The sequence below is a fragment of the Ochotona curzoniae genome, unplaced genomic scaffold, assembly GCF_017591425.1.
Source record: "Ochotona curzoniae isolate NIBS_2020 unplaced genomic scaffold, NIBS_Ocur_1.0 contig_64, whole genome shotgun sequence".
Lineage (NCBI taxonomy): Eukaryota > Metazoa > Chordata > Mammalia > Lagomorpha > Ochotonidae > Ochotona > Ochotona curzoniae.
In genome coordinates, this window is record NW_024466502.1 from 39,870,839 (window position 1) to 40,159,196 (window position 288,358).

The window sequence follows — 288,358 nt, forward strand, 5'->3', positions numbered from 1 at the left end:
TGAAAAGCCCAGGGAGAGCCATGTAGTGTTGCGTGAGCAGCCACAGCTAGCTCACAGTAGGATCAGACTATATAAGGTAAGTAACTCCTAGGCTCAATCTTGAAAGATAATCAGATATTTGGAGAGGTTGGTTAAGAAGGGCATGCCATAAAAAGCCAAATAAACAGGAAGCTGTGTGCAAAGAACTTAGTATTTGAGGAGACTGGACAATCAATCAGGCCCTGGCTAAAGTATGGGGACTTTCCCCTGGAGGTGATGGAAGCCATTGGCAGGGTTTCTGCAGGAGTGACTGGCTCAATTTTATATTTTAGGAGATTGACTTTGGTTGGTATCTGAGAGATGACAGGGTACAAGCTAAGTCACTTTGAAGCAACAAGACTAGTAATCAGAAGTCACACAGTTTCTGGGGCTTGAAACATAGGGACTCAAAGCGAGGCAACGGTAATGACATGGAGGGAAAGTAGCAGACAGGAACAAGGGAGGCATGGGTGAGATGGGGGGTTGGGAGCGGGAGGCTGGGAGATAGACGAGATCTGGGACAATTTTTAGGTTTCCTCTCTGAGTGGCTAAGTGAGTGAGCTACTGTAACATTTATAGAGAATGAGACTAGAAGGAAAAACTCAAGTGTCTGGAAATCTAGTTTAAGGCCTATGGGACATAGGGATTTGGGTTTCTGCTAAGCTGGCTTTCCAGAATCAGAGAACCAGGACAGCAATGGCCACTGGGGAGTTACCAGCACTTGGTAGGACACTGAACTCAAGAGTGGGGATTGTCTGGGGCTGCCACTCCTCATGTCCAGGCAACCTCAGAAAGAGGCCAAGGACAGTCAGTGAGGACACCCCAATATCTACAAGGTGGTGGGAGAGCAAGAACTCCATGGTTACAAATGCTGCAAACCAGATTCGGGAAGATGAGCCCTGCAAGACATCCAACTAGGTACAGGTCATCTTCATAGTGGCCAGGTCCTGAAGGATGAGGTGGGCTGGGGACAGACGGAGGTCAGGTCAGCGTTTCTCCTGATCCGCTTGTGGGTTTTTTTTTTTTAACCAAGTGTGAACGCACTGGATGTGATGATGGGCTGAAGGAACTGCCCACGGAACAAGCCTCAACGCGCCAGAGAGGGGATGGCAGGTCAGTCTCTCTAGGGCTGGAACCAGACCCCCCCCCCCGAGTGCCTCCGAGGCTACGGAAGAGGCCCCCAAAGGCAAAGGGTTGGCCTCGAGGCAACTGGGCTTCTGCCAAGGGATGACTGCGCGCCCACCTGTGCCCCTCGTCTGACTCTGCAGAACTGCCAAGCTCGGCAGGTGGGCGCTCTGGTACCCTTCCCACGAAACCATTCACCAGGAAACATGAAGCTGAGCAAGCAGCAGTTGCCCAAGTGGCACCTTCCGTGCGGGATGGTAACCTGACTTCCAACTTCCTAACATCCCAGGCAGCCCAGCCCAGCCCAGCCCAGCCCAGCCCAGCCCGGAGCAGTGTCTGTTCCCCAGCACCTCCCTTGGCCCTGCCGAAGCCGGTTTCCGTCCCGGTTCGTCCCAGCCCGGGGCACCGAGCAAAGGGGTCTTGCGGGCAGCCAGCATGTGCCCGGAGGCAGGGAGGCACAGAGAGGAGCGCAGGGAGCTTCCATTCATGCCACATCCCGGGACTCGGGGCCACAGTCGCTCCCCGGGTCAGGGCGGCGGGTCGGCCCAGCCCAACGTTGCCCCGGCGGCGCCCCCGCGCTCCGCCCGCGTTGCAAGTCCCTCCTCGGTGCCCGCCGGCCGCCGGTGACCACCGGGTGGCTCGCTTTCGGTTCCGCGCCTTATAAGGCCTCACGGAGGGGGGGGGGTTGTCACGTGCGTCCCGGGCCGCCCGCCGGGAGGAGGGGGCGGCAGGAGGAGGGGCGGGAAGCGCGGAGGAAAAGGGGAGGTAGCCGTGGGGCGGAGGAAGAGCGAGGGGCGGGTCCTGCGGCCGTGGGAGGCGGCGGCCGGAGGGGAGCGGACGGCTCGGAACCGTGCGAGGGGAGCGGGACCTGCGGAGGAGGAGGCAGTGGCGGCGGTGGCGGCAGCGGCGAAGGAAGGGACCGGCGCGGGGGCGGGAGAGCCCGGCGCGGCGGAAGCGGGAGACGGCGGCTGGCCCGGGCGTGAGCCAGGGCGGCGGCGGCCGAGAGGGACCCCGGCGAGGGACGCGCATCCAGCGGCGGCGGCCGGGGCCTGGGTCCGTGCGTCTCGGCGGCCGGCAGGCGCGGGCCGGCTGGATGGAGCCGCAGCACGTGCGCCCCGCGCCCGGCGCCCGCAGCCCAACCTGGGAGGAACCGGTGGGTACCGCGCCCGCGAACACCCCCTCTCGTTTCTCTTTTGCCTCCTCCCCCCATCCCCCTCCCCTTAGCCCGGACTGGGTTCCGTTCAGGAAATGGCCCGGGATGAGGTCCCCAGCTGCTTCCCAGCCGGGGCAGCGCTTCCTCCGCCGCCGCCCGGGGATCCTCCTCGCGCGGCGCCCGGAGCGCCTTTGTCCGGCCGCCTGGGGTTCTCCCCAAGGAGCCGCTGGCGAAGCGCCGGCGACAGCCCTCCCAGGACCGTTTTTGTGCCTTTTCGACTTTTCAACTTTGTGTGCTCTATTTGAGAGCGAGCGGTGTAGGAGGGGATGAAGTGGGGACACTCGAGCTGCGCTGACCGACGTGCGGGGCTTGGCGGATCCGCGCCGTGGGCTACCTGGGCGCAGGTGCCCGAGGGCAGCACGGCACGGGGGCAAGGAGCTGGGCGCGAAGCCGGGAACCACGCCTCCGACCCCCGTGGGGGAAGAAACCCGGGGCTGTTGGAGGAAGGAGGAAGGTCCAGGGGTTTTTACGGGGGATGCAGCGAGCGGGAAGCCAACTTGTCTTTGGGTTGGAATTTCGCAGCTCGGAGGTTGTGTAATTACCCGGGCGGAGGATAGCGTGTGTCTTGGTGACGCGTGGGTAAGGAGGACACCGGGGCTGGCGCTGAGGACCTGCGGCTTTAGATTTGCTTCCTCGAACTATACCAACTTTTTGCAATCCAAGCCGCCCCATATCCTTCATGGGGTACCACCCCAGGGACCCCCTGGCCGCTCAGCCTTCTGCAATCTTGAGCGAGCTGCCTCCTCCTTGCCAGTGCGTTTAGGCTCCGTGCTTCGATATCTGTTAACTCCTTTGGGCTTGAAATTCTCGAGTCTGAAACGCCCTGTCTGAGATTCCTGGCCTCCCCTGTGTGTTCGGATGCTGCTTCTCCCATAGAAACTCCCGGCAAGCCTGCTCAGGCCGGCCCTCTCTCCTCTGGGAACCTCAGGGTCAGGTGCCCTGGCTCTCTTGTTCTTTGCACTCCCAGCCCTTTCACCCGGGTGTTTTTGTCTGCTCCCTGTTCCCCCGACCTTTTAAAAGTGTCCTTCCACGCGGCTCCATCTGCATGTGCAGCTGTCTTTGCTTTTATACATGCGAACGTGTTGTTAGGTTGCCCATCTGCTCCCATTTCTGCCGTTGTGGTTATCGCTGGGAGTCAGCTTATCCTTAAGCGTTCAGTATAGTCCGGTTGTGAAGTGCAAGGCAAAGATCACTGAGAACTAAATCCTGGGATCTGTCTTCAAGTGTTCCTGAGCTTGGGTGCCTTGAAGCCACCACCAGTCTCAGTGGGAAATACCCATGTATTTTCCCCTAGGATGCTGATGCTAGAACTCTAAATTTCATGCCTAAGAAAATTCAAGAAAGCCAATTTTCCCTTCTCAAAAGTGACAGAAATGAAAATGCTGAATTATTTTCCATAGAAATTATTGTGCATCAGTCTCACTGTGGAAGCTTTTAAAACTGGTGTCCTGGCTGAAAGGTGTGGGTGAACTGTGATACTTCATCAGCTTGCGGAACTGTTAAAAAAAAGTTTATTTTCTTTAAACACTGAAGACCTTTTTATGTACTCAGCAGATATTTTTATCCCGCACCTGTCACATTCCAAGACTGTTGAACACAGTTACTAACACAGACAAATCCTGTCCTCAGAAAGCTTACGTTTTTCACTACACAGGCTGTGTCTGGTTTTCCAGCGCTCAGTCCGGCAGGGGATAGGCAGTGTTACATTCAGAACTTGGTTCAACCCTAGAGGCTAGGAAAGGCCCTTCCCATGTAAATTGTTGGGAAAAAGAAAGACATGCTCTCCAAATTACTGGAAAGTGACACACACTGGAAAAAAAGAGAGATACAGAAGGGGAAAAAAATATTCAGTTGTCAAATATTTTAGGGACACAGAGAGTGGAGGAGGAAGCATCAGGTTAACCTGAATGTGCTTTGCAGAGCCAGAATCCATGAAAACCAGGGGTTCTTGGCCTGTTTGGGCGAGCCAGTGATCCTTTGTAGGGTCTGATCAAAGTTAGGGACACTCTCACCTTTAAAGAAAGCACGTGTGTGACATCCATCCTGGTCACTTAGCAACAGTGGGAGTTTTGAGTCACCCACTGTTGTTAGGTACTGCTTGTCATCGTTTTAACATTGTAGAGGATACTTTCGCAGACTGAGATGGCCATGCTGTCACTAGCCTTTGTAAGCCACCGTGACAGATGTGGTCTGTCCTTGATGCAAATGCCATGCAGTGTGCAGCTATACAAGTTTACTTGGATCTACATATACTCACATATATATGTCTAGATGCATTTTAGTATGGTTTTCAGGAGAAGCACAGATTTCCTGGCAACCAACCCCTGGACCCTCAAGGACCTCAGAATAAGAATCCCTACTCTCACCTCGTCTCCATTGCAGAGTCGCTGAAAGCTTTTTGGAGTTAAATATAGGCAATGTCATACCTGCTATAAAATACACCCACTTATATTTCCGAGAAGGAATATTTGGTATTGAATAAACAGTTCTGACAACAGGCAGGTCCTGTTGCCTTGTTCCTTATAGCACACAACAGCACCTGTGTAAGGATTGCCTCTCCTTTTGTGGTAGAACCCACACCCAGTAGCGTGAAATGCATGGAGCTGTTCCGGCAGGATAGCAGACACAGCCCCAGGAATCGGTGCTGACTAATAGGAAGGGGAACAGTACTTTGTGTCTGAAACGCACTCATGTCTGCCCCTGACAGGCAGTCGCACGGCTTGATGCCCTTCTTTATGTTCGGGGGGTAAAACAAAGCTATTAATGTGGGAGCATTTGAATAAGCAGTTAGTTTTATGAGTACTGTGGCTAGAGGCCTGGGCCTAAAGACTATGAATGTTAACATTTACGTGTCAGTGTGTTCCCCATAATTCCAGCTTTGGAATGTCACTAGGTCCCCATGGAAATAGAAACATTTACCTACATTTCAAACCCACTTAAAATCATTTTGGGGGCTGGAGGGGGTATATAGGAAGGTCTTTCCATCAGATGATTCTTATAGGTAACATCCTGAATGGGGGAGGGTATGTGAACTGTTGAGTTCTAGCAAAAACTTTAAAAAAAGTGTGGAAGTATTTACTGAGTGCTTTTTAGTAAATGCATGCTAGAGTTCACTTTATTTAAAACTTGCTTTTTTGTGTTAAAAGTTTTATGTATTTATTTTTCGACAATCTTGGTATAATTAGTGTAAAAAGGTTCAAGTGCTACGGGAAGATGGGCAAGACAATTAGTTCCGTTTTGTTTCCTTAATATATCTGATGTAAAAGGGGATTTTAAGGGAGAAGCCCCACCTAGTCTCCCACCCTCCCCAGGTCCTGGATGTGGGGCATGCTCCGAGGGTCTTGCTCAAAACTTGCTTTTATTTTCCCAATGATTGTATATTAGTTAAGTCCCTGATAATATGTCCAGAAGCAGTGGGATATTAGGGAGCAGAGGTTTCTGAGGAGAGAGGAGCAGGATGTCAATGTGAAGTTATGCATGTGTTTATACATGATGTCTGGATGACGACAGATCCTTGTCCCCGAGTGTAGACATGACAGTAAGGTGCTACCTTACAGTATGTGCAGGTGCTACCACGGATTGTAATTGCAAAAGCTTTTTCCATTTGGGTAGCAATGAAGGCAGTTCTAATTGGGTACAATCTCGAAAGCTAAATTCTGACCACGTAAGAAATAGTGTGTTACGGAAACAGTTCTGAAGTTTGAATGAGAGCAGTCTCTCAAGGCCTCTGCCTGTGCAGCTGGCAGTGGCCTCTGCGTGGTGCCTCCCTGCTGGGGAGCGGGTGTCAACATGACTGTTTCTGAAGTGTCTGCATCAGTTCTTGGGGCTAAAAAACTGTGTCTGTTTAAGGCATAATATTTAATGTAAAGCCATAGAACATGAAACGTAAAAGTTGTGATGGATGGTGATCAATTAGGATATAATTTAGAATACCTTTGTAAATAATAATAATAATAATACACAAATCGTTGAAGTCAGCATGGAATTTGACTGTGACTTATGTGTCTTTAGTTGGTGTCTGTGTGTGAGTGTTTAATGGGAGCAGGAAACCCTATTAATAGAAAACCTAGTTTGGGGAGAGCGTCTCTGTTTGCCTTTTCTTCTGAATGCAGAGTCTAGGTGGTGAAGTCTTTTTGTTCCCCCCATGTGTGTCTGATGTGCTCCAGATTTTAAAGTGTCAGTAATAGAAGAGATAAGTAAGATGCATCTTAGAAATTATTTGGAAATCTGAAAGCACCAAACAAGAAAAAAATCAAGGAAATCTTATAAGTCAAATAGGGCCCTGTACTTCGTAGTGAAACTTTGTTATAGTTGCCATTTTGAGCTACCTTAAGACAGTTGAAAATATTGAGATCTGAACATTGTTATCCTGTTTTTAAGGAAAGTACACAGTGTGGATTTGGATAGTTATTTAAGAAACTTCTCATTTACTGCTAAGCAGCAGCGAGTGAGTGAGACACCCTCCAGTAAGGATTCCTTAAAACGGCCTGTCCCCGGAAGAGATGACTAAAGAGGATTGTCACGAGTTGCCTTTTGTGGGAAGAGAGGTGATATGCAGTATTTTTGTACTGAGTTTTGTATGTGCTGGAAGCCCCTGGAATAGCAGTCATGCACTTTCTAGGACTGCTTTCAGAATTGTACCATGACTCCGTGAGGAGCAGAGCTGGCCGGAAGGTTAAACCTCTGTAAGTACTTTACTGAGTCATTAATTGCCCACTCTAGCCTCTGGGATGTGAAATTGTTTCAAAGTGTCTTTAAGTTGTGTTAGGGTACTCTTCTAACTGCCACAAGATGGACCTGGGCAATAGAGTCTTCCCTGAGATTGGAAAAGTGTTGCTCTGTGAAACTTCAAGTATAGTGAGTGGAAGGAAAGTGGGTGATAGCTGACAAGCTGACCTCTGCTGCCACGCTTGGGAAAATGAATACAGTGTCAGAATAAGAATCACAGTTTGAATCATGTCCTAGTTCATGATTTTGGGCCTCCTTTTTCTTTACATTAAAAGACAGGGCTGGACTAAGCCTGTTCTTTCACAAGAAAAAAAAAAAAAACACAAAAAAACCTCTCACGTATCCTTGCCTTCATTGCCAAGTCATTAGATTTGTTGTTGCCGCTTGCTAGTGGGGGCAAAGGCCATTATTTCTAAGTAGTTTTTCTTTTCAAGAAAGTCCCAGCAATATCTCCTGGTAGACACAGAATTGCATCTTTGTGAGAGCTTTAGGGCCCTGAGGGTTGATTTTGTCCAACTCCTCTCCTTTTTGGGGAAGTCAACTGATGCAGAGGAGTAGCCTGCATGTATTACATGATGGGCATCTTCTGTCTTTGAAGATGTAAACTGAACTGCACATTTTACATTTTAATGGGTTTCATCTACAACGTGAGGCACAGTATTGGGATTGCATCCCATGGCTTAAAACCTCTTAGAATGCTGGCTGTAAGGCAGAAACGCACAATTATTGTTCTATGAGTGTACCTAAAACAAATAGAATCTACCCTCGTTTGGAGAAACCTTTACAGGTCACCAGTCTACAGAAAAAAGAGGAAGAGAACAGGGTTGGGGGCGGGGAGGGTTGCTGATAGGCATGGTCCTGGTGAAGAAGTGCAGTGTGTTCTGCAGGTGGAGACCCGGCCGTCTGGGAGGGACTCTGCTCTGTTTAAAAATACAGTTAAGCGCTTGGAGTTCTCCTTAGATGACCAGAGGACTCTGTTATTTTAGCATCCTCTTCCCCCAGCCCTCCCACACATTGCAAGGGTTCCTTGGCATTGGGCAGCGGGCACAGCCCCCCAAGGGGCTGTTATCCTCAGAACCCACTGAGCCCTCTGGCTGGGGACCAGTGGAGAGAGCAGTGACTGCAGCCTGCCGCTGATCCCATTTCCTCCTCTCTGGCCGGGGCTAGGGAGTGGCTCTCCCAGGACTTCCAGTGTTTTCCTGTGCTCTGGCACTGGTGGCCGCAGGGTCGGAGCGCGTTGTTTTCTCGCGGCTAGTGGCGGTGGGCACAGTCCAGACACTGACTCCCGCAGGCTGCGTGTACGCGCTTGTCTCTGCGCTCCCTTCCACGCCCTTCCCAGTTTCCTGTTAGCTTAAGGGATCGCTCCTTCTGAACGGAGAAAAGTTCTCAGGGCCGGCTGAAGCTCCCGGAAAAGGCTCTTCCGTGTGCTGGGCTAGTGGTGGGAGTCCAAAGCAGAGCCTTGGAGCTGCTGGCGCGGAAAGGACCCGCATCCCGCGCGCCGGTGGGCGAGGTACCGGCTGGGGAAGGGGTCTGGGGTCGGGTGGCAGACGTGGCGCTGCGCCCAAGTCTCGGGGGCCCAGGGGGGCTTTTTTCAGCTGGAACCGTTTGGTGAGGCCCAGGAGTCTGGGAAGAGATTTGGGTCCTGGAGACAGCGAGGTGCGTCTGTGGGAGTCGGGTGAGGGGGTGAGGCGCTCCAGCTTCCTTTTCTTCGCCCAGGGTCCTTTTTGGCCTCCGGTGCCCAAAAGCGTGGGAGGAACATCAGTGGCCGGAATAGCTTGCCCTGCCACAGCCTTGGGAACCCCAGACCCTAGAGAGATTGGGAGGGACATTACCCGGACCCCTGCCTCGCCACCTCACTGCTTGGACTCTGGGGCACGGCTCCCAGAACCCCCCGAGGCTGGCTGCGCAGGGGACCCGAGAGGCGCAAGGGTCTGGTCCGCTGTGCCCCCCACGGGTAGGATCCAGCGGGAGTTGAAAGGTGCTTGGCCCCTTCCTGGCGAGGGTACCCAGGGGCGCCGAAGATGGCGGCGGCTGGTGCACGGGGTTCCGGGCGCGGCTCGGGCCGAACCCACCCTCTGACCGCCGCCGCCGCCCCCGCCGGGCGGTGTTGTGTCCCCGCAGGAGTCGCAGAGGATGGCCGGGGCTGGCGGCCAGCACCACCCTCCGGGCGCCGCGGGAGGAGCAGCGGCTGTGGCCAGCACCGCGGCTACTCCGGCCCCTGCGGCGGCGGGCCCGGGAGAAGACTCGTCCGACAGCGAAGCGGAGCAGGAAGGACCCCAGAAACTGATCCGCAAAGTGTCCACCTCGGGGCAGATCCGGACCAAGGTGAGACGTGGGCAGGCGGGCAGCGGGGAGGTGGGAAGAGGGCGCAGGGGTGCACGAGGGGCCACCCCAGGAGCATGGGGCAGCAGGGCGGAGCAGGGGGCGGGACCAGGGCGCTGGGGCCCGGTGCAGAGGAGCGGATTCCCGTGTGGTGCGGGAGACTGCCCTGCCAGGGCTGCAGGAGAGCTGAGCCCGCCGAGGCGGAGCGTGGGAAAGCGCTGGGGCCCGTCGCCAGTTCCCACTCAGGGCAGTGGAGAAAGGAACTTGGCTTTTAAGCTCACGGCCGTGCAGGGTTGGGTGCAGGATGTGTGTGTGGGCAGGCCGAGTGGCTGGAAACTTGAGGGGCGGGGACCCCTCGGATGGTGGGTGGGAGGTGAGGCTGAGACTGGACCTAGCTGCTCTACCTCCTGCGGTGGGCGGTGAAGGACGCTTGGTGCTGAAGCCTATCCCGGCAGCCCAAGTTCAAGTGCCCGAGTGTAGCTTTTGCCCGCCCTGCCACCGCGGTTATTTTTAATAATGAAAAGTTACTTTAAAAAAATTTTTTTTTTTTTTTGTATTGGGAGCAATGAGCATGTGGTGTTGCTGTCTTACGCAGCTGGTCATGGCGGCTTGTGAGAGCTGCAGGTGGAGTTTTAGTTTGATCCTAGTCATGTATGAGACAAATGCTTACAGTTTAAAGACTTGTTAATTCTAATTTGCGTTGTAGTTTTTTTTTTTTTTTTTTTTTAAATAGGGCTTCCCAGTAGCCTGATATCAGTAGACTTTCAACAGGGATTTAAAAGGGAACCAATAAAATGATGGGATTTGTGTACTCTGTAAAAAAAAAAAACAGTGTGCAAAAGTTACTTCATTCTACACTTAATTTTAGGAGACTTTCCTTCTGATGGCCCACAATGAAATTGGAGCTTTTGTTCTGGGCTGTGTGCGTGATAGCCCGTTCCCTTATTTCTCAGGTGTTGTGTGTGAGTTCACCCAGGGGAATATTAGCAAGAGGCACTTACCCAGGAGGAAGGGATCGCGTCAGTTACTGTGTGTAAAGGCATGCCTTGTAACTCCTCTTCATTTGGCATTAAGAATTAAGGTTGTGGAGATAAATAAGGGTAGGCAGGATGAGGGCTTTCAAGTAGCACTGCTGTCATTTGAAACCTCAGCTTGAAAGTTTTTCATGCACACACACGCACACACACGTCTTTGAAAGGCAAAGAGACATAGAGATCTTTCATCCTCTGGTACACTTCCCAAATTTCAACAGCCCTGGTAGGGCCAGGCATAAATCAGGAGCCCAGAGCTCAATCCCAGGTGGGTGCCAGGGACCCAGGTGTTTGTTCCACGTTCAGGTTCCTCTGGTAGTGCACAGGTGCACATTAGCAGGAAGCTGTGTGGGAAACAGAAGAGCCAGTACTCCAAGGCTTATGGTCAGGTGTGGGATGCTGGACCGCTGAAGTGCCTTACCTGCTCTGCCATGCACCAGCCCCTGAAAATGCTGAATGATACGTCTGTGGGATGGCCAGTTCCATGCATGGGCCGCATTTTCAGCCTAAACCCACATCAGAATGTGATGCTGGACAACCAGCCCTGGCTCTAGCATTCAGCTTCCTGCTAGTGTAGACCCCAGGAGGCAGCAAGCACTGTTACCTGTGTGGGCCCTACCTAATCCACATGGGGGCCCTTGACTGATTTCCCTGCCCGGCCTAACCCAGGGCCTTTCAGCATTTGAAAAGTAAACCAGCAGAGATTTTTTTTTTTACTTTTTTTTTTTTTTAAATAAGAAAGTCACATTTACAGAGGAAAGGAGAGGCAGAGAGAAAGAACTTCCATCCGCTGGTTTACTCCCCGAGTGGCTGCAATGGCCAGAACTAAGCTGATCCATAGCCAGGAGCTTCTTCCCGGTCTGCCCCATGGGTACAGGGCCGCAAGGCTTTGAGCCATCTTCTACTGCTCTCCCGGGCCACAAGCAGGGACCTGCACATGGGATCCTGGCAGGGAAAAGATTTAGCCACTAGGCTACTGCATCAGGTCCGAGGAGATTCTTTTTTCTCTTTTTATGTGTTTCCTTCTCTCTCTGAGTCACTTAAATTTTTTTTTAAAAAAGTAAAATTAGTAGTTACATTAATATTAACCAGTAAATTTATATTGCTCTGTATTGCATACAACAAATTTCTTGAGTGTACCACTAAAATTTGTAGGCTTTATGAACTAAGTTGATGTTATCTGTGGTTTGGTGTAAACCTTGTTTGTAGAGATAAAATTTTAAAAAGCGTATTGATTGTTTTTAAAGATTTATTTATTTTTATTGGATAGTCAGATTCATAGAGAGAAGGAGGAAAGAGCTTCCATCTACTGGTTCACTCCCCAAGTGGCCCCAGCAACTAGAGCTGAGCCAGTGTGAAGCAAGGAGCTTCCGTCAGGTCTCCCACATGGGTACAGGGTTCCAAGGTTTTGGGCTGTCTTCAGCTGCTTTCCCAGGCCACAAGGAGGGAGCTGGATGAGAAGCAGGGCTGCCGGGATTAGAATCGACGCCCATATGTGATGCCAGTGGTTACAAGGCAAGGATTTATCTACTAGACTAGCGTGCAGGGACCAGGCTTATTGATTTTTTTTAATTGACTTTGTAATAACATTTAGTACATTTTGCTGTGACTAAAATTATTGAGCATTAAATAGAATGTGACTTAAAATTTAAAAGATGGATTGAATACCAGCAATTCTGTGTTTCGTGTTTCTTGTTTCTGTGTATGTGAGGTTGCATACAAGGAGATGTGTTAGCCAGTTGTTATTACAACAAGTACCCGAGCGGAAGTTCTTGGGAAAGGAGAAAGATGTGTTTTGGTTCACAGTTTGAGAGATTTGTAGTTCAGGATCTAGTGGCTGCCTTATCTGGTATCTGGCAGGGTGGTGGATCATATAATGTGCCAGGAGGACACCTATGCCAAATCCTGACAGCTCATCAATATATAAACACCTGAGACCAGGACCAGATTGTAGATGGCAGCGAACTTCAGCCTCACCATCCCTTTCCCCCAGTCTAAATTGTTCACACAAGGCCTTACACTTCATCAGTGACTTTTATTGGCAGGTGTACTGATTCTTCGGAAATAGGGTAAGGGCAGTGTGGAGGAGTTTATAGAATGGGAACTGCTTAAGTTATTGCCTCCTGGTCTCCAGTGATGATCTAGATAAAAATTTAGGGCAAGGTACTCATTTGATTTCTCCTTCTTCGTCTTGTGTTAGTTGAAAGAGCCTGGGTATGGGCAAGGTAAGCCCTAGGACCAGCTCAAAGCCCAGTCATGGTCAGGGTCACTTCTCTTGCTCAGGTGTCTTGACCACGCCCCAGAGCATCCCTAGGTTGGACTGGTTGTGATTGTTAATGAGGTCTTCCCTCCTGGTTGAGCGGCAGTCTCAGCAGCGTGTAGCACCTGCATATCTATGAGTGTGTGCATGCAGGTTTTTTCTTTATCAAGTGTAAGTGTGTAGGTACACTTTTTGGCCTCCAGCACAGTAGAGGCACATAGAGGAAATCATGTTTTTCTCAGTGAACAACTTAGTGTATGTGCAAATACTTACATATTGCACCTAACGTACATGAATATTGTTTCTTAAAACACAGGTAGTGTAATTTTAGTTTCCTTTAACATTCTTGAGATTATGAAGCTATTTGGTAGCTAGTCAAGGTTGGAAGTGAGAAAAGGCCACTGATTTTTATTTGAGGTGTTCTTTGTCATAAGAACTGGCTGATATTTAAAATAATCACAGTGTAGAATGCAAAGGATACTGAATATATGTGGTCTTTGAGACGTACCTGGATTTTTCTTAGAAAAAGTTACATGTTCCTTTCCTAAGGCATTGCAGCAGCAGGAGAGGAGCTGCGGTGCTGGGAAAGCGTTCCGTGAAGCGCCCTCTCCTTCACACAGCTGGCACCTCTGGGATCCCTCAGACACAGCCCAGATTTCTTGCCTCCAGATGGGTACTGTGTGCAAAACACATGTGGCGTTTGCCTTCACACACGCTCTTGTCAGACTTGTGCTGCCATGGCCCAAGAACCACACGTTTTAAAACATCACTAATACCAGCACAGACTGCTGGGTCACTTTCCCTACAATAATTTATTTATTTACTTATTTCAAAGGCAGACTTAAAGAAAGAGAGAGATCTCCCATCCAGTGTTTCACTCCCCAAATACCTGCAATTGCTGGAGCTCGGCCAGTCTGAGGCCAGAAATCAGGAGTCAAGAGCTTCATCCGGGTCTCCCATGTGGATGTAGGGGCCAAAGCACCTGGGATGTTTTCTGGTACTTTCCCAGGCCATTAGCAGGGAGCTCCGTTGAAAGTGGAACAGAGCAGCCTGGTCTCTAGTGGCAGCCAGTGCAGCGGGTGGTGGCTTAGCTCACTAAACCACAATGCCAGCTCCTACAGTTAATTTCAAATGGTCATATCCGAGTCTCTACATTTATGTAAAACATACCTATACTCTGTAAATGTAGTGAGACCACTGCAAGAATGTGTCTGGGGAAAGACAGCTCTGGAGGCCCAATAAGAATAGAATAATGATTGTATTCTCCAATGATTGTTTTAATTTAATATGAAGGCTGTATGAAAATAAGGTCCTGTGTCTTTATGGTAAGGCGGCACATGAAAATATGATTTATCTGTGTTTTTACATTGCTCTGTAAGAAGCAGTCTATGCAGTTAAAACTGTATTGCTCGTCGTGAATACTAGGCAGAATAGATTACGTGTTTTTTTCAGTTGCAGTAGGCAGCCATTGAGTGGGTGGTGATGGTTCACATCTAGCATTTGACACTGAAAGAGAAGAAGCCAGAAATTGATACCTAAACTTTTTAGTTACCTTCTAGAAGGAAGCATTGGAAGTGAGAAATAGAAGCTTGGGAGAAAAGAAGGAAAGGATGATCAGGGATACTGACAGGTCGTCTGGATGGAAACTCACTAAGCAGGGAGAGGAGGGGATGAGCAGGAAGCTTTCTCAAGTAATAATCGACGTTTGTCATAGGCAGAAGTTGACTCGTGTTTTCTTGAAAAGGGCCAGCTAGGTAGGAAGTATTTTCAGGCTCGAGGGTGAAGTCCGTCAGTGTGATTCAGCTCTGAGGTTGGTCGGAGGGTACATAGCAGTGAGGATGCATGCATTTGGGGACTGTTGGCTAGGGAGTGAGACCCCTTCTGCTGTACGGTTTGGAGACAGCAATCCTGTATCCTGTGCTTGTGTACTTGACAGTGGAGATCGGGAATGCTCTTGCCTTGCCACACAAGAGCTGATGGGGTAATGAATGTTGATTCCCTTCCTTGTGTGTAGATTAGTCAAATACCCATGTGAACACCATGAATATGGCTTTTAGTTTATCAGTTAATTCTGTTTTAACAAGAAGAGTTACTCCTCTCTGTCCTGGTAGAAAGGAGCGGTACACAGTATGCCAGGGAATTATCAGCGTGGCTGTGTTTCATTAAAACTATTTTAAGGACACCGAGATGTGAATTTCACATAGTTTTCATGTGCCATGGAATATGATGATTCTTTAAACAATAATTGAAGCATGGGAAAATCTTCCTAGCTTATTGATGATGTAACATCAGATCGTTAACTGGCAGGATGTACTCCATGAACCCGTTTTGTGGACTGTGCCACCGTCGACAGAAGAGGGTACGGCAAGTTGGCAAAGCACCACAAGGCCAAAGGGCTGCTAAATGCGATCAGCATTTAAGGGACCAAATAAAGCTAGATTTCAGTCCATTAAAAAAATCTCATCTTTGTAGAACATTTTATTTTTAGCTTGGTTTGCGTCTTTGCTTCCATTTTAACGCGAACTAAATATAGACTGGAAACTCTGAGTCTTGGTACAGTAATATATGGTATAACAGCTTTCTTTCCATTCTGATTACAAGTTAAACATGCTATCCCATTATTAAAGATAAGAGGCATAATAAATAATTGACTAAGCCTTTGCCTATAACTTAAGGTGCATTATTTGAAAGTGGCTAAATTTAGAAAAGTGGCACTTAGTTTAAGGTTGTGGGCAGGCAGGGATGGGGGCAGTGCTGTTGTGGTGGGGGTGGTTCAAGGTCACGTGAAAGTGCTGTTAGAAATGACTGGGAGCAACTTTCTGTTTCCAGGGTGCAGCATTTCACGTGCGCTGGATTCGTTAGGCCTCACTGACTCAGGAAATGTGTTTGTAAGCAAAGGCTTTAATTAGAGTTTGTTTTATATCCAAGAATAGACCTTTAAAACAGACCATAACATGCTGGTACATAACAGTTTCCCCCAGGCAAAATGTGTGTGGTTTTGTTGGGGATTGAATGTTTTATTCTGGGCTTGGTTACTTGAAATTCGTTTGTGTTGTTGAGTTGGTTAGATGCTTTAATACGGCCAGTAATTATTATTGGTGATAGATTTAATTTAGGATTCAGTATATGTTGTTTCTGCTTTGTGTGACTTTATTTTTTTACAAAAGGACATATATGGCACTCAAACAAACAACATATGGTAACATATAAACTTTGTTTTTATGAAGATATTTAGAAAATTACATTTTTATTTTATATCTAAATGATTGATTTTATTGTATGTGGATCTGAAAACTCTAACCTTTACTCATTTAAAAAAATTTTATTTGTGTAATTTAGTTTAAAGTCAGTGAGAACTAGAGAAAGAGAGCTGTCTTTTACCAGCTCGTTTACTCCCCCAGCACCCTCAATTGGTAGGACTGGGCCAGACCGAAGCTAGTAGCCAGAAACTCACTTCAGCCCTAGTGGGCAGGGCCTAAGTTCTTCAGCCTCCTCCTCTGTCTTTCTGGAGTGTGTATTGGAAGGCAGCTGAAGCTGGGAGCAGAGCTGGGTCTCAAACCCAAGGTGCTGAGATGTCTCAAACAACATCTTAACTGTCAGATCAAATGCCACCCTCCATCTCTATACTTGTCTTTGTGCCAATTGAAAACCAGGACTTTCTGAACCATTTGAATATAGTGTAGCATAATCTTTTAAATATAAGCCTTGTGCATTTAGAAATTTGAAGATGACCTTCTAGTTTGTATTTTATTATGTGCTGAGTTTTATATACATACTCTTATTTAATGGTTATGTAAAATTACCTGAACTTTTCATTCAACAAAAATTGAAAAAGATTAAAATTTAGTATTTGCCAAGCAAATGACGAAGAACTCAAAAGAACACAGCAGCTCTGTAAATTCTTGGACAGTGACATGTTACCATTCAGTGTAGGCACACAAGGGTACTTTAAAAATTTAATGGAAAATGGCATTAAAATGAATTTATTTGGATGCAAACGGTGTTTGATATCCTTTTAATACTTCAAACAGGTTTTTAAAGAAACTGTCAGTTTCCCTTCTATAAGGTAAGATGATATTTTTTTAAAGGTCATAATTTAGCTCTAAAAAATTAGGTGAAGTAGTTTACCATTTGACCTGTTAAGACATATCTGATGAAGAAATATGAATAAAGTCTATTTTTAACTAGCCAGGGAATGAAAATGACAGGTTTTTTTTTTTTTTGGCCTACTTTTCTTCATCTGACTGTATTTTATCTGGTTAATAAAAGGTACAGGAATGTACACCTGAACAGACATACCAGGTTGAGCTGGAGTGTTAGTAGGAATTTCTGTAGCACTCAAATTATGTAATGTGTATCTTGGTCTGTCTGAGGGTACTTCGAAAGTGTATGGAAAATATAATTAAAGGTTTATTTTAATTTTTAAATTTGTACAGTTTTCCTTTTCTATGAGATTTTTGCAGTTCCCTCATTTAAATGATTGGGGGACATTTTTGGAAATTGGAATTGAAGGATATGTTTATTGTGTAGAAACTTAAAATTCATGCATATAATATTTTCAGAAGTTTTGTGGAAAATGTGTATTATGAAAAAAAATGTGGCACGTGGATTTAAAAAACTGCACTGAAATAAACTTTTCTTTTGAAAAGGTTTGTTGATTTGAGTTCCCAAAAGGAAGGGTGAGACCAGTAGAGTCTGTTGGCGGGGGTGAGGGGTTGTTTTTTTCATTTGCTGAATCACTCTCTCTTTTTGTTAAATGAAGATTTATTTATTTCACTTGATAGAATTATAGAGAGAAAAAGGGAGAGACAGAGATCTTCAATTCACTAGTTCAGTCCCTGAATGACCACAACAGAGCTGGGCTGATCCGAAGCCCCAGGCCAGGAGCGTGCTTAGAGTTCCCCATGTGGATGCCCGGACCCAGGCACATGGGCCGTCCTCCACTGCTTTCCCAGGCCTCAAGCAGTGAGCTGATTGATTCACTCTTAAATTGTCCAGTGATCAGGGCTCCATCAGGCTGAAGCCACGAGCTTATTCCAGGTTTTCTACATGAGTGGCAGGGACCCAGCACTTGGGCCACCTTCCACTGCTTTTCCAGAAGCAAAGCAGACATCTGTAACAGAAGTGGAGCAGCAAGGACTTACATCAGTGCCCACATGTGATTCTGGCCCTGCAGATGGCAGTTTAACCAGTATACGACAGTGTTAGTCCCGTTACCTTTATCTGGGTGCGTGTGTGCATGTGTGCCCATGCACACAGATACATACACACACTGGAAGAGACTGAGAGAGCTCCCTTCTTCTGGTTTACTCCCCACTTGCCAGGGGTAGGCTAGACTGGATCCTGCATCCAGGGTCGTAGTTCAGGTCTCCCGCGTAAGTGACAGGAACCTAGCTATTGGGCCATCCTGACTGCCTTCCATAGGCTTCATTAGAAGAAAGCTGATGCCAGAAGCCAGAGCCGTGAGTCGAACCCAGGCAATGTGAAATCCTCACTGCTGGACAAAACAGCCTGTCTTCAACTTACCTTGTAGTATTTTCCATACATTTTTGACATACCTTCAGAGTAACTGCTGTATCACACTGCCCCAAACTCAAGAGCTTAGCACAATAAAGGCAACGATAGGCTCGGTCCACTGGGTGATATTGAACGGGGCAACTTTGTTTTTTGTGTAATGTATACCATCATAAGTGTCATATAAAAAATACTTTACAGGGCCCGGTATGGTACCTCACCTTGCACATGCTGGGATTCCATATGGATGCTGTTTTGTGTCCCAGCTGCTCCCTTCCCAACCAGTTTCCTGTTTGTGGCTCGGGAAAGCAGTTGAGGATGGCACAAAGCCTTGGGATCCTGCACCTGTGTGGGAGACCTGGTAGAACTCCTTGTTCCTGGCTTTGGACCAACTCAGCTCCAGCCATTGCAACCACTTGAGGAGTGAATCAGCGGATGGAATATCTTCCTCTTTGTCTTTTCTCTCTGTAAATCTGCCTTTCCAATAAAAAATAAACCTCAAAAAAACAAAACAAAACAAAACAAAAAAACATTTTTACAATTTATGAGGTCTTAGAAATGGAAATAATTGGTCAGGTCAGGTTTTTTTTTCTTTTTGCTGTTTCCTTGGCTAAATCTACTTTATCTTGAAAAGATCTTCCTCAGACCTCAGACACTCCCAGGATCCTCTACCTGAAATCCTGTTTACTACTTGGTCCATTGAAATCTGAGTCTGGCCTCAAGCACTTCGTGCAAACTTTTGTTGCAAAGGTGCCTGAAGTTCTGCTATCCAAGCACAGGAGGTAAGAGTGTCTTCAGGCCAGTGCTGCTGAAGTGAAGCCGTATTCCGTTTCCCCCTTCTCTGGACCGGCCTCTGGAGCTTGCTGGAGGCTTGAGTCTTGCACAATGCCTCGCCTCCACCTCAGCTTTTTCACCCAACTGCTCTTCTTCCTCTAGGCCCATTTGACCATTGTCTTTCCAGTTCTTTCCTGTCTTTCCAGTTCTTTCCCTATTCTTCTAGAGCCCAAAGACCAGTTCTCAGGAGTTTCTGCTATTTCGTGTGATGTACTAAGAATTCTTAGACACCAGTTCGAAAACAAATCCTTCAATCAAAACTGAAGTCAGAACAGACTTCAAATATGCAATACAGCTTGGGTAGAAGAATGGTGAAATCATTGAGGCTTTAGGAAACGTTTAAAGGAAAGGTTTATTTCCTCAAAGGGAATTAGTAGTTTGCAGAGGGAGAGCTCTCATTAAGGAAGATGGAGAGGAGATTTCAGTTGACCATCTGTAAAAATCCATGAGAAAAAAATTAATCCTTTGTGTTCTAAGTGAAGAGGACTAATCGTTAGTAAAAGCAACAACCCACATGAGTGACATCTCAGTTGGTTCAGCTTACAGCATTCTAACTGAAAAATTAAAGTTGATAAGACTTTCTGCTCAGTGAGACTCCAAATGGTTGAGCCTGGGATAACTGCACACAAGAACAAAGATTGCAAAGAAAATTTCAGATGGGTCAGATCAATCCCCTGAATTATAACTGGTGATAAAACAGTTTTCCAGGTTCTCTCAAGAACACAAAGCACAGTCACAGCAATGGCCACCACGAAGTGGAGATAGTCCAAGAAAACAAAAACGAAAACAAACAGCATGGCAACTGTTCTTTGTTCTTTGGGGTACTCAAGGCATTTTACTTGTTGAGTTTGTGGAGGACCAAATTATGATATTTGGAGAATGGGATTATTTTGAAAATGCACTGAAACCTTTATCAGAAGAAATCCCTAGCCAAGCCACAACGGAGTCTTTTTATACCATAACAGTTTTGTAAGATTTTGAAGGGAAATCATTAGATACCCACCTTACAGTCCTACTTTCGTTTCTTCTGACTTCTTTTTGTTTCCTAACCTTAAGGGGTCTTTAAAGGGTACCCTTTTTCTTTGGTTAGAAATGTAAAAACAGTATTGACGTAACTAAATTCCCAACACCTTCAGTTCTTAGAAGTTGGTTGGAGCTTAAGTTGGACAAAACCCATATATTTTCTTAAAAAAAAAAAAAAAGGCCCAGCGCAATAACCTAGTAGGTAAATGTTTGCCTTGCATACACCAGGATCCCATATGGGTGCTGGTTTCTGTCCCCGTTCCTCCACTTCCCATCCAGCTCCCTGTTTGTGTCCTGGGAAAGCAGTTGAGGATGGCCCAAAGCCTTGGGACCCTGCACCCACGTGGCAGACCTGAAAGAAGCTCCTGGCTTCAGATTGGCTTGGTTCAGGCCGTGGTGGCCACTTGGGGAGTGAACCAGTGGATGAAAGATCTTCCTCTCTGTCTCTTCTTGTCTGTAAATCTGAATTCTCAATAAAAATAAATCTTAAAAAAAAAGAAGTCTATCTGTGCTCCAGAAGAGAAAGGACCTACCTTATGTTCTCTCTGAGTTCCCAGTTGGTTAGATGGTGTCCATCCGAGTTGGAGGCAGACCTTTCTCCGTCAGTCCCTTGATTCCCAGGCCACTGTGCCAGAGTGCATGGTCCTTTACCAGTGCTGCAGCTACTCCTGAATCTAGTCAAGTTGCCGCTGAAAGTGAGCCATCCAAGACAGTGAGCTAGTTCTGTACTCACCCAATATTTATTGAGTACTATTCTAGGTGGTGGGGTGGTTAAGTAATATAAAAAGTCCTGCTGTTATAGAGCTTATATTCCATTGAGGAAGAAGCTGATAACAAATATTGACACAGACTTATCAGTGCTCATAAAAACAATGAAGGAAAATGAAAAGGGCCGAAGGAGAGTGATGGTGTGCTGCTTATGTTTGTGTGTCAAGTCTTTTGCTGATTAAGGTGATATTTAAACAGAAATCTCAGTGAAGTGACATGAGCTCTACAGATGCTACACGTCTGGGCTCAGTGCAGCGTCAGTGCCATCGGTTCTGCTTGTGTTTTTCCTTATCATCATTGTCTGGCATATCCTCTGTTCCCAAAGTAAGGAAGACATTACCATACCTCCAAATGTTTGCATGCATTTAATATCTATCTTCCTTTTTTTAGCTGATTTATCCCCCCCCCACACACTTTTTTTTAGTAAGAAGATGCATTGTTCATTTAAGGAGAGTTGTGAGAGTCAGAGAGAGATCCTCCATCTACTGCTTCATTCCCAAAGTGGCTTCGATGACTGGGGCTGGGCTGGTCCAAAGTTAGGAGCTAGGAGTTTCTTCTGGATCTCCCATATGGGTCTTTGGGCTATCCTCTGCTGCTTTCTCAGGCCATTAGCAGGTAACAGGATTGGAAATGAAACAGCTGAAATTGCTCATATGGGATGCCATATGGAATGACGGTACCACAAGTGGAGGATTAGCTTGCTATTCCACCGTGCTGGCCCCTAATTTTATGTACTGTTGTTTTCCCACATTATTGAAAATATTTGAAGTGATTCATATTTTACACTGTATTGAGTATTAGGTAAAATAATAGAACAGAACTATAAGACCAAGAAGTTTAGCAGGTTAATGGTGGCTCCGTGCAGTTAAAAGATGAGCTGTAAATTTGGTCCCAAGCTCCTGGAAGCCAAAACAATGAAATCAGTTACAAAATCTGATTGTCTGTAACAAAACAGCCCTCAAGATGTTAATGTGGGGGAACAAGCTTGTGGGGTGCTAAAGATCGATCTCTTATTGGGCTTTGATGTGGATGGGGGTAAGAGAAGCCTTTAGTGCTCCCCTCATTGTGGCATAACACATTCGCAGGACGTGCTCTTCATTGTCCTGCCTAGTAAGTCCGGACATAATCCAAACTTCAAGTTTGGGACAGCAAGTCTATGCAAGGTTTAAATAAGTTACTTAATACACTAAAACCAGGCATGAAATGCACATTATTTTTGAAGAGTGAATGAATGGCAGGTGCTTGAAATAATCTTCTGGTTAAACCAGGCATCTACTGCAATACTTTCGAAGAGTTGTAGAATCTCAGGTTAGCTGTTGCCTGTGTTTACGTATTAAGATGCAATTGATAAAGGGAGACTGATTGGTATGTTCTTAGCTGATATGAAAAGAAAAAATTTCTGGGTGATGTGCATGAAAATGATAAAATGTTTCTACATCCAGGTTTTTGAGAAATATATTTGTAGATGAGTACAAAAATATATATAGCACATATATAGATTATTAAAGATGAACATTTTCCAAGTATTTCCATTTATTGTGTGAAAACAGTATGTGACAATTAAATTCATCATCATGAACTGTAAGAAATAATAAATAAAAATAATTTTCTTTTAATTGTATGAAATTATGAGTTTGCCCCCTTTTTCACAGCAGGACACCTCTGACCTAAACCTGAGTGCGAGGGAACAAGGTGCTAGGGACCGTCAGGCCCCCAGAAAGCAGTCCCATGTTCTTTCTGCCTTCAGCAAGGCAGAAACCAGGCACTTTTGTTAGCCTGGGCATTCGGGAAGCAGGCAGGAGTTTTCTTACTGAGCTGGCTGAGATTGCATAGGAGGAAGGGCCGAGTCCTGGAGCAGATTCCACTCCCTTCTGCTCCCAAGCCCTTCTGGGTTAGTGCCGCCTCGTCGTGTGGGTCTGTCACAGCAGTTCTTGGGGATGGCCGTTTGACAGGGCCTGCTGATTTTTCTTTGCTTAAAGCAGCAGCACTTGAGCTTGTTAAACCAGCTGCCTCATCCAAAATCTTCTAGTACAGGATAGGAACGTGGGTTTATTGAAAGTATAGGCCAGAGAAGAAAAGCACCAGATGACATTTTGACATTAGATCCTTGCTTTGTGTGGAGTAATTGAGAGGCTGGAGTGCAGGTCCCAGATATCTGTCCTGTCTGCTGGGGGTGGAGAGTATGAGAGACGAGCCCTCTCCCTCTGCCACCCCCCCGCCAAAAAGCATCCTTGAGCAATTCCTTGGCAAGTGTTTGGGAGGAGGGCTGGGGTAGGTCGGGGAAAGCCTGTGAAGTGTGAATGATTGGAATTACTGTGATCCCAGGCTTCCCTAAGGGATGCTGAGCCTTTAGTCTGATGTGGTCATTTTTCTTACTGCCTGTGGTACCATGTGGGTATATGATGCATGAAATGTTAAAATCATAAAAGGAGTTGTGCACCATCTTCATAGCAGCAGTGTTCACAAGAGCCAAAGTGTGCATGGATGGACAAGTGGATAGGCAAAATATGGCCAGATGTATAATGTGATATTTTTCAGCCTATGTGGGAAGAGAATTATGACATGGAATTCTACAGCATGGGAGGATTTGAGGACTTTATGTTAAGAAGAACTGAGCCAGCCATTAAAGCACACATACTGTATGTAGCGGGTGAAGGCAAAAGGAATAAAAGGAAGGGAAAACACGGAGTTGCTTGACAGGTGTAGAGTGTTTACTGGTGTTGGTAACACAACAGCATAAAGGGACTTAATAGCACAGAATGGTACAATTAAAAATGGTTAAGACAGGGCCAGGTGTTGGACCTTGTGGTTAGAGTGTTGCTTGAGATGCCTGCTTCCTACATGTGAGTGCATGGGTTCGAGTCCTGGCTCTGCTCCTGATTATTGATTGCTTCCTAGTGCTGCAGATCCTGCAGGCAGCTGCCGATGGTTCAGCCTTGGGTCCTTGCCACCCACGGAGGAGACCCAGATGGAGATCCAGGCTCCTGGCTTAGCCCTTATCCTGACTGTTGGGGTTATTTGGGAGTAAGCCAGGAGGTGAGAAAATGGGTCTTCTGTCTGTACTCTTTTCTCTGTCTCACTGTCTTTATCCCTTTTAAATAATTAAAATTGAAAGTTAAGATGGTAAATTTTATTGTGTATTTTACCATAATTTTAAAAACTATGAAGTAAGCTTATAGAAATAGACCTGTATAAATTGAAGAGCTTGCAGATATGTTTTTAGTGACATAAAATTAAAAACCAAAATTAACAAAAAAAAAATGCAAGTCATGAAGACAATAATGAAACTTTGCTGAGAGACAGTTGAAGCCATGTTACCAGCTTTGCTTAATTTATCTATGTTACACCATTCTAATTGTTTTAGAATTGTTTTCTGATTTACTGAAATGATTTGAAAGATTATAAAATATTTAGCTAAGTATTGAGGTGGAATAGTAACAGCAGGTGTGTAATAGGCCTCCATGTTGCTCCAAGTACCTGGATTCGATCTTTGGTTCTGGCTTTCTCAGGACAGTTGGTGCCGGCTCAGCTGCTTGCGTTCTCGGCACCAGGCAGGCTTCTGGCTCTTGACCTGACCATCTTTGACAAACTCAACATTTGGGCAGTGAACCAGAGGCTGGGGGGCTCCATGTCATCTGTGTTTCTCCGTGTGTGCCTTTTAAATAAACACGTCTAAAGAATTGAGAAGCCCAATTCCTACTTCGTGCTGTAGACTACAGAATTTCCGGGTAGTTGAAGATAAAATTTACAGTAAATCAATCGAAGAAGTGATAACACAATTTCAATAAACATTTGCATAGCTTTGTGTTGGAGAGGATTATAAAACATAACAATAAAGGAAGAAAATGGAAAAAAATGTTATTAGATCCTGACATTTGGAAGACAGCTGTGATGTGCTACTCCAGTGTTTAGCCAGAAAGGTATTTCTCATTCGTAGTTTACAATAAAAATGTCCAATGATACAATATTGGCTAAATTAATTATGCCATGTTATATTCATGTCAAAAATCATGATTCAAACATTTGTACAGTACCTGTATGCAGTAACTGAATAATAATAATTTAACAGTTTATACTTTCTGCAAAAAGAAACCTATAAATGTTATCCATACTTATCAACACTTTTACTATTAATGTATTATTCAGCTGTTAAAAACTGAAAGTCTGCATAGTCCAGATTTTATTAGAAACACTGAATTTAACATTGATAATAAAGTCAGTTGCCCCTAAAAAGAGTTGTTAAAATTTGTCAAAATTATAAATAGAATAATCTAACTCATATACTGAAGCTACATGAAGGCTGACCAACTTACATATTTGCTGAATTGAAGTATTGGTTTTTGAAAACATATTGGTAATAAAAAAAACAGTAATTGGTAGCATTTATGGTAAAACCTACTTGAGAAAAAGTACTTAGTAAATGATAGTGTGTTGACAGAGTAGTAATAGGGTATCATTTGGGAAAATGTACCCTTTGGTGCAAAATTCCTTTCAGTGCTGAGAAGCTACGTCAGTGTGCTTCCTACATATACGTCAAGTGGAGAAAGCGTTGAGGTTTGTGTCGGCATCATGAGACAAAACACGATCCAGGTCAGAGAAGAAACAACTCAAGAGGCAAGTATCTGTGAAATGGCAGAGACCAGTCACACCTCCAGCTAGGTAATCTTTTGTGCAACTGGCTCACATTGTTGAACACAATCCATTTGCCTTTGTTTTTGACATTAAAACAAGCAAAGAAAAAAAAAAAACCAAAACCCAAACACCATTATGTGCCTGTACTTCACATTTTCAACCATGTTGTTCAGTTTGCTTGTTTGCTACTCTGCCTTGTTGCTAAAGTGTATTTGGAACTTTGGAATTAATGCTCATGGTGTCTTCACGTATGAAGTGGTGAAAACACAGAGCCACCCAGTGGCACGTTCCCCGCTGAGGTAGGACCAGAAAATGCTCCATATCCTGTGTCAGCTGCTTTTATCCAGGTGTGTAAGGGAACAGCACACATAAAACAAGGTTGCCTGTTGATCAAATGGAACCTAACTCAGTATTTCCCCTAGGGTTAATGGTTCAGTAGTTGCTAATGCAGCATTTTAAATCACTATTCAAAAATGAAATAATATCATTAATTTCTGAACATTTAAAGGAAAACTCATCAATTTGTATAGAACCTCATGAGATCAGAATAGTTTATCAAAACATTTCTTCTTGCAGAACAGGAACTAGTCTTCATTTTGAATTTCAACACCCTAAAAAAGCAAAGAATTTTGAAGATCAAATATAGAATTATTCATTTCAGTATCAACCTATTTTCCTCTACACTGAACAAAGATTTGGGTTTGAGATCATTTGCTCATGTCATAGGAAAATGACTGTTAGACAAAATTATAAGGGCTTAAAATGACAAGCAGATATCATGTTTGCTAACTCTAATACTTTACATTAGTTCTTCATCCTTGGTTTAATTATTAATTCTTGCTATAATTGATCCAGCAGTCAATAATAGACTTCTTGCTTCTGTGTTGGTTTAATTTAAAAGGAACAATTCCGAGATTAAAGACAGTCAAAGAGACAGAGGATGTATTTGCTTTTATTAGTATGTTTTATTTCTTTTGCCCTGTCGTAATGACCCTTCTGGTATCATAACTTGTTATGTTTATGTAACAAATTACAAAGATAGCCTTTAAATACAGAGCTTGAGCTTTGCTTCCATCAGCTCATGCTGCTTTTGCATTGCAAGAAAAACTTCTGTTACGGGGAGCTTCCGTATTCAGTTTATATTTGAACATTTAATAAACAGGTATGTTGAAATACTGTTTGGCATGACTGCCTTTGCCCTTGAGACAGTAGGGTGTTTTGTTAAGATTCTGGAAGTTAGAGCAGGCGGTTTATCAGTTGAGGTACCTGCATGTCCTGGGGGAGTGCTGGGTTCTGCTCCAGGCACAGGCTCCTGTCCCTGACTCCTGACTCCAGCTTCCTGCTGAAGTAGACCAGTGGAGGCAGCAACGACGACTTACACACATTGCAGGGCTGTATTGTGTTCCTGACTCCAGTGTCTGGTCCAGCCTGGCTCTTAGGGGAATTCTGCCTGCCTGCCTGTCTGTCTCTGCCACTCAAATAAATCAGTTACAAGTTTTTAAAAGATTATGTGCTGTATTTTTGGGCAGAGGCCTTATTTGAAATACTAGTTATCTTATTTCCCATCAAAATGACTTGGAAAATTATTGAATCTCTCTAAACTTGTCTAAATAAATTTCCTAAGTGGAAATAGTAACCTCATGGAGTTGGTGTGAGAATGGCAATGAGATAATCTGAGTATTTAGAACTGGATAATTGCTACTTAAAGAGATCAGTTGTTATACTGATATAAAAAGGAATACAGGAGATGCTCCATAGCAACTGTACTGTTTCAAATCAGCCTCTGAAGCAAACTTGGTGATGATCAAGAAAGAATGAAATACAGATCCCTGCATTGTCATTGGACAGGGATTTTCCATTAACCCTGTTTTAGATTGTTTCCACATCTGGTAGATTGTGATCTCTCATTAGGAGGCCTAGTTATTTTTAAATGTCTTAGAGAATGCTTATTTTTAACCCTGAATTTCCAAAAAGGAAAATTATGTTTTACAAACCTCTTCTGTGTTTCCCCACCTTAGTGGTCATCTTCTCAACAAGGACCAGCTCTGGCAAACCTCGCCCTCAACCCCAGCTTCCTTTCCCGTTCACTGACCACTCACACACTATGCACCAGACTTTTTCTGCCGTCCTGGTATCAAAATATAAATCCCATGCGGGCAGAACTGTTGTTCCTGGCTCTACCTCCTGTGCCCGAACTCCCACATAGTGATAGTGGGTGCTTTAAAAGTGAAGGAAAACAGGGAGCTGACCCGTGCCTCCTATAAGGCGTATCAAATCCTTTGGTCTAGCTCTACCAAGGGAAATGCAGGTGAGACTTGAAAATCAGTACATCAGTAGCAGGATAACTTTTAAGTTGATAATTTTGTGTGACCCACAGATGGTGTTATAAATATCCAGATGACCCTTGACAAAAAAACAGGTTCTTTGACCTTGGATAAGGGAACAGTTCTTTTGAATTTTTGTTTTGAGTTTGATTTTGTTGTTGTTGTTGCTGTTTTTTAAAGTCCATCCTGTCTGATGTCTCCATGGTGAGAGCAACTGAAGTTTATTTTGGACCAATATCCTGTCTGGTAACATTCTTTGTAGCAGGTATGCAGTATTAGGGGAACCCTCCAGGTATGCAAGCATTCTGTAGGGTAATAGATGCCTGCTGTAACAGAGGTAAGCCTGGAGGGAGCTCCTGAGCAGTTACAAAAATGTGGTAAAAAGCTCATGCTGGGACTGGTGCAATAGCCTACTGGCTAAGGTCCTTGCCTTGCGCTTACCAAAATCCCATATGGGCACCAGTTCTATTGCTGGTGGTCCCACTTCCCATCCAGCTCCCTGTTGTGGCCTGGGAAAGCCGTCGAGGACAGCCCAAAGCCTTGGCCCCTTGCACCTGCATGGGAAACCAGGAAGAGGCTCACTTCTGTCCATTGCAGCCACTTGGGGAGCAAATCAGTGGAATGACTTTCCAATAAAAAATAAATACATCATTGAAAAAAAAAAAAACTCATGCTGAAGAGTGGGCTCCAATGAGAAGAGGGCTAGATAGGCTGGCGAGACAATGCCTTCTCTTGTTAGTACTCGGCTGCGAGCACTTGTTACCCTTTCCTGACAGTGCTTGTATTGAGTGTCTGCCATATTCGTCATGAAACATTTTACTAGGAAAATAATTTATCATAGTGTTTTTATTAGACAGTTTACTTTTAGAATATTTACAAGTTAGCCTTTAATTATGATTGAGTTTGAGGTTTTCCATAGAAGACTTTGCATTATGATCCTTATGATCTTAAGGTATATCACAGAAATTCAGTATCAGTAACAGTTGGAAGAAGCTGATTTGTGCAATTTCTTGTATTTTGAACCTAGAGAATTATGTGGAGGCCATGAGTGCTTATAACAGCAAGTCAGCCTGAGTGTATGGAATGGTTTCCTAAAATATGATTTATGCCATTTTAAGACCTGTTAGTCTTGCAGTGTGATGCATCCTGTCAGGTTTTCGTATCATTTATCAAAGTCTGTCCTGAAAGCAGTGGAAGTTTGGGTTTCTCATTCGGTTGAATATGAAAAGTTCTTGAATTTGATTTCCCTTTTGAGTAAATTAAATGATCATATTTGTGATATCACTTATTAGTGACATTAAAATAGGTATTAAGATATAACTATGAAATACTTCATATGATAGAGGAGCAAAAAAAGGTATCCATCCTGTTTTGGCATATAGATGTATTGTTTCTGTATGTTTTTTTACTGAGGTGATCTTTTAAACAGGCTCCTGTCAGGTGTCCGAGCATCCGTGTGTCACATCTACTAACATCTTGAGCCCAGGTTCAATTTATGTTCTGGAATTGCAAAGATTGAATGCACTTGACAGAATCTTTAGAGAGACAGGATTGAATATTTGAGTATATATACCACTCTTTTTTTTTTTTTTAAGATTTATTTATTTATTGGAAAGTCAGATATACAGAGAGGAGAGACAGAGAGGAAGATCTTCTGTCTGATGGTTCACTCCCCAAGTGAGCGCAATGGCCAATGCTATGCCGATCCGAAGCCAGGATCCAGGAACCTCCTCTGGGTCTCTCACGCAGGTGCAGGGTCCCAAAGCTTTGGGCCATCCTCGACTGCTTTCCCAGGTCACAAGCAGGGAGCTGGATGGGAAGTGGAGCTGCTGGGATTAGAACCCATGCCCATATGGGATCCTGGGCATTCAAGGCGAGGACTTTGGCCTAGCTGCCGCCGGGCCCATATACCACTCTTGATTGAAGTCTTACCTGGTGCTTTATTTCGCACTCACTGTTGGAGTGCTGTTGAGGTGGGAGTGGGTGTTGTTTGAGATTCCTGATGCGCCCCTCTTGCCTCCTGTGCTCACTGGTTGTGTGGTAGCTGGTGAACTGTTGAACATCTGTGAGCCTTGCTGTATTACAGTCAGGACTAGTGGATTAAATGAGATGAGTACACGTCAGCTCTGGTGTGGCTTTCTCCTTTGAACTACGTCCACCTTTAGGCCATGTATGTGCAGTTTGTTGAGTTCTCATATAGATTTCCTAGTGACGTTTGAAGGTATAATATCCTTCCCTTTTGGCAGTGCATTTAGAATATTACTTTTGGGGCTGACAGAGTTGTGGCCATCCTGCCGAGTGTTGTCTCGTTGTTCTAAAGAGAGAGGGAACCTAATAACTAAAATACTTGCCTCATGATGAAGGCATGTCAGTTAGATCCAGGGACATGAATGAATCTAAGTTCCAAATGTAGAAAGTGCAGAAAGTACCTGACACAGCTTCCATCTTTGTTTTGACACCTTTGTTATTCTGTAAATAGAATCCTGTCCTTTTTCTCCCATTAACCTGTGAATCTTTCAGAAGGCCCTTTCGCACCCATAACAGACGTGTGGGCTAGTTCCTTTTACTGTTGGCAGCTTGTTTGGTCCAGCTGTTGTTTGTGAACGTCTGTGGATAGCTGCATTCACTGTCTGAAATGTAGGTGCAGGTAGGAGCACCGTGTCCGAGGCCAAGGGGGATGTTCCCCTGGTGATGGTGGTTTCCATGGCAAGCACTGGCGCTGCCTGCTGCAGCAGCTCCCTCCCACTCCCTCCTATTTTCAGACTGCTCTCTACGTTGTACAGACTCACTGCCACCTGAGTTCCACCAGTGTTACCTAATTCCACCCTTGGTTTGAACTTTCCTGTCTATCTTTGCAGCAGCTCAAACTCCTGAACAATTCGAAACAGTTTAAAATCTCAGACAATAGCAGCCCTTTTCCCTTTGAGATGAGCCCTCATTCACTGCGATTTTACTTTCCATCCCTTCCATTTTGGATCATGGCCTGCCATCTTCTTATAGATACTTTTTTTTTAATTGAAAATTGCAGATGATGTTAGTAAGTGACGGAGAAATGGTTTTTGTAAATTAATTCCTAAAATTTAGTTCATTTTTTTAAACTTTTGAGGCACTAAGACAGTCACCCAAAATAAGTATCCAAAGTTTAGTTGGCCATTAAAATTGTTATTCTTGCTGTTTGTAGCTTGTGTATCAAATTTCTAAGTTGGAAAGCAGACAGTTTAATTCTTTATTGGCCTAAAAAATAATTGTATATTGCATATATATATATATATATACACACACATATATAAATTACATGTTTGGCATGTTAGGATTTGTAATCTGTCTGAAGCAGTAATTTATTTTCTATTACCTATTATATCTATGTCATGGAAACTTTTCTGTATGGCCTTGAGTGATGACCAATTGAAGAGAGAAGGGAAAACCAACTCCCACCATAAAGCTAGAAGCAGAAAGACATAATATTTATGTCACTGAAGTGTTTTGTAAGTAAACATTATAATCCTCTTATGTATTTTCCATTTCTTCAGCAATCTTGCTGTTCAAGTTTATGTCAACCTTTTTTTTTTCCCTACACTGGATGCTATTTTAACCTTTTTTCTGTTTCCTGTGACTTTAGACTCTTACTCTGGAATCTTCAAAATTTAATCATTTTACCATAAGTTGTTACTTTCTTTAATGAATCTATAAGCAGCAAAAAATTGCCTTTGAAAACCTGTGTTGCATTGGTCTTTTTCTACAGATATGAAGCGTACCTCTACAGACATACAATCCATCCAAAGGCCAAAGTTGTTTAGGTCTCCTAACCAAAATAATTTGCTATGGTTCTGAATTCTAAGCATTAAGAAAGACCCATAGGTTTGTATAAGTACAGGAAGGTAATTTGCAGTGTGTGTCTCTGTGTGATGTGTGAGTATTTGTTTTCTTCTGGTAGTTTGTAACTAAGACTTTTATCCTGTTAAAAGTCTCCAGCAGTTTTCTTCACCAGCTTTTATAGAATATAGATTTATGTATTCCTTTCTTTTTGCATAATGTTTATTCGCCCTCTTGGCATTTTGGCTGGGACGTTGTTCTTGGTACTTTTATATTGCTCATATTTGTGATTATCCCTTTATAATACCATTTAATAAATCCTGTATCCAGCCCTTTAGAGACTGGACATTATGTACAAATACTAAAGATGCTTTATTCTGCTGCCCATGTTATGAATTTCACAACATTTATATTTTTTCTCTGATGTGGTTTAGATCTCCATTTTACTTATGCTTAAATGGTTGATGTTGCAGACTTTGGAGCAGAAATGCATTACTAGAGAAAGCCTGTTGACGTGGCCTTGGAAAAGCATCGTGTAGCTTTATCACGAATCGTTACTGATGGCACTTGGTTCAATGCTACAGTACCAAGAAAGAATAAAAACAGGATTAATAATAGATTCATGCAAGTAATGACAAACACAGTTATGTGAATACTGTGCATCAGGAGCAGAAGTGAAATTGGAAAGTAACTTTCACTCTCCTTTGCCCTGGCCTTGAACTTTTTTTCTGTTTAATGGAAATGTTAGGGTGATTTAGGTCAGCTTGTTTAGAAACATCTTAGCCGAGTCTGGCTCCTGGTTCAAAGCACTCTTCTTCTGCCTGAAAACATAGAGGCGACTTCTGATCATCCGGATTTAAATGTTGTCCACTTGCATTTCATCCAAATAGAATTAGGATAAAAATACCCTGCTGCAGTGTGGCTGCCAGGGTAGTTCGGGGTTATGACATCAGCATTCTGAGTGGGTTTCCTGACTCCAGTCTTGCTGCTGCCTATCCCTCCCTCTAGAGAAAAGCCAGAGGAGCCTTCCATATTCCCACCATCCAGAATGAAGCAGCATGAACCTTTGGTCATTCTTGCTCCTGTTGTGTGTGTTCCCCAGCTCAGACCACCCTCTGGGAAGCGTGCAGTCATGAAGGACCTGAGTAAGAATGGCTGCGAGGGTCTCCTCCGACGGCTGGGAGGTTGCCGCTGTGCCTGTAAGCACCACTACCCCACCGAGGGCCGCCCACGGGTGCAGGGGCTGCTGGCTGTTTTCTTGAATCCAGATTCTGGCCACTACAGAGACACCCACTTTGTGAACTTGGCCTGTGGCTACTCTCACAGCTAGTAGATGGCGTTTACACCTTCAGTTTCCAAACCTGCATCTGATTGGCAGCACACCTCCAGGAGTGAAGGCAGAGTGGGAAACGTAGTTTTTAACTTTCCAGCCCCTAGATCTCGGAGGGGTAGGCAGGACGGAGGTGCTCCCTGATACCCAGTGCCAACAGACCACACCCCACCAAAGCATAGACAATTTAAAAAAATCACATCAAGGCACTTCTAGGAATAACCTTACATATGACGTTAGCTGCACATCATTCCAGGCACGTGTTCCACACATATATATACAGAGAGATGAAAGTACTTTTAAACACAGGAAGAGCAGTTTGCTTCCTGTCTCAAAGAACGTATAACCTTAGACGGGGAGAGATGTGGGCAGGGGCGCCAGAAGTGATGCTGCAGGGGGCCACGAGACCAGGAAGTGGTAGGATGACCTCAGAAGCCACTGAAACCCCTTTTTCCATTAGTAAAACTCTGACATGCCTTCCTTCCTTTCTGCTTTATGCAGCCACGAGTCTCTAGTGAAGAGACTTTTAAAAACCATGGAAAGCTTTTCAAATGAGATGTTGGATTATTTTACTGTTGCATAGTTCAGGGAGCCCTGTCTGTGCCCTAGAGTCTCAGCGCCTCTATACTTGATGCCGACAGGGGGCGCCCTACAGAGGGAGCTGGGAGCACAGCCTTGCCAGGTCCCAGTAGCAGAGCTTGGCAATGGGAGTGATTTATTGAACTAGACCAGAGCTCAAAGAGGAAACTCTTCCTCACGCCCCACTCAACCCTCTGATTACGTGGTTGCCACTTGTGAGCACACTACTGGCCCACTAGCCCAGCCTCTTTGTTTGCCCATCTTGGTTTCCTTTCCTCATGACATCCCTTCTCTTTGCCTGCCAAGGGGCCATTGTGTAGGGAGCCTCAATTCCAAGACAGCGTTCTCAGCCTTTGTTAAAAACCTTAAAAAATAGTGGAAGCATAACACAGTTCTGCCTCCCTGCCCCCCCCAAATAAAAGAGGATGGAAAATTCTCCAGAATTAACTAACTAACAAGTCAGTTTTTTTAACAGTCACACAAAGTAAGAAATGAAAGTGGAGCTGGCGATAAGCGCTGTGTTGAGAGGACAGAGGGAAGTGGTGGAGAGGCCTGGGCAGTCACCGAGTAGAGCAGACTAAGGTGCCACCTTCGTCCTGTACTACACCTAGGCGTGGTGCTAGAACGCCTCAGTCGTCCACGCTCGTGCACGTGTTGCACAGTGATGTAAGGGGCGGCACAGGCACTTGGACAGGGGCATGCTTTACATACTTATCATTAGGTACGCCAAACAGGTGGAAGCAAAAGAAATGAGCTCTGTTCGCTCACAGGTATCTTCTTGGAAGCTCTTTGCTGTTCATCTTACTGCTGTCCTCACAGAAATAGTACAATCTGTTCTTTTTTTCTTTGATACCCATCATAGGAAATGATCCCATCTGCTATTCAGTGTTGTATATAAGAGCGCTTGTGTGTTTTTAGTTTAGGTGTAAATATTTAAAACTACCAGATTTTTGCAGGAAGTTATTCACAATAGCCTCATTCATCTTTAATGAGTTGGTACAATTAAAAATTGATATTAAATCTAACTTTACATAAACATGAGATGTAGTTGCCTACAAGTGCATTTAAATATATTTAAACTTTAACGTGGTAGAACATTGAACATTCTTTTCAATCCGAACACGTTAGAATAACTTCTAGTTCTATTTTGTCTGCCCATCATCATGTTTAGAATGTGGTCTTACAGTGAAGGTGCTGTGTAGGGTTACAGGATAGCTCTGAATTGTATTTTCTTTTTCCAGACTAATAACATACATCTGCTGGGACTGTGTTTCCTGCTGTAGAGCTAAAATAATTTGGATTAGCAGTGCTGTGGCGAAGTGACAAGAGCGTTATAAATGCCTAGTCTGGAGAGTAAAGGAGAGGTGTAACGAACGTGGAAAACAGACACTAGTGACCAGACCCGTCTTGTTTTAATAACCCAGTGAAAATTTTCATAATGATTATTCCTTTCAGGGGGGAAAAAAACCCTTTAATCTTATCAGTGGATATTTCTGTGTACTATTTTGGCTCCTAGGAATTTACATGGCTATTCTTTTTTTTTTTTAAAGATTTATTTTTATTATTTTTTCATTGGAAAGGCGGATATACAGAGAGGAGAGACAGAGAGGAAGATCTTCCATCCGATGATTCATTCCCAAGTGAGCGCAACGGGTCGATGCTATGCCGATCCGAAGCCAGGAGCCTCTTTTGGGTCTCCCACGCGGGTGCAGGGTCCCAAAGCTTTGGGCCGTCCTCGACTGCTTTCCCAGGCCACAGGCAGGGAGCTGGAAGGGAAGCGGGGCTGCCGGGATTAGAACCGGCGCCCATATGGGATCCCGGGCGTGCAAGGTGAGGACCTTTAACCACTTGCGCCACCACGCCGGGCCCTACATGGCTATTCTTGTCTCTACTTTTAAACACCAGGAAGTCATCCATTTTATGAATTGAGACTATGATACAGCATTACAAGAAACATGCCAATGGAGGTTGTGTTAATGCAAGTGATTTAACAGTGGGAGCTGAGACATGATAGATCATTAACGAAGTCATAGCTGAGGCCTGCTGACCAGCACGGTCTTTGCAGGTCGGGTGGGGTAGTGGTGGGGAGAGTGTGTGGGCCTTTGAGGATAGAACCATGACATGCAAATCATACTTATTAATGCACTTCATAGATGTGAAATGGAAGTAAACAGAGTAGTTACCCAGGTATCCCTCCCCCTCTGTCCTTCCAACTTCCCCCCAACAATGTCCATTTTACCAGTGAACCTCTACACACAATCCCCAGGACACCATTGTCTTCAAGCACTGCACTTCAAGATTGATTTGTATAAGGGCCGAGAGTGCTGTAGTGGTTTGGAGTTTTTGGCAATAAGTACTTAGAAATTTCTAACAGTCTTCAAAATAAAGGCAAAGAGAATGATGTGATAGAACTAATTTACATTTTAGGATATTAAGAGACGTAACAGGTTTAAAGTAGTCTTTTATGTGGATGAAATGGTGTGTTAGGAAGCAGAAAGTATAAACTAGGACTAGCTTTTTTAAATTTAACTTTTTTTTAAAGATTTATTTGTTTTTATTACAAAGTTAGATATATACAGAGAGGAGGAGAGACAGAGAGGAAGAACTTCCATCCGATGATTCACTCACCAAGTGACCACAATGGCCAGTGCTGCACCAATCTGAAGCCAGGAGCCAGGAACTTCTTCCAGGTCTCTCATGTGGGTGCAGGGTCCCAAGGCTTTGGGCCGTCCTCGACTGCTTTACCAGGTCAAAAGCAGGGAGCTGGATGGGAAGTGGCGCTGCTGGGATTAGAACTGGTGCCCACATAGGATGCTCGTGCGTTCAAGGCCAGGACTTTAGGCACTAGGCCACTACATTGGGCCCAGGACTAGTTTTTTTTTTTTTTTTTTTTTTTAAGATTTATTTATTTTTGTTAGAAAGGCAGATCTACAGAGAGGAGGAGAAGCAAAGAGAAAGATATTCCATCTTCTGGTTCATACCCCAAGTGACTGAAATGGCTAGAGCTGAGCCAGTCTGAAGCCAGGAGCCAGGAGCTTCTTCTAGGTCTCCCATGTGAGGGAAGGAATCCAAGGCGTTGGACCAGTCTCTGCTGTATTCCCAGCCACAAGAATGGAGCTAGATGGCAAGTGGAACAGCTGGAACATGAACCAGCACCCATATGGGATGCTGGCACTTGGAGGTGGAGGATTAGCCACTTTATCCATGACACCAGCAGCTAGAACTAACTTTTTTACCCCCCAAGATTTAGTATATTTGCTGGGAAGGCACATATACAAAGAGAAGGAAATAACAAAGATTTTCCATCTGCTGGTCTACTCCCCAGGTAGCTGCAGTGGCTGTAGCTGGGCCAATCTGAAGCCAAGGAGCCAGGAACTTCCTCTGGGTCTTCCTCGCAGGTCTTGGTCCCAAGGTCTTGGGCTGTCCGTACTGCTTTCCTAGGCTATCAGTAGAGGACTGGATGGGATGTGGGGTTGATGAAACACTAACAGGTGCCCATATGGGATCCTGGGCATGTAAGCTGAGGATTTATCAACTAGAGTATTGAATTGGTCCCTAGAACGAACATTTTTAAAGAGAATCAGACAAGGCTAGAATAAGACTTTAAGGTGTAACCCTGTGGATTTTTGCTAACGTCTGAAAGTGCTCGATTGGAAATAGTGACTTTTAAAAAAATGATTTCAGTTCTTGGGAAGTCCAAAAATATAGAAAGTCTTTAATCTGAAGGATTTCTTCTAAATTTCTGTAGCACTTAGAAACTATTTTCTAATGATTTTTAGTATAGACTAATGTGTGAATGATGTGTTTTTGCATTCTCATCTGTTAGACCTAAGGTTTCACATTAGAGCAGTAAGAACAGGAATCACCCTAGTGCTTTAAGTATTGTCTTAGCTGAGTGAAAAGTGCATGAACTGTTTATTAATGAACAAATGGAAAGGTCCCTCTTGCCATTTCCCTTACTTTACAGCCTGCAAACTATTCTTAGGACAGGGCTGAAAATTGTAATAGTTTTGTTATTACACAATCAACCTGAAGATTGCTTCTTTTCCTGTGGATTTGACCACTGAGAAGAAAATTTATTTAACGTACAAACTTCCAACAATACATACCTTTCCCAGCTCCCTTCTCCAAACACTGAACAAGCATCGGAGAGCAACAATTGGAGCTGAGCCAATCCAAAGCCAGGAGCCTCCTCCACATCTTCCATGCAGATGCAGGGTCCCAAAGCCTTGGGCCATTCTCAACTGCATTCCCAGGCCACAGGCAGGGAGCTGGATGGGAAGCGGGGCTGCTGGGATTAGAACCAGCGCCCATATGAGATCCCGGTGCATTCAAGGTGAGGACCTTAACCACTACACTATTGCGCCAGGCCCCAGTTTGTTGTTTTAAAGATTGATGTGATAAAAATAGATTTCTAGAGAAATGAAGCATTTTAATTGATAGCAAGAAAACAATGTGCTGTTGTCCAGGGACTTTCTGCCTTGAACAAGTGGATTACAACATGGCTTTCAGACAACAGCTTATGGAGAGTGGCTCCTTGGGGAAAGGGAGAAAACCAGCCAGCCAAACAAAGCACAATGTGAGCACTCCGGCCCCCCCCCGAGTGACTGCCCGATGAGAGATTCTAACCACAACACTGGGAAAAACCCCCAAAGAAAAGTTGCTGTTAAGTTGAAAGAAGAAGTTAAGAGTTTGTAGGGAAAGATAGCAGACAAGTCGGAGCTGGAGAGACAAAAAGCTGTAGAGATCTGCTGGGTTACTTTGGGTTTTGGCCAAGAACTAACTGCATGGGAGCAACTAAATTAGTTAGAGAGAGAACAAACAAGAAACAGAGAGAGACCCCCCCAAAAAAAGGTGTGGGGGTGAGGAAGCAGTCATCGGAACTCATATAGAACTGACAATTGGTTATGTTCCAGATGATTTTGTGACTCTTCTACATTATAAGAGCTGTGTTCTGAGAACCATGCTTACTACTTTTCTAATGTTACATTAGTTTTATCTTTACAATCATCATTTAAAGAAACATTATATGTCTTGTAGCTATGTTTTTAAAGCTTACAGAATCTGAATACCTCGCTTAAATTTTACAGTATAATATTTGAGATTATTTCTAAAATATAAATACAACTATGCATTTACTATTAAGGGAGTATGTTCTAGAAAATGTATCAGTGATTAGCTTCATCATTGTATAAACATCTGACATCCTAGTGTGTATTCATACAAATCAAATGGTATAGACTGTTTATGTGATAAACGCAATGTGGTAAGCACAAGCTATAAGAAGCTTGTCCTGTTGTAATGTGCTGTGACTAACTGTGTGAGTTACACTTCTGTACATGACTGTCTAGATCTGGATCTCACATGCATGAGTATTCTGTTGTGCTACAATCTTAGGGCATCAGAGGCCAAAGGGATTTTTCACTTTCTTAATAAGTTTATGGCATCACTGCTACATACACAGTTCATCCCTGATCAAAAATGTTTTCACATGATGCTTGATTGTAATAAAGCTATATTTTCTGTATAAAGCAAAAATAAAACATTCAACACTTTTTTGAAAAAAAAAGTTATATGTCCTTCATTTGCTCAAAGAAATGAAACATGAGTACTGTAAGAGAATTTGATGAAAACAACAATATTTCAGATCTAAGACACTCGATCAAGCCAAAGCAGAGCAGTCATAAAACAAACAAGATAGAGGGATGCTGTAACATTAGAACATCTTAAAATCTACAGCTGGGGTTGGGATGGGATGGGGAGAAGAGAACAAATAAATAAATAATAAAGAGTAGAAATAAGATTAACAATAGACTTTTAAATAGAAACTATGCCAGACAGAATACAATAGAGTGAAAGTTTTAAGTGGCTGAAAGGGGAAAACACCCACCTACCTAGAATTATAGGCTCAACAACAACAAAAAAAAATCGTGCCCTACAAATGATAATTAAAAATGTTCTCATGATAGAGAAAAGGAATAGCACCCACCAAAACCAAAGGCAAATGTGAAGAACATCCCAGTAAAATAATAACAGAAGACTAAATCAATAAGTAACCAACCCACTGCTAAATGGGTTGTAAGTAAGTGGGACCAAATTACTACACACTTATATTAGCCCTGAATGTAAATGGATTAAACTCATCAGTCAAACGTGACAGATTAGTAGACTGGAATTAAAAAACGAAACCCATCTATTTTGTTGCCTATGAGAGACACATCTCACCAGTAAAGATCAGTGGAAACTGTATTTCATGGATTTTGATATTTTTGTTTTTATTTTCATTTCTTCAAAAACACTTTTTTTCTCATTTAGTTCTTCAGTGACTCATAGATCATACAGTAGCATAATTTTCTTCAAGACAGTTCTTTCTTTTTTATTTCTTCAGCGACACATTAGATACTCAGTAGCATGTTGTTTAACTTCATGGCATGGTAAATTTCTATTTTTCTTCCTGTTGTTGATTTTGTTTTGTGGCTTTTAATATAAGGGGAAATATACAGTCACTATGTAATGGAGACTATGATATCCAGATGTGAGGATACAATGCAGTATGCATCTCTACTTCCAGACAAAGATGGACTCCCAATGAAACTGTTTACTATATTTTCACAATAAGATGCTGGACTCTGCCATTGTCCATGCCTGCAATGATGGACATATGACTGTGTATGAAGAACTGTACTCTAGTAATGATATAAGGGAACTAGGTGCCGGGGGGAGGGAACTGGGGAGGGGATAAGGCAAATTCCATGGCCTATGGAACTGTATTGTAAAATGATAGTAAATGATAATGATAATAATGGTAATAAAATGAAAAGCTTAAACAGAAAAAAGAAAAACGTTAAGATAAAATGAAGAGTTAAAACAAGAACAGCAAAACTTGAGGGAATTTGTAACCAAAAGACATTTATTAAAAAAGATATTAAAGGAAGCTCTCCAGGCAAAGAAAAAATAGCACAAAATGGAAGTTTAGAAATGAATATCTGAAATAGTTAGAAAATATGTAAATAAATAAAAAATTCTCTTCTGACTGTTTTTGAAGCTAAAGGATAATTAACTTTTAAAAAAAGATTTTATTTTTTTTGTTGTTGTTGTAAAGTCAGATATACAGAGAGGAGGAAAGACAGAGAGGAAGACCTTTCGTTCAATGATTGACTCCCCAAGTGGCCGCAACGGCCGGTGCTGCACCAGTCCGAAGCTAAGAGCCAGGAGCTCTTCCTCTGGGTCTCCCATGTGGGTGCAGGGTCCCAAGGCTTTGGACCATCCTCAACTGCTTTACCAGGCCACAAGCAGGGAGCTGGATGGGAAGCGGGGCTGCCGGGATTAGAACCGGTGCCCATATGGGATCCCGGGCGTGCAAAGTGAAGACTTTAACCACTATGCTATCATGCCAGGTTCCAGGATAATTAACTTCTAAAGCCAAAAGTGATGATGTATTTTGTGCCTTGTAAATATGGAAATAAAGTATAAGGTGATAGAACAGAGGACAGGAGTTGGATACAATGGATTCATATACTGGACATGGAGAAAAAGCATTATTTGTATGTACAGTGATGAATTATATATGCACCTGGAAGCTACTTTAAAAAAATAGAAATCAGTATAAACCAAATGTGGATGCAACCTTTAAGCTAAGATTGGAGATAGAGTTGAATATCAAAAAATACCAAATTAATTCAAGAGAATTCAAGGAAAATGTAACTGATGATGCCCATGTAAAGCGAATAGCAAAACAGTAGATTTAAATCTAATTATGTTGATTGTCTGCTAATTTTGAGTGATCACAACACTGCCTTTTGAACCTTTCGAGTGGAAAAATGAATGCAGTTTAATTATTTGCTATCTACAAGAAACCCACTTTAAATATAAAGAAGCTGGGTATGTCAAATGCAAAGTAATGGGGAAAGGCATGCCATGTGAAATTTTTAATTATATTTATACATTTCAGTTCCTTCTTCCCATTAACAAATAGAAAATCAATAAGGATATAAAGACTTGAATACTATTGGCCAAGTCAACTTGATATTTATGACTACTCAGCCCAGCAGAAGCAGAGTAAGTTTATCCTCAGTTGTGCTTCCAAGGATTTCATTTGTGTTGGGTCATTATTTTACCCACTGTATTTAAAATGATTGAAATCATGGCACATATATTCTTTGGCTTCAAAGGAATTAAATTTGGAAAAAAGGCTAAAATGTTACTTGGAAAATTCTCAAATGGTTGCAAGCCAAGAAGTTCACTTCTAAGAAATCCCTGGATCAGAGGAAGAAGTTTGAAGCCCAGTTCTAGGACATTTGGAAGAGTGATGTAAAACTGTTGAGATATTGATAGGAAAAATGTTTTAAGATGTTATGAGAGTAGAAAGCAATGATTTCGTTGAGTAGTGTTCTTAACACCTATGAAGGAAAAAGTTGAAACTCCAAGAAGTGAAAGCAGTCAGTTCTCTTTTGTCACCACAGCCTGGAAAACCAGTCAGTGGTCCACTTGTCAGCTGGCATCTGACCTGCTGCTGGGTAGATCATTCTCATTCACCAGGAATCAGAAAACCTAATGTGGACACAAAGAGTACAGAAGTGTTCTCCTGTGCATGACTAAACAGCAGCTCTAGAACATGGAGCCCTTGTGCATTTTCTACACCACATGATGTGTCATACCTCTGTCTCACTCTGACTAATGCAAATTCATTTGCTTTTCATGTGGCCCCAAGATTGCTGTCTTTTTAAGATTTATTTATTTTATTAAAAAGGCAGGTTTGTAGAGAAGAAGAGAGTCAGAGAGAATTGTCTTCCCTTCCACTGATTCACTCCCCAAGTAGCTGCAACAGCTGGAGCTGAGCCAATCTGAAGTCAGGAGCCAGGAGCTTCTTTTCGATCTCACTTGGGTGCAGGGTCCCAAATATTTTGGCCTATTCTCTACTGCATTGCCAGACCATAATCAGAGAATTAGTTGGGAAGTGGAGCAGCCGGGTCATGAACTGGCACCCATATGATATCCCGGTGCATGCAAGGTGAGGGTTAGTAAATTGAGACACTGCACCAGGCCCATGTTCTTTTAGCTTAAATAGAGCAATGCCACTGTAATTTGAATCAAGATGAGCAATAATTCTCAAATTGAGACAACTTGTATTTTGTTGTGTTCTGTGTACACATGTAGGAGAGAGTGGGCTGTGCAGTGCTTCTCCATTGGTTATGGTGGTTACTTTTTGAGTATTGCTCCCTTTAATGATTGTCAATCCAAAAATCAACAGATCATTTTGAACTCCAGTGGATACATTGTTAGGGATAATAGGTTGCCTTGCCTTCCAGCTCCGTACTGGCTGTCTTACTAAAGGTCTGCTGGTCAGCCTTTTTCCTAAGACTTATGTTTGGCTTTGTTTGGGAACCTAGAGGACATAGTTGTGGTCAACATTGCAAGTTGGCATCATCCTGCTGCTTGGATTCCTGTTGACTAAAGCTTTCAGTTAATACTGTATGAAACATGGTGAGCAGATTGTCTAGCCTTTGTATTCAGATTAATTAGACTGACCAACTGACATACTCCTGAAAATTTGTTAGAAATGAAGATGGTTTAAGAAAAAGGAATGGATTTTGAGAGACACAGTCTACCCATGTTTTGGCACATCCTGACTAGGATCTCAGAGCCGTGAGCACTTTTTTCCCAGGCCGTTTCTCAGTGGTGTTTGCAGGAAGCAAACATGAGAGATGAGATGTCTTCTTGTGGGACAAGATTGCTTACTGCCTGCTATAAGGAATGGATGCCCTAATCTTATTGTGCAGCCTGCTGCGTGCACGGGCATCTATCTGGGTGTATCCACATCACCCATGAGACTTAGGGATGAAAACAACTGCTCTAGATAGGATTTTGAAATTGGACTATATAAAAATTTAAAACTTTTGTGAGTCCAAGGGTAAACTCAATAGGGCAAAGAGGCATCTCATAGAGTAGCAAGAAGTATGTGTAAATTGTGTATCTGGTGAAGGATTAATATTCAGAATAACTAAGGAAGTTCTTATAGCTCAACAAAAATGCAAACAACCAGATTTTTCAGAATGGACAAGGGACCTAGTAGGCATTTCTCCAAAGGTGATATATACATTGTTAGCAAGTACATGAAAATATGCTCAGTATCCCTAATCACTGGGAAAATGTAAACTAAAGCCCAATGAAATGCCACTTTACTCATTTTAGGATGGCATCTACTTACCTAAAATCTTTATAGCTAGCAAAATAAAAATAGCAGGTGTTGGTGAGAATGTGGATAAATTAGGACCACTGTTCCCTAATGGTGGGAATGTTGAAAGTGCAGCTATTGAGGGTAATAGTGTGGTATTCCTAACAGTGTTAAAACTATTACTGCCTTATGATCTTACAGCTCCACTTCTGGTTATGGACTTAGAGGAATGGAATGCACATTCTCAAAGTGATGTTTGCTTCCCTGTGTCATGGCCGTATTCACAGTGGAACAAGCCCAAGGGTTACTGAACAGATGACCAGATAGAGAAATGTTAGCATGCTAATACAATGCAATGGTACCCAGCTTTACATTTTTTTTTTTTAAAAAGATTTGTTTTATCTATTTCAAAGGCAGAGTTAAGAGAGAAGGATAGAGATCTTCCACCTGCTGATTCACTCCCCAAATGGCCACAGATGCCAGAAGAGATATACCAGGTAAAGCCAGAGGCCAGGAGCTTTTTCTGGGTCTCCCAAATGGGTTCAGGAGCCCAAGTGTGTGGACCATCCTCTGCTGCCTTCCCTGGCGATTAGTAGGGAGTTGGATTAGATGTAGAGCAGCTGGGACACGAACTGGTGCCCATATGGGATGCTGGTTCTGCAGGCACTGGCTTAACTTGCTAAACAACACGTTTCTCAGAACAGGAAGGAACTCTGACACATACAACATGAATGAGTCTTAAGGACATTGTGCTCAGTGAACATGAAAGAATCCTGGGTGATTCCACTTGCGTAAGGTTCCTAGAGTAGTCAGACTCATAGAGGCAGAAGCAGTGGGGTTGGGGATTGAGGAGTTAATGAATATAGAGTCTGACATTTACAAGAATAGAAAAATTCTTGATATTGGTTGGGCAGTAGTATAAATATACCTACCCAGTACTAAGCTGTACACTTCAAAATAGTGGAATTTCAGATTACATGTATTTTGCACCAAAAACAAAAAAGCACACCAACCAATCAACTTTGCAGAGGCCTTGTAATAATGTTAAAATAATGCTTGACAGCAATTCATCAGACCTAATTATACCACATAGATTTTAAGCAGCTTTGAAAAACAAATATTGACTGAAAATTGTTAGTCTAATTTTCACCTTTAAAAGTAGATTTTTGTTTTCAGATTGAAAATTTGAAGTTGAGTCTGGGGGAAATATTAGAATTTAGTGTGAGTCTGTAAAAGTTCTCAGATCATTGTTTTCTGTGTAGCTTTATTCGATTTTTCATACTTAGAAAGGATTTCTTTTTTTTCCTATTTGCCATAGGCCTAGATATAAAATGAACTGAGCATTATCATTTGGAAAATGGTAAGAGCCAAATGTACAACAGTGTACAAATTTTATTTTAAATGATTTAAATCTTTATACAGTCACATTTCTGCCAAAAAGGAGATTCAGAATTAGTTTTTGTTTATTCAAAGCCCATATGTTGTTTTACACAGTCTCAGAAAGACATGCAAATCGACAGATTTCTACATCTGCATCTCAGAAGATGCATATGCATCAGAGCTGCCACTCACTGATTTTTTGCCAGGTCCTTAATAATTATTCTAGAAGAAAACCTGTATAAGTGAAGGCAGACAGGAAGGGAGAACCAGGAAACCACTGGGTACAAAACTCTCACTGGTTCCCAACCCAAGAGGGCCTCAAGGAGTTCTTTGACAATGGAATAGAAAAATGTTTATCTTTTTTTTTTTTTTAAAGATTTATTTTTATTATTATTTTTTTTATTGGAAAGGCGGATGTACAGAGAGGGGAGACAGAGAGGAAGATCTTCCGTCCGATGATTCACTCCCCAAGTGAGCGCAATGGGCTGATACTATGCCGATCCGAAGCCAGGAGGCTCTTCTGGGTCTCCCACGCGGGTGCAGGTTCCCAAAGCTTTGGGCCGTCCTCGACTGCTTTCCCAGGCCACAGGCAGGGAGCTGGAAGGGAAGTGGGGCTGCCGGGATTAGAACCGGCGCCCATATGGGATCCCGGGCGTGCAAGGCGAGGACCTTTAACCACTTGCGCCACCGCGCCGGGCCCGAAAAATGTTTATCTTTTTAAAGATTTCTTTATTTTCATTGAGAGGGCAGATTTACAGAGGGAGGGAGAGACAGAAATATTATCCATCCACTGGTTCACTCCCCAAATGGCCACAGTGACAACAAATGGCTAGAGCCAAAGCCAGGAGCCAAGAGCCACCAAGAGCCACTTCTAGGTCTCCCACACAGGTACAGGGTCCCAAGGCTTTGGGCTGTCCTCCACTGCTTCCCCAGGCCACAAGCTGGATTGGAAGTGGAGAATCCTGAACATGAACTGTTGCCTGTATGGGATGCTGTCACTGTAAGGTAAGGGATTAGCCAATTGAGCTATCGCATCAGCTCCAGCCTTAGAGTTTTTCAGTTTTTTTTTGGTATTGTGTCTTTTGTCTGAAGAAGAAAAGTGTTTTGTTTGTTTGAGAGGCATAGATAGAGTGCTTGCATCTGTTGGTTCTTTTCTCAAATGCCCACAGTGGCCAGGGAGTTATCCTGATTGAAGCCAAGAGCTGGGCACACCATGCAGGTATCCCATCTGGATGACAGGAGCCCAAACACTTGGTCACATCAGTTGCTCCTCAGGTGTATGTTAACAGGAAGCCAGAGTCGGAGGCAGCACCTGTTCTCTAATCCAGGTACTCTGGTGTGGCACAACAATAGCTTGATCAGTCAGCTAAATGCCTGCCCTTACACAAACCAGAAACTCCCTTGCAGGACTTTTTTTTAAAGAATTTATTTTTATTTAAAAGGGAGGTTTACAGAGAGGAGAGAGAGTGATTGATTGATTCCACCCAGTAGCTCACTTCCCAAATGGGCATAACAGCCAGAGCTGAGATGACCTGAAGCCAGGAGGACCTGGCTTCCATGAGGATGAAGGTCCCAAAGACTTCAGCCATTGACCTCTGCTCTCTCTGGCTGCAAGTAGGGAGCTGCTTCAGAAGTGGAGCCTCCAGGGCACTAACTGGCGTCCATATGGGATGACACGCCATAGGGCAGAGTGGTGTGCTGCGCCATCACACTCCAGCAGTTTTGTTTTCTGATGGTGGAAGATAATGCTTCAGCACACGTTATGTTAGAAGCTTCCATTAAGTTTATGGAAAATGCATTCTAAAAATGATATGCCTGGATTTCAGATTTTTTTGTCCCAATGTAAGCTTTTGCCTTAATTTTTTAAAATACTCTAACTGCAGGTGCTTAATAATAAATGTTTACTGATTTTAATGAGTGGTTGATACCTGATGGAAGGAGAAAGTATATGCTAGAGTGAGGAATTATGTTTTTGGTAGTGTTTCTAGCCTTGTAACCTGAACTGAACATGGTGGTTAATACATTTTTGTTCCTCTCAATTTTCTTCTTTATCCTTCTCTTTCAGAGAAAAATCAGAGGAGCCTATTCTTTGTTTTTCTTCAGATGAACAAAGTCTTTTAGCAACTCTATGTATTTATGAACTTACATACATATATATATACTTATTCCTATATCCCACTTTTATAAAACAGTATTTGAGTTAGTGTCTGTGGATAACACTATTACAATCCACACAAATTAAAGTTTTCGTTTCTCTCACTAGCGGAGGGATAATCATGTATTTGTCAGTAGTTCTACGTTTGAGGCAAACCCGTCTAAATTTAGAGAATGGAGACAGGCAAATATTTGTTTATTTTTAAAATATATTGTTTCTGTGGTATTATTTTCTTCATGGGATTGGGATTTCTTTTCATTTTATGGATAATTTTGTTTTGATTTGTGTGAATTCAGTAGATTGGGGTTACCATTTCATAATCAGTTCTTCCGTTGCTGTGGCTGGCTTTTCCCAGGGCTCGCACGTTCTCTCCCATCAGTGAATTTCAGTAATATATATTCATTAATGTAACGCATTGGACTTTCCAGAGGACTTGGCTGGCTTTGCAAAGATGCATGATGTTGGTGCTCTGTTGAGAGGGCTCTGTTCCTGCCCGAAGCGTCATCTGAGGGGGATGGCGTGGAGGGGACCACGTGCAGTAAGATAATTCACGGTCGCTTGCTCAACCTGTTGGACCAAAGCGCTGGCCCCTCTGATAACTTGAATAACTTCTCTTTCCTCTCTCTTCCCACTTGTCACTGGAAGCTTTCAGAATTGGTTCTTTCCCTCAGCAATCTGAAACTTCACAGGCAGGTGTGTGGGGGTGTCTTCTGCTGTGTAGGCGTTTTGCATTCTTCAGTTCTGAGAAATGGTCAGAAAGTCTGTCTTCTGTTTTTCCTGTCCTTTCATGGTGCAATCATTTGTATTGGTGTTGTGCACCTTCTTTATTCCTCATCAGATTTTCCTTGTTCCCCTCCTCTGCTCTGCTTCCCTTCCTGTTGTCTGTATCTGGGAGATTTTTTCAACTTGGTTTTCCAACTCTTCCATTGCATTTTCATTTCCTGTTGGCAAATTGAGGTAAATGCACATGTTCTCATGCATACATGCTTGTAACTGTGTGCAGATACATGCACAAATGCACACGAGCATACTTTCCACACACATGAGAACCAGAACACATGAAGCCAGCTGGAATTACAGCCTGTGCATAAAGCGCTCATCAACTGTGCATGTCCCAGTGTAGTTGAGTCATCTCATCGGTAACCCTGGTCTCCGTGTCTTTTCTTTCAACTTTGTCAGTTTTCTGGAGAAGACTCTCCCAATGTGAAGTGGCAGCCCTGGCTGGCAGCAATGTGGGGGAACCCACTGCAGCAGAAGTCTGGGGAGCCCTCAGTATCCAACATGCAATGTGCCACACACAGCTCCGATTTCCCATAAATCATCCCTAAACTCCACTTATTCGTGGACCAAAAGGCCCAGATACTCCCTGTGCAGCCCTCTGCCACATCGGTCTCCACTCTGATGAGCCCTGGGTGGGAGTGGCATCCATAGATTGTTCCAGTGTGTTGATTTTTCCGTCATTCCCGTTGCTGTTCTGTTGGTGCTAAATTGCTCCTTGCTCTTCCATCTGCAATAAGTTGTGTGTCTTTGTAGTGTTACGCCTTTTTTCTTCATTGCTGTACTACGTGGTTGAAGTGTTTGTTTCGTGATAAACATTGTCCCCCCCATCTGCACGCAGAGCACCTACTGTGTGCCTCTTCACATACGCCGCCAAGCCTTGTGGGAAGTATGACACATTACATTATCAAGTAGAAATTACTGACACGTGCTGATGGGAGAGAAATGGGCAGGTCTTGTGGAAACCAGTCATAGCAATGGGAATGGAACTGAGCTTGAAATTTTAACCTGAATCTACTGCTTTTACACAAACTGAAACATACTGAGTGGGACTGCAAGTGTGTGTTCAGTCAGTTGTTTTTAATTGGGAATTTGGGAAATGGATACTTCACAGGGTGTGGAAAGCATTAAGGTATAATTTAGAAGTTAATAGGTAAAAGCTTATTAACGTGCAGTGGCACTCATGCTGTGTCTTGAGAGTCACTCCTGACATCTTTCCCAGGAGACGTCGGAGGACTTGGGAATGGGAGATTCCTGAAGTCTTCATTTTCTGCTCATTTTTATTGTAATGCTCCTATCTTTGTGATCTGAATGAAGTGGCAGACATTTCATAAGTATAAATGATTGATTCAAAATTTTTGGCAGTGTGGATCTGTAGAGTGAATTATATTAAACATTCATTGATTTGATAAGAGTTTGAATGTATATTTTAGTGTCATGTGAGGTCATGGCATCTCAAACTAAAAGCAGTGCTTTAGAGATACTATCAGTTGAAACAAAACTTAAATATTTTAATTTCATTTAACAATGTGATTGTAAGGCGAGACAACAGAGTGACAGAGAAAGAAAGAGAGAGAAAATGAGGGACAAAGAGAGAATGAAAGACCGAGAGACAGGGAAGGAAAGAGACACAGAGAGACGTTCCATCTGCTGATTTGCTTTCCAGATGCCCACACACGCCAGGACTGGCCAGGAGTTTGAGCTGTCTCCAGGTCTCCCATGTGTGCAGGTGGTACCCACTATTTGAGCCATTACTTCTGTCCCTCCTTTTACGTTAGCAGGAAGCTGTGTTCAGGAACTAGAGCTAACAATGGAGTTCAGACACTGTGAGCTTAACTGCAAAGCCAGATGCCAGCCCAGAAGAAAATGGTTTTTAATGTGAAAGGACACATTCCAGAAATATATTGACGTGCACAGGAGATACCCAGGATCTTGTGCCTTGAAAACATTAGGAATGTCCAGTTAACGCCAAATATTGTGTTAAAATTGAAGTCCTGTTGAAGAACATGGTAGACAGGACCAGTAGAGTCAAAACAACAAAAAGCTGCTTCACCTTTGCAGCATTGTGGAGTTCTTTATCTGCTGGCTCACACTGAGGCATAGGGTCCCAGGTTAGGGAGAAAAAGGCATTTTCTTTTTTCTTTTTTTTTTTTGTAAGATTAATTTTTTTTTTTTACTTGAAAGAGTTAGAGAGAAGAGTGAGCGAGCTTCCCATCTGCTGGTTCACTACCCAGAGAGTTGTAACGGAGTTGAGCTCATCCAAAGCCACAAGCTTTCCCTGGGTCTGCCATGTGGGTGCAGGGGCCCACACATTTGGGCCATCCTCTAGCATTTCCCAGGCTAGAAGTAGGAAACTGGTTCAACATGGAGCAGCTGGGCCACGAACTGGCACCCATGTGGGATTATGGTTCCCCTGACAGAGAGTTAACATGCTTTGCCACCGTGCTAGCCTCTGGCTGTTTCCATGCCATGCCGCTGGTGTTTTCTTGTCCTAAGCCACACTGGTCAGGCTGAAAGATTTCCTTTTAAGCTGTGTCTAGTTTGTCCGTCCAATTCTGGCATCTCAGTGTGTTTATTTAAGTACCTCCGCTGTGCCCAACCTGTCTTGTGCAGAATGGTGGGGAAGAAGGCCTCTGACGGAACCCTTGTCCTTTTTGTGGGCAGTAGACGCAGATGGTGAGAATTTTAGATAGAAAGTGGGGTGATTTGCAGAGTGTTTAGGGTCCAGTGGTAGTGTGGAGGGGTGACACTGCCCTCCCGCCCGTGGAAGCCCTGGTGCAGCAGAGGCCGGGCCCCTGGCTCAGTGCTGCTGAGGCCAGTGGCATGCACATTAGCAAGAGTCAAGGTGCAAAACAAATTTTTTTTTAGTTAATTAATTTTGATTGGAAAGGCAGATGCACAGAGAGGAGGAGAGACAGAGAGAAAAATCTTCCATCTGATGATTCACTCTCCAAGTGGCCGCAATGGCCAGAGCTGAGCCAATCTGAAGCCAGGCGCCTCCTCTGGGCCTCCCATGTGGGTGCAGGGTCCCAAGGCTTTGGGCCGTCCTCGAGTGCTTTCCCAGGCCACAAGCAGGGAGCTGGATGGGAAGTGGAGTAGGGCTGCCGGGATACGAACTGGCACCCATATGGGATCTCAGCACATTCAAGGCGAGGACTAGCCACTAGGCTACCATGCTGGACCCACATAGGAGACCTGGAAGAAGCTTCTGTGTTCTGGCTTGGGATCAGCTAAGGTCTGGTTGTTGTGGTCGTTTAGGGAGTGAGCCAAAGGATGGAAAATCTCTTTTCCTCTATCCTTCTCTCAAGAACCGACTTTCAAGTTAAATAAATAAATCTGTAAAAAAAAAAAAAATCCAGTGCTAAATTTATTTGAGAATCACCTTTAGGAATTAAGCTTTCGATTATTGTTGGGTGCTTTCAGGTTCTTCCAGCATTTCCCCCTTCTAATCTCTCTTGCGTATCATTGCTAGAGTTAATTTCCTTAAAACACTGAAGCTTTTAATTAAACACTTGGAACCCAAACCCTGTTGTGAGGGAAAATAGACCTCGATTTAGTTCTAGCTCTCCCACAGAATGTCTTGCAGCCCGGGGGATTTCTTTATGTTCTCATCTGTAAGCATGCTCATCCCTGTAGTGATTTAGGGTCTCTAGTTTGTCCACATTTCCCACCCCTGTCATCCCCATCTCCTCTGCACACACTCCTTTCTGATTAATTATGCTAGTGTGTATATTCACGTTATTTTCACATCCCACACTGGCCTCTTTCACTCATCGATCTAAATTCTGCTCATTCTCAGGTCTGGCCCAGTAGCCTAGTGGTTAAAGTCCTCACCTTGAACGCGCTGGGATCACAAATGGACACCTGCTCTAATCTCAGCAGCCCCGCTTCCCATCCAGCTCCCTGCTTGTGGCCTGGGGAAACAGTGGAGGAAGGCCCAAAGCCTTGGGACCCTGCACCGCGTGGGAGACCTGGAGGAGCTCCTGGCTTCAGATTGGCTCAGCTCTGGCCATGCAGCCACTTTGGGGAGTGAATCAGCAAACGAAAGATTTGTCTCTTCCTCTCTGTGTATTTGACTTTCCAATAAAAATAAAATAAAATAAAATAGAAAGAATAGTCTTCCAGAGCCAAATGATGGAAGAAAACGCCCTAGAAGAATAATATCAGAACCGAGTGAGAGGGCATTAGGAGAATGAAAATTGGGGACAGGTCATCTGATTTACTGAGAGTTCTGCTGTCCAGCGCTTAGCCTCTAGCCATGTGTGGCTGTTTAATTTAAAATCAATTAAGATCATACCCAGTGCAGCCTGCAGCTTCCCAGGCTCGCTCATCATGTTTCCATCAGCACCTGAGGCCAGTGCCTGCTGTCTCAGATGGTGTCGGGGTCGGATATTTCCAGTCTTGCAGAAGGGGCTGTCATCCATGCTGGTTACAGGTGCCTGGGAACTCATTTTCAGAGACTTCCGGGAGAGACATACATGTGGGATTGGCTTTTTGCTGGATGAAGAAAACAGAATCTAGGCAGTTGGTTCTGCAGGCGCATCAGTATGAAAAGGAGGCAATGGAAAGGGGAGTGCATGTTCTAAAGGGCAAGACAAAACTGCGGTGGTGGAGAGACTGACAGAGTTTAGAAAAAGCATGTGTAAGAGGAATTGGGCATATTGGATTTTGAGAAAAAAACAAGTGAAAGAGAGTGTTGAAATGACTTTCACTTTATCTCTTACTCAGGCTCTGTTATAAACCACACAGTAAATGGCAATGACTGCCTCACCCCCCAGTGAGGACTGTAACCCTTAGCCCAGTGCCTTTGAAGGTGTGCAGTTGGCTCTCATGACTTGATCTTGTTCTCTGGAGACTTTGGAGCTGCTGAGTTCAGACTGGAAATGTTAGGGAGCAGAGGCTTGCTGGGGTGCACCTGACTGGGTAGCTGCAGAATAAGGAGGGGGTGATCCTGGGAGCCCACTGTGCTCTCACTGCTGGGCAGTGGGGCAGTTCTCCAGGAACCAGGAGAAGGCCTAGGGGTTTTAGATAGGTAGATAAGTAGGGAGAGAGAAGGAGAGGGAGAGGGAGAGGGAGAGAGAAAGGTTAAGATAGTAGACATTGAGAAAGGTCCCAGTTGTTGGTTCATTCACCCAAATGGCCACAATGATTCAGTCTAGGCTGTACTGAATCTGCAAACAAGGACATTGCCACACCACTCTTTGCCAGGTCTGCATTAGCAAGAAGCTGGCATCAGGAGCCAGAACTGAGAATCAAACCCAGGTACTCCAACATGGCACATGAATGTTGTAATCACTGGGCCAGATGTCCACATCTATCATGTTCTTTTAGCAGGAATGACCCCTAGAGGGGCCAGCCTGTGGCATAGTGATTTAAGACACTATTCGTACCATCAGTATCCCATATGGATTTGAGTCCCAGTAGCTCCACTTCTGATCAGTCTGCCTACTAATGTGCCTGAGACAGTGGCGGAGGATGGCCAAAACCCTTGAACCTACATGGGAGACCCAGATGAAGCTCCGGGTTCCTGGTTTCAGCCTGGCCCAGCCCAACGATTGCAGTCATTACAGAAGTGAACCAGCAGATGGAAGATCTCTCTTGTCTCTTTTTCTCTTTCTTTCCATGTGTCTCTGTAACTAGGCCTTTCAAATAAACAAAGTCTTTAAACAAAAAGGTATGTGCATCATCTCTCCCTGCCAGGTACTGCATGGCTTTCCCAGCGGACCCCCTGCAAGTGGTCACCTGGAAGAGAAGGCCTACTTAACCCTTCAGAGTTGTGGAAGGCTGTTTACAGCAGGAAAATCGTATTTTTGCGGAATCAATGATCAGGTTGCATGTGAGGAGTCAGAGACTGTGTAGTGAGTTGAGAAGGAACTGGCAGATTCTAAAGCAGACACCTGCTGTGCTGCAGGAGTCCAGCCTGGAGTGGGAGAAGCTTTTAACTCTGGATACGGCTCAGAGTCTGGCCGTAGGTACTTTTTCTATTGAATGTAATTGTTTCTATGACTTGGAGTGAATGAAAACCTTGGAACAGATTTTGCCCAGGACATGAATGGGTTTAAAGGCACAAGGAGAGAGAAGGTAGCTTTTTGCAACTTGCATTCTGTGGAGTCCTGCTTGTTTGTGGTTGTGACTGAACTGGTGTGGAGTTTGATGAGAGTTCAGGCTGTTGAGGAAAGTTCTGTGAGATATGTTCAGAACTGGTAGAGAGTAAGTGAAGGACCAGCCCCCCTGTGCCCAGTAAAGAGAAACAGCTGGAGTGAAGCCAGTAGTCGGGAGAGTTTTGCTTCCCTTTCCACATACTCTGCAGCCTGGGATAGAGAAAAGATGGGTTATATAGTTATTTTGGTTTTGTAGTTTTGGTTAGTAAGAGTAAAGTGAATGGCGAATGAAGCTAACATATTGGGCATTCTTTTGTATGTGATGTTCAACACATAAACATGTAATACTTGAAGTTATCATGTTAGGATCAGGTAGTATCTTTTTACTTTTTAAAAAAAGATTTGTTTTAATTTGAAAGGCAGATTTACACAGAGAGAAAGGAGAGAGAACGCAAGAGAGCGCCTCCATCTGCTGGTTCACTCCCTAGGTGGCTGCATCGGCCTGGGCTGCGCTGGTCTGAAGCCAGGAGCCTGGAGCTTCTTCTGGGCCTTCCACATGAGTGAGGAGTCCAAGGACTTGAGCCATTCTTTGCTGCCTTTCCCAGGCACATGAGCAGGGAGAGGCTCAAAAAACAGAGCAGCCAGCACTGGAATTGGGATCCATATGGGATGCTGACACTGCAAGTGGAGGCTTAACCCATCGTGCCATGTTGCTGGCCCCACTTCCTAAATGCACATTCTTAATCACAGGCAAGGTGGTAGCAACATGATATTCATAGATCCTTCTGGAAAAACCACAAAATAGTGTTAAATAATTTGAGGTTTTATTTGCTATTTCATCAGAGACATGTGGTCCAGAGCTGGTGGCGTGATTCCAATCTAGGTTGGCTGTTAAAACAGCCAAAAAAGAAAGGACCTGCTTCCACCTGTTCACACGCACGCACGCGCGCGCGCGCGCGCACACACACACACACACACCGACGCTTGGAGGAAGGAGGAGTTTTTCTCTTACATCACAGTTCAGGCTCAACTTGGCAAGTGAGATCTCGGTGGCACACTGCTGTCCAGGAACCCTGGCAAGTCCTGTGTGATTTTGTCATCTCCCTAGGGGATCGTGTTGCCCTCTCTAAGTGTGTGACTGTGTCCAGAGAAAAAGAGAGCAAGGACCTGGCAGAGGTTGGCCGAGTGTAAAGGCCTAAGCCAGAGGGACATCCACTACTTCTGTGCCAATCCCCCTGGCAAAATCTGAGGCATCTGACTGTGGAAGTAGTTTCCCGAGGCCACATCCAGGCTGCTCAGACTGTTGGCCATGGCGAGCCGGCAGAATGAATCCAAACCCCACTGGAGTGTGTTGGAAGCAGCGGTGCTTACGCTGCACCTGTTGTTTCTCTTGTACGTTTTCTTTGCCTAAAGTTAGTCACATGGTCACACGCAGGGGAGGTCAGCCAGTGTAATTTGGAAAGGTCAAGTACTGGGTAAAGGAAGAAATGAAGTATGTAGCTTGTTCACTGTTTTCTCTTGCTCTGTGTATGGTGTTACCTGGAGGCCCTTTCTATTCAAAGAGGTTTTATCTAAGGCCTAAAGGCAAGCATTACTGCTAAGTTTGGTGATTTGCCATGTCAGTAGGGGCATTACAAATACATTTGCTGAAGGTTAACATTGTGGCACCCTGATTTAAACTGCTGCTTGTGATGCTAGCGTCCTAGCTGCTGTTTCTGATCCAGTTTCCCACTTGTGTGCATTGGAAGGTGGTGGAAGACGGCTGAGGTATTTGGGGGATGAACCAGCAGGTGGAAGATCTTGCCTTGTCTATTTCTGTGTTACTCTGCCTTTCAAATAAAATAAATAAATAACTTAATTTTTTTTGAGAGTTGTGTTTAGCAAGGTGTGCGTACACAAACTTGGCTGTCTAAACCAGCAGGTGAAATTGTGTCTTGTATTTATGTATGTGTGTATTGTATGTGTAGTTTTAAAACTTTCATTCCTGTCTTAGTCCATTGTGTGCTGCTGTCATAGAATGGTCGAGAATGGATAGTTTATCACCAATAAACACTCATTGGCCTTTAGTTCCGGAGGATGATGGGCCAGCCTGACTGCATCATCTCTGTGTGGGAGGAAGGAGGGGGCCAGACCTGCCCTTTGATAAGGAGCCCACGCTCATGTCAGCCAGTGCAGTTATATGGTAACAGGAGTGATCCATTCATAAGAGTAGTAGCCCTGGGATCCAGACACCATCCCCAACCCCCCGCCTCCCAGCACACCACTGCACCAAGGACCATTCCAACGCAGTCACTTTGGGGAACACAGTCAAACTGCCGCTCTTATTGGGATTGAGTGGTAAATTCTGGTTTTTTAAGCCTATTTAGACTTTAATCCTGCCATCCTAATGTGGTCACTCGGAGATCTCTTCTGGAAAACCATTTGAATAGTCGAAGGATGTTCTAAATTTTGATATATATTCTTTTACATGCTCTTATCTTTTTTTTTTTTGTCACACTGAAAGCTGGTTTTATTAAGTTATGTAACCAGGTACACATCTTTCATATGTAGGTATAAAATGAAAGTGGAATTGTCAAAAATTCTTTTTCAATTTTTAAAATTTAAAAAAATTTAAAATTGTGGTCCCTAACATGTTACTAGTTCTTTATGGGCAGGCGTTTTTTAATCTATTTGCTGCTCTGTCTCTGACGCTCAGAGCAATTTCTGACATATAATAGACACCCAATAAATGTATGTTTAATGAACGAATAGATACAGCAAACCTGCTTTTTACCTCTGCATATAAGGTATTTGTATTTTCTGGACATTTGGATAAGTGATCTTCATTCTGCTCACCGTCTGTGGGAAAAGTGCAGTGGGCATTTGAGTCTTTCCTGACTCTGTCGCTTCAGTAGAGGGGTGCTGCTTACAGGCAGATAATCGGGTAGTCTCTGTGCAGTGACCTAACAGGGGATGCAGGGATGCAAAACAAATGCCTTATTCCATCCCAGCAGCAACAGAAGCACCCACCGTTTGCAAAGCAGCTCCTCTTAATGTCTGGGAAGGAGGTAGGAGGGGCCTTAGAGTTTGTGGAGCGCCACCTCAGTTAAAGCCCAGGAGAGGAGGACATGAGTGGGGTTTGAGCAGCAGCAGCAGACCGCTGTGCCAGGAGCAGGGGCTGCACGGGAGGCGCAGATGGAAGCTGTGAGTGCAAGGCCGGCTGGCGGGTGCCTGAGGTGCAGCAGGGCTGGGGTTCTGCTGTGGTTTATGAACAGCCAACAGAGATTTTGAACAAGGAAGTGGTCAAGTGAGATCATTTTTAAAGAAACTGTAAAAATATATATACGAATGTATTTATTTACTTGAAAGGCAGAGCTTCAGAGAGGGGGAGACAGAGATCTTCCATCTGCTGGCTCACTCCCCAAATGACTGCAAAAGCCAGAGCTGGGCCAGTTGGAAGCCAGGAACCAGGAACTTCTCCCACGTGAGCGCGTAGGCCCACGCACTTGGGCTGTCTTCTCTCTGAGGCCATTAGCAGGGAGCTGGGTTAGAAGTAGAGTAGCTGGGGTTCGAAACTGACATCCCTGTGGTTTGTCAGTGCCACACACCCGCAGGCCATGGCCTCGCCTGCTGTCTCATGGCGCTGGCCCCAAAGGGGACAGATCTCTAGGGAGGTAATGAGGGAGGACTAGATTCCCGTAGGGAGCACTCTGTCATGTTTATGACCATGGGATTTTCCCTGATGAACAATGGGGAGCCTTTGTGCTGAGACCTGCCCCCAGGGAGGACAGACCTGGAGAGGCCTCTGGGTCTCGGTCTGGGACACTGTGTATGTGCTGTCCCCCTGGGCCTGTGGTCCTGGATCACTGATCAGTATTCCTGTTCAGGAGCTCAGACAGGAAGGTCCTGGGATCCCCTGAACTCTCACAGGGACAACAGGAGTGCTTCTATTCTGCTGTCAAATCATACTCTGTCTGCCTCCCTCCGGTGTTATCAGCCGTCGGTTGTCTTCTAGCATGTTCTGTGTTGCATGTTTGATTCTGGGTTATCCAGAGTAGAGTCTGAGGGGTTGGGCATTTAAAGCTTAGGCATAAAGATGTCCTTTCCCTCCAGCACAGTGCCTGGTTTGGATGGCCTCTGCCAGCCACTGACTCCATCCTCTTCCGTATGTGTTCCCTGCAAGGCATTGGGTAGTGGCTCAAGTCATTGAGTCCCTGTCCCATGAACCCCTGGCTCCTCATTTCAGACTGACCCAGTCCTCCTGTCCGGGATGTTGAGGGTACTTGAAAAGTGAATGAAGAGATGAGAGCCCTCTTTCTCTGCTTCTCAAATAAACAAATAAAATAAGTAGAAAATTTGGACAATTATATTTAAAAAAAATAGACCTGTTTTCCTACCCAATCTCAAGGAGAGTCAGTGGCCTCCAAATGTAGAGTTAGTGCTGGTGGCCCAGCTGATGGTTCCAGCTCCTTTTCCCGTTGGTTCCTTGCGTCTCCCCTCAGTTCCTTTTTCATACCCTTGACCCCCGCCCCTGCCGCTGCACTATAGCTGCTGGTCCAGCCTCGGTGCATTCCAGGCTTGGGGCCACCGGGAGCTGTAGTGATGTGGCACTCAAGAGTGTCTGTCTGACACACTAGTTACTACTTAGAGCAAAAAGGGGTAAGTGTTAGTTAGCAGTTATGCTGTTGCTGGGACAACACATCTCATATTGAAATGCCTGGCTCCATTCCAGATTCTGCTAGTGCGCATCCTGGCAGGCGCCAGGCGGTGGCTCAGATAGCTGGGTCCCTGCAATGCACTTGGGACACTCAGACTGAGTCCCTGGCCGCTGGCTTCAGCTTAGCTCAACCGTGGCTCCTGCAGGCATTTGGGAAGTGCACCAGAGAATGAGAATCTCTGTCTTGCTCTCCCTTTCAATTAAAATAGTAATAAAACAAAGTAGATGTAGTATCTAGTAGTTTACTTGGGCACACAGCAAACAAAATTTCCTACAACAAAATAGTTGTATCATTGTGGTCAGGAAAGTGGTTATGTCAAAATATCACATGTGGACAAAAGAGTTATTCTTGGATGTGAACACAGAGTCATTTGGTAAAGGAAGAAGCGACTTCAGAACCGGAAGGATGGACTTTGCTTCCTCCTTCACAAGAGTGACTCCTGTGGGCGTCCGGGCGTCCTTAGGATGGGTGTGTACAACTAAGGGAAGACGGTCCTGGACATTAGCGTAACACCAGCACCACCTTGTGGCGAAATGGTGTCACTTGTGGCATTTTGTGAAGCCTGCCTGTCTCATACTCACCCAGTCTGCGCAATATGAGAACATACTTCATGAAACATGTATGTTATCTCTGGTAGAACAGTCAGAAAAAGACATCTAGAAACCATTCTGAAGCGGGTACACATTGAAAATGGAAAGGCAGCTTAATTTAGGAGTCAACAAATATTGATGAGACAATTTCAAGAAGGTCATTGTGTATTTTCACATTTTCCCAAGAAAGCTGTCGACAAGCATGGGGATTAAATATGCCAGCAGTCAGTAGTTTGTTAGGTTGTGGGGTAATTAAGATATTTTGAAAAATGCTCATTAACTTGTCTTAGAGTGCATTTATGCTTAAATATTTACATATTAGAATGCATAATATTTTCAATGAAACAAAGAAGAATTTTTGCTATGTTCAGAGGTGTTGAGACTTTGTCAGGCATGGGATGGATTCTGACTTCTCCAGTGCTTTTCCCTGTGCACACGGGGTCCCTGGCTTTCCCCAGGGGTGGGTCCCTAACTGCCTCACAGATGTGTGCAAACAAGAGCCTGGCCGGCTTTGGCCTGACCGTTGGTGGCGGGTTTCCCCTTTGGACAGCAGAGGGGTCACGGACGATGGAGGAGACCTTTTCTGTCGTTGGGTTGAACAGCTGCAGAGACACAGTCGTTTCGGAGGGTTTGCTAGAAGCTTCCCTGGCCCTCCCCATGGCCATGCCCAGTGCCAGAGGTGTCTGCTGCCCGCATGAGATGGGTGCCCGCATAGATTCCAGGACACCAGAACCCGTGTGTCGGTGTGTGCTCTACCTGCAGGCATGCAGCAGACACACAGACACACATACAAATAGTAGTGGTTCTCCATTTTTCTAGGAATAAAACAAGATCATTATACGAGCTCCCAGAGTACTAAATACTGAAATTTGTGAGGTGATTATTAAATAACATTGTGTTAAATGGAGCAGCCTAGCTTCATGGTTCTGAACTCCATCTCATAGAGCTGTAACATTCTTCAGCAAAGTAGGGAGGCTGAGCCAGGAAGGTACTGAACTGGTTACCTGTGTTCAGAATGCCTGGATGGGAATGTGGAGGGTGGGGGGAGAGAGGGTGGGGGCAGGAGAAGAGAGGGGAAGGCAGAGGGAGCGTGGTAGGGAGCGAGAGGAGGGGAGACGGACAGATTCGCTGGGGAAAGCTCTTCAGGCTATTTGGCTGCATAGAATTGCTTGGTGATGACTCTCCATGTGGCAGTTCATGAAAGGGAGATGCTTTCTGATATTATATCTGGCAGAACGCCATTATCACCCTACTTAGGCATCTTCATTATATACCGGCCCCAAAAGCCCTGCTCAACTTCCTAAGCTGGGATATAATTCTCTTATAACTGTGGATTTTGCAACTGTCTGCCAGCCTTTCCCCTCTTGGAGTAAGTCAGGTGGGCACTGGCCCTGGCTTTGGGAATGGGAAGTTGCTGAGCCTGCTGCTCTCTATCCAGCTTTTGAAATTTCTTGCGTGTGGTGGTCATGTCCAGTCCTATAGCAACACAGTCGGTAGGTATTCCCTCATCCAGGGAGCTTGCCCGAGCCTTCTTGTGCAATGAAGTTTGATTTGTTTATGAATAATAGCTGAGTATAGCAAGGTTGCTGGTGGAATATTTGTCTGCCGATTGGAAGGGAAGAATTGGGGTGGGCATGCTCAGTTAGTGACCCAGAATGACTCCTGCCTGCTCCCTCTCCTCCCATTGCCTTCCCTGGGGTCCGGGTGCAGAGCTGCAGGGTGGACGGGGGACAGCAGTATCATGTTGATGGGGCTCTGGCCGAGGGAAGGAGACATGGGATATTTCCCAGTGCAATTGGACGCCTTTGAAGCCCGAGTGGTTGATGTGGTCACCAAGAAGTTTGCACATGTGGGTTCCTGTGCTGCACTCCAGACACATTCAGTCTAAATACCTGCGAGGAAGCGAGAATATTAGTGCTTACTTCAGGCAGGGATCCGGCCGATTTTATGGCATCTGAAATATTTAAAAGGGGTTTGAGTGGCAGAGGTGTGCTGATTTTAATAATAATTTTAAAAAGGATTACATATATTTTTGAAGAAAACAGAACATTTATGGTGGCACTAATCCAGAAGGGAAAGGATGAAAGACACAAAGCCAAAAGGTTTTGAGATCAAAAGGCGTTGGGGAGATGTTTTAGAGGCTGCTGGCAGAGTGGCCTGTCTCAGAAGCACACGGGGCTGACGGAGGAGGTGGGTGCTGAATCAGAATGAAGGCGGTGTAATCTCCCTCACTCCCAGACTCCCAGGGAGAGGAGCCAGGGCATGTTTGTGGGTAACAATAATTTTTACTTGATAGTCATATGAAAGCTGTGTGTAAGGGCTGCACAGTAAGACCTGTTGGGTTACAAGCATACTTCAAAAAGCCGGAAATGGAATTTAAAGTTAAGTTTATCTTGGGGCAAAGAATTTGTTTTAGAATTAGTTACTTATTTTGAAAGTCAGAGCTGCAGGGTGGGGATTGGGGGAAAGGGAGAGCGAGAGCAAGAGTGAGAGAGAGATTTTCCAGCCCTAAGGTCATTTCGCAGATGACGGCAGCAGCGATCGTTGGCTGTGACTGCAGCCGGGGTTAAGGGTCCCAAGCCTTAGGTCATATCCTGCTGCATCCCCAAACCACAGATAGGGAGCTAGATTGAAGTGCAGCAGCCGGGACTCAAACTGACACCCGTGTAGGAAGCCGGCTTGACACCAGGACCTGTGTAACAAATTTTAAAATCTGGGCCCAGCATAATAGCCTAGTGGCTAAATCCTTGCTTTTCATGAACCGGAATCCCTGTATGGATGCTGGATCTAATCCCAGCATCCCTGCTTCCCATCCAGCTCCCTGCCTGTGGCCTAGACTCCTGGCTTCAGAACAGCTCAGCTCTGACCATTGAGACCATCTGGAAAGTGAACCAGCAGATGGAAGATCTTTCTCTTTGTATCTCCTCTCTATAAATCTGACTTTCCAACATGAATAGATCAATGAAAAAAAATTTTTTAAATCCAATGCATGCAAGAAATTTTTTTTCAAAGATTTATTTATTGTGTCACACTGGGACCAAGAGATCTTTTTAAATCTCATAAAAAATGCCTCTATAAAAATATTACATATGAATTGCAAACACTTTTTGTAACAAATCAGTTATCTCTTAATTTTATCCTTTTTTGAAAAATTATTTATTTAGTTTTACTGGCAAATCAGATCCTCAGAGAGAAAGATCCTCTGTCTACTGTCCACTCTCCACGTGGCCGTAATGGCCAGAGCTGAGCCAGTCCGGAGCCAGGAGCCAGGAGCCAGGAGCCAGGAGCCAGGAGCCAGGCCACAGCAGGGAGCTGCATGGGGAGCGGGGCTGCCGGGACATGAACTGGCACCTACATGGGATCCCAGTGCATGCAAGGTGGGGCTTCAGCCACTAGGCTGCTGTGCCGGGCCCTAATTTGATCTCCTATAAACTTTCTGAGGGTCCTTCGTGGGAGCCTCAAGACGTTAGAGAGTAGATGTGGTGAAGAAAGACTTAGCTTTAGAGATGGGGTGAAACCTCTGGCTCTATGATTTGTCTGGTTGCCTTCCAAGCTAAATTCTGTGAACTTAGCTGTTGGATAAAACAGAAAGAGAAAGTGCTATCCTTTAAATTCCGTCATATGCCAAGAAGAGCTGATTTACACATTTTATAGGTGTATCCTTTCCATCTGTCACCCAGAGACAACATCGATGGTCAGATAAATGGCCTGCCTCGATCATAGTAACGTGATCTTGGGTGAATAGAGAATGGCTTTCAATCTGGGAAGAAAAAACTGGACTAGACAATGATCCAATGTTTGTGTCTGTGTCAGGGACGTTTGCAAATGAGACAGAGATCACGGTCCGTCAACTAAGTCCTTCTGGATCCCGTGTGAGCGTGTGCCAGTGTCCTGCCCGGAGTCTGCCCTGAGGCTGCCAAGGAAAGTCTGTTCAAGCTTTTCCCCCAGTGCTATTTCAGCTGCTTCATTCGAGTGCCTGTCTTCATATGTTTTTGCAGTGAATATTCAGTGAGAGTGACTAGTTAGTGAGAAGGCCAAGTACCTTTGTAAATGTTGGGGCTGCAGGGTGAAGGAGGCCTTGAGTCATCACAGGTGGAGATGGAGGTTTTGAAAAAGCAGCAGAAGGCAATATTGTGGAGAAGGAACAGCTAGAGAAAAAACTTGGATATCAGCAGCACGGTATTGGTGCTGTCTACAAAGTGCTTCTGTTTCCTTTAGTGTGAGGAGAGCAAGCTTGGGGTGCTGCTGAAGGTAAAGCTGTGGAAGAAAGAGTCTTGAACTCAAAACCTAGCATTATACTAGTGATGGGAAACCATTGAACACACAAAATGGAATTTGGCAGGATCAGATCTTTATTTCGGAGATAATGTTGTACAGAGTAAAAAGAATTAATGGCACGGAGAACATTTAGGAAACTCTTGAATTCAAGGGAGTTGAAAGGGCTTGACCTTGGGCAATGGCAGGGGGAGAAGAAAGATACATTTAAGCAATGAATTCTCTTCTATATTAGATAATGCTCAGTAGTGAATATTGATGTCAAAGATGATAATATTTTGACCTAACATTTTAAAGAATTATATATTCTTCCATATTCATCACCTCATCTATCAGCATGGCACAGTTGGATAAAAATTCATTCAACTTCTAAAACTCATTTAAGTTTGTTTATATTTTTGTTTTTAGTTTTTGGTGATGGGGCCACTGGGTTGCTCTTTGGATTTTTCACGCGAGTCAGATGGCTGTAAACCACTGCCCGTCAGGTTTGAGGACCTGTCAAGTGTTTCTAGCTCCTTTCTGGGGGGAAAGATGATTTGATTCCTGATCTGAGAAATTATAAAGGAAGTAACTGTAGCATGTGATACTTAACAGATGCTGCATCTGAGTCACTGACAATTACTTCTTTTATGTGTTACTAACTTTAATTTGTTATTCTACTTGAGTATTAAAATATAGTAGTGTGATTTAAAAATAATTCCTCATGTCTTCGCTTAGTATATGTATTATTTTGAAACTTTTCAAGCTGTGTGTTTCTTAACATAATTTTTTTCATAACCACACTTTGATTGTAAGTCTCTATTTTCTAAAGCTGTTATAAGTTAATTATTTTTTTATTTTTTAAGTTACGTGATGATATATTTCCAAGGTTTCTGGGATTTCCCTTACTCCTTCCCCACAGCCCCTCCTTTTTACTTATTTCCCCTGTGTTATTACAATAGTGTAGTCCTTTAAAAGTCATTAGTCCATCATTCTGCTATTTAAGAATATCCTGATATTTTAGGTGTGCACAATGGCAGAATCCAGCATCCTATTGTCAAGATATATGTAGTAGTTCATTGGGAGTCTGTATTTGATTTGGAAGCAAAGGTGCCTGTTGCATTATATCTTCACATCTGGATATGATAGTCTTTATCACACAATTATGTATCCCCTTAAATGAAAAACCATGAAACAAAACCCAACAACCGAAAAATAGAAATTATAACCCCATGAAGTTAAATAACGTGCTACTGAATGACTAATGTGTTGTTGAAGAAATGAAAAAGAAAATCAAGAGCCTTCTTGAAGAAAATGATGCTACTATATGACCCATGAGTCAGTAAAGAATTTAATAAGAGGGAAAAAAAAACTTTTTTGAAGAAATGAAAAGAAAGCCAAAAATATCAAAACTCATGAAATGTATCAAAAACAGCATTGAAAAGGCGATTGCTCTTGTATTTGCAAGGAGATTGCCTTACATCAGAGAGAACATGTGATATTTGTGCTTTTGGGATTGACTTATTTCACTGAGCATAAAGGTCTCCAGTTGGGACCATTTGGTCATAAATGGTAAAATTTCATACTTTTTAATAAGTAATAGTCCATGGAGTAGAAGTACTACAGTTTCTTTATCCACTTCTCTTTAGAGAGGCATCTGGTTTATTTCCATGTTTTTGCTATTGTACATTGTGTTGCTGTAAATACAGAATTACAGATACCTTTCTCATATACAGATTTCATTTCCTTAGGATATATTCCCAGAAGTGGGATAGCTTGGTCATATGGCAGATGAATTTTCAGTTCTCTTAGCACTTTCCATACTGACTTTGATAGTGATTGTTCTAGCCTGCACTCCCACCAGCAGGGAAGGAGGGTCCCTTTCTCCACATCCATGCCGGCAGGTGTTGTTAGTGGAGTTCTGAATGTAGACCAGTGTCGCTGGAATTAAATGGAACCACAATGTGGTTTTCATTTGCATTTCCCTGACAGCTAGGGAGTCTGAGTATTTTCTTCTCCAATGTCTATTAGCCATTTGAACTTAGTCTTTTGAGAAAAATGTCTGTTCATCTCACTTGCCCACTTCAACAGGTTTTTTGTTTGGCTGTCATCAAGTTTCTGAAGCTCTTTGTAAATCCCTACCAGTTGTATGGTGTGCAAGTATTTTTTTCCCATTCTGTTGTTGCTCTGTCACTTTGTTGACCATTTCCTTTGCTGTATAGACATTTTTTAGTTTGATGTAGTCGGTATGCCTTCTTAATAAATGTTTTGTGACTAAATATAAACAGATGTTCTATTTGAGGGTTAACTGTGAATTACCACCTCCCAGTTAAATCTTTTAAATCATATCTTTTAGAGGAAAGCAAGATTGTTTTCTCTCTTTTCTTCAGTAATTTAAAATGAACTGTTTGTATATTCTGATGAGGGAGGTTTGAGGATCTGCCAAGACAGGGACTGTATCTTACACATTTCACTGTATCCCACAACCTCAGTGATTGTGGGAGATTAATCCATGCTTGTTTGTAATTTGAAGAATACCACATTGGTAACATAGAAAAATAAAACATAATTTACTGCCAAAGTGACTATGTAAAGAACATCTCTAAAGGAGCAGTATATTTAAAGTCATAGAAGATGGGACGTTCTGTATCCCTGTTCCAGTCTTTCCTTAGCCATTGTCTAAAGGCATCCCTGGAGCTTGAGGACCTGTGCACATTGTACCTGCTCTTGTCATCCCCACGGAAGCAGCTTAGACCTGCTGGAGATCAGAAACCATGACATAATTGACATAATTTAGCATTGTTTCTTGTTTGTATCACTCCTCAATAGGAGACCCAATACTTCCTATTTTCAAATATTTTGTTTGTTTTAAAATAAAGTTGCATCACATACCATTTTATACTGTCACTAAGAACCACTTTGTTCATGGGCTGGAGGCCCTAGGCTGTGTTGACTTATGGATTAGGTGATGATGGCGTAAGCATGAAGGGGACCCAGCCCTTGTCCTTAGGAATATCACAGTTTTCTCTCCCTTGGGTCCATAGATGTGTACACCAGCACCATGCTCGTTCATTGATGCTACTCCAGTGACAGGATGGGGGCCCGTGAGGAGGTTGGCAAGCCTTGACCCGCCAGCGACACAGAACTGGAGTGGAAGTGATGGGGAGACTCCAAGATAGGCTACCTGAGGAGAGGCCGTTCAGGGAAGAAGGTCTGGGAAGGAGCAGGCCATGAGTCTCCTGGGGCGTTGTTCTCGGGCCTTCTGTACTGATGGCTGCTGGTAAAAGACAACTCGCAAAACTTTGGAATGATAGGTTCTCATTTCTGAAAAGTACACTGATAGCCATATGGGGAAATAAGTAGGTTGTTAGTGTATTTTAAATTTTTTTTCTGGTGTTTTTAATTGTTTGGAAGGCAGAGTGAGAGAGAGAAAATTTTTATTCCATCTGCAGATTCACTCTCTCCAATGCCTGCAACATCCAGGCTGAGCCAGGCTGGGCTTGGAGCCTGGAGTTCCATCTGGATCTCCCACGTGGATGTTGAAGCTCCTGAGCCATCCTCCACTGCCTCCTGGGATATGCGTTAGCAGGAAGCTGGGTCAGAAGCAGGGTCGTGACTTTGCCCATGCCACTCAGCTGCTTTCTCCACTGTGGCACAGTACTAATTCACAGTTTTTGTTTGTTTATCTTAGAAATGCAAATTTACAGAGAGAGGGGAAGTAGCCCTAGCTGCTTTTCCAGACATGTTAGCAGAAAACTGGATCAGAAGTGAGACAGTCAGGACTCGAATTGGTACCCAAATGGGATGCTGGCACTGCACTTGGAGGCTTAAGTTACTATGCCATGGTACAGCCCCACTGACTCACATTTCTGTGGATCAAACATGCAGATTTCTTCCTAATTACCTGAAAGAGAGCTTTACAAAAATTGCTGCATAAGTCCCTACATGATCATACTTCTTTGATTTGATTTATTCCTGACAGGCTATCTTGCTGTGGCCTTATTCCTCCGATAGGTTATCTTGTGGCCTTCCGACACTTTGTGTGCGGGTGTACACACAGGATGCCCTCTCTGGGTAAGGCCAGATGCAGCAGCCTGGCCACCATGCAACTCACCCCAAAACCCCTCCCATTCCTTCCTGCCCTGGAACAACAGGCTCTTCCTGTGTTTCTGCTCAAAGCATCTTGAAATAGGACCCTGTTAATTGGGTGGGACTATTGTGCATATTTTAGGCATTGTCAGGAAAAAGAGGGTTTATGTGTGAATGAATGTGAGCACATGTCTGGAAGGCAAGGGATTGGTTGACAGTTGTAAGAGACTAAAACTCCAGTGCTGTGCAGCATCGCAAAGCTCTTAGATCCTCCTCAGCCAAGCAGAGCTGCCTCTGATGCCATTAGGGCATCCCTGCTGTAGGCAGCAAGACTCATGGCTCAGTTCTCAGCACGTCCCTGTGTTAGTTGCTTTTCTCGGTCTAAGCAAAATCTCTGGGGCAGGAGGTCTTTCGGCAAAGAACAGATTTATTTCAGTGTAGAAATATTTCAGGTGACCGCATTACCTGGTTTTCATGGAGACCAGCGGTGACTGGTGTGGATGAATCATCCTAGGTGAGGCAAGGAGCAGAGAGGGAAGCTTGGCTGAGCCTCAGTAACCCGGGATTCTGGGGGGACCACCCTCTGAGGGCTCCCCCCACTGACCCAGGGCTCTGCTGCCTTCCGGGGTCCTGGGACCCCTGGTTAGGTCAGATCTTTGGCCCTGATCTGTCATCCATCAGCAGGGTCTCTGTGTGGGTTCTTTCTCCCTGCTTCTCTTACTCAGGCAGTTAGAGCAGAAGGAACTGACGGTCCCCTTGGAGAGCTTTTAGTCCCTACCCCCAGGGCTTTCTGGGCTGTTTAACACTTCTGTGATCTTCTCTCTTTAAAAAAAAAAATATTTTTATTGGCAGTAAATAACACCCGACACAATTTACCCTCTTAATTGTTGCTGAAGGTACACTTCAGTAACGTATGTTCCAGTTGTTGTGGGGTAGAATAGTTTTAGATTTAAACCAGTATGCACTTCAGTCTTTTCTGATCAGGCTAAGAATTATTTTTATTTAACATATTATTAAGTATGATTGTCAGACTTTTTTCTTTTTTTCTAATTTTTCAATATTAACAGCGAACTAATTTATTTTATTTAGAGTTGATGTAATCCCTGTGCCTTTCATAGTGCAGTCTTTGATACTTCAGTGTGCTTTAACCCCACTGTGGTACTGTCTTTTTAGGAGTCACAGTGAACACTTTCATCAGTCAGCCGTTGGGTAGGACGTTGAAGACTCTTGGAGCTGTTGTTTGGTGAGGTCATTGAGGTGCAGGTGCTCAGTTTCCTTAATCTCCAAGTGAGACTCGTGTGCTTCACTGAAGGGCCCACGTCCCCAGTCTTGGTTTGAAATTGAACTGGGATTGGGCTCGGCACCAAACCCTAGTGGCTAAAGTCCTTACCTTGCACACACTGAGATCCTATATGGGCACTAGTTTGTGTTCTGGCAGCTCTACTTCCCATCTAGCTCCCTGCTTGTGGCCTGGGAAAGCAGTCGAGAATGGCCCAAAGCCTTGGGACCCTGCACCTGCACAGAGAATCGGGAGGAGGCTCCAGGCTCCTGGCTTTGCATTGGCTCAGCCCCAACCATTGCGGGTACTTGGGAAGTGAACCAGCAGATGGGAGATCTTTCCCTCTTTCTCTTCACCCTGTATATCTGACTTTCCAATCAAAATTTAAGAAGGAAAGAAAGAAATGAAACTGGGACTAAAAGCATGAAATGGGAATATTAGGATCTTTTGTTGTGTTGATGGAATGAATATTTTGGTTCAATGATTTTTTTTTAAAGGAGAGTTTTCTGTAGTAATTCTGTGGGGGAAAATTATAAAGGATGTCTTCAAAATCAGCTTTTTAAATTGAGTAAATCAAGATATTTTGAACTTTCAAATTGGGCGATATGAAATATTTGGGATATGTTTGACTATGAGCTGCAGTTACTGCTGCTAAAATTACAACAGCAAATTAGATGCCCAAATTTTTGTTACTGTCCCAAAACCTCTTAAATAATATTAAATCATTCTGTTTCTGTTGCTGAGCAGAGATGATTAGGCTAACAGATGAGCAAGTTAGAAAAATAATCCTTATTACTCATACCCACATTAAGGCCTGATTTATTTAAAAAAACAAGTGAAAAATTCATCTAATTTGATGCTGTATGGGGACCATCATCTTCAGTTAATGATCGCTTCCAGAAGGTTCATGAACCCCTGCAGCTGTGTGTAGTTTGTGGTGTGAGTATATGTGCCTGTTCCTGGAGAGAAGGAATTCACCGTTCTTCAGATCCTGAAGAGCTTTTGTTTCCAAAAAAAGTTACCAACTGTTGTCCCAGAAGTCACCTCATCCATTTTCCTGTTTCCATACAGACTGCAAGGCACAGCTAGGTTTCTTCCAGAAGTAGTTTGTGTATTAACTAATTGTTTTAGAACTTGGATTGCATTTTACATGAAAATATACATACACATGTATGTTACTTGTGTAAATATAGATATCTGCCATTTGTACAAATATAATGGAACCTTCACAATGAAAGTACAAAGACAAACGAGATAGACGTCCGGGACTCCAAATAGTTTATGACCTAGCCTAGGGCAGAAAGACACGTACAACATCTTCAATTGTGACAGGACACGTCATTTGCCAGTGACCTTCCTGTTCATCTTCCTGAAGCTGAGTATCGGGGTTAATTCTGTCTCGGCACTAGAGCTGCATTGCCAGAGGAAGTGGAGCGGCGGGGAGGGAGAGCCTAGCCATCCGGGATGCAGTAAGAAAGGACAGAACCATCCTCTTGCAGCAGGTGGGGCGTCCAGGACACCCACAGACGGATTAGGTGGCAAGGAAACCTGGGAACTTACCCTAATTTAAGGCAAAAATGAGACGAGAGGACTCCCTGTTATGGCTTGGATCTCAGGTTTCCAGGGCCCAGTGCTCCCTGCCCCCCTTAGAGTGTCGTTAGCGGGTGCCTCTGGAGCTGGTGAGGGCTGTACACCATCGTCTCTGCTTGGATCCTTCGCCATGGAGCTCGTCATTCACAGAGTTAGCCAGAACGAACTTCTCGCTGGTAGCGACCAATTGTGTTTTAAGTGATTGCAAGTCTGTGTGTTTCCCCCTCTGGGCTCCAGCAGCTACCTGTTTGTGTCCCCATTTCCTTTCTCACCTATTTCCTAGGTGTATGTTTCCTGCCTCAAACATTTCTGCTTGCTCTGTGCACTTAGGATGAAAAGCAGACTGCCTGCCATGGCCAGCTTATCCTGGCTTTGGTCTCCCATCACCTCATCTCTTGATCTTCTCCATCTCCTCCAGCTGTTATTTGCCCTGACAGTGGCCTGTGGATACTTATTTACTTCTTCCAGGAAGCTCATAATTTGATGCCTGGCAAATACTCTCTGAACTTAATAGCATAATGATATCATAATAATAACACTTTGTGCCACTTACTGAATGTTTTCTCGAACCCAGACAGTGTACTAAGTGCTCTCCAGGCATTATCTTGTAATTATCTTATAATTAAGTTAGTTATAACAAGCCTGTGAAGTTGATGCTGTTCTTGCCGGTTTTGACAAAAGGAAAGTAGAGCATAAAGAGTTGCAGCGACCTGTCTAAGTTTTGTGCCATAAGGTAGAGCCGTGCTGGAAGCCTATCAGTCTCATACGAAATTGGCTCTTTGGTGTAGAAGTTTTAGTATTTTGTTATTAAATTACAATCATCTGAACAGTATTTTCTGAGAGACACTCTTAGAGTAAGCTGTAGAGTATGGTGCTTAGGGAAATTGCAAGTGAATATCAGTGTAGCAAGTACCCTTAGTGGAGGCGCTTCCCTTGTCTTAATGTTTCACTTGTTGATGATATAAAGCGTTATGGTGCAAAACTTGGAAACAGACTCTGGGATCCAGAAGATTTTAATCTCAGCATCTGCCATGGGTTCTTCCAGATCGTACCCTTACTTGTGCTAGATGATGTTCTAGGCACTTGAAGTGTCAGCGTGTAGTCCACTGTGATGACTTAAAATGTTAGTTCTGTAAGCTGCTATTTGTTGTGATGTTACTACCCTCACTGACCTAAGTGATGTGTTCCATCTCTGCTCCCATTCCAGCAGGATCTATCTGAACTAGTCTTCATGACATGTACAGTGAGGACAATGTTAAAGGGATACTCTAGGAAATTTTCTTCTTCCCTTCCAATGAAAATGAAATGCTAAGTCTAATGTTTTTCAATATTACATTCTAAAACCTTATATTCTAAAAGAAGTGGCACAAAAAACTGTGAAAAAGAAAAAGAAGTGGCACAATGAATGTGATAGTAAATTACATTTTATATTAAATGATGGAAGGCATTTGGTGGTGGGGGTGGGTAATAGGATCAGAATGGAGGACGTATGGAGAAAAAGTACAAGTCGCACTGTTAGACTGGTCATTTTGCAAAGATCAAGACTTGGAGGAGGCTGAAGAATTGGTTAGAGGCCAATCTGAGGGCAGAGTAGATCAAGAGGAGAGAATAGATTGTGTCCAGGCCTGAGGCATGAGCATGTGCCTCTGTGAAAGCCAAGTGGCCACTGTCGGTAGATGGGAAGAGAGCTCCTCCACTGCATTCCCGGGTCACAAACAGGGATGGGAAGTGGAGCCGCTGGCACCCATATGGGATCCCTTGCATGCAAGGCGAGGATTTAACCTCTGTACCATCACACTTGGTCCATTCACAGAGTTTGTAACACACAGAATAGGCCAGAGCCAGAGAGCCCTGTCTACCTGTGTAGCCACATCTATGATCCCCCTTCTCTTCTCCTTTGCTGCATTTTTAGCAGAATGTTCTTTAAAGACTCCCAAAATAGCTGTTCTGTTTTAAACCTTGCACGTATCTAGCATGCCTTCTCCCCGTTGTGTAACTCTGACAAACCCTTTCAGGACCTTGTCCGCTGGGAAGAATTGTTTGACATCCACTGGGGCAGGTCCCAGTGATTGTCTAGACCAACACGTGAAGCTCTTCATAGCTTTGTTTGTTATAATAAAAATAGGTGTGATAGCTAACATCTACTGTGCACTTGCTATGTGTCAGACTCGAAGTCCTTCCTGTGGTTTTCATTTATGACTTACTGCAGTCCTACATGATGGTATTGTTTTGTCACCCTCACTTTACAGATGAATAAAGAAAGGCATGAAGTTTAGTGACTTTCCCAAGATCCCCTAGCTATTAAGTGATGGTGTTTGGCTACAGAGCCCGTGTGTTTTCCTAGCCTTTGCGCTGCACTGCACCTCTCCCCTCATCATTCAGTTATGCATATAGAAGGTGGTGTGCACATAACACTTGGCAGCAAGTACAAGTTTGTGCATATTCATACCATTTATGAGTTCTTTGAGGGTAAAGGACCACGTCACATTTGCTTTTATTCATTTGGGGTTTTGCATATGTATTGCCATGATTCAGCTACAATGAGAATCAAATATCTCTCAGGTAATTGATAAGACATGGAGAATGTTATTTAATTAACGATAAGATGTAATTGACTCTGAATTTCTTAACCGTGTGCTTATGCTCTTCCCCAGACCAGTATCAAAGAGGGACAACTACTGAAGCAAACCAGTTCTTTCCAAAGGTGGAAAAAGCGATATTTCAAACTTCGAGGCCGTACACTTTATTATGCAAAGGATTCAAAGGTAATTTGGAGGAGTGCTGATTTCAAACACTGAGGTTGTAGATGAACTTAGCATGTTGGTTCTTTGAACTGTTCTTGTCTTGGGGGGTGCCTCTGGGATCACCTAGGTCACTCCCATCCCAGGGAGTTCTATTTGGATTAGTCCCATGATGTGTTCCTAAGAATAATCCCATTGGAGATTGATACAGCCCCTCCCTGTTTTTCTCTCTCCCTTCCAAATGAAATAAAACAAAATGTAATCAGAATAAACCCCAAGTCTTACGTTTTCCCCCTTTCTGCTACTTTTTACTCTAGAAAACTTTGACCATGAAAGTTGCTAGAGTTGCCAAGAATTTGTGCTCTGGACTCAGGCAAGGGTTCACGTGCTCACCCAGCACATTGCAGCGGAGTGGCTGTGGACAGCAGTTGTTGACAAAAGGCTTAGAGAAGATGATGCATGTCGAGCACTTACAAGGTCTCTGACACGCAATCCATTATGCGAGCCATTAGCAGTGGAAATAATATTAGAGACAAAGTAATTTCATATGTCACTTAAATAAAATGATACTGCACTTTTGGGAGAAAAGTTTATGGTGATAAGCCTCCGTTAAAACCAATGCTTTAGTAGAACTTTAAAAATAAACATTTGAGGGTGGGCATTTAGCCTGGCACTTCATATCAGCACTTAATATTCCCATATCAGAGTACGTGGACTCAGTAGTCAGCTCTGGCTCTGATTCCTGACCGTAACCTCCTGCCACTATAGACCCCTGGAGACAGTGATTCAAGTCACTGGGTTTCTGCCAACCACATGCAAGACCTGGACTGAGTTCCTGCCTCTTCATCCCAGCCCCATCTTGGCCTTTCTGGGTGTTTTAGAAGTTAGCCAGTGGATGGGAGCTGGCTCTGTTCTGCCTGTCTCTCTGCTTCTTAAACACAAGATAAAATAACGTAACATAGAATAAACATTGAAAGTCTTTGCTGTTGTACAAAATAAATCATTTTCATTTTGAAAATTTTACAGTCCTGATATAGTTAGTAGAGTTGTAAGCCACAGGGTAGGACAAATAAACTGAACTAATTCTTAGTTTATGAAGCCACAGTGGAAGCACTAACAAAATGTTTATGTAGCGGTAATAACCAAATAAGATAATCTTATTTTAAAAGTCATTATGCTCAGAGCTGCCTCTGACCTGGCTCCATTCCGACTCAGCAAGTTGGTTGTAAGTGACACTGATTGATGACCTCCAGCCTTGGCCTCTTTTGTTTCTATTATTTCTTTTCACTTTATTTGAAAGGCAGAGACAGAGAAAGAAAGAGATAATTTTTCCATCTGGTGGTTAGTCCCCAGCTGCTCACAGAGGCCAGAGCTGCACTAGGCCAAAGTCGGGAGCCTGGAACCCAGTTTGGAAATTCTGTGTGGGTGACAGGGACCCAACTGCTTGAGCACCTGCTGCTCCCGGGTGCACTTTAATAGGAATCGAGAACCTAAAGCAGGTGGGCCAGGACCCAAACAAGGTACTCTGAAGTGGGATGTGGGCTCCCTTAGCAGCATCATAACTGTCAGGCAAAATGCCCATCCTACATGTCCTTTTGATGGAACTCCCTACTCTTTTTAAGGTCTGCCTCAAATAGTTTTTCTTCTAATCCTCACAAAAGGAAGTTTATTTTGTTTTCTTCTGCTAGAGAAATCATCTGTGACATTCTGTGAAACTTTGCTGCCATTTCTGCTCTCCCACTTTTAGGAGTCTAGTAGATGGGTTGAATCAAATAGACTAGCCTCACCCTTTGGAGATCCTTGGGGCTGGGATGCCTAGGGCTGACTGTAAAAGGGAGCCCCCTTTCCTACAGTTCTAGAGTTGCACTGTTACGCCTTCCTTGCGGGAAGAGTCCTGAAGGAGTGTGAACCCTGACTCTCTGATTCAGTGTGGCAAGTTACATTTACTGTGGGAATGTCTTGATTTGCTCACTTGCACATTTTTTACCACTGATCCCCTTTAGTGGCTAAAGTCACTTTTAAGAAGAGAAAGTAGCGACATCTTTGTCTGCAGAACATACTGTCCTCTGCATTGAATGTATGCTTACGGATGAGTAAAAGCAGGTTCCAAAGTTTCAGATACTCACCGTGTTTTCAGTTGTCACTTAGTGAGCCTGGGGACAGTGACCTGCCTCTGGCTCCCGGGCAGAGTGGCTTTAAGCTTTCCCGGCAATGCCTCATGTGGGGATGTGCAGCTCACTCTGCACGCTCCTCAGAATTGGTAGCTGTTTTGCTTCCAGAAGGTACAAGATATTTGCTCTGAAACAGTGGATGTGGTAGTGCTGGGGGTTGGGAACAGGGCTGAAGTCTTTCCAGTTTGGGATTTATGGATTTGTTATGCTGTGTGGTTTTGCTCTTGTTTCCTAAGAACATACTATGAAGTAGCACTAATTAGCTTTCCCTGTGTTTCTAGTCCCAATTCCTGACATACCTTCTTAGTTGTGACCTGGGAGTAGAAGTGTGGGGAAGACCAATAGATCCGGTTTTCATCTAATGCGTGTTGTGTTCTTTTTTTTTGCTAATAGTCTCTCATATTTGATGAAGTTGACCTCTCCGATGCCAGCGTAGCTGAAGCAAGCACAAAAAATGCCAACAACAGCTTCACGGTAGGGTGCTGGTGTGTGAACTGTGTGCCGTGGCTTGTCTTAAGCATGTACAGCCCAGCTAACAAATGTTTGAAATTTATGCATAGTGAAGGTCTTACTAATGTGATGAACTCTGCTCAGTTCATTGTATCTCCCAACATCCAGTGATTACTTAGTAAACCTCAGGTTATGTGTATAGTTCAGGCTTTTTCCCTTTTCAGATTAATTTTAGTATGTGAAATTTTTAACTTCTTTTGATATTTCAGTTAATTCTGTTGTTCTCGAGTATACAAAAATTCGTTATTTGCAGTCTTAAAAATAAGATTTCTCTCCTTATAGTTTTGCTCTACTTACTGTCAATCAGATGCCATAGTTCATCCTTCCATGTCTTCTCCCATACATAATTTGTTATTTTTATATATTTTTTTATGATTACATTGCATTATGTGACACAGTTTTATAGGCACTGGGATTCCCCCCACCCCTCCCCAAACACTCCCCCCATGGTGGATTCCTCCACCTTGTTGCATTACCACAGTTCAGATTCAGTTGAGATTCTTTCCTTGCAAGCATCTACAAAGCATAGAGTCCAGCATCTTATTGTCCAGATAGGTTCAGTGGTTTCCTGGGGAGACCATCTCTGGTCTGAAGGTAGAGCCGGCAGAGTATCATCCCAATCAATTAAAAGCCCTGACATGACATCAGTAACAATTTATAATGTTATGGAATTAGTTTACATGGTATTGAGTAACCAACATGTTATAAGAGAGAAAAAAAAAGAGTGCAAATTCTGAACCACATCCTATGCTTTCTACATTGACACTTCAATTATTAGTTTATATACAACTGGGTTCCATACACCTTAAAATGGCTATAAATTCCTATTCAGCTGTCTCATGTCTATTTTAATTTTAGTATTTAGCAGTTTATAGCTTAAAGCATGATTTTGCAGAACCTGGCTGTTTTTCGGGTAGTCTAACTCTATAACTCTAACAAGACATATGTCAACAGTTTAGGTGAACAGTTTTAGGAGGGGTATGCAGAGAAATCTTAAATACCCCAGTGAGGAGCAACTAATCTTTGTGTCCCACCCAGTGAGTTATAAGTGCATCCCCGCTGACCGTTTCCTGTTTGTTTCTAATCTTTCCTTGCTGTTCTCTGTTTATCTATTCTCATTTTGTTTATTTGTTTGTTTGTTTTGAGGGGTTTCTGGAGCGATCCTGATGGTCATTATGAGAGAGGGTGGGAACACAAAGTTGGAAAGATTTGTTTATTTTTATTGGAAAGGCACATATACAGAGAGGAGGAAAAACAGAGAGGAAGATCCTCTGTCCAACAATGATTCATTCCCCAAGAGGCCACAATGGCCAGAGCTGAGCCGGTTTGAAACCAAGAGCCCGGAGCTTCCTCTGGGTCTCCCATGCGGGTGCAGGGTCCCAAGGCCTTGGGCCGTCCTTGATTGCTTTCCGAGGCCACCAGCAGGATGGGAAGTGGGATCGCAGGGATTAGAACCTGCATCCATATGGGATCCCAGCTCGTGTAAGACAAGGACTATAGCCACCACTAGGCTACTGTGTTGGACCTCTCCCTTAGGTAATTTGCTTGGTGGCTATATACAAGGTGTCCTTTAAGCTAGTTGCTGCTTTTCCATTCACAAACTGTATTGCTTAAAAGGCCTAGCTTATTCTCCATTGGCTGCAAATTGCTTCTGTAGTTCAGTCATAAAGTCTTACAGTATCCATGCCTCAGACCTCTTGTAGTACTGACAATTGGTTTATCCTTACTTGCCTACCCACAGTATCATTTCTGTCTTGTCCTGGGCTTTCCTGGTTGAAATCTTCCCAATTCTTTGAAGTTTAATTCAGTTATTCCATTCTTTGTAGGCTTCTTTCATTCAAAAATTACAAATTGAACTCATTTTATGTGCCAAGTGCTTGATGAAGCATAAGAAATGAAAAAACACATGTGCGCACACACATGTATGTGTGAATCTTAAAATTGCATATGTACTTACAATCTTAAAGATTTTATGCACATATTCATACATTCTTTTCCCTAAAAATACTCGTAGGGTTGTTTGCATAGCTCCCGGAAGTTCATGTGGAGGACGGTGGATAACATGTTCTGGTATGATGTGCTGTTTTGTTGGTGTTGTCCTCCTGCTCCACACTCCCGGTCCTCTGATGTGAGTGTGTTGTGTCCATCCACTAGGCATGCCAGGGCAGGGAAGACAGCCAGGTAAACAGAAACAAAGTAGTGCCATGATGGAGGTGAGCGTTGGAAGGGGTCTGGTGGGCGAGGCAGTGGATGAACTCAAAGTTAATCATATTGACTTATGGGCATGTGGAATAATTCATAGTGTAAATATTTCATTCCCTCTCCCCCACCCCCAGGGAGAATTTAGTTTGAGAAGAGAAAAGCCAAGAATAGAATCCTGGGAAAAATGTTAAAATGCAGGGTTTGGCCAATAAAGACCAAAGAGAGAACACTGAAGTACAGAAGGAGAGCCAGGAGGCAGCAATGGTATAACAATTCAGTGGAGGGGAGTTTTAAGGTGGAAGTTGTTAAGTATCACATACTATGGACAGGTCAAGTCAAAGAAGAGTTGAGAAGTGCTGTGGGATTTGTTAACTTGGAGGTCACGTGGTCTCGCTGATGGGTGTGGTTTCAGTTGAGGGGTGGCTTGCCCTTGTCTGCATTGTGACTGCCAAGTGAAGAGGACTCCGAGCCAGGCTAGGTGACTTTTGCTAAAAGGTGTGCTACTAAATGGAGAACAGTTATACCTAGAAGAATGCCTAGGGTGGAGGAGAGTTTGGATGTTTTTTTATGTTGCTACTCTTAGGCTTGTCTTTGGTTTTGAGTATGTTTATATGAAAAGAGATTGAGGATATTTCAGTTGAGGGAGGGAGGGTGAGGGATTGGAGCAAGAGGGCTTTCTCAGCCGAAAGTTTAGAAACCTGAAACAGGTCACAACATCAGCCGTGAGCAGAGAGCTTTGAGAAGCAGGAATGTGCAGCAAGTTCATACATTTCAAATTTGAATGCTGCTGTTTTCTCAGTGAAAATCAAAGCCAACGTTATCTGTTAGGAGAGTTAAGGAAGGGTCAGATGGTTTCTGTGAAAAAAATAGAATTGAAACTAAGCAGGGAAGTCACATAGAAGTAAATACGGGCAATTTTTCAAAAATTAGTTGCAAAATGTTTATTATGGAAAAGTTACACATAGGCTACAAAAGCTTTCCACAGCAAAGAAAACTTACATTTTAATTCCATTTTCTAAGAACTTTTTGCAATATCGTCATAGTGTCTGTCAAAATATAGGCAATCACATTTAGTCATGTCCTTAAGTTTTATGCATATTACATTCCCTTAAGTGGAAGCACAGAACAAACAAATGAATTGATCCAGGGTTGATGTGTTTATAGGACATATTGAACAGAATGACCAAAGGATTTCTGGGTGTTTGAGGGATCAATATAACTCATCAATCTTCATCAGAGGTCTCAGTTTTTGAAACTAGGGCACAAGAAGGGTTAATGGGTAAAAGAATCCAATAACTACTGAATACAGGGCTTCTGATAAGTTGTCAGAGGCCTGTGACAACAATGTTGTTTATTGCTTCCTCCCAGGTGAGTGTAGTTTAGCACGGGGACAGGAAGAACCTTGCCAGGCCTATACTTGCTTTCCCTTGGGTCCCGTTCCTTCTATGGAGATTCTTAGAGAGGAAAATAAGGAGATCTAAATTAATTTAAGAGGATTTCAAAAATTTCTGTTAAGATTTATTTATTTTCATTGGAAAGGTAGATTTACAGAGATAAGCAGAAACAGAATGGCCACAATAGCTGGAGCCGGGCTGCAGCCAGGATCCAGGAGCTTCCTCCCATCTCTCACATAGGTGCAGGGTCCCAAAAGTTTGGGCCATCCTCTACTGCTTTCCCAGGCCACAAGCCAGGGAGCTGGATGGAAGGTGGAGCAGCTGGGATATGAACCGGCACCCATATAGGATCCCAGCTCATGAAGGGCAAGGGTTTTAGCCATTAGGCTAAAGCTGGGCCAGGATTTTGAAACTTAAAGATTTAAACGATGTAAAAGTTTCAAGTGAATACACGATTTAGGGTTTGGAATAGACAAGAGCAAACAGACCTGAAAAGCACAGGTTGGGAGAAGAGATTCGATCCTTATTTAGTTCTCTGTTGGCCCTCCTACCGTAGACATGTGGTCTTTCCTGACTTGTCTTTCTTCTGGAATTTACCATATTCTGCCTTGGCTTCATAATGTCCTCGTAATACCTCATCTGTAAGTCTTGGGTGTTGTGTATTAGTAAGATACAAGTTTGTTTTATGCATGAGACTTTGTTGAAATATTTTGAAGAAATGTCTTTATTCAAGGACCTGTAATTTCTGAAGTTTGTTGGACTAGAACTGTGGAGACTAAGAGAGGCACATCGCTTAGTTCATTACCACAAATGAACTTTTCAGGACATTAAAATGGAGTAAGAGTTGTGTTTTCAACTAGTAATTGATCATCCTATTTTAAATATTTAAATATCCCACTTTTTTGGATTATACTGGCCACTACTACCACTATGTGATTTATTTTGTCTACCTCATGGTAGAAGTGAATAGTATAATTTGGTGACATCATGACTAGAGAACACAAGAGTGACCCAATTGTGCTCCATTATAGCCATAGTGATAAAGGAAAATGGGAGAAAAATCTATAAATAGTAAGTAAATGGAAAGTAGAAAATTTATTCTTGGCCTGAATATCTACTGCTGACACCTTTGGGAAAACAGGCCTTGCAAATGAAGGTTCTACAGGGTAAGGCAACCCCTGATGTAGCCTGAAAGCTGCCCAACACCGTTTCTGTTATCTTTGATTGATGTGAGTCAGTGAGGCTGGGCTAGCTTTAAGGGAGAAGGATGTAGACTCTATGATAGTATTGCGAACACAACCTGCAGACATGGTTAAAATCTGTGTAGCCTGCTTCCCCCATCTCTATAGCTCATCACTGTCCTTTTTTTTCTTTTTCAGCTGTCTTAATCCATTCAAATTTTATGCTAGTTTTCTATTGTTAAGAAACTAGCTCAAACTTAGTAGCTTAAAACAGCATCCTTTTATCTCAGTTTCTATAGCTTGTGTATCTGTTTATATGTAACTTCATTATAGATCCATACATACATATGTATATATTAACTTTTACAGTGCCTTAAGTTGAACCAGATTTGTGACTCTTAAAATTGATTCATTTAAAATTTTTTTGAACACTTTTTATTTTTGAGTAGTATTAAATCCTATTAATCTGGTTTTGTTCTTACTACCTATGTTTTAGGGATCTGTCCAAGAAATGAATCCCTTGAAGTGTTTGCCCTGTGTTTTCTTCAAGCCATATCATAGTTTCATGTCTTAGATTGTGTCTCTTGGATTCATCTTGAGTTGATTTTTGTATATGGAAAGAGATGCAGACCCAATTCCATTCTTCTACATGTGTATGTTCAGTTTTATCAATAACCTATATTCAGAATGCCAATTTTGATCACCTTTTGAATTTATAGTTTTACACGTGTTTTCTGTAAAGGCAAAAACAAAAGCAAAATCTGCTACCATTGAAATCAGGCTTTTTGCTTTAGATTGCAGTGATGTGATTAGGAAATGGAAAAGGATAACCCCTATCGGCCTGGTTTTTCTTTCACCATCCTTAGGTTATTGTTCACCAAATTCTTGGTGACTTAATTTCTACCATAACTTTTTCTATGATTAAAGTATCTATGTTTTTTGTTCATTTTTTAAATTAGAAAAGCACATAGAGATATATATTCATAGGTATATATATTTGTCTGCTGATTCATTCTTCAAACACAACAGCTGGGAATAGGTCAAGCTGATGCCAGGAGCCAGAATCACCCTTCTGGTCCCCTGCATGTTGAGTCATCACCTGCTGCTTCCTCGGCTACACAGTGGCAGGTGCTGGGATCCAAACTGATCCAGGACTCCAACTCAGGTACCCTGATGTGGGTTTTCATAGTTGATGGGTAGATGTAGGTTTCCAGAGCAGACCCTTAAACACTGTGTCAAATACCTGCTCCTTTTGTTACTATTTTAACAGTTCATTTTCCTTTTTCGTTTGTCTTGCTTTAGAATTTTACTTTTGCTGACACACTCAGAAGGTAATCTTAAATGCTATTTGAGACAAGCCTTGATTTCCCATTGGTTATCTGCCCTGGAAGGGACGCTCAATCCTCAGGATGTCTTGGCACAGCATCCCTCTCCAAGTGGATGGGCTTTGCCTGTGCTGGCCCCACTCTTCCCATGTTAACCACAGTCTTTCTTGTTCACCAGGAGGTGGATTCTTCTAGATGTTTTTGATTTACCCAATTGCAGAAGTTAAGCGCTTAGCCTCTGAAGTCCAACAACCTGGCTTTGGGTCCTGACTCACCACATTAGTGACTCCCTCTAATGCTGATGTCCACTCAGCCATTGAGGGTCACAGTGAAACTTGACTTCCTAGGTTGATGAGGATGACAGCGAATGTGAACATACATGGAAAAGCCTAGCGCCATGATTGGCATGTGCATTCCCGTGGCTGTTTTTACCCTGAATTTGTCTTCCTTTATTTTCTTCACAATTGAAAGTATGTCCTTAATTCCTAAATTTTGGGAATTTAGAAGAGAAATGTGGATGAACTCCATTCTGTCTTAGAAGTATAGCGTAGATTTATTTCCGTATCTGTCTCATATTAGTGTTGTTGGGAGTTCGTTTGGTAATCAATGAAATTAAAATTACAGCTTTGGAAGTAAATACTGTTTGCAACAAAAAGGCTTTTAGTGATTTGAAAGTCATATGGTACATGTTAGGCTTTCCAAGCATGCTGTTCGAACAATGATTGTCTTTAGAGTTTAATGATGACCAGGCTGAAGTTTAAATAAATGAATCATCATTTTGAAGAAAGTTTTGTATTGGCATTAAAATAGCTTATGGATGTTTGTGGAGAAAATATCATATTTGTGTTTTACTTGCTTTTTTGTTTTAATGGGAAAAAGTTTGACTAGCCACCCTTATCGTTTTGGTGTGTATCTACAGCTGTGTGTGTGTATGAGAGAGAGAAATCTCAGTTATTGCACGTCCATGCTGGTGACTTGCTTGATAAAGTACAGGCATGGTGTTGTACTCCCTACGTTTAGAAGTAAGTGAACGCTGGAACAAAGAGCCGTTACAGCTCAAGGTTTCCTTGTCATAGTAGGCATGACTGCAAGTTGGTTAGCATTAAATTGTGGTTCTTGCTACAAAGATTAAACCAACAAAGAGAATACTATGTGGCATGTAAAATATCAGAAATGCATCCATAGATTAATTGGATAAAGTGAACAGGTTATGTTTTTAGAGGAAGATCTTCTTCCTGTGTATCCTGTCGTCACCTTGGCCTTTTCTCAGTAAGCCTAGCTCACTCAGTTCATCCCAGTCTTTGAACCTGACCCTGAGAAAGTGTGAGTTCACTTTTATCCAACAATAGCTCAGTATTTAGTTACAAAAGAAGTAGCCAAAAGCCTTTTTCTTTTTCCTGTTATTTGTGACCATCACACAAAAATTATTAGGTAATCACCACAGTGATTAATCACTTGAGTAAATCAGCTGCCTACTTTACATGTTTAAATCTCTGAGTTTCAGTTTAAAATGATAACTCACTTCTTTGTATCCTGTAAGATAGCTGTTTTGGCTTCCATTTTGTAAGTAAGAAATTTGCAACAGAGAACTAAAATATGGTACGTAAAACATCTAGAATCTGAACCCTTCATTGCCATCTTACCTCGGTCTGTACTCCTGATCACTCTGCAATACTTCCTGTTTTTTTAAAATAAATATAGGTCAGGTGGTGTCCCTATAATAGGTTATTACATGTCTGTATCCACCTCAAGTCACTGGGAGTCATATGCTGAATGGTCATAAGCTGTATAGCAACCCTTGCTGCTCAGACCGTAAATGTAGAGTGTTCATTAGATTTGGGGCAGTATATTTTATACAGAAATATTGAAGGAAGGTGAGCAATATTATGAAATGTTCTTTTAAAAAAAAAATCTAGGATAAAATGGCAGGTTTATTTTTATTTTAAATGTTTACTTGAGAGTCATGGTGACAGAAAAACAGACAGAGAGTGAAAGAGAGAGAGCAGAGAGCACACGTGTGAGAGAGATCAGGCAGCCGGTGTACCCCTCAGACACCCACAACATCCTCAACATCCGGGGCTGGGCTAGGCGAAAAGCAGGAGCCCAGAACTCCATCGGGTCAGTCATGCAACAAGCAAAACACCAGCACTGGAGCCATTCTCTGGTGCCTCTCAGGATGCATGGGCAGGAGGCTGGAGAAGAAGTGGTGTCGCTGGGACCTGAGCTGGCACTCTGATGTGAGATATGGCTGTCCCAAGGGGTGACATAATGTGCTGCAGCACCTGCTTCCCCCGCCAGGTGTCTTTTTAATATTTGAGGGATTACCATGGAGGAGCTGCAGGAGGCAGGCCTGGTGCAGGACAGAGTGTGGTTAAGTTCATGGAGGAATGATTTCTGCTCAGTGTTTAAAAAGAACTCTCTGAATTGGGTCATCTGATAGGTGAGGCCCTTTGTGAGGTCATGGCCTTGCCCATTATTGAAAATCTTCAGTCATCTGCTTCCCTGTGAACCGAAAGGGGACCAGTTCTCACAGGTCAGACTTGGGTTCAAGGTGCTGAGTGGATTTCTCATGGTTGGATGACTGAGGGCTGTGTGTAGTTAGTACTGAATGTGCAGTTAGCTCCTAAGATTGGTTGAGTGGGGCAGGAATGCGTCCCAAGGTTGCTGGGCACTGTGCTCACTGTGTGTTGTAAGACACAGTGTGAATGTGGCCAGAGACGTCTTGATATGTGTGTATGGAAAGGGTGTGGGGACAGGAGGGCGTGTGGGGCCTGAGCTTTGCTTGTAAGCATTGAGATTCTTCTGTTACACCACTGAATCCTCACACCTAACAAGCCACATGGCTCAGAGATGGTATCCAATGCTGTGTCCTTTTTGAGTGAATGATATTTCCAAGCTAGTTTTCCCTGGGGAAAAATATCATTTCATGTTTTACCATAGAGACAGTTTCCTAATCCTCCCCTCCCCCACCACCAAATGATGTTGAATTACAAAGTTTGGGTATTCCTTTATCCAAAATTCCTGGAAGCAGAAGTCTATCTGACATGGGAGTTTTTCAGATTTTGGAGTATTTCCATGAACTTTGCCAGTCGAACATTCCTACTCTGAAACTCTAAAATGCTAAAAAAAAAAAAAAAGTCAGATCTATCAGCATTTCAGGTATTAGATTCAGATTAGATACTTTGCCTCAGTATAGGATACCTTACTGAAATCTTTATAACTTGACACAAGCTATTTTTATGCAACAGTAAATTCTAGAAACATGATTCTTGCATTGCATGAATCATTGAAGTGATCCCATGTTGCGCAGTAGGGGAAAATCTCATATTCCTTGTCTATTTCTGTGTTTTTAAAAATAATTTGTAGTGCTCTAAAATAATACCATATTAATGTAATCTGAGAGTTGATTTTCATGTTTTAAAATGGATTTATATACAATTTAGATGGCTTTATGCTATGAGTGTTGATAATTCATATGTTCAAAATTTGTGTTCAGTTTCCTGTATTTTAGATATTAAGGCTTTTAAAAAGGAAAGGTCTTCTGTGGCTGTGTCATGATTACCTTTCCATTTAGTGATATGGCATTTTTTTCCAAGAATGAAACTCAGAGAAATATCTCATAAATTTTTTAATGAGCTTCCTCAGAGCAAAGAAACAACTGGCCCTTTGGTAGCTTGGCTGGAATCTTGGTGGGGAGACAGGCTGCAGGCAGGGCAGGGGCTTCCTCCCCTTAACTGGTGGCTACGTGTGAACCTTTGAAACAGACTGGAAAGTCCCCGTCTTCTTCAGTAGCCTTTTCAACATTTTTCAAATGAATTTTGTAAAGAATGACAAACTCATTGCAGTGACCTTGTCCTTGACTGTTCTGCCAAGCCTTGGAAGCCTGAGGCTTGCTTAAAAAAAAACAGACCAGGGATTCTCAGCACGTAGATGAGTTTCATCCAAGGAGTCTGAATGGGGGAGGGGTCTTCTCATCTGAAGGGCTGTGCCTCTGGAGGTCCAGCTTAGGTGAAATCTGAGGAAATTTCTGTGCTTGGCGTGATTACTTTGTACCTTGTCCTTGGTCCTACTGAGTATCCATGACCAAGGGACATAGATTAGTGTTTCTAACTATTAACATTCAAACCATTTCCTGCATTGCTTGTTCTGCCTTCCTGGGTTTGATCAGCGCAGGCCACTTGCCATCCTGTCTTTCACTTCCAGGACTGTCCTTAGAGTTCATTCATTCATCCATTTAGCAAGTATTTATTCCGAGTTCACATAGAAAAGACTTTGCTACTGAATAGCAAAGTGTTTTTTTAAATATATATTTTCACTTGAATTTAAAAATATTTAAAACAGTGCAGTACCTACCGACAGAAATAGCTCTCTGTTTTTAAAGTGTATGGCCAGGGAATAGGATTCTTGGGATACAAAAAAAAAAAAAACCAGTGAATTATTTCCTAACATGGCACCAGGTGCCCATGTTTAAGGATGCTACAGCCAAAACAGGCTGGTTTTCTTATAACCATATATCTGGAATTTATAGAATTATTTCCTTTGGTAGTTTATAGAATTATTTCCTTTGGTAGTTTAGTATGGATGTATCTCTCTCAATTATGGATGGTGATAGTGGCTTGACCATGAGAAGATAAAATATTTTTAATGTAACATTAACTCCCTGTTTTTATGTGTCTAATGTTTCTTCTTATATGTGTTTATATGATAAGAATTATTATGAACACTAATAAGGGTTTATCAACTAAAAAGAAACTTCATTAAAATAATATTTGATTTGCATGGAAGGCAGAGTATATAGAGAAAGAGAAAGACAGACTTTCACCCACTGGTTCATTCTCCCAGTGGCTTTGAATGCTGGGACTGGGCTGGTCCAAAGCCTGGGGCCAAGAGCTTCTTCTGGTCTCCCATGTCTTTGGCATAGGGACTGAAGGATTTGGGCCATCCTCTGCTGGCTTCCCAGGTGCATTAGCAGGAATCTGCATTGGAAGTAGAGCAGGTCCTTTGCAGAGTGTCAGTACCACAGGTAGCAACTTTATCAGCTTCGCTACAGTGCCAATACCAAAAAAGGGAAATATTTTTAATTGTGTTTTCCAGAGGGTTTTATAAGTGCCCTCATGTAGTTAACAAGTATAATATAGTTAATATTTTGAAGCTTGTGTTTTTTCCCCTGACAGTGAATGGCTTATTGAATTCTTCAGGCTTGTATAATTAAGACTATAATCTAAGTCACAAGAAAAAGCTCACTGTTTTCAATGGTGTTTGGCCCAGACTTGCCATTCCTAATGAATCCTCATTGCTTTGAGAAGAAAGTAGCAATGATTAGAGTGTTTGCTGATAGTTACAGTGTCAATTCTTACTCAAGTCCTTAGGCTAATTGTCTTTACTGAGTAACTAGGGATGAGTAATTTTTGTTTTTAATTTTTTGTAGTTGTGTTTTTTCAGTGGTGAGTGTGCTGTCAGAGCTTAATGCAGAGAGCACACCTGAAAGAGCAGGTGGGCATCTCAGGCCGGAGCTGACAGTTCAGTCTGCGTGCAGACTGCAGCTTTTGTGCTCGTTGTGTGGGGGCCTTCCTTCTCCTCCCTTTACGTCCCCTGGAATCTTACTGATCATTTTGTGGTGGTGGAGAGCTAGGGAGAACTTTCTGGTTGTGGGCTCCCTGTCAGAACTTGGTAATAGTCCCCTAGGTTGAGGGCAGATGAGACTGCACTAAGGCTACCCCCAAGAGGAGGGCTGGGATGCACCTGAGCTGGTTTTTGGACAGTGACAACACTTTTGTTGTGTAAATGCTGGTTTGCTAGCAAGGCTTGTTGCCTAGTTCCATCAACATAGAAATTCTTGTTTTTCTTTGACCCTCACACACGTGCTTTAACATGTCGCCCTCTAGAGATCTTAAGGGGAGTGACCTGGATGAAGGTCTGGCTTCTGTGTTTCCTTCAGAACTGACCTATGGGCCTGGCGCTGATTATGGGCATTCTTCTCTGTCCTGTGATGTTGAAGATGACCTGGGAAATGATTGCCTTGCCTGGTCCTCTGGTCATGTCATCCAAAGGCAGAGGCTGCAAGCCCTGTCTCACGAGCCTGGAGCTGGGCAGATTATGTTCTCTTAGAGACAGAAATAGACAAGAACATTAAAAACACGTGGTCCAAAGAGAAGCAACAAGAGGATGGAAGTTGTAGTGCCGGTATCCAGGATTTCCATGACCGTATGTTGGACCCAAGAAAGGGTGAATATGATTTTGTACCTGTCCAGTTTAATTGGATTGCCTCCCTCAACCCCCGCCAAGAAAAGAGACTTGTCACAGATGTCCACTTGGGTAGCAGTTAGCGTGTCTAACTAGCCCTCTGCTGGTTTTTTTAAAAGATTTTTAAATTTTTATTACAAAGTCAGATATATAGAGAGGAGGAGAGATAGAGAGGAAGATCTTCCATCCAATGATTCACTCCCCATGTAAGTGCAACGGCTGGTACTGTGCCAATCCGGAGCCAGGAGCAAGGAACTTCCTCCAGGACTCCTACACGGGTACAGGGTCCCAAAGCATTGGGCCATCCTCAACTGCTTTCCCAGGCCACAAGCAGGGAGCTGGATGGGAAGTGGAGCTGCCAGGATTAGAACTGGCACCCATATGGAATCCCGGCGCGTTTAAGGCAAGAACTTTAGTCCCTAGGCCACGCCACCGGGCCCCAGCCCTCTGTTTTCAAGGAATGAGTTTAGCAACATTAGTATAGGGGCACCCTGCTCATGACCGCCTTTTATTTGGGCAAAGACTGACATTTCCTTCTTTGCCAGAGGAGAGAGCCCAGCTCTGACTGCCTCCTAAGTGCTGAGGCAGAGCCTGCCATGGGAGCTTTGCTGTTTCCCTTCAGCTAGGGATCCCCAACCTGGAGCTGTGTTACTTGGAGCTGTGTTAATGTCATAGGAACAGGAATCTGCTGCACGGGTGGTATTCTCTCCAGAGCCAGTTTCTGTTCCTCAGAGGTAAGGATGAGCCTCACATAGTTTATTTTGCTGATAAACCACTTGAGCTTCTTCTTAGATACCTAGTCAAATCCCCAAAATTGCAGTCTTAGACTAGCAAACCATCTCCATTGTAAAACCATCTCGTAAACCCCATCAAGAGATTGACCCTTTAAGTCTTCTGCAAAGGGCCTGTTCAAATAGGTGGGAGCTGTTTATAAATCCTTGTTTGGCAGTTCTGTGCAGGTGAGCTGTCTAGTTCCAGTCAGTTGGTTTTCCAAAATGAGCTGGCTTTATAAGTTTAGAGGTGTGAAGAAGAAGGCATAATTAAGATCTAGTTTTGGGAAAGAAATGGTCAGTTTTGGGTATGTGAAGAAGGTGTAAGAATTGAGGAGTACTGGATGAAGCAGGACTACTGCTTCATTAATAAGCCTCGGATCATGGACCAGTTTATCTATGTTTAGCTTCGTTCGTTCATTCATTCATTCATTCATTCATTCCCATAATGGGTGAATTGTAGGGGCTGACACATTCTATCAGTATTCCCTATTCAAGGAGGTACTTGATGGTAGGTGTAAGCCTCTGTTTACTGCTGGGTGGAAAGAATACTGTTTTTGATTGGGGCAGTGGGCAGGGCTCTTAGCCTGACTTTTACAGGAGTCACTGTCTTTGCTTGAGCAGAGGAAGACAGCCTAGGACTCCCAGTGGTAATAGGAGCTGCATATGAGTCTGGGAATGCATGTCTTGGTCTACTAACGGAACAGGTGTTTCTTGGATTGTAGAAAGGAGTGGATAAAGTGGAGATCTTCCAAAGAACAAGCAACAGGTTGAGTGGAATATCTCTCTATGGATCATCTTGAACCCTCTCCCCTGAGTGGCAGCCTTGTTATGAAAGCTAGATCCAGGATAGAAGGGAATGGTAGAAAGAATGGGCTCCCATGTTGACCAGCAAGGAAGTTGACCAGAAAACCCCCATACTGTTTCACCCAGGACTCCTTGACTTACACCAGAAGGGGCTGTAGCGGTTGCCCTGAGGATCATCACTGGTTGGTTGTTGGCCCTAGTCATCCTCAGGCCAGGGGACAGTGTTTTTTCTCAGTCTCAGCTGTTCCCTTTATATATGGGACAGGGTCCTAGAGGTTATTGGCACTGCAGACTTAACATTTTGAAGTTCCCTGTTTTCTGACAATTAAAGCATATTGGGTTCTTTCTTCCTCTCTTTGGCCTATCTTGAGTACTTTGCAAAGCTACCATCATTTCATTATATCTCTTCTGCTTTTCTTATCTGTTACCTGGTCTCAATTATGATAAACCTTTGTGCTTTCAGATACCATATCATTCGGGCTTTTGTTAGCCTCTGCCACCATCTTTTGGCACTTACAGTATGTAGACTGGCTGAGGCTCTTGTCCTTAAGGAGCACCACCCCCTGCAGGGACTCCAGAATTACCAGACTGTCTTTTATTATAGTCTCTTTGTGGGGAGCAGGGTGCTGAAGCCGCTCCGGGATTGAGAGAGCCGCTCTGGGATTGAGGCAGAGTTGGTTTTGCCAGCAGGTAAACAGGAAGTCACAGGGATAGGCTAATGCCCTCGCTGCAATTATGTCATTGCTACTGGCCTATCACGTAGCGCCAAGTGGACTCATGGGAATAAGTGATTGGTGGAGAACGATATAAAAGTAGTCGTTGTAAAAGCTAGGCGGAGAGGACAGATGATGGACGGACAACGATGAGAAAGACGGAGAGACTACAACGGAGAAAGACGGACAGGGAGAAGGACAGGCGGGAAGAAGGATGGTGGAGAGAGGGCTGGAAAAGAGGTAGAGAAGTAGTAAGACCTAAGTTTGGGGACAAGAACGGAGAAATGCAGCAGAAAATGGAGACAAGAATGAAGAAGGGTGGCAGAGAGAGGGCTGGGGAAGCAGCAGAGGAAAGCTAAGGCCAATGGGGAAAGAGGCAGCGGAGAAAAGGGTTCAAATGCGGCTGCTTTTGGCAGTGAGGGGTCCTGTTGTGGTTCGACTTTTCCCAGACCCTCAAGAGTATGCCTCATCTTTTTAGTGTCACTGCTGGGCGGTGACATCTCTTAGCCACAGTAGGGAAACTGTTGTTTTTTGTCTCCCTGATGAACTAAGGAACCCTGAAGTCCCTCTGTGCTATGGTAGAAGAAATGGTTATGGCACCATTCTTCACAAAGGTCCTCAGGGTCTCAGTGAGGGAGGGCTTCAGGCACTGCTTCTTGCCCACTGCAGGCATTCTTGTGCCTTTTAGAATACAGCATATAATTCCCATGGCTTCATTGTATTGTACACTTTGCTCCTCTCAGTTGGATCTCATCCAATAGGACACAGTCACTGAAAACTACTGATATATTTAGGTCATTTCAGGAGGTGGAGCGAAAACTCCCATTGTGACAAGTGGCCAAGTCTAGGTAACATTTGCCTATCTGGCCAGGGTAGTCTCTGAAGATAAAGAAGGGTTGGACCTAGGGGACTGCAGACCATTTGCCTTTGTCTTTTACAATAGAGATCTTACTGGAGGATGATATGTTAGTAAGGGTTTCTTCTTCAGGCCTCTTCTTTGTCTTCATCTCCCAAAGACTGTTTGGGCCAAGCTTGGGGATACTGAAAAGTGAGGTTCCGTCTCCTTTTTGTCTTTGGAGGTTTAATTCATTCTAGAGGTTAAACAGATATTCTAAACATGAACTATAGGGTTCTTGGAAGTGTGAGGTGGGGAGATAGTGAAAATGGCTAAGAGTTGAGTATACCCAGCTCCTTCCATCCCCTGCTTTTTGATTGGGTGTTCCAGATCCCTGGAAAACCAAGTAGTGGCAAAACCCAGGAAGCACTTGATGAGGGACCTTACCCACTAGCGGGAACTAGTCTGTGCTTATCTATGGGTGGGTCTCAGACCTTGAAAAGTCATCACTCTGGCATAAGTAATTTTGGTATTCCTTTGCATTTTGGTCTCAGATAAGAATTTAATTCCCAACAAGAAAGTTGATAAATCAGTTTCTGGCAGAGATTTTCAGTTGAGTAGTTTGTGTCTTAATATACTTCTGTGGTCTTTGGGCCCAGTGTAAACTTGGCTGAGGCCATATTTCCATGCATAAAAGTTTGCACTTAGAGGAGACAAATTACAATATAGAGAGCCACAGACAGTGAAGTAAGAAACAAGACTATTGTTAGCTAGGAAGTTGAGTGCTATCCAGTTGGAGATTTTATTTATTTCTAAGCTTTAGTTTTATTGGACATTGTAACTTGAGAGTAACTGGTAGCAGATATAAAGAATTCTGTGTAGTTTTGGAACTCAGCTTGTGTTCGCTGATCAGGTCTGGAGTAGAGGGTCAGTCAACTGTTTAGGACACTCAGAAGCTTCCCGTAAGCTGCCCTCCTGGTATGGAACCAAGGCCGAAGGTAGTCTATCCCTTGGAGGAAAATCAATGAGTAGCAAGAAACCATTAAAATGAATTGACATTTCCGAGTTAATCATGTGGCTAGCTGACCGCCCCGGTGCTTGACATCAGCATTGATAGAGCCTCTTTCCCAAGACTCAGTGATACCTTTCATCGAACCAGGCATCACAAGAGGCACAGCCTGTGGGCAAGAGGGAGGAGGGCCTCTTGATCTGAAGATTGGATGATTTTTACACACATCATTGCTGCTTTGTAATCACCTAGCACATACTCCCTGCTATGACCAGTTGAGAGTGAGTGGACACTGGGGGAATAACCATCGGCCTACCACTAATATGACCAATGGGAAAAGTCACAGTATTCCAAGTGTTGTAGAGCTCATGATTCTAAGGACAACGGATTTAGCATTTGGTATCTGTGGTTTGGTTTCTGCAAAAACGTTGGGCATTTTCCTTTTTGGAATGCTGGCAGTGTGTAGCAATTCTATTTTCTCAGTTGTTCAGCAGTATCGTTAGATTTGCTCAATTTATTTGGCCCATGAATGAGAGAAGCTATCAGAACAAAGCTGCTAACCTTTTTTTGTTTTTTTTTAACCAGTTGAGTATTAAATTATTATTTTCCATGATACAGTTTTGATGGTATAGGGATTCCCTTCTCCATCTCCTCTTTCTTCTTCCCTACTTTTTCTCTCCTTATTTCCCCCATGTTATTGCAGTGGTATAGTCCTTCAGCAATAGTCATTAGTCCATCATTCTGTTGTTTAACTGTATTGTGGCATTGTAGGTATTGGCACTAGTGAAAAATCTAGTATCATAATATCAAGGTACATTTCACCGTGTCATTAGGAGTCCATCTTGGGATGTGTTTTAGATTATCTTTTCCTTTTCAAGAGTTGAAGAAACATACCTATTAACAAGGACTGTGCTGCTGTCCTCAGAACAATTGTGGAAAAACTCGTAAAGCATCTTGCCCTAGGGCTTAATACAGTATGATCAAGATACACACTTTATAGGATAGACTGAAAGTGGGTTTTTCAAGTCACTCAATTCATCTATGCTTTCGGCATACCCGGTATCCATAAATGGCAGGGGTAGTGGAAATTATCAGTTTTTTAGTACAAAGACATACACATTCAAAGGATTGGAAGTGGTCCACATGTGTGAGAGACAGAGGGGTGAATTGCAAAATAAATTATACAATGGAATCTTGTGCAGCAATTAAAAAAGAATGACCTGGCTGTGTAGGTAACAGTGGGCATTGAATTCCTACGTTTACTCAGTAGGACAATCCAGATGTAAGAGTGCCCAGATATGAGCATAAAACATTACACTGTGTGTATACATACATGCATGTGTTCAAACCTTAGAAGCCATGGGGTTGGGACCGGCGCGGTGGTGCAGTGGTTAAGGTCCTCACCTTGCACGCCCGGGATCCCATATGGGCGCTGGTTCTATCCCGGCAGCCCCGCTTCCCATCCAGCTCCCTGCCTGTAGCCCGGGAAAGCAGTCGAGGACGGCCCAAAGCTTTGGGACCCTGCACCCGCATGGGAGACCCAGAAGAGGCTCCTGGCGTCGGATCGGCATATTATCGGCCGTTGCGCTCACTTGGGGAGTGAATCATCGGACGGAAGATCTTCCTCTCTGTCTCTCCTCTCTGTATATCCGCCTTTCCAATAGAAAATAATAAAAATAAATCTTTAAAAAAAAAAAAAGAAGCCATGGGGTTGTTGTGTAGCTAGAGAATATCTGTGTGGAGCAAAGAGGAAAATAATACATATTGGCCTTAAGGAAGCAAGCTTGGTAGCTGAGGGCAGACAGGGTGTATGGGTGTAAGGAGATGTGGTTATTGTTCCAAATACATCTTGAATATTATATCATACATGGGTGTTACCTATTCAGCAATTTATTTTTTAAAGATTTATTTATTTTTATTGGAAAGGCGGATATACAGAGAGAAGGAGAGACAGACAGAAAGGTCTTCCATCCCCCTGGTTCACTCCCCAAGTAGCCACAGTGGCCAGAACTGAGCCCATCCAAAGCCAGGAGCCAGGAGCTACTTCTAGATCTCTCACTAGGTGCAGGGTCCTCAGGCCTTGGGCGGTCCTCTGCTGCTTTCCCAGGTCACAAACATGAAGCTGGAAGGGAAGTGGAGCAGCCAGGATATGAACCAGTGACCATATGGGATCCTGGTGCAAGCAAGGTGAGACCTTTAGCCACTAGGCTACTGCATCTGGCCCTATTCAGCAATTAATAAATGCTCCTTGACAGTCTTTTTCCGGAAGCTTCCTGTCAGATGTAGTAGACAAGAGAGCTGGCTTTGACAGGTCCACCATGTTGGATAATGCCACATCACCGAGAGAAACCGTGACTACGACCTGTATCATTATATGATACAGGGAGAAGAAAGAAGGAGGGAGAATGTGGTGAAAGCCTGGAGTGCGATAGCCACAAGGAGGAAAGGACAGGAAGAAGCTGATACAGAATTGTTGCTTTGGGGAGGATGTGTGTCGAAACAGTGCTTTTCATTACTGCTAGAAATGAGAATAAAAGGTTTGCGGGGAGTCGAGGGATGAGGGAAAGTGGAAAGGGGAGTTCTGGATATTGTGCATTTGAAGTGATGGTAAGATTGCCTAGAATGGCTAGCTGGCTATTAGAACAAGTGCTTTAAACACCATTTAAAAAGCCTGGGGCCTGGTGTAGTAGCCTAGTGGCTAAAGTCCTCGCCTCGCACGTACCAGGATCCCATATGGGCGCTGGTTCATGTCCTGGTAGCCCCACTTCCCATCCAGCTCCATGCTTGTGGCCTGGGAAAGTAGTAGAGCATGGCCCAAAGCCTTGGGACCCTGTATCTGCGTTGGAGATCCAGAAGAGGCTCCAGGCTCCTGACCTTGGGTTAGCACAGATTTTGGTGTTGCAGTCACTTGGGGAGTGAATCATTGGACAGAAGATCTTCCTCTCTGCCTCTCCTCCTCTCTGTATTCTGACCTTCCAATAAAATTAAATAAATATATTTTTTTAAATCCTGAAAGTACCTTATTTGATATGATTTTCATGGTTTTTTAAAATGAATATCATATTTAAAGATCTTCTCCATTCTTTAGCTATATAGAAAATTTAAGTTCTAGAAACATTTCAGTTTTGTGGTGATCAATATAAAGCGGAATGATTCCTTTGGAAATTTCCCATTACATGTATGGCCTGGCCAAAGCCGTTTCTGGTTATGAATCGAAAGAGCCTATGCCAAGGGAGGGCAGCTAATGCACTGTTCCAGTCTCTGGTACAGCCTGGAAATATTAAATGTTAAAACTTTTAATGTGTCCATTAACTAATACCACTAATTTACAGTGAGAGTCTGTGTGACAGCTCACATAAATAATTTCTGAGAGCACTATGATCTTTGCTATTACAGTGAAGATAAAAAAAAATGCTTTTTCTGTGTGTACTGTAATACTTCCAGTGTACGTCCAAGATGACTATACATCTTGTAAATACTTTGTTCTCTGAAGAGAAGCTTGTTTGCAATCATCTACATTAGTGAAATTATCAACACTACCACCACCACCACCACCATCATCAACCAGTGCATTTGTACCTGCTTTTCTTGCTCATTTTAAAGAACACTGAGTAGGGTGAGCATTTGTGATGTAGTGAAGATACCCCTTGAGATACAGTGTCCCATATTGGAATGCCTGGGTTCAAATCCTGACTCTGTGGCCCAGCACAGTACCCTAGTGGCGCCAAGATGCCATATGGGCACCAGTTCTAATCCTGGCTGCCCTGCTTCCCATCCAGCTCCCTGCTTGTGGTCTGGGAAAATAGTAGAGGATGGACCAAGACCTTGGAATTCTGCACCTGCATGTGAGAGACCTGGAAGATGCTCCTGGCTTCGGATTGGTTCAGCTCTGGTCGGCCATTGGTGCCACTTGAGGAGTGAATCAACAGATGCACAATCTTCCTCCCTGTCCTCCTTTCCCGCATCCTGCTAATGTGAACTCTTCTGGGAGCCAGTGGTGTTGGCTTGAGTCATCCACTGGGAGTCTAGATTTACATCCAGGCTTGGGTCCGGCTCAGCTGTAGCTGTTGACATGTGAGCCAGCAAATGGAAGATCTTTTTTTCTCCCTCTCTTCACCTTTCAAAGAAATATGTATTTTTTTTTCCAGAGTGTGAATATTTTATATTATACAGACCACTTGATTTCTCTTGTAATGAAGCAAGTCAGCTATTTTACAAAGGACTAAAGTTACATGGATAACACCAAAGTCATAGGGATAGCTACAGAAAAATATTTATAGTGGAAATTAAAATTAGAATGTCATGTAATTTTATATCATGTGATATTTTCTTCTGATGTTTTCAGCCAATTAAACGTGTATAAATACTTGTACAAAACAACCTTCAGAATAATTTTTTGTGTAAGAAGTCTTAGTTTGATGCTAGGATTTAATACTTTGCTGTAAGTCATAAATTCAACATTTTACCAAAGAGAGAAGTTTCAGGTTTGTCTCTGTGTCGGACAAGAACATTGAGCTAGAACTTAATGATGTTAGGTTGTACTCCCTAAATATTATTTTTATTTTTTAATGTTTATTTATTTCATTTGTTTTGTTTTGTGACATTTAATACACACTGGTGTCTGCTTTCTCCCTCCCCAAGTTCCCTCCCCTGCCCACTCTTCTACCCTGCAGTCTTACAATGGGTGTCTTTTGTAAATTTTCACAAGTCCATTGTGCTACCACTGAGGTGTCTCCCAGCAATGTAGATTATTAGCCATATCACTGTGAGTCCATCCTTATATTGCATACATGGGGACATACTTCTCTCTGTTTCCACCCATGAACATATTAATTTGTGCTACACTTCCGTTATGCATCCCCTTGAGTATAGTCCACTGCGGGGGGGGGGGGGGGGGGGGAAATAGTGAACCTTCATCTGCATGATAAAAGGGACATTGACAATCTCAGATGATTACAGGCAGTCAGGCTCTTATGGAAGATTGATTAATGGATTACATCACATGGTCTTATTACAAAAGGTATAAATAATTAGAAAGTGCAAAAGATAGAATTCACAGGAAAAATCCTTAGACTTGATATCATATTATCTTATATTAGGGCAAACATGATATCTGATCTTTTGGGACTGGCTCATTTCCCTTAGCATAATGGTCTCCAGTTCATCCCATTTTGCTATAAACAATGGCATTTCATTTTTTTTTAATAGCTGAGTAGTATTCCATAGAGTAGATGAATCACAGTTTCTTTATCCAGTCTTCTGTTGATGGGTTGCTTCCATGTTTCTGTGATTACTGATTGTGTTGCAGTAAATATAGGGATGCACATTGCTTTCTCATGTAACAAGTCTTTTGGATATATTCCTATAAGTGGTATTGCTGCTGGGTCAAATGGTAGGTAGATTTTCAGTTGCCTGAGTTTTCTGCATATTGACTTTCATAGTGGTTGCACCATCCTGCAGTTCTACCAGCAGTGCAGTAGGGTTCCTCTCCCTACCCTGACCCCCATCCCTGCAACCTTACCAGCAGTATTGTTGGTAGTTTTCTGTATGTGGGCCATTCTTACTAGAGTTAAGTGGAATCTCAGTGTTGCCTTTATTCGAATTTCCCTTGTTGCCAGGGAACTTGAGCATTTTTTTCATGTATCTGTTAGCCATTTGGATTTGTTCCTTTGAAAAGGGTCTGCCCATTTCCTTCACCCATTTCTTGACTGGTTTATTTGTTTTGTTATCATGGTTGTTCTGGAGCTTAACAAGCCCGCTTTATTCTGTTTATTCTTTTATTCTGTTTATTCTGGAAATTAGTCCCCTGTTTCCTATATGTAGTGTGTAAAGATCTCCCATTCTGTTGGTTGCTTTTTTACTTTGTTGATCATTTCCTTTACTGTGCAAAAGTTTCTTAGCTTAATGTAGTCCCATTTGTTTATTTTGGTCTTGACTTTATTTGCTTTTGATGATTTTTCCAAGATGTCCATGCCTACACCTATACCTTGCAGAGTATTTTCCAACTTTTTGTTCCAGAAGTTTGGTGGTTTCTGGGTGTAGGTCTAGACCTTTTATCTGTTTATATTTGATCTTTGTGTATGGTGAAAGGTACAGGTCTTGCTTCTTGTTTTTGCGGGCTGTTAACCAGTTGTCCCAATAGCATTTATTGAAGAAACCTTCCTTTTTCCCTAGATTGTTTTCTGTTTTCTTGTCGAAGATTAGATGGTTATGCATGTGTGTGTTCCCTTCTGGTCTTTCTATTCTACTCCATTGTCTTCGTCTCTGTTTCTGTGCCAGTACCAGGCTGTTTTGGTAGCTACTACCCTATAATATGTCTGAAGGTCTGGGATTGTGATCCCTGCTGCTAGGTTTCAGAATGGTTCTGGCTTTTCCTGTTTTTTTGTTTCCAGATCTACCTCTGTATCATTTTTCCAAGCTCAATGAATATTGTTCCTGGCATTTTGACTGGAAACACATTGAATGTATATATTGCTTTTGGCAATATGGATATTTTGATGATATTGACTCTACCCATCCAGGAACATGGTATGTTTCTCTACTTCTTGAAGTCTTGTATTTCTTTTCTTAATATTTTGTAGTTTTCCTCATAGAGATCTTCCACTTTGTTTGTTAGGTTTATTCCCAGGTATTTCATTTCTTCTCTGTTATTTTGAAGGGTACCATGCTGGTTAGTTCTTTTTCTGCCTTGGAGTTGTTTGTATACACTATGGCTCTTGATTTCTGTTCATTGATTCTGTACCCTGACATTTTACCAAACTCTTGTATAAGTTCTAGCAATCTCTTTATTGAGTCTCTTGGTTCTCCTATGTATAGAATTTTGTCATCTGCAAACAGAGATAGCTTGACTTCCTCGTTTCCAATTTGAATTCCTTTGATTTCTCTTTCTTGTCTGATAGCATTTATTTTGAACCCCCCCAAAAAAAGTTTGTCTCTAAATACATATTTTTTAAAAGAATGGACACATATTCAGGTTAAGATACAATCGTATAGTACATTGCCTCTTTTCAAGATGATGTCAGTAAATTCTTTCCCCTTTTTTGATCCTTTATGGATGATCAGTAAGAAGACCAAATCCTGCCTGTGCTTTGGGACTTTGGATAAGTTATCAACTCTTATGAGCCTTGGAGTCTTTCAAGGAATGATGGGGCTGCTGCTTTCTGAGTTGTATGCCAAAAACTGGTCATATGTATCTGACAAATTATAATTGCTAACTAAATAATAACACTTAGTATTTTGTAATTATAAAATGGTGTTATTTCAAACAGTAATGCTGGAGTCAACCAGACCTTTTTTTTTTTTTTTTTTTTTGTCTTTCCTCACAACACCAATGGGTTATGAAGTCCTGATGAGTTTCTGCCTTCTAAGGAGTTGTTGAGTCTGTCATCTGCTTCAGTTTTCTTGGGATGCTCCAGTGTGTGCCCAGCCTGTGTTCTGTAATACTTTCTCACTGTCCAGGTAGAGTCTCCCCTCTGTCTCCCACCCATAAACTAACCCCATTGGTACTGCTGCTCTGTCAGAGCTATCTTTAAAATGAATCCCTGGCTTTTGTCTCTTCATTGTGTAAAGCCTGTTAGTCGTGGCACTCTGTCACTTTCAGCATCAGACCCATGCCCCTTAGCTTGGCTGAAAGCTTTTCCCACTGGCTTTGCTTTCTCTCTTCACCCTGTGGTTGTCCTATCACACTGAGCACAAGGCTCACCCCAGTGGTAATGTAACTCTTGAGTGTTCCTCTGCCCCTTGGCTCGCAGTATTTGTGCCTCCACTCCCACTCCTGCCGGTTGCCTTCCCTCAGCCCTTTCTCTGATCTTGTTTGAGTCTCAGCTGGTTCCTTCTCTAAAGGTGATCCAGATGCTTTTGCCAAAGCATCCCCTTAGTCCTTCCATCTTGGTTAGCTGGCTGTTTGCTCTGTTCTTGAGCCCTGCCTGCTGTGAGTGTGGGTAAGGTTCACATCCAGGTGGATCTCCTAAACAGTGCCTGATGATTTGGAAAAATCACAGGAACTGACTATATTGACTAAGCTTTGCTTAGGTATGTTTCCTGTAGCACTGTAGGCTTGCTTGCCATTTTCTAATGAATGGAATGGATGAATTCCAATGGAGAGTGTAGGTTTTAAACTGTCTCCATTGATAACCTCAAGATGTTAAAGTGTTCTAACCTACCATCCATATCCATCACATAAAATGATAGCACACTCTATTCCAGGCTTATGTTTAGCTTTTGCAGCTTGACTATGAGACAAATAAGGAAATGTGGGGGGAATCAGACATTAAATCAAATGCTAATACAATAAGGGAAGAAAAGTGCTATAAAGCTAAGAATAGCATGCGGTGCTGCAGGATATAAAATGACCTTAAGTAAGGTTATTGGAACGACTTAATAAACTATTTTTCAAACACATGGGGCTTATAGTCTTAAAAACACAGAGCAGACTAGGTGGAATCTTGTAGCTTATTTGTGTGACTTTTTGAATTCTTTCATTTGCTTTGGGAGTTGTGAAACATTTTGCTTTGTATTGGCGGTCTAAATATTGCTGTATATTAAATTGATCTTGGGGTGTTAAGTAACTTTTTAAAAATTTTGATGACCCAAATATCAGTAATGACATGGTTATTTATTATATAACTAATTGAAATTATAGTGTAAATATTTTGGAATTTTTTTTGTTGTAGGAACAGATTTCTTATCATTAATCTGGAGCTTTCTTTATCTTGACTCCATTCTATTAAATCAGTTGTTTTGATGATATTTTTACCTGGGGGTGCGTTCGTGTTGATTGGAGCCATTATGATTATATCACAATTTGTAACAACAGCAATAAAACAAGTCCAGTGGAAAGTAGTTAAATATTGATAAGTTAAAGTTATTTGAATCTAGTACTTTCAGTCTTGGCTTTGACCCAAGCTTTATCAATAATCAAAGAAATCTTTAGTTCCTAAATCATAGATGTGACGTGTTGCATTACCTTTTAATTCCATTTTTCATGAAGTTTTGTAGCATGCATGTGCGTGTGTGTGGACAATACAGTAGGATAAGAGAGCAATGATCCCAGAGGGGTGTTAATAGGCTGGTTAGTTTGATAGTCTTTGTATGGATTCCAATCTCGAATGCAATGTGAAATTTAGTTGCTTTTGGAAAGTGTTTAGAGTTTTCCACCTTACGTATCTTTGTTTTGTTAAAGTATAACATTTTATTACATACTTCTCAACAAAATTTTGGGTTTTCATAGTAGTTTCCATTTTTATACATGAAGATGAAGTTTGTATTTTAAATTGGAGATAATATGGAATTGCTGTGTATGCAGTGGTATGCTCATAAAATGTGTGATTCTTCATGGAAACATCAAAATTTGTATTTTATACATTTGAGCAATAAAAATATCTAGCATTTGTTACAGGAGGATATCAATTTAACATAGAAAATATGGTTGCATGAAGCCGTGCGTGACTACAGTCAGTAAGTTTTCTGAGTAGGGAGTCAGACTGATCTAATTTAAAACCAAGCCATGGAGACCCAGGAATTGTGGAAGTTAGATGTGCAGAGTCCCCCAGCCCTCCCACGAGTGTCACTAGCTTCTGTGGAAGCTGATCCACTGGGCAAGAGCACCACTCAGGTAGTGTCCACTGCCTGCTGCTTGTATGCTCTGTTTCACTTCAGGAAGGGACTCGGCGCCGAGTCAGACAGCAGAGAGTGGTTAGGGGCAAGCATCTGACTGAGAAAACAAAGAGTGACACTCCCCAGAGTAGGACCTACTTAGAGGGCAATGACCCTGAACTGTTTAACACCATAGGGGTTTGTTGGAAGATAGGGGAGGTACATTTTAATAAGGCAGAGGTCCATTCTAATAATATGGGAGGTTATTCCTGGTTTTTCCAGAAAATCAGAACCTGACTACCACTGCTTTTCACACCTTATATGAGCCAATGTTTTCTGCCAATACGGCAGATGGTGGATGTTATCATTTAGCGTGCTTAGGTATTAACATGAGAGCCTTACATGTACAAAGATCTCATTTGGGCACCAGTTTGTAACCGGCTGCTCCACTACCCATCCAGCTCCCTGCTTGTGGCCTGGGAAAGCAGTGGAGGACGACCCAAAGCTTTGGGATCCTGCACTTGTGTAGGAGACCTGGAGGAAGCTCCTGGCTCCAGTTTGGCTCAGCTCTGGCCATTGCAGCCTCTTGGCGAATGAGCCAGAGGACAAAAATCCACCTTTCTGTATCCTCTTCTCTTAGTAAATCTGTTAACAAAATAAGTCTTTAAAAATAAATAAGGTATTGTGATGGACATTTAATGAGCTATAAGTTGATCTAAGTCAGCCTTGAACCCCTAAACTGGTATAAACTATATCCAGGATGGAGTATGTTTATCTTCAGTGGGAACCAAAGCTGTATGCTGTAGCTCTGTCATCTTCAGCTCGTCTAGCTGCTTCCTCCGCTTCCCTGTTTCAATATTCCTCTTGCAAATGGAGTTTGATTTGGGGAAGGGAGATGCATAGACATTTACTGAGCAGGGGCCACGTGAGTCTGAATACATGAGCACATCTGTGTCACTCCTCTTCTTAATTCCTTGAGGAACTTGGCGTAAGTTTCTCAAACATTTGGGTTCTTGCTTGCTTGTTTGCTTGCTTGTTTTCAAGCACCACAGTCAAACAAAAACAGATACTACAGCTTTGTGGCTTCTGATGTTACACAGGGTGAATAGAAGGCTGTTTCTGATTGGACCCTTGCAAAGGAATCCTGTTGGCTTCAGCCAGGAGCACTGGGAATTTGGGGGCACCAGGGTCTTGAGAAGAGAGCTAGGGGTCCCAGCTCAGTAGTGTAGCAGTTAAAGTCCGCCCCTTGAACGTGCCAGGATCCCGTATGGGTGCCGGTTCTGATCCCAGCAGGTCCACCTCCCATCCAACTCCCTGCTTGTGCCTGGGAAAGCAGTTGAGGACGGCCCAAAGCCTTGGGACCCTGCACCTGTGTGGGAGACCTGGAAGAAGCTCCGGGCTCCTGGCTTCGGATCGAATCAGCTCAGCTCCTGCTGATGAGGCTGCTTGGGGAGTGAACCATCGGACAGAAGATCTTCCTCTCTGTATATCTGCCTTTCCAATAAAAATAAATAAATCTTTTAAAAGAGAGAGCGGGCTAGGGGACCATAAAGGTTAAGAACATTTTTTGATTATTTAGATCAGACCGTGACATTTCTGTTGGGACTGGTAGACACTTGCTCTACCCTTCATGTGTGACAGGAAGGGCTGTCATCTGAACCACCTGCGTAGCTGTGCCAGCTTGCATCTGAAATTACGTCGAAAAGAGGCCTCTCTCTTCAAACCAAGACCAAGATTTGACAAGTCTGGTTTGGAGTATGGGTGGGTATGTTTTGAAGTGCGTATGTATGCTCACATGAGCGCTGTCCGGTGTGGAGATTCCCAGTTCAGAGTAGTCACTTAAGGTGGCTGGTTACATGGCAGCTTGGCATATTTAAGTTGTCAGACTAGATTAATTATTCTGCTCTGTAAAGAAATAATGCAAAAAGGAACATACATAATTGAAGAGTTGGCTGGAGGTTTGGTAGGGAAAGATGGCAGAGGTACTTTAAGACTGCATAGTTGGCGACTTCAAGATAGAGCACAGCAGTGTTAGAAAAGCACTGAATTATACCTAATTAACGAAAGTCGAGTTATAGCCTCTAGGTTATAATTAATATCTACAATGAAATTGCTGCCATACAGTTTTTCTGCGCTCCTGCTTGTTGCCAAAGGCCAATGAATGTTTAGTGAGGGCAGTTCAGGGTTATTCACTGCAAAAACACACCAATAAGTGGCACTGCTACAGATGTGACCAGTTCTCTGTGAACTTCAGGTAAGAAGGAAGAATTCCGCAGCAGAGAAAGCTGCTGAGTGTTTGCAATAATAAGACCTCGCTGCAGAATTTTCTTCATCACAGAATCGAATCATCTAACTTCAAGTGAGAGGCCATCTATGTTGAACAGTTTAGAGGTGGCGTGTTGGATTCTCTCAGTGCAGGTTAGGGACTTGGATTCTCCTAATCTCAATCGATCTTTGGCTGTTTCATGTACTAGTACTTTGGGTACGTTTAGATTTAGTGTGCAGTTATTGGGAAGCAGATTTTTTCCCCCTAACTTAGTAGTCAACTTTTTTTTTTTGAGAGAGGCGGAGAGAGAAAGAAATTCAAGGAGCTCCTGATCTGCTGTTTCACTCCCCAAATGCCTGGATCTGATTACTCAGTTCTCCAGGAGCCATCAGCTGCTGCCTCCTTCAGTGCACATTAGCAGGAAGCTGAGTCAGGACTGGAGGCGCAGCTCATTCCCAGGCTCGTTGATACAGGAAGCAACCACTGAGCCCAACACCTGCCCTGCTGTCTTCCTAATATCTTAGGGAGAGAAGGTCATTAGCAGTGTTTCTGTCTTTGTGGTTTGCCAGTCAGCGACTTTTTTAATTAGCAAAATGCCTCTTCTTCTAACTTTAACTCATTTGATTTACTTCTTGGACCACGTGTAAACAAGAAAGGTAGGCGTCATGGAAGAGAGATGTGTAACGGTGTCATTTCTGTCCCTGTTGGTAACTGAGCTTTGGCTGCATGGCACTTGGCTAAAGGCTTGGCCTCGGCACGTTCTGAATCCACACCTGGCTCTGCAGAGCTGTGAGTCACTGCCTCGTCCCCCTGGAGCAGCGGCAGGCTTGGGACTCGGAATGGTCAGGATACACTTGCACAGCCGCTCTGGTGAGGAAAGGGTGCCCAGAGTCAGCTAGGCTCCTTGGGCTCCAGAAATCAGACATCACGTCCCTTTGCTTTTACGTTTGTGATTCCTGCGTGAGAATTCTCAGATAATTTCCTCACTCTTCTCTAAACATGTGTCTCTCTCTCTCTTTTTTGTTTTTAAGATTTATTTATTTTTACACAGAGGAGGAGAGAGAGAGGGGAAGATCTTCCATCCGATGATTCACTCTCCAAGTGGCCACAACGGCCGGAGCTGCATCAAACCAAAGCCAGGAGCCAGGAACTTCCTCCAGGTCTCCCATGTGGGTGCAGGGTCCAAGGCCTTGGGCCATCCTTGATTGCTTTCCCAGGTCACAGGGAGCTGGATGGAAGCGGAGCTGCCAGGATTGGAACCGGTGCCCATGTGGGATCCCGGCGCATTCAAGATGAGGACTTTAGCCACTAGGCCACTGTGCTGGGCCCAAAAATGTCTCTCATTTTTTAAAAGATGTGTGACATTTTTGTGTTGAGACACCTGAAAATCTTTGGACACTCAGTCTCAAAAGTGGTTGAACTGGGGGACCGGCGCAGTGGCGCAGTGGTTAAGGTCCTTGCCTTGCACGCCCAGGATCCCATATGGGCACCGGTTCTATCCCGGCAGCTCCGCTTCCCATACAGCAGCTCCCTGCCTGTGGCCTGGGAAAGCAGTCGAGGACGGCCCAAAGCTTTGGGACCCTGCACCCGCGTGGGAGACCCAGAAGAGGCTCCTGGCTTCGGATCAGCATAGCATCGACCGTTGCGCTCACTTGGGGAGTGAATCATCGGATGGAAGATCTTCCTCTCTGTCTCTCCTCTCTGTATATCTGCCTTTCCAATAAAAATAAAAATAAATCTTTTAAAAAAAAAAGTGGTTGAACTGGAAGTTAAAGTTGTGTCCGAGTCTCCACTTGGCTGTTCAAAATCAGCCTGCTGCTGCTGCAGAGAGGCTGGATTTAAGCATCCCCTAGGGATGTAGCAGAAGTGAAGGACACCTGCTTTGCAACAGTGCCCATTTTAAAAATATGTGCGTGTTACTTCTTTGAAAGGCAGAGTGACACAGAGAGAGATCTTTTTCACTGGTTGACTTTCTAGATGGCTACAACAGCCAGAACTGGGCTACGCATGAGCCAGTTCTGGGAATTCATCTGGGTCTCCTATGTGGGTGCAGGAGCCCAGGCACCGACTCCCTGTGCTTCCTCAGGTGTGTTAGCGGAGAGCTGGATTGGAGATGAAGGAGACAGGCTTGTAACACACTCGTAAGGGATGCCAGCATCACAGAGGGAGATTTAACCCACTGCACCACAATGCCAGCCCGATGATGCAGAGCTTGGAAATTCTTTTGTTAGCTTATTAAAAAAAATCAGGTTTTTATTTAAAAAGTACTCTTTATTTGCTATAGAAACTGCAAAAGTACAAAATTATAGTTAAAATGATCTTCAGTCCTTTCACTGAAAGACAACAGTACATGATTTGGCTTTGTGTCTGTATTTATTTTTTTTGCCCATGCGTGTTTAGGTATGTAAAGTTTTGTTTATATGAGGGTACGTCAACAAGTTCATGAATAAGAGGATTAAAACACAAGTTTGCTTTGGTTTAGGAAAAAAAAAACCCTGAAATCCATGTGTGCTTTTCTATTTTGTATATTTTTTTAAAACTTATTTGCGAGGGAGTATGACAGAGCTCCCATCCGCGGCCTCACCCCTCAAAATGCCCGCAGCAGTCAGGGCAAAGCTACCAAGAGCTGCGAGCTGGGAACTCCTTCCAGGTCTCTCCTGTGGGTGGTAAGAGCCCAGCCACCAGGGCCTCCACCTGTACGCTGCCACGGTGTGCCTCAGCAGGCAGCTGGCATTGGGGATGGGGTGGGACCACAACCCATGTAGCTCGCATTTGGCACTCATGCAACACAAGTAACTGCTTACTTGTTGAGTTCAGTGTTTGCACCTGCACAAACTTTTTAAGACCTCTCATCATGTTACTGTCAGATAGCGTTCGATGTATTTAATGCCAAACTACCTCAACTATTTTATGTATTTATTTGCTTTATTAGATTGAGAAGTTCTTGATTTTTAATCCCCATAATGTCGTTGGAGGAATCCCCTCAAAGGAGTGTAGTGTGTTTGTTCGTGAAGGCTCTGTGTGTTACCTGAAGTACCCTGTAAGAAGCTGATTTAGATCGCTCTGCTTTCTACCCTGTCTTGTACAGCGCTATTTCAAAGGAAGTAAATTCTTGTTTTACTTCTAGTCTCTCGGGTAGACTCTTACGACAGTGTCCATGTGGTTTTTATGCCGACTCTTGTAGGTGGCACGTGCTCAGAGAATGCTTGAGTGTCGGGGCAGAAGTGTCCCAGGATTTGAGGGAGCAGTTAGTGTCTGAAGTTGAGGGAGCAGTTGTAGTAAATTCAGATGCACCTGCAATAAGTTATTTGGAAGAGACAGTAGGAAGTGAGGGTCATTGTGGGGTTGAGGCAGAGCTAGGGCTGGGGACGGCTCAGGAGGGGTACCCTTCAGGTCCCTTGGGGAAGGCAAACCCATCTCATTCCAGAAGCTTTTTGACTTGTGTCCCTAGGGGCTCCATTTCTGTGGGCAATAGCTTCTCTCCCCTCCATAGTAAAGGGATCCCATCCGCTCCACCTATCTTCCTTATCATACTCACTTATGCTAAAACACAGAGTTAAACGCACTTTCACCGTAAGTGCTAAGTGATTTGGGGGATTTCTTCCTTGCCAGACATTCCCCTAATAGAGACAGATGAGATGCCAATGTAGCTTGATGAGTTTCAGGTGGGCATAGGCAAGGTCTGCCAGTCACAACTGCAGCTGGCAGATTCTTTCCTCCTAGCCTGGCAGGTGGGGAACTCATGGCTGGAGGCCTTGGGGGAGGGCTTCCTGCAGCATGAAAAGGGCCACTTGACACAGCTCTTTTGAGTATCGTAGTCACAGTGTGAGAGAGCTTTATGCATATGATCTATGACGAGTATTGTTCTCACACTGGCTTCCTACAGTGTAACTTTATATGTATCAGTAAAATTTAAAATCACCTATTGGGGCCTGCATTGTAACTCAAGTGCGTTAACCCACTTCTTGCAAAGCCAACAAAGAGTGGGCTCAAGTCCCTGCTCCACTTCTGACCTGGCTTCTCATCCGCGAGCCTGAGAAGGCAGTGGAATATGTTCCCGCTGCTTGAGGCCCTGCCGCTCACGTGGAAGACCAGCATGGAGCTCCTTGTTCCTGGCTTCAGCCTGGTCCACAGGTGACTGCTGAGGCCATTTGGGAAGTGAACTTGCTGATATGATATCTTTCTCTGTTGCTCTGCCTTTCAAATAAAATAGATAAATAGATAAACAGATAAATCTTTTTTTATCATAAAAGCTGTAGATAAAAATAATTTTTTTTCTCTGACAGTTTCTGTTTATCATGATTTTTATGTGTGTATTACTACTATTTTAAAATTTGTTTAATAGAGAAGTTGCAGAGGTATACCATTTATTTCATTAACATCTAAGGTACATAGTTATTAGTATAAGGTACAGGTTAGTAGTATTATAATCATTAAGAATTGAGGCAAGGGCCCAGCGCAGTAGCCTAGTGGCTAAGGTCCTCACCTTGCACATGCAGGGATCCCATATGGGCCCTGGTCCTAATTCCTGCAGCCCCACTTCCCATTCAGCTCTCTGCCTGTGGCATAGGAGGGCAGGTTTGGGACCCTGCACCCATGTAGGGAGACCTGGCTGCATGTTGGCTCAGCTCCAGCCGTTGCGCTCACTTGGGGAGTGAATCATCAGATGGAAGATCTTCCTCTCTGTCTCTCCTCATCTCTGTAAATCTGACTTTCCAATAAAAAAAAAAACTTTAAAAAAAGAACTGAGGTAAAAAATACAAAGTAAAAAGACAAAATGCAAAAGAAAAAAGTTAAAAAAAAGAAAAGAAAAAAAGAATTGAGGCATGTGGCTCTGAAATCCACAGAATAAATTAGCAGGCATTCTGTTTCTTTTTATTGATTTTGTGATGACTTTTAAAGACTGTTAATGTAAAGAATTTACGAAAGATTGTTAAAATTTCTATCAGAAAGCTTTACTTAATAGCAAAGAACAAACTTTACTTAGTAGCAAATAACAAAATGAGTGCAATGCAAGCCTGGCTATGTGCTGAATCATACTTGTCTCTTGTTAAAGTTGAGCATATGAGAGAGGGAATCGTACAGTTGCATCATATAGCAGGAGATGAATAAAATAAATGCTGATATTTCTTCAGATGCCATCAGCAAATCCCGCGGATTGGCTGGGGTTTGCGGACCGCTATGCCAACTGGCAGAGCCCAGAGTGTATTACGATTTAATGGTACCTCACTGCTGCCTTTGATGAGCTGTCCTAGAAAAACATTTTGAAGCAATAAAGCATCCATTTGGCTCCTAAGTAGTGGGGGAAGCATTGCTCTTTGCATTAACTATTTATTCAGGAAGAGAAGTGACCAACTGCTAATAAGCCTTGTGCAAAGAGGGTCATGGAAAAAAGAAGAAAATGTGAAAATGAGCTTCTGTTTGCCATGAACAGTCCTCGGGGCTGAGTGGTTGGTGCAGCTCCTGCATGTGACTTTGAGCCAGCCATATTTAAGTGTGAGTGGCTGTCAGATGCATGACCGAGAGCACCTGGTTGTAGGCAAGGGCTGGGTCGCCTGGATAAATGACAGCGTGAGAGTAGGCGACCACTGGTAAGTAGCTAACACTGGCTGATCTGTCTTCTCTGGAATAGCAGGTTTATTTACCGAGCTGAATAGCGGTGGTTTAGGCTCACTAGTTTCCTTCTTTGGGGAAAGGTCCTTATTCACTATCAGTTGAGGATCGCTGTTTGTTTCTTGTGAAATCTGTTCTCTAAGGCAGTGTGCTTAGAAATGTCACCGGCTCCGGAGACTTTGGAGCAGGGGACATTTCTCTCTGGCTGTATGAATGAGTACGTTGTTTAGTTTGTGGAAACCCTTTCTAGGCAGGCAGGGAGCTTTGCATTCTTGTTTCCTTTGCTGTCCATGTTTAGGATTTGGTAACTTTAAGATCACAGCCAGAATACTGTATTCAGGTGCAAAAAGGGACTTCTTCAAGTCATTTGAGCATCTTACTGTTACAACGCTTTGGGTGTTATAACAGCTAGAAGTTTCTAATTGATGTAAGGGTTTTAACAGAATTAGCTTGCCTTTTTAAATGACATTAAGAAGATAAAAGTCACAATTATTTTCTTCCTTTAAGCCAGTGAGAGGAATTTTATGCTAATTTTTCCTCCTCCAACTAAAACTAGAAAGTGTCCCAGCGCAGTTCTGTGCTGCAGTGTGGGGGATGGGGGAACCCCTCATAGGAATCATAATGACATAGGGCAGTAGTTTTATTTAACTAGTAGTGGAATGTTCTTGGTAGCCTAGCACATCGGTTGTGAAGTCATTTGACATTGTACTTCTTTGCTTTTTTAATTAAAATATTTCCGATATAGAAAACTTGATAATAATTCTGTACTTAAGATAAATTACTTTAAAGAACCCTGAAAATCAGTTTTCAAGGCAGATTCCCCAAAATAAGAATGATCATCACATTTGTGGTTCCTGGACTTACGCGGAGAGCTAAAAAAGCTTGCTAGGTAAGCAGTAGCAGGATCAAAGAAAAGACTTCTAAAAAGTTTTCTCTCCTCAACCTCATACCACACATGGACAATGCCGCTCATTTCTAGTGTGAAGAGTGGTACTTTCTTCATCCAGGAAATCTCCACTCTGAGTGTTAGGTTGTGCAGTAATCTCACTTGCTGATTATCAACAGTCACTGGAGTGGATGATCTCTTTCAGATAATCACTCCATTTCGAAGGCTGATGCTTTGCGCTGAGAACAGAAAGGAGATGGAGGACTGGATTAGCTCCCTGAAGTCTGTACAGACCAGAGAGTCCTACGAGGTAAGACAGCAGCTCTTCTGTCAGCTCCCGTTCTCAGAGAGTAACTGATAAACCAAGAACAGAAGCTATACTATGCAAAAAATAACTATGTGTAGCCGCGTTTGACACCTTGTTTAAATCAGATTTTCATATTTCTTGCTTGAAGCCAAGTACTTTGGTGTTAAAAATGTTGGATGTGAAATTGCGATCCCAACCATGGTTTTTTTATATATATATATATATGTATATATATATATATATTTTTTTTTTTTTCCCAAATAGTTCAGCATCTGTAGTCTTACTCTGTTGCCTGGCAAATCTCTCCTAACGTTTCGTTTCTAGGTGGCCCAGTTTAATGTGGAACATTTCTCAGGGATGCATAACTGGTACGCCTGCTCCCACGCCCGCCCCACCTTCTGTAACGTGTGCAGAGAAAGTCTTTCTGGAGTCACCTCCCACGGCCTGTCCTGTGAAGGTATTGTAGTATGCAGCAGGTTCCTCTCCCAACAGGGCCAGTGCTGTGGACGCCACCACCTGTGCTCCTATAACGTAAATAAAAATGTCCTGGAAAAACATTGTCCCTGGGTAGGAAGCCAGGGCTGGGGATCTCAGATCAGTTTCAGGGCTTTTCCCCTAAGTCATAGCTCTGTGTTTTTATTTATATATCTGTCTATCATCTATTTATTCATTTATCTGTTTAAAAGCAGAGTCACACACATACACACAGAGGGAGGGAGGGAGGGAGAGAGACAGGGAGAGAATCTTCCATCAGCTGGCTCTCTTCCTAAGTGCCTATTAATATTGGAGGTGGGTCAAGCTTAAGCCAGGGACCTTGAATTCAATCCATGTTTAACACCTTGGCGGCAGGGACCCAGGGACTTGAGGCATGAGCTGCTGACTCTCAGGATGCAATTCAGCAGGAAACTGGATCAACAGTGGAGTGGGCATTGAAAACCAGGCACCCTGATATGGGGTGTGGGTACCCCAAGCAGCATCTTAAACACTGTGTCAAACACTTTCCCCAATTTTATTGTAACTTAATTTTCTGCACATAGGTCTGACCTGGGAAATATTTCTACTCAGGAATAGATCATATAAAATCATTTAAAAGGAAATATAAACCAAAGTATAGTATTTAATTCCTAGGGAGCCACTGTTCCCCCCACCCAAAAAAAAATCTTTAGACTTTGTTGTCCATTCCATACTCTTGGCCCTAAGTTCATCTTGGAGATGAACTTTCTATGATGACACTAAGAAGGGATTTCAAAAAGTTTATGGAAAAACTGAATTAAAAGATAAGCTTATTATGGTGCAAGAGCATTAGAAATCATACATAGTTTTTTTCATATTATGCATTTTCCGTGAATGTTCTGAAGATCCTTTATATGTGTAGATTTCAAGTTTTTTGCACCAAAATAAATGATCTTTTCATTCCATTCCCATAAATGTTGTATTATTGTGTATATTCTTTGACCCAACTTGTGATTGCTTTTTATATTATATTTTTAAAGCTTTGTTTTCATTTATGTTTAATTTCACTGTTTTAATTTCTGTAGAGTTTCCTAAAAGTAAAACATATGCTGTTGCTTTCACTCAGGAGTTGTAAGGTGGTTTTTTTGTTTGTTTGTTTTTTAAGGTGTGTTTATTTGAAAGGCAGAGCTCGTCAGAGAGAAAGAATACAGAGTGAGTGAGGGAGAGAGGCAGAGAGAGGAGACCTTCCATTTACTGCCTAGATGGCCTCAGAGGCAGGCTGGGCCAAGCTGAATCCCGGGTCCAGGCACTCCCTGCCCGTCTCTGACGTGGATCATCAGCCACTGCCTTCCCAGGCACATTGGTAGCACATTGTTGGAAACAGGACTCAGACAAGCACTCAGATGTGGGATGACGACATTGCAAAGCAGAAACTTAACCCGCTGCACCACAGCACTGGCCCCTGTGGGTTTTTTGTTTGTTTGTGTTTAATTAGAAGTTGTGTGTGTTTGGCTTTGAGAGGCAAATAGACTGAAGAAAAGCTATAAGGTAAAATCTTGTTATCTCCTAGTTCATGATCACATACCCACAAGGAGCGGAGCTGAACAAAATCAAGAGTCAGGAGTCCAGATTCCCCTTTTGGGTGGCAGGGACCCAGTTCTTGGAGCCATTACCACTGCTACCCTGTGTCTGCATGAACAGGAAGCTGGCGCCAAGGCTAGAAGCCAGCAGTTGAATCCAGGCTTCCCAAAGTGGGGTGTAGGCATCTTAGTTGATGGGCCAAATGCTCAGCACCTGTTTTTTTAGCTTACCCAAAAATGCATACATCAAAAAGCACCAAGGGAAAATATATAACTTAAAAAAAAAAAGATTTAATTTATTTTTATTGGAAAGTCAGAGTTACAGAGAGAAGGCAAGTCAAAGAGAGAATCCATTCACCTGTTCACCCCCCAAGTGGTCATAATGGCCACAGCTGAGCCAGTCCGAAGCCAGGAGCCAGGAGCTTCTTCCGGCTCTCCCATGCAGGTCCAGGGTCCCAAGGCTTTGGCCTGTCCTTGACTGCTTTCCCAGGCCACTAGCAGGGAGCTGGATGGGAAGTGGGGCTGCTGGAATATGAACTGCTGTCCATATGGGATCCCAGCACATGCGAGGTGTGAGGGTTTATCCACTGAGCTGTCACTCCAGGTTCAGTATATAACTTTTTTAGATTTATTTCATTTCATTCCTCATTAATCACACCATTATAAACTGTTTTTACAGTTATATTACTGATAACTTGTTTCTCTTATGAAATGTTTTAAAAAATATAACTGCTTATTAATAAAACAGCAGTTGTCACAGTTTTAATTGATTTTTTTTTCAAGAATTTTTTTTTATTATTTGAAAGGCCAAGTGACAGAGTAAAGGAGATCTTCTATCTTCTGATTCACTGCCCAAATGACTGCAAAAAATCATGCATGGCCAGGCCCACGCCAGGAGCCTGGAACTCTGTCCAGGTTCCCCACAGGGTGGTGGGAGTCTAAGCGCTTGGGCCAGCTTGTGCCGCTTTCCCAGACGTGTTAAATGATAAAATCAGGGCTGCCTCGTTGGTTCAGCCATTTAGGATCACACAGAATCTGAGTAGCACGGTACATGTAGAATCTCTCTAACTCATCTTCCATTACAAATCATAATAAGGGGATGTGGTTTCATGTATTTAGACTTTCCTCATTTGTGAAATAGGGATAATCATAATTTATACCTCATAGAATTACTATAAAAATTAATTCCAAGATTACAGATGATAAAACCACTTTTCTAGCCAAAGAAATGTTGGAAGTTTCTGACTGCTGTATAAGACAACTGTCAATTCATTCCGGACTGAGTTCATAAAACATTTGGAGAAGGTAGTAACCTGTTTTTAATGTAAAGAATTATTGCAGATGGAAATGTAATTGACCTCCATGACTCCAGTTGATTAAAGGGTTCATTATCTGTAGATCTGAGCAGTTCCTACTGAGTCTGGATATTACATACTATTCTGAAGGTCATTTTACTGTTACTAACTTTTTAAAGAAAGTATTTATTTATTTTTATTAGAAAGGCAGATATACAGAGAGGAGGAGAGACAGGAAGATCTTCCGCCAGCTGATTAACTCCCCAGGTGACCACACAGCCAAAGCTGAGCTGAATCGAAGCCAGGAGCCACGCGGGTGCAGAGTCTCAAGGCTTTGGGCCATCCTCGACTGCTTTCCCAGGCCACAAGCAGGGAACTGGATGGGAAGAGGTGCAGCCAGTACACAAACTGGCACTCATATGGGATCTCAGCGTATCCAAGGCGAGGACTTTCGCCAACTAGGCTACCATACCAGGCAGGCCCTTTACTATTCACTTCTAGTCTCTCATTGCCCCAAACATTAAAATGGATGCTTTATCTGACACAATGAATTTTATGAGTTATGAATTATTGAGTATATTTAATTATTTAGGAACTCAGTCAGTAGTGGATTGATCGAATGATGTTCTAAGCATTTTAATGGGTGAGATCAATGGGTGAGAATAAGATGCCTGAGTCTTTAATGGGTGTGTGTTGTGCAGTAGTGGGTTGGTGTCACACTCGGGACTTCCCATGTCACGGGACTGATTAGAGTCTGGACTCCTCTTGCAGTACTGCTTCCTGCCAGGGCACGCCCTTGGAGGCAGCGGATGATAACGGGAGCCCGTGGGCCCCTGCCTCCCGCCTGGCAGATCTGCATGGGGCTCTGAGCTTCTGAGCTTCTGCCCGTACAGTCATGGCTGTTGTGGGCTTTGGGAAGATAGATGCAGTGGACAGAAGCTAACTCTTCCTCTTCCTTTCTCCCACGCATTAGCCCTGCCCTCCCTCTCCTCTTTCTTCCTTTCAAGCAGGTAAAAATAGTCATTAAAAAAATAACTTTATTATATTTAAGAGTAATGAGTGACTCTTTAAAGCAAAGTTGTTAAATAATGTGTTGTATTCTGTAAATAATGTAGTCTTCCTAACATTTTTTTCCTTAAAAAATGGATTTTTAAAAAAAAAAGATTTATTTATTTATTTTTATTGTAAAGTCAGATATATACAGAGAGGAGAAGAGACAGAGAGGAAGATCTTCCATCCGATGATTCATTCCCCAAGTGAGCGCATCAACTGGTGCTGCGCCGATCCAAAGCCAGGAGCCAGGATCCTCTTCTGGGTCTCCCACATAGGTGCAGGGTCCCAAGGCTTTGGGCTGCCCTTGACTGCCTTTCCAGGTCACAAACTGGGAGCTGGGTGGGAAGCAAGGCTGTTGGGATTAGAACCGGCACCCATATGGGATCCCTGCATGTTCAAGGTGAGGACTTTTAGCCACTAGGACGCGGCACTGGGCCCGGATTTTTTTTTTTTTTTAAGATTTATTTTATTATTATCACAAAGTCAGATGTACAGAGAGGAGGAGAGACAGAGAGGAAGATCTTCTGTCCGAAGATTCTCTCCCCAAGTGACTGCAATGGCCGGTGCTGCCTGATTCAAAGCCAGGAGCCAGAAACTTCCTCCAGATCTTCCATGCGGGTGCAGCTTCCAAGTCTTTGGGCTATCCTGGACTGCTTTCCCAGGCCACAAGCAGGAGCTGGATGGGAAGTGGAGCTGCCCGGGATTAGAACCAGCCCCCATATGGGATCCTGGCGTGTTTAAGGCAAGAATTTTAGCCACTAGGCCACTGCGCCAGGCCCAAAAAAATGGATCTTAAAAGAAATTCTTGGAAATTATATACTAGTTTTTAAACTTTTTTTGCTGGTAAAGCTATTTACATCTTCAATATCTTGCCCATTAGTATTTTCAGAAATCTGTTAGCAGTTTCTAAAATTCTCAAGTTTTCCATAAATCCCAGGATCTATTGAGAATGTCACATCATAATTGCCCTTTGTATTAACACTCATGCGACAAACTGTTTAATTAAAAATTGCTTAAAGGCTTATTTTTATTGAAAAGTCAGATCTGTAGAAAGAAGGAGATACAGAGAGAAAGCTCTTCCGTCTGCTGGTTCACTCCCCAGGTAGCCACAATGGCCAGAACTGAGCTGATTTGAAGCCAGATGCTCCTTCCAGTTCTTCCACATGGTTGCAGGGTCCCAAAGCTTTGGGCCATCCTGTCTTGCTTTCCCAGGCCACAAGCAGGGAACTGGATGGGAAGTGGAGCACCCGGGACACAAGCCATCGCTCATAGCTCATATGGGACCCTGGCAAAAGCAAGGCAAAGACTTTTGCCACTAGACTATTGTGCCGGACCCTAATTGGAAATTTTTAAGAAGTGTATTGTATATTTGAAAGACATACCCAGAGGAAAGAGACAGAGAGAACCTTCTGCCCTCTAATTTACTTCCCAAAAGGCAGCAACATTTGGAGCTAAAGAGGCTGAAGTGCAGAGCAGGGAACCTTTCCAGTGTCTCACGTGAGTGTCCCCCAGTGCTTGAACCTGCTGCCCCCTGTGGTGCATGTTGGCATGCTGCTGGAATCAGGAAGAAAACTAGGGCTCTAACCTAGGCACCTGCGCACCACGAGACACGTCCCGCCTGGTGATGTAGTTGCTGTGCCAAGCACAAGTATGTCAAGATGGGAACTTCGAATTTGTATCTTCACTGCCATTTAACACTCAGGAAAGATTCAGTGTGGCACCCTTTAAATGCGGTCCTGTGAATCATGATTTTGTCATGTATCAGTGTAGTTTTAAGTGATCACTTTGTAGGTCTGAGAAAAGTGTTTTATTTCAGAATAACTTGTCTGGAGAGATTGAATTGCTATCTAACAAAATTAAGTTGCCTGTTAATCATTTCCATTCCTTAGTGACCATAATTAGAGTCTGGTTTGTTTAAATGTGATCATTTTATTTATAGAGCCTTCTATTTCTAAAAGTTCATTACATAAAGCACCTCATTATCATAAAAATGTAATTTTTGTTTTTAACGAGCTATTTGATGTTTAATGGTGCATTTTTAAAAAAGTCGTGAAATTATAACCCTTTTACCTTCTATTGCCCCTCCTTAGAAACTGAATATTCGCTATTAATTTCAGGTAGTTATTTTTTACTTTAAAAAAGACTTTGGAGACTGTTTCAGCTTGCTTGAACACTTCACTTATGAAGAATATTGTAATCAGTGAAAAGGCCTAGAAACAGTGGCCTGCTAAGTTTAGAACAGTCACTTTTATTGCAGCCATAGAGCCATGATCAGGTTTTCTCCAGTCTACACTTTGTGTTTTCTTTTTTCTTCTAAGATTTATTTATTTATTGGAAAGTCAGATATACAGAGGAGGAGAGACAGGAAGATCTTCCATCCAATGAGTCACTCCCCAAGTGACTGCAATGGCCGGTGCTGCGCCAATCCGAAGCCAGGAGCCAGGAGCCTCCTCTGGGTTTCCCACATAGGCACAGGTGCAGGGTCCCAAGGCTTTGGGCCATCCTCTTCCTCTTTCCCAGGCCACAGCAGGGAGCTGGATGGGAAGTGGAGCTGCCAGGATAAGAACCGGCACCCATATGGAATCCCGGCGCATTCAAGGCGAGGACTTTAGCCGCTAGGCCACGCCACTGGGCCCATACACTTTGTGTTTTCACTTTGACCATACAGCAGTAGCAAAACTGAATTGAAATGTCATCATTTTCTGTTCTAAGATTGTGTTCAAGTCACACAGTCATGGGTAACACAGTTGGTGTGATTGTCAGCCAATGATTTGTCAAAATGTACAGAACAATAGATAATAAAGCATTTTCAATGTCTGAACTAATGCTTTTCAAAGACACATGATCTAAGTGACCATTTATGCATTGGCTGGTCACAATATCTGAAATATTTTGAGCATTTTCTTACAGACATCTTAGTTATTTTACCAGACCTTTTGCTTTCATGTCACATCACATTAAAACAGCTTAAGGAAAACGGTGTGTAACTCAGGTGAAATTTTTTAATGACTAAATATTAGAAACTCTAGGAGTCACGTGTGTCATGAGCCAGCTCACATTTAAATTTAGCAACAGTTCCTTACGTTTTGACTGACATAATCTCTATTTTTAACCATTTATTTGGAATGTCAGGAGCTGCTGTAACTCACTCATCCCTGACTACTTGAATAATTTGTCTCCAGGGAGAGATGAATGTGTTGGTAGTCATGTTCTGATTTCTGTAAGAATGCTTAGTTTTCTAAACGTCCTGATTTTACCTACATGTGTTACTGTTTTGCTAGTTGTTTCTTCTTATCGCTTCCAAACTTGATTCTAGTAATATCTTTGTAGAATTGTCTCCAGGTTGTTTTAATCCAGGCCCTTGGCCCTGGTAAGATAAGAATTCAAAGGAAGGGACCTAAGTGCAAAAATAGGAGCAAGATTTATTTAGAGCATGAGTGTACCTTCATCGCCATGATACTGTGGGCAAGCCCCTAAGGACAGGCGCCTGCCGTGAACAAGATCCAATACCCTACCTGGAGGGAACAAGGGAAGGAACGAGGGAAGGAGGTGGGAAGGAGCTAGAGAGAAAAAGAAAGCCCCAGTCCATTAGACAGTTATATTGGTTAGGACGTGGTACCCTAATTGAATATATAAGCACGGTGGACTTGGCGGTGGGTTTCAGTGTGTGTGATGCCCTCTGGGAATGTTTTCATGGAGCTCAGTGTACACATGGTGATGGCGTCCTCCTCTTCACGAGAAAGTGAGTGTGCAATGCCAGGGTGCCAGGCTAGAGAGAGACTGAAAGGGCTTCCAGGCCACTGTTCCCTGGGTGGCTCCTGGTGACTCCTTGCCTGTCCTGCATGGTGACACTGACCGTGAGAGTATTGCCTTGTCACTTAGCCTGTTTGCATTTGTAATGTGGCATTCCCAATGGGATGCTTGTAAAAGTACCACCTTGGTGACCCCCACCAGCCTCTTTCTCATGGTGCCTGGATATTTTCTTGAAGTACTTATGTTTTACAACTGCTTCAATTGTCTTTATCTTAGTGACATTTTCAAACTTTATTTCATAAATATATATATATATAATACACAATATGTATTACATTACTTTAAGGTACATTATACGTAGAGAACATTGCAAATGTCAGAGCACACAGATGAATTTTCTCAAACATGCTGTTATCAACACAGAGGTTAAGAAATACCGTGGAGGCATAGGGGTTGCAATGGCACTTGGGTGACTGACGCTGTGATATAGCAAGCTAAGCTTCTAGCTATGGCACTGGCATTCCATATGCACAGAGTCCAGTCCTGGCTCTCCAGTTGCTATCCAGTTTCCCTGCTTGTGGCCTGGAGAAGTAGCGAAGGATGGCTCAAGTACTTGGGCTCATATACCCATGTGGGAGACCCAGAAGAAGCTTTTCTGGTTTCCAATTGGTTCAGCTTTAGCTGTTGTGGCCATTTGGGGAGTGAACCAGCGTATAGAAGATCTGTGTCTGTTTCTCTCTCTCTCCCAGCCTCCCTCCCTCCCTCCATGCAACCCTACCTTTCAAAACAAATAAACAAAAAGAAAAGATGCCTCTTGGGGTACCCGAGTCTGAATGCCATACCAGAGTGCCTGGGTTCTTGTTCTGTTTCTGACTGGGATCTCGGCTTTCTGCTCCGGTGCTCCCTCTAGGGGCAGCAGGTGAGGGTTGCAGTGCTTCAATAGCTTCATCCACCTGGGAGAGTCAGGTGAATTCTCAGCTCCTGGATTGATCTGGCCCACTCCTGGTTGTTTATGGGGATTTGAAGAATGAACTTTACTTCTATGCCTTTAAAATTAATATAAATAGTAAATAACTTTTTTTTCAAAAAAGAATAGTAGGTTACTAGCTCCGGAAGTGATTTTCATTTCATTGTGTGTATGTTTTCTTCCCCTTCCTCAAACACTTGTTCATTTTTATTTAGGACCCTTCTATTTTATTAAATTGTTTTTATTGAGAAGTCAGATATACAGAGAGGAGGAGAGACAGAGAGGAAAGTCTTCCATCCGTTGATTCACTCCCCAAGCCGCTGCAACGCTGGAGCTGAGCCAATCTGGAGCCAGGACCCAGAGCTTCTTCCGGGTCTCCCCCGTGGGTGCAGGGTCCCAAGGCTTTGGGCCATCCTTGTCTGCTTCCCCAGGCCACCGGCAGGGAGCCGGATGGGAAACAGGGCCTGCTGGGATTAGAGCCAGCGCACATACGGGATCCCGGCTCATGCAAGGCCGAGGACTTCAGCCACTCGGCTACCACTCTGGGTCCTGGGCTGCTTCTATTTTAAATAGTGTGTTATCCATAGCTTGACAAAAGCACATCCTAAGTACATGGCTGTATTGGTTTTTGAGAATATCTTATCGCTAGAGTTTCAAATTTGACCAAAAAAAATTTTTTTTTCTGTCTCTTTAAGATTTTCTTTCATCCTTGGTCCCAAAGTATTTATTATCTTAAAGTTGGTTGCCTTTTTTTTGTTTGTTTGCTTGGTTTGTTTTCAGTGTGTAAATTCAAGGCTCACAAAAGATGTGCCGTAAGGGCTATAAATAACTGTAAATGGACCACGCTGGCCTCCGTTGGGAAGGACATCATCGAGGACGAGGACGGAGTAAGCTGCTCTCCTGCCCCAGCCCCCTCCCGGGGGGGGGTTATTTTTTTTTCACATTGTCCCCGTGGAAGAGGAGGCTAGGGCATTAAAGTGGGATGGTCTCCTACTGGGGTCCTATAGAAGGTTTTAGTCTTTCAGTTCTTCGTAGCCTTCTGCAGCTTTTGGATTTCGAGGCAGTGTGCTGCGAGTTGGCCCTTGCTGGCCTGGGCAGGGGCTGCAGATCCCTGTCTCAGCAACTTGAAGATCTTTCACACTTAACTCACAGATGTTCACTCTTCAGATTTGGGAACCACTCACCACCCCTACCCCCACTCTTGGCCAGCCCCCTGACTTCCAGATCTCGCCTCCATAATCCTTTGCATGGGGATTCCAGTAGCACTTAGTGGTGGCTCTAGCTTCATGCCTTGACCTGCCGTGTGCTCAGCTGGAGCCCTCCAGGAGGTGCAGAGCTGTGGTCCGTCTTTATCCTGATATCCCTGAGGATTCGGGAGTCATAGCTGCTTTCCACATGTGGACAGCTATGTGGGTGTCGGCTATAATTGGGTCTGTACCTTTCACAAAATGCACCATCAGTGTCTTCATTCATGACACCGCAGGGTCAGCGCCCTGTCCCCCACTAGCCTCACACTGGCCGCCTCTCTCCCTGCCCCACAGATCGCCATGCCTCACCAGTGGCTGGAAGGCAATTTGCCCGTGAGCGCCAAGTGTGCTGTCTGCGACAAGACGTGTGGCAGCGTGCTGCGTCTTCAGGACTGGCGATGTCTTTGGTGTAAAGCAATGGTGAGGACTTTGAAATGATTTCCCCCCTGTCAAGGAGCATCTTTACCTAACGTGATGGTTGCTGTGGTTTAGAAACAAAGTCAAGCATTTCTGGCCAAGCAGCGCCTAGCAGCACACACCCTGCCGTCTATGTGCTTTTTTATTTTAAAATTACACTTTGGAGGGGATCGGTTTCTCAAAAAAAATAATACCTGTTCTTCATTCATGTGTTTTCTGTCTCAGGATCTGTTTCCCACAATTGGATCGATTTGCATTTTGTTTTAGCCATACCATGGGCTGCTACTTTCATTGGACAGAGAGAGTGAGCCCTTCTCTGCTGTGCTAGCAAATTTTGCTTGTCATACAGAACATAATTGGTGTTCTTTCACACGGCGCTGAGTTTGATAGGACATACTAGCATAATTTCTATGCTATCAATTAATATAAATTCAATTTTACAGTGTCGCTGCATAAGCAAGAAAGTGGTCACAGAAGCAATGTAATGTGGAGCCAGCAGCAAGGAATGACCTCACTTGCGCTGGACAGGGTGAGCCTGGGGCCTCTGCACGGCCCGGGCCCAGAGTGGAGAGGAAGCCAGGCGGGCCTGGAGCCGGTACCCAGGGCAGTGCTATCCTTGGAGGGCTTTGATTGCCTTGCCTCGGGTCTGATTTATGTCATGATTTTCCAGTCTTGAGGTCTTTCAAAAAATTGCTGTTCTAAATTTGAAAGTCAGTCCCGAACAAAAAGATGTGGTAAGCCATTCGGTTTTGGTAAGTGTGGTATCTACATCAGCAGATTTTAGAGATGCAGACACAATATGCTGCTTTCAGAACCAGGGCTGACTACATTGGCCACAGAGGAAAGCTTCAGTCCTCCTGCACTTGGCAGGCCTGATGGGTTACTTGTATTTCTTTTTATTTTTTGTATGCTCTTGATTTTTTTTTTTCATTAATTCCCTAATATCCTAGCTAACCATGTGTTATTTCCCCCCTCTTGTCACTTTAATGCAATACACAGACTCAAGGCGCCTCCCTCGGGATCCTCTGTCCAACACTGTCTGCTAAAACTCTCCTAGCGCCGTCCCATATTTGAAAGGGGTGCTCACCTTTAAACAAGACTTTAAATCACCATCCCCCGCTAAGGTTTTTCTTGGGAGAGGTGAGGACAAATAAGCATTCAGTATCTTTAGTTGCTCATTTCTAACTCTTTGAAGAGAACACAAGAAATGTGTGAGGAAGTGAAAGTTGCCTATACCTGAAAGTTATACAAGCGTACTACAGAAAGTTCATGAAAAATGGACTTAATAAGACCATTTTATTTGATGCAAAATAATTTTGAAATCCACGCATAATTTTTCATAATATTCATTTTAACAAACTTTTGATAGACTCGTCATATACGCTAAATACCAAAAATTTAAGCACCAGAATAGACTCATCTCTTAACTGCATTATCCACAAATTTTTTAGAATACCCTTGTTTGTGTGAAAGCGTTAATAACTTAACAATAAGAGATAATTAGGATTTTTCCATGCTCATTCTTTTTTAACCTCCGCTTAAAAAAAAAGTCAACTATAGTAGTGGTGCAATTCCGATGGCACCCGTGGCCATTCTGGAATGTCCTTCCCTTTCTTTTATTCCCTGTGAAAATCAAGCCTCACCTTGGTGGTGACTTCATTGCTAGCCAGTTTTTTGCAAGTTAAACATTTTGTTTTTCTCTGAGATATCATCATCCTTGAAACCTTTTTCTTGGTCCTATAGTTTTTATACACTATCATTGTTCTATTTATAAATTATTTGCCTTTAAATTATGGATTTCTATTGGTAGACTATCTAATGCTGAAAGGCAGTCATCTGTCACAACACACACACACCTCACACAATGCCAACTGCAATCAGTCAACTTTTTTCATCTGACATCCAGTCTCTGACATAATTCATTCTTTTCTGTAAAAACAGTGTAGATATCATTTTATCTCTTGCTTGTCTCATTTGACATTATAACAAATACCTTTCTATTTTACTCCATAGTTCTAAATTTTTCAGTTTGTTTCAAAATTGCATTTTTTAAAATGTGTTTGAGCAGATAACTATTAAAAATGTGAATAGACTTGATATAAGGTCGACATCATCACTGGGTCATATGGACGGAGATACTGACATTCTGGTGAGCGGCCGTTTCGGTCCCCCCTCCCCTTCCTGCCCCTTTCCTCTCGCCTCCTCTCGCTGCCTGCGGCAGGCTTTCGCTGGCTGTACACTACATGATTGAGATCATCCCACAAAGAGGTTCCAGATCGAAACCAGACTCCCGTCTCCAGGAAGTTCTCTTTGTTACATTAATTTGTGAAGCAGTTGATCCTAACCATCAGTTCGTGAGATATGTGTAACATACTAAAGCTGAATTTCTTCATTACTAGGTACACACTGCCTGCAGAGAGTCCTACCACCTTGTATGTCCTCTTGGCCAGTGTAAGGTTTCTATCATACCTCCAATTGCACTAAACAGCACTGATTCTGATGGTATGTAGCAGTAGTGTAAGTATGTTTATTCTTGGTATGTTTAATGTTAATATAAACATTTGTTTTCCTAAACACATAGAACTGTGGTTGATTATTCTAGTGAGTTTTTATATGATAATGCCACTGCAATTGCTGAACAATATACTTATCTTTTCAAACAATATTTTAAAATTGAAGTATTATATGATTAACAACTTGGTGAAATTACTTTGTATATAGACTTTCAGATTTTACATTTGAGAAAATAAAATTAGAGCATTATTTTATTTCGAAATGATATCTGAGAGGATTAATTTTTGTGTTTTCCCTTCCATAATTGAAACTGTCCATAAGCATGGCAAAAAATCTGTTTTCCTGTAATTCCAGAAATGTGTATTCCCGTGAGTGCATTCCCTTTTTCCAGAAGCTTACTGCTCCCTTTTTAGTGTTGAGGGGCCTCTTTCCCATACTGGTTCAAGAATAGTGTAATATGACCTTGTTTCAGGAAAACCGTATCACCACAGGCTTGTACCATGGAGTGCCATCAGTACCTCGTGTTGATACTGTGCTGCTGCTTTCCAGAGTTTTAATATGAATTTTAGCAAAAGAAATCTCAGATCTGATAACATAGACCTCAAAGAAACATTTCCTAACCTTTGTTAATAACAGTCTTACTCTCTCAAGCCTTATATATCCAGCTTCTTTTGTTTATTGTAAATTTCAATTTTTTTCTCCAACTTCATCGAGGAGCAGTTAGTATACTTTAGGATACTAAATATGAACATAGCAAAAAATTGACAAATGTCAGTTCATAAACTGTTAGGAATTTATCCCTTAATAATGAACTATGGTTAAATATAGGTGGTATATCTGTTTATCTGTGATGAATCGTTTTAGCATCTTTGTTGTTATGATTCATTATGGGTCATATTTTTAAAAGACAAATTCCATATTATGGTATGTCAGTAAATTTGCCTCTGTTTTGAGAGCTGAATTATAATTTAATGTCCTATCAAGGCATAAGAGTCTTTATTTCTAGGAATTTATCTTTTTTGCTCTGAATATGTGCCAGTAACTTAAAAGAGGAAGCAGCATGTATTGATGTTTTGTTTGCTTTGTTTTGTTTTGTTTTGTTTTTCTACAGGTTTCTGTAGAGCGACGTTTTCATTCTGTGTTAGTCCTCTCTTGGTTTTTGTCAATTCTAAGAGTGGAGATAATCAGGGAGTAAAGTTCCTTCGTCGTTTTAAACAGTTGCTAAATCCGGCTCAAGTGTTTGATTTGATGAATGGAGGTCCTCATTTGGGGTAATTGATAATTGATGCTCTCATGTGAATGAACTGTAGCTCTGTGAATGAGATGTGTCTGACTTAAAGCTCATAAAAATTGTAAATTCCTGTAAACATCTCTGTGCTGATTTTTCCCTTTCCTTCCTTTTTTTTAAGTTCTCATTAAGCTGTAGTGCAATTTTTTGATAGCTGTTTATTTTCCTAATATTAATTCCAAAATATTAAAATGTCCAAATTCCCAAATTCATTTAGAGAATGTTTTAGAATATATTCTATATCAGACAACACTGATGGTTTCTTTAACTGTGGAAAAGGTCTGTTTGCATCAGTGTAGAATTACACAGTCACAGTAGACAGTGATTTACACGGAGCGCCGATGTGGGCTAGTGGAGTCTATGCATAATTCTTTTGTAATACACAAAGCCAAGTACAGCTACAAGCCTGCATCGTAAGCACAGATCCTCAAGGCTGTCAGGCTCAGTTCACGCAGACACCAAAAATTACTTCTGTGGACTATTCACCTTCCTGGAAATTTTTTAATCAAAATTTTTAAATTTAGATTTAACAGTTTTTAATATTTTGCAAAGTTCACTTCATTTGTAACTATATTTCTGGGGTACCTTGTGATGTTTGGGTACATATATACACACCATGTAATATCGGCCAGGGGTAAACCTGTGTGTCTCAGACATTTAACACCATTTATTTCTCTATGTTGAAAACCTGTAAACATCCATCATCTGCTTTTTTTTTTTTTCAAAAGGTAAATATATAGTACATTGTCTGCAATTGCTCTACTGTGCTATAAACCCCCAGAGCTTCTTCCTCCTTCCCGTCTGGCTGTAACCTAGGAACTGTCAATGAGCCTTTCCCCATCTTCCTCTGTCTCCCAGATGCCCAGACTCTGGCAGCCCCTGTTAGCCTTTTAATTTCATGAGATCATTCTCTCTTTAGAGTCTGTCTGTCAGCTGCCAGGTGAGATACTTGTCTTTCTCTGCTTGCTTTACTCCCAGCACCTGAAAAGGCAGACACCTTGTTCTGTCTTACTGATTCTGTCCCTTGTCATCTTTTCACTTTTGTCTCTTTAGGAACCACCTGTTGGCACGGCCCATTTCTTACCCTGTCTCATGCCCTTCTTGTCACGTGGTGTCTGCCTTCCTGCTTGCCACCCAACACCTGCTTGGACCTCCTTGCTAGGAGCCCTCGAGGAGGTTCCTCATCTGCCTCTCTTCTCGCTTTGTGCCCGTTTCTAACATATCTGTTTTGTCAGCTTTCACAGGTCCCATTCTCTTATGTTTGGGATACTTTTTCCGCATTCATCCTCTAAGCCTCTAAGGATTTCTGTCTGAAATTTCTTGGAACTGTCCCTGTGTTTTTCAGACCTTCCACAGTATCGCAGGTGTGTAGTGGTTCATTCAGAAGGTAGAACGTGGGGAAAGTTGAGAAGAGAGATGACAGAAGTAAAAGCCTTTGCCTGGGACTAGAGGAGGCGGGGAGCAAGCAGGTCCAGAGCAGTAACTAGTTCCTCAGCAGGGTTGGAAGTGGCTTCCTTTGCTGTTCATTAACATGCAACTCCTGGCTGCTCAAGCCCTGGAGTGCCATTCCTAAGGAAGCCACGCAGCATTGCTGTGGAAAGAGGAATATCACTGCTTTCATTATCTTACTCTGCCTTCCTTCGCTCTCCCGGGGTCTGCTTCTTGCTGTTTTCTCCCTTCTCCCCTTTCCTTCTAATCTTATCTACTCCTCCACCTGTAACTCCCTTCCTTTCTTGTGTTTTGAGATGTTAAAAATTGCACTCAAATTAATTTTGACAGCGTAATTAATATGTAAGAGTTCTTATGTTTAATCTGAATGTGAATGCCAATTAATACAACATAACAGTGAGTTTTACCTGTTTATGCTAAAATATTTTTTTTTCCTTGCAGCTTGAGGTTATTTCAAAAGTTTGACAATTTCCGGATTCTCGTATGTGGAGGAGATGGAAGTGTAGGTTGGGTTTTGTCAGAAATTGATAAGCTCAACCTGAATAAGCAGGCAAGTGCTGGGTTTCGTGTGGCTGCTTGGCGTGAATGCATGGGGGCACGCCTGCTGGAGGTGCAGGATGGAGCTGCTCTGCTCTTTGAGCTGGTCTCAGCGCTCGCTGTGCTGCTGTCTTGCAGTGTCAGCTGGGAGTGTTGCCCTTGGGCACAGGAAATGACCTGGCTCGAGTGCTTGGCTGGGGAGCTTCATATGACGATGACACCCAACTTCCTCAGATCCTGGAGAAGCTGGAACGAGCCAGCACAAAAATGTTGGACAGGTAAAAGCGAATTTTCTTCTTCATTTTTTTTATGCTTTATTTCGTTTTACTTGAAAGAGACAGATGGAAGGAGAGACAGATCTTCCATTAATTTGTTCACTCCCCAGACAGCTGCAACAGCCAGAGCTGGGCTGGCTTGAAGCTGAGAGCTTCTTCAGGTTCAGCACGGGTGGTAGGGACCCAGGTACTTGAACCAGCACCAGTGTCTCCCAGAGTCAGCACTAACGTGAAGGTGGATTTGGGAGCCAGAGCCCAGCATCGAACCCAGGCACTTCAGTGTGGGGTGTGAGCATCTTAACTGTAAGCTAATCATCTGTTCCCACAAAAGCATGTCTATAAACTCCACAAAAGTAGATTCCTCATGTTGTCTAGTCTTTCATGCATGGACACCTAGTAAAGATGTGTTTTGAATGAATGAATGAACGAGTTATGAAAAAACTAGATTAATGAGTCCAGTATTTTAAACATGGAACATTATGGTGATACTAATTACCCTTCTTTACTGTTCAGATCAGAAAGCTGAACATTTCATTGAGTGGATTTTGAGGAGTACAATAAGTAGGGACTCTTCTGACTGCATTTTCACAAAAGCTAAGGAAGATATGAACTTTAGAATTGTTAGAATATCTCTTCAACAAAGAACTAAATTTTTTAAAAATCTTGTTAGTTTTATTTTTATTGGAAAGTCAGATATACAGAGAAGAGGAGAGACAGAGAGGAAGATCTTTTGTCTGCTGATTAACTCCCCAACAGCCACAGTGGCTGGAGCTGTGCCATCTGAAGCCAGGAGCCAGGAGCTTCTTCCAGGTCTCCCATGTGGGTGCAGGGTCCCAAGGTTTGGGCCGTCCTCGACTGCTTTCCCAGGCACAAGCAGAGAGCTGAATGGCAAGCAGAGCCACCAGCATATGAACCGCCATCTGTATGGGATCCCAGCGTTTGCAAGACGAGGGCTTTAGTGCTAGGCTACCATGCTGGGCCCAAAGAACTAAATATTAAAAAAGAAAACGAATCCTCTCCCAGAGCAAGGGGTAAGCATTAGCAGCACAGCTTCCAGAGAAGGAGTTCTGAATACCCCACATCTAAAACAGAAATTGCAATATATGAACGCTGCGGAAGGAAGAATTTAGAATCTGGGGAGAGGACACGGTGCTCAGTAAGCTCTGAGGCCTGTCCTCCCGCGCTAAGCAGGAACACATGTCAGAGGGTCATTTCAACTTGAGTTGGCATGAATCAAACCAATCCTGATAATTAGCCATCTGTGTGCCTCTTCCCGAAAACAACAGAATCTCATCAGGGAGCCACCAATCCTAAATGTAATTACTCTATGATGAGCTGTAATCTAATTAATTGTAACCTTGCCTGTCATCAGGTAATGCTGAAATGGCTGATTTCTTTTGCTAACAGAATATAAAGAGAATTGGGCAGGAGAGCATTTCTCTCTTTATTCAAAATTGCATGAGAGAGACACTTCACATAGTTTGGGTGTAAAAATATTTATAATAGGGTCCAGCATGGTAGCCTAGTGGCTAAAGTCATTGCCTTGCACATGCCGGGATCCCATATGGCCACAGGTTCTAATCCCAGCGGCCCCACTTCCCATCCAGCTCTCTGCTTGTGACCTGGGAAAGTTGTAGAGGATGGCCAAAAAAGCCTTGGGACCCTGCACCAGCGTGGGCGACCCAGAAGAACCTCCTGTCTCCTGTCCTCAGATCGCAGTGCAGCCACTTGGGGAGTGAACCAACAGGTGGAAGATCTTCCTATCTGTCTCTCCTAGCTCTGTAAATCTGCTTTTCTGATAAAAATATTTTTTAAAAAAATCATAAATAGTATATAGCGATATTCAGTCACCAATCTTTAAAAGAGGATGAAAGTAAAAAAAAAATGTTGATTGCTAAATGTGGTGATAGATTTGTTGATTAGCTTGATTGTGTTGATTATTTCCTAATATGTGTATTTCACAATCACCAATCTTAAATATATGCTAGTTTTAGTTGTCAGTTAATTCTTAATAAAATTGGAGGGAAAAGATTGGAAATGAAATATTAGAATCACTGTTATTTGTAATCGAGCTTGAAGGTGAATTCCTAGACAGCCATCCATTTCTGTGCTTACCCAAGAACAAGTATTTTACATGCTTTCTTTTTCTTTAATTTTTGTTTTTTAATTTTATATTTAGCATTGTTTACATAATTGAGAAGTTTGCATGCCCTTGTGGGTCTCTGACTAGGGTGGGGAAGGTAGAGGCATGAAGGAAGGTGGGTGGAACAAATGTTCCAATTTTTTTTCCCTCCCATGTCTGCAAGAGGGGTAGGGGTGGGGACCATTGCATGCAGTCAAACTATATCAGCACCCATGGGTGCTGTCATTTAATGATGCCTTAGAGACCCCCAGTGTGGAGAAAAATGTTCTGAGGGTATAATACTTGAGTGGTTTTGATAGTTCAGAGATGTCCTCAGCTTCATTGCACCAGGGTTGAGAACATCTTTTCAAGGTCTGTTGGCTGACCAAGTCCTTCTTACTGCTTTCTTGTTGCAAGTGTAGACACCATTCCTGCTAGGAAATGCTAGTTGTCATTTTTCTCCACTCAGAATGTGTGTTTTCCTCCCTGTGTTATAGAAATTTGATTGTCTGTGTGGTTAGCTAAGAATAAGCACCTGGTGATGAAATTCCTTGTTACAGTCTGGCCTGCAAAAAACACAAGATAAAAAAAGTCATCTTAGAGCACGCAAAAGCTCAGGACCACTGTTGGGAAAATATGAGTATCATATGCCTGTGCTTTTGTTAGTAGTCGGTAAAGAAAGGGTGAAGGAAACTCATTTACTATTATGCCAGCTTTTTGGATCTCTGAATTTACTTAATCTTCAGAAAATCACTGTGGGGGTGGCTTGGACAGCCATGGTTGTGGTGCTTTTACAAAGATGACACCGGAGGCTTGTGAAGACCATGGGAAAGAGAGCAACGGATACATCAATGTCGTCCTGGCACTTCTGGTTGTTTTATTTCATCTGCCAACATCTCAGTTCATCACAGCTGCTCTCCTCAAGAGCTGCTGTTGTCATCTTCGTTTTGCTGGTGAAAAGGCTCACAAGGGACAAGCATTTGGCACCGCAGTTAGGCCACCACCTTGCAGTGTGCGTATCTCTGTGTCAGAGTGCCTGCGTTCAAGTCCAGCCTCTGCACTCCCCTCCAGCTTCCTGCCTGGCCACGTTCGGGAAGACAGCAAGTGATGGCCCATGACCTGACACCTTGCATTGGCCTGACCCAAGTGTGGCTGTTAGATGCTTTTCAAATAAAATGAAGATAAAAGAAATGAACATTTTATAAGATTACCAGAACTTTCTTTGTGTATCTATGGCTATTTTAAAATAAACCATAGTGCTTAGATAGATGTATATATTGATAAATGTATTTGGAATGGGGACAGTAAGCATATTAAATTCCAAAGGAATGAGACCAAAGATGTTTTTCCCTTCAGATGGAGTATAATGACGTATGAACTCAAGTTGCCACCAAAGGCTTCTCTGCTTCCAGGACCTCCAGAGACGTCTGAAGTGCTCTATGTAAGACTCAACCCTGTCTGTGTTGTTTGTTTGCTGTAGGGGCAGGTCTCTAGGAAGAAGTAAGGAATTTAATCATAAGCTACGACAACATGTTTATTTAATTTCAATTACATTTTTGGTGATATAATCTTGTATTCAAAGTTTTTGACACCTTTAGATCGCTGAGCCGTCGTACGTACCAACCGTACAGACAGAAGTCGTCCCTAAGACAAGCCTGCTCCCAGGTGTCCGTTGGCAGGAAGCTGGAACAGGGAGTGGAGCCGAGAATCGCACCCAGGCACCCCCGAGGGGGATTCAGGTGGCCAAAGTGACATTCCAGCTGCTTGCACCCAGTACCTGGCCCACCAGTGGAGATTGAAACAGAACTTGGCATTTAAAGCATTGTTCTGCCACTCACTCGGGCCATTTGATCTATGTGTGTTTATTTTACAACTGAAATTTTTGTTTTGTCATTAAGAAAATGATAAACTTGACAAAACTAAGGTGAGAAGTGCCAACTGGAAATATGGAGCTGTTTCTTAGAGAAGCTAATTAGTATTTTTAAAACTTTTCCTGGGGGTTGGCACCCTGACATGGTGGGCTAAGCTTCTGCCTGTGGTGCCAGTATCATTTTTTGGGACCAGCTTGTGCTCCACTACTCCGCTACTCCGCTCCTGATCCGGCTCCCTGTTACAGCCTGGGAAAGCAGTGTAGGTTGGCTCTATTCCTGGGGTTCCCATACCCATGTGGGAGACCCGGAGGAGGCTCCCGCCCCCTGGACCCTACCCCTACCTCCTGGCTTTGCATTTGTCTGGTTCTAGCCATTGTAATTGCCAAACCAACTTTTTCAAATTTCAGAAAAGGAAAATGAAAGTCATTTTAGTCCTTTCACTGAGATGATAACTATTGAACATGAATGTACTTCCTTACTTTATTCCCAGCAGCAATTTAAAATACAATATTAATCTGTCTATACACATACTGTGGTTTTATAGAAACCATTCTGCTTTCTTCAGTAGCATTTTGGTATTTTTATTAGTTTTGTTTCTAAAGCACAGAAAAGGATAATTTTCTCCACTTATTTCAGAAATGTTTATTTCCTGAAATATAAAGAGATAAGCACTTACCTGTGTCACATGTATACTTGTTAAACATGAGGTACAGTTTTAAGTGAGTGAAAGCTATCTTGTTTGTTTAGTGCAAAAGGATTTTGAATCACGGTTATTTTGGTTTTTAAGAAGACGATAGCACCCCCTAAGATTTGTGTTGAGTGTTCTGCATTGCCCCGACCATGCCCTGAATGCCCTCTGCACTTGACTATGGCACTGTTGTTTGACCTTGACAACGAACTGCATTAAAATCAAGCTTTACCTTTCTTTGTGGCTTGTCTGTAATCCCATAGCTGTGGGTATAGGAAGGAAGTCCCTCCACTCACTGAAGCCTCAGGCCCCTTGACTTGCCAGCAAGATAATGAAAGGAGCAAATAGACACCAAGTTTTTCCAGCACAGTGTCTGCATTAGAAATATTAACTTTTTTATACTACCCTTCTGACCTTGCCAAATAACTAGACAAGATCCCTGAACATAGGGATTATTTTATTTTCCTGTGAAAGAGGCTGTGGTTCCTCCCCTGTTCCCCCTTCTGGAATCATTTTAATAAACCAAAACTTGGATTTTTTAAAAACAAAATCCAAGAAATGAAAGAACATTAATGACAAACCATTAATTAGTGACATTAATAATTATTTTGAACATCTCCTACTTCTCAGAGAATAAATCTAAATTATAAAGATATTTCTGCATTTTAAAAATAGGTATTTAGATTTGCATTTTTCTGATGTTATAAAGATGCATTTTAGTATGTACATCAAGAAATCAGTGAAATGGGTTAGTGGGCCAATACCGTGTTGGGTGTGACTGTGGGTTCTCACCCTGTCCTTCCTTGATGGAAAGTACTCCTCCACATGTGGCTTGTCTCTGAAGAGAAACTCAGTGTTGTGTTTGTAATTTCTCTATCGTGGTGTAGTTGCCTGAGTCATTCATTCTCTTTGTCTCCTAGTAACATGTTGCCCAAATAAACCTTGACGTGTCATCCATTCTGCCCAGCGGGTGCTGCTCTGAGCGTGTCAGCACCCGGCTCCATTTCTTTGAGATAGAGATGTACAAGATGGAGTATGGCAGGTGTGTTCGGCTTTGTGGCTATAACAGGTTTTTCTGGAGTGTTTGTGAATCTACACTCAGTATATGAGAGTTGTTTAGCTCCATACTGTGGCAACAGCTGGCATTGTCTGCTTCTGACTGCCCTCAGTTTCCCAATTCTGGTAGCTACACGGACCATCCGTTCCCACAAACCATACAGTGTGTATGTTTGAGGTTTTGATTCTGGCCAATGAGCCTGTATGAACACCTTTTAATCTGTTTTATCTGTTTCTGGACCATTGGATATTCTGTGCCATAAATTTCTAGTCTTACCCATTTAAAACATTAGATTGTCTGACATCGGTAGGCTATTTTGTCAGCTTTTTTGTGTTAATCCATTTCACATTAAAATTTTATTCAAAAGGGATTTTTTTGGATTTTTCTAAAAACAAAAGAATTCTAGAAGCAGAAATATTTTCACAGAAGGGCCTGTTTTCCTTGTGTAATGGTTTCAGTGCTGCATCTCAGACTGTCTTGTGCCTGCTTCTCCTCTGGGCAACAGTTAAGAACTGAGCTGTATAAATGGCAGCAAGGGTAATACAGTGTGGACTATATATTTTTTTTCAGATGACAATTTATGAAGACTCAGTTACAAATCATCTTACGAAGATTGTCAATGCTGGCGAACATGCAGTGGTCATAGCATCTACCAAGTGAGTTGTGGAGTTTAATCAGGGAGTAGTCGCATGATGAAAGAGCCAAGCTGCTTCCTATCATTAATGTAATTTCTTTGTGAGTTTTCTTTGCAAAACATGTCTATGAAATAGCTTATAGAATTAGATATGCCAAATTTCAAATGATTTTTAAAAATTATTTTAGCATCTGATTTTAGATGGGAAACATTTAGAGGGTATTTTTTTTTGATACTTGGTTTGAAACATTTTTTTAGTTGAAAAAGGTTTAGTGAGTCTAGAGTTTAATCTAAATGTTTTATTTAAGAGAGTATGTATGATTAGTTGTGATATGAAAAACACATTTATTGTAACCATTTTTCTCAGCACTACTGTTTAGGAACTGTTTGCATCAGTGAAAGACAAAAAAATGATGATGTAATTTTTCTAAATTGCCTTTCTCAACATGTTTAAATTGCTCAGTTATATTTTAATTCATTTATCAGATTTTATTTAAGGTGTTTCTGTACATGGAGCCAAAACTAACTTGATGTTATTATCCCAGAGATTGCCTTGCTGGAATTTAGAATTTGGTTTTTGAGTTCTCTATATTGACATGAAAATTAGAAAGTCAACCAGAAGAAGGAAGTGAAACCATATGAAATGTTCAACTTGGAAGTAAAAGAATGTTCCTAAGATTCTGGCCTAGCAAGCCGATATTGCTATCATGCAGAAAGAGGAGGAAGAGAAGGAGGCAAAGGAAAGGAAGTGGGAAAGTAGTGGAGGGAAAATACTGAGACTCTACTGTATTATACACATAATCTGCAATCAAAAGGAAAGACGAGATAAATCATTGTAAACCTGCTTGTGAGGAAAGTATACCCCAAACTGTTGCTTTGGGTGCCATGCCCCCAGAAGCAGGACGCATGGTAGATGCGAGTGGAGTGGCGTAGGCATGCCTCAGGAAGCACAGTGCTTGGCCCAGCAGAGGTGGGCCCTTGTCCCTGTTTGGCAGCATTGCTGCTGGTTGGTAAGTCTGTGTTTAGTGAAATGTCTTGCTTTCCGTGAAATGTATGAATCTCTCGTTTGTCCCAGGCCTAAGCACTCTCTGTTCATTGTCTTTCTCATGCTGGGCCCCAATTCCTGTATCTAAGTTAGATTATGAGTATGCAATCCTGGCCCTAGAAATCAGATGCATCTTTGTAGAAGAAAGTGGAGAACACTATGAGAAAACATTGGAAAAATGAAAATGAAGGTTTTTCATAATACAAAAAAAAATTACTTTTTGTTTAATACAAAGGAACCTGAAGGATGTGTGGAAAATAGAAATAAAAGTAAGTTTATTTTGATGAAAAAATATTTTTAAATATATGCTTAGCTTTTCATACATAAATTTGTCACAGACTTTTAAAAAAATTATATTTTTTTAGAGAATCGTCATTACAAAGCATGGGACAAACAGAGAGAGATACTCCATCTGCTGGTTCAATCACAGTTGACTATACCAGGTAGTCCTGGCTGAGCTGAAGCCAGGAGCATGGAGCTTTTTCCAGATCTCCCAGGTTAGAACCCAGGCTGCAGAATGCAAAGAGAGAATAAAGCCAGTTATGCAATGTATGTCCCCTTTTTGTGGATGCATGTAAACATATGTACAAGACGGCTGTGAATTCCTGCCATGCCATTTGCTCAGCTTTGTTACCCACATTTTGCCATCTGCTCCCCACTTTATTTTGCTGCAGTGTCTCTAAGGGAACCCCACAAATTGTTTCATTCCATTTTTTTATACAAGTAAATACATTATTATTTAAAATTTTTTGAAATACAGGACCAATGTTGCTGTACAGTGAGTTAAGCTGCCACCTGTGACATGGCATCCCGTATATATTTCTAAATGTTCCTATTAAGACATGGCATATACATAGTAAAGTACCCAATTAACAAATCAGTGATTTGAAAAAGACAGTATACACACACACGGGGGTCACCTAAATAAAATAATTAATTTATTTTGTTAATTCTACTTATTTTTTGAATGATATAATTTTTTAATGTATTTTGTTTTTTACTTCAATCAATTTCAAAAAAGGGGAGAGAAAAAGAGATTTTTCCATCCATTGCTTCCTCCCCAGATGATTGCAACAGCCAGGGTCAGCTAGGGGTGGGCGAAGCCAAAGCCAGGAGCCAGGAACTTAATCCCGAACTCTCACCTGTGGGCAGGGACCCAAGGACTTGGGCCATCCTCTGCTGCTTTCTCAGGTACGTTAGCAGGGAGCTGGATCTGAAGTGGACCACCTAGAAAAGGAAGTGGTGCCCATATAGGATGTCAGCATTGTAGGAGGCTATATAACCAGCTACAGGACGATGTAAGCCTCAAATGATATACTATTAAGACAGTTTTTTTAAAAGATTTATTTTATTATTTTATTGGAAGGGCAGATATATAGAGGAGAGACAGAAAAATATTCTGTCAACTGGTTCACTCCCCAAGTGGCCTCAACTGCTGGAACTGAGCTGATCAGGATCCACGAGCTTTTCCCAGAACTCCCACACTGATGCAGGGTTCCAAGGCTTTGAGCCATGCTCCATTGCTTTCCCAGGCCACAAGCAGGGAGCTGGATGGAAAGTGGGGCTGATGGGATACAAACCAGTGCCCATATAGGATCCCAGCAGATACAAGGCCACTAGGCTTTCACACCTGGCATCAAGACAAAATTTTTTTAACTGTCTTGTGCAGGATACTTACATTTCCTAACGTCATAATCCCAAGTGTCATCACCTGTTTTCACCTTTTTAAAAGGTGTTGAAATGATAATGGGACGCTGTATTTCATTAACATAGTTCATGTGTAGGTTGGCCTATGACATTCATTCTTTGACTTTGGCAGGAATTTTATCAATTAACTAATAACAGGAGTGATCATCTGAAAATCAGAAGTTCCAAATGAGCATAGGTGTAATATATCTGTAAAAATAAGAAAAGTTATTGAATAAGTTGTTTTTACAACCTGTAATATGTATGATTCTACTTTTATTTAGTCAGTAGTTTCTAAACTTGGCTAACTTTAATTGTAGACATTTATTAAGTTTTTTGATTTTTTTATTGTACTCCCAACTCTTTTTAAGATTTTTTTTTTATTCTAATGGGAAAGGCAGATTTACAAAGAGAGAGATTTTCCTTTTGGTGATTCACTATGTAAATAGCCTCAATCTAAAACCAGGAGCCAGGAGTTTCTTCCTAGTCTCCCACAAGGCTTTGGATCCTCTGCTGTGTTCCCAGGCAGAGCAGTCAGCAGATGAACTGGTCCCCAAATAGGATGCTGGTACCTGCCAGTGAAGGATTAACCAGTTGAGCCATTATAATGGCCCCAGCTCCCAACTTTTAAAATAAGTACAATTTGTATATGTGTGTTTAGTTTGGTTTGGTTTTGGTTTTGTTTAAGGAAAAGAGATAACTAGCAGGAAAAATTAGTGTCTGAAGTCACTGTCATAGAACCATAGAATTTAGATTTGGACTGTCTTTAGAGATAGTTAGTCAGCTGCCTTTCAAGTAAATGAGGTGAAGGTTTATTATTATTTGAAATATGCCCTCCTTGAGCAAAAAAAATCAACAAATTTAACAAAAAGTGTTAAGAGCTGTGTATTTAATTCTTTGATGATGAAGCAGACGGTGGAATGTGTGTGTGTGTGTATGTGTGTGTGATGGTGTGTATGCATATCTGGCTATTAAATGTCTCAGTTTCAAATTATTAGCTTACCATTGTGACACTTTCAGGGAATATTGTGTGCATATAATTGAACACATAAGTTTGGACTCGTTTCATTCTTTGTCTTCAGTTCCTCCATGTCAGTCCGTGACAGCCACACTGTGATCTGCTTCCATGACTGCCATCCACATCCCTGACTGTGACCACTCCGTGAGCTTAGGTGCCCTGACTGCATCAGTACAAATCCTTGCTGGAGCAAAGCTCATCACTGACCCTTCTTTTGGTGGTTTTAAATTTCAATGCTGGTTCCCAAGACGTTAGAAAGATTGATTTTATTAGTGTTTTGGGTTGTTTCTATTTTCTCTGAGTTTATTTCCATTGCAAAGAAACCAAATGAAATTAAAAGAAGCAAACGAGTAAACCATATATTGCTGACACTAAAGAGACCTCAATGAAATTAGTTCTGTATGTTATTGCATTGGTTTTGTTAAGGGGAAAATGAATGGATTTATAGAAGATAGAATTCAATTCAAATGACAGATTGGTTTGCAGCATAATATACAACCTCTTTCCTCTTGGGAGCAGTGTGTTTTCAAAATGCCCACGTACTACTCAGTAGAAGGACAATGACAGCATAAATGGTGAACTCTTCCTTGTTCATTCAGTATTGCAGACTCTGCTGTGAAAATACATCCACTGTACCAGATGATGCTGTACTTTATCAGGGTCTGAAAGTAGTCTTCTTAAGAATTTAACTGAATTTTTTGAGAAAGGCTCGTGGCAACATGGAATTTACTATAATAAAAACTACACAGAGCAAAGTGTATCCTTGTATCCATTTTTAATTTAAAAACATATTGAGTTTATCTAAGATGCATTACTCAGCAGATTTAAGTCTAGACAGAATCATCTAGATATGATGACCGTTTACCTAATTGTGTTTATCTTTAAATGTGTTTATAAATCGAAACAGATCCACCTATTGTGTTTACCGAGTTGTTCAATGTCTTTTCCTCCAAGGGTACTCTGTGAAACCATAAGGGATTTCATAGCCAAAATAGAGAAAGCCTGTGACAGGTCCTTGGAAAATACTGTGGAGACCGATACGCTGGCGAGCAAAGTAAGGATTCTTGAGGATTCGTTGCTTGCTGACCTTGTTAATCTTGAACTGTGCTTTAGAGCTAAGCTGACAAAAGTGGCTTTTTCTCTATCAAACATTTTTCAAGTCCTGAGGAGGGGTGGGGGAGGAAGCGTTTTTGAATCAGATCTGAGGATTTTTAAAGCTGTGCTACTTTACAGATCCCCATATACTGCATAGGCAAACTCCACAAAACCGTCCAACAGCCAGGCTTTAGAACGCCAGCACCCTTCCCAGTGACTGACATCCGTGACCGGGGCACAGCTGTCTGACCGCGGCACAGCTGTCTGACCGCCGTGCCAGGCAGTGGGCTTTTCGTTTCCACGCCAGCTGGCCAACCAAAGTCCTTCCCCATGCCTCGGCTTCCTGTGTCTCTTGCATTGAATTTTACTTTGCAGGTTCTTCCCCCACACCACACACACGCACACACCTGCCACACACACACAACCTACAACCCATGAGCTTTTTGATGCTAAAATAAGAGTAATTTTGTGAACGTTAGCAATAACTGCTTTTGTTCTTAGAAGTTCATGACAGAGCCTACCTATAAAACACTTAGGTACCTTGAGCTTGCCAGGAGACTCATTCCTCAGATTTATTTTATAGGTGGTAATTTGAGTGCAAGGAAAAAGAAGTTGAAATACACATTTCAAGGCTTCATCCTCTTTCTATCACCTTTATACTCTGGGGAGGGTTTCAGAAAGCAGAGACCATCTCTTAGCTACACTTTGGTCTCTAACCCATTTCTGCGGTAGATTTGTCTGCACATGTTATCGAAGCAGCAAGGGAAGTTATGTGCACCTAAGAGCCAGGGAGTAGCATCAACAGCGTCGGTCTTGAATGGGTCCTCTCTGCTAGTAACAGGAGAAACACAGCAAGAAAGAAGGGCAGGTGCTTGTTTTCTACCTCTTTGTTTCCCCTTTTTCCTTCTGTATTTTTTGTTCTCAGTTTTTCTTTGAACCAGTAATCCTTTTAGTACTTTTTGCTCCTTCACAAACCGAAGCTTCTGAGGCTAGCTTGCCAAGACTCGGACAGAGCTGCAGTTTATGGTGCTCAAAAGTGGTCCATAAGTTAATTACTAAAAGAAGAAAGTGTATTTAATAGTTTCTGTGACAATTATCAGCTCATGTGTAATGTTTCCTGTAATGTGTGACTTTATAGAAAAGTATTTATTGTGCTTTTTAAGGAAAAAAATAGCTATACAGTTATTATTCAGATTTTTAGCCATGAAAAATGAAGCCTGGTTGCTTCTACACATTTACATAAGAATTGTGCTAATTTGTTTCCTATTTTCTTTTTAAAATTTTTAATTAAGAATAAAATTTTCAATTTACAAAACCAGCTGACCAGTTGTTAGCATGATGTGTTAGTGTGATGTGTTCATCACAATCTTTATTCCACACCTAACCTTTCCTATTATTTCTTTGTCATATTAGTGTATGCGTCAAAATCTGTTTTAAGTTACAAATTTTTCATTATTAGGTCTAAAGTATAAATTATAATAGATAACCAATTAATGCTAAATATCAACATAGGCATCTTCCCACTTGAAAAAAAGGCATTAATTTAATTTATCATTTTCTATCTCTACTAAATACAGAGCTTTTTATCTTACCTACATCCTAAACTATAGCATCTATGATATGAAAGGTGACAGCCGTTCATATCTCATCAAATGTTCTTGTATTTCATGGTACCGTCTTAGAGTAAGCGTTCTTATACTCCACCTGCTGCTATTACTTGTTAAGGGTGTCTGTCCTGTAACTGCTTTTGGTTTTCTCAGTGTTCATTGCTGAAAGAGAAGCTGGAAGAACTGCTGCAGGCCTTGCACACAGACTTCCAAGAGGCCCCAGCCTACCCGGATGTCAGCCCAGTCATCGTGGAGGAGGATGCTGTGGAATCTTCAAGTGAAGAGTCCTTGTGGGAAAGCAAAGAACAGCTTGTGGATAACATCACAAAACCTTGCTCCCCCAAATCTGGCAAACACAGGGAGATAATGCTGCGGGCGAACAGTTTAAAGAAAGCAGTGAGGCAAGTCATTGAAGAAGCTGGAAAAGGTACACACTGATAACACGGCATTGCAGCAGCGCCCTGTGCACCTGCCGGGGACTGTCACAGCGCTTCAGTGGAACGCATTTTGAAAGTCGTTGAGGCAATTCAGAAGCTCAAACCACTAAAGGAAAATCGCGCTGAGCCCTATTATTTAGTAGAAAAGAATGCATGGATGATGCCTCAGATAAAGTCTCAGAAATAAATTAGAACGTGTATATTCTGCCTAAAGTAGAAAATTATCTAAAATAATATTTCCAACATTTTGACTAATTTACTTAATTGATTTCATAAAGAAAATGCATCCTGTAAAATACTCTACCGATACAGAAAATACTAACAACATTAAGTTCCTAAATGTTTAGGTTGTTTATTTATAAAAGTTCAGCCTGTATTTTAATTTTTAATTAATATGTATAATTTTAGTAGCAACTAACATTAATTTGGGTAATTCATATTCAAAATTCCCTTTATAGATTGTAACTACTGATTAGATTTGTATTTCACTATCTAAAATTTGGATATTCCATATTTTTTTTTAAGATTTATCTATTTTTATTGGAAAGGCAGATATACAGAGAGGAGGAAAGACAGAGAGGAAAATCTTCCATCTGATGATTCACTCCCCAAGTGACCACAACGGCTGGAGCTGAGCCAATCAGGAGCCAGGAGCCAGGAGCTCTTACAGGTCTCCCAAGCAGGTGCAGGGTCCCAGGGCTTTGGGTCATCCTCGACTGCTTTCCCAGGCCACAAGCAGGGAGCTGGATGGGAAGCTGGACCTATATGGGATCCCGGCATGTGCAAGGCGAGGGCTTTAACCACTATACTATTGCACTGGGCCCGAATATTCCGTATTTTTGTAAGTTTGATTTGTTCTTATTTGAAAGGTAGATTTACAGAAAGAAAAGGAGAAACAAAGAGAGACATCTTCCATTAGCTAGTACATTCCCCAAGTGGCTGCAGTGACTGGAGCTGGGCCAATCCAGAGCTGGCCACTAGGAGCCTCTGTTGGGTCTCCCACACGGCTGTAGGACCCCAGAATCTGGACCATATTCCACTGTTTTTCCATTCCATTAGCAAGGAGCTCTGCATTGCAATTGGAGCAGTCAAGACCTGAATCAGCACCCAGTTGGGATTCTGGTACCATAGGCACTAGAGATGATAAAATGATAAGGTTAAAATGATATATTTAGTAGAGTAAAATATAAAATGCAGAAGCCAGCACCATGGCACCCACCATGGCTAAGCTGTTATTATTTTAACCTTATCATTTTATCATCCTGGTGTTTACAACCCTTGACATGATTGCTGAAGTGTTCTTATTTGTGAATATGAAATTTTTTGGAATATACTTTTCAGTTTCCCTTTCCTCAGCATGTGTTACTATTGATGGATTTTGTTTTTATTTGTCCAAACATTTTTATCTTCTTACTACTTAAAGTTATCGACGAGCAGACGCTTCAGTCCTGTGAAGTAGTTAACCAGTCATCTGATTACGACAGTACAGAAACAGATGAATCTAAAGAAGAGCTGAGAGATTATGACACAAAAGAGTTTTTAACTGGTAAGAAAATTATGATGAAGTTATTCTGGAAATAAAGTATAATTTTGCTTACACTTTTGCTGTTCAGGAAATAAGAAATTTTAATTTTTGAAAAGCTCTTTGGAAATTAATGTTTTCATGAATGATAATATAAAGGTAGCACTCTTTAGACTATTATCAAATACTCTCACATCCCTCGTATATAATCGAGGTTATATAACAAGTCACTAAGGACTGTAGGACGAAGGATGACTAAATATTTGTTTCCCTAAAAAAAAAGGAGAGGAAGAAATATGCAACAAAATCATCTGATTTACACCTGTTTCAGCTTACAGAATCCTGTGATAACTGTAAGAAAGCTGTATGCCTTGCACAAGATTTGGCCTTTCCTTACTTCAGTCACTCCTTGCATCCTGTTGCTCAACTTCAAAAGTTTGGGATGTATTATTTTATTCCATGGAGACTTTATGAAGCGTGAGCCTGTCATCTCAAGTTTGTCACATCTGTGAATTTGATAAGCAAACCTTAGATGTCTTCATCTCTCAAACAATGTGGACTAAAACGAGCCGACATGACAGTGGCAGCCATAGGATGCTGCTTGATAGTGACTCTTCAGAAAGTCTCTTCAGCTTTCTTCCTTCCCACCTTACCTCAAGCTAAGCTCTTCCTCCCATTGAAGTCTGTAAAGAAAACTGAGGGAAAGAGGGGGAAAAAAACGCAAACATAGCTCTATAAATGTAGACATAGATTTAGAAAGTTCTTTAATGACCCAGTATTTGATATTGTGGCCGGTAATTCAACTTCTGAAAATCAACAACCATGGGGGAGAGTGTTTCTGTGCTAAGCAATCATCATTGCCTTGACGTGCATCCACTGCATCATGTGCCTGAGGTGCAAGAAATGCTTTATGTTGTGGTGATCCGTGAGATGTTCTATTCAGGAAGAACTGTGAAACCTTAATTTAGTTAATGTGCAGTAGAACATGAGGCTTTGTCATTTGTAGGCGCTCTGCTTTTTAACAGAGCTAAACACCAGAGGTTCTTCCTGTCGGTCCCAGAACTTCTGCCTCTTAGGAAAGAGAAGCTCATGTGTCATTTCTTTCCAGGGCCCTAGACCATTTTTAAACAAAGAGAATAGTGTAAGGTTAATATAATTAGTTTGTAATTAAACTTGGCAGAAGTGAAGATAATTAAGTTTTAGGGTATTTTAAAATTGAGCTCAAGGACTACTGCTTTTAAAATCTATCAATAGCCTTCAATTAGGTAAAGGTACTATTTGTTCTCCATTAAATTGCCTAAGTTTAGTTAGAATTAAATTTTCTTTGGTCATTTATTTTAACAGTAATTGTGTTTTGGAACCATTTATAAAGTGAATCAAATTTTACAAGAAAATGATAGAACTCGTATGGGGAAAGTCATCATTTTGAGTAAGTGCAGGAAAAGTCAGTGGTTTCATTTGAAAATAAATACTAATTTTCTTCATTGATAAAAGATAATGTTAATTCATATTTCACAGATTAGCTTTAGCAGTTATATAAATTAACTTGGATCCTCACCCAAAATTGATCAGAATTGGGTTATGTTGGTCATGTATGTTATAACACGTTTTTAAAATTCATCAGGCTTCAAAATTTTCCTTAATTCTAAAATATCTGTGTATTTATTTATTTCAAAGGCAGAGCAATGGAAAACGAGAGAGAGAGAGAGGGAGAGAGATTCTGCATCCTCTGGTTCACTCCCCAAATGGCCACAGGGCCAAGGGTTGACAATGTGGACAAAGCTAGGAGCCTGAAGCCAAGAGCTGTGAGTGCAGGAGCCCTAGTTCTTGGGCCATTTGCTGCAGACACATTAGCAGGGTGCTGGAATTGGAAGTGATGCAGCTGGGACTTGAACCTGTGCCCTTATGGGATCTGGTATTGCAGGTCATCTTAACAACTCCCACCCCCCTCTACATATATTAAAGTTTGGTTGATCACACAAATATTATAAATATCACTGAATTTAATTATGATAAATTACCTGTTGCTGCTGATCTCTTTTTGAAGTTGGAGATCAAGATATCAACTATGATAGATCTTTTCTAGATAAGTCTCAAGAACATCCAGTCAGAATGGTCAAAGAATGATTCTTTTCAGTTCTGCTGATTGATCTGAATAGGTGTTCAGTTATCTGACGGCTTGCATGTGTAGGAGCTGACTTATTTTGATAACATTACTGTTAGCTTTGTACCATCTGGACTTTTTGCCTCTGTGTCGGTCCCCAGATTCCCGGACAAGTCGTGGCCCTTCCCAACCTGATTGTGTCCCTGCTCCAGCGGTGGCAGCCAGCAAAGAAAACCTCCCTGTCCTCAACACCCGGATCATCTGCCCAGGTAGGGCAGATACTGAAGTATGGTTTAGTCTTAAATATTTCTGTAAAAATATGTAATTACGCATCTCTACACACCAGAAATGTGCTCTTTAAAAAAAAAATCCCTTGGAGAATGTTTTTGGCTCAGTTTATTTCAGTTCTTAGATTCCCTCTTTGGAAAGGAACATTTGCACAAGAAATATTTTCCTGATTTTCTAGAATTTCTGAATTACATGACTATTTTGATCTTTTTCTCCAGTCTTGTATATTCCTTTTTCTTGTGTTCTGTGCATATTTTAATGTTTATAACCTTAATGTTAGGCTGGAAATCCTAAAACTAGCTTTGAATACCATAACTGTGTTGAAATAAATTTATAGTCTTGCATTTTCAGGGATACGAAAAAGGCTTCTTTTTTGTAGTCTTTTCTGTATCCTAAAAATCATTAATATACTCACATTTCATATTTTGCTATCTGTGCTTGGTGCTGAGTTTTCATGTTAATACATCTTTTAACATTTAAACTGTTGTCTAAACTCTGAGACTATGCAAATGATAAGTCTACAACATTTTGGGTAATTCAGTTTTTGCTGTAAATTCCCTACAGAGTTAGTACCTTACTTGTTGTAACAACAACAACAAAAAAGTAACATGTATTTAAGTCTTCAAATCCTTAACTCTTTATGATTGTGTGTGTGTGTGTGTGAGAGAGAGAGAGAGAGAGAGTGAGAGACTGAAAGATACCTGTTAAGGATCAAAAAGTTTGTATCCACAGGTGTCATAGTTCTTAGTTTTGATTGTTGAGAAAAGTAGAAAACTCTAAGCTTTTGGGAGCAAGTTGTTTGAGGTTATTCCTGAGTACACTAGTTCTCTGTTGTTTCTCAACAAGTGACCCTGTGGGATTTTATCTTTTCTCCAGGTTTAAGAGCAGGACTAGCTGCCTCAATTGCCGGGAGTTCTATCATCAACAAAATGTTACTAGCAAATGTTGATCCTTTTGGTGCCACACCATTTATTGACCCGGATCTGGATTCCCTGTAAGAATATGCTTCAGCACATTTGTTGTTTTCTTGTTTTAGTTGTGTGTGACCTTGTAACACATTAAGTGTATTATACTAAGTATGTTTCCATGTGTAAAAAGATGATCAGAAAATTTCACAAGTTCATCATGATGAGCGCATTGACCTCGTTCAGATTCAGGGGTCTCGGGCTGTTCCTGAGATGGGGGCCTTTCCAGCCTGTGGCCGTGTGGAGGACCTGTATCACTTCTCACTTGCCCCGGAGGATTTTACTTCAAAGCCCCTTCACCCCTGTGTCTGTTGGTGCCTTCACCTCCTGTCGTCTCAGTCCGACCAATCCTGTTGTCTTTCCGTGTCCAGCTTCTCCGTTTATGTCAGGAAGTCTCTGAACCTTGTCAAAGTTTCTAAAAACACACAAGGAGAAAAAAAAGGTTGAGTTGTAGTTTCTTGTCCTTCAGTTCTTCATTTTGCTTCTTACTGTATCATTTCAGTAATGATATTCATCAAGGACAGAACTGTCTTTAACCTTGTTCAGACATAGAATCTAGGAGGGATGTGTTTTTAACTCAATCAATATTGGCTCGTTATTAAGGGCAGAAGTGAAGGAGACTTTGTAATAATCATACACATTGCCAAGACCATCCCCCAATCACCCTCATTTGCGTAGTGAGGAAGCTATGGGGGGATGGAGAAGCTAACACAGTTGGGACAACCAAAGGAGAATGGGTCTCTCGTCTCTGCTCGGCTCACTGTTGTTTTGTGTCCTGTGTGCCAAAAGTCTGTACCCCTGGACTGTGGTTGATCCTATGGCATAAAAATGGGAAGTTATTCTTGCTAACCTTTGTAATTTTCTACGGGGACTGGAAGATGCTTAAATTACTTTCTGTGCTATGTTTGTATAAATTGTTTATAATGTGTGTGAAATTGACTTATGTACCTCTCATTATTATAGAGATGGATATACAGAAAAATGTGTCATGAACAATTACTTTGGGATTGGATTAGATGCCAAAATCTCATTAGAATTTAACAATAAGAGAGAAGAGCACCCGGAAAAATGCAGGTAATTATGGTTATAATAATAATGTTGTTATATGAAGGCTATCTTACTTTAATTCCATTTATTATAATATCTTTCTGTTTGCTCTACCTTTAAGGAGGAAAAAAAAAGTAGATTTTCCTGAAATTGCCACAATTGTATTTTTCAGGAGCCGAACCAAAAACTTGATGTGGTATGGAGTCCTTGGAACCCGGGAGTTGTTACAGAGATCATACAAGAACTTAGAACAAAGGGTTCAACTTGAAGTGAGTTCATCATATCCAACTTTTCAGATCATATTACTTGGAAAGATAATTGGTGAAGCTAACTTCGCCTAAATTCCTTATGATTTTATTGAATACTTAAGGCTTTCCTTTTTTCTCCAGGGCTCATCAGCTCTGTGCTGCTGAAGGTATAGATACTGGGTATGAGTGAGCTTAGTTGACCTTCTCATTATCTGCTGACATTGGGGCTGCTGTGAGGCGGTGATGTCACAGGAGCACATACATGGGTTGGGATTTTGATTAAATTTTCTGACTCAAATATCCAAATTCTGACACAATTGTGTAATGTTCCAAATTTCACAAGTCCCTGATAGTAACATTCATAGCAAATAGAATCTTTTAATGTAAATAGATTTTTTTTCAATGATTTCTAACAAGGAGTAAAAGAAATTACTCATGAGAATCTGAATATTTTTATATCCTTAAAATATTATTTATATACCCTGATGAACCAGGTAATCATTATTTTAAAATAAAATTTAAATTTATAAAATATGTATTATTTATAAGAGTTGCTATTTATTATTTATATGATTTGAGAGGTAGAGAGACAGGGAAAAAAGCACTCACCTGCTGTTTACTTCCCAAAGGCAGCAGGCCCTGCGTGTGGCCAAGGAGTTAACCTGGAGCGCATTCTAGGTCTCCCCTCTGGATGGGAAGGCCCCAGCTTCTTGAGGTCTGTCTGCCACTTCCCCGAGTGTGCACAGACAGAACACAAGCTCCAGCCTGTGGTATAGGCCGTAGGCATGCCAACTGGTGTCTCGGGCCAAATGCCTGCCTCTATTGTAGTGTTTTTAAATTAACTTAAGAGGGAATTAAGGATATTAGTTTCTCTAATATTTCTCTAAGGATTTTAGTTTTTCTAATAACTTGGCTCAGAAATGACTATTAATTTTTTTTTAAATTTATTTTCTTCTGTCCCTAGCCTAGAGCTGACTGTTTATGTTGATAGGCAAGTTTTCCTGTACTGTGTGATTTTTGTTGTTTTTGTTTTTGTTTTTTTGATCACCATTTATCTTAAATGAAATAATAGCATACATTCATAAAAGTATATAAATCATGAGTCTGAAAGTATATAAATCATGAGCTCTGGTCAGTACTTTAAAACCAAGCATTGTTATTTTAGGTGTTAACTAAAGACTAAAAGGTAGACTAAAGGGTTTCCTGGCGTACCTATGATTAACTAACTGCCCAGGTGAAGACAAGGGTGCCATACACCCTCAAAGTATGACTACCCGATCATCTGTTTTAATTTATCCTTGCTTATAAAATCAAGATAGATGTTACTGATTGAAAGAGTTGCTGGTTCAGAAAAGTTCACACGTTTATAAATGTCACCCTTGCTAGACCATCCCAGGGTGGCCTCATTGGCTTCCATGTCATTGTTTTATACAAGCATTTGTTTTCTCATCTGCACCTCTCGGTTGCCGTGCTGTGTAAAATCTGGTGAGAACTGTGTTTGTCTTCCGTGGCCCTAGTGTTTAGCACTGACTGAGGACGAAGCAGACAAGGAAATGGTGCTTTCACCATAATTTGTTAAATAGTTTCATTAATCCGCGGAGTTTACTATTTTTAAGACTTAGGGCACTGTCTGGTACCCAGATGGCTGGTTGGCTTTCATGCCTGTCTTCTTCAGACACAGGATTTGTAGTTGTTCCTGCTGGTAGCACGTATTTTGAACCCAGATGGCTGTGTTTTTACTCTCTATTTTAAAAGATTTAATTTTGAAGTGTGGACTCTTCTGACATTGTGGTGAGCCAGTAGGCGCATTTTTGAGTATCATTTTTAAGAGCATTGTATAAAGTACGTGAAATTAGAAAGGAAACAAAGAACATTAAAACAAACCAACAAAGTATTTAAAATGATTAGAGTAATGTTCGTACATCTGTTTTATAATGACCACATCAAATTTAAAACCCAGTAACGTCTCCACCGTCTTTCTTTATTTCCATTATTTCAAAGTAGCAATGAGGGTGTCTGGAACATCTGTAATGTGACACAGAGTGCCCGTGTTTGTTTCTGCTGACAGCGCAGTCACAAGCGTTGGCAGTGGCTGATTGGTTACCTACACTGACAGTGGAGGCCTAGGCTGAATCTCAGAGGGTGGTGAGCATAAAAACACATGTTTTAACCATCATATTTTACCAGCCCTCTAACTCTGCTGATAAGTTCCTGGCTGCCGGACTTCATGTTAAGAACCCTCCCTAGAAAGTCTATGCCACATGATAAAAAAAAAAAAAATGAAAATAAGATTAGTAAAACAAGGTAGATCAAACCATAGAAAAGTAAAACGGAAAAAGAGAATTGTTTGCCCTAGTTAAAAGTTAACCATAAAAAAAACACTTTTCTTGGAAAGGCAGATCACATTTATGGAGAGTGGAGTCAAAAAGATCTTCCTTCTGCTGATTCACTCCCCATGGGTCACAGATGCCGAAGCTGAGCTGATCTGAAGCCAGGGACTTCTAAATTTCCCACTTGGGTGCAAGGGTCCCAAGACTTTGGGCCATCGTGCACTACTTCCCAAGCCACAGGCAGGGAGCTGGATAGGAATTAGAGCAGCCATGACATGAATGTGGGAATGTGGGACTTGAAGTGAGAGAATTAGCTAATTAAACCACTATGCCAGGCCTGTAACTTTGACTCTTTATCTATTGAGTCAGAACAGTATTTTGTTGATTGCTGCATTGGAAGTAGATAAGCCAGGACTTGAATTGGCACCCATATTTGATGCTGACATTTGTAGCCAGAGGATTAGCATAAAGTGCCATCGTGCCAGCCCTGAAAAACATTTTCATTCTGCGGGAGTAATGCTGTGTAAAATTCCTTTGCCTAGTGCTGGTTCCCATGGGATGACGTTGGAGGAGAGACCTGCATTGTACCACATTGTACTGTGAGATACCTTCCTCTGTGTCTGTCCTTGACGAACAAACAAATAAAAAAGTTCTCTGGATTCCTGAGACAAATTTTTCTTTCCCTGTATTATGAATGGAGACACAGACTTCTTGTTGTTTTGTGTTTTTTAGATTTATTTGGGATTAAGAGTGATGTTTTTCAGATTTATTCGACAGAGTGATGGGGAGGTGGGAAGGGAAAGAGAAAGAAATCCTTTCTGCCGCTGGTTCACTCATCAAATGGCTGTAACAGCCAGGACTGGCCCAGGCCGAAAGCTGGAGCCTGGAGCTACTTCTGGGTCTCTGACATGCATAGCAGGTGCCCAGGTTCTCCTGCCATCTTCTGTTTTCTCAGGCATATTAACAGGTTGCTGCATGAGAAGTGGAGCAGCCTCTTGAACATGAGCCGTACTCTGACATGGGATGTGGCCATCTCCCGTGTGGGAGACCTTTAAGGATCTGTGGCCACTTGGGGAATGAACCAGTGAACAGAGGGTTCTTTGTATCTCTCTCTCTCTATTTGTCTGTCTCCTTTCTGTGTCAACTCTGCCTTTTATATAAACAGCATCTTTATAAAGAAGTAACATTTGTGAAAAGACAGCATTCTGTTTCTAATTCATAAGAATGTATTCGTATCATATTCAACAACCTCTGTGTATTTCTTATTTAAATGGTGACTTGATTTTTATGTAAGTGATCATTTAGAAGGCAAGGAGTTTCTCTCTAACATGCACCCTTTTTTTAAACTTTAGGTCTGCCTACTTGAAACCCTGGCCTTTGGGTTAGGCCCGTCAGAGTTGGATAGCGTACAGGGGCAGGGTACTAGGGCTGTGCAGGGTGTGTGGGGCCTCATGCTGAGCATTGTGGTCACCTTTGAAAAGCATGCGGCACAAGGATGGACAAAACCCTAATCAAAGTGAGACTGTCCCAGGGAGCCTGATTTCAAGGAAAGAAGGAGGGAAACTTTTTTTAGCTTCAGGTTTTTACAATATCTTCTATTGAATCTATTTATAGTTTTAGTTATTTTAAAATTAAAAAGCTAAGAGTATCAGGCCTTTCTAATGTATAGGCTTCAGATGGGCTCAGCTCTTGTGGTTGTAGTCACTTGGGGAGTGAATCAGTGGGTGGAAGATCTTTCGGTGTCTCTCCTTCTCTCTATAATATAATCTGCCTTTCCAATAAAAAAAAAAAAATCTTTAAAAAGAAAAGGAATGTGTGGTGTTACCAGCATCCTTTGCTCTGTTCATCTTTGTCTATGGTGTTGTTCTTTTCGTGTGACCTCCGGGTCTTTTATCTTCCAGTGCGATGGGCAGTACATCCCCCTCCCCAGTCTACAAGGCATAGCAGTGTTGAACATCCCTAGCTATGCCGGAGGTACCAACTTCTGGGGTGGCACCAAAGAGGACGATGTAAGTAACACAATAGCAGTAAGTAGTTTGTTTCTTCAAAAAGTGCTGAAATTGTTCCTGTAATATTTTTTAAAATATTTCATATATAATATGAATTAATCCGCGGTAGAACTTTGTTACTTTGGCAAGGCGAAGGTGGAATACATTTACGTGAAAATTTTATTACAGCGTACTGTGGATATCATCTAAAGATTTTCCTGTTGGATATATAAATGTGCTTCATCCTGAGATGTAGGGAGCATTGTATGATGGAAATTATCTGAGTGAAGTCTATGGGTTCTGGTGACCCTCAAAACAGAGGGTAGCTGTGGTTCTCAATGAAGAAACTGGAAGAACTACTTGCCTGGGATAATTAAATTAAACTGGATACTGTGTTGAGCTATTGGTAACGTACCCCATAAAATGTAACATATGGAGCCCAGCGCAATGGCCCAGTGGCTAAATCCTCACCTTGCGTGTGTCAAGATCTTGTATGGCCACCAGTTTGTGTCCTGGCTGCTCCACTTCCCATCCAGCTCCCTGCTTGTGGCCTAGAAAGGCAATTGAGGATGCCCAAAACCTTGAGATTTTGCACCCATTTGGGAGAGCTGGAAGAAGCTCTTGGGTTCAGATCGGCTCAGCTTCCGCCATTGTAACCACTTGCGGAGTGAACCAATGGATGGAAAAAGAATTTCCTTTTCTCTGTAAAGCTGCCTTTCTGATAAAAATGAATCTTATATCAATACAAATTTTATATCAATACAAACCTCTAAAAGTAAAATTTTAAACTTTCAGGCCCAGCACAATAGCCTAATGGTTAAATTTTCACCTTACATGTGCCAGGATCCCATATGGGCACCGGTTCGTATCCCAGCTGCTTCGCTTCCCATCTAGTTTATGGTCTGGGAAAGCAGTAAAGGATATTTCAAAGCCTTGTACCCATATGAATGACCTGGAAGCTCTTGGCTTCATATCTGCTCAGCTCTGGCCATTGAGGCCACTGGGGGAATGTGAGCCAGCAGACAGAAGATCTTTCTCTCTCTCCTCTCCCTAACTCTTGACTTTCCAATAAAAATAAATAAATAAATTTAAAACAACTTTTTAAACTTTCTGTTCAAACAATAGAATCAGGTCCAGAACAAAAACCTACTGGTTATATTATCACCTTGTATCAATTGGGATTCTCTATGTCCACCAGTTCATATCCCAGCTGCTCCACTTCCCATCCAGCTCCCTCTTGTGACTTGGGAAAACAGTGGAGGACGGCCCAAAGATTTGGGACCCTGCACTTTGTGTGAGAGCCGGAAGAAGCTCCTGGCTTCATATTAGTTCAGCTCTGGCAGCCGCTTATGAAGTGAACTAGCAGAGGGAAAGATCTTTCTCTGTATCTCCTTCTATCTGTATATTTGCCTTTAAAAAGAAAGGAAGGAAGGAAGAGAAAACAATAGAATCTAATTTTGCAATATAAATTTAGGACCTGAAGAATATTTCACTTGTGTTAAAAAATATTTTATTTTCATTTTTATTTGAGAGATGCAGATAGAGATCTCAAATTCATCGAATCTCCTCCCGTATGCCTGCAGTAGCCAGTGTTGTACTAAACTGAAGCCTCGAGTCAGAAACTCAATCTGGCTTTCCAGTGTGGTTAGCAAGGACCCAAGGGTTTGAACTATCTTTTGCCACTTCCCTTGGTATATATTAGAAAGCTAGGCCACAAATGGAGCTGGGATTCTAGCCAGGCACTCCAGTATCAAATGCACGTGTCCCAACAGCATTTTAATACTGTGCCAAGTGCCTGCACTGGTGTTTACTTTTTAAAATTTCTTGTCTGTATTTGTTTTCTACTGCTGATCTAACAAATTAACACAAATTCAGCAACTTGTACAACTTGTACGTATTTTGTCTCCTAGTTGCACTTGGCAGGAGTCTGAGGTGGCCACACTGATGGTCACCTGCTGTGTGTTCCTTCTGGTAGCCCCAGTGGAGAATCTTGAGCTTTAGTTTTCCAGCTCTTCAGAGAGGCCACATGGCTCCTTCCATCCTCAGAGGCAACAGAAGGAGACTGAACCAACCTCCTGTTGCACCACTGTCCCCTATCCCCTCCTGGCCAACTCTCTCTTCTCATCTCCTGCCCACATTCGCCAGCAAAGTGGCTCCACCATTCACTGAATCACACACACGAAATGCCTTTTGCCATGTAAAGTAGCAAATTCGGTCTCCAGGGATTAGGACATGTACATTTTGGGGTCGGGATGGGTGCATTGTTCTACCTATCATAGGATCTGTATTTTGACTAAGTTTCTGTATAAATTACTATTTGTATCTGTAAAAATATCAAGAGGGTCCACTTACGTGATGGAATTTAAGAATATTTTTTAATGTTCTTCTGTGTTTAAAAAAAAAGGAGAGAGATGCTTCACAAATGTAGTTGTTCCAAAGAATGAATGAGGGGGAACAAGTATTAATATATATATTATTATATATATGTAGCACATGAGTAGGGTTATCACAGTCTACTGTAAGAGTGAAATGCATTGACTCAGATTTGAAGCTTAACATGTTATGTGGTCTCTGATCCTATAGTCTTAGCTCTTAAATAAATGAACAAACAAGAATTAAGGTAGACAGTAAATTGAAAAATACTTGTAATTTTTATGAGATGAATGTATTCTGGTCTTAATGGGCATGGTGTTAAGTATGCTATGCCACAGTATGTTAACTACTGCATCTCGTATTGGAGTGCTGGTTTGAGTTCCTTCTTTTTCATCTTTAATCGAGCTTCCTGTCAGTACACCCTGGATTTAGATGACTCACATGCTTGGGACTCTGCCAACCAGATGGAGTTTTGGGTTCCTTGCTTGAGCCTCACCCACTTCTCGTTATTAGGAGTGAAGTAGAAGATATATCTTTTTATTTCTTGCTCTTTTAAATGAATAATCTTTTCTTTTGAACAAAAGTAAACAAATTTAATGGAAATGCATCTAATGTTTATTTATAGTCTATATGATTTTTAACCTCAAATCTATTACATGGCCTAAAAATTGCTGTAGTAATACAGAGTACATATACATACTGCTTACAATATCCCTTTCTTTAAAAGGTGTGTGTGCTCAGCAGATACAGAAATCAGGGCTGGGACCAGCGCAGTAGGGTTTACTGGGGGTCACTCTGACTGGGCTGCAGCTCATGATGGTGTATGTGAGGGCTTGCTGTGTGGAGGGCAGGGTTGGGCCACAGCACCCATTGGTTTGTGTAAGAAATGGGGCTGAAGATATGTTATTACCTGTATGGAAGTAGGCTGATGTGGTGACAGAACAAACTAGATAGACCCTGTACAGGTGGGTTCACACACAAGAGATAGGTCTGAGATCATCTTAGATGAGATTTCTTTGAGGGTCCCTCCAACTAAACCGCTGGACTCATAACTTCCAACTCTGGGGAGAGTGATAGGACTTGTGGTTTGACAATGGAGTGCATTTATCCAAACTGGACCTCCACAGTGGCTTAGTTGGTGCAGTGGACAGCATACCCAGAGGCACATGAAAGATAGGTCAGCTCAGTGGAGCCTGCAGAGGACACCTGGCATCATAGCAGAGGAAGGAGGGCAGAGCAAAATGATCAACTACCCCAGTGAAGCATGACAGCAAATATCTGAGCAAATGGAGACTCAGAGATAGACTGTATCAACCAGTGGACCTTGGAAGGATATCCTCATCCTTGCATCTGCAAGATCGACAGCATTTCAAAACTATCAAAATCACTTGAGCCAGAACCCTTGGGGCATGCTCCATATTGGGGACTTGGGGATAACATCAGGTGGCCATTCCCCATCCCTGGGTGCTGAGCTGATTGGGAGGTTTCTCCCCTTGTCCCCCTCCCTTTCATCCAGATGCAGGAAGAAGGAAAAGAAAATGTGAAATCAAAGATCTCAACTATGTAAACCATCAAAAATAAAATTTTTTTAAATGGGCAAAAATTTTTTTTAAAAAGGTAAAGAGGTTTGAGTACTAAATACCTGTGGATTTTTAATTTTTTTTTTAAATTGCATTTCTTCTAAGCACTCTTCAATAACTTTCTCCATGAGTTGTCACTGTCTAGTACTGTTTACTTACTATTTACATAGGTCTTAAAACATACGTGTAGTGTAGAGCTTGCATCACCTGCTGCCACTTCGCCTAAACCTTCAGTGGAAGCAAGTGCCCTTTTTCTTTCAGATATTTGCTGCACCATCCTTTGACGACAAGATCCTGGAAGTCGTTGCGATATTTGATAGCATGCAAATGGCGGTCTCGAGGGTCATCAAACTGCAGCATCATCGAATAGCCCAGGTTATGGTTTCTCTAGTCAACGCTGACTGCATTTCTTGGGCAACAGAGGGTGTGGGGTGGGGGAGAGCTAGGACTCTGCACTGCATGTTCAAGTGTAAAATGTTGACTTTCTTGCCCTTGTCAGTGGTTACCATGTATTGTGTGTGGTAATGACTAGCATGTTCTTCACAGAAAAGACTAGCAAATCCAGCCAGGATATGGATGGAATATCCATTTCTCAGGGCAATTTGCAATCTAAAATAACTTGTTTGTTTTATTACAGTGTCGTACTGTGAAGATCACTATATTTGGTGATGAGGGAGTCCCCGTACAGGTGGATGGAGAAGCCTGGGTCCAGCCTCCAGGGATTATCAAAATTGTGCACAAAAACAGAGCTCAGATGCTAACCAGAGACCGAGTACGTAACAGAAAAAAAATCTTCCAGAATTTTACTAAGCTACTTATTAAAAATTTTTACATTGTTATAAAAAAATTGCTATTACCTCTTCAATTGGACATTTAGGCTATTGAGGTTTTAAATGTGAGCAGATATTTATTTCTTTTTTTGTCTTAAACTTGTATGCAGTCGTTGTTAGAACAGTTTTAGGTTTACAAAAAAATAAGCAGAAAATACAGATTATTCTGATTCTCTTACAGTGTGTCTCCTTCCTTTTTCCCCTGTAAATGTCCCTATTGTTATCATTTTAGCATCTGGGATACAATTTATGAGCCAATATTGATACCTTATTCCTAACGGAATACATTATTATATGTGTTGTACATCTGCTGTATTTTGACAGACGGGTAGTCACTGGTATCTGTCATTGCATAGGCACCAGGCTTACTGCCTAGGCTGTCCTGTGACCACCTGTTCATCCCTTCCTCCATGACCCTGACTCCTGGCAGGCGTTGGTCATGTCTCCAGAGTCTAGCTTTTCCTGGAATATGTGTTTTTATTTAAGATCAATTCTTGAAAAAGAAGACTAATATATTCATGCCATCTATAGCTTATATAAAATAGTTGATTAAAGATTGAAGCATAAAATCTTTCCTTTTCAGTGATATATTTGTCCTCACCGAATCGTTAACTATTTATAATTTATTTAACGAAGTGTCAAATTAGAGAAAATGCAGTTGTGCTTTCAGACATTCCATGTAAGATGTAAATTCACGTTGACATGGGGCTCAGAGCTCTATTCATGGTGATGTTGATGTTAAATAGGCATTTGAAAACACCCTAAAGTCTTGGGAAGACAAACAGAAGTGTGATTCTGGTAAACCAGTTCTCCGAACCCATCTGTACCTCCAGCATGCTATTGACTTGGCAACGGAAGAGGTGTCGCAGATGCAGCTGTGCTCCCAGGCAGCAGAGGAGCTCATTACTAGGTATGCTGGTTCCACTGGCTTGTGTAGTGTGAAAACTGTGGGCTTAGCCATTCTCTCGCTCTGGTTTGTTGTTGTTGTTGTTGTTGTTTTTAATCTGAATACACTGTTTCTGTTGTAGGCAGTAGCTAAAAGACTTGGATTCCTTCTTTGCTGCCTCAGTCATGCCTCAGTATCGTCCTTTGCACACACACATCCAAACACCTGTGTATTCTCCACAGTCCAAATCCTATACTTCCTGAAACACAGTGACTGAATTACCGCGCAGTCCTCTTTGTTCCCTTATTTTGTATGATCTTTACATTATGTTGCCCATTTACATATTATGTTCTAGCTAACTCAGTGTTTATGGGCTGTAAAAAGAAATATAAACATGAACCATTTCCCAAGGTAGTTGCAGGTTTAAGCACCAAAAGATCAGGTTCTGACACACAAAGGTGATATTTCTAGAGCACACACAAATTAATTTTGGTAGGCAGAAGAAAAATAGATAAATGTGTTCTCTGAGTATAAATCATATCAAAATCACTGTAACTAAGAAAAAACTTTGGAAGGGAAGGAAGACCATGGAAAATTCTTTAATTCCTCTTCACCTACATCTTGTCTACCAAATGTGAATAATGAGAAATGTTTTAGTAGTAAGGTACATATCATGATTGACAGGAAGAGGAGCAGTTTGGATCGGGAAAATGATGTGTTCCATGTGGAAGTTAAGAATCTAAATTAACAGATTCCTGAGGGAGATTCATAAATGTTCATCTGAAATTGTTTATGCCTTGCCTTTGAAAATTAGTCACCCTTACCTATCTCTACTCTTCTGAATAACCCATTCTCTTTGTCGCAAGGTTATGAGTAATAATAGTGAGGTTCATTTGCACGTGATACAGTGCCATGGTTATCAGTTTTGAGATTCTAAAGGATCTTGGTTCAGTTAACCAGGCCTCTGTTCCTTTTCCTGTTCTAGCCTGATCGTGTTGACAGCCAGTCTCCTTGAATGTGTTGCAAGAAGTAAGGAAGTGTTGGAATGATATTGCATTCTTGTTCACCTGTAAGCCATACATTATTTTCCAGCAATCAGTAGAAGTCTTCCATCTGTCTTCTTTTTTACTGTCTTCCAGAACTTTGTCTTTCTAGGACTTTTCTTGAAAGTTTAAAATCAGTGGTATGTAGCATATTAGGATGAGTTGAATAGACAAAGGTAAATTTTGGCACTACCACTTACAGTGTATATATATACTCCATTTCTGTATCTTCATCAATAAGTGGAAAAAAATTTAAAAAATTAACCACAGCTGCCTTTGAAAGTTGTGAATATTGTTGGATAGTGTTTCAAAGCTCTTAACATATAGATGATAAATATGAAGGATGCTTCCCCCAAGTCAGTTGTATTTAAATTTTCATCAAATGCTAAATATTTGAACGTATCACACTTGCCAATGATTCTGCAAATTCTGTGTTTTAATCTTCAAAAACGCGGTGGTGTTTGAATTTTATAAATCTATCAAATGTCATTGATAACTCAATAGTCACAAATTGTCCTCCTTATTAATCTTTGTGTATTTTTTTACTTGTTTTTATCTTACTAGTTGTATACTTCACAAAGAAAAATCAGCAAAGCTTTGTTTTTTTAAAAGACTCTATCTGTGTCATTTTTGCTTCTAGGATATGTGATGCAGCCACAATTCACTGTCTTTTGGAGCAAGAACTGGCCCACGCCGTCAATGCGTGCTCACATGCGCTGAACAAAGCCAACCCACGGTGCCCGGAGGTGAGGATCTAATGGTAAATCCTCATCCCACACATTCTTTGATGTTACGTGTATATCTCGGTACTATAAAATATGGCGCACCTTGTGAAAGAAACTTACATCGTTAATCTGAGCCTCTGCCAGAAGAATTGTATCCAAATTTTCTGATTTTCCTTCTATTTCTACCCTTAAATTCTTTTTCTTTAAGTCAGTCATCTTCTGTCTTCCTTCAGTTCTTTCCTATGTATATTTTGTTAGAGATGTTCCTTCATCTTTAAGTGACATGTTGCCTTATTCATTTTGTTTTACTAAATTGGAAAATTGACACTTCTTAAAAATTTTTGATGTAGATATTAATAGGATGGAGAAGGTATGTGCTGTAATATATGGTATATATACATGCTATAGTATAAACATTAGTGGCCTATTTTTACTATTTAGTTATTCAGTTGATGTTAAAAATAATCTGGTTGGAACTACTTAGTCAAAGTTGATAGTTATGATTATAATCAGATAATATACTTTCTAAGACATAATTTTCTTTAATATTACTTTATAGAAACATGTATATGTCGGTGATGCTGAGTGTATACATTGCTGTCAGGGTATTCTTTCGGTTACTTTTAGATACTGTTAAACCTAAGTATAAGATTTCTCAATTCCAATAGAATTTGTATGGATTCATTAATGTTTTGTGGTGTTTAACTTATGAGAGTACAATTTAAAGCGTTTACTGCTGGTGGTTCCCAGTTTAATTCAGAACTGCGTATCTTTGATACTGTTCTTTTCTAGAGTCTTACCAGAGACACCGCTACTGAAATAGCCATCAATGTGAAGGCACTGTATAATGAAACAGAATCTTTGCTAGTTGGCAGAGTTCCTCTGGTAAGAAAAAAGAAAAGATGGATAACGCCAGGATGATTGGGGGTAAAAAAAAATGTGTGGGCCCACTTTCCAGGGAAGAGACATCCATAGGCTGTGAGGTAGAAGCAGCCTCCAAGTGCCAACCTTGCATCTTCTTTTTCCTCTAACTTTTGCCTTCTAAGAAGTATTTGTCTAACAGCGGGGTTTATCCTTGAGGCTGACAGGGGTAGACTTTCCCCTTTGCATGCTATTACAACATGATGCATTCCCGCTCTCCCCAGTCGGCTTCGGCAGACTTGAGCTAGCTAAAGTGCAGAGGATGGTCCCCAGGTACTCACTTGGCACAAAGGTAGGAGAGTTTCATGGTTTTATTGCATGAATTCACATTTGAAATATGATCAGAATAGCAGAGGACATTTTTAGTCACAGTGTTTCAAGTGGGAAATTTTAAGAAGTCTTCTCAGCTGAACTCATATTGACTCTGGATATCAAGTATTGGCCAAGTGGAAATCTGACCGTGTTCCATGGACCTCAACCAAATATGCTGCAGTCCCATGCTGTGTGATTAACCCAAACTCAACCTTTCTTTAAAAATCCTTCACCATTGTCAAATGTTCCAGCATATTAGATCTTGTCGCCACCTAGAGTTTGATTGTGGCATATTCGTTCTTGGTTGTTCCTGTGTATAAAGCTCTTCTCAGTAAGAAGTCTGATTCATGGATTGGTGGTGATGCTAAAACATTTCCCTTGACAATAATTTAACCTTAGGCAAATGTTCACCTCAATAAACATGATCTAAAGTCACCATGCTTAGCATATTGGGAAGCAGGACACACTGCCTAGCTAACTGTTAAGTGACAGTGTTGAATTATCTGATTGTGGCGTAGCTGACTGACTACTCCTGCGAGCATCCTTTGCTCACAGTGAGAGGTCTTGGGACTGCGTGAAGGCCGTTGTTCTTATCCTTGTCGTGGAAGCTGAAACCCAGGAGTCTCACGCAAGAGGGAGTGGCTACTACTAAACTTCCTAAAATCTTCTAGGAGGAAAAGATGGTTAAGTTTTTTGGGGATCTCTTTTTGACTAATTTTGGCACTGTTGGTAACTAGATTATTCTGCAACTCTTCTACTGTAAGTACGATAGGAAATCAATCCACGGTGACATCTGTCCTATTTTTTTATAGAGAGCATATCTATTTTTGTATTACTGAAATGTTTAAGGTTATTTCTGAGAAGAGCTGGAAGCATAACTTTGTGCTTGACACCAAAAGTATCCATTTAGTGCTGCTTTGTAGAAATGCTTTCTTTTTATTAAGATGTACAGGGAACCTCACTTTTCCATTCATGTCAAGTATGGATATATGGTTTAAAATGGGTACCAGTCAATTTTCCCACAACCTTAGCCAAAATGATATGATAGTTGATGACTTTGTAGAAAAGCGAAAGTTTACTGTTTTACTGTTAGAATGAATATGACATTACCATTTTATAACTTTCTTTAAGGCTTAATTAACACTTTAGGAAAAACAGTGGCAAATTTGTACAACATGATGGACCAGTGCCTTATTTTTACTAACTACTGGATACAGTAGATACCTTGCATAACAAAGGATCCAAAACTAACAAAGTGTGCATAATAAACAGCAGCACAGTTCTTTCACCTGTCTATAGTTCTATGAATGAATATGAATAAGAATTTGAAAATAATGTGTATAAGTATTGATAAGCTGTAAGAGACCTTGAAAACAATCTGGTTGCATTGTGCTGTGTCCAGAAGAGGCAGTGATGGCTCCTGAGATCAGTTAACCCCTCTTAATAGTGCGCAGATAGTAACAAGAGCTAACTAGGATGCAGGCAGCAACCTTTCAGCTCTGTGCATAGTAGTGTGTATTTCCCTGTTATTAAACGTGTCAGTAAATGAATTTTAACAACTTTTGAGTGGGTAAATGTGGGCAGTAGTTGGCTAGATTATCTCCAAAGTATTCAGAGCCTATTTTAGATTATAAGCCGTTACGTTTTTTGTTTTGCCCTGATGATATTTATAAAGTCTATATAATTTATATATGCCATATTTTTATATTTATATATGATAAGGTGTTGATCGACTTCAAAACTGTTGTTTATTCCTGTAGCAGCCTGTGTAGATTTGAGGTAGTTTTGGCACCAATGAGCAGAAAGATACGAATAACTAAATGATTGGAAAGGAGGAGGCAAGCAAAAGATTTATGCTTTAAAAAAAATTAACTTGCTCGTTCTTTTATTTTAAAAAAAAATTCTTGTAATAAGAGGAGAGGATGCTCTCTGTAAAGATAAAATGATTGTTGTGCTGGAGATTGGCCGCTGAATCTTGTGTTTAATCTGCTGGAAAATAGCAGTTGGAGTCTCCCCACGAAGAGAGGGTGTCCAGTGCCTTGCACTCTGTGGAGGTGGAGTTACAGAAACTGACTGAGATCCCCTGGCTTTATTATATATTGCACCCAAATGAGGATGAGGTATGTAAACTTCACCCTGTTTGTGAATCTAGATCTGACAATGATATTTGCCACCTGTGTTATAAAGGAGATATTTTTTTAAAAATAAAAATGTTTTAAAGATTTATAATTTTTATTGGAAAGACGGATTTATAATAGCGAAAAGAGAGAGAGAGAGAGAAAAGAAATCTTCTATCCACTGGTTCATCCCCCACAATGGCCACAATGGCCAGAGCTGAGCTGATCCAAAGCTGGGAACCGGGAACCTCTGCTGGGTCTTTCACCTGAGTGCAGGATCTCAAGGACCTAAGCTTTCCTCTATTACTTTCCCAGGCCACAAGCAGACAGCTGCATTGTAAGTGGAGCAGCTGGGGTTAGAACCAGCTCCCATATGGGTGTCAGCACCACAAATCAGAGGATTAGTCTGTTGAACAACTGCACTGGCCCAGGAAAATAAATTTTGAATACTGCTTTCAAAGGCATTGATCTAGGACAGGTGCTGTGGTGCTGCATGTTAAGCAGCTGCCTACAGCACCAGCAGCTCTATATAGATGCTGGTTAGCATCCCACTGCTTTACTTCCTACCCAGCCCCCTTGCTGAATAAAGTAAGTAAATCTTTAAAAAAAACAACAAACAAAATATCAAAGGTGTTGATCTTTTTAAAGATTAACTTACTTATTTGAAAGAATGGCAAGAGGGACACACACAAACACACAGAGAGACAGAGAGATTGAGCATCCTCTGTTCGCTTATTTATATCCTAAGTGACCGCAAGGCTGAGGCTGTGTGAGGTTGAATCCTGCTTTGGGGAGCTGCATCCATGTGGTTGGGCCATCCTACCTTCCCAGGTGCATTTGCAGGAAGCTGGATCAGAAGGGGAGCTATCAGGACTAGAACCAGTGCTCCAGTTGTGGCACCACAGTGGCAGCGCCTAAAGGCACTGATCTAAGCCAGGAAAAATATGTTTGTGAACAAAGACATTTACTAGTATCTTTCGGCAATGCAGTATATCATGAACTTTTTTGAACAAAGCAGTCACTGTTCTAGTGTTCAGTGCTTATAACTTATTTCTGTTACGTCTTGCTGTAAGTATTGACCTTACTCAATTCAACAGGAGCCCCCTATGGATTGCACCAAAAGGAACAGCAGAAGCACCGTGTTTCGGATAGTGCCGAAATTTAAGAAGGACAAGGTTCCGAAGCAGAAGGCCAGTTCCCAGCCTGGTAGGTGGTCCCCTCCAGTAGGAAAGGAGAGTGTGATAATGAGAAGAATGATGTATTAAAGTGAAGTCCCCAAGCTAATGAGGGTGTTCTGGAGCTAGTGGTGTGTATTGTACAGCATTGTGGATGTTCTAAATATCATTGAGTTGAACATTTTAAAGTGGCTGATGTGGATGCTAAGATAGCTTACCACATGTAGAATTTGTCAGTGTATCAGCAGGAGTCTGTAGTGAGGAAGCAAATAAGAAAATGAAGTAGTTGCCACTTTGATTTGCTTTGCTGGCAGATGTCCCTTTGTCTGTCTGAGTGGATCTTTTCATTTTGCCATAGTAACTCATGGCATCAGTGTGAACTTGTTCTTTGTCTTCAAAAGTCAAACTCTTGGTCATTCTGCTCAATGGAAATTAAAAACTTTCATGTACTCCTTTAACTTGCTTAGTGTTTTTTTTTTTTTTTCCCATCTTGAAGGACACTGTTTCAGGCTCGTGGTAGCAGCAGTGTGTTTTGATACTTGCTTTCTCAAACCAAGATGAAAGCTTTCTTTGCTACTTTTCACTTCCCTTTCTACCTTTCCTTCAAGATTGTTAATTCACTGCACTTTTAGGACTGAAACACCTTCCCATTCTATGTATGTAACAGTATTACTTCAGAATTAAATCATGCTACAATCTCTTCTTAGCTAGCTGTCTGATTTTTCTTAAAAAAAAAAAAGAGGTAAGGTACCTTGCTGATAGTATTCATACATAGAGCAGACATAAAATGACATTTAAAAGCAAAATGCAGAAAATAAATAGGCTTTTATTAGGCTAAACACTGTTGAATAAAATGAATAAGAACAATTATACAGCGTGAAAAAATAACATAAGGCAAATCCTCCTAAAGACAAATGTTGAGAGTTTTTAAATGTTATTAAATTTGTTCAATAGCACATTTGTTATAATTATCAGTAGCAGTATAATGAATAAAGGTAACAGTTTCACCAAGACCTTGCTGCAGAAAAGTTGTTATAAAATGGAACACACCACATCATGCTTTAGATTTTAATTTAGCTTTTATAGCTTATTTCCAATGGTAACTTTTCATACATGGTCTTATAGTCTTCATCAGAGTTTGTGTAAACCTTGGACCACTCACTGATCCTAAGGGTCAAAATCGTGTTTCTAATACAGCCTGGATAGGATAAGTTGCTTTACTGAAACTGAAAAGAAGGTAAAGGCATGGTGCACGGCAACGAATGTCTTCAAAGTCAGACCTTTGTGTTGGTTGGTGGTATGTGACCTGCATGGGAAATAACTGAATTGGAGTTTTGTTGAAAAAACACCTTTAACCTTTCCTTTGCTAGCTGCAGCTGTGCTCTGTTTGGCCAACTTTTGCTTTGTAATGCGTTGAGCATGTAGAAATTAAGGGGGTTTTGCTCTTAACTTTGGTAGTTCAGAAATGGGGCACAGAGGAAGTTGCTGCTTGGCTGGATCTGCTCAATTTGGGAGAGTACAAAGAAATCTTCATCCGCCATGACATCAGAGGGGCTGAACTTTTGCAACTGGAGAGGCGAGATCTTAAGGTATTTCCTTTGTGCTACCCTTCTGCTCTTGAAACTTCTCTGGCAAAATGGAATCCTTTCTTCTGTGCCTGTTCTGTTATGTGCTTATAGCTTGGCATATGTTGTACAAGTGTGCAGTGGTAATCTAACATTTATTGTTCTGTGGTCTGAATTCGTTGTGTGCTTCGTAAACAAGAATGTTGGCAATGCTTTCCATCAAGATCATCCTCTGCTATAACAAAAGCTTTGCATGAACTTGGTAATTATTCTGTGCATCCATTGGTTTGATGGCTCCTGTGCTAATATCTCTGGAACAGATTATGTTTTTACTGGTTCCTTTTTTGGATCAGCATGGAAGGTGATTGTTGTTAAAAATAACTTAAAAATCTAATATGTGCTTAATAACTAAACATTAATTAAATCTATCAATAACCAAGTGCTCCTAATATATGGAACTGGAGGAGAGACATAGCAATAACACCTTGTAGTCCAGTGGTTTTATTGTGTTTCTGCATTGGCCTTTCACAGTCAAACTCGGGCAAGTAGATGAATAAATTCTAATTTCCATTCTATTATGTGTCATCAAAATTTAGTCTCAAATATAAATGCATTAATTTCTTAAGTTGTACAAAAATTATATCTAACTTTTGCTACAAAGTTGTTCATAGCCTATTTGTCACTTATGTTCATTAATCCTTAATCATTAATTCATGGTCCATAGCAATTTACTTTTACTCTCTGGGTGAAGACTCAGTACTGGAAACAGCCAAACACCCTGTTCTGTCAGGACTGGGATCCTGCCATATCATGTTTTCTTAGTATACACTGCCATTTAAAAATCCCCATTAATAACACTGGCGGGGCACTCCCTTTACTATATATTGAGTTCTAACATCTACAGTATTGAGATACAGTGAATCTCTAGCAAATTCATGGATTGTTGCCCCTTCATCTACAAATGTTAGCAGAGCTCTTTCAATAAACAATATAAAGTACACATCTTTTTTTAAGCAGAGTCACACTGTTTTTAGCACATCTGAAGGTAAGCTCTACCTTACATCTAAACACTTTTATTCAGTATAGCAGAATAATGGGTTAATCCATTACATTGGTTGACAGTCCTAAATCTAGAACATAGTGAAATATCTACTTCATTAACGTTGGTAAAGCAAAGGTTGAAATCAAAACTTGAAATGAGCATACAACAAAAATAAGTACAGGGTTCCTTTACATTTCATGCATTTGTGTGCATGGGATATCCTGGAAGGCCACACTATCCATTGAGTAGTTAGTGATGGGTACATTATGCCTGCTTTGCTAGGTGGTAGCTACCCTCTCAGAGCTGTCATTTCATTAGCCATGAAGAAGATACATTCAAGGCCATATATAAATATATTGCAAATATATTTATTCTTGCATCATGTAAATACATACAAATATGAGTGAACACATCTCACAGATACTGAACAAGCTAAAATCAGAAATGAACTCAAACATGTTGAGGCAGAGTTACAGTGATAGGCTGGGAAAAAGTGAAAGTAGAAAGAATTATTTTAGTTACTTTTGTTCTTAGGTTTTTCCTGGGACATTTTGTTCTGTTTTATTTCTAATACTAGTTGTGTTCTTTGCCTTAACATTTTTAAGAAACATGTATTAACGCTGTTCATTGTAACTCGTTTGATATTAACATAGAGTGTGGGGCAAAGGACAGTTTCACAGCAACAACCTCCTATAGCACAAAAATTAAGCTACAGAGCAGCCTTCCCTTGTTCTGACTGTAGCTGTCGAAGAGCAGACCCTGTGAGTTGGGATTATCTGCTTCCTGCTTCATCTCAGCTGTTTCCATTGCTTCAGCTGTGACTTACACATGTAACACATTCTCTCCAGTCCTGAGTGACCTCGTTGGTGAACTTTAGGATTCTCTTACTGACTCCTGATACTTGAATATCCCATACAAGTGTACTTTTGAACATGACCCAGAGCCAACTTCTGATCTCCTGTGGCACTCCCCTTCTGCCCTTCTCTAGTGCTCTGTGTTAGAAATCATGCCTCGGGCCCTCCAGACAGAGCAACCCACAGTCATATTTAGCACCTTCCTCTTCCTTAGCTAACTTCCCCTAACCCATTAATCCATACCAAGTCATGTTGATTTCTATTCTCCACTCATTTCTCCTTTTCCCATTTCCATAGTCTCTCTGTGGTATGGTGTCTGATATTGCCTGTGAGGTCAGTAGCTTCCTAATTGGTCTTTGCAGTGTCACTCTCTCTCCATTTCCACGTTGCAGCTGCAGTAATACTATTAATATTATTGATCACACAGGTCACTTTTCTGCTTAAAACCCTTCAGAGGCTTCATGTTGGTGAGAACTTAGACTTACAGTTTTATGGAAGCCGGCAGGACTCTGCCTGTTTGTTCTGGTCCCTGGCCCGTCACTCAGCCATGCAGCACCCACTCAACCCTTATTTCAGCATCTTACATGCTAGACTCATTCTCTCCTTAGGATACACCTTGTTTGGTCTTGCTTCTGCCCCGACCCTCCCCCTGGCTCAGGCCTACTTAAAGTTTGGCTCAAGCTTTACTTCCGTCTCGCAGAAACAACTGGAGAAAGCTCCATGGCATTCCCAGGCTGGGAGAAGGAAGGTATTTTATAAGATGATTTAGCAGGTGAAGAAGCAGACTAACTGCATTATTTTCCCTGCCAAAATACAAAGGGAGAACGAAGGGCATCAAGTAATGATGAAGACATTTTGGTGTGGGGTTGGAGGTTGTTTATATTTAAATCTGTATATGTATGTCTGGAAGGGTAAATAAATATCTGTAAGTCTTGCTTGGGCAAAACCAGGCCTGTCCATTCAAATAAAAAGTCATGATGAGTGTGATAGAAATAAAGAATGATATGTGATAGACGTATGATAAAAAAATATGGAAAAATATGATAAACGTCATGGCACAACTTTTTCACGGTCTGACCCCCGAAGGATATAAATGTGTTAAATACAAGCTGAAGAAAACATTGGTAAGAGCCCTGCACAGTAGCTTAGTGGCTAAAGTCCTCGCCTTCAATGCATCAGGATCCCATGATACCGGTTCGTGAGCTGGCTGCTGCACTTCCCATCCAGCTCCCTGCTTGTGGCCTGGGAACACAGTTGAAGGTAGAACCCTGCACCAGTGTGGGAGACCCAGAAGAGGCTTCTAGCTCCTGGCTTCAGATCAACTTAACTCCAGCTGTTGTGCTCACTTGGGGAGTGAATCAAAGGATGGAAGATCTTCCTCTCTGTCACTCTTCCTCTCAGTATATTTTACTTTCCAATTAAAAAAAAAATGAAAGAAAACATATGTAAGCAGTTAGTGTAGCCTTATGGAAACCATTCATCTCCCTACACGAAAATAGAAATTCTAGTTAGAGTCATCCTCCCCAAAAGAAATTTTTATTCTTGAAAACACAGTATGTATATTGTATACATACTGGGTGTGTGTGTGTGTGTGTGTTTATACATACACATATATAGGTTAAAATGTTTAATACTTAGAATATTTTGATAATCAGATACCTATATCATCACAAAGTATATGGACTATTTCAATATTTCACTTCCATAAAATAATCTATTTGATATGCTAGCACATACTCAGGAAATGTCTAGTTTCTAACGACTAATGTCGGATACCCTAATGTTACATGAAAAATCTGGGCCAGTGAAATATGTACAAACATGTTACCCTGCAGTTGTATTAGACTTGAAAGCAGCAATTGGAGGAGGCTGTTTGAGCAAAGTCAGAGCTGTCAGCCACTCAGCTGCCGTGGAACTCAGAGTGTTCATCAAGCCCAGGAGGGCAAGCGATGGGGAGAATTGAAGCCAGTTAGATCTGTTTCTTTAAAAAGTCAAATCCTAAACAATGCTCTTAGAAAACGGAGTAGATAGTTGGATATTCTCAGACAAGTAATGTTTTGATATTGGATCCCTGAGGTCTAGATTACCTTGGATGTTACTTTCTAAATATTTTCCTCCTATGTTTTTCTCCTGTTTCAGACATTTTTGTGCAAAGGTTGTTTGACTTAACAACAAACTAATTACACCCTTCACAGGTAAACTGTAAGGTCTGAAGGCTGTAACTCTTGTTATGGCTTTTTCAGATGGTGAATTGGTTAGGGCTGTCTTAGAAGAGGGTCCTTTATTCCTGCAACCAACATTTGCCCAGAGCTGGCAAGGCATGCTTTGCAGCCATCCTCCATTTCTGCAAGTTAAGTTTTGAGTTCTTGGCACTTACAGATAGGTGTTTAGAAGAGTCTGAGGAGGAACAAAAAGCCAATGGTGGTTTGAAAGAAAGTGTCAGCCAGCAGATACCCAAGTGATTTTTTTACTCATACATTCTGCAGAGTATAAAGAGTGAATATTTTTATTCAAATTAAACATTCATGGTGTGACTAATGTATTTACATCCCAAATTTTAAAAGCAACCCCCTAGTATCTGCATTTAGGGCTAAGCCTCAATTTTAATATTTTTGCACAAGAAATGTCTGTCAGTATTTGCCTTTGAACTCATTTTCAATACCATGATGTGACATACATGGTTCTTTTCAGATATCCTGAAGAAGTTATCTTTGAAAAAAGATAACTTTTTTGAAAAAAAAACACTATTTTTGAAAAAATAGAGAAGCCAGATTAATTTTGACTCTTAGATTAATACTACTTACTATACATGATTTATGAGACTGTCATGATTAAGAGTGTGTTTAGGATGTGATGTTTTCCTCAGTTGGCAATTTTTCAGTTTCGGGCTATTTTTGTTTCACTGACTTATTTTTCTTTCACTTCCTGAATCATTGGATACCAATAAAAATGGATGAAATAAATGCTGATGATCTTACTTGCTAACTGAATATTTAATCCCAAGCTCTTAGTTATCAATTAATTTCTTTACTTTGTTTTCTCTCTCTTTCTCTCTCTCTTTCATTTTGCCTACTTTTCTTCTTTGTTGTAGGACCTGGGGATACCGAAAGTGGGTCATATGAAGCGAATTCTCCAGGGAATTAAAGAGCTTGGCAAGAGCGTGCCTCAGTCTGAAGTGTAATCATTTTGGTGCTATTCCTTGGAAGTGAAGTCCTTGCTACACAATACAAAGTGCATGGAAGCCGTCGGCTGGTCTCATAGTTCCCGCAGTTGATGAGGCAGCACCACTGAAGCAGCTCCAGGGCTTGCTGTTCTCCTGTGGGTAAAAGATTTTGATTTGAGGTATTAGAAAATATTTTTGTGCCAAAGCCTACATTCCACAAAGCCTGTTTGCTCATTGTGCAAACCTGACATGTTCACATATACTTACTATAGTGAAAAGAGTAGGAAGAATCTGAGAAGATTGTGTTATCTGATAAGTGGAATGAAATGTTTACTTTCCTCAAATCTGGTCTGATAAAATGTTCTGATTGTTCAGCTGTGTAACAATATGCGGCTAAAACTTCTTGGGTCTCGTTGGAGGCATTGGCCTCTTCCTTAAAATCAGGGCTGAGGAGGCGAGATGAGAATGAAGTTGAGTTTTAAGTGTTGGATCGGTGTCACCTTAGTTGGGTTTCCTAGCATTCCGTGGTCAGAGTGTGGTTAAAACCATCTCATACCATGATGAATGCAAATGTTAATGCACGATGTGTCCACCTGAATTGCCCTTCCTTTTCCTGCATGTCACATCTAATAACACTATGATAGCTCTTATGTCAGCTTCAGTGGAATCTAATTTATTGCTACCCAAGAACCTTTTAGTTGGCTAAGGGCACTGCACTTTTGTGTTTTTTCATGTGGAATTTTGCATAAATATTCTATACCTGAGATTTTGTGAACCTGTTTCTGTGCTGTAACCAACAAATGACACATATTTTACGCAAGTCACTTGAACTTCAGCCAGTCATAAACAGCAGACATGCACATTAAGAAAACTCCCTGAGTGTGTTTATAAAATCACTTGCTTCATTGCCTAACAAAACTTACTGCCACTTTACAAACCAAAAAATTCTTATATTTGTGTTCCCATTTTTCCCTTTCACCCTTGTAATTATCACGTATTCTGTTTGAATTTTTAATATAATAGACTGTTCACATCCAGGAATCCTCCAAGGTTTCAACTGCAATTTGCACATTGGTTGGTTACCTAACCTTACCCACTTGCTACAGTGACTTCTGACATAAACTCCCCAACAGACAATGTTTGTTTTTTTCTTAAGGGCTTCACACTGTTATCACTGTCTCACTTAAGTCTTATACCCCATTTGGTAGATGCACTTTTCCTTTGTATAAATTACTGTATGTCAAGGTAGCTCATCAGAATTCAACTTTACAATGATTAAATTTTGGAAAGCCAAAGGCAAATGCATCAGTCAGTCACAAAAAATCCTCAGATTGGCTCTCGTTAGCCATTATGTACCAAAAATGGATTGTAATATTTTAAATGCTCTATATAATAGAACTAAACAGGGTACTGACCCAGTGGTGACAATTTTATATCACATAGCCAGATAGGTGCTTGGTAGATAAATGTGTACACACACATAACTCTATACACATATGTGTATATACACATGCATACACTTATGTTTATATGTATATACACGTATACATACATATGATCTTGATAGTTTCATTGGTATTTTCTATATGATTATTTTCCCGATGTCTAAACAGAAATATTATAGGAGAGTATTTAAAATAAGCTTGTCAGACACATGTAGCTTAATTATCTCAAAAGAATTGAACTGTTTGATACTTTATTCTTATTTATAACCTGGGTATTTATTTACTATTAAACTAAAAAAAAATTGAATATCTTAAGAATAAATGAATCTGGTGGGTTTCTGGCTCAATAGGGTGTATTTTACTTAGACTTGTGGATAAGTGGAAAATTTTCAAAAAGTTTAAGGAACGATGTTAGTTTTACCCACATTTCTTCAAAGATACCCTTTCCCAGTTCCTTCTGTTTTTTCCCATCTACACAGTTTCCTATTCCTGTAAGTGCATGTCTGTGGTGGCCAAATAGCAGGTGCCAGATTCCCAGAGCACTGTTGAGTTCATGATCCCTATCCAGCTCTGCCAAAAAAAAGAACAGATGAACAGGGACCCTAGAATAAGCAATGTTCTTAACCAATGTGTTCTTACTGCAGTACTCCTTTGTAATAGACAAGACTCTTAAACCACCACATCTTTGAAATTTAAGACAATGGTGTAAATACTTGAATTATTTTTGATGTTTGACAGTCTTTTCCATCTTAGCTAATGCCTTTTCTGTATGGTGTAAAATCTTATGAGAATCTTGAATTCGAGTTTCCTTACAAATAACTCTTGGATGAGAGACGTCTTCTACCATGGACCGTTGGAGTGTTTTGTTGTGGTTGTTCAATGAGGGCACTTCTCCCTGGCAGCCTTGTCGGTGATTTGCACTGAATCTTCTTTGCCACAGTGACACCCTTAGACCCTTAGCTTCTCATCACAGATAGAGGTTACCAAGAAAAAGAAAGAAAAAGAAACCAGCAGGGTCCCCAGCACAGCCCCAGGGCTGCTGTAGTCTGTGAGAAGCCGAGGTGATGGGCTGTCTGCACCCGTCAGCTGTCACTGATCGGACATCATCACCCAAAAATCTGCTTTCTTCTCATTTCATGTTTAGTAGGAGCTTTTGCTTTTCAAGAAGGAAAGGGCTAGGCTGAGGCCAGAGTACTAGACGTTTTTCTTCTGCATCTGCATTCCTTTCTGATTTCCCTGCATGTCAATATGACGGTGGTGACTCAGAGTCTCGCTGCCATCTACTGTCGGTTCCCCTCCTGATTGGGTGCCTCGCTGTAAAATGACGCCTTTCATCTCGCCCTTCTTGAAGTATACATTCTGGGTCACTTAGCTAAGCAGCAGGAAGAAACAGTGTAAAGAAAAGAGTTTTATAATTTGCATTTTGGAAGATGATATTTGTTCAATAAGCTAATATATTAGTGCGCGAGGTGATCTGGACACTGCCGTATACATGCTTGTGGCTAAGGAAACATGGCCTTTGTGCTATTCACTAGCTACCTGTGGCTATTTAAACTTTAGGCTCTTTTCATTAGAGGTTCTGTTTCTGAATTGCAGTATCCACCTTTCAAGGACTGAGTAAAACAGGAGTGGACAGTACAGATGTAGCACTCCAACATTGTGAAAATTCTATTGAACAACACTGGAATATGTCAATGTTGCTCCAAGTGTGTACTCTTTGCACCAAGCTTATTACAGAAATACAGAGTTTCAGGTCCACTTCAGACCTACTGAATCCAAATCTTCCTTGTCACAAGATGCCTCAGAAGATTAGCATTGGCTTACATCCGTTGTTATCCCTCTTGGATGCTAAGAATCTGAGTTTTCAAGAGTGACCCAGAATAGTGTGTTCCTTCACGCAGTATTCCCGGATATTGTCTGGCTAATCCCAGAAATGAGCTGAAACCCACCAATACATCTTGGAGAGTTTCTTCTCAGTCCTTATTCCTGAATCTGGTTCTAGTTGTATTTTGTAGCTAAATGGAACTCAGGAGCTTGGCCAACCCCACAGGGGCCTCTCTGCACCCTCACTTTACAACTAAGTCATTAACAGGCCACATTTGCTAAGTTGGTTGCTCATGTGGCATACTCATTTTTGCACAACCTAAGTCACAAGGAATATTTCAGAAGAACGTTTACTGAGATAAGTAAAGATCAGGCCAGTCTCTTACAAGTTGTTCAGTGGATTATCCTGCTGACATAGCTCAGACTTGAAGACACATGACAGCACAAACACATTCAGTGAACCACTACATATGCAAAAAAAGAGGAAAGAATCAAACTACTTCAAGTAAAATAAATATGGTAGTTAAAGCAAAGAAGGTTTATTTTGTCAGATTTAGGTCTGCTTTTCTTATGTGAGCTTGATCTTTTGCATGATTAATAATTCATCATATTCTTGACCCAAAAAAGTTAGAGATTATCTAATTCTGAAAGTTTTTTTCCCCCAGTGATTTGTCACTTAATTTTTACATTTACTGAAAGTAAATGAACTAGAGAAACTTTATCTCGTTCTTTATGAATAAAGAGGGCACACTTTATTCTTCCCAGAAGTTATCATTAGGGATTCCCTGTGTTTATCACTTCAAAAGTACACTATAATTTCTCTGCCGGGGCAGACAACATGGTGCAGCCTCATGTTCTGTGGTTATGACTTCCTCAAGAACAGTTGCTAAGGAGGCTGGGAAGCCAGTACACCTCTTGGGCTTGTCATCCTGCATCTCCTCTGTCCCCGTCTCCCTCACTGCGATGCCCTCGTCCTACGTGTTGTAGCACTAAGTTGGGTGATGTGATGGTTCTGAAGTTTGATAATGCAAGGGGCAATTTTCAAGCCACAGATTCTTCAGCTGAATGAAAGCTAAGTTGTGAAAATTCCTCAAATAGTAACTGTTGGCCAGGGAATCGTTTCCCATGGCAGTTCCCACCATGTGAGGCTGCCAGGCTTTTTGCTGGCCTCTCTCTGGGGCCTGGGATTTGGGTGTCTGCCCTGGTGGCCCCCAGCCAGTGCCACAGTCTTGGTGTGTATTCAGTAAACTGATGCTTTTGCGGTGGGAAGTGATCCTTAGCTTATAACCAACAAAGGGATGATTATTGGTTTCCAGAATATGCGAAGCAGTTTTTAAATCCTTCTTAATGTTTTCTGTTTATAACTTTTCCCAAACTTTGTTTAGGACATTTATGTTTAAAGAAAAATGCTGCATGGGTTTATCACAAAGAACAGAGAGATCAAAGGCAGCTGGACTGTACTTATTTGTATAATGCTTTTTATTATTTTCAGGAAAAGGTTAATGGAATAACATTTAGTTCAGTAACAATTTTTAAGATAAACCCCATATGATATAACTAAATATATTAATTTTTGTGTAACTAAGATATTCTGTCAACATTATTTATTTACTCTCTTCATTTTTTATGTACTTCCAAGTTTTAATTGGAAAATTAAAAGCCAACCATTAACATGTTATAAAAACTCCACATATATGAGTCATTTTAGCTTCACATTATTTATTCTATACAAATTTATAGTCTGGGTGTTTCATAGAAACTGTATTCCAAGAATCACTTTATAGATGCATTTAAATAAAAGAGTTTTCTACCCAGTTGATAATGCTATAAAAGTAGAAAACTGTAGTTAGATATATAAGCTAAAATGGAAAAAAAAAATCTCTCAGTGGCCCTTGCTGTTTGATTGCACTTTGGTTTTCCCAGCATAGCGGTGTGAGTTTCTGCGTTTTCAGTATTAAGCTGGTAGACAGCTACTGATCACTTACAGTTCTGGCAACTGGTAACTAGTGCTGTGAAAGCTTTGGTATTGTAACATTCCCTGTTTTGTGAGTTATATATTGTATATTAAGATGATTAGTAAATTGGAGTAATATATTTATCTAGAGTTGGGGAAATATGATAATTATTTTGAAATCTTCAAGTATCGGACTGTTTTTCTTCTTAAGTGAGATAAAAGGCTCACTTTATGTTAAACTATTTATACAAAGGCTATCTCCTTTTACTGGTGTTATTAATTTTCATATTAAAACTTTTTCTTATCTTTTTATACTGAGGTAATTATCATACTGGTTGTTCAAACTGCCAAGGTATATCTTAGTTTGTAGGATTCTTGGCAGGCAATATGTTTAATTAGAAGTAAATGTAAGCTTTGTGTATTTTGTGGCTTTAGGGGCAAGAATCTTCGAATCTCTCTATGTGAGGCAGTGCTGTTACCAGCCAAGTCAACAATATGCAGTATTATCTGTAATCATTAGAAGGTTTGCACAAGTTGTATAAATCAGCGCATTTATTTATTGTGTTGTCAGGTTTCATCTTTGTACAGAATTCATATTCTAGCTCGTTTCCTTTCTACTGCTGTTGCTTAGTGGGTAATAGCTCTGTTAATGATGTGCTTACTTACGTACTTGAAGTACTCCTCTCTGTCAAACAGGTGCCCACTGTTTTTCCTTGTTAAAAAAAAATAGGTATATTTTACCATGATAGATAATTAAGTAGTAATGGAACTTTGTTAAGAAATAACTTTCATGTTTAAAATAAATACAGAAAGCACAAAGCCAAAGGCAATCACCAATGCTGACGATTCAGTACAGCCAAAAGATCTATTGTGCAATATTTTGCCAATGTATATTGTATTTTTATGTTATAACTTCTTTTCTGTAGAGAATTTTCAAACTGCTGCAATGCAGGAGATCTCATTATGCTATGAACATGACATTCAAAGGAGCATAAAGAATTTTGAACCAGCTAAAATCAGTTAATCCTAGCAGCCACCCTTGGTTCCGTTGTGTATATTTTTAATCTGTGTTTGCACTTGACTGTGGACTGCTTTACCGATAGTAGCCCAAATGGAAAATTGTTTCTATTAATTAATCCAATGAGATTTTAATTATTTTGGATTGTTTCTATTCAAATGTATTTTAAATTCCACTGTTTTAAAAACTAAAGAATTAAAACATAATGGCACAACATGCCACACAAAATAAAATCACGTGAGCAAGAAAGAAAATGAAAATCTGTTCAATTTAATGTGAAGTAGTTGTAGTAAACCAAACAAATCATTTTAATAAGTCCTAAATCCAAATGTCTTCTACTTTCCAATATAACAGTAGATGAATTGTGACTTGAGACTTCCTAGTGGAGATTAAGAATTAATTTACTATAATTTAAAAAACAGCATTTTAATTTTACTGTCCACAACTAATTCTTGAGAACCGTAAATTTAAAAATTACATGAAAATTACAGGAAGAAAGGAAGTTGAGTTGGCAATTTGGCAGATTTGGGAGTAAATAGAACATAGACCTCTTTCTCCTTTAGGTAGGAGCAGTAGGCACACGTGAGAAGGAAGGTTTGACATCCACAGTATCGAAAACAAAGTCCGAGGCTAGATCGTAATGAAACAACCGGCAAATTTGGTGAGCCCATACTGCTGAAATTGAGAAGCCACTTAAAAAAGTTGAAATGACCTAATAAATCAAGACATTTGATAAAGGCCACATATGTGTTTATCACAAAGAGCCAGGTTGTGCTTTTCCAAATTAATGATCGTTACAAGGAGGACCAGTCAGAAGGGCTTAGCTGGTTCCTGTAAAAGAACATTGGCAAATATATATCAGACCAGCCAAGGCAGACCATAGACATTTTCGTGAACTGGCTGAATCTCATTTACAATCAGAAATTAAAATTTACAGTTTCATTAAAGTGTGTGTTTTCCTGGAAATGGGAAAGTGGTTTTGACTTATTGGGATTCATAATCAGCTTTGTCATTAAATCAGTGTATCCCTTCCACAAGTTCTGTTTTAGTACCTTGTTTTCCCAAATTAGAAAAGGCATGCATTATTGCCAATTTTAAGCACCTGGCAATTTTTCTTATACAAAAGGAACTGTGTAAATATGAATCATAACTAAATTTGACATTACTCTCCCAGTGTCATTTTAGATATAAAGTCTTCCCAGACGGTAACATGAGAATGCAAAGTCCAAATCGATATCCCTTGAGGTTTGGTTTAAAATGAGGTTGGAGTTAAATTAGTACCATCTGAACCAGTGTAGGTTAAAGGTTTTTCATCCATCTACTATAAAATCATAACATCGCAGATAATAGAAAAGTTCTAAAATCTTTGAGTAGTGTCAGTGTTTCCTCACTCACCTCACATCATGTTTATAGCGGCAAGTGTATGTGTGTGTTTATGCTTCTAAGACCTTAGTGTCTTTGTCTTAGCTTAATTCTACAAACGTGTCAAAACATGGGTCCAGGATTCCCTCGCCTGGTTTCTCCCTGTGGTGTTGCCTTCTGTGTCCTGCTGATTCTCAATGGCTGCTTTGATTCAGAGCCTGGATCGCTGTTTCTGTGGACATGGAGTGGTGTTTTCTCATGCAGCGTATCATCAAAATTTTCCACGAAGACATTCAACTAGAGGTTGTATTTATGATGGCCATCTGATTATGATTAAGGAAAGTAAAATAGGAATTAGAATAACCAAATTAATCAGTTATATATAAGAGTAAGATGACTTATTATTACATGACATTTTAATTTTGTCCTGGTCATGTTCTTTTTCCTGAAGCTTTCTTTGCCGAATCTGGCATTTATTATAGCATAATTTGAGAATTTGGAGCTCCTGCTGTATTTCTTTCCCCCCAAAATGTTAGGATTATAAGAGAGTATAAGCTGTAAGACATAAGGGAACAGACTGAATTAGAATTCATTAGTGTGACATTTTGATCTGTCTTGACACAGCTTAATTTGCACAATAATAGATCTTTGATTATTCCAGAATGATTTGGTACAGTGACTAGAAGAAATGCCTTTTCTGGGAACTTGCTTCCCACAACAACCTGATCTACAGATGGCCGTGATATAATTGAATATAAATTGAATTGATATAAATTGTAATTTAAATTAGATCCTGCCCTGTTTACAGATTTCAAATGTATCAATAAGATATATAACCATGAGGTAAGAAAACTGCCTATTTGAGCAGTTCTATTGTGTGTCTTCTCCTTTTGATACTTTTTCAGTACTTATTTATGCATTTGTATATTTCACTTTCTGACCATCTCAAAAGGTGAATTGTCTGTTTTGTTCTGTGTCTGGTTAGCTGCAGTGCCAGCTGTATTGCCTTGATCCAGACATCCATGAGTGACAGCTTCACCCTGTTGCTCTTTGCTGCTTTTGCCAGCTTGTCAGCAGCCAGTTTCCATACTCTAATTCCCTCCAACTACAGTGTTCTTTTAAAAACACAAATGTGCCCTGTCATCTCCTTACTAAAAATTGTGAAGTAGATTCTCCTTTCTTGAACTACATAGCAACCTCACGCCCTAGCAGGATGGGTAGGAATTTCTGTGACCTGGCTCTCCCCACGTCCATAGCATCCTCACCTACCATCCCTCTCTTGATCTTTGGTGATGCAATCAGGATTTGGTGCCTTGTTGTAATCACATGCCATTGATCAAATTCATGGAGATTTGATGCAGATGTGTCTGTCTTGCAGCCTTGCCTGCCTTTTCCAGCCTGGGAGTTCATCCATAGTCCCTAATATTTTGAATTTTCTTCTTAAAAAAAATAATGCCACAGTTTTACACACACACACATACATACATATGTCCAAACATTTGAGCAAAAATAGAATTTAAAGATATGTATTTTGGTTCTTAAACTTGGAATTGGAAAGTTTTCCATAATGTACATTTCTCATGAATCCCTTCTCTCCTGTTCCTCTCCCACACAGCTTGTTCTCTCATGGAATTTCTCTCCATCTTTTTAGTTTCTTTGTCTAGTAGAAATCATGGGACTTTGATGAGTCTTTCTGAATGAAAGTAATGTAAAACCCAAACCTCTGTATTGTTATGCTTTCACAAATTAAAGCTTAGGATTTCCTATAATTCCATATGAGGTGAGCTGTGCATTCTGGAGCATCTATGCAGCTTGGACAAATGAATGGAAGAAAAACAGGGAACAGCCATCATTGTATTAACTGTATAGCTGAAATACATACCTAATCCAACTTCATGTTTCTGAAAGTGAGAGAATTTTATGAGCCAATGAAGAATTTAATAAGAGGAAAGAAACTATTTTGAAACAAAGTAAAAACAAAAATATCAAAACCCATGGATTGCAGCAAAAACAATATTGAAAGGGCTATTGATTTTACATTTTGCATGAAGGCTGCCCTTACATTAGAGAGAACAAATGGAATTTGTCCTTTTGGGATTGACTTATTTCACTGAGCGTAATGGTCTCTAGTTGGGACCATTTGGTTGTAAATGGTAGATTTTCATACTTTTTAATGACAGTAATAGTGCATGGAGTAGATATATCACAGTTTCTTTATCCTCTTTGGATGGTCATCTGGGTTGTTTCCATGTCTTTGCTATTGCAGATTGTGCTGCTATAAATATAGGATTACAGATCCCTTTCTCATATGCAGTTTTCATTTCCTTTGGATATATTCCCAGAAGTGGGATGGCTGGGTCATATGACAGGTTTACTTGGAGTTCTCTAAGCACTCTTCATGCTGATTTGCATAGTAGTTGTACTAGCCCACACTCCCACCAACAGTGGAGGGGAGGGTACCTTTCTCCCCCTCGTTCACACCAGCAGGTGTTAGTAGAGTTTTGAACATAGGCCAGCCTCACTGGAGTTAGGTGGAATCTCAGTCTGGTTTTCATTTGTATCTGCCTGACAGCTAGGGAGCCTGAGCATCTTTTCATATGTCTATTAGCCACTTGAATTTGTTCTTTTGAAAGATGTCTGTTCATTTCTTTTACCAACTGCCTATTTCTTAATATAGTTCAGTGTGCACAAGATTTTCTCTTCACAGTCATTTAGTGTATACAGTAAACCTTAACATTTACAGTGTTGAGAATTAAGAAAAATAAAAAGCAGTAATGAAGGGAATTTAATATTCAGACCAGAAGATATACTGCTTTTGTGTGATTTCAGGTCACTTATTGAATGATTACCTTAATGTAAATGTAAGAAGGCTTCTTTATCATACTTAGCTACCCTTTATAAAGATTAAAATCCATTACCTATGGGCCAGTTTTTAGCCTTTTGTGATTCTACAAAGCCTTTCTACTATGTCTCCAAGTAATGATGAAGATTAACATGGAAAGCTCCTCAAGGTTAATAATTCCTGAAATTAAAAACTTGTCCAAATGTGTGTAGCCTTTTGCTTGAACTCAGTTGATATTTTTCTACCTGTTCTATAATTGACAATCAATTAAAGAATACACATAAACTAACATGGGGCTCCTATCTAGTAGAATTCAGGTTGATTTTCAGTTATTTTCTTCAGTGTTGAAGAAATCAGGAGGGCTTTTTATACAGTCTGCTTCTCAGGTTGTTGCAGAGGAGGTGTCTCCTATTCCCTGTCCTCAGAGTCACCCGATTCTGTGTCATAAACAAATAACCCCAGGTGTGTCTGTAACGTTTCTGTTTCCATGTCAGCCACTAATAATATTGGCTATCTCTTGTTAGGTACCTGTTGCACCAGTTTTACAGAATCCCTTTTCCACAAACACATGAACTGTGCACAAGCCCAGTGACAGTGTAAGTCAAAGTTAATGGTAAAAAGACCTGTATTCCTGTTAATGATGTACATGCCAAAATATATAAGAGGTATGCATTGCAAATTCACGGGACAATAGAAATGCTATCATGTTTTCTGACAGACTTCACAGGCCTCGTTTGAAGTTATGGCTTGATGTTTTCACTTCATTATTTTTAAGGAGGGGTAGGGAGTGATAGTATTTATTGGTGTTTAAGTGGTCTAAAGCAGATAGTAAATAAACTACTAATATTTGTGGTCTGCAAGGCCCTAATACATGATGAAGCTAAACAAAAACATTTGAAATATAAAATACTAACTCCTCGCAAAATGTTATTGATAGTTAGGAACTGGGTTTCTTTATGGAATGGGTGGGGGGGAACCCTATTGTCCAAGATGCTAGGGGAAAAAAACCTTACTTGTCTGTATACTCATGTTGTGTGATAGGCATATTTTGAAATTATTTTCTCATCAGTATAAGGAAGCAACTATCTCTGTGTTGTGTCATGGAAGAAAATGGAAAGTGATAGAACTTTGTTAAGGATCCATAAAGAAGGAAGCTCAGAAAGGCAGGCATTTGAGCCTTAGATTCATCATACTCTTCTTTTCCTGCAATGAAGAAACTTTTAAAAGTATTTTGCTCCTGTTTATCATCCCATTGAAAACACAGAAGTAGGATTCCTTTTGTCCCTTACATTGCAGAAGATAGTCCTAATTTAGCCTCGTCATATTATTTATAGCTAAAAATTTACTACATTTTGGTAGTCTGTTGAAACCAAGTTCTTCTATCTGAAAGACGCAAATTATGTCTATTTATTGCACAGTGGGCTCTGTTTGCTGCAGAAAAGAGTGAAACTTTCAACTGCGTATTAGCACACTCACCAGGGAAATACCGGACAGAGCAGAGGTTATAACTTTGGCTCTAATTAATTTTAATAATGGTAAGAAAGACGACGTGAGTTTTGTTTGTTTACATGCTGTTTACAATGGCATAATTTTTAAGATATATACAATAACATATTTATTGCATACTATTTTAAAAGATGTTTAATGTGTTTTCACCACCTTTGGAATATATTGTTACATTTCCTTGTACAGATAATTTGGGTGGCTTTGTTAATGTAGCTAGAAATTTTTATGACTACTAAGTGACCAGTTTTCGGTGCCTTTTATTGTGGAGTGCATGATTATGTATTTATTGTACGGAAGTCACTGACGTGTGTATTTTTGTACTTTGCCGAGAGTAAATGATTGACCTTGATGTCCATGATGATGAGAGATGTCTTTCCCAAAGGGCACTGTCTCGAGATAGTTCTTCTCAAATAAAAAGAGTGCATTTCAAGAAGGTGTGACGTCTACATTCTTTCTCATGGACAAGCTTTTTCATTCAACTTTTTATGTAGAGATAAAATTCAGTCACATTCAGTTGTAAGAAACAGTAGAGAAAGAAATCTGTATACCCTTCACCCATTTGCTCCAACAGTATCTTGCACATCTTTAGTTAAATATTGTTCACTAGGATAACCACATTGGTAGGGGCGAATGCGGAACACTTCTGTCAGCACAAAGGTCCACAGCAAAGATCCCACGTGTGGCCCATTATTTTTTTTTTATTTACTGTCTTTATGTGAAAGGCCTCGCCGCGTGTGCATAGGCAAGAAGCTGGACTGGAAGGAATGTAGCTGGGTCTTGAACATGGCATTCTGCACGGGATGCAGGCATCCCAAGCAGCGACTTAACTGTTGCCCTCACAGCTGCCCACGTTGTCCTTTTATAGACACCTCTACTTCCTTCCTTCCTAATTGAATTTTCTTTCAATTCAGACAACTGCTCTGTCCTCTTCTATAATACTGTAATTTAAAAAATAAAACATCCATGGAATTTAATTTTATTTGAGTTTTCTCCACTCAGAATAATTCTGTGGAAAATCATTCAAGTTACTGTGTGCATCAATAGTTATTATTACCAGCAAGTATAGGAATTCTTTTTTTTAAGATTCATTTATTTTTATTGCAAACTCAGATATACAGAGGGGAGGAGAGACACAGGAAGATCTTCCGTCCATTGATTCACTCCCAGAAGTGGCCCCAGTGGCTGGAACGGAGCCATTCTGCAGCCAGGAACCTCTTCCAGGTCTCCCACACCCATCACTTGATCCCTCACCCATCACTCTATTGCTACGAAATCAGAAGAGAAAGCCACTGCGAAGATTTAACTGGGGTTACTCTGCCGGCTGATACCCAGGTCCTGTGCAGTTAACCCGACAATCCCTGCCCCGGTGCTCTGCGCTCCGTCACCCTCATCCCCACTTCGTAGCTCCCACCCAACCCTGCACCTTTCCCTCCTACCCAGGGGCTGCTTCGCCAGGACTGGTCAGGTTTCTTCACTCTCTCCTCATCGGCGCTGGCTGTGGACCCACCAAGACCTCCCCCCGCCCCCTGCCGCCTCCACAGGGGAGACCCGGAGGAGGCTCCTGGCTTCGGATTGGCGCAGCACCGACCATTGCAATCACTTTGGGAGTGAAACATCAGACGGAAGAACTTCCTCTCTGTCTCTCCTCTGTACATCCACCTTTCCAATAAAAAATAAATAAATCTTTTTTTTTTTTAAAAAAGGCCTTGGGCCGTCCTCAAAAGCTCTCCCAGGCCTCAAGCAGGGAGCTGGATGGGAAGTGAGGTCACCAGGATTAGAACCAGCACCATATGGGATCCCAGTGAGTTCAAGGCAAAGATTTTAGCCACTAGGCTACTGTGCTAGGCCTAATATAGGAATTCTTAATCGTGAAAACTATTTGACTTACCTTTCTAGTAATGATTCCTTGCATGTGACTAAAGAACACCTAAGAGCCCAATGCATGACAGATGATCTGTGCCAATGATCTGTAACTAGCCCCTTGAAATCACTGTGTAGTCGTAGAATAAAAGAAGATTCTAACACAAGGTGTTGTGTGCAGTGATGAAATATGCCACCAAGTGTCATGAAAGAGGAAGGATGTTGAGGGGCACGTTCCTATTGTCATTAAATCATTTAGCCTGAGGGCCAGCATTGTGGCACAGTACGTACGGCCCCTGTCTGCATCCCATATGGGTGTGGTCTGTATCCCAGCTGCTCCACTTCCAATCCAACTCCTCACTAATCACCTGGGGAAAGCAGCAGAAGGTGGCCTAGAACCTTGGCCTGTCACCCACATGGGAGACCCCAAAGAAGCTCCTTCCCTCAGCATGGTCTAGCTCTTGCCAACGTGGCCATCTGAGAAAAGAACCAGCAGTTGGAACATTCTCTTGCTCACTTCTATGTCTTTCCCTCTCCCTGACTCCAGCTTTTGAAACAGATAAATCATTTAGCCTGGAAAAGATATGGGACAGAAGACAAGCAGCATGGAGTGTAAAGCTTGGCATGGTAGAAACAACCAGGAAAGATGGAGAATGGCCCTAGGGCAGAGCTCAGTCAGATCTGAGCCCTGTACAAATCTGTCAGCTCTGGGGGTCAGGTGGACTTGTAGAAGGACATGGGGAGGGAGCTAGGTCTAGTCAAGAGATGATGAGGCCCGGCATATAGCGTAGTGGTTAAAGTCCTCACCTTGAATGCGCTGGGATCCCAAATGGGTGCCGCTTCTAATCCCAGCTGCTCCACTTCCCATCCAGCTCCCTGCCTGTGGCCTGGGATAGCAGCAGAGGATGGGCCAAAGCCTTGGGACCCTGCATCCGCGTGGGAGACCCAGAAAAGGCTCCAGGCTTCAAACTGGTTCAGCTCCAACCGTTGTGGCCACTTGGGAAGTGAACTATTGGATGCAAGATCTTCTTCTCTGTCTCTCCTCTCTGTATATCTGCCTTTCCAATAAAAATAAATAAATCTTTAAAAAAAATGATGAAGGATTTCTCTGGGGCAGTTATAGAATTAGAAGGAGGGGACAGAACTGAAACACTCATAAATGGCCTGCACTTGGAGATAAGCTGTGAAGGAAAGCATGAATGAGAAGGAGAAGCAAGGTGAATCCTAAGTTTCTATTAACTGAAGAGGAAAGTCCAGGTCACATTGGGCATCCTTAAGGATGTCTGTAGGGTACGTGAGGTTGGAGAGAAGTACTGGAAGGAAGTAGACATGGGAGACATCAAATAGATCGGTCAGTAGAGGAGCTGTGCTGAGACCTCAGGAACTTAGGTGAGGGGCCCTGGAGCTGGGACTTAGCCTTTGGCAGAAGGGTTGCTGTTTGGATGGTACCAGAGGGAGAAGCTGCAGAACAGAACCAGTTTGCTGCACCAAGGTGAGAACCATGCTGCTGGGACACTGCGTTAGCAGTGACCCGGACAGAAGAGCAAATCTCTTGTCCTTCTACCTGTCAGTTTCCCTTTTGACCTCTGTTGATATGACACAGGAGAAATCACCCAACAGAGTGATGATACCATTGGCAGAGCCCATGTGTCTGTGTATCTCTGGCCCTGGATGGTGCCAGCAGGGGTGTGTGTGTATGTGTGTGTGTAGCCCTGGCCCCAATGGTGCTAGCATCGCAAGGTTGTGTGTATGTGGGTGTGTGTAGCCCTGGCCCTGATGGTGCCAAGTATCACAAGGTGTGTTTAGCTGAGAGACAACATCCGAAAATAGCATCTGTCTTTGAACACTCAAGGAACTGTTAGGGAAATGGGCTTGCTTCAGTCCTGAAAGAGATGAGCAAGTGAAATGGGAAGGAACCGTGCTGTGTGCAGATGCACTGGGCTGTCTGGTGACATTTGTTCCTCTGGGAGATGGAGGCAGGAAACCCTTGACGTTTGTATCCATGGGAGTGAGAACTCCAGGGAAGAAGGCAGTTTATGAAGGCAGCTTCCTAAGTCTCAGTGTTTGGCACATGGCATGTCACAGCATCATTGGCTGACCGGGTCAGAAATCACCCAAGTCCTGGGTGCTTCTCAGTCCTGTCCTCGCTCACACATGGAGTATGCAGACTCCAAACTGAATTAGCAAATAAATGAGCCAGAATGCTTACTACAAGAATGTTTGTTATATAACGTATCTTTAAATAAAAGAAAATTACCATTGTAGGTCAGTGCTATTGGTGTAGTAGATTAAGCTTCCACCTGTGATGCCAACATCCCATATGAGCACTGGTTCGAGTACAGATTGGTCCAGTTCAGATTCAGCTCCCTGTTACTATGCCTGGGAAAGCATCAAAAGAAGGGTGGCCCTGGGCCCAGCACAGTAGCCTAGCGGCTAAGGTCCTTGCCTGGCACACACCGTGATCCCATATGTGTGCTGGTTCTAATCCCAGTGGCCCTGCTTCCCATCCAGCGCCCTGTTTGTGGTCTGGGAGAGCAGTCAAGGACGGCCCAAAGCCTTGGGAACCTGCATCCGTGTGGGAGGCCTAGAGAGAGGCTCCTGGCTTTGGGTCAGTGCAGCTCTGGCCATAGCAGCCACTTGGGGAGTGGATCATCAGATGGAAGACCTTCCTCTCTGTCTCTCCTCCTCTCTGTATATCTGACTTTCCAATAAAAATAAATCTTAAAAGAAAAAAAAAAAAAAAGAAGAAGGGTGGCCCTTAATGCACGCGGCCAGAAGAAGCTCCTGGATTCCAGCTTTGTATTTGCCCAGCATTGGACATTGAGGAATGAACTGGTGGGTAGATCTCTCTTTCTCTCCTCTTTGTAAATGTATCTTTCAAATAAACTTAAATAAATGTTAAAAATTAAAGAAAATCTCTTTAACTGAAGTTTTATGTGGTGACTTCAGGAACTGCCTGATTCTGAATGGCTTTCTAGATTACGAAATTACTTTTACTTAAAAATGCAAATAGATTTATCCTTCATGGCTTTTTTTTTCCTGAGGTAGCAATGTGTCTAAATACTTGTAACTTCAAAAACATAACTAGCTTTTCAGTTCACTTGGAAAGGAGAGCCAGTGGCTGTGGGAGAACTTCCATCTCCCTAGTTCACGCCCCAGCTACCGGCCCCCCCAGCAGCAGAAGTGAGCAGGCCGAAGCCAGGAGCCCCAGCTCCGGATGGCTCACCCACGTGGCAGGGTTCAAGTGCTTGAGTACTCTAGCCATGACCTGCTGTCCACAGATGCCACAGATGCCCGCTCACAGAAAGCTGGAGTAAGCAGCAGAGGGAGGGCTGAGAGCCGATCCCTACCGCTCCATGAGAGAGCAGGATGGAGTTCCCGGCTTAGATCTGGCTCAGCCCTGGGGACTGCAGCCACTTGGGTGCACTTCTCTGAGTCTCCCTTTCTCTTAATATTTTTTTTCTCTTTACTGACGTGTCTTCAAAGTTTTTTTTTTTTAATTGATTACATTGCATTATGTGACACAGTTTTATAGGCACTGGGATTCCACCCACCACTCCCCAAACACACCCTCCCCCCGTGGTGAATTCCTCCGCCTTGTTGCATTACAACAGTTCAGATTCAGTTGAGATTCTTCCATTGCAAGCATCTACCAAGCATAAAGTCCAGCATCTTATTGTCCAGATAAGTTCAACGGCTTCTTGGGGAGACCATCTCTGGTCTGAAGGTAGAGCCGGCAGAGTATCACCCCAATCAATTAAGTAGACATTACATCAGTAACAATTTATAATGTTATGGAATTAGTTTACATGGTATTGAGTAACCAACATGTTATAAGAGAGAAAAAAAAGAGTGCAAGTTCTGAACCACATCCTATGACTTCTACATTGACATTTCAATTATTAGTTTATATACAACTGGGTTCTATACACCTTAAAATGGCTATAGATTACTATTCAGCTGTCTCGTGTCTATTTTAATTTTAGTATTTAGCAGTTTATAGCTTAAAGCATGATTTTGCTGAACCTGGCTGTTTTCGGGTAGTCTAACTCTATAACTCTAACAAGACATATGTCAACAGTTTAGGTGAACAGTTTCAGGAGGGGTGTGCAGAGAAATCTTCAATACCCCAGTGAGGAGCAACTAATCTTTGTGTCCCACCCAGTGAGTTATAAGTGCATCCCCTCTGACTGTTTCCTGTCTAATTCCAAGCCTTCCTTGTTGTCCTCTGTCTGTTTTAGATTTTTTGTTAGTTTGTTTTGAGGGGTTTCTGGAGCGATCCTGGTGGTCATTACGAGAGAGGGTGGGGACCCAAAGTTGGAACCAGGCAAGGACCAGAGAAAGCTCCTCTCCCTCTCTTAGTATTTTTAAAATTGTTGTGGAGGAATGAAGTTAAAAATGTGGAGAACAGACATTTTGCTCAGGCATTAGGATGTCCGTGTCACATACTGGAATACCTGGGTTCAATTCCCAGCTCCAGCTCTTGAATCTAACTTCCTACTAATGTACACTCTGGTGAGGGCTCAAATCATTGGGTCCTTGTCATGCATCGGAGAGACCTGGACTGAGCTTCCAGCTCCCAGATTGAGCCATAGCGCAGTCCAAGCTGTTATCTGCGTTCAGGAATTGAAACAGCAGGTGGAAGCTTTCCATCTCTCTCTCTCTGTACCACCCTCCTCTCTATGTCCCTCTGCTTTTCAAATTAATCAGTTAATTTAAAAGTTTTTAAAAAATCATTTAGGGTCAGATATCATGGTGACACAGCATGTAAAGCCATTGCCTGCAGTGCCAGCATCTCTCGTTGGTGCTAGTTCAAGCCCTATCCACTTCTGATCCAGCTACTGCTTGTGGCCTGGGGAAAGCAGCAGAAAATGGTCCAAGTGTTTGGGCCCTGGCACCTGTGTGGGCAATCCAGATGAAGCTTGTGGCTCCCAGCTTCTACATGGCCAATGCAGCCAGCTGGGGAGTGAAGCAGTGGATCAAAGATATTTTTCTCTCCCTCTCTTTCAGCTCTGCATTCCAAATATTTTGTTTTTTAAAAAATGTGCCTTATCTATGAAATTTTTGAGCATTCATAGATATGTGCGTACATATAGACATTCATAGATGTGTACAGATATAAATTATATACAGATATACTTACAATGTATGGATGGATGGATGTTCCCAGCTCCTGGATGCAGTCTGGCCCAGTTTTGCTTACTGTGGTCATCGGTGAACAGGCAGTTGAGGGATTGTTTGGCCTTTCAAAAAAAATTCAGTATGAAACTATTTAAAAAGAGGGCCCAGCACAATGGCTCAACTGATTAATCCGCCTCCAATTGCCCGGGATCCCATATAGGCACCAGTTTGTTTCCCAATCACTCTACTTCTCTTCCAGCTCCCTGCTTGTAGCCTGGAAAAGCAGCAGAAGATGGCTCAAAGCCTTGGTACCCTGCACCTGCTTGGGAGAACCAGAAGCTCCTGGCTCCTGGCTTTGCCACAGATCAACTCCAGTTCAAGTCTGGCCATTGCAGCCACTTGGGGAGTTAACCACCACATGGAAGATCTTTCTCTTTGACTCTCCTCTCTGTAATTCTTTTTTCCCAATCAAAATAAAAATAAATCTTTGAATAAAAAATTTCAAATAATAGCTGAATTTACTCACTGGGCAAATGCCTTCAGACAATCATGATAGGCTGAACTTTTAAAGTTTTTGCTTCATTTAAACTTTATCTAGCATTTTTAGTTAGTTACGAAGAAAGGTTGGTTTAAGCCTCTCCTGTCCAGTTTGGCAACCACCAGCTTGTGGCTAGCCTTTATTTTTAAAGTTGGCATGGGAAAAGAATGTAACATATCTCAACAGTGTCAACACTGACTGTTAAAACGAAACTTTTGATTATGTTGGGTTTCATTTGTTTTGTAGGTTTCTCAACTTTAACATGACTACAGGAAAACTTAAAATTATATACATGATTCTCATTGTACTCACACAATAGCTATATTTGTGCTGATCTACATAACCCAGTGAGTGATATTATTTAGGAAAGGTATTAGTATTTTATACATTATTCATATTAAATATATTACAGACTACTTACCAACTTACTTACATTTCAAAGAGCATGGGCAGCTGTTTTTTAACTGAATAAAAAATTTGGAGGGCCTGGCGCTATAGCCTGTTGGCTAATGTCCTCACCTTGCATGAGCCAAGATCTCATATATGTGTCACTTCATGTCCTGGCTACTCTACTTTCCTTCCAGCTCCCTGCTTGTGGCCTGGGACAGTAGCAGGGGATGGGCCAAAGCCTTGGGACTCTGCACCCGCGTGGGAGACACAGAAGAAGTTCCTGGCTTTGGATCAGCTCTGCTCCAGCTGTTGTGGTCACTAGGGGAGGGAATCTTCAGATGGAAGATCTTTATCTCTGTCTCTCCTTTCTGTGTATCTGCCTTTCCAATAAAAATGAATAAGTGTTTTTTTTTAAGTAACAAGATTTTTGACTTCTAAAATGTCATTGCTATTTTGGAGGAAAATATATGAAGGTAGGGAAATTTGGACAATGTCAACTATCTGCCCCTTAGATAATATTTTTATGTCTTTAAACTAAGGAAGAATTACTTTAAAGAAGACCTAAAAAGGCAAAAGGATTTGAAGAACTGACACATCTGCCTAAATAAATTAGGAAGTTCTGTTTGAGAATAAGCAACATCTAAAAGTTAAGACCACAGGTTGGAAACTTACAAGGTACCGAAGGTTAGCATGTGATATAGTTTTTCTTTTCTGGCAGTGTAAACGCTCTCTCCAGCTGCCTTGTGGCTGGAGCTGGAAAGGCTCAGGCAGAAGCCCTTACAGCAGAGGAAGCAGGGAACATCTCGGGGCTGCTGGGATCTGGATGCCCCTCGTCACACTCAAGGCTGAGCCTTACCAAGACCTAATCACCCAGCCCCAGTGGGGGAGGCGGGGCAGGGTGTCTGGCAGCTTGTAACTGAGGCAGGGGGTTCTATCTCCTCTAGCAAGCAACAGACATGACGACCTGTGTGGGCAGAGCTCATGGCAAGAAAATCCTAAAGGGTCTGCTCCAGAGTGTTCTCTGGGGCGATGGCAGCTTCTGCGATGGCCAGGTTTTTGCCCCGGGAATTGGCACTTCCTGGAAGAAGGTGCGCCTGTCATCTTCCTGGTTTTGTAGCCTCACAGACACTTGCTGCTGTTTGGCCAAATCGTGGAGGAAGACCCATGCCCACCAGAACAGTCTCCCCAGGAATCCAGAGAAAGGTCTGAGTAGGAGGCTGGTAGAAGCAGAAGAATCGTGTGGTTGATGGAGCTTCCACCTCAGTGACATAATCCTGATAGGCAATAGGAGATAACCAGAGGCAGGAGATGGCCAAGTGGTCCTGGAAGTTCCAGTTGGAATGGAGGATGAAGGACAGCAGGGAATCTAGCAGAGAGAGCAGAGACTGATTCACAGGTATCTGGGGCATGCTACTCCATTAACTTTAAAGTCAGGCTTTTGAGCTTTCATTAATCAAGGAAAGTGTAAGCAAGCAACAGGCAAAATTTAAGCAACCAATACTAAATGCTTATTGATTTAAACACATACAGGGAAAAGCATAAAAACACTCACGGTAATATTGTATATCAATTTCAAGACAATGGTTTCCTGTGGAGAGAAAGGAAAGGAAAAGGAAAGTGAGAGAGGGAGAAGGGAAAGGAAGGGACAGGAAGGGGTTTCCTGTGGAGAGAGAGGAAACAGATTTTGAGGATGGAGCTTGAGCTGTATCTGGAACATATGAGTTCTTCCAAATTAAATTAAGTTTACCTTAAATATTTAATAATTAAAGATTATACTCTAATTTCCACTTCCTGTCTCCATCTTGTCCCCACAGAACAATCCTAGACCAGACTTTAAAATCCTTTTCCTCTTCTTTAAATTGAAAAGTCAGATATACAGAGAAGAGGAGAGACAGAAAGAAGGAGAGACAGGAAGATTTTCCGTCCAATGACCCATTCCCCAAGTGGCCACAATGGCCGGAGCTGAGCCAATCTGAAGCCAGGAGAATCCTCCGGGTCTCCAACACAGGCACAGGGTCCCAATGCCTTGAGCCGTCCTCAACTGCTCTCCCAGACCACAGACAGGGAGCTGGAAGAGAAGTGGGGCCACTGGGATTAGAACCGGCACACATAAGGGATCCCAGCAGTGCAAGGCAAGGACCTTAGCCGCTATGTTACTGTACCAGTCCCTAAAACCCTTTTTATCCAGATGATATCTCTAACTCTAATTTGATATCTCTAGCCTGAGAGTATGGTTCCCTAATTCACAAAACTTGCTTGGTCACTAAGGAGAGGCCCCCACACTGGAAGTCCCTTGTTTTGGCCATAAACAAGTGTCTTGCTGCAACCCCCATATGTGCAGAGGCCATTTTACTAGTTGAGATACTGTCTGAGTGCCTGCTGCCTGTCAGCCAGGATTTCTGAGAGGCTCTTGAGCCTAGCTTCCCTGGTGTTATATTTTGTCACCTGTTCTACTTGGATCCTTTAACACCTGCTGCATTCATGAACTATCTTTGGGATATGGAACTCTGAACCTCAGACGGCGTTTCCACTGGGCTCAGTTGCCCAAAACCTGCCCTATTCCAAGGGATGTAATAGAGCACCCTGGCTCAGACAGACAGGATTTATGGCACTCAGCACTTGCTAAGCTTCCTGATTTCCTTCCTATCCTGTGTCAGACTGATCAAATGAAGCACTCTTGTGATCCAAACCCTTAAAATAAAAATTTATGAGGACACAGCTGCCCCATTACCTTCCCTCACCCCTCAGACCTAGAGATTAAGTACTTCCTGGGATTTCAGCTCTCTAAATTGGAGATGATATGGGCATCCTGGGCCGCTTAAGTGTGCTCCTAGGAAGGTATGCCCTCAAGTTACTCACATCATGAAATACAATCTCTCTTGATTTAGCAAACTTTCACTTTAGGTCACCCGAAAAGCTCTGCTTTGGGTATCTTGGGGCTTGTGCTCTCTGATTATGCTAGCTTAGCTTCTTGCTTAAAATATCGCCATGTTTACAGCCTTGTTAGAGTCCATAGCTCATGCCTGACTTACCCTCTGTAGCAACAGGACCACATCCACCTCCACCTGTAGTCTCCATTAGCCTCAAATGAACTGACTCCTTTTTCTTTTTCTTTTTTTTCAAATCTACTTACTCTTAACTCAGATCTTCACCCTACTTTGTCCTCATCTGGCAGGCAAGGCTCCAGGCAAAGAGAGTTAAGTCGTAGTGTGGAACAGTATAGCTGTGCTTGTTGCCCGTGTGATACCCACTGCCCAATTCTATGACAGGTTCTTGTGAACCAGTGATAAGGCACAGCCCTACCTGCCTTTTAGTGGTATGATAGAGAAACTGGTTGTGGAGAAGCAAAGACATGAGTGAAACAAGAGATTGACAGAGATTGGGGAATTTTATTTCATGCAGGCTTCCTGACAAATGTCTTCTCAGAAATTCCGAGAGTCAGATTTTTGATGATAGATGATGGTATTTCCTCCACATGGACTAAAGAATATTCTAGAGACAGATGTCAGTAGAAATCCCAGCGTTGAGTTCTTGCATGTTTCCTGAGGGTTAGTGGCAAAGGACCAAATGGCAGAGATGAGGTGGCTGGCCCTCAGATTTGGTCTTCGGCTAATATTCTACCCATGGTACTACTGGATTTATTTTCAGTGGAGCTAAGAATCTGGAATGACATGAGCTACATGTTCCTGAATGCCCTTTAGTACGAAGAAGAAAAGTTTAATTGAGCAGGATGAAGGAAGACTGATTTGGGCCTTCATGGTGGACTAGTCGGTTAGGACACCACCTGATGTCAGCTCCCTCTGCCTCTCATTTCCTCTCTGTAACTCTGTCTTTCAAATGAATAAATAAATCTTATAAAAAAAAACAAAAGAGGGACTGATTAAATTCATGGCAGAATTTAGAGCATTAGGAACTGTAGTTGTATGTCACCAGTGTGATGGTCAAAATGGTAATAAGGTGAAAATGGTACTTGTAGCTTTGTGAAGAGTTGTAAGGAAAGAAGTTGCTTGCCATGATGTTTTGGAAACCTAATAATGTGCCTTTCATACTATCATTGATGCCTTACCATTTGAGCATTTCACCTGACTTGAGGAAATCTGTTAGTTATCTTTTGTGGCCTCAATATATTCTATAGCTACAGACATTGACAAGGAGAATTAAGCTCAGGAAGCAGAATTACAGTTCCCAGACATTTGGTGTTCTAAGATAAAGATGGATGACATTTAAAAAGTAGAAGTGGGAAGCAGAGGTGACTACTAGTTCTCTTGGTAGTGAGCGGCACTGAAGAGACGTCTTTTGGGTTTAGTCAATTATTTCTGCCTGCCTGGTAGTTTGGGGGTGATATCCTGGGACAAGCCCATTTTTATAGGCAAGTGCAAAAGAGATTCTACCCAAGGCATAATATAAACATGATACTTGTATATTTCTCATACTGAGATATAATTTTAAGACTTTCAATTATACTTTAAAAAAAATGTGAAAGCAGAGAGACGCAGAATGAGAGGAACAGAGACACAGCTATGTCTTTTTCCACTGGTTCACTCCCTAGCTGCTTACAAAAGCTAGAGGAAGTAGGCCAGGCTGAACCTGGGAGCCCAGCACTCAATCAGTGTGGGGAGCAAAAGCTCAGGTGATTCAGACAGCACCTGGTGCATCCTAAGGAATTCATGGGCAGGAATCGGGTCTAGGAAGCACAGCAGACACTCAACCCCAGGGCTTTAATATGGGATGCAGGCATCTTAACGGCTGTGCCAAGCTGCCACACCAGCCTGAGAGATGCTTTTGAGAAAGAAATGAAGTGCTAACAGTAGATTAAAAAGAAAGAACCTTTATACCAGACCACATTGAATGAAAGGTCATACTGAATGTAAATAAAAGGGCTCTCAGACCACAGCAATCTTGCTGATGTCTTTGTGGAGGCAGATGACTAAAGTGGCTGTCCATGTGACTCCCGTGGGGATTCTCTGGCATAAGCGGAAGTGAGCCACTTGTAATTGGAACAGCCATGCAGGGGGTGTTATGTTCCTGAGAGGAAGAGAGTTAGTGAGGAAATCCATTATGAAAGCGGTCCAGGGAAATTGGATGCTTGGCAGGAGGCTTGTACCCAGCAGGTGTTTGTTTTTACATGTCTCTTGCACACCACTGCTTTACATCGTTTTAATATTTTGAAATGGAACATCAAAATGTTAGAAGTCATGAATCAAGGAAGTAGAGCTTGAATTTGATCACAGTAAACAAATAAGCAAAGAGAAGAATTCAGAATAATATTCTGTGAATTTCTTCTTTTTAAAGATTTAAAAAATTTTTTCTTATTGGAAAGTCAGATATAGAGAGAGGAAGAGACAGAGAGGAAGATCTTCCATCCATTGGTTCACTCCCCAAGTAGCCACAATGACTGGATTGACCCAATCTGAAGCCAGGAGCAGGGAGCAGGATGGGAAGTGGAATCCCAGGATTAGAACCGGTGCCCTTGTGAGATCCTGGTGCGTGCAAGGCTAGCACTTTAGTGACTAGGCTATTGCATCTGGCCATATTCTGTGAATTTCAAGTCATGTGACAGAGACTACTATGGGCAGGTAAATTACTTGTTTGATCTATAAATGCATGTATTTTGTCATTCCTAGCTGAGAGACAAATGGCCCAAAAAATGCTGACTCATAGGACTGGACTGGTTTTATAAAACTCTGTCCCCAGGGGAAGTGATGAATTGAATGATTGGAAACCAGGAGCATATGCATTTGTTGTAACATGCAGAAAGGGCTGATGTCCAGATTTGTTCTGGCATCTAGGAACCAACTAAAGCCATTGCTTTGGAGAGAGGGTCCTGTTGGTAAGATGGTGTTGATCTATAATCTCTTACTAAGGATGCTGTAGCAGAAAGCAGCATGGACACTCTAGCTAGAGACTGGGCGGAGACATGAATTTACTTCAGTAGCTGCTGCTGTGGAAAGTGACCTAAACCAGACAGGATAATGCATGATTCAGCAAACTTCAATAAAGGCATATCTTCTCTCTGAAATTTAACCTTTAGGATGCTCAAAAACACTTATATACTGTGGACCAAAAAGAAAGAAAAGTATTTTTGCTGCAAAAAAATAAAAACTTATATAAAAGGTGGATTAACACAGTGACTCAAGAGGTCGGCATCTCATAGAGGCATTGGTTCTAGTCCCAGCTGCTCCACTTCCAATCTAGCTCTCCGTTCATGCACTGGGAAAGAAGCAGTGGACTGCACTCGCCTGGGAGAACAGGAAGAAGCTCCTGGCTCCTGCCTTTGGAGTGGCTCTGCTCTGGCCCTTTGGGCCATTTGGGGAGTGAATCAGCGGATGGAAGATCATTCTCTGTCTCTCCTCTGTGTATATCTGCCTTCCAAATAAAAATAAATCTTTTTAAAGGGGCACAGAATGTGACAATAAAGCTCAAGTAGTATCTTATAAATATTGTGGCTTCTTTTCCCTCCTGAAAGTATGCCATTTCTTTAAACCAAACATAAACATTAGTGTGGTGATTTTTTTTTTTTTAGGATTTATTGGATAGTCAGATATACAGAGAGGAGGAGCGACAGAGAGAAAGATCTTTTGTCCACTGACTCACTCCCTAAGCAGCTGCAATGGCCAGAGCTGAGCCAATCTGAGGTCAGGAACCCAGAGCCTCTTCCAGGTCTCCCACATGGGTGCAGGTTTCCAAGGCTTTGGGCCATCCTCAACTGCTTTCCCAGGACACAAGCAGGGAGCTGGATGGGAGGCTGCTAGGATTGGAACTGGTGCCCATATGGGATCCCAGCGCATGCAAGGCTAGGACTTGAACTGCTCTAGGCTACTGCGCCAGGCCCTAGTGTGGTGATTTTATCCACTTTTTTTCCCTGTGGACTTAATTTTCATTATAAGTTTATATGCCAATTTAACGATAACTACTGACCATTTGAAAAAGCGAGAGAAAATTACAGGCCTCATACTATTAAACAAGAACTCTGTAGGAATCTTGTTGTGCTCAGTATATTCTCCCCACAGGCAGACTCTTTGAAGATAACAAGAGTTTTCTAAGAATCTGATAATACCAATAATAATAAGGCCAGCAAGTTGTACAATCAAATATGAGATAGGGTCACAATTAAAAAGGAGCAACCTTCAATCCGTTTAGAGATAAGAGCAAAATATTGTGAAGAGATGAGGACCTCATAGTTGGGCTCTGCAGGAAGGGAGTTTGGTCCCGTGGTGAAGATTCCAACTGGGACAGGTGCATCCCACATCAGAAAGGCCTGAGCTGGAGTCCCAACTCTGTCCTGAATTCCAGCTTCCTGCTGCTGTGAACCCTGGGAGCTGGTGCTGGTGGCTCAGGAGCTGGGCCACTGCCAGCCACACAGGAGACTCAGATTTCGTTTCCAGCTCCTGGTTGCAGCTGGGCCCAGTCCTAGCTGTTGTGGGTATTTCAGGAGAAAAGAAGCAAAAGGGAGTGTTCTTTATTTCTTTAATAAACAAATGAGTTGTTACAATTTTTTAAAAAGATTTCTTTATTTTTATCGGATAGTCAGATTTATAGAGTGAAGGAGAGACAGAAAGATCTTCCATCTGCTGGTTCACTCCCCAAGTAGCTGCAACAGCTGGAGTTGAGCTGATGCAGAGCCAGGAGCCAGGAGCCTCTTCTGGGTTTCCCACGTGCAGGTCCAGGGACCCAAGGCTTTGGGACGTCCTGGACTGCTTTCCCAGGGCACAAGCAGGGAGTGGATGGGAAGTGGGGCTGCAGGGCCCATATGAGATCCAAGTGCATGCAAGGCGTGGACTTCAGCCAATAGGCTACCGTGTCAGGCCTGCCACCACCTGTTGTATGCCAAGCATCACACTGGTGCTCACGTAGCCTAAAGTTGTATTTGCTCCTTTCTTTTTTCATAAGCACATCCTTTCATGGAGATTGCACTAGCTATGAAAGGAAACAGGAAAGGATGGGCTGCTTTGGTACTCACAACAATGAGCCATGAGGAATCCTGGTCTATACCTTCAGTAGCATGGCTGATTTCACAAATTCCATTGTGAGGAATTTGTTCAAGATAACCCTTACTTCAATAGGGAACAAAACTAGCACAGGGCCAGACCAGACAGCCCTGGTATATTTTAAAGGCTTCAAACCCTAACTAGAACAGATAATTTAAAGCTCAGTCTAGGAAACTTTCAAAGCATTTTAAAAGCTCTGCTAGTCCTTTTTTTTTTTTTAAAGATTTATTTATTGGAAATTCAGATATTCAGAGAGGAGGTGAGACAGAGAGGAATATCTTCTGTCCAATGATTCACTCCCCAAGTGAGTGCAATGGCCGGTGCTATGCCGATCCGAAGCCAGGAGCCAGGAACTTCTTCCGAGGTCCCACATGGGTGCAGGGTCCCAAGGCCTTGGGCCGTCCTCAACTGCTTTCCCAGGCCACAAGCAGGGAGCTGGATGGGAAGTGGAGCTGCCGGGATTAGAACTGGCGCCCATATGGGATCCTGGCGAGTTGAAGGTGAGGACTTTAGCCGCTAGGCTACACCGCCGGGCCCTGTGTTAGTCTTTAACCTAGATTCTTGCCACAATGTATAATGACTTCTGCACCACAAACAGACTTGTTTTGTGGACATGAGTGGTACTTAAAGATTTAATCATATAGAGCAATTTCTGTGGAATTTCATGTGAGTTACCTAGGAGTAATGCTTCATTTACATGTTAAATTAATGTTGCATTTGAAAAGTGAAGAAGCTCAGCAACATGAACAGCTGACCCTGGAACAGGCGAAACTATGATCTGTTCTTGTCAAAAGTTATAACAGTATTCAAAGGACTGCCCTTAGTCTTTTTTTTTTTAAAGATTTATATATTTTTATTGGAAAGTCAGATATACAGAGAGGAGAAGAGACAGAGAGGAAGATCTGTCTGATGATTCATTCCCCTAGTGACCGAATGGCCGGAGCTGAGCCAATCCGAAACCAGAAGCTAGGAGCTTCTTCTAGGTCTCCCACGCAGGTGGAAGGTCCAAAGGCTTTGGGCCATTCCAGACTGCCCTCCCAGGCCACAAGCAGGGAGCTGGATGGGATTCAGGGCTGCCGGGATTAGAACCCGAGCCCATTTGTGGTCCTGGTGTGTCCAAGGTGAGGACTTTAGCCGCTAGGCCATAGTGCCAGGTCCCTAATGTCATTTTAAAAGTAGCTACCATGCATGAAGTGGGAGTATTCCTTACCTTTTCCAAAAGACAGTTTCTTTGAATTAATAATTTCTATAACATATGCTTTTTATCACATTTTGTGTTACTATTTTATGATTAACTGTCTATCAGGCATTTAAAATCAGCAGGGCAAAGTATTTAAAGAGTCTCATCTGAAGTAATTGCATTGAGGATGATTATTTGCTTTTGACTTCAGAGCAATCTTTTCCTTAACAGAGGGTATCCTGGTATTTTACATGCTAGAAATTGCATAAGTCAATAATTAGCTATGACTATGATGATTTAAATCAGAAAAATTATTTGAGTAAGAGATGTAATAGCACTCAGAGTTATTTTGCTACTCAAGAAAGGCTTAATTTATAGTGGCACTTCTGAAGTATTGTCTGTTGTATATACTAATACGTATAGTTGTGATTTTAGAAGTTATTGAGTGTATAATGAGCACTTTCCCATTTTAGAGCATTACTAAGTATCATGTGAAACAGTGGTTATAAGATGTACTTCTATTTTTCATAGTACTTATCACAAAGGAGTTAGCTAAGCTTATAAATTGTGATGTAACATACATGCTTATACATGCTTAATAACAAGGGTAAGAAGAAAAAAATTCAAATTTACAAAGCATTCTTACATATTTCAATAACTGCTGAAGTTTCCGTTTCTACTTTCAAAGTGTTTTTTTTAAAGGATTATCAAATAGTGCATGTAAGACAACCAGCAAAAGAAAAGGCAATGTGCTTCATTATCTTTTCCTGTATTTTCCAGTGTTCTACCTAATGGGAATTAATTCATAAGCATTAAAAGCATAAAAACTGAAATGTAACAACTGAGCAATGTGGATAATAAGGACTTGGCTATCTTCCTTCCCAAGTGAGCTGCCAGCTGGGGCTATCAGTCAGGCAGGAAACACCCCCCAGGCAGGAATTCAGCCAGTGGGCCAAAGGGAGACAAGTTTTCAAACAGGAAGAGACATGGGATCGGCTTCTGGCTGTGCCGGGTTGCCAGTGTAAAGCTCCCAGCGAAAGATGATGCCTGCCTTTATAAGTCAAAGGGTTATGCTGAGAAGGCAAGCTGTATGGTGTATGCTAAGATTCACTGAAAGGTAGGACCAGCTCATTTTTGTCTTAACTGTGCCATTTAATGCCCAGTGTGATCAAGAACAAATCACACAATCACACAACCATGCCCAGTCATAATTCTATCATGTGTCAAATATCTTGGTTCCATTATTACTCTATGGTCCAAACTGATATACTTCTGTCAGATGACAAATCACAGTGGAAGAGACACCCTCAGCTTTAATGCTAGAAATTAGCTCACCATGATGTTTCTGAGATTCCCACGCGTTCCATTAGGTCCCTTGGGTTCTCTGGCCACACTGCTCAGCCCCAGCTGCTTTGCGCACCACTGCATCGACAAACGACACTCATTTTCCTGTTGTAGCGTCCCCCATGTGAGCCAGGCCTTGATGTTAAGTACCCTTTGGCACAGCACAAGTCTGAAATGCATCATTTGTGAAGATTTTGTAAGGCAAGGGAAATGAATGCTGAAATGTAGGGGAGCATACCCACTATCCCCCTTCCCTACTTTCCTTTGACCCCATCCTTCCTTCCCATGAATAGTTCCTGAGCAACTGCCACATCCCAGGTACTGCTAAGCAAGAGTGGTCCCGGCTTTTTTCTTAGTGGAGGAAGAATCCAGACACTAACCAATGAACTACACAAACCAACATCCTTGTAAGTGGTTAGTTCTTTGAGGAAAGAGTGGAGCCTTGGATTAAGTAGATTTCTCCATCTGACCAGTAGGGAGTTTTCAAAACAATGAGAGCAGAACTGAGAGCTGGGGTTGCCTGGTCATTCAGATTCCTGGCCTCAGCGACGGACAGAGAGAGAATATCCCACACTGAAGGAACGGCCTGGTGGGATGCTCAGAGGCAAGGGTGTGGTCCCATTTGGAAGAACTGAAGGAGGGACTGTTTGAGAAGAATATGAGAGCAGAGGGGGAGGGGAAGGCAGATGTGAGGAGAACAGCCAGTGACAGCCGGTTTTGGCAGGGGATGGCATGAGAGCCGGCAGCCATGGCAGCGGGACTCTGCACACACCTATGCAACAGGCAAGAAAAGGCTAGCAACCCAGTGACGAGGCAAAGGAAACATACACTCTGTAAGTAGGTCAAACTTAATGTTTTATCCTTTAAGGATAAAAAAGAATAGGCTACTTCCACAGGAAACAATCACATGATGAATATTCAGAGTAGCATTATTCATAATGACCACAAAGTGGAATATAACCCAAACCTCTACCATTTGACACCTGACTGCTAAAACGTGCCCTGTGCATAGAATGGAACCATGAATTGACAACAAAAGGAAAGGAAATGCTGATAGCACGCCAACTACACCATGACCCCTGAACATATCATGCTCCCCACATGAAATGACATAAAAACACCTTCTATTGCTTCACTCCATTCAGTGATATGTTCACAAAATAAGCAAAACACAGAGAGATATCACTTAGTGATTGCATGGAGCTGCTGCTGAGGTGAGTGAGGTTTCTTTAAGGGGGAACAAAACTGTTCCAATTGCATGATACAGGATTTGAATCTCAATAAAATTGTTCAAAATAAAATGTAAGAACTGGGCCTAGCACAATGGCCTAGGGGCTAAAGTCCTCCCTTTGCATATGCTGGGATCCCATGTTCGTATCTCGGCTGTTCCATTTCCCATCCAGCTCCCTGCTTGTTGCCTGGAAAAGCAGTCAAGGATGGTTCAAAGTCTTGGGACCCTGCACCCGCGTGGGAGACCTGCAAGACGCTCCTGGCTTCTGATAGACTCAGGTCTGGCCTTTGCAGCCATTTGGGGAATGAACCAGAGGATGAAAGGATCCTTCTCTCCCCTCCTCTCTGTATATCTGACTTTCCAATAAAAAAAAAAAAATCTTAAAAAAAAAAAAAGAACTAAGGACATCATAGAAATGGATCCCAATCCTCAATTTCTTCTCATGTCATATTCAGTGTATTGCAAGTAACTATAGCTGTTGTGAGAGAGCAGCATGACTCTTTTAGGCAAACGTGGAGCATTGTGGCTCTATTAATGTATGTTAGAATGGTAGGGTCCACAGTTCTCTAAGTTAGCAGTACCATGCAGCTGTTTGAGCTAATCATTATGAAGGATGTCAATAAGGATCAAAAATTAATCAGTTTGCACTTGAAAGAATTACTCATTTGTTAGAATAATGTTTTTTCTTCAGCATTTTTTTTTTCCATTTAAAAAGTAATTCCACTCTGGTCCTCGCTTGGTTCTAACCTTGGGTCCCCACCCTCTTTTGCAATGACCATCAGGATCGCTCCAGAAACCCCTCAAAACTAACAAACAACACTCTAGATACAGAACGACAAGGAAAGTGTGGAATCAGACAGGAAACGGTCAGCGTGGATTCACTTACACCTTACCAGGTGGGACACAAAGATTAGTTACTCCTCACTAGGGTATTGAGGATTTGTCTGCACACCCCTCCTAAAACTGTTCTGCACCCAAACTGTTGACATATGTCTTGTTAGAGTTGTAAAGCAGTCTAGACTACCCAGAAAAAATAAAAAGCAAAGTTTAACAAAATTATGCTTCAACGCTCTATAATGCTAAATGCGATAATGAAAATAGACACAAGACAGCTGAATAGGAATTTATAGCCATTTTAAGGTGTATAGAACCCGGTTGTATATAAACTAAAATTGAAATGTCAACAAAGGAGTCACAGGATGTGGTAAAGAACTTGCATTTTTTTTAACATGTTGATTACTCAATACTATGTGAACTAATTTCATAACATTATAAATTGTTGCTAATGTTATGTAGGGGGTTTTAATTGATAGGGATGATACTCTGCTGGCTCTACCTTCAGACCAGAGATGGTCTCCCCAACAAGCCATTGAATTTGTCTGGACAATAAGATGCTGGACTCTATGCTTGGTATATGCTTGCAATGAAAGAATCTCATGTGAACTTAACAAGGTGGAGGAACCCACAATGGGGGGAGGGTTTGGGGGGGGGGGAATCCCAGAGCCTATAAAACTGTGTCACATAATGCAATGTAATTAATAAAAAAAATAATAAAAGTAATTCCAGAATGTTCCTTGAAGTCTTGCTTTCATTCAAATGTAGGTCTTAGCCTCACTTTCAGATACTGTCTCAGACCTTTTAAAATGTATTTTTCTCTCTTGTCCATAAGCCCTGATTAGGAACATGTGAATCATTATTTATTAAACCGCACTGAGGTTGTAAATAGCGTGTGAGAAAGGGAATATGAGGGTGAACAGGTGGCAATGCTGCCGTCTCCACACTCGGTCAAGGTCAGCATTTCTTAGGGAAGCATTCCTGGTATCTGTGCTAATGAATTTCATGGTTCCTCAACTGGTGTGTGTGTGTCCAAGTGCATCTGGCTTGTGCTGCTGACTGACTGTCAGCTTTCCATAAAGACTCGTTTCCCCTTCCAGCTTCCGTCCTGTGGGCGTGTGCATGCCAAAGTGTAATTCAGCTTCACGGTTTTGTGGATAGACCGGTTACATTGCCTTGTGTTATGTCTGAGGAAGCGGAGGCTCTGCAATGGTAAGGAACCTTGGTTTGGTTGTGTTACCAGAAAATGAGGTTTCTAGTTGGAAGTGAAACCTCCTGATTCCTATTTATTTTAGTGACGTAGCTTGTTCATTTTCCAACCTTCAACCCCTATCTTTTCAAATCTTACACTCAAGAAAAAGTTTCGACATGGAATGTCATTTTCTTAGAATGACTTTTAAGCCGCAAGAGGTGGCCATCTGTGTGGCATTAGTGGAGGGAGGAAAAGCAGAAGAGGGCCTTTCTTTAGGCCGTTCATCTTCCTAAGTAACAATACAAGCTCAATTACTTCTCCTGCTCAAAATCCACAGTTTTGTGTAAAAGCAGCACACAGCACTAGAGCTCTGACCTAACAGATTTTAGGAGAGCAATTTCAAAATCATTGGAAACTGATTTTTCACGATTGTCTCTCACCTGGACAACAAATCTCCCAATTTTCCTGCTTCTGCTGTGGATTCCAAAAAATCATTCTCTCCTTGAAAGACCTTAAAAAAAAAAAAAAAAGGAAACTATAGCTCGCTCTCTATAACTCTCTCTCTTACATCAAACTATAGAATGCTCGTCATTGCACTACCAACCCCTTTCTTGGCTAACAGAGCTCTATGGGATCTGGCCAATTTTTGCTTCTCTCTCTCTCTAGAAGCTTCTTTCCTCTTTCTCTTTCTCTCCCACCCCCGCCCCAAAGCACTACAATAGGCTCCCATCAGAGTCTTCCTCCTCGCTTCGGGCTGCTCTGACATTAACAGTCCATCCAACTGGGCACCATGGCACAACTCATTGAAATCTCTTTGCAGGCAACAGGATATTTATTTTTTTCTTCCTTCTTTTTCCCCGCCACTAAGCCACGTGTAACCTAGACTCCCTTCTCTCCCACCAGGTCAGCAGCCTCAAAGAGGTGCCTAACACCCGTAGCAACGTGAGGAATCACAGGGGCTGAGGGGAAATTTGTGTCTCTGGTCCTTGGTAAAATGACCTTTGGAAATTATAAACTCTTCTCCCCGTTGCTAGACCTTTCTAGAGCTTTGTCCCCATCCCCCTAGAGGGAGAACTAAGAGCCAGAATCAACATATCATTTCCCTTCTCTCAGAGCGTTTGTCATGACAAAAGCAAGGAGGCAAAGGCCCTACTAATCCCATCGCTGTCAAAGAGATGGTGCTTAAGTTTTCAGCTTATTAGAATGGGAGGAGGAGATCGCCAGTCCCACCTTTCCGATGTCCCTCGGATTTGGACAAGGCGCAACCTTGCTGCCCATTGTGGATGAAGGTTTTTTTTTAATCTTGCCCTTTCACTCATTTTGTTCCCCCTCCCCTGAGATGGCGAGGACACCACTTCCACCATTTTCCTCGTGTTTTTCCTTCCTCGGAGCGCCCCCTCCGTCACTGTGCCAAGAGACCTGTCTTTCATTCTCTTAAATAAATCTTGCCTTGCACACAAAGTTGTCCGCATGAAAATTATTTCATCTGAGACAACAATCCAGGTTGCAGTCATCTTCTGCGTCAAATTCCTCGCAACAGGAATTTGTTGAATGTAGACAGCAGCCTGCCCGCGCCACTCTCCCTAGTGGGGCAACACTTAACTCTGTCATGACGACACACCGACAAGGGTCTTGGCCACCGCTCAGGCGTCTGAGACACAGGTGCCATTGGAGACACAGCATGACTTGATTGGACTGACACCCTCCAAGGTTAAGTGTACACAATCTCTGGGGTCACAGCGGTACTTTCAGGCTTCGACGCAACGTCAAGACTTGGGGAGGAGCGCTAGGGCCCGGAGATGTGCTGGGGCTCATTCTCGGGGCTGCGATAGGGCCGGCGGGGTGGTGTGCTAGGAGGGGTCCTCCCCAGAGATGCTGGGGAGAAGGGGCGGAGCCAGCCGGGAGGATGGACCCTTCGGGGACTGTTACGTCCCGTAGCGCTGCCCACTGTGGCTAGGGTCCGGGGACAATCCGGCAGAAGGCACGTCTAGCTCTGCGGCGAAGAAGGAGCCTCACCGACGCCCGGCGGTAAGACCAAAGGGTCGAGGGAACCGGGTTAGGCCAACCCGGTGGAAGCTAGCCCAGGCCTGGGGAGGGGGGGTTACCAGCGGAAAGGGTTAAGCCGTTTCCGTGGCAACAGACCAGGAAGCGCGCAAGACGTCCGCCGCAGGTTCGTAGGTCAGCCTCGAGTTGAAAGCTCCCACGGGCTGAACGGGTTCTGGCCAATCGTTGGGCGTCGCCGGCGTCACGTGGTCGCCGTTAGCGGCCTTCGCAGCACGTGGGAAGGTTTTTCGCATTACTCTTTTTTTTTTTTTTTAATATCATTTAAGCCCACCCCCTTTTGCGCGGGCTTGGCCTCCTCGGGTGCTTCTCGCGAGAGACAGGGCCTCCTCTCGCGAGAGTGAGTGGGAGGCGTGGGGAAGAAGGCGGCGTTGCCGGCCGAGGCTGCGGCGGCGGAAGCCGAGGGGGTGGGCAGGGCGGGGGCGGGCCGCGGGGTAGGGAGGGCGGGGAGGGCCGGGGGCCGGTGCGGGTCGGGGCGTCCTGCTGCTCGGCCGGCGACAGGCTGGGGAGCTGCGGAGGCTGCCAGGTGAGCGTCGTCAGCCACGCGTGGCCCGGGCTCCCGGCGGCTCCCCGAGCCGGGGATGGATGGAGCGGCCTGTCTGGCTGCGGGGCTGCCGGAGACCTCTGCTCCTGGGCCGGGCGGCGGGTGTGTGTGTGGGGGGGGTCCTCGCGTGCGTGACGGGGCTTCCTGGGGGCGGGGGTCCTGAGTGGGGTGGCGGGGCCGGGGCCGTCGGTGCGTGTCCGCGGTCTGCGCGTGGGGAGCTGCTGCGGCAGGCTGGTCCCCCACAGCATCCCAAGCTGTCAGCACCCCCTTCGCCGGTGCCGGCCGTGTCGTTCGTGTCGTTTGAACGGAAGGCATCGAACGAGTATTTGCTGTCAATATCCTAGGTTGTTCCTTGCTTAAATGCTCGTCATTCATATGAAGCACATGTAATCAGTGCCCCCTTTCCCATCCCCCTTTTTTTAAACTTCTGGAAAATGACGTTAACATGTAAAAATCACCCCAGTGATGTGGCTTGTTTGCCTCCCATCATCCCGTCTCCTACAAATCCTTAATTGGAGGTGGTTCAGGCCCAGGTGTTAAGGGATTTCATGGTGAGAAACACTGCCGCGACATAGCTGATGGCCGTGTGCAAACTGGAGTTAAAAATTTCGGTTCTCTTTTCGGTTGTGTAATTTTTTTTTTTGATTACGTGCAAAACCCGCGAGTTTTCCTTAGCTCCTGCCAATCTTGTTAATTGATCGATACTGATTTTGGTATGTCTGAAAAATACTCAAAAAATAGAGTACTTAGAAAAGAAGGTACTCCAGGAGCGCGAAACTGATTTTGTTTTTTTAATATTTTGTTTATGATTTTAAGGTAAACGACTGCACAGTGCTCGGGACACTTGATGCCCGTTAAAACAGTGCGATTGAATGAGTCTTTTAAAGCAGAATCGTGTTTTTCCTCTAGCACTCTGGCTGATCATGCCTTTTGGTAATCCTCTATGCAGAAGTGTAACCCCGATGGTGAATGCAGTTAATTGTATTTGGGAGTTAATTGCAGCTGTGAGAAGGTGATTTATTTCTGAGAAACTAAATCATGTAAGTGGATTGGAACAGAAGTGGGTTCCGGGGCTGAACTGGTGGCTAGCCTGTGCATCTGCTTCACGATGTCACTGGTGGGCTGGGTAGGGGCTTGGAGCTGTGTCCTGCTTATTGATAGAGTTACGTGAGACCCAGAACCACGGGGACGGCTTCTCCAGCCTTCTGTAGCCTGTGGGCCACGGGGATTAGTCTAGAAACCAGTCGTTGCCTGAAGATACTAGACTGAGGATGCCATGGAGTTCATGTATACACATATATGTACATATGTACACACATATGAAAGCTCATTATTACCTGTATTAAGGGAAATAAATGGGCAGAGAAATTCTTGAAGAACATGTAGCAAATTTAGAAAATGGACTTTTGTGAATGGGCGAGAGAGACCTGTGTAGGCTAGGAAAGTTCTCTCCCATTACATCTTTGCAAAATGGAGTTTTAAAAAATAGAATGCTTTACCTATCATTATAACCTTATGCCATGGTTCCCCAGTGTTTAGGGCGTCTGTTTTATCTTCACTTTGAGAGGTAATTGAAGCAACTTTGGTTGGGGAAATGACTTACGTGTCTACTGATTTTTTGTGTGTGTGGGGGGTCAGGTTATTTTCATTTTAGCAGTAAAATTACTGGGAGGTGAAGGGAGGGTCAGGCTCATTTGGGGAGTGAATTAAGGGTGTAGAAAATAGTGGTGGAGGAAAGGGAGAGGGGAAGGCTTTATTAGTTGAAAACAGTCTGATCAGCTCTAAACATCCTCCTTTCATACATGAGTTTTCTTTTAAAAAAAGTATCTTCCGGGGAAAAAGTCATTTGACATGTGTGGGTTGGAGACTGAACATGATAAAAGGGGAGAAGGTGACCTTTTTTGACTAGTCTGAAATGTGTTGTGGGGGACGTAGACCCTGCCACACGAGGAGTGACCTGGAACGCTGAGAATGATACAGCGCGGCATGATGTAGAACTTGGATCCCGGAACCGGTCGGGTAGACAATGTTCATTAATGTCTCTGAGCTTCGTTTTCCTCTCCTTGGAATGGGTTCAGACCCCCACCATAGAGAGTAAGCACGGTAGCTGCTGACTCAGTGCTTTTGCTTTGACCTCTCTCAGTGGCCAGGGGAATTGGCTGATTTTAAAAATGGATTTGTCATGTAGATAGAGTGCTGCTTCTCAGGCCCGCTGTGTGAGGCCAGCCTTGCAGCCCGTAAAGCTCCAAGCTTTCAGGCTGTTCCTGGTCTGTTTTCCTGTGGGGCTCGTCTCTGTTCTTCCCTGGTTGTTTCAGTTTCTTTTGGTCTTCTCTTGAAAGCTCCTGGTAGACAAAGCTTCCCTGGCTTCAGTTTACCATGGTACCAACGCCAGCTTCGCGGTGGCTGCAGCACGTTGCCCAACGCTGACCTCTGAACCTTAGCTCCCAGGTTCTGGAGTGGCAGCTCAGAGGGTCAGGTCTCTGCTTCTAGCCCAGTTGGCTGGTGTTAGGGGAAGATGGAAATGGGAACTTAGGATAGACCCCCTTTATGGGGCTGTACTTTTAGGCTTGCCATTACTAAGTTGCCCAAGAAAAGCATAGTGGACAGGAAAAATCGATGGGTATCGCTGGTGTACTTGCAGTATCTGTGCCTCCTTCAGCTCAAGTTCTCCTAGCACGACACTGAACTGCTCTCATTTTGCAGATAGTCTAAGCAGGCCCATCTGGTACTTTTTAGGACAGATTCCTCTAGGCGTGGGAGTAAGGCAGGCTACCTAGCTGACTTGCACCTCAGTTTCCATGTGTTTTAAATGAATATAATAACAACACCTGTTATGAAACTTGTGGCTTGAAAGCAGTCATCAATGGCTGGCTGGCACGTGCAGGCATAGTACAAGGGGGGTGGTGTTGCTGCTATTAAACAGGTACCGCATGGGAGACTGGCTGCGCTGTCACACTGCCCTTTAGCGACTTTTTTTTTTAATAAAACAAAACCCTTTCCCCTTTTTTAAAGATTTGTTTTGTTTTGTTTTGTTTTGTTTTGTTTAGTTGGAAAGTCAGATATACAGCGAGGAGATGAGACAGAGAGGAAGATCTGTCCGCTGACTCACTCCCCAAGTAGCCGAAATGGCCAGAGCTGAGCCACGCTGCAGCCAGAAGCTCCTTTTGGATCTCGCATGCAGGTGCAGTGTCTCAAGGCTTTGGACCGTCCTGGATTGCTTTTGCAGGTTACAAGCAGGGAACTGGAATGGAAGAGGGGCAGCTGGGACACATCCGGCGCCCATATGGAATCCCGGCATGTGCTAGGCCAGGACTTTAGCCACTAGGCTACAGCACCAGGCTCAATGGTTCATTTTACACTCCCTGGAACCCTTTATCGTGGTTGTCTTTGATTTTCTCCTGATCTTCTTTCTGTTGTTCCCTTGTTTCTTGAATAGGCTTTGAAGTTTTATAAATCAGAGTGATTCTTCAACTAATGTTTCCGGCTCCTACTGAGTCTGTTCGTTCTAGTTGCCTTTGGGTGTTTTGATTTGGGCATAAAACACTCCCTTCCAGTTACCCTGTGCTTGGCAAAGAGATTGTTTCTACCTCTCCAGGGTTGCAATCTTGAAGTGCCCTATGGCGTTATACTCAGCAGGTTTTCTGTGGGGTCCCCGCGTGCCTCCTTTCTGTGAGCACCAGGTCATCTCCACAGCAGAGCCCTTCAGTGGTTCCTGCCGTTGGCGGCTGAGCCTTACTATGTTTGTATTGGCAAGACCTGCCTATTTCAGGAACACTGCTAGAGTCAGGAAGGGACAGGTGTCACATAAAGCAAGAAAAGTGTGTTTCTGGATTCTGCGTGTATTTTTTGTTCAGTTTTGTAGAGGGGATTTTTGTGTAAGAGGGAGACCATTGAACTTCTAGGAAGTTTTAAATTGATCATTGTATAGGAGTTTTGAAGCCAATTTTAGTTACAGTTAGTATTTTCCCTCTCTGCCGCATCATTACTCTAGATACCAGGGACTGCTGCTGGCACAAGATGGACCTTTGAAGTGGATCATAATCCAGAGTGTCATTGAGAGACCCATAACTTTTTTCTGTGGATGTTTAAAACAGGCCAGATGTCCCTGAGTTACTTTTGAAGCAGTCATTGGGTAGCTTGCCTGGAGTGCTTTGTATTTAGTAGTGTTAGTTTGCCACTACTTGTCCCTTTGAATATCGTGTCGTTGGTGAGCTTCCCTTCAGGTTACCACTTGAACGCACGTGGTTGTTGATCCTGGTGAAGGCCTCGGGGAATGCAGAGATGAGTTGGGAATGGCCTTAGAACGTGAGCTCCAGAGACCAGGGACTTTTCACTGTCCTGTACTAATCACTGTTTCGCACATAGCTGGAAATCTTGGTTAATTACAGTCCAAGGCCGGGTGGAGACTTGCGTACTTTTGACTGTTACGTAAGACTGTAGTCTCAAGTGCTAAAATAGGGCAGTGATAGTTTTGCTCCCACGGTGACATTTGGCAATGTTTGGACACATTTTTTACTTACCACAACTGGGTGGGTGCTACCAGCATCTAGAGGCTAGAGGCCAAGGATGCTGTTAAGTGTCCTACAATGCAGACAGTTCCCTAACAGAAAGACTTATCTAACCAGGTGTCAGCAATGCCAGGGTTCTTATCCTGAACAGGAAGAGCACGGTGTACAGCGTGCATGCAAGAATGAGATTGATTTAGGATTGAAAAGCAAAAGGGCAGAAACTACAAAGAAGCCAAGTGTCTTAATGCACATTAGGACATCCTGAAATATTTTTTTATGATTGATTGTCATTTTGGAAGATCTAGCAGTTTTGACCAATTGCTGTAGTGTTTTCCATTTTTTAGATTGATGCATAAGGAGGGAGTTAGTTCTTTTTTTTTTTAATCGGGCGCCATCTTGTGTAGGGAGGTAATGGCCATCAGGAGTTAGTTTTTGAATTCCCACTGTATCACTTGCTATTTTTATTATTGCTGCATTGTATTCTTACAGCAGTCCCATGAGGATGAACCTTAGTTCTGTTCTCTGCAAGAAAGGTGATACCCTCACCTTTATTCGGCTGTTCATGTACTTGAGGATATTCTGTTTTCCTCATTGTTGCCATGTAGAAACTTCACTTTATGCTAGCCTTCAAGGTAGACCTATCCTGGTATTTCTTGGATGATTCCACTTGACATATAAGAGAGAAATCATGATGCTATTTTTAAATCTTCCATCTGCCTTGGTGTGTGTTATTTTGTCTCACTGTACTTCTGTGTCTGATGTCAACCCAATAATATGCTATTGATTAAATAATTGTATATGCATATATATTTTTTCAAAATTTTATTTGAAGGGCTGAGTGACAGAGATGGAGAGACAGAAATCTTTCATCCATCCACTGGTTTACCTCCCAAATGACGGCACCAGGTCTAGGCCAAGGTGAAGCCAAAAGCCAGGTATTCCATTTGGTTCACCTACATGGATGATAGGAACCCAAGTGTATGGGCCCTTTTCTGCTGCCTTTCCAGGGACCTTAGCAGCTGGATAGGAAGCAAAGCAACCAGGATGTGAACTGAGATTCTGATAAAGGAATGCCCTTGTTGTATGCGGCAATTTAACTCACTGTACCAAAGCGCCAACCTTAACTGGTTAAATACTTGATTGAACTTAAAAATGAGAAAATTACTTCTTTGTTACTCTCACATTTACCATTTCAGGCATTCTTTATTTCTTCATACAGTTGTTAGGAACCCTTTTTCTGCCAAGAACCACTTGGATGTTTATAACATCACTCGCAGACCATGCAGTTATCAACTTAAAAAGTGAGCCTGCTATAGATTCTGAATGCTGAGTCTTGCCTACAGTTGTCTTGGCAAGGCTAGACCAAATGAGTTCATGGGCTGTATATGGCCCTGTGTCGTGTACACCTGATTAGCCATAAATTCCCATTTGGCGGGGGTTTTTCTTTCCCTGAAGAATTTTGTTCCACACTTACTCTAATGCTGGTCAGGTATTGGTGAGCTCTCAGTGACTCTTACGGTTTGAATAAAGTTATTTTGACTTAATTTTGGAAAACTATCTCCTTTGGGTGTGACTAACTTGGCAGTTTTGTCAGTGCTGTGAAGATGACCCAGATGTCCCAGCATTGTCCTGTCTCTTGGCTTGCAGAGCCCTGAGATCTGCTGGCCCTCTTTGTTCTCCACACCTAACGGGTTCCTTTCCTTCTGCTGGCTTTTCAGATTTTCTCTTCATCATTGATTTTGAGCAGTTTGCATGCAAGGTACCTTGACTATTTCTTACTTTTTTTTTTTTTAAACTTTCTTTGGATCTATCAGTTACGGGTATCATCAGATTTCAAGAATTTTGGGGTGTTTTGTCTTCAAAAAGTTTTTTTGTGTCTCTATATTTGGGAGTGCCTTTTACAGTTTATTACTGATGCCTTGGTTTTGTTGGTTGGTTCTGTATTTTGGTTTGGATGTTTTGTGCTGCAGTTTGCCAAACCTTTACTCTCTAGTGCATTCGTCTGATGTTTATTGCCTCCAGTGTTTTCCATTTTACACATCTTTTGTTTTCATCCCTACAAGTTCTGTTCTGGTCTCTTTCATGTCTTGTGTTTGCTCCATATCGTGATTGTGTTTTCTTCTATCAAGAATGTGTGGAACGCAGTTCCTTTGTAGCTGTTCAGCTCTCTTCTTTTTATGCTATCATTGCTGTCATTTCTTGTTCTGCATTTACTGACTGTTTTTCTCCTAGTTCTGGGTCTTGTTTTTCTCTTCCTTTGCCTGGTAATTTTTGACAGTATGCCAGCTTTGAATCTTACACTGTGGCTTGCTTTATTTGTCATATTCCTTAAGAGTACTGGATTGAGTTTGGGTGTACAGTACTTAGGATCTGTTGGATTGTTTTGAGGCTTGCTTTTAACCTTGCTTAGTGTGGGGCCGGAACAGCCTTTGGCGTGATGCTGACAGCGGCCCCCAAATCAAGCAGCCTCTTTCTGAGGAGTCCGCCCATTGCTTGCACAGTCCGTTTACCCACTCTGGTTAATGAGAGTGCAAATTCTCCAGGCCCTGTGTGACCCCAGGTATTGTTTGGCCCACTGCTCTCCGGTTGTTTTTTCCTCCATCTCAGGCACTCTGCACTGGTTGGTATTCGGCCAGCATTCCCGGGAGCCCATCTGCAGATCCTTAGAGCTCTCGTGATGAATGTTCTCTCAAGTACTGACTTGGCCGTGTGAATTCCAGCCACTCTGGTCTCCCCCAACCTTGCCTGGTGTCCTTGTCCCTCTGTGGGCACATGGAGCTCACCTGCAAACAGCTGCCTTTTCAAGACCATACTCTTGCATTGCCTCTTCTGTCTTATGTTTCAAAATCAGCATTTTCTATATATTTTTTACTATTTTATTATAATTATATTTAATATTGATTTAAAAAAATATTTGGCATTTGGTTAGAATGTTCATCTGGAACATTTATTACAGATATCTCATAGAAGTTGTTGAAACTGTTTAAATGTATTCTCACAGATGTACATGTATTGTTTTAAACATTGAAAGCATACTTTAAATAGATGGCCTGTATTAATTCAGCTGTTCTTTGAATATCTAGTCTGTTAAAATAGAAATTAATAAAACACTTGTCTTCAGGGAGCTCCACAGCAAGAGGGGAGTATGCAGACTGTGGCACCACAGGATTAAAGGGCAGAGCCCTGGGGTGTGAGCCGGAGGTAGAGGAGTAGCTGAGCCGCGCCTTGCCTTGCTGGGGAGGGTGGCTTTGAGTTGATGCCTGAAGAGTAAGTAGTAGCTCGGGGAGTAAGGTGACAGGGAAAATGTGAAAGGAAACTGGGAGGAGGACAGAGCAGCCCACGGTGCTTTATTGCACATGATGATATGTGGGGATCCTGGGAAGTTTGACCTGTCTGGGAATAGTTTACTAAGACAACGTAGGGGAGGAAAGTTTTGTTCACATTTTTAACTTCAGAAGTTTGGGGTAACTGGAATATTTAGTTGGAAGTATCTAACTGAAAATTGAACGCAAGGAGAACTGAAAATATAAATGAATAAGTTATTTGCATAGTTCAAATCAGAGGTAAGTGTAGAATGTCCTTTGCAAATTAAGCATACCTGAAGAAGCAGGTATGCAGGTTAGAAAATATTAGTATTTGAGTAATAAGTTAACAATTATTCAGGGAAGGAGATGAATGCAATAGCTAGAGAGATAAGTGATTCTTATCAGAAATTACAGAGTGCTTGTTAAAATACAGATTTCTGGGTTCCATATAAACTTACTCAATCTGAATCTTCTTGATGTGAGTGGATTAGAAATGGAAACTCATTCCAGTCAGCCATTTAGTTTAAGAGGTTAAGACATCCGGGTCCACATATTGGAACACTTGGGTCCAGCGTCTACCTCCAGCTGCCTACTCCTTCGTGCTGACGGAGACCTTGGGAGGCAGCAGTGATGGATCAAGGATTTGGGCTCCTGCTACACTTGTGGGAGATGGCCAGTATTGAATTCTCTGCTCCCACGTGTCACCTTGGCCCATCCCTGGTCATGGCAGTTATTTGCAGAGTGAATCAGCGTATGGGAGCTCTTGCCGCCTATTTGTCTGTCTACTTCTGAAATAAAGGAATTCAACAACAACAACAAAGACCAGGTGAGCTGATTTGTAGCTGCCCTGAAGTTTGAGAAAACCAGTTCAGTAAGAAAGTCGTAGGACATTGTTGATAGAAGAAGAAAGGCATTCCAAAGATACCTTGACCGTTAGTTCTCGTGCCAAAAGCTGGCAGATGATGTTGACGTGAACATTTCTAATTTTTTAATTTGAGAGGCAGAGAGACAGACAGTTGAAATCTTGCACTCAGTCCAGGATCCCTCCATGGTGGCACACACTAAGAACTTGAGCCACCACCTGCTTCCCAGCACATGCTTGAGCGGGGAAGTGGACCTGGAAGCAGAACTTGAAGCAGGTTCTCCTAATACAGCGTCCAAGTGACTCATCATGGTGTCTACTGAGAAAAACCAGTGTCTGTGCCTGTCATGCATCATTTTTATTCCACATGTAAATATACAAACGTAAATACACAGATTTTGTACAAAATGGAGTAGCCCTGACTCATCCCAATCTTAGTTTACTTATTTCTATTTCCTTATTATAGGTATATGAAGGGTTTGTAGCATTTCTAAAGAATCTCACTTGTCACTGTAGATCCCTATCATGGTGTACATCCTTTAAGACATTTCCTTAGGTGTGCAGAAACACGTGTATTATTAGAATTATGTCTGATTTTATTAAATCATCAGTAACCGCAGTATCTGCACCATTTTACAATTTGCTGTGTGACACTAGTATGTGTGATTATATTTCCAACAGCAAGGTAATGATCAAGTGACTGTGTTATAATTCACTTGCATCGATTCATTCCTAGCTGATTTTCAGTGTTTGTTTTGTGTCAATGACTATTTCACCTAATTGTGAATTTTGTTAAGTCTTTAGGATGGGTTTTAGCAGGTGAACCTGCAGAATGAAAGGTATTTTCAGTTATTTATTCAGAGTTCTGTATCAGCGTTCCCGGCATTCATTTCTCTAGCTGCTTCCCTTTGACTCCTTGTACAGTCCCTGGTTTTTCTTTTAAACTTCCTTGCTCTTCCCTTGTTTTTAGCAATACATATTCTGCTTTACTTACTTATTTTTGGTTTCTTTTAGGGGGAATTCCACGTCTAGTTGTGTTAACTTTTTATTTTCTGTGTTTTTCCAGAGCTCTGGGAGATTGCCTTGGTGCGGTTTGGCTTGTCCATCTGTGCGCAGTCTCCCAGTTTTGTGCGTGTTGTTTTGCTTTTTTCAGGTTCATTGTAATTCCGTTGGCTGTGACTAACCTACTTGGTTACTGGCATGTCTTCATTCACCCCTGAATAGAGCACAATGCAAACGACCAAAAAAAACAAAGCCTCAGTAAAGTTTGTCATGCCAAGAGGCAGCATAGGGAGCAGTGCTGTGTTTCTGCTGCTCTGGTGGGATGGGACAGCCTGCTGAGCCCCGTCGCGCTGAGCTCCCGGCACCCTCTGTGGCATTACCAAGATGCTTTGTTTCCCCTTCTCTGATGTTTTTCCTTGCGAGGCACTATTTTACTTAGGTTGCAATTAAATATAGAGTACTGGTCTAGGGTTTAAATACATTTTCTTCCACAAATGAAGCAGAATGTTATGGTGGAATTAAACTTTAGTTTAAAAATCAGCTTCAGACAAGTAAGTAATTCTGTAGTACTGTTGGATTATGTGAATTTTAGGGCAACATGGTTCTAGTTATCTGGATTCATTCTCATTTTGTACTCATTCTTCTGTGTTTGATTTCTAAAATGTTCCATTGTTGGTTGTATATTAGATACTGCATGCTTTCGTTTTTCAGCCATGAGTAAGGGTGTTCAGTATGGGCGTGCTACTTAGGAGTGCTGTGGGTTCAGTAGACTGTAGCAGCCACCCTTGTGACGTCCAGGCTGTGGTCTCAGGCCGCTGGCCTCCCTCTGCAGCTGTTTCTGTGCCGGGAACATGGTGCACCTTAGAGTGCGGTGCATCTGGACAATTGCTTCCCATTACGGTGACATTGCTTGGGAGTTGTAGTCACCTTTATCAGTTGACTTTAGCCAGCAGCTGCAAAGGGAATTGTTGCTGCTTGTCTCTTTGGACTCCTGCAGGCAAAATTAGGAATGAAGTCAGAGAAAATACAGACGTGTGCACCAGCACCTGGTCCTTGAGTGCTGTTCATACTGTCAGCTATTGTGTCACTGTGGGAAGGAAGCTAACGTCCCCTCACTGCCCTGTGGGTCCTCTGGCATCTGCATGAGTCTGTATTTCTGTTGTACAGTGTGACAAACAGCTTCCCAAACCTTTTTTTGCATTAGAGAAGAGTGGTTAAGTGCTCTGCACTGGAGTTACAAAATTTGGTTTTGGGTCTGGTGCGGTAGCCCAGCAGTTCAAGTCCTAGCCTTGCATGCGCTGGGATCCTATATGGGCACCAGTTCCAATCCTAGCAGTCTCACTTCCCATCCAGCTCCCTGCTTGTGTCTTGGGAAAGCAGTTGAGAATGGCCCAAAGCCTTGGAACCCTGCACCCATGTGGGAGACCCGGAAGAGGCTCTGGGTTCCTGACCTCAGATTGGCTCAGCTCTGGCCATTGCAGCTGCTTAGGGAGTGAGTCAGTGGACAAAAGATCTTCCTCTCTGTCACTCCTCCTCTCTGTATATCTGACTTTGCAGTTAAAAAAAAAAACTTAAAAAAAAAAATTCTTAAAATTTGTTTGGCCTCAACCTCACATCTTCCAATTTCTTTTGTGGGCCTGGGTGAATTGCTTAACTTCCTGTTGCCTCCGTTTTTCTCGTAAAGTGATGGGACTGCTCTGCCAGTTGTAGGGGTAAAATGAGTTGACGTCAGTCTCTTAGCAAAGAAAGCCCTGGCTGTGTTCCGAGCTCTGGTTAGGACCCCTAGATGTTCCAGGTTCATTATTGACTCTGATGAATCCCCAAAGGTGGAATTGATGGGTCCAAGAATAGAAATATTTTCAGGGCTTTGAAGTGTCTTACAAAATCCTGCTCCAAAAAGGTGGTGTGGCTCTCCTTGGGAGTTGACTTGGAGGGTTTCTGTTTTTCTGGAACCCTTAGACTCTGAGCTGTAAGTGTGTGTTTATCTGAAGGTTGGGGCAAGTCCATTTGCCCTGAGGGTATCTGTAAGATGACTCAAGCACTGTGATCTGAGACAAATAAAAGGATTATCTTCTTGCTCTGCCCACTAGCCCTTTGTATTTAACCCTCATTTTGATACTTTTTGGCTCTCTAGATACCAAAATTTCTCTTTTTGTGTGTGTTTTGTTGTTCCCAAAGTACCTCCCATCAGTGCCTTCCCATTTGATTCTCAGAATAGATATGTCAAGTACACGGGATATAATATACCTAGAGGAGAAACATTAGCAAAAGGGAATAAAACCAGGACAGGCGAAAGTGGGTCAGGGTGGCACCTTTCTGAAAACTGGTGTGCGGCTCCGTGATAAGCTGTCAGGGCTCCCTGGCTCTCTGCTCAGCTGCTCTCCCGAAGCTGAATCACTTATCAGTAACTAGTCAGAAGACCCCACAGGACTAACCTCAGCTCAGATGAGGATGCCATCGTAAGTCTTTATGGGAAAATTAACATCTAGCAATCCTGAAAGCAAGGTGCATTTATAATGCACTCACTGTCAAGTTTTCTCTGTGTTAAAGATAGAATTTCACTAAAATGTAACCTTGAAGTTCTGAAGTGGGAGCTAGCTTAAGTTGTTTTGCTTGCAAATCTCATAGTATAAATCTATCCTAGTCAAATGTTAAGTTCTCAAACATCTTTTATGAAACCATTATTCAAACATTGAGGCCTCTTTTTTAGAGCTTCTCCCAAAGGGCATGTATGCTTGTGTAAGTGCTATTAATCATGCAACTTGGCTGTTTTCTCAGCTCCAGTCACTGGGACATTCTTGGGCTTCCTATATAAGGAACTTGTTTTTGTTCATCTATCTAACTTAGTATGAGCAGATTTTATATTCTTATTTGTGTATCATCAAACTTTCTGCTGAAGAACTAAGAATGTCTGCAGTATTCACTAGTGCTAGAGGGATAAAAGGGACATTAGGGCATAAGAAAGATGCATTCTTGTGATAGTTTATATTTCAGATTTAAAATGAGTTTTCAGAAATCTCTTACTGCAGCTTTATAATATGAAGGACATTGAAATTGAATAGAATAGAAACAGGTAGACCATGATTTTGAACCTGAACTAGGATTTTAAAATGAATTTGTGATAGCCTCATTTTTTTTTTTCAGATTTCCATACCCAACCACCATGTAAATTTTTAGGGTGTTTTGGTTTGCTTTTTGGTTTTCTTTAAATGGCCGGTGGGAGAGAAGGTGCTGGCACCCTGTGCTTGCTTGAGTTAGCACGCTCGGTCACTGACTGGTTTCTCTGGCTGTGTCTGGCAGGTGTTCCGTGCAGTTACCCCTTGGTGACTCCACACACAGCAGCGTAACTATGGCGACTTCCCAGCTTCTCAGAAACAGTCACCTGAAGACGAGAGCACCTGTTAGAAAAGTAAGTTTTAATATGAACAACAGGTGGGGTCATTTTGAATCCTATTGCCTTGATTTTTTTAATTAATCTTATTTAAACTAGTAACATTACATAAAAAGACTTTCATGTATGAAAATAGTACTAATGAATTCATGATTGTATTTTCTGAAGACCACACTGCCTGTTCCCTATTTCTTCTCAAAAGTTAATTTTCCATCACCAAACCTCCCTTTTTTTTTTTTTACCAGTGTAGGCCATCTTTGTGCTTTGTCCTAAAATTGTTTAGCAAGCATTATCATTCCTTTATTCATTCAGCAAATTTGAGTACCTTTTTTTTTTTTTTGTGCTCAAAACAACATGCTACCTGCTGAGTAAGTGGTAATTAGCAAATGAAATGTAATGCCCTCGTTCTTTGTAGAACCCTGACTTTCCTCCCTTAAAGTGAATTGGTTAACAGGCTGTTTCTTGACATGTGTATCTTTTATGATGCTTGAGACATTACTTAAAGGAAAGAGAAAGCTGGGATGGTTAGTGATGGTATCTTTTTTCTAGATGACATTTTCTGCATGATGCTGTCGACCAATCCTTACATGTTAAGACAGGTTTTGCCTTCTTTCACTGCAGTATTTTTCTTGCTTTCATGTAGTTCATCTAAGTAGATGAGGAAAGGATAAATGCCCTCTAATTACAAATTTTCAGGTTAATAACAACATAATAGTCACCTTCACTAGTGGCAAATAAAAGCTGTATGAGATGCTTGTTCTGATTTTACTGTTCATTCATATGTATTGCTCTGGACTCACAGATTTTTATATTCCTATATTTTACAACCTCTTGTATGTTAACATTAATTCATTTATTCATTGGAAGATGGGCTCTGGAGTAATGGCTCAGTGACTAAATCCTTACCTCGCATGTGCCAGGATCCCATATAGGCACCGGTTTGTGTTCTGGCTATTCCATTTCCCATCCAGTTCCCCCCTCTGGCCTGGGCAAGCACTAGAGGACAGCCCAAAGCCTTGGGACCCTACGCCCACCTGGGAGACTTGGAAGAGGTTCCTGACTCCTGGCTTCGAATTGACTCAATGCTCACCAGTGTGACCATTTGGGGAATGAACCAGCAAAAGAAATATCTTTCTCTCTGTCACTCTGTAAATCTTATCTGCTTTTCCAATAAAAATAAATCTTTTGAAGAAATAAGAGTGAGACTCCTGAATTGACTGCAGTTAAATTTACCACCTGTGTATCTTGGAAATTTAGGATAGCAATTTTAAAAAAATTTAAAACCAATAATAATAATATATTATTGCCCCAAATAGGAAGCTGAGAGTCACTTTAAGCTGCTACCTGTGTCCTTTTGTCTTAGGCTCATCATCCTGCCTTTTTGCCTGGAATTGGCAAAGAATCTAACTGGTGGCATAGTTAGATAGGTATTCCAGGCTCATTTGATGCTTTGTCTTCCTCAGACCTGCTAATTGTTTGTGCAGGAAGCTCTGGTTCTTAGAATGGGTGATTGGTATCTAAAACCCAAATCTTGACTACTGGGTATGCATAGTGCTACCAAAGGCCTTTCAGTGGAAAAGGTAACAATTTATATTTAAAGAATCATGAGTTCATTTGATGCATCACATTTGAGTGTATTTTTTTCTTGAATTTTTGGGTTCTTATTTGTATCTCATCTAAGATCACAGATTTTTATTTTACTCATTTATTAAATGAGCAACTGTTACTTGAGTCCGTGTGGTATGTGAGGTCCCAAGATTTGAGGAAACAGGCTGAAGCACAGTCTCTGACTTCCGTGATTTGGTTTAGTGGGTGAAAAAGACAGATACATACATCTGTTGCAATTATAACAAATCAATAATCTGTGTCGTGAGGTAGAGTAAGTTATCTTAATGTGCTGTGCATGTTAATGCTGTATTGTCTAGTACAGCAGCAACGTGTCATTATGATTCAGAGGTGAAAAAAAATCCTCAAATTTCTTAGAATGGGTAGGATTAATGCAGGTACTGACTCTGGAGTAAGGACGTTTCTGATAAAAAAAAAAGACCAGATAAGCAGATCAGCGGAAAATGAGTCAGGTAGAGGAACTCTGTGTGCTTTGTGATTAACTGTAATGCTAATTATTTTCTTTATACAACTATTTCCTTCCTCTGTTCCATTGCACTTGTAATGGCCTCCTTATCCCAAATCTGAAATCTCTCATTTTTACTGCTAACAGCTTCCTTAAGGCTGCTGAAAAACCTTACTTTGGGCTACTGTCTCTTTTAGTCTGTCTCCAGCTTTGTTAAGGGAATAATTGTTGCTGTTAGTGTGAGCTTACTGAAGCTTCCATATCATCTTGCTCATTTTATAAATTGTTGCTTCTTAATTAAAAGACATGGATTTTGTAAAGTTTTCATATAAGAGCAAGTAAACCTGGCGTTAAGACTGTGTGTGGGCTTCCAGAATTCAGTGCCAAAACTTAGTGTGGGTGGCATTTTTGGTTCATGGAAAACTACACGATCCTTTTCAGCCAAGTGGAGCTATTCTCAGTTGATGTATGCATCCAGTATGGCAAAAGGTGCCCAGTGAATATTAGTTGGAGCATCAGTGGCTATTTAAAACCAAAATGTCTCCAGAATCTCCTGTCTTATCTTGGAATTAAAAAAAGTACAACTGTCTTTTTTTCCCTCCCTGTTTCCAGAGCTTCAGTGAAGATGTGTTCCAGTCTGTGAAGTCTTTGTTACAGAGTGAGAAAGAACTGTGCAGTGTGGCAGCGGAGGGCCACCTAAAGCAGCATGACCGTGCTGATTTAACTGAGGTAGGGCATTTTTGCTTTGTGCAGTCCTTCTTAATACAGCTCAGTAATACAGTAATACAGCTCAGTAGGGCTGCAAACTCTAATTTCACAAATGCCTGCCCTTTATTACATTGTTACAAGTATGTGTTTCAAATACTACTGGCAAACATCATTGTCTCAGTGTATTGTAATGAGTATGCTTCATTCAACACATGGACCCTGACTGCTCACTGGACATCTCTGCGTTGCATGATTCTTCCAATATTCAGTAGTTAGAACTTTAATACCAACTTTTTTTACTCTGAAACGTAGAATATGTGACGCTAATTTGTTTTCCAGGTTACTGTTAGTTGACCTAAAAATCGGAATAGGGGTTATTCCCCTCTAATTTCCCCGTAATGAGGCATCACATTCATGTGTGATATTAGGTCACCACAGCTTCAGGCTGATAAGTATATTAAAATAATTTTTGAAATGAGGATTCCAGTGGAAATTTTGGTGATTCTTATATTCTGAGTGAATGACATTCTTTCATATCTGAAATGTCACTTCATAGAAAAGATAGATGTAGCTGTTAGACTTGAACTGTGCTACTCCTAACCCTTCACTTTTTGTGTTAACTCAGTTTCTGTGACTCCAGTGTTGCCTTCTTACTGTCTACTTCCACTGTTAATCAATGCCGTTGTTGCTACATTGTGCCATCCCAGCTGCTGACTAATGCCTTTCCCAGCCCCCATAACTTGCTGAAGTCTTTCTTGATCTATGGGAAATGAGAACCCTGCTAGCATCTTCAGAAGCTCATTTTCTCTTGTGGTGATTATAAGAAACTTGATAAAATAGAATTTCAGTCCCACTTTCAGGTGTACATATCCAAAGTATAGTTTTGAAAATAAAGAAGCAACTTTGTTACTTGAGTACTGTTTGTCAGTGAAAGTGGCAGGCCCTTTGCTCTGCTTCATCCAGCTAACCCTCACAGCTGGGGGAAGGGTGATTGCATTGCATTGCCTTGATTTTCTGGATGAGGGCACAGGCTCTGAGAAGTAACACTTGACCTTGGTACCTAGAAGATTAATTCTTTTGGGAAACAATAACCATGATCAGAATAAAGATCCTGGAGTAAAGGTTCTCACTTGTTGATGAATTGATAGAAAGATATCAAAAGTTTATTCGGTATTGCTTAATGTTTTCATTCTGCCATTCTCCTCGCTGCCCACGCTAGTTCTTGAAAATTGATTATCTGCTGTCACGTAAACATTACATATTTTTAGCCATAGTCCTCAACTAGTAGACAATTTAGTATTTTATTTTCAGATAAAAAACTTCTAAAAGACAAAGAAAATATGACTGTAAAATCATGAATTTTTCATATAATAAAAGTAATGCATATTCTTTGTAGAACAATAAGAAATGCTACAATTATAAAAAAGGAAATGACTCATTGAGCCTATGAACTGTGAGGAAGGGGAAGGTTTATAAATAAAGTTTAACGAAATAAAAACTAAAATTTAACAAAAATTCACCTGTAACTCTGTCATCCGGTTAAACACTGCATGTAATTTAGCATATGGCCTTGTATTTTCCATGTATCAAGGCTAAAATTATGTTCATATTGTGTTTCATTTGTTTGTAACTTTGTTAGAATTGTGATATTTCCTAGTGCCATTAGTTATTTAAAAATTAAGGAAATTTCTGCGGAGTAAAATTTCAAATAAGCGTGTTAAGGGAGTAAATGATGATATCACAGGCAGTCAGTGAGGAGAAAGCTTTGGAGGCCTACTCAGGCTTTCTCCAGAGCTAGGGGAGGAGGCAGTCACGTGCCACCCAGGAGAAGAGGTCCAGGCTGAGAGATGGAGGCGAGCATGCACAGGGCATGTAGCAGGCCTGGAGGGGGCCAGCGCGAGTGAAGACAGCTGAGGGAGGGCCAAATGGATCAGCGAATCCCACGAAGAGTTTTGACTAGAAGGTGGCATGAGAGTGGGAACAACTCAGACACAACTGAATGTATTTCTTATATGTTTGTGGGGTAGATGTGACTGAACTTGCTTTTGAAGTAATTTGAGGAGAAATCTTTTTGATCATCTTTGAAAAAGTTATCCGTTGTGCTGTTTTTTTTTCCTGTTTCTCTGCTGTATCAAATCTGAGATAAGATATAAAAACAGACTGATGAAACTTTATTTTTATTCAGGTCACATTTCTTGGTTTTAATGAAGAAACGGATGCTGCTCATATACAGGTATGTGGTCAATGTGATGAACTAGAAAGGTCTGTGGAACATATTTTGAAGCTAAAAATTTCCCTTTTTGCCCCAACTTTACACTGAATTCTTGTATTGTTAAAAATTTATATTAAGTTCTGCTAGGATCTTTTTTTAAATCAGAAGATTTTAATTTCAGGTCAACTTTTGATTGTGCTTTGCACATTTTCACTTTTGTCATTCTTAGTGAATATTTTAATTGTAGAAGACAGCACAAAAGTCACTTATCACAGTAGGCTGCAAATTATTGTGCTTTTCTCCATTGTGTTCATTATTTAGAACACGTATTTTTGTTTTGATGTTTTTCATAATTTGGCTTCACCAGTAATAATTTTGTATTTTTAGTTGCAAAAGTGCCGAATGTAAAATAAAAAACTTAGTGGTTGGTGGTATAGCATAGTAGATAAAGCTACTGCCTTTAATGCCAGCATCCCATATGGGCAGCAGTTCCTGTCCCAGCTGCTCCACTTCAGTACAGCTTCTTTCTAATGGCCCGCGAAAAGCAGCACAAGAGGCCCAGGTGCTTGGGCTCGTACTGCCCACACGAGAGACTAGGTGTTGTGGCTATCTGGGGAATGGAAGATCTCTGTCTCTCCCTCCAACTCTTTTCCAATAAATGATTAGATCTTTTTTTTTTTTTAAAGATTTATTTATTTTTATTACAAAGTCAGATATACAGAGAGGAGAGATAGAGAGGAAGATCTTCATCTGATGATTCACTCCCTAAGTGAGTGCAACGGCCAGTGCTGCGCCGATCCGAAGCTGGGAACCAGGAACTACCTCCAGGTCTCCCACATGGGTGCAGGGTCCCAAGGCTTTGGGCCGTCCTCGACTACTTTCCCAGGGCACCAGCAGGGAGCTGGATGGGAAGTGGAGCTGCCAGGATTAGAACCGGAGTTTATATGGGATCCTGCTGCGTTCAAGGCGAGGATGTTAGCCACTAGGCCACGCTGCTGGGCGCAATAGATCTTTAAAAACAAAAAGGTCAGGCCTGGCACGTTGGCGCCGTGGTTAAGGTCCTCGCCTTGCACGTCCGGGATCCCATATGGGCACCGGTTCTAATCCCGGCAGCCCTGCTTCCGATCCAGCTCCCTGCTTGTGGCCTGGGAAAGCAGTCGAGGACGGCCCAAAGCTCTGGGACCCTGCACCCATGTTGGAGACCCAGAAGAGGTTCCTGATTTCCAATTGGCTCAGCTCCAGCCGTTGCGGCCGCTTGGGGAGTGAATCATCGGACGGAAGATCTTTCTCTCTGTCTCTCCTCTCTGTATATCTGCCTTTCCAATAAAAAAAAAAAAATTAAAAAAAAAAACAAACACAAAAAGCTCCAATTTGTATTAAGTAATAGCCAGTACAAAAATGTTAGCTGCTTGATCTAGGCAGTTGTCTGCAGTGACTAATGTTAGAGGTGAGGGCCGTACTGGAAAGGAGTGGCATGGCCTGAAGAGGGGTCCAGGTTCCTGGAGATAGATCTCATTTTCCTCCTCTCTCTCTGACTGCTGCGATTTGGGGCTGGACTTTTGGCTTTGGGGCACCCACATTCCACATCTGACTCGCTGGGTTTGATTTTCAATTTTGTTTCAGCTTCTTGCCCTTGTGGGTCCTGGGAGGCAGCAGGAAATAGCCTAAGTGGTAAATCTGGCTGAACTTTGTGGCTGGCTGCCTGCCTAGCCGGCATGGCTATTTGAGCAGTTAGCCAATAGATGGCTGGTGCTCCTTCTGTTTGTATTGCTCGCTCTCTGCTCTGGAATATCTAAAAATTTGTGACTTTTATGTTTTGTAAAATGTCTCTTGGTAGAGGAAAAAGTAGTATTCTGTTCTTCCTGGTGTGTGCATAGTGAGAGACTGAGAATAGAAACCCTGCTGTGTCTCCTGTTTGTGCCCTTGCTTGGAGGAAGTGGTTTGGATAGAAGGAATAAAAGAGGACATATTCCTGAATACCCGTGACTGGAAAGAGGAATGTTCCTAAGTTGTCAGCTTGAAATTGATTATTTTAACAACTGCAAAGAGGAAGATTTATTTAGTGATAAACCTTATTGTTACTTCTTTACAATGTCCACATGTGCGAACCTTAACAAAAGAGTGAGTTTACAGTGTCTTTTTTTAAATTATTATTTTAAATTAGGATTTAGCTGCAGTTTCTTTGGAACTTCCAGATCTTCTGAATTCACTTCATTTCTGCAGCCTCAATGAAAATGAAATAATTTGTATGAAGGATATAAATAAATCATCAGAAATGAATAATGATCCTCTAAATCAGGTAACCTTTGTGAATAATTCCTAAGGAATTCCTTAATGCAAATTTGATCAAGATTCATGTGCTTGGATGAAGTTTTTTTTTAGTGTTATCTAAAGGAAATCTAATTCATGAATCTTAACTGCCATGAGATTGACACATCTGCAGGCCAGAGCTTATGAATTAAAAATTCTGTCTATAGTTCCATAAATGGTACAAAAATACATATTTTTTTCTGAAGATCATTATTTTTGGATTTCTTGAACTATTGCTAACATTTACAAGCTGTGGGGACTTTTCCTCTTTTTGACCAATTCCAGAGTTATATAAATGTGCTATATTAGATAATGTACTTCAACTCATAGTTTATTGAAATTCTGTGTAAAGTAGATACTGGATGGTAGTGGTTCTTTGTTTCTAAACAGAAATATTACCATTTGAGACGGGTGGTTAGTTTCAAAATATTCAGCATGTAGTTGAATTAGTTCTTTTTGAGAACAAGTGAGCCAATAGATTTCAGTGTTGAATGTGTTATTCTAGGTATAAAGACCTGCCATTTTCTCTATGAAATCTAGCAATAAAATTAGAAGTGTTTGCTTGTTTCCTTAATTATATTCATCTATGTTTGCTCTGCTTTATTTTTTAGAGTGTAAGAGGTAAGTAGCTGTTTGGTTATTAGATTTTTGAATAAATCGTCAATATATACATGTTTAGATATTATGTGAGTGAAAATCTGACTTGTATTCTTCAAGCTGTAAAAATTTTAATACTGGGTAAATTCTAGTAAAGGAAGGTATAGTTCTTTTATAGTAATAGGAATGAAGGTAAAAGCCATAGGAAATTGGTAACAAAAAAAAAAAGAAATGAAACAAGCTGATTACTACTGTGGAAATTGTGCAACAATATAGGAAGACATAATTGTCTAAAGATATAGGTAGCTAATATGTTATGTAGTATGTAAGGAGAGAAACTTAAGTGGGAATTGAATGCCTCTATAAGAAAGAAAGCTAGGAGGAGACAGCTTAGGAACTGAGAATGGTGAAGAGTGAAAAGAAACGTCGTAAAACCAGGGAGCCTTCAGGATGCATATTTTTTTTCCTCTGCTATCTGATTTCTAGCCTTTACTTCCTGATGCTATATTTTTATTTGAAATAAAAATTGTTACCATCTTTCATTTTTCCTAAGACTCATCATTCTGGAATGCTTTGTGTCATGAGAGTGTCACCTACATTACCAAAACTCAGAATTGATTTTATCTTCAGTCTCCTAAGTAAATATGCTACTGGCATAAGATATACCTTGGACACGTACTTGCATCAGAAGCACCAACTTGAGACCACTGATGAAGATGATGATGATACTAATCAGTCTGTGTCTTCCATTGAGGATGACTTTGTTACAGCTTTTGAGCACTTAGAAGAAGAAGAGACTTCAAAACTGTATAATGATGGTTTGTTCTTTTGCTAGACTTTCTCTTAATTTAGGGAAAATTAAAGCTTAAAAATACAATTTTGAAAGTTACTAAGGTACACTTGGTCAGTTAAAATTGGGTTCAATTAAATGTTTTAGCTTCTCCTTCCGATTACCTGAGAAATTAATTTTCTTGTGATTTTTAATTTTACTGTTACCTGGATTTCACTGTTGCTGTTTCTGTGCTTGGTTAGGTTATGCAGTCTAAGCACTGTTTGACCTTACTGTCTGTAGTGTCTGAAACATACTTAGGTACAAAAGGTTCAAATTTCTGAACAGTTAACTGGCAGGTCTACCATAGTACTTAACTTTTGTGACATGCTGAGCATTCTATAGGCCAAATAACACAGACATAGGGCAAAATGAAGTTATTATAGTAAAGGGTACATTTGCTTTCAAGTGTTACTTGGGATGAATCCTTTTGTTACCATAGTTTAGAAGACACATTAGGAATAAATATTTCATATTTTAGTCTTCTGAATTAATTAAGAAAATTTCTTAAAATTTCTGTTCAAGAATAATAGACTTTTTTCTTTTCATGTAGGAATAGATGTTATTGCATTGAAGAGCCAGTGCAATGCTGCTTCTCAGACTATTTCTTGTCACCACAAAGAAAACCACAATTTAAGGATTCTGGTTAGCTCTGGACAACAGAAGTCATTGGCTAAACCCTCAACTTCCTTAATGAGTGCCCTGGCACATAAAGAACTACCTTCTATGAAAACTTCAGTTACAACACCGATTTCAGAGCCTTGGATCCAGAGAAGTTTCTATAGGCCTTCTAATGCTTCTGAGAAAGGCAGTGACGGACAGAAAACCTTTTTTTCCTCTTCTCCTGCCTACTCTTCTGAATCAGAGTGTTCAAGCCCGAGTCCTGTGATTTTCTTGGATGAAGAAGGATATCAAAAAAGTTTAAAGGCTAAACTTGAGCTGCCTAAAATTCCTGTGATGAAAGATGATATTGAGGATTCCGACTCAGAAGTCAGTGAATTTTTTGATAGTTTTGATCAGTTTGATGAGTTAGAACAAGCCTCAGAGACTTCTTGTCTGTTTATAAAAGATACGGCTGTGGAAAAGTCATCACAAAAGAAAGGGCACAAGCATGAGAAATCTTGTATGAATCCCCAAAAATTCAAGTTTGATCGTCCAGCTCTGCCAGCTAATGTTCGAAAGCCTACTCCTCGGAAACCAGAATCCCCATATAGTAACCTGTGTGAGGCTCCCGATTCTCCTCGCCCAGTGAAGGCCTCAGGAGAAGAGAGTGGCTTGTTTAGCCCTGTTCGTACCTCTGCTTTTAGTCCTCTTGGAGGCTGCACCCCTGCTGAATGTTTTTGCCAGTCGGATAATGGAGGAGACAGGATTCATGAGAGTCACGATTCCATTTATGACACCTATGAAGATTATGCGGATAGTGTGTCCTATGAAGTACTGGACTCGGTTCTTCATACCCGTCACAGTTACGGAATATCAAACATTACGAAAAGGGAAGAAACTAAAACTGTGGCTCTTAAGCATGGAAATCTTGACCAGCACGATCAATCTAAGACTGAATCGTTCATGATTAAAGACAGTATTCAGAAATTTGCAGCTGACCTTGTGGAAAAAAGTTTGGCTGGCGCATTTAAAGACTTGCAGAGAGGAGTTTCTTCGTGCACCAATGCATTGTGCCACTTAGCTGTCAAATTGACATCATCTGTTTTTCAGATGGCATTTAATGAACTGCGAAGACAGCGTGCGTTTTCACTTAAAGAACGTGCCATTAGTGGCCTGGCCAATTTTTTGGTGAGTGAAGCTTTGTCCAATGCCTTAAAAGATTTACAGTACGTAAAGAAGCAGATGTTCACAAATACAGTTGCTAGGTTTGCTGCAGATCTTGCTGAAGAGCTTGTTTTTGAAGGTATAATGGAGGTGTGTCAGTTTTCTTATCCACCAACACCTGCATCTCCACAGTGTAAGTCATTTGACTTTGAAAGCAAAGTAGTGAAGTCCTATGCAAAAGATTTGTCTGAATCTGTACTACAGGAAGCCTTCATAGAACTCTCCCAGGTGGATATGACCTTCACAACAAAGGCAGCCGTGAGTGTCTCTGTGGACAATGTCAAGGGTGTGAGTGCAGAAAGCCTGCCATCGACACAGACTTTCACATTTTCTCCTTTTACCAACCAAGTAATTTCAGGGACAAAACCAACACAGGACTCTAAGAAGGAATACACAGTGCAGCAGGCCTTGTTTTGTACTTCTGGAATTGTTACTTCTATACCAGTGCCCTTGGCAGGAAGTGCCCTCCGCCCATATCATACTTCATCTGCTGTGTGTCAGGGAAAGACTGCGCAGTCATCTGATGGGCATCATTCACATGATGATTCTCCCCAGTCACCTCTTCCCATGAAACGCAAAGGAGAAGTAGCTTGTCTCAGAAATGTTTGTTTACCTTCAGAACACAATTCCCCTAAACAAAGCGATCTGAAAACAGCTAGTGATGATGTTGAAGTGCAGAGTTCTCCACAATCAGCCAGCGAGCCTCTGATTATTAGTAACTTTTCTGCAGCAATGGCACGTACATTAGTAAATGAAACTTTAGCGTCCGTGGCATCATTTGAAGCTGCAGAAATAGTTAATGAATACACAAGTGATTTAAATAAAGTATTAACGGAAAAATCTTCTCCTTTGTCCCATTGTGATCCAGCAACACTGCAACAATGTGAAGTGAGCAATAAGGATATGTTTGCTGACTGCTTATCTAAATCTGTTATTAAACATTCCATAGACGAAAGTAAATCAGTGACTTCAACTAGAGATAAAAATGCAGCATGTAAGGAAGGCATACCGATTCCTGGAGAAGAATCACAATTAACTTTCCAAAAGGTTCCTAAGTTTCTTGACACTCAAGATCACTTAACTGACTGTTCACTTTCAGTTAAAAAGGAGTGTGTTCCAGTACAGAAAAATCCGCTAGCTCATGAATTTTCTTTGGAGACACTGCCAACTTGTCCAACCATGGCAAGTCAAAAACTTGATTTGACAGAACTTGCTAAGGATAAACCAGTAAAAAATCACAATGTGAAGAACACAGCGATTGAGTCCTGGTCTTTTGGACAGGAAAGCCCCTTTCCTCATTCACATGCTCTCTCATCTTCAGTGTTTACCTGTGTAGATGGCTTTCAGGTAGAAGACAAGCCAAAACTTAGAGACAGAAATGTAATACCTGATACTCCTCCATCGACTCCACTACTGCCGTCCCAGGCCAGTTCTGAGTGGGATATCAAGAAATTAACCAAAAAGCTCAAGGGTGAATTAGCTAAAGAATTTGCACCTGCGACACCACCTTCCACACCTCACAACTCATCTGTTGGTAATCTGTCTGAAAATGAGCAAAATGCCATAGAGAAGGAGGAGTTCATGTTGAAACTCATGCGGTCTCTTTCAGAAGAAGTTGAAGGTAGTGAAGATGAGGAACAGCCTCAGGTGGATGTGAAGTTGGAGCACTCAAGGAAGAAAGTTCAGTTTGCAGAAGGATTAGCTACACATATCATTTCAACGGCAACTGAAATGGCAGCTTCCCACTTGGACAATAAAATAACTCAAGAACTCCAGGTTAAACGTGCTTGCTTCGATTTGCTGAGTCAAAGAAGTATATCGCCTACTTTAAATTGCTCAGTTGATGATTTGCAAACACTGTACAGTTTTGCAGGTGACATGGCAACAGAAGTCATTACAGAAGCTGAGAAAATTGCAAAAGCTAAAAGTTACATGATTTTTAGGCAGAGGAAGAACAGTTGCTATCTTGATGGTGACCGAGATTATCGATCGGAAGAGAAGTTAAATGTGGAGACTGTGACACACCCAAAAGAAGTGGACTCATTTCTTCTTTCTTTACCACCAAGTTCTTGTATGTCAGGGCTGACATATAAATATCCCAGCTGTGAAAGTGTGACAGATGAATACGCAGGTCACATTATACAAATCCTAAAAAAGGAAGGTGGTAATAGTGAGTTAATAATGGATCAGTATGCCAATAGACTTGCCTATCGGTCTGTGAAGTCAGGATTACAGGAAGCAGCTAAGACAGCCAAAATGAAGTGCAGCACAGCCATGTTCCCTGTGCAGAGCTCACAGGTGAAGACCAACAATGAACTGCAAATGCTTTCAAATAAAGACCACCACAAAGAAATAGAGAAAAGAAGACAAAGTAAAAGAAATGGAGGTTACCTCTGTAAAAATCAAACTTGTGAAAGGATGCAGGACGCATATAGAAGTGAGTGCTCTGAACTGTATAGTTTTTCGAGCTCTCTTGCTCATAGTATAACGAGAGACGTTAAAAAAGAACTGGCAGGATCTACAGTTAACTTGCCAAAATCCTTAACAAAGCCTTGCCTTTATAATAGGTCAACTTGTAGTGAAGACACTGAGCATCACATTGAACCAGAATCTCCCCAAATTCCTAAGCCTTCTCAACATCATGGGCTTTGCCAAAGAACAGGCAGCACAACTGGACATGGTTATGGAATGAATGTTGTTCAGGCTATAGAACAGTATGCTAAAAAGGTTGTGGATGACACTTTGGAGCTAAGTTTAGGATCTGCACTTTTCCCAGCGTCTGAGACCACAAAATCAGCAGATAGGGTCACGTATGCTCAAAAGTTGTCACCACTTATGAGCCAGGCTTGCAGGTACTGTGACCTTAAAGAACTCCATGATTGCACCGGAAGCTCATCTCAGCAGTTTCCCAGACAGAGTTCATTTTCTCGCAGGAAACCCATTTCAACTTCAAAATTCAGCAATGTCTGTCAGAAATCTAAAATTTTCCATCTTGATGTCCCTCAAATTCATGTTAACCTTGATAAGAAGACATTGCTTGCTGAGAAGATAGTTGCTGAAGCTATTGAAAAAGCAGAGAAAGAGCTGAGCAATACCAGTGTGGCAGCTGATAGTGGAATTGGGCAAGACGGTGTTAGCTTTGCGGAAAGCCTGACAACAGAAATAATGACTTCAGCTATGACAAACATTGGCCAGGCTGTGAGCTGGTAAGTTTCAAATTTCTCGTTGAATGTGAAAAGATAAAATGAAAAGTTAAGCTCAGTTATGTATGTGTTAGGCCCTGTTAAGAAAGATAACTGTCATTTTTAATCCAAAATTAACAAAAAAAGTTTCCCCATTGCATTATTTTCAGATCCTGTGTCAGACTTTGATGTATTCTGTCTCCTGATTCCTTCTGAGCTGGAAGAAGAGGGTAGTGGAGGGTAGTTAGTTTGTACTAGTTTGTAGAGCTGTGACATATGTAGTGTTGAGTCAGGGAAATACCTGGGGGATTTCTGATATAGGAGATTAGCATATTAATTTTCTACTATAAATTTTCATATAGTGTTTTCTACTTTTTCCAAAACTAAGTTTGCTGGTATGCAACATGATTTAATTAAACTGCTTTGCAGGGGTAGGGGGGAAGAAAACATTCTCCCACTTTTTCTGCCTCTGATGATAAGCTCTCAATCGAAGGTAGTTCTTTCTGATATTCTTACAGGGTCCTCTAACTAGCTGTGACTTGAGTACAGTGGTTCTAAGAACTTTACGTTTTCACTTTTTTCCCTTTAAAAATTTTTAATTGGCACAGAATAATTGTACACATTTGAATAGAGCGTGATAATTTAAACACACGTATGCAACCATGTCATAGTCAGGACAGTTAGTATATCTTACCCCAAACATTTATCATTTCTTTGTGTGAAGGACATTTGATATCCTTTCTTTAGGCTGTTTAAAAATAGAGTAATTATTGTTAACCCTTAATTATTCTTATTTGTTAAAGAACAGTAGAATTCTTGCCTGTATTTTTGTACCTGGCGACCAACCTCTTGTTTATTTTTAGCCTCTGTCCCTGAAAAAGCATTAGTGCCAACCTATGTTGCTAGTTTTCAGGTTTGTATTTGAAAATCCCACTGGAAAGAGAAATGCTTTGAATTGAATTGGAAAACAATTGATTTGAGTGCTATCCTGGATTTTTTTTTAGTAGCTTTTGTCAGAACTATGACTGGAATTGCTCCTGTTCTTGGCGTCTTTAAATAGGGAGATAGAGTTTTCCCAGAGCTCGTGAATCCAGCTGACTGAAGGCATCCTCTTGGAATGAGCTGTGAGCTTGGGGAACTTTGACAAGTATATCCACTTACTTTTTTTGCATGGACTTCAAGCTAAGAATGCTTATATACAGAGTGCAGACCTGTGATTGTTACTGGGAATTTTTGTGATAGTAAATTTTTCAAAGGGTAGAATATCAAGGTTATATTCTGAGTTACCATTTTTTTTTTCTGAGGCAGAATAACGCAGCAATCATTAAAAACTTTTCTGGACCCCATCCTGTGGATCATTTCAGCCAAAAGCCGTACAGATGTGACACAAAACAGAAGGGCTCAGAAAGAACAAAGGGGTACATTTTTGTGACTTAGTTGTAACCTGTGTCTTGTACTGCTCAGTAGTATAAAGCTGGTCTTAAACAGAATGAGAAAATAGCCCTAGGAAGCAGCTCGAGAGTTGTCTAGGAATCTAGGATACAGAAGTTAAGTAAAACAGGCAAAAATCAGTCTTCTCTTGGAGTTTGCTGTGGACTAAATAGGCCATAGATACACAGTGTGTAGTTAGTGATAAATGTTTGAGAGGACAAACCAGGGAAGGAGAATAGTGGTAGGTGATGGCAGTTGGGCTGGCTTGCAGTTTTGAAAAGGTGGCAAGAGACAAAGTGCTCATAAAATAATATTTGAGCTAAGAGCCAGATAAGAGATGTTAAGTCGCTTTAGAATAGAGAGGAGCAGGTTCTAGACAGAGGGGTGTGAATGTGTATTGGGAAACAATGAGGACTGTGTTGCTGAAGTGGAGTGAAGATAGACCTTAGGAATGGGAACCGCCTAACGTGTTGTAAGGATTTGAGCTCCTATTTTAATTGATGAGAAGCCATTGTAAGGTTGTTTTGTTTTTGTTTTTGTTTTGTTTTTCATCTATTTGAAAGACAGGCACACACCTACACTTCTTTGATCTGTTAGTTCACTTTCCACAGCTGGTTCAATTTCCACTGCCCACAGCATCCAGGGCTGGGCTAGGCTGAAGCCAAGTGTCAAGGATTCTGTTAGGGTCTTCCATGTGGCTGGCAGGATCACAAGCATGAGCCATCGTCTGCTGCCTCCTAGGATGCATTAGCAAGAAGTTGGATTTAGAAACAGTAATCAAACTGGCACTCCAGTAGGGCATGTGGGTGTCCTTAACTTGCTATACCACTATTGGAAGACTGCCATTTGCTCTCTTGGCATTTGAAACATCACTTTAAAAATTTATTTTTTATTATTTTTTCATTGGAAAGGCGGATATACAGAGAGGAGAGATAGAGAGGAAGATCTTCCGTCCGATGATTCACTCCCCAAGTGAGCGCAACGGGCCGATACTATGCCGATCCGAAGCCAGGAGCCTCTTCCGGGTCTCCCGCGCGGGTGCAGGGTCCCAAAGCTTTGGGCCGTCCTCGACTGCTTTTCCCAGGCCACAGGCAGGGAGCTGGAAGGGAAGCGGGGCTGCCGGGATTAGAACCGGCGCCCATATGGGATCCCGGGCGTGCGAGGCGAGGACCTTTAACCACTTGCGCCACCGCGCCGGGCCCTGAAACATCACTTTAAGCTTTGTAGAGAGTAAAGCAAAGAGGGGCAGTTACAGGAGGTAAAGAGTGACTGGGCTTTATTGTGAAGGTGAAGTAATAATGGGTTTACTTCTGTTTTGAGAGGAAAGCTGGAATGGGTCATGATCCATGGTCAGGATCTTGAGGAGATTTGGCTAGTTTGAATATGGGCTTGATTGACAATATTAGAGTTCCTTCAACTATTCTGAAAGCCTTGTAGAGTCCTATTCAGAGTCTTATAATATAAATGAAAGTACTGTTAAAATGTTAAGATGGCCAACTTAGGAACTTAATACAGAGAAATGATGCCCTGGGGATTGGATCCATAATAGATTAGCAAGGTGAGTTAATGGTGATAGTTAACCTAGTTAGCTGTGACATTAATATGTTATTTTGCAAATCATCTCCTACAGGGTTGGATGAAGAGACACACTGGAATAACTTAGACTATAATTTCTTGGTTTTGTTAGCTTTATTGTCATCTCAGTGGTCTCCATGGTTCCATCTGTGATGTTTTCTTTTTCTTTTTTGTAGTTCAAAAGAAATGGAAGACCTTCAGTCAACTGAGTCTTTTAGTAGCCAGCAGATGAATCTCAGTATTGGTGAAGACAGCACTGGCAGCTGGTCCAATTTAAGTTTTGAAGATGAACACCAAGACGAAAGCAGCAGTTTTCATCATCTGAGTGAAAGGTAACTAGAATTTTCTATGTCATTGTATAGTTTAGATCCTTAGACCCCTCAATCAGAATTATAAATTTACATTGAGTTTTATTTAAAAATCCTAAATGAAAAAATTTGACGTTTAAAATGTATTTTTATTTACAATATAGTTCTTATGGCCCTAGTCACTTATTAAACACAGTAACCAATCTGATTTTCTTTGGTTGTGCCAATAACTGATTTGAAAAATATTGCATACATTTGTCTCCATATTATTTAAGCCATAAGTACGTAAGCCTTTTAGTGAACTTTCTGAGAAAATGTTTTCTTTCTCACTTTATTTTTTTAAAGATTTATTTATTTTTATTACAAAGTCAGATATAGGAGGAGAAATAGAGAGGAAGATCTTCCGTCTGATGATTCACTCCCCAAGTGAGCGCAACGGCTGGTGCTGTGCCGATCTGGATCCAGGAGCCAGTAGCTTCCTCCAGGTCTCCCACGCGGGTGCAGGATGCCAAAGCGTTGGGCCATCCTCGACTGCTTTCCCAGGCCACAGGCAGGGAGCTGGATGGGAAGTGGAGCTGCTGGGATTAGAATTGGCGCCCATGTAGGATCCTGACATGTTCAAGGAGAGGACTTTAGCCACTGGGCCCCTACTTTTTCACTATAAAGGATACTTTTCTTTTAGTAGATAGTAAAACAGGATAGCAGCAGTTTATCAAAGATGTCAAAATAGCACTATCATTTGTTTGATATTAATTAATGCCATATTGAGGGGTGGGCTTACTCATCCTGATGTTAGGAACAAAATGCCCTGGAACTTTAATGCTTGAATGATAGGTTCTTCTACCCTAAAGGCATTTCTGGCTGACCTGTATAATTCTATGCAGTCCTGTCCATATTAACTGATGACTAGAGGCAGAAAATAGCCGTAGTCGAATATAGGAAGATGAAAGGGTTCGCAAGATACTCTTCAGTTTCAGGCATGTATGGAAAGGATTCTGTGAGGCTTCAGTTACACAGAGGCCTTGAAATTGGCTTGCCAGGCTGGGGAGGGTGGAAAACAGTTGGAGGAGGGCATGCGGTAGCATATGTAAAGGAAATGGCTTGTCACCTGTTAGGACAGTTCACATCAAAGTAGTTTGTTTGGAGTAACCAGAAGGTATTAATATTTTTCTCAAGTATCTATTTTGTCATAGTTACTTAATGTTATAAACTACCAATACTTCTTTTTAAAAGATTGATGTATTTTGTTTGAAAGGTAGAGTGAAAGAGGGAGAGACTGAGTGAAGTAGATCTGTCTGAACCAGCTGCGCTAAAGCCCACAAAAGCTGAGATGAGGCCAGGCTGAAGCCAGAAGCCTGGAACCCCATCCAGGTCTCTCCAAGTGCTTGAGCCGTTAGCTGCTGCTTCCCAGGCATGCTATCCGGAACCTGGACTGGAATTGTGAGGAGCTAGGACTCAGCTGGCTATGTGGTGTTAAGCTTTAGGCACAAAGAAAAAGTGGGCTCATCTGAAGATGTTGGTTTGCTTTTTGTACACCAGCTTCCTAGTCCTTGCTCCAGAAGCCAAAAACCGATGAGGTCAGTAGCAGGCGCTGAGAATCTGCATGTGATTTCAGTGTAGGTGGTTTGGAGAACAAACTTGAATACCCATTGCTTCACATGCTGTGTCCTAGATGATACTTGCTGTAGGTGTTGTTCTTTTCTGATGCAGAGATCAAGGTGGGGAATAAAGTCTTGAACGATTTGAAGCACACCTTACTCTTTTCTGGAGTAAATGGTGCAGGGCAACAATTAAAAAAAAACACAGCACCATAATTTCAAAGTTTCATAGGTGTTTAGGAGACTTGAATAGTTACTTGGGAAACAAAATAGCTTTCTTTTAATGTGACTCTAAAGCATTTCCAGTAGTTTTCCATCCTCAGAAATTTAGTATTAGATTAAACTTTATAACTTTTGGGAACATTTTTTATGAAATATGTCAGCATTGACAATGGTTTTTATATGAGTGAAAACCACAGTAAAGAATTTTAGTACTTGACTACCCTGGTTAAGAGGTATAAGAATACTCTTACACATGTAGGAAAGATGAAAAGACATTCGAGGAAATAAAGGAAGCAGCACAGTGCTTTAAGAATGAAATCCTAAGTCTGATATGTGAAAGAAATTAAGGTTTTTAAATGTTGGGTTAATGTAGGGTACACTTATCTTCTAGTTTACCCAGGGTAGTCATGGTTTGTTTCTACTGTTCTCATGTATTTATTAATGGTGACTTCTCTTTAAAAGTCTCCTGGTCAGATGAAAAATGTATATAGTCATCCAGACTAAAGCTGGTATTTTATTACTGATTTCACACCTGACCCATGGCAGGAAAGGGATGCAAGGTTAGCTAGAGTTGAACCTGTGGTCTCTGTTTAATTGCTAATTCTTGTTCAGGTTCATCAGACATTCAGTTCAATGATTTTTATTAATTGGATTGCAGAATCATTTGTTATTTCAGAAAATAGTAGCATTTTAATGTTGTACTTTTTGTTTAGATAATTCTACTTACAGTGGTAAATCAGTGTTTGAGATCATTAATTTTCTCTGACTCACAAAAGTCCATTCTGTAGTTGTGTTTTCTCATTTTTAATTTGACAACATACTATGTGGGCAAAAATCTGATTCTTTTAATATTTTTAAAGTTATATTTATTTGTGTATTGAATAAACCCTTTTCTGTTGTGACTTTGATTCCCTGATATGTTATGGTTTATTATGGTTTAATGTTATATGTTATTAATGCTATTAATAACAGTTATATTATGGTTTATTATGGCATCTTATAGTTTGATAAAATGTTAACATGCATGTGTATGTAAGTTACTTGAAATTGTTTAGGAACTATTTAGAACTTGTGGTAATTATGTTTTTGCCTTGTTAACACCTATGGATGCATTTAAAGTGATTTTCTTATTCTTTAGAACAAAAAGCTTAGTTTTTGTAAATGTTAGGTATTGCCTAGCCTAATAGGAAATACTGTATAGCTGCTTATCACTGCTAACTAATGTGCTTACTAATTTTAATAATTAGGAATGATAAGATTTTTTAAAAATCGCATGTTGAGATTGTTAGTTTGAAACATTGAATTTGAATTTAATTTGTTTCTAAACATGGTTGCTTTCTTAAACATTGCTTTGCTGCAGTGGTAGAATAGAGTTGCTTGCTTCTTCTCTTGGTTAGGTAGCATAAGGAGTTTTCTGTCCGTGGCATTGGTGACTGGTCGGCCAGACAAGGGTAATGATTGATGATTGATTCACCTTGGATATTATAGCTTTATTCTGAAGAAACTGTATATTACCTGCCACCTACTGAATTATACCTAATAACATGAAATGAAGGTAACTGACATAATACTATTTGAGAATTGGAGAAAATCTTTTCTCTGAATAATTAGGAAAGTTCTGTTTAGGACAATGTTTGAGTGCCTCCTGTGCCCCTTCCTGCCTCCCCACTCAAGCCTATCACTGTTTCACAGTATGGGAGACTTGAGAGCTTGAGAGTGGTTAGCTTTTTTTTTTTTTAACTTTATTCAAACTGATGGTGATTGACTTTTATAGTCAATGAAATCCAGAAATCTGCCAAAGACACTGTCTTTATTTTGAGACTGATTTGTACATTGATTTGATGTTCTAAAAGTCATTTTTTTAACCTGCAAGTAAGTGTAGGCTTAGAATAATTTGCATGATCCGTTGGGAGCAAAGAGAACTGTTCCTGAATCTCCACACTGGTCCTTGGTGACCTGCGTGGACAGTCCTGCTGCCCGAGCAGATGCTCCGCTGTGGCAGCTTCAACACATGTGCAGTGACTAGGACTGAAGCTCTGCCAAGGAAACCGAAGGTCTTCTGTACTCTTCATTTTCTAGTTCAGCCCTGTTCTTTTCTTCCTCCAGCAGTAATGGTAACAGCAGTAGCTGGAGCAGTCTTGGTTTAGAAGGAGATTTGTATGAGGACAATTTATCCTTTCCAACATCAGACAGGTTGGTCCAGTTTAGAAACTTAAAACCTGATGATTCTTTCACCACTAATGCATGAGATCATATTCTGAAGAGAATGGGGGTTCAATGCCAATATGTATCAACCTGCTTACCTCCTGTATTCTGACATGAGTCTGACATGATTCTGCTTGAAAAATTCACATCTAATGAAAAAATCCAGCTCTGCTAAGACATAACTGACATCTAATTGCAAATTTACATTACTGTTGTGCATGTGTTGCTGTGCTTGCTCTTTTTCATCCCAGCAACTACTATTTCATTTGAAAAGCTTGCTTCTTTCACAGGATTTCTGGACACTTTTGTTATTGTTGTATTTTATATATGAGAAAAGTATAGGAAAAATGTATTTTTACTGTGTTAAAATTAATAGCATCAGCAAAAACATTAATAAGTAACTTCGTGGCATTCAGTGATATTAAAAAACATCAAATTAGCAAAATATTTTAGCTATAAATTATCTTACATTCAATTTTACTAAATTACTTGGCTGTATATATCATGGTAGGTCTTGTTTATTGGATAACTTTAGACATTTGCAATTCAAATTTTAACATGAAATGATGTGAGAAGCAAAGCTTCCTTTTTTATTGTCATTTCTTTCCTTTCTAAATGTCGTGTCATAACACTCATTCCTTACCATATATTTAATAATTGGTTTAGATATAATTACTAATGGAAGTTTTTTAAAACTCTTCTGCTGTTTTACTCGAGAAGTGATGGGCCAGATGATAAAGATGAGGAGCCTGAGGACGATATAGAAGGTAATTGACTCTTGTTTTTGAAAACAGTTTGGTATTTTTCCCATAACATTACCTAGGTGATGCTTTTTGCTTTGTATTTGTGTGCTTTCATCAGATAGGTCCTAGGTTATTTAGATCTTTTTGTTTTCTGAAGATTTATTTATCTTTTTTTGAAAATCAGATATACAGAGAGGAAAGACAGAGAGGAATATCATCCATCCACTGATTCTCTGCCCAAGCAGCCGCAATGGCCAGAGCTGAGTTGATACAAAGTCAGGAGCCAGGAGCTTCTTTTGGGTCTCCAACATGGGTGTAGGATCCCAAGGTTTTGGGCCGTCCTTGACTGCTTTCCCAGGCCACAAGCAGGGAGCTGAATGGGAAGCAGAATAGCCAGAATACGAACTGGTGCCCACATGGGATTCTAATGCCTCCGTAAGTAATGATTTTCTCAAGTAGGGATTCTAGAAGTAAGTGTTTTGGGCCTGATGCGGTAGCCTAATGGCTAAAATCCTTACCTGTGTGCACAGGGATCCCATATGTGTGTTGGTTCGTGTCCTGGCTGCACCACATCCCATCCGGCTCCCTGCAAGGCGGAGTTAGAGACCTTCCATCTGTTGTTTCAATCCCTAAATGGCCTCCACAGCTAAGTTTGGACTACTTCCTGCTCTCCCACCGGGTGCTGGGGCCCCATTCTTCGTTGCCTTTCCAGACACATTAGCAAGGAGCTAGATTGCAAGTGGAACAGCCTGGACTTAAATCGGTGCTCAGATGGGAGCCCAGCACTTTAGTCAGCAGCTTTACATGCTATACCAACACCAGTACCCTGGTGTTTTTTTGGTTTTTTAATTGAGTGTCATTAGGAAGGACAGAAAAGATAATACACTTAGAGAATAATGTGGACTAACAAAATTTAAAGATTTATTTTTATTTGGAAGGCAGAATTACAGAGAGAAGAGAGATCTTCCATCTGCTGATTTCACTACCCAAATGGCTTCACAGCTGGAGCTAGTCTGATCTGGAGCTGGGAGCTTCTTCCAGGTCTCCCATGTGGATTCAGGGGCCTAAGGACTTGAGCAGTCCTCTGCTGCTTTCTCGGGCCACAAGCAGAGAGCTGGATCATGAGTGAAGTAGGCGGGCCTGGAACCAGCACCCATGTGAGATTCTTGTGACAAAGGCCGAAGCTTACCTACTGTGCCATGATGCCAGTCGCAAACCAAGTTTTTAAAATTAAAAGGTAGGGGGCCAGCACAATGGTGTACAGGTTAATCCTCTACCTCTAGCACCAGCATCCCATATGGACATTGCTTTGTGTCCCAGCTGTTCTGCTTCCCAACGCAGCTCCCTGATTATGGCCTGGGAAAGTAGTGGAGGATCGCTCAATTTCTAGGCCCCTACACCTACATAGGATACCTGGAAGAAACTCCTATCTCCTGGCTACAGATTGGCTCAGCTCCAGCTGGAGTGGTCATTTGGGGAATAAACTGATGAATGGAATTAGCCCCTTCTATATTAGAGATGTATCAGAAAATACACTGGCCTGGGATTTGGGATGTAAGTTAAATGGTTGCATGCAGCGTTTCTTTTTCATGCAGTGTCTAAAATAATATAGTGACTAAGATCATAGAGTCAGACTAGCTGGCTCTAAGTCCTAGCTCCGGCCTGTTCCCTCTGCAAGGCCCTGGATCTGTCTGCCTGAGATCCCTCACCTGTAAATGGGGCTGAGAATAGTTCCTACCGCATAGGTGACTGTAAGGGTTAAGGGTTTGTATGTATGAAGACCTCAAGACAATACTCAGCGTGGGATGTGTGCCATACAGGAGTGCCTCAGAAAGTTGTGGTTTTGGTATTAAAACATGAGATTTATACATACAAAGAGTCTTCCAAAGTTCATGGAAAATTCAGATTAAAAAATTGTGCATTGATTTTGAAGTTTTTGAACTAAAATACTTTAATTCCATTTTTTATGAACTTTTTGGAATTCCCTTGTGCAAGTGTTTGTTGCTCTTCTTTATTTACCTGAGGTCTTTATTTATGTTTCATTTTTATTTTAATTGCAATGATGGTTTTATAGTTATATTTTCTCCTTTTAGCTATCTTCTGATTTGATTCAAATTATGGTATTCCTAGAACTTGAGTTTAGTATTGTAAAATAAAGTTTTACTTTTGTACTATCAGTTGTCAAAGTTTACTTCTTTATTAATGTTTACTTAATAGTATTTTGTATTCTGAAGGAAAACCTTAGTTGATATAGTTGATATAGTTAAGAAATTGCAGTTTGTTTTCCTCCTTCATTGGAATCTTAAGGAATGGAAAATATTTGCATGTACTTGGAAGCCAGAATCATCGTTTGAGTTGAACTGATGAGTTCTGTTTCCTTTGTTTAAATGTAAATGTTAGGCTTGGAACAAGAAGGAAAGACTTTGCTGATCACGAATATTGACATGGAGCCATGCACAGTAGATCCCCAGTTAAGGATTATTCTTCAATGGCTTGTTGCCTCTGAGGCTGAAGTTGCAGAACTTTATTTTCATGACTCTGCAAAGAAGGAGTTTATACTAGTAAGTACCTATCCAATAAAGAGTGAGGATATATATAGCAATGTGTCATTCTTGTCATGTTAATGGTGATTGCTGGAAGATGGTTAAAGACTTTGTGTCTAAGCATTGGAGTCTTAGCATTTTAGGTTTGAATGTCAACTCTGTCACTTTTGAGGAATATAACCTCAGGTAGTTTAGCTGTTCTAATCTAGGGGTTTTGTGAGGATTAACTACAAAATGGTGAACATGAAAAGGTTATTTAATCTCTTTCCTAGCACATATCAAGTTATCAAAATTGGATGCCATTAATAATTATTTTGTTCATTCTGTAAGAAAATTAAGTTATTTTACATATTTTGTTGATCATAATTAGGTCTTTGATATCAAACCAATACAATTTAAAGGTAGATTTTACCAAACTTATTGTGTGCCAAGCACCTTTGTTACTTATGATTTCAGTTGATACTCTTAAGGCTTTGTCCCATAATTTTTTTTACTAGAACTTTGGTTTAACCTCATCATAGGATATAAAGTAGTATGGTGAGTTACGTGTTAAGTTGATCACTGACACAAAAGGAGCAGTCAAAATCATTCTTTTTTAACACTTTAAAATTTCCCACCCTAATCAACTACGTAAACATCATTAAAAACAAAATTTTAAAAATTTGCTTATTTGTAAGGTGAAGAGAGATAAAGGGAGGAACAGAAAGATCCCCCATCTGTTGGTTCACTTCCTGAGCCCAGCCAAAACTAGGAGCCAGGGACATGGGTGACAGGGACCCAGTCACTTGGCATGTCACTGGTTCCCTTTCAGAGTGAGTGTTAGCAGGGAGCTGTAATCAGGAATGGAGCTGGTACTCTAACATAGGCTCTAAAGCTGACACGGGTGTCCCAAGCAGCACCCTTAATGCTATGGGAAACACCAGCCCTACTCTTACTTTCCGATTTAAAATTACAAATATATGGCTGAAATATATGAAAAATACAATATATAAAAAGAACATTTTGTATTTTGTCATTTATTTTTATGTAGACTGTTCCCCTTTAAGTTTCGATTTTGAGGCAGAAAGAGACAGTAGGACAAAGAGGGATGATCAGGAAATGAATAGTCCAAGGGAAAAAGTGGGTGTGGAGTGTTAGAACAGACCTTAGGGAGGCAAGCATTTTCAAGGCCTTTCATTTTTTTCTCATATGTCTTTAATAGACACATAAATTTTACATATTTGTATATAATGTGATTTATAGTTTTTTTGTTGTTAGTGTTAAAAGGTGGAGGGATGAAGAGAGACAGAAAGAATGTCATCTTCTGTCTGCTGACTCACTGCTCAGATGCCTATAACAGTCAGGGCTGCCTTTCCAGGTGGGCGTTTGCAAGAAGATGGAGCTGGAAACAGAGCTGGGACTTGAACTCAGGCACTCTGTGGGATGTGAGCTTCCCAAACACATCTTAAAATGCTGAGGCAAACATCTTCCCCCCAACCCCTTGCAGTTTTTCTAGGAAAATCTTATTACTAGTTGTGTGTATTAACGGATTGCAGTGTACCCTGTCAGTATATGTATATATAATGGATACGGATGAGATCAGGGCAGTCAATGTTTCTCCTTTAATATTCAGAATATTTAAGGAAGTCATTTAGTCTGATAAACAAAGAGCTAAGGAGTGCCTCAGCTACAGCTAAGGTGCTTGAGTTAGGGAACCTTGTCCTCATGTAACATAGAGCAGATGTTGGCCTGAACATTGGGCGACATTGGGTGACATAGGACAGCCTCACCTTGTGATGTCTGCAGCTTATTTTCACTGGTGATCGTCTTGGGCTGTCTTCTAGCTAGAGCCCCATGGCACTACTGGCATGCTGTGAAACAATTGTAAGGCAAGAAAGAGCATCTGTGAGGATGATGATAGTGGAAATACTTTTTTTATATTTCTGGATAATAAAATGTTAAATTTTCATTAATAAAAATAGCACAATTGCCATAGTATAGCTATAAAATGAGAGAGAATTGTGTAAAAACGGATATAAAAACATTTATACAAATAAAATTAGACACTTGGGTGCTTTAAAGGATGCCATCAAGGAAGTGAAGACAGTTCACACAATGGGAAAGAAATATTTGCAAATTATATGTCTGATAAGGCCCTCGTACCCACAATATAAGAAGAGCTCTTACAACCTCATAGATTTCTACTTCAAAAAAAAAGTGAGTGAAGAATCTTAACATGTGTTTCTCCAAAGAGCATACACCAATGGCAGGTGAATGCATGGAGAGATGCTCAGTGTTGGCCATTAGGAAAATGGGAATTGAAACCACTCTGAGATACCACTTTATACCAGCTTGGTTGGCTATAATCAGAAAGATTGCAACTGTTGGCAAAGAGCTGGAGAGATTGTATCCTTCAAATGCATTCCTGGTGAGAATATAAAATGGTATGGCCAGTTTGGAAAATATTAGGACACTTCCCCTTAAAAAAGTTAAACAATATTCTCATGTCAGTGTGCCTTTCCACTTCTTGGTATAAATTCTGGGAAATGAAGTTATGTACTCACAGAAAATTTTGTGCACAGATATCCACAGCAACATTATTCATAATATTATAAAGCAGAAGTGCCCCCAGAATGTGGTATATCCTTGCAAGGAACAATTTTTCCTGTACAAAGTAATGAAATACTGGAACATGCTATACCAGATAGGGACCTTGAAATAATGACAATAAATGAAAGGTGGTAAATAATAAAAATTAAAATATTTATTTTTATTTTTTAAAAGACTTATTAATTTTATTTGAAAGGCAGATTCACAGAGAGGAGAGACAGAAAGATCTTTTGGGCCACTGGTTTTGTCCATTCCCCAAGTGGCTACAACAGATAGAGCCGAGCCAATCCAAAGCCAGGAGCCTGTAGCTTCTTAGGGGTCTCCATGTGGGCCAAGGTTTTGGGCCATCACTGCATTCCTAGGCCACAAGCCAGGGAGCTGGATGGGAAGTGAAGAAGCTGGGTTGCAAACTGGTGCCTATAGGGGATCCTGGTGCAGTAAGGCTAGGATTTAGCCACTGAGTCATTGTGCTGAACCTACATTGTGTAATTCCATAGGTGTACGATAAATATTCAAAATAGGAAAATCTATATAGAGATCAAATGTAAATTAGGGATTTCCTAGAGTTTAGAGATTTGTTACAGGAAAAATTCGGGGGAGGAGAAGTAGCATAGAGAATAGTGTCTAAGAGAGCATTCTTTTTGGTTTGATGAAAATGTCCTAATTGTGGTAATGATTGCATTCAACTCAGTATGCCGAAAGTCATTGGGTAATATACTTTCAGTATATTATATGCTATATAAGTTAAGTCTCAAAGCTGCTTTAAAAAGATTAAACATTTATATTACAAAAAAAAATTAAAGTTTTTCAGGATAGGCATTTGGCACAGTGGTTAAGATGTGGCTTGGGATACCTCCATACTGTATCACAGTGCCTGCATTCAAGTTCCACTTCTGCTTGCCTGCCTTCCCGCCCATGTCGTTGAGGGAGGCAGCATGTGATGGCTTCATTACTTGGGTCTGTGCTGTGCACTTGGGAAATCTGGCGGCTGCTTCAGCCTGGCTGAGCCCTGGCTGTTATGGGCATTCAGACACCAGCACATTGGCTCTCTACTGTGCAGTATAAATGTAAAGATCCATACAAACTTTTTACTGAATTGAATGAGAAAGAAAAAAAGAAAGATGTGAAGAAGGCATGTTCTAATTGGTGGCGGTAGAATTAAACCTTTATTTTTTTTTTGGTTGAAACATTAACATTTCTTTAACTTAGAAAGCCATATTTCCACTGAGGCTAGAGTTCATCTTCCAGGAAAACAACAATAAACAACCATGCTATATGTTGTGGAAGAAAAACCTGCATCCTTTCATGAAGTTTGACTTTGTTTTTATTATCTTGTGTTCCTCATTGAGGGTGTGGTGGAAGTATTAGGTGAGCTTTCTTGTAGGAAACAAGCCCCCGTACTGCTCTCAGCCTCCCCAGTCCCTCACCCTGACCATCTACTGGGTGAGGTCTGTGGGTGGGGGGCCCCTAGGTATCAGTCTGTGCAGGAGGTGTGTTTGTGAAGAGCAGGAAGGAAGCGTGCTTAATTTGGGTGAAGGAACGTTGTCTTAGGGGAACAGGATATGATATTAACTGGGAAATAATATTATACCTGATGTGATTCATAGTTATCTGCTGTCAAAAGTAAAAGTGAAAGCTTATTGTCATATGACTGTATTCAGCTAGTGTTTGACATGTCTGTCTGTCTGTCTTAGCTTTCCAGACAATTACAAGAAAAAGGATGGAAAGTGGGAGACCTTCTGCAGGCTGTGCTGAAGTATTACGAAGGGATGGAAAACACTGCCAGTGAGGAGAGAAGCAAGTCACTGTTTGACTGGCTCATGGAAAATGCCTAGAACAACCCCCAAGCCACTGCTTCATCATTTGCTTTGGGAAGGAGAAAAGTGGATTAAAGATGCTTAAGATGAAATTTGAATAGTGAGGAAAGTTAATACAGCTTTTTAAGTGCTTTGTGTCATCACACAGTGTATATAGTTCATATTTTGTAATCTCTGTCAAATGATCCCTTCAATGATTCTTTGCACGTGTGCAGTGCGTTGAGAGTACGTATGCAGGTCGGTCTGCGGGCATGGCCTGACAGTGTCCTTTTGGCGTCAGTAGTGCTGCTAAACCGCACTGGAGTGGCTGAGGAGAGGTGTCAGTGATGCCAGTAAAGATTTGCTCCTTTGCAAATGAATGATAACCAATTACTAATTAGTCTGACATCAGAATATGAAACTGAGGCTAATTTTTGTTCTGCTTTTGAAAATCAGCTTTGTTTGCATAGTTCAGCTAATGATAAATTTGTGATTCCACCAAACTACTTTAAAGCAGAAATATTACTTCAGAGTTCTGTACACTTCATTAGTGAGAGTTTCCCCAGCCTTTCATGGAATTATCTTATTTGCCAATGCTACCAGTTCTTCTAGCGTGGATGTAACAGAGCGAGTGTGTGTGTGTGTGTAAAGCCATTTCATCCTTTGCTAGTTGTTTGTTCCCTCTTTTTATTCGTAAAAATCTGCTGTCAATGTTAAGAAGGTGCTTTAAAATAAAGTGTAAAGATTGTGCACTAAGAACTTTTTTCTTTTTGGCTATTTTGGATCCTGCAGTTTATCACATAAATGAAAATTCAAGTTACAAAATGTTCAAATTTTAGAATTTAATTTTAATACAATTTAGAGAAGCCCAATAATAATTTGCATTGTTGGATATTTGAGAAAAAAAAATCTCCATTTTGCCAAGGATAAGTTTTTTCTAAAACAGTTGGGATTGCCCTCATAAACTGCCCTCTGTAGGTAGAATATGTCTGTCTGTGTGCAGTTCTCTGATTTGGCCTTCTTTTTTCTATTGCTTTGTCTTTGGAAACTGCAAGTTGACATGTCTTGGTGTCCAGAATGCTGTCTTGGTGTCATATGGATGGGTATGTGTGTGTGTTTCTCTGGTTCTCCCACTGGTGGATTTTGTAACAGAGCTCAGTCGCTGTCTGTTGCGCCTCGGGGTTTTGCTCCTGAACACGGACTGTCGGAGCTGCACAGCACACAGCAGACACAGCACCTGCTGGGGAACAGGGAGCAAGGACACTCTGAATTAACCACTATGGTAGAGAACTATCATTATAGTTTAGAGATTCAGATTTGCTCTTTAAGAAAAATGCCAAAACGACTTAAATGTTTTGTGGTTATACGGTAAGTTTTGTTGTCTCAACTTAAGACACTGAGTATACCTTAAAACATCAGTTTTCCTAAAGTTTTTCCTAAAATTTCCTATTTTTTAAGGTGGAGAAATGCAGGAAATATATACTCAAAATCATTTCTGCCCTTAACTTTTCAAGACTTAAGCTGTGACAGCACCAAGATGTTTTTTAAGTACTAGGACCAAGCATGTTGCCTCTTGTTAATTATAATGTGGATTAAATGATCTTTAAGTTTAGACTGCATTTTTACAAATATCTAATTGTCAAATTGTATTTAGTCAAGTGGGTTTGATTAGCAGCAAAGCTGAATTTAAAATTTCTGTTAAAGTACAGTGTATTCATTTTGTAAAACTTTCTGTGTTTGAGAATATTTTTCTGTTAGTGATAACAGTCATTTTGAGATGAGGTTTTCCTTTGTGTTTTGCTGGAGCTGTGTTGGGATAAAGTTCTGTTATTTAGCCACTACATGACGACAGACGAGTCATTAGGTGTTAGCATGTGTGGTTACAATAATCTGGAACTCACACTTGGGGAATTGAATGCAGGCACAGAGGTGACGTGAAGTATCGGCAGATGTGAAAGCAGCTTGAGGTAGCTTCCCTCGCCAGGAAAGCAGTTCCTTAAGGAGAGTCTACACTTCTCTCAAGGCACTTTGTATTTTTCCAGAGACTTTCTAGGTCTTCTGAGGACAGCTCTGATTTTATTACAAACCTGCTTGATGCATTTATATTGCGATATTGCCGTTCCCTATGAAATATGTCTCGTTTCAGAATTGCTTTAGTTATGTGCATTGAGCTGAATTGTGCTTATCAGCTTCAGAACCATCCTGTCAGTGCTAGGAAGGAACACCTCTCCAATGGAATTTTCAGAGCGTGAGAATGCAGCAGACTGAGTGCCATGGTCTTTCCTTAAGCCAACTCTAAATTGCATATATATTCTTGGTTTGATAATGTTGATTTTGAAAATACTTCCCAATTTATACAAAAGGAGAGACTTACAAATCAGAAAAGAAAATGACTGTCTTCTGGGTATTTGATATGGTTAATGGCGTTGTAGAGTCTTTGAATGTTCACTCCATGAATATGTGTGAGAACATGTTTGTGTTTTGCGTAGTGCTCACTGATCCTTTTGGATATCTGATATGAATTAATTCCGTTCATAATGCTTCAGTTTTGCTTAAGAGTAAGGGTTTTGTTTGCTGGTAGGAGAATTTAAGTAGGTGTACTTTTGTAGAAAGTAACTTTTTGTTAGGTGAGTTTGACAGTAGTGCCCACTGCCCAAACACAAAGTTTAATCTTGATTGTCACCAGAGTCCAGGTCCTGTTGTCTCCTCAGGTGTTCCTGAGTAAACGTGTTCTTGCGCAGTGACTGCTCTCAGTTTCCCATGGATGTATCACTATAGATTTTATGTCCCCAAGGGGAACTTTCCACAAACTTTTTTTTCCCCCTAATGACACAACCACACTCAAGATGTAGGGAAAATATACTCTATTAAAATCCTGCTCGCCTATCACCAGCACAAAAGAATGAGAACTTTAGTGGAGATTAGGAAAATTGTACTTAACTGAAATGTATTTGTTCCTCATTGTCAGCAACAGCCCTGCAGGCGTTTGCTCAACGGCTGTACCTCTGCTCTGAAGGTGCAGAAACAGCGCTAGTCACTCGGGTCACTTTATTTATTTATTATTATTATTATTTTTTTTTTACCATCCATGTACATTCCTTTCAAATGTGTAGAACTGTAGTTCTTGGGCTCTTGCTTTGTTTTTGTTATAATGTTTGAATACTATTTAACATCAGGTTTTAATATTGCTTCCCTTGGTTCCTTGTACAGTGTTAAAAGTAATACGCATTCTTGTTCCGTACATCAGATATATAGCAAAAGCAGCTTTGCGTAACTGTAGCTGTGTATTGGCCAGTTACCACCTTAAGGTCTCATACTGTATAACGTACCTTTCGTTTGCTTTTCAGTAATTTAATATGTTCTCTTTCCAAAATATGAACTTAAGGATGCAAGTTTTGTTTTAGCAGTGGTTCAAAAAGTTCACCAATTACTTTTGTAATAATTTCCAGTTAATTGTTGTGTTCTCTTACAGTTGTTTAAGTCTGTTATCTTTCCTCTCCCAACTAAGAATGTTTCAATAAATTTAAGAAATGCCCAGGTGTGGCTTTTGTTCTTGAATGCTACTCTAAACTAAACTAGAAACACAATATTTGTGGCATTTTTATGATGGGCTCATAGCATGGATTTTGAAAACAAAAACTAGATTAAAATTTTTAATTTTTAATTTTTAATTGGATATTTGATTGTATCTACTTATAGGCACCTTACTTTCTGGCACAAATGATTTGAAAAGCTAATTCCAAGTCTGTTATTGAAATCTAGGATTTCAAAAAAATAATGGGAACTGCTATAAGGGATCCCATAAGGTATAAAATGCCACGAGCTCCTGAAAAGTCACAATCAGGGAAAAAGAAAAAAGGAGAAAAGTGCTGCCACCCACACTACTCACGCTTACAATCAACCTCTCACCTCGTCTGTTTGTCGGGGCCGTGGGATAGATGAGCATGAAGTGGGGAGATTGTCGTGTCATGATGGCTTTCCCACCTGGGAGGGAGACTTCAGTAGCTGGTGGTGTAACCCAGTTGACTTCTTCACTACTTCTGAAAGCTGTGAAGCCGTCGCTTTCAGAAGGAGGGGCCTTTGGTTGAGTTGACACACAGCTGATGTGATCCAGTCAGCTTGTGGAATGAATGGCCTCAATAGGCCTAAACGGCTAAGTGCTCCTATCGGGCAGGAGGGAACCATGCTCAGGCATGCGTGGTTCAGACAAGGTGGTGGGAAAAGCCCCCTTCAAGGCTGAGAGGCTGCAGAGAAGCAAAATCAGCTGGTGCCAGTGACCTGTTGGGAGTGGGGATCCCATAACTCTGCATTCGGATAAGTGAACCTTCTATTTTTTATTTTATTTGAAGGGCAGAGAGAGTGAGCTTCTGTCCACTGGTTGACTCCTGAAATGGCCACAACGGCTGGAACTAAGCCAATTCAATGCCAGGAGCCAGGAGCATCTTCCAGGTCTCCCACATGGATGCAGAGGCCCAGGGACCTGAGCCATCCTCTGCTGCTCTTCCAGGGAGCTTGAGCATAAGTGGAACGGCTGGGACTTCAATCAGTAATCATAATGGGTTGCCAGCATTACAGGCGGCGGCTTTATGTGCTGTGACAGCGTCATTGCACAGATTGAGCATCTTAGAAACTACCAGAGACAGCATCGATGAATTAGCTGCAAAACAAGATTTATTCATGGTCATCTACTTAATGATTACGATAGAGATGAGTGGCTCAGCAGTTAAGATGTGGTCTGGGACTACCACATCCCATGCCACACTGCATATGTTTGAGCCCCAGCCCACTCCCAACCCCAACTTCCTGTTAACGCAGACCCTGGCTCAAGTAGTTTATAATTGCTGGCACCCACCAGGGAGCCTCAGCTTGAGTTCCTAGCTCCTGATTTAGACTTGGCCCAAGCCTGGGTTTTGGGGAGCATTTGGGTAATGAAGCAGCAAATGAAAAGTTTCTCCCTGTCTGCATCTCCCTGTCTTTACAATAAAAAATTTAAGTGCTGGTTTGATAAAAATCTGAAATTCAGTTCTTTGTAAATTTTGTCAGATGTGAATGTGAGTATAAGGTGATTTCCAGGAGCTTGAACGTTTACAGTGAACTGTACTGAAAAGTTAGGGATGGAGCTCCTGGGGCAGGGAAGAAGCCAAAGGTGAGATGGAAGATGAAACGCAGCACGTACACCTGTAGTACCTGTGCAGTCTCTGGCAAGCACTTCATGTAAATGGCTCTAGTATCACCTCTATTGTTATTCCTACTTTTCAGGGTGAAGAGAAGTTATATTTCTCCTTATAGGACATTGTGGTAATGTCCAGTCAGGCCTGTTATACCACACTGTAACACTGTTTACATGGGGCCTGGCGCAGTAGCCTAGTGGCTAAAGTCATCGCCTTGTATGCACCAGAATCCCATATGGACACCAGTTTGCATCCTGGCTGCTCCAGTTCCCATCCAGCTTCCTGCCTGTGGCCTGGGAAAGCATTAGAGGATGGCCCAAAGCCTTGGGACCACCTGCTCCCACATGATGGACCAGGAAGAAGCTCCTGGCTCCTGGCTTTGGATCGGTACAGTTTTGGCTGTTGCGGCTGCTTGTGGAGTGGATCATTGGGCAGAAGATAATCTTCCTTTCTGTCTCTCCTCCTCTTTGTATATCTGACTTTCTAGTAAAAAAAAGAAAAGACATAATTACAAAAAAATAGTAGATACTGTTAGAGTCCGGGCCAAAGCCCCCGGACCTCAGGTTGCGAGCTAGTCAACCCCCCGAGAACGACAGAGTCTCACTGGTAATGCAAGCAGCAAACAGAGTTTATTGCGCCAGCATGCTGGGGCCAGACCGCACTTGGGACACGCAGGCCAGCCAAGCAGAGCAGTTGGACCCCATACAGCCCAAGACAGAAGCTTATATAGGCTCTTTTGGGCTGGGAAATACATGAAAAGTAACAACCTTAGACATGTTATTTTTATGGCCTTCAGGCACAGGCAGCCCGTTCTGTTCCCATACCCATTATCTGTGAGGCTCATCCCATTCTCACACCCTTATCTTCCTCCTGTTCCTGGGACCGGAGAAGAATTGTGCCCTTGCCCCCCTGCACCTGGGTTCACAAAGTTGCAGGTCAGCAAAGAACAGATTTATCACTAAAGCGGAATCCTCCCAAAGTCCAGGCACCTCCTGGCCTAGCAAAGTAGCAGTTTTCTCTACACAAAGAAACCTCACACTGCCCAACAATAGCATTTTACCCACACTCTAACAATACAAAGATTGACTCTATTTAAGATGAGTTTCAAAAGCAAAGAAAACTTGGTGTGGGTCTTCAGTCTAGCAGCTGATTTATTTATATCCCCTAAGAGTCTTGGTACCCAGCCCCAGAGCTGGCTTCTGACCCCTGATTCCTACTAGCGGCAGCTCTGAGAGGTGGCAGTGACTGCTGAAGTAGCTAGTGGGCTTCCTGCCGCCTACGTGGAAGTCCTGTGTTGAAGTGCTGCCCCCTGCAGTTGTGGGCGTTTGGGGAGTGAGGCAGCACATGCAAGCTTCTCATGTTTCTCTGCCTCTTTAAAAAAAAAAAAACTGTTAGGGAGAGATAGCATATGTGCAAACATTACATATGTGTATGCACGGTACTATTACACATGTACATGCATGTCTCGGGGGGTGTTTTCCTGACCAGCAGGCCCCCAGGACCACCCAGGGGGTGAGGAGACAGTGTTCAGCTGTAGCAAGCACCACTGGAGACAATCTGATCGAGTATGTTCATTTACTGTAATGCAAGCACAAACTTACATAGACTAAGACAGGGGGTGACAGCGGGACATCGCCCGACAGTCCTCCCACCCAACAATGGCAGCATAGTTGACTAGAAGGTAAGTCTGTCTCATCTAGATTATGGATATAGCACGGGCTCCTAAGGTCCTAGTAATACCTGCCTTATAAGCGGTGTGCACTGGATGTTAATTTTTTCTTCAAAATATACGTGCCCTTTATATATTACTCCAAATGGATGCTGTAAGAGGAGCTTCAGAAAGTTTATGGAAAAACATATTGGTGTGTTTTATTTTAAATTCATTTTGCATGAGCATTTTGAAGTACCCTTGTATTTCATAACGGGAACTTTATTTACAATTGCTTTGAAGAGCAAACTTTGTGCAGGGGAATTGTGGCCTATTAATTGAGTGGCTTCTGAAATTTAGGGAAAGAGAAAAAGACCTTTGAAGAGAAGGGATGTTCCAGCACAACTGAAGATAGCTTATTAAAAGAGAAAACCTTTATTTCCTGGAAAAAGGACATGTGACTTAAGTTTTCTGTCTCAAAGATGAGCTGCATGGAGCAGGGAGGAGGCTGCTACTTCCGGCACAGACAGCTGTATTTGGCAATGAAGTTGAGGCACCCACATCCCATAGCAGAGTAACTGAGCTTAGTCCCTCTGGTTCTGATACCAGCTTCCTGCTGATGCACACCCTGCGAGGCAGCAGCTGATGGCTCAGGTGTTTGGGTCCCTGCCACCCACATGGGAGGCTCAGATGGAGTTCCAAGTCTGCAGTTTGGGCCTGCCCTGCCATGCGTGTTGCAGGATTTGGGGAGAGTGAGCTAGCGGATGAAAGATTTTTGTCTGCCTTTGAAATAAATCAAAAAGTGAAAGTTTGAAGAGAAAAGCTTTGCAAGGTACATATCCTATGTATTTATTTTGAACTGGACTCTGATCTCAGCACCTGACACAGAGGGTCAGCCATCCAAATCCCAGACCCCAGCTTCACCCTTGGTTCTAGCATGGAGATGCCAGTGTTAGAAGAGAGGAGAATGAAAGGAAACGGATGATGAGGCTTAAAGCCAAAGCCTTTAGCAGGAAGAAATAAATGCCTCTGGCCAGAGAGTAGGAAAGGAGCCAGGCTGGGGGCTGGCCAGTGTGGCACTGGACCTCGGGTAAGGCAAGGCAGGGGGCTCAGAGGCTGGCTTGAGGAATACAGCCCTGCAGGACTTCCGCCCTGTGTAGGCTAAACAGGCCACAGTGGTAGCTTGCCCTTGTCACTCTGCATCCCCCACAGTCCTAGGGCTGCCAGCCTGGGCTGCTGGCCTGGGCTGACCAGCAGCCTCCTCTGTCTTTACCATCTGCCCAGAGACTGTGGGAGGCAGTCTTCAGAAAGGGACCACAGCAGCTCAGAAATCCCAGACAGAAGAAACACAATCTTCAGTTCTTGAAGCTGCAATATTTCTTTGAGCCTCAAGGTGGTACAGCAGCACAGCCTACGGCTTCCCCAGATCCGCGTTCACCCTGGGCCTGATGTTTGCTGCGCTTTCTTGCACTCATGTTCCAAACAGGCCAAGGCTCCTCTACTAACCTCACCTCGAGAGATCTTCTCTTGCCGGCTTTTAGCCAGAATCTTGATGGTTTTCTCAATTCTTTGGTTCCTGGAAATTAAAAGCCTCGTCTGAACAGGTACAACCGCCTGTTTCACATCAGGATTACTCTCCCCTGGTGGAGGTGGAGGGATGTGTACCTGTGTTGCGGGGGGTGGGGAGTAGGGATGGATGGGGCAGGAGGCAGAAAGATGTTACCTGCGTGAGCGAGCGCCACCTGGCATGGAGCCAGGCGAACAGTTTAAGGGTGAATTCAGGCGGCTCATCCTGCGGAGGCGAGCCTTCACTGTCAGCTTTCCTCTCCAGCATTTCCTTTCCTGTTCAAACCACCTGCTTCCTGGTTTACCCCTTCCCGCTTGCTTCCCCTTCACACGAGTCCTTAGTCCTTCCTCATTCACCTTTTAGAAATTTTCACTATGTTCGGCATTACCATTTCACTATATCTACACCATTTAGAACTAGTTTTTATTCTAAAAGTATTGTAAAATTGACTTTAAAATTCATTCTCTGCTCAGTATGTTGTTTTATCCTCGAAGCCATCCCTAACACCCAGGGCTAGCAGGAACTTTCTATTACTCTCTATCTCTTTATGCTACTTTATTTTCCTGCCTAGCCTGTCCACTGCCTGCTATTTGTTACTGCATCATCCCCAACAGTGTAACATCCTCAGATTTGCTGGTTCTGGTCTTCACTGGTCATGGGGCAGCATCCAGTAAGTGTTTGTTGCAGGAAGGGATGGATAGAGGGATGGATGGAAGGATAGATGGAGGGATGGATGGATGAGTATGAGAGTTCTACCCTACCCCACCAGGCCAAAGGAAAACATAGCCCTGAGCACTTGGCACCTGGCATCAGGCTCCAGCTTAGCCATCGGTTCCTTGAAGGATCAGGGTCAGGCTGTTGGTCATGGCTTGCCCTGTTCCTCGGTCTGTAAGATAAGCATGCAGGCCAGCGTGATCTGAAGTTCCTTCCTTCCCTGAAGAGTTTTTGGTTTTGTGAAAATAGGCCAAGGTACAGGTTGGGTGACAGTACATGCTGTGAGAAGGAAACTGTTGAAGTGATCACCTTGCACTGGAAGAGAAGTTTATGGGTGTGAATAAACAGAACTCCACAATCCAACTCTTTGAAAATGGTTTTCCCCAGAAAGCCTCCTCTGTTACTTCCGATATATTGACCTTTGTTTATATTTCCATGTTGACTTCTGGTTCCAGATACTAACGATTTTAATTATTCTCATGAAGAGGTTTTATGCATTTATTTGTTTTTTAAATTGATATATTTCATTTGAACTCTTTCCTAAGCTCAGTTCGCTCAGTGGGAACATTGGGGAAAACCATCATGTTGTTCATGTGCTTCCAACACAGTAAAAAGTTTAAAAGATAAAATTTTATTAATTAAAAAAACTCCTTACCTTCAGGGTTGGTGCCATTGTGCAGCAGGTGAAGCCATGGCCTGCAGTACTTGCGTCCTAAATGGGCTCTGGTTTGAGTCCCTGATGTTCTATTTCCCATCCAGCTGCTTGAAAACAGCTTGGGAAAGCAGAGGAAGGTGGCCCAAGTTCCCAGGCACCTGCTACCCCGGAGACCTGGAGGAAGCTCTTAGCTTCTGGCTTTGGCCTGGTCCAGCCCTGGCCATTGCAGCCATTTGGGAAGTGAACCAGCAGATGGCATATCTCTGTGGGGTTTTTTTTCCTTTCTCTGTAATTCTGTTTCTCAAATAAATACGTAAATAAAAACAAAACAAAACCAAAAAAACCCTATACTTTTGAAAAACAGCCATTGCTATGCTACAGTTTTTCTCTTCCTATTTAATTCTGATTGTTTCATGGAATTAATACATGTCTGGTTTGTAGAAGATGTTAAAAGATGTTTTTTGAATGATGGTCAATACCACGCAAGAGAAAAAGTTTCTGTAGTGCTTCCTGAAAGCAGCTCCGCCTCTCCTTCAGTGGAGGAAATCTTTGTTCCTTTCAAATGAGACTGAGGGTAAAAGGCAATACCTTGCCATTGTAACTAATGAGTTCTCCAAGCCCCCAATTTAATATGTTTACTTTTTTTTAACTGCAAGAATAAAACTTGTTAGCAACAGTAAGAGCAATAAAAATTTCTCCAACATGCCCAGGTTCTTAAGTATTAAGCTATAAGTATGCTTACCATGCTTGGCAAAAAGCACTTGGCAGGCCTGATCTTAAATTGGAGGAATCTGCCCCAGGTCTTATCCTAGGAAATCATAATCGCAGAGTGGGTCAGAGAACAGTGACTGTTGAGAAAGATCTTGCGTCTGCTGGCTCACTCCCCAAGTAGCTGTAGCAGTCAGAGCTGAACTGATCCAAAGCCAGGAGCCAGGAGCCAGGAGCTTCCTTGAGTATTCCCACATGGGTGCAGGGGCCCAAGGAGTTGGGCCATTCTCTGCTACCTTCTGAGATCGCAAACAGGGAGCAAGATTAGAAATAGAGTAGCTGGGGGCCTGGAGCGATGGCGCAGTGGTTAAGGTCCTCCCCTTGCACGCCCGGGATCCCATATGGGTGCCGGTTCTAATCCCGGCAGCCCCGCTTCCCATCCAGCTCCCTGCCTGTGGCCTGGGAAAGCAGTCGAGGACGGCCCAAAGCCTTGGGTCCCTGCACCTGCATGGGAGACCCGGAAGAGGCTCCTGGCTTCGGATCGGCTCAGCTCCAGCCGTTTTGGCCGCCTGGGGAGTGAATCATCGGACGGAAGATCTTCCTCTCTGTCTCTCCTCTCTGTATATCTGCCTTTCCGATAAAAATAAAATAAATTAAAAAAAAAAAAAAGAAATAGAGTAGCTGGGACACAAATCATTGCCCATCTGGGATGCCATATTGGCAGGCAGGGAATTAGCAGTTGAGCCATCGTGCTGGCCCTTTACCTATATATTTTTGATATCAAAAATACTTTCCCTTAGTAACAAATTATCCTGGCACAGGGTTTGGGAATCTTATATTTGCTGCACTGCAGCCTTGGTCTTGACATTTGTGGACCCTATTATAGCCCCACTGCTATTATAGGTTCAAAAATCATATTTGAAAGCACTCAGCCATGGTTATATGTAGCTAAATGATGCTGGTTTCCCTCCCCTCTGTGTGACATCATTTGCTTGACTCAGATGAACTTTGTGCCATTAACAATGGGGAAATACAATTTATTTTAATGCCATTTGAGTCTGCTTTGAGGTATTGTGGACGGAAATATCCTGGTTACTTGGTTGAGATGATTCATGTAGCACAGTGGTCTAGGGAATCAACTTTATCTTGTCCTCATCTTTATTTTTGTTTTCTATATGGAAACTAATCATTTGAGGTTAGCAACATGGATCTGAGCTACATTTCTTCAATAAAATATTTTCTTTGTTTTTTTTCTATTTCAGACCAAAAGTCTGCAAATCTAGGCTGTGCTCCAAGAACAAACCTGCTCATGAAACGACAGGAAGCCCTGCTCTGAGGCTGGTTAGGCTCAGAATTCATTGGATTTTGGTCAAAAAGAGGGTGTTAAAATTTAATCCTAGCAGCAAGAAATGGAGGTAGTAACGACAGCATCATGAAGTGAAGACAGTTGCCTGAAACATGGGCTGACGTCATTAATTAGTCAAGATCCCATGCTGGGACATGCACTGGGTGGCTATGGCAGAGAATTCTGATGGCCTGGTTATTTAAGACACTTGGCGTTCTGGTTCATAGCTTTTTTTTCAAAGTGCCACCCACTTCGCTTAAATATTCAGGCATATGTATGCACACACACAGAGAGTTATGTTTTTTTGGAGGCTTCAAGAAACTGCAAGTTATGACAACTGATATATGGCCTAATGCGCTAGCCTAGTGGCTAAAGTCCTCGCCTTGAACACGCCAGGATCCCATATGGGTGCCAGTTCTAATCCTGGCAGCTCTGCTTCCCATCCAGCTCCCTGCTTGTGGCCTGGGAAAGAGGAAGAGGATAGTCCAAAACCTTGGGACCCTGCACTGTGTGGGAGACCCAGAGGAGGCTCCTGGCTCCTGGCTTTGGATCAGCTCAGCTCCAGCCGTTGCAGCCGCTTGGGAGTGAACCATTGGATGGAAATCTTCTTCTCTGTCTCTCCTCTCTGTATATCTGACTTTCCAATAAAAAGAAAGAAATCTTAAAAATAAGTAGGACAACTGACATGTACTTAGGATAACTGATCACCGTATACTATGCGAGTATTGTAGTCACAGGAAATGAATATCGTATTTGCCCAAAGTGAAGAGGTCAAGGCACTGAACACGCATGCTGAAAATAACCAACACACAATCCAACTGACACAGTCTCAAGCAACCTGTCTTAATGATGTGGTTAACATTTATAATACCCATGCATTACCCTTTCCGGACCATTTTAATAGTCATACAAAGCTTCTACAAAATCTTGAAGACCATCTAATTGGCTAAAATATTTTAATTGACCAAACCTAAAGTTCAGGGTTTGGAGAATCCCATGTGATCATGTACAGCAAGGCACAGTTAGGTCACATTTTAAAGTGCCTGCCACCTCTACTGTCCCACTGCCTCCCTGGGGGAATGAATAGCTGTTGTTCAGAAATTGTAATGTTCAGCATGAGGGAAGCTTCTGGAAGCAATGTCTTTTATTCTCCTTTTTCTTTTCTTTGCAAACTTGTAGAACAGGAGGTCCCTGAAGAGGCTGGTATCTCACCACTATTTAAATTTACCTTTGTACGTGTTATTCCACATAGAGGATGTCCAGTTCCTATGAACTTTTTCAAGTCCCCTTATGTATAGTTTTATATTTTTACTTTCAGAATATGCCATTTTCTTTTCAAAAGGGAGCGATGAAGCCTCATCACTGAAGCATCTTCCTGGGAGTTACAGCACCTCTGGGCATACCACTGGGGAAGCACAAAAGTTGTTCCCAGTTAGCACCCAGTCCCTATCAAAGAGGCTCTTGAACTGCATCACCTGCTGCCTTAGAATTTGCTGGCGACTTCCAAGAGAGGAAGGCTCAGAAAATACCCAAGAACAGCAAAGCTGAGGGGTGGCTGTGAGATGAGGCTGGGCTGACATTCAGAGAGGGGTCATATAGCTGAAGGGAAGGGCCGTGGGTGTTCCTGCCCTCGAGGAATGGAACTCGATGTTTTCAGTGGACACTGAGCATGTGTCTGAATGTATGTCCATGTAGCCTTGCACAGGGGTAAACATCTCTCTATTTACCTTTAAATCTGCCATCTACCTTTCCTAACTGGATTTAGTTTGATAGCTGGGTACACAGAATATGCATGCCATGCTAACAAAACCAATCACAGAGGGACAAACCCAATACCCATTTCACAATCTCATTGAACACTCTGCAGTGATAATGAAAATGCAACCACAGCCCCCCAAACCACCCCAACATGAAGTTAACTGGTTCTTGCTTATCTTGGCTCTCCCTTGGTTTCCATGTTTGTCTTGGCTCCCCTCTGCTGCAGCTGAACATCTGTTTACCTCTTCAGAATGCTCCTGGGAGTGTTTCTATTAAATGATAACAACTTATTACATGCACTCCTTGGCCTTTGGACATTTTAAAACTACTCTTTGCCCTGGTCTCATGGCCAAAGATCATGTACCCATTATTATTATGTAAACTCCTAAGCTATCCACGTTGGCTCACCTTCTTCCTCTCTACGCCATGCCACCCCAATGCCTCTTCCTCACCTGTTCTCCCTCAGTTCAGCGATGGAAATGTCAGAACGCCCCAGCTAATCGTCCTCCTGGCAGTGTACCTTGTCAGCAGCAGCTGTCCTCCAGGTACAATTCTTGGCACATCATGCAGTAAGCCGGAAGCATTTGTGTTGTTTGGCACCAAAGCTGATATTGATTATTTTTATTGGGGCTTGGGGTTGTTGTGCTTTGTCTCACAGGGGCCTTTTCACATCTGTTGCTGTGCTTAAGCTGATGGCAGGAATTCATTAGAAATGGGATTTCTATCTTTTTTCCCCCATTTGAGGAAAGAGTACAGATGGGCTGAACTTTTAATTTTCTCGCTGCCACCTGGGAAGAATTCGTCATTTCATTCCTAAAGGAAAGAGGAAAAAGAATTACATCTTAAGTAACAGAATGCAAGTGTGTGCCAAACAACTCCAGCATCCTTTCAGCAATTCCAACAACCTAGGCAATGAGTTATGTCTAAAAATAACTTTCTAGTGAGAAGAGACTTCCAAGGAACACGATTGAGTATCCACTCAAGATATTTTCTTCTCATTTTCACATTCCTAAAGCTCTTAGAGGTGTGGATGATAATTGATTGAAGAAGCAAGTTAAAGATAATCAAGCAACCAAATGGCGAGAGTCACTATGGTATGGATGGAGGCAGTCTAAGGAGATTGATGCCTGCCTCCCGTGGTTCAAGCACAGCACTAGGCGGAGCTAGTGGGTTAGCCCATAGGCTGGTGACCTAGGGGTCCCACCCAGGGGCTGCTTCTTTGTCTCTTTCTCCTGGCCACAGGCTGATCTGCCTGAGTTTTCCCTTCCAGCCCCTCTCTATGCCTCCCCCACATTCCTCTAAGAAGGTACTTTCCTGTCTGTCCCCCATGGACACTCCTCCGGGCTTCCAGCCACCCAGCTCTGACCTTGCTGTCACCTCTTCATTCCCTGCCTCTGGGTGGTCTCAGAGGAATTCAGCCCTAATTTCTTACTCATTTCTTTTCCTGGACAAAGCGATCCAGAGTACTGCTCAATGGTGAAAGCAGATTTTAGTCTTTGAGGAAGTCCGGCTTTATAAAGGCATTAAAATGCTGCCACCTGGGTTTTGGTTGCAAAGGTCAATGGGGCTACGTGGTCCATTGTCAGAAGGATCTCTTCTTATGGCTAAGCTGAACCACCCAGAGGCTGCAGGGTGGCACATCATTCTTCTGTGATTCATCCAGGGTTTCCCTTGGACAAGTGCAAGCCTATCTTACATGCATTCCCAGTCTTCTCCTGACCTTTATTGGGCTTCCTCTCCTCTCCTCTCCTCTCCTCTCCTCTCCTCTCCTCTCCTCTCCTCTCCTCTCCTCTCCTCTCCTCTCCTCTCCTCTCCTCTCCTCTCCTCTCCTCTCCTCTCCTCTCCTCTCCTCTCCTCTCTTCTCTTTTTCTCTTTATTTTCTTCTTGTTTCTTATTTCTTCTTGTTTCTTCTTGTTTGAAAAAGTTTAATTGATCTTGGGTCTTTGCTAATTTTCAGAGTCATGACCAGCAAGATCATTCCCCAGAAAGCTAAACAAATCAAAACAAGCTTACCAATAGAGAAGTTGGGTGCACAATATTGCCGAGGCCCTCCCACCCTAAACACATACAACAAACAAACTGGGGAGAGGTTCAGAGGGTGAAGTTGATAGCAAGCTGGTCTAATGGCATGGCCAGTTCTCTAGGAGTCTTTGGATTCCCCTCTCTGTCTTGTTTTGAGAGCTGGCTGCATAATACAAGACGCTCTACAACAGAAATATGGTCCCCATTCACTTTGCTTCTTTTAAAACATGGGCTTCCTTTGGTAGCAAGTTTTTGCTGCTTGTGTGAAGGGCACCTCCATCTCATACTGTAGAATGGATGAACATGATTTAAATCCCAGAGCCCAGCGGGGGCTGCTTAGACTTCCCAGAGGTCAATCGGCCAAGGGTGTTCTTGATGATGCAAGCTATTTACTATATAGCAGCCCATTTCTTTCAATCGTCCGTTGACAATTTAAATATTGTATCAGACAATGATGTAAAAGTGGTGGTGTGAATAGTGGGAAGGTTGTTGTTGCTTTGCTGAGACTCACCGGCAAGGCAGAGGTAGACAATGTTCTTACAGTCTTTATTTTCTTTGCATCCTTTGCTTGTGTTTCTATTTCTTATTGAATGGAGTGTTTTAAAAGCCCAAGAAAACAAACGAGGGGATTTGTTGCAGGGGATTTTTGTGAGATATGGAATTTGGCTGTGACTTTGAAGGATGTCTAAGTCTGTGAGTGGCAGGAATATGTCTTTGATATAGCAGTTCAGGGTCTAGCGTAGTAACCAAGTGGCTAAAGTCCTCCCCTTGCACACACTGGGATCCCATATGGGTGCTAGTTTATGTCCTGGTTCTCCACTTCTCATCCAGCTCCATGCCTGTGACCTAGGAAAGCAGCAGATGATGGCCCAAAGCCTTAGGATCCTGCACCCACATGGGAGACATAGAATAAGCTCCTGGCTCCTGGCTACAGATCGGAGCTCAGCTCCAGCTGTTGTGGCCACTTGGGGAGTGAACCAGAGGATGGAATATCTTTCTCTCTGTCTCTTCTTCTCTCTGTAAATCTGCCTCTCTGGAAGGAAAAAAAAGAAAGAGCAGCTCAGGCATAACAGAATACAAGAGTGGGACAAGTCGTTGCTTTTCTTCTAGGACATGGTTTGTGGAGAAGTATGGGAAGTTTGAATGAAAAAGACATGGGAGTGATGATGCTGATGGGTATATTGCAGGGTGTGAGCGAAATCATGCCAGACCTGTCCAAGGCTTATTAAGGAGTCTTTATTAACCAAGCTTGGTGACAACAGGGCCCTCTAGAAATAGCAAATCACAAATCCATAGAGCAACCCAGTCAATCAAAACCCCAAAAGGAACAAATGGTCATTTCCCTGAGGTCCATCTGTTAAACTGAAGACCTATGTCCCTGCTCCCCCAGCAATAGAACTTATCCTAAAATACTTGCTACAAAGAACTTGGGCACACTTACAAAGCTTCAGACAGTCACCTTTCCCTGGCTTTTCTGCCCACATTCCTCTACTGCTAGTCCTCACTCTCCTGGAACTCCTGATAGAAATACAAAGCATTTTAGCATTGCAAACTTCACTGTCCCACCCAAGCAATGAACAGAGGGTGAGCAAAACAGACGCACAGGGGCCATGCCCAGGGGATACCTGTCCTCAGAGTCTGCATGTGGGAAGCCAGAGAGCAAGCAAGTCCTGGGGAGGCCAAGAGTCAGAGTGTTAGAGTGACAGAGGCATAAGATGACCAAGAGAATGAGCCCCTCCTTATCATGAGCCTTTATAGGGGCTTGTGAGGCAGTGTGGTTACACAACAATGCAATACCGCCCTCTCTGAGGTTCCAGGTGAGGATAGGTGAGAGTGACAGAGGGACAAGAGGGAACACCGAGGTAGGTGTTGGGGAGGGAGTGGCTTCCAAGCTTGTGACTCTGAGCTAGCTGCCTACCTCACCACAGTTACTGAAGCAAGGTGTGCTTTTCCACTGAATTCAGAGGTGGCTCTAGTCTTCTCACAAGCATTGGTTGCAGGAACACCCTTCTACTACCCCAAGAAACCAAAGCCCAAGGACGCTCAAGTTCTGTCTGTGCAGTGTTATGTATAGTGTGTGTCACATGATATCCTCCTGCACACTGGAAGCATCCCTAGATTGTGTACATTGCCTAACACTGTGTACACGCTACTGGATCAGATGGGGTGGGGGACATCTTTTTTACCCAGGAGTCATGTAAACCGCATGAATATCATTGAATCTGCCCTTATCTAGAAAACCACAGGTGGGACTCAACTCTAGCAGTCGCATTTGTAAGTTGATAATTTTGTATGGCCCTTGAATGATTCTATAAATATTCCATGCCTTTGGTAGGCAATAATGAATAAAAGGTTGTACCTGCTCAATGCAAATGCAGATTATTTTTATAGATTTAAAAATTTTTATTTTACTTTAGTTTTACAATATTGGAGATTAAATGTCTTACATCAAGATATGGGTAGAGTACATGTGTTTTGGATGTACTGAGGAAGAATCTCTCACACTCCTGTTCTCTAGTTTCTCCTCATTGCCAGCAATCCCTGGGTATTCCTTAGCTGTGCATGCATCACCCCAATCTCTGCCTGCACAAAACCTTAGCACTCTTTCTGTATCCCAGATGCAGTTTTTTTCTGAATATTTTTGATCCTTGGTTAGTTGAATTCATTGATGGGGAACCCATAAGTTTGGAAGGCCAATTCAAGTACTTTTTATGCATGAATGGCATAATAAGCATACAGGTAAATCTTTTTCCTTTTTTTACTGGCTTTTCCCTTTGTATTGCTTTAAGTCTTTGGCTTGAAAGTAATGGAAAGAAATCTAAGCGCCAGTACCTTAGTGACTGTGTGAATTTTTTTTTTACACCCTAAAATGGAGAAAAAAGGTTTCTTACTTGTGGAGGCAATTTAGAATTTATGAATGGCTTTATGGTTTTTAATTTCGTGCCTGTGGCTTATGTATTTTGAGGTTTAGGCACCTACATGCTGGGGTGGGTGTTTGCTGCAGCAGATACATGCCAGCAGGGTTGCCAGCACCCCACTTCACAGCTCTGAGCTAGAGTCCTGGTCTGCTTCCTTCACACCTTGGCAGGAAGATGATGGCTCAATAACTTGTGCTCCTGCCACCCACCTTAGAGGCCTGGATTGAGCAGCCCCTGACTCTTTTGGGTATTTTGGGAGTACATCAGTTAGTGGAAGACTCTCTCTTTCTCTCCCTCTCTCTGCTGAGACAGCCTTTCAAATCAATCTTAAAAATAAAGAATTCAAATTCTGCAATCCTTCCATCTGGAAAGATTAAATCTCAGCTCTGCATCCCAAAGATGAAATCGTGGAAAATCAGTTAAGTTCTGTATTTCTTTATCTGTAGAATGGCGAGCATAACCGTGTGTACTTGTCAGGGTGATAGTGAGGATTAAATCTGATGATACAAGTACACACTCGGAGTCTAACACGAAGTAAACAGTAAGCGCTCACTAGTACTATTATGTTTTTACAAATGAGAGCATCCATTGTGCGGTTGAGAGTAATAATATCCACCCAGGATGAGACAGCAATAACAAACAGGATCCTGTGTAAGTCCCACTGGGGGAACAATAAATGAGACTCTTATACCTAGGTTGTGGTTACCTCTCCGACCTGGGCAGCCACTCTGACCTTTCCCTTTTATCTTTCAGAATCCCTCGGAGTTTCCAGGACATAGAAATGTACATATCTCCCAGCTTCCACCTCTGAAATATGTGTGTGTGAGAGTATATTTATATGCCAATATATATACATGTTCAGTTTTGCACCTCTTATTTTCATAGTATAATTTATTTTAGTGATCATTTCAGAATAAATCTGGATAATTCCTTTGTATGGTAATGTACTATTTCATTTCATGGATATAAAATCAGTCTCTTATGAAAGTACTTTTTTTTTTTTTTTAAAGATTTATTTTTATTATTTTTTATTGGAAAGGCGGATATACAGAGAGGAGAGACAGAGAGGAAGATCTTCCGTCCAATGATTCACTCCCCAAGTCAGCGCAACGGGCCGATACTATGCCGATCCGAAGCCAGGAGCCTCTTCCGGGTCTCCCACGCGGGTGCAGGTTCCCAAAGCTTTGGGCCATCCTCGACTGCTTTCCCAGGCCACAGGCAGGGAGCTGGAAGGGAAGCCGGGCTGCCGGGGTTAGAACCGGCGCCCATATGGGATCCTGGGCGTGCAAGGCGAGGACTTAACCACTTGCGCCACCGCGCCGGGCCCTATGAAAGTACTTTTAAGATGGCTTCCAAGAGTGAGCACTGTGGCACGGCTGCTGTTGGGACACCCACCCCCGTGCCTGGTTGGAGCCTGGTTACTCTTTTTCCCATCCTGCTTCCTGCTAATGCGTCTCGTGGGAGGCAGCAGAGGATGGCTCAAGAGAAAGTCATGGAGTTCTGGACTCTGACTGCAGGCTAATCCAGCGTTGGTTAGTCACTGGGGAGTGAACCTGCAAATGGACGATCTCCCTTCCTCTCTTTCAGTCACTCTGCTTTTTAAAATAAATAAAACTAATTAGCCATTTAAGTCATTAAGCTGTTTAGTAACCTTCATTGTTTTTATTAGAAACACTGCATGATGAGTTTAATACATTTTCATGTTGGTAGATATTATTAAGTTATAAACTATGAGATGAATTCTTTTCTGTCCTTTTCCCATAAAATCAGCACTTTAATGTTTTATAAAGTGGATTTACTATGGAGTTTGATGTGTTATACTTTGTGGGAACTTAAAGGTGGCATAGAAAACCCTGAGGTCACCCGCAATAGGAGTCATAAGGAGAATTTTTTAGTGAAGAAAATCCCTTCAGTGGACTACTACATTTCTCTTAAGTGTTATTTTTTCAAAAATATTTATTTAATTTTATTGCAAAGTCAGCTATATGGAGAGGAGAAACAGAGAGGAAGTTCCTCTGTCTGCTGATTCACTCCCCAAATGACTACAATGGCTGGTGCTGCGCCAGTCCGAAGCCAGGAGCCAGGAGCTTCTTCCAGGTCTCCAATGCGAGTGCAGGGCCCTGAGGCTTTGGGCTGTCCTTGACTGCTTTCCCAGGCAACAAGCAGGGAGCTGGATGGGAAGTGAGGCTGCCAGGATTAGAACCGGTATCCATATGGGATCCTGGAGTGTTTGTTCAAGGTGAGGACTTTAACTACTAGGCCACCACACCTGGCCCTAAGTGTTATTTTTGAAGAAAAATAATTTTTCTCTTTTCAGTACAAAAAGCAGAGCACATTTTTGTTATTATTGCAGTTATTACTTTTTCAATGTCATTTACAAATTTATAAGTTAAAAAGATAAGGAATACCTTTGTATGAATACATGAATTTTTTTTTTTTGTATTGTTTACACAGTTTCCCTCCTGTAACCGAGGTAAAGGGGGACATTGAGGGAGAAGCCCCACCCAGTTTCCTACCCACCCCAAGTCCCGGATGTGGGGCATGCTCTGAGATATTCCCTCAAGTGGTTTCGATAGTTCACCATTCATGGATTGCTACCAAGCTCGCCATTTCAAGCATGATGAGGTCGTCGAAGGATCCACTGATTGACACAGTCCCTCATATTGTCTCTTTTTGCCCAGTATTTTGCTGCCGACAAATAGCTGAGGTTGTTGGTTGACTTGCTCTGTCTTTTCCTGGTTAGTGCTCTGAGTCTGGCATCTCAACTGGGGAGATCCCCAAAGAAATTTTGAGGTGAATACATAAATTTTTAACAATTTTCCAATTTTCCATGGTTTTTCAAGTTTTGTGGAAGCAGCAGCTTGTGTCTTCATAATTAAAAACTGGACATAAAGAAACACGTTAAACATATAAGAAGCTAAATTAGGGAAAGGACTGCTGGCAAACGACAATGTGGGCAACTTTAAGAAAAAGTGATGAAACGTTAGCAAAAGAGATCTTTAAGAATCAAGAAAACATAACTGTTTTATCTGTGGCTAAAGCCCTGGGAATTCTGGGAAATCCTATGGATAAAATTGTACTACAGCTATCACAATAGCTTTTAATATTTAGGGGCCTTTCGTCTAGAAAAAATAGGCTTAGGATACACAGAGAAAATCAAAGAAGGTGTTAAGGAAGCATGTATTACATCTTAAAACATCAAGATAATTTTTGAAATGTTGTCATATAAAGAAACCAACTGCTGCCTCCATCCACTTGTGTGGACAACCTCAGGGCTCAACAGGGTTCGAGAAATATGGCTTTTCTCTGTTTCATTTTGAAAGTATACCACTACTGTTAGAGAATATCATCTTCAGATAGTTCATTTTTCTTGTCACTTGCTTAGCTATCTTTGATTATATTCTTTCCTCCTTGTTCAAGTTGTTTAAGAGGATGTCACTGTAAATTGTTGATAATGGCCATTGCAAGATTCAGAAAAATGACCTGCAGGTCTAACTGCATTCCAAAGAATTCAAGGGACTTTCCAAATTGGTTCACTTGGATTCCATTTTGGAATTTTGTAGTTCAGGAAAAGCCTCATGGAAGCGTAGGTTTTTAGTGTCTATAAAGATAGGGTTTATCCAAAGGTAACTCTGTTTTACTTTCAGGAAACAGATTTCTTCAGTATCACTAACAGGTGTGCACTCACAAACAAATGGTGTGTGGTGTAAGAGGTTTACAGAGCTGCCTGACTCTTAAGTTGTAATTTCCAAGGTCTTTGCTTGAGAACAATTTTAGAGTCTTCTTGAAATGATGGGTATAATTATGTTATTACTATTATTATTATTATTAGAGAGGGAGAAAGAGTTGGCTAGACAGAGAGAGCTTCCTTTTGTTGGTTCATTGCCCCAAATGCCCCCAACAGCTGGAGCTAAGTCAGGCTGCAATAGGGAGCCAGGTTTTCAATCCAGGCCTCCCATGAGTGTGCAGGAAACAGGGACCCAGTCACTGGAGCTATGCTCAGTTGGTTCCCAGAGTGCATGCTGACAGAAAACTGACATTGGGAGTGGTACTGGTGCTTCAGCTCAGGCACTCTGGTATGCGATATGGGTGGTTTAACAACCAGTTCAAATGACTATCCTAAATGATAGATTTTTTTTAAAAAAGATTTATTTATTGGGAAGTCAGATATATGTATAAAGGAGAGACAGAGAGGAAGATCTGTCCGCTGATTCACTCCCCACGTGGCCACAACAGCTGAAGCTGAGCCTATCCGAAGCCAGGAGCTTAACCAGGTCTCCCATGCGGGTGCAGGGTCCTGAAGCTTTGGGCCGTCCTTGACTGCTTTCCCAGGCCATAAGCAGGGAGCTGGATGGGGAAGTAGGGCAGTAGGGACACGAACCAGTGTCCATATGGGATTCTGGTGTGTGCAAGGTGAGGATTTCAACTGCTCAGTTACCGTGCTGGGCCCAATGTTTTTTTTAACTTTTAATTTTTTTATTGAGTCTGATTTTCCCTATTACCTCTCTGTTATTTCTTAAACGGGGCTAAATTATTGAGATTAACACCTCATTTAATAGCCCATTTGTGAGTTCATTGTATTACGTAGTCTTGAAACTATGGGCCTTGACTTTTAACCTGATTTTACTTGGCAGCCTGGCCATCATGTTTCCTATTTTGATCTATACCGAGTAGGTGGGCCATTCCTTCCTATTCCCAACCTGTCTGTACTCCCAGTGGTAATGAAGTTGCTGTTCCTCCTTCTCCTACCCTACCACATGTTGCATTTGTCTAAAACCAGGCAAGTTAGCAGTGTTCTCTGACACAGAGCTCCAGTGATCTCCTCCTTAGACCCTTCCATTGAGTGCCCACCCAGGTCTCCCGGCTCTGGTCCTTGTGATTCGAGGGGGCGTGTCCTTCTGAGCAGGGTTGTTGAGTCCTGCCTGAGCTCACGGGCCAGATCACCCTAACATCCTGTGCATTTCTCTATTGGACTGCTGAATTCCTGGCTCAGACTAAGCCAAGTGGACAGATCTGTAGTCAGGATGTCGGGACTCCTGGGGCTTTTGGCAATGCTTACCCTTAGAAATGATCTTACCTTGAGTCTTCAAACATTTTGGTATAAGCGTGTCATCATTTAAAAAAAGAGTTTTAAACATCTTTTCTTACTCAAAAAGTCCATATTCTAATGCAAGTTGAAGACAGGCTGTCAAATGGCACTGCTGATAGCTGTAGTCAAGGTGGTTATTCCCACTTACCAAGACCCAACAGAGTCTGCCTTTTTCTGTCCAGGGTCTACCATCCCTTCTGCTGGGTTCGCGTCGTGCCTGGCCTTAGTTTTCTTCACTGGAGGGATGATCACATCATCCTGCAATTATCGTTCATATTGTCTACCCATTCATGAATTACCCATTCACGAGGTGACATGACCCCCAGAGGACAGCAACTGTGTCCTACTCATCTTTACCTTTCCAGCTACAGTCCCCGCATCACAGTCACCAGAAATGGCTGCTGTGCGATCATCCGTCAAGTAGAGGGCAGAAAGCAGTCACTCAGAGAGAGATTTTTTTTTTATAATTTATTTTTTTATTTTGACAATCTTTACATATTTAATTAGGGTAAAAAGGTTCAAGGGCTACAGGAAAGTGGATAAGACTAGTATTTTTTCCATGTTGTTTCCTTCATGTTTAAAGGGGAGTATTAAGGGAGAAGTCCCACCCAATTTCCCACCTTCCCCAGGTCCCGGATGTAGGGCATGCTCTGAGGTTCTTGCTCAAGTGGTTTTGATATTTCAACAGTTATGAATCGCTGCCAGTCTTGCCACTCCAAGCACTATGAGGTCTTTGAAAAATCCACTGATTGACATAGTCTATCATAGCTGAGATGGTTGGTTGACCTGTTCTGTCTTCTCTCTTTTCTTGGTAAGGGTTCTGAGTCCAGCATTTAGATTAGGAAGATCTCCAAAGAAACTTTGTCTGAGGTGTTCTCAAACCAGATTCTTGTATGTGCTAGCAAGTACAGGGCCCAGCACAGTCCATTGCCCTGATCAGCTGGTAGTTGTAATTGCTGGGTTGGTTCTGTTTTCACTCCCGACTTCCACTGGAACCAATGGGTGTTGCAGTCCAGCCTGGTTCTGCCCAGCACATACATGGCCCTCACATAAACCAGTGGGAGCTGCAGCCTAGTTGGAGCGACCCACAATAACCCCCACCAGGCCCGCCCCGTACCCTGGATTGCCAGTATGTGCACCAGTAATCCAGTCTGTCCCACATCCCATTCCACCCCAGCCGCTGTCTTAGTTTTATGCCCTCCCATGGAAGTGGTAACCCAAGAGGGAGGAGCCCACTATTTCCCTCCCAGGCCTTTCCCACTTCCAGATTATGCACTCTCCAGATAGTTCTGTGGTTTGACTTGACAGAACTATCCCCCAGTGCCAGCTTCTGCCAGCTGATGGTGTGGCTAAGCCCAAACAACCCTCACCCACTCTAATTTTGTTTGCACCAGTAGGAATAATCAGCCCAGCCCGACTTTTCCCTGGTCTAGTCCACATGAGGCTTACAGGTGTTTTAGCCCTGCCTAGTCTGGTCTGCCCCTATCCCAGCCTACTTTCTCCTTCGGGAGTAGCTGTCCAGCAAAGGAACCCTCCCTTATTCCCCTGCCGGCTCTGCCCCCTCCCTTCCTTGTTCTCACATGTGCTGGTTGGGCGCTGCAGTCCCTTCTGGTACAGGCGATCTCACCTTGGCATTCCATATTGGGCACTAGTCTTTGTTGCGACTGAACCTGGCTCGACCCACACTGGTGCTTGGATTTGCCAGTGGATGACGTGGACAGATTCAGCCTGGTCTTCCCCCAACCCTTGCCAATTGTATGCCAGTGGATAACTTTCCATGGCCTATTCTGGGCTGTTTCCTATCATGTTTCTTGCGCTTACTTGCCGGGTCTGTGTCCTGCCAGAGGAGTTGCCCAGGCTCCTCCATCAGAACCTCTCCCAATGCCAGGTTTCATGCTTACCAGTGGGTTCATGAGTCCCTCCTGTCATAGCAGGAACTGTGGCTTTTCCTGACTGGCCTTCAACCCAAACTGGTTCTTGCTGTTGGATGTTTCAGCCCAGCCATGGATCATCCATACCCACATATGGCTCACACATGGCTCAGTAGGGGTTTGAGACCTTGCCTAGTCCATCACACATCTACCCTGGTCCTCCAGGACATCAGGGGGTGTTGGGGTCTGTCCCGGTTCTGTGCATCCAATCCCAGTCCACACTTGTCCACACTTGTGCCAAGGGAGAGTACAACCGTTTCCAGATCAGGATGCAGCCCCATTCCAGGTCACACGCCCCTTGGCAGGAACCTAAACCCAGCTAGGGTTGTCCCCTTAGCTCCCCAGCTGGGCCTGTTCCCAGCCATAGATCACTCGCATGCCAGTGGTTGCTCTGACTCAGCTTGGCACAGCCCATCACCTGTCCCGACCTCTGCCTTAGACACTGTGGCTTAGCGTCCCTGGCTCATGTGGACCAGTAGGTACAAGAGCCTAGCTCAGCATGATCTGTGCTCCGTCCTGTACATTGCCATACAGCCCGGCCCACCCCACACCCTAATCAGGATGCGCAATCGGGTGCTGCTGCTCTGACTAGTACAGACTATTGGGGATTCCTTTACCTGTGATTAATGGCAGGCTCCTAGGTCACACCTAGCTTAGTCCATCACCACCCCGACTCTTGAAATAACCAGTGGGGCTAGAATTTTCATGGGATGTGGCCCACACATCCCTCACAGAATTTACCCCCCCCCCCCCAGTTATGATTTTTGAGTGCTAGTTAATGTAATGGCTTGCTTAATGTGACCCTTCTCCTGATCCATCATCATGTCAGGTAACATGATATAATTCTGCAGGACAAGCCACAAACCATAGCTTTTGCACGGACTGGTATTTGGAGGTCAGCATTGTTCAGTGATTGCAAGTTTTACAAAGGAAGAGTTACAGCCAGTGGGAATCTTTACGAATGTTTCAGGTCCTAGAAGCACAATGGGTTCAACCTGGAGCTAATTAAGCAGCGACACAAAGAACCAAAACCCCAGAGCTCCCGGCTGGGTGGCCAGCAGGCGGAGCCTGGCACCAATTGGCAGGCCCGGGAACAGCTCACCACGTGCACATGGCGGCTGTTGTCTGGGATCCAGGCATGAGACATCCCGTCCTGAGACCCACCGAGAGCTTTTTTCTTTATCAGACAAGGACTAACCATCAGGCCCAGGTTTGGCAGGTGACTTGCTATTGGGCAGCTTGCTTACATCACAGATTGCCAAAGAGAACAGTCTAAAGAATAGAGAGCCACTAATATTCCTTGTCACCATTTAAAATTCTATTTTGCTTCTATTTGCAATGCAGAGACGGAGACAGACATGTAAAGATCTTCTGTCTGCTGATTCACTTTTGAAAATGTGCCCGCAACAGTCAAGGTTGGGTAAGCCAAACAAGAGGCAGAAACTCAATCCGGGTCTCCATGCAGGTAGTAGGGAGCTAAGGACTTGGGCTGCATCTGCTGCCTCACAGGTGTGTGCGTCATTAAGAAGTTGGAGCAGAAGCACAATGGCTAGGATGCAAACTGGGTACTCTGGCATGGGATGTGAGCATCCCAAGCATGGTCTTAACTAATTCATCAATTGCCCATTCCTCACCATTTCTTGGGACCACAAGAAGTCTACCATTGCTACATTCATTTTACAGGGGAGGATCTTAGATAACTTTCTAAAGTCATGACAGCAAGTGAATAATGTAAGATTCAAAGTTCATGCTCTTCAACTATAACACACTGCCTCCTATGATGCAGTTTATATTGTTGTGTTTGTGTATAAATATGTAACACTGTGCACAAGATGCTGGCAAGGAAGTTGCAAAAATATAGCATTTAGCTGAAACATAGATACATAATATGGAGGTTTTTCTGCTTTCTTCTATTTAATCTTTCATCACCATTTGACCCTTTTGACCTCTTGTTCCTTAAAACATACACTTTGGCCTTCATTACACATACTTTGTTTTTTCCTAATACACTTCTCTCTCTCTCTCTTTTTTTAAAGAGTCTCGCTCCTCTACTCAGCCATTTAAGTGTTGGTGTTTCTCAAAGCTTGGTCCTAGCCTCTTGCTTCTATTCATTCCTTTACACTCCTGGTGCATCCCCATAGAAGGAAAGAGCTTCAGTGCCTATTTTTTTTAAGTATTTATTTTTATTTGAAAGACAGCTTTACAAAGAGAAGGAGAGATAGGAGAGAAGAATCTTCTGTCCATTGGTTCATTCCCCAAATGGCCGCAACGTCTGGAACTGAACTAATCTGAAGCCAGGGGTTGGAGATTCCTTGGTGGGTACAGCGTCTCAAGGATTTGAGCCATCCTTCATTGCCTTCCTAGGCCACAAGAAGGGATCTGGATTGGAAGTGGAGCAGTTGGGACACAATCTGGCACCCAGATGGGATGCCGGCATTTGAAGTGGATGATTTGCCTTTTGAGCCATGATCCCAGCCTGCAATAACTATTTCTATATCGTTAATTCCCAAGTTCCTGATTCTAAGGCCCACACAGGCATGCTTACTAGACTTTCCTAATTGAAGGTCTCTGGGGTACCATAAATTAGGTCTAAAGTAGACTAACGCTGCCCACTTTTCTAAAATACACCCCATATTTATGTAAACCAGAAGCCCAGGTGTTGTGCTTTGGACTGTCCTCTCATTCACTCCTCTTCCAGATGTGATTATTACCTATTTCAATCAGTGTTACTGCTTGTTAGTGCTAATTAGTTCCCTGTTTCCACTTCCTCTTGCTACCATCCAAATCACCTCCACCTCTCACAAACATTAACATCCTGACTTGATTTTCCTTAACTCTCCCAAGCTCTCTTCCTCTAATCCTTGTACTACTCAAATGTTGAGCAATCTTTTAAAAATGCAAAAGCACTCTTTCTCCTGCCACTCTCAAAAGGTTTGCAGTCTTCTTTGGGAAGAGATCCAGATCTGCCACCAGGGATGGGCTCTGGTGATCTGGTTCTTCTCCTCTGGTTTTATTTGCTCCACCCGGTCCCTCCCTGCATGCATGCCTTTTCCAGTCTAAAACTGGGCCTTAACATAGGCTCTTACTTTAGTTCAAAATGTTCATTCTGCCTCCAACCCCTGAACCACAGCTTTCAAAGAGCTCCAGATTCTACTCCAGGAGACCTGTGAAGGTGACCTTCAATGTTATCAAGGATTTTTGCAGGGATGGCTAGGGACTGTCCTGAACTGGGAACAGCATCTTGGATTATGCAGGTGCACATCATACAGTTCTTTTAAGAGGGAGTCAGAGTGAGATGTGACATACAAGGCAGCAGGCAGTGTGATCACAGAAGCAGAATGAGTTTTAAAGATGCAATGACACCGCTTGTGAAGCTCCATGGACCAAAAAATGGCACTCTAGAAGCTGAAAAAGAGAAAGTAAGAGTCTCCTTTGAAGTTTGCTGAGAGATTGGGGCTCTGTCCATATCCATGGATTCTGACCAGTGATAACATATGCTTCTAACCCTTACAACTACTGGCAGAATAAGCTTCTGTGGTGTTAAACTGTGGTGAGGTAGGCAGCTAGCTCAGAGTCACAAGCTTGGAAGCCACTCCCTCCCCAACACCTACCTCGGTGTTCCCTCTTGTCCCTCTGTCACTCTCACCTATCCTCACCTGGAACCTCAGAGGGGCGGTATTGCATTGTTGTGTAACCACACTGCCTCACAAGTCCCTATAAAGGCTCATGATAAGGAGGGGCTCATTCTCTTGGTCATCTTATGCCTCTGTCACTCTAACACTCTGACTCTTGGCCTCCCCAGGACTTGCTTGCTCTCTGGCTTCCCACATACAGACTCTGAGGACAGGTATCCCCTGGGCATGGCCCTGTGTGCCTGTTTTGCTCACCCTCTGTTCATCGCTTGGGTGGGACAGTGAAGTTTGCAATGCTAAAATGCTTTGTATTTCTATCAGGAGTTCCAGGAGAGTGAGGACTAGCAGTAGAGGAATGTGGGCAGAAAAGCCAGGGAAAGGTGACTGTCTGAAGCTTTGTAAGTGTGCCCAAGTTCTTTGTAGCAAGTATTTTAGGATAAGTTCTATTGCTGGGGGAGCAGGGACATAGGTCTTCAGCTTAAGAGATGGACCTCAGGGAAATGACCGTTTGTTCCTCTTGGGGTTTTGATTGACTGGGTTGCTCTATGGATTTGTGATTTGCTATTTCTAGAGGGTCCTGTTGTCACCAAGCTTGGTTAATAAAGACTCCTTAATAAGCCTTGGACAGGTCTGGCGTGATTTCGCTCACACCCCGCAACAAAAGCATGAACTTACAGTGATTTGTTATGGCTGCAATAGGAACGGAGCACATAACCTTCTTGTTTAAGTGCTGTGTGCTTCCCAGAGTCAAAGAGAACCCAGGGCAACAGTATACCACTACAATGTCTTACAGTATCCATCAGCTACAGGTGTCTGCTGAAGACTTGAAAGTTACACATTTGGCTGCCACAAGTGAGGTAGGACTGTGAGAAATGTGGGTCATTTGTTTTCCAAGCTTCAATGTGCATCTGTCGGGGGTAGGAGACAGCAATACATTTACAATGTCAAGGCGGGCCACTGCAGTTAATCCTCTCATGCCCCAGCTTGAGGAATGGGCACAGGATCCGCTCAGATCTGTTGTGACATGGTCTCCCTGACAGTCTAGGACCTGAATTAGATCACTCAGGGTTCTTTCTGGGGAATGTTTCTGACCACAGAGGTGGTGATCTTGTTTTGCTGAGCTGCAATTATGCAAGACTGAAACTCCCTGAGACCTTGTACTCTCCCTTTCTCCTTCTGCCTGGGGGAAATGCAAAGCAGTTGATAGAATGGGGCTGGCAGGCACGGAGAAACAGCTGAGTCATGTGAGAGTGGGAACAGAGAAAGATGCTGGTCCAGTTACATCTCTGGCTCCCTGGGGCGATTTTTATCCTTGAGATCAAACACCAGAACTGAGGCTCGCTAACTGGAGTGTAGGTGGATATCTTTACCACTGAATATAGCAATGGCAGAAAAGAAGTCAACATAGAGAAAGGCAGAGCTGAGAGATTAGGGGAAAAACATGGCACTGTGAAAAAAGATTTCAAATTCCTTGGATTCGATGTGCCTGACGTTAGCATGTACTCTTAGGTTTTCCAACCGTGAGAGGTATAGTTCTCCATTTCCCTTAAGTAGTTTGAGTTAGGTTCTTCCACTGGAACAGTCAAGTTTTATTTATACAACCAACAAAGCTATGGTGCATTATTTGAAATGATACTTAAAAAAAAAAAAAGTAAAAGAGGAATAATAGAGACTACTTAGAAATTCCTGAAGGAATATTAGGCCATAGGAAAAAAGAAACAGCCCCCTTTGTAATGGCCTTGTATATGACTGCAATAAACACAGCCCAGCAAACAGATGATCATTCTGCTATATCCCATTATCTCTTCTGCCCTGTCCCCTTGCTAGGCCAGCATTATGGTGCTGGAGAAGCTACAGGGTCTGTGACTTCAAGGAATTCATCGCCCTTCATCTTCATTCTGTTGTTGATGATTACGAAGTATAACAATGCAAGTCCAATAAGTCAGAGAGAAGTCCCTGGAACTGTTTAGCTTATAAGTAAATGCTCAAAAATTGCTTTTCAGTCATAGAGTGAATAAACGAAGGAGTGCATGATAGCAACATTGGTGTTTTCAGCTCTTGTGTTACATATGCAAAAAGGCATTGAAGGAGTTAGGAATGGTCCTTCACTCTCACAGAAAATACAGATTCATCTTTTAGTCTATTTCTTTTATAGTTATTCCAAGCTCATAGACCAAAAATCATGGCATTTGATCTTTTATAATTTGCAAAATATGCTTCAAAGCAGAGCAGCAGTATTCTCAAAGAATCTTCTATTAAATGGTTCAGATATTTCCTTAGATGCTACAGATGTGAGAGGATCAAATGCTTAGGAATTATAAGCTCTTTGGAGAGCCCCATGCTGGTCCTGTGAGACATGACCTGCTTCTTGTTTTTTAGCATAGGAAATGCACAATTGAAAAGCATAGGATGATTTAATTACACATCTGGTGTGAAAACATGGCAATGCATTTTTCATTACTCATGGAACAAGTATAACCCATTCAAACAAGTCTGGAAATTGTGAATAAAATCACCATAGCAACTTGGTGATGGTGGTTTTCTGAATGCTACCACTCAGTCCGCAATGGGAGATGTGCCATGGTCCCCTCCCCACTGGCAAGGCTTCTGCCCGGGTCTTGGATCACAGCCAACCTACAGTCATTCCCTGAACTGCCTGCATTGTTTACAGTAATCCCCGTGGATCCTGGAGCCTGGCCATGTGATGCCCCCAAACCTGGGATAGCCTTTCAGCTGTAGCACACTGTCAACAACGAGGCCTGCCCATCAGGACAGTGTGCATGGGGTCAGTGGTGCTCCAGCGCCGACGCACCTAGTTGGCAATGTCGCAGGACTGGGGTTTTCGATTGGCCTGTGTGGGCAGCCATCTCGTTCCTCCTAGGGAAAAAGCTACACACGGGTTTAGCACCAGAGTTGTGGCTGTTTGCTTTTGCCTACACAAGGAGTCATTATTAGCCAGCCTGGAACTGTGATGTCAGTTTGGTCTTTGTGGATTTCCTGACTCCAGCTTCATGAAGGAGACACGTTATTAATGGTCTGAGATATCTGGTTCAATTTGTGTCACACAGAAGGCATTTTTCATTTTCCATTGCTATGGTAATGTTAATGCATTCTCCTCGGTGAAGCTGCAGAAACAAACACTGTGGAAGAAACTGAAACGAGGTAGTGTTTTTTCAGTATTCTCTTCTGTTTTAACAACAGAAAAATATGAAAAACCATGACCCATATGTTGCTTTGGAGAGCCTGAAGTGTTTTCAAGAGTCTGTCTTGTGACAACAAAGTGGTGGCTGAGCTGTGCTCTTTCCCTGGGAAGTAATGCCCAGACACAGGTGTCTGAACTGGAGGCAGCTCCCCAGGGGGCCTGTTCAGAAGAGATAAGACCCTGCTGGCCTCCCTGGCTCACCTGTAAAGCAGAGACTTGAGAGTTGAGCCCTGCCTGCATTCGAGGCTGCAGAGAGCATCTGCAAGGCTCTCAGGCCTTTGAAGGCAGGTGCTGGAAGAATGTGCGAGAAGCTTCTGGAGATGAAACACCAAAAGGTGTCAGGCTTTTTGAGGGTTGATATCATCAGTGCTACTGCTTTTCTTCTGTCTCATTTGTCAAGCCCTGGGCATTCTGTATGTTGCAAGGTAGGGATTTGAGCTGAGAGGCAGAAAGGCCCTATAATGGTCTGTAATGTCTCCTCCTTCTTTCCCTGACTGGGGAGATGAGAAAGAAGAAAGGAAGGTTGGATGGGAAGCGAAGCAGAAAGCTTTTATCACCTTCCTAAGAGCTAAGAAAGAGGAGAAAGGCATTCAGATCTCCAAGTGCACCATGGGGCTCGCTGTCGGAGGATGTGTCAGATTCCTTATCTCACTAGGGACTGGCAGAGCCCACACTGTCATTGGGCCTGGTGGCGAGTACTATTCTCCATGAGTCATGTAGTCTGTTTCCCCCAGCAGCCTGAGCTCTGTAAAGATAAGAGGGAATTGGCTTATAGCCATCTTTACACCCCCTTCTTCATTCTAAATCCCAAATATCTATCTAAGAGGAAAGACTGGTCATGCAAGAATAACCCTATGTCAAAGCCAAGGCAGCATGATGCATCAAAGTTGCAGGGTCCACCCAGCACAGCAAGGCTTCCCAGACAGGATGGGACCAACATGCTTGAGGTACTCTGATCTGATTAATGCTCTGTTTGTTGTGTCCAGATTTTGAGATCCCCAGAAATCACCAGGAGTCTGAAGACAATCAAAGTGCACAAGGATGGTTTATTTATGCTAAGCACATCCAAGCCTAGATTTGTGGTTGAGAGCAAGCAGCTGGCAGACTGACCGGCCAGCCAGCTGCCGGGACCAACACCCCTTACAGGGAGTGTGGGCCTGAACAGAACATTCATAGGGTTTTTATAGGGGCAGTCCACAATAACTTAAAAAGGGACAATTCACAATAGCCTGCAAGGTGAGGGGAAATACCACACATTCCCTGCCTATCTTGGTTGGACTACCCATGCCTCCAGCAACTAAGGGAAGCACCTACTTAATTACTTGGAACCACCTGTGAGATAACCAGACTTAGGTGGGCCTTGATTCATAAGAATTGGGGCCCCTCAGTGCTAAAGGTCACACAGGCCCCTAAAGGTCACATAGGCCCTTTGGCCTGCAAGCTCACACAGTTTCTTAGTAGCAATGAGCCATGAACAAATGGTTGGGATTTTGATACTGAAGTTCTTCATGTTCAGCCCACATCCTACTCATCTCCATGTCTACATGACTTCTGTGCTATAAATCTCTTTCTAGGTTCAGATACAATCTTATCTTTAAGAGCACTTAAAAAAGTTGATGGAAAATGAGATTAAAAGATAGGTTTATCTTTGTGTGTGAAGATAAAGGGTTTCCAATATGATTACTAAAATGTGTGGGCTGAGTATTGCATTGGCTTTATATGCGTGGGGACCCCATTTGCATGTGTCATATACATTTCCACAAATCTTTGCAAGTTCCCTTGTTTCCTAACATGAATCCTCCATTGATGAAAGCTTTTTATGTAGTAAGGTGCTTCACAATTGTTTGTGTTATTCAAGTCTCCTTAGCCTCCATGAACCTAGGTGACCGCACAGTGATGCAAAGTTCTTACTGAGCTGAGGAGCAAAAGAACAGGTGTAGCTGGGCCTGGTAACTGGAGCTTTCTTCTACTCTTGGGGCTAGCTTTGTGCATCCCTGGGATTTACATACACAGCTCGGGTTGGAGTCCTTGTTTAGTAAGAAAGAAGCAAGTGAGAGCAATCAGTGATGCCTTAGAGCTCCGCACTTTGAGGCTCAGTATCTTCCTTCTGAAAATTATCTAAAGTAATCCAGCATAAGGCCTCACTTTTGGCTCTCCTCCAAAACACACTTTCAGAAAATGGGAGCTAAAACTCCCACAGACATGAACTCCCAAGTCATTGCCCTTTCCCAGAGGACAATGAATTATACAGCATTAACTGTCACCGTCACTGAAACGATGGAGGATGCTAAAGTGCACCTGAAGAGATGAGGGACAATGCTAGCACTATGGAACCAGGATCCAGAAATAGAAAGGAACAAGTGGGAATTCCATAAGAAATTAAATTACAGGGAAAAAAAGTAATGGAAAGTAGACAAATGCTTAGTAGAATGTAACTGAGACAGCTTGGGAATTAGATCATCAACTGGGGGCAATCTCCTCAAAGGACGCAGGAGGTTCAAAAGATAGAACGTTAAAAAGAATATTGAGAGTGCAAGGACACAGAACAGAAGGAAAACAGCATTATTCGTTTTAAAGAAGTCTCAGAAACAGAAGAGCATAGAAGAAGATAGGAAGGAATACCTGGAGAGGTCACTGTGCTTAAGTTCCTAGAATGACAAAAGGCCCATAGTGAGAATTGCATATCTAGATAGATTATAGAGAAATTTAAGAAGATGAGGATACAAAATAGGTCATTTATTAATGCATAAAGGATATTACTATAAAAACCAAAAAATAAATGTAAAAATGTTTTCACAAAATAAACATAGGCTCCTTTCAGTATTGCATGTAGATGCATAAGCCTTAAACAAATATTAATTAACTGAATTTAACAAAGTTTATTATACATCCTGATCAAGTAGGGTATATTCATAATACAGCAATAAGAGTAAATGTATCACAGCACCACAGATAGGCTTTTAGGGGAATAAAACTCATTAAAATAAGAAAACAAAAAAAGGACACATGTGGTAGCCTAGTGGCTAAAAAGTCTTTGCCTTGCACCGGGATCCCATATGGGTGCCAGTTCTAATCCTGGTGGCCCCACTTCCCACCCAGCTCCCTGCTTGTGCCCTGGGAAAGCAGTCGAGGACAGCCCAAAGCCTAGGGACCCTCTACTTGCATAGGAGACTTGGAGGAAGCTCCTGGCTCCTGGCTTTGGATTGGTTCAGCTCTAGTCATTGCCGCTGCTTGAGAAGTAAATCATTGGACGGAAGATCTTCTCATCTCCTCTCTGTATATCTGACTTTCCAATAAATAGAATAAATAAATCTTAAAAAAAGGAAATAAATATACTTGTGCACAAAATATCTTTTATATAACATGATATATATGTGCACAAAATGCATATATTTTTGAAATATATGGAAACAAAGGATGCAAGTAAACAAATCAGAATGATTGCCTATAGATAGGGAGAAAGTAGTAGGAGTGGAAATTAGGGATAAAAGGATGGATTCCAGAGACAGAGAGAGAGGCTGGGGTGAAAGTCAGTTAAGCTGTTGCCTGTGATGCTGGCATACCATCCTGGAGTGCCAATTTGGTCCCAGTCCCCATCCACTCTGCTTCTGATCCAGTTCCCTGGCAATGAACCTGGGAAGACAGAGGATGATGACCCAGGCGCCTAGGGCTCTGAAACCCAAGTAGGAAACGCAGATGGAGTTCTGGAGAAAGGTTGCCTGACCTTGAATCCTGACTTTGTCATCTGGTTGCTGAGTCATCTCAAGGAATTGTTTTTACTTTCTCTGTAACTCACAAGCTATAAGGGTTAAATGACTGGTATATGTAAATCCCTTAAATTAAGGCCCATAAATATCAATACATGATAATATTTTTTGCTAATAGCTAAAGTTTACAGAAAAGTACTGAGATGGTGATGTTCTGAATGCCAGCCAAGACTTGGCACCTTGCCTGCCTTATTTGACAATAAGTAAATCCTTAAGGAATTGAAATGAGACCTATCATCTATCATCATATCATCTTTGTGAGACCTAACCCAGAAGACAGGATGGAAGTGAGTTTAGATTCATGATTCCCTGCTTTATCAGACAGTCTTAGTATTGTGAGAAGTCAGTAGTCCAGACAGTTGTCCAAAAATGAGTATCAGAAGATGGATATGGAGTACACATAGTTTAACTATAGAAACAAGAAAGGATATAAAAGTAAGGCAGCCATAAAGATTTGTTGGAAAAGCTCTTCTTTTTTTTTTTTCCCAAACATTTTGGCTGGCAAATGAAGCACTGAATTAACAAATACTCGTAAGTATTGGCCACTTACCAACTCACATGTGAAAACTGGACAGGTTTTTGGGCATCTTAACATCTTAACTTGTCAGATTTCTGCTTCCTTTTCTATAAATGATGAAAGTAGTTGAAGCGGCTTCTTTAAAATTGCATGACCACTTGTGGTAAAATCAAGATCTGACTGTGTGTTGGGCCCATTGCAGTCTACTTTAGCCACTGTAATTAATTGTGATAATTGTGAAATTCAATATATTATCTCCTCATGGCTGCCAAGACCTTTTTTTTTTTTCTGTTGTTATCAATGGCATGTGTCTCTCCCAGTGTCTTGGGCTGGCCACTGTGGATCACAATGGAAATAGGTCCTGGGGAATAGGGAGCAATAGAACAAATTAATAGAATGTATATGAAGTGTATAACAAAGGAAGCCTTGATCTTGCTAAGCTCTTGCATCATTTATCCAACTTAACAGGACCTGAGTTTTGCACATAAATTCAGAGCTTTGCTGATGTGAGAAGGGTCTTGCTGCTAATCGCCAGTTACCCACACTACTTGCTTGTGGGAAGTCTTCTGAGCCAGGGTTGCTGTGTCCAGAAACAGGGCAGCAGAGGTCATCTGGGAGCTAAGTGGCTCCTCTCTCCAAAATGGCCATTTTGAGTTTTTGTTGCCAATGAGTGCGGGCCTATGTGGCTTATATTAAAATGATAAGTTTGTATACAGATTTTATTTACAAAGAGTCTGAACTATGTTAATAACTCTTTAAAATATACAAGTTAATGTTGCATGATGTTTTTTCATGTAGAAAATATTTTTCAGGTTTGTCTATTTTATGCAACTGTTTACTGAGAGCTCTTATTTATTTATTTATTTATTTTTATTTTTTAAAGATTTATTTTTATTATTTTTTACTGGAAAGGCGGATATACAGAGAGGAGATACAGAGAGGAAGATCTTCCGTCCGATGATTCACTCCCCAAGTGAGCCGCAACGGCCGATACTATGCCGATCAGAAGCCAGGAGCCTCTTCCGGGTCTCCCACGCGGGTGCAGGGTCCCAAAGCTTTGGGCCGTCCTCGACTGCTTTCCCAGGCCACAGGCAGGGAGCTGGATGGGAAGCGGGGCTGCCGGGATTAGAACCGGCGCCCATATAGGATCCCGGGCGTGCAAGGCGAGGACTTAACCACTTGCGCCACCGCACCGGGCCCTCTTATTTATTTTTATAGCTTATTTTTATTTTTAAGTCATGTTTCTAATTTTAATATGTACATTATTTTATTTTTAATTTTTTCAAAGATTTATGTATTTTTATTGGAAAGGCAGAATTACAGAAAGGAGAAGCAAAGATCTCCCATCTGCTGGTTCACTTTCCAAGTGGCCACAATGGCCAGAGCTGAGCTGATCTGAAAGCCGAGAGCCAAGGGCTTCTTCTAGGTCACCCATGTGGGTGCAGGTCCCAAGGTGTTGGTCCATCTTCAACTACTTTCCCAGGCAAAGAGCAGGCAGCTGGATGGAAGTGGAGCATCTGGGATATGAACTAGCACCCATATAAAGCCTGGCACTTAGAAAAGTGAGGATGTAGCCACTGAGCCATTGTACTGAACCCTTTAATTATTATTATTATTTTTTAAAAGAAAATAGTGACTATATATTTGAAAGGCAGAGTTACAGAGAAAGAGATAAAGTGAAACAGAGAATAGATTTCCCATCTATCCACAACTTCCAGGACTGTGCCAGAAGGCGGGCAGAAACCAGGAGTCTGGAACTTCTTCTGAGTCTTCCACATTAGTGCAGGGACCCAAGCATTTGGGTCATCTGCTGCTGCTTTCCAGCAGGGAGCTGGGTGGGAAGTGGAGCAGCCACGACTTGAACCTATAGAAGGTTGCCTCTGCAGGTGGCACCTTTACCCACTATGCTACAGTGCTGGTCTCTGCTTTTTCATTCTTTCACTTCTTCTTCTTCTTCTTCTTTTTTTTTTTTTTAAAGATTTATTTATTTTTATTACAAAGTCAGAAATACAGAGAGGAGGAGAGGCAGAGGAATATCTTCCATCTGATGATTCACTCCCCAAATGACTGCAACGGCTGGTGCTGCGCCAATCCAAAGCCGGGTATCAGGAACTTCCTCCAGGTCTCCCACGTGGGTGCAGGGTCCCAAAGCCTTGGGCTGTCCGCGACAGCTTTCCCAGGCCATAAGCAGGGAGCTGGATGGGAAGTGGAGCTGCCAGGATTAGAACCGGCGCCCATATGGGATCCCAGCGCGTTCAAGGTGAGGACTTTAGTCTCTAGGCCATGCTGCCGGGCCCCATTCTTTCACTTCTTAAGTTGAATGCCCTTTTCTTTTGAAATATTTTTGTACAATAATTATATTGAATGTAATATATTTTCTGTCAAAAGAAGACACTGACTATATTTCTTGTTTTCTATGGAGTATTATTGCAGATTTTCTAAATAATGTAGAATTTAGTTTCTTTTTACCAAAGAATCAAGTACTCATTTCCAGGAGGTTATGTATTTTTTCTTTAATAGTTAGTTGAACATTTATTTTTATTTGAGAGGCACAGAGAAAGTGAACACCAGCAACCTTCCATCTGCTGATTCACTCTTAAATGTTTGTGTGAGTGATGGCTAGGCTTAGTCAATTTTGGAAGCTAGGCTCTCCCTGATTCTGTGATTATTGATAAACTGATTTAAGCTCGTATCAGAAGGCAAAAAATTCAAGCTAGTCAACACGATGTGTAAGAACAAAGGCAAAGGATCAATAGTGGCCACTTTCAAAATTTCCTGAATGGTCACAGTAGTCCAGTTGGTATGCTATTGGTGAGGAAATACACATATCAATGGATGAAATGGAACAAGAGCTCAGAATCAACTTCCACAAATACAGTCAACTGGTCTATGAAAATGTACAAAGGCAACCCAATGGAGGAAGAAGAGGAGCAAATGGTACCGGGATGATTGGACATGCATAGTTTAAAAAAAAGTATCTTTCAACATCGTATACCGTTCATGAAAATCGACTCAAAACAAATTTATGCATCTTAAATACAATATGCAAAACTACAAAACTTCTATGGACTACTATAATAAAAATCTGAGCAAATTTGGGTTTGATAATGAGCACAAGTTGTGAAAGAAGAAACTTGGTAAGTGGGCTTCATTAAAATTTAAAATTTCTTCTATGCCAAAGTTAGTGTTAGAAAAAGGAACAAGCCACAGACTGAGAGAAAATATTTGCATACACACAGCTAAGTAACAGTTTGTGTCCGGAGTACACAGAGAATTCTTAAAACTGAAAAGAAGTCAAAACATCCATATGTGCATAAGACGTGATGTTATACA

The 288,358-nt window shown here is 42.2% G+C and overlaps 2 protein-coding genes across 5 annotated transcripts; both read left to right on the forward strand.

Annotated features, from left to right (window-relative positions):
- Positions 1-2,236: 2,236 nt before the first annotated feature.
- On the forward strand, positions 2,237-176,213 carry DGKH (diacylglycerol kinase eta). 2 transcript variants are annotated; one of them, XM_040991349.1, is made up of 30 exons: positions 2,237-2,296; positions 9,206-9,409; positions 73,255-73,365; positions 75,906-75,986; positions 111,066-111,170; positions 111,492-111,624; positions 121,049-121,155; positions 121,810-121,935; positions 124,332-124,434; positions 125,558-125,717; positions 127,625-127,733; positions 127,859-127,998; positions 131,474-131,558; positions 134,304-134,389; positions 139,071-139,170; positions 140,972-141,245; positions 142,679-142,807; positions 145,025-145,150; positions 146,046-146,163; positions 147,098-147,208; positions 147,354-147,450; positions 151,661-151,768; positions 155,962-156,075; positions 156,338-156,472; positions 157,277-157,440; positions 159,100-159,205; positions 159,977-160,069; positions 162,418-162,537; positions 163,632-163,740; positions 170,262-170,372. In XM_040991349.1, exons 1-30 carry the CDS (start codon positions 2,237-2,239, stop codon positions 170,312-170,314), a joined length of 3,567 nt encoding a protein of 1,188 aa, XP_040847283.1. In that variant the 3' UTR covers positions 170,315-170,372. The 2 variants fall into 2 exon arrangements, with proteins under 2 accessions (XP_040847283.1, XP_040847282.1); XM_040991348.1 differs by lacking the exon at positions 2,237-2,296 and adding an exon at positions 165,168-165,298 and having other exon boundaries at positions 9,218-9,409; positions 170,262-176,213.
- A 30,287-nt stretch (positions 176,214-206,500) lies between these two features.
- AKAP11 (A-kinase anchoring protein 11) lies at positions 206,501-251,914 on the forward strand. 3 transcript variants are annotated; one of them, XM_040991351.1, is made up of 12 exons: positions 206,501-206,549; positions 219,545-219,653; positions 222,319-222,435; positions 224,600-224,647; positions 226,791-226,925; positions 228,087-228,351; positions 228,916-233,395; positions 236,554-236,709; positions 240,612-240,698; positions 241,431-241,477; positions 243,854-244,014; positions 248,280-251,914. In XM_040991351.1, the coding sequence occupies exons 2-12, from the start codon at positions 219,594-219,596 to the stop codon at positions 248,418-248,420; spliced, it is 5,697 nt and encodes a 1,898-aa protein (XP_040847285.1). In that variant the 5' UTR covers positions 206,501-206,549; positions 219,545-219,593; the 3' UTR covers positions 248,421-251,914. The 3 variants fall into 3 exon arrangements, with proteins under 3 accessions (XP_040847285.1, XP_040847286.1, XP_040847287.1); XM_040991352.1 differs by having other exon boundaries at positions 240,615-240,698; XM_040991353.1 differs by lacking the exon at positions 240,612-240,698.
- The last annotated feature ends 36,444 nt before the right edge of the window (positions 251,915-288,358 follow it).

Coding starts and splice junctions, on each gene's coding strand:
- AKAP11 (XM_040991351.1), top strand. CDS start 219,594: ATGGCGACTTCCCAGCTTCTCAGAAACAGTCACCTGAAGACGAGAGCA. Junction 233,396..236,553: donor ATTGGCCAGGCTGTGAGCTG/GTAAGTTTCAAA, acceptor TCTTTTTTGTAG/TTCAAAAGAAATGGAAGACC. Junction 236,710..240,611: donor TTTCATCATCTGAGTGAAAG/GTAACTAGAATT, acceptor TTCTTCCTCCAG/CAGTAATGGTAACAGCAGTA.
- DGKH (XM_040991348.1), top strand. CDS start 9,218: ATGGCCGGGGCTGGCGGCCAGCACCACCCTCCGGGCGCCGCGGGAGGA. Junction 134,390..139,070: donor GTGGTCATAGCATCTACCAA/GTGAGTTGTGGA, acceptor TTTTCCTCCAAG/GGTACTCTGTGAAACCATAA. Junction 156,473..157,276: donor AGATGCTAACCAGAGACCGA/GTACGTAACAGA, acceptor GATGTTAAATAG/GCATTTGAAAACACCCTAAA.